Genomic DNA, 288,358 nt, shown 5'->3' with positions numbered 1-288,358 from the left:
AAATAAAAATAATAAGTAAAAATCTGTTGTATTAAGTGGAGCGAAGACTAAATACAATGGAGACCTTGGGTTGGGAGGACCCAAAATGCCACAAAAATAAACAAACAAGAGAAAAAAAAATAAAAACAAAAGCAAAAAAGAGAAATAAAACCAAAAAAAAAGCCTTGAGTCCCAAATTAACTAATTTGTTCGTGATTGAGGATTATATGGGAGGAAAGTAAAATGAGAAAAGAAAAAGCGAATAGAAAGGAAAAAATAAGAAAAAGAGAAAAACGAAGGAAGAAATAAAATAGGAGGGAAAAAAAACAAAATAAAGCAAGACAAAAAAAAAACAAAAGAGGAGAGAGTGAGAGTTAAGTGTTTTGGAGTATAACCTTAAAGGAGGGTGAGGATGAAGAAGAAAAATAAAATGCAACACTCATGGGTAGTGTAGTTCAAGAAAGGGGAAGCATAAGATGGGCAGAGAATAGAAGGGCCGAGGTGGAGGAAATAAAGGCAAAAAGATAGAAGAAACAAGCAACAACAACAACAACAAAAAAATTAGTGGATCAAGTTGTAAAGTCTGTGGGTTTTTCTTGATTTTGAGAGGTTAACTTCTTCCTTTTTCTTTTCTCTCCCTCTTCCTAGTCGGTGACTCTGTACCCCAGGCTCTGCCCCTGTGTCACTCTTAGTTAGGGATTTGCAGTTGATGGGATTCTATGGCAATGTCATATAATTGGCTTTAGTCTTGCTGGAAGTAAAGGCTTGTTGGCGTTTGTAAGGTCCAACGATGAGAGAGTTTGCTTTCCTGGATTCTCTCTCCTAGTCCCCCCTTTTTGAATTAGCAGCCTGGTGATCCAGCTATAAGGCTGCAACTGCTTCTGCCTGGGGAGTAAGAGGCTCAAAGAGCTGGGAAATCCCCACTCTATCCCCACTCAGTGCAAGGCTTTGGGAAAGGCTCTGAGAGTCAGGGCCTCCAGTGTAATCAGGCGGGGGTGGGAGTCAATTGTTGTCAAGGTGACTGTTCAGCGCCTATCATTTAGTTGGACCTCTCAACCCAGGCTTTCCACACTTTGTAGCCTGTTTTTGCAGGGAAGAAGAGGCACTAGTCTCTGCTTACGACTAGTGTAGTATAGACCTTATTATCTGCCAAGTCCTTCTTGTTAGCGTTTATCCCTGAATATGGAGGCTCTATCAATCAGAAGTTGCCCCCGCCCCTTTAGCGAGAGGCACTAAAAAATATCACGCCTCTTGTCTTGGATCGCTGAACTGAGAGAGATCTTATCAATTAGAACCGAGGGTGCGCAGATTTTATGGGTTAAGCTAATTTCAGTGATTGGGTCGCAGCTGTGTTTCCGAAGGTATTTTAGGCTGCCTGCGCGCACCCCTCCCCCAACGCTTGATTGTTAGCTTGAATGGCTGGGTGAGGTGCCCCGCCCACGGAGAGAATCTCCCAAGCCTCTCCCGCTCGCCCCGCCACTGGCGGCTGGACCGCACCAGGTGCAGGATAATGGAGTCCCCTGGGTGTGCGGGTCAGTAGGGTGCCCTGGGCGCGTGGAATGCCCAAGGCACGCGCGCGAATGGGGCGCTCAGGGCACCGGTGGCCGGCGACCCCCACTCGCAGTGTGCGGGCCGCTGGGAACGTCAGCGGTGCCCAACCAGACCGGGCACGCGCGCGGAGGCTCGTGGCGGCCGCTCACAGTGGAGGTTCGCGGGGGCTCGCGGCAGCTCGTGGTGGCGGTTTGCGGGAGTTCGCGGCAGCTCGCGGGCTCGCGGCGGCTCGTGGTCGGCCGCTCGCGGCGGCTTGAGGTTCCCAAGTATAAGGGCTGACTCACCGCGGGCGCACTCCCTGGCGGCTTGAATGAGCGTCGCTGCGGTAGCTTCCTCCACACCCTCGTCTCTCAGATTCAAGTGATAACAGTCCTTTTCCTTTCAGTTTGTGTGGAACTCCGGAATGCTCCGAGGATAAATTTTTCTGTTTCTAGTTGATAAATTTGTTGTGATTTAGGGGAGAGCTGTCGGACGCGCTTCTCACGGCGCCATTTCCGTGACGTCACTCCAAAAATAAGCTATTAAAAGAAAATTTAGAACAATATCTTTGTGACGTAAAACAGAAAAAAACTTCAAAAATTAAATTTCAGAAACAAATTATAAGGAAATACAAACATGTTTACATCAAAATTAAGGTTTTATATTCAACACAGTATACCCTGAACACATTTATTGGACACTTTATCAACTGGGGAATGGAATCTGCAATATCTTAAGCTGACAATGGACTAATATGTAGAATGATTAACCCATGTGTTGCTTCTTTTAATAGATTAGAAAATGACAAGTCTGTTAGAAAAATTGTCAAGTGCTATAAAGAATAAATTCAAAGAAAATAAAATTTATTTTGATTGAACAGATCACCAGGTTCATTGGCACACTAAATCTATATGGATATCTACTTTGCATGTATTAGATGGATACAAATTAGACAAGAGGATAAAGGCAAGTTTTGTTGAAGATATGGGGATATAGGAAGTCTTATGTGCTGTTAGCAGGAGTGTAGATTGTTACAATAATTGTGGACAACTATGTAACATTACTCACACAAATTAACTGAAAAATTTTACTTTTGGGTATATAGTTAAAGAAATTATCACACAAGACCATAACTGGGACATTACAGGGTGGTCATCTTATCATTGTGTTGGAAATACAATTAATCATTGTCATCATCACTGGAAGAGAAGTGAAGTACACTGTAAAGGAAAAATATGAAGTTTTTGATAGATGTACACATAGTTCTGTGTACAAATCTTTTTTTTTCCTTTAGTTGAGAGGAGGTGAGATAGTGAGACTCTCACATGCACACTTCAACCCTGATCTACCCAGCAACTCTGTCTGGGGCCAATGCTTTAGTACCCAAGCTATTTTTAGCCCTTGAGGTGGAGGACCAATGGAGCCATACTCAGCCTCTGGGGCCACCCTGAAACCAATCAAGTTACTGGCTGTAGGAGGAGAAGAGTGAGAAAAGGGGCAAAGACAGGGGAAGTGAAGCAGATGGTTGCTTTTCCTGTGTGCCTTGACTGGAATCAAACCCCTGATATCCATAGGTTGGGTGGAGGCTCTACCCACTGAGACACTAACCAGGGCCCTATGAATCTTTAAAATATCTTACTTAGCATGATTGTTAGTGATGCAGCTGATTGAGCATCCACCCAGGGATGCTGAGGGTCCCAGTTTGAAACCCTAAGGTTGCTGAATGGAGTGTGGGCTTATCAGCTTGAGAACAGCTTGTGAGCCTGACTGGGATTCTTGGCTTGAATACAGGATCATAAACATGTTCCCAAGGATGTTGGCTTGAGGCCCAAGCTCACTGGCTTGAGCCCAAGGTTGCTAGTTTGGCTTGAGCACATATCTCCACCCCCATCAAGGCACATGTTAAAAGCAATCAATAAACAACTAAAGTGAAACAACTAGAGTTGATGCTTTTCATCTCTCTTCTACCTTACCCTCTCCCTCCCTGTCTCTCTCACTAAAAAAATACAAATAACCCTATTCAACCAAAGAAGCAAAAATCAAAGAGACACATAACCAATTTCATTTACATAATAAAAAACTGTATTTGTGGCCCTGCTGGTTGGCTCAGTGGTAAAATGTCAGCTCAGCATGTAAATGTCCCGAATGAGTTTGATTTCCAGTCAGGGTCCATCTGATTCTCCACCTCTCTACCCCTCCTCCGCTCAATTCTCTCTTTTGCTCTTTCTCCCTTTCTCTCTTTGTTCTCCTCTCCTCCTGAAGCTATGGCTTGATGGGAGCAAATTGGCCCCAGGTACTGAGGTTGGCTCATGGCCTCCACCTCAGGTGCTAAAAAATGGCTTCAGTTGCAATGGAGCAAGGGCTCCAGAATGGCAGAGCATTGTCCCTTAGTGAGATTTCCAGGTGGATCCCAGAAATGGTGCTTGCAGGAGTCTGTCTCTTCCTCCCTTCCTCACATTAAATTTTTTTAAAAAACGTATTTGTACAGCCATTCATTTTGTTTTTGTTTTTGTTTTTTTTAAGTGAGAACAGGGCAGATAAAGAAACAGACTCCCACATGCACACCCACTGGGTTCCACCCATCCACCACCGCCCCATCTCCCACCTGAGGCTGATGCACTGCCCATCTGGGGCCATGCACACAACCAAGTTACTTTTAGCACCTGATGTGGAGACTTACAGCAACGGGGGCCTACATGCTTGAGTCAGTTGAGCCCTGGCTGTGGGAGAGGGAGAGGGAGAGAGGGAAAGAGAAAGAAGGAGGAGGGAGAGGAGGAGAAGCAGATGGTTGCTTCTATTGTGTGCCCTGACTAGAATCAGACCTGGGACTTCCATATGTCAGGTTATATAAACCACTTGGTTTACACAGAGAGATTTGATAAATATCATTTAGCTATACATTAGATTAGATGAAAATATCTGGGATAAGTTTTTAAAAATATTTGTATTAGCTAAATTAATATCTACACCTCCAAATACAATTAAAATGTTTCTCTTTTAGATATTTGATAAATAAGATGATCTGATTCTATTAGCAGCATATTTTCTTTGCCATTGGTCCCACTTTGGATTTTCTTTATGTATTTAATATTTTATTGTATATTGAACAATGTAAAAGAAATTACAGAAACTGTGGATTCTGTTTTTCCCTCTGAAAAGTACTGATTGATGTTGTAAAAAGCAGTTAACTTCACTGGACTCATTGTCTAAATTCTGTTCATTGATGAGCAACAGCTTAAATCATTGCTGAATATTTTTAACTCTTCAGCTAATGTTAACAACCCTCAGTGAGAAACTTTATATATCTCATATATCAGTCAACCAAGTGTTTTCAGTGGTAGTCAACCTGGCCCCTACCGCCCACTAGTGGGCATTCCAGCTTTCATGGTGAGTGCTAGTGGAGCAACTAAAATATAAATAAAATGATAGATTTAACTATAGTAAGTTGTTTTATAAAGATTTATTCTGCCAAACTTAGCAAAATTTTGACATAAAGTACTTGGTAAATAATTATTATTATACGCTTTAACTTGCTGTAACTCTGCTTTATGAATTTTATAAAGTTACTTCCCTACTTTATAAATCACCATTACTATGGAACTAGTGGGCGGTTAGCAAATTTCACTACTAACAGAGATACAAAAGTGGGCGGTAGGTATAAAAAGGTTGACTACCCCTGGTTTAGATGGAATTCATACCTGGACATCTGAGGCCATCTTTTCTGCAGCTGTGTCCTTTCTAATATATTCTCCCTGATATTTCATCTACCCACCAATTCATCTCCATCTGCTGACTCACCAAATTGATCATCAAGGTTTTTCTTGAGTTTCCGGTACCCTGAACAATGAAGACTAAGGTATCTTTCAAGCAAAAAAAAAAAAAAAAAAAAAGAAAGAAAAGAAAAAAAACCATAAATTTAAATTTTACATTGTTCAAATAGTCTCTTCTAAAATTTGGCTCCCTTTTGTTCTACCTGTTTAGTCAACCTTCAGTGCCTTTAGTTTAATATACATATATAGTCCTCATTTTATATTTGCTATCTATGGAAAGGTTATTTCAATGCAAACTAATTTGCCATTATGGGTCAAATATAAAATAATGAATAAATTAATTAATACACTTTAACAAATCTTTTTAGAAAGCATTAAAACCAATTTTTCTGCTTAAGAATATATTTATTATAACCACCAAAGATTTTCTACACCATAAGAAATTCCTTTAGATAACTTATACCACTGATAAGAATCTGAAGAAGCAAAATACAAATGTAGATTATTAAATTACATTGGTAAAATCTGACCTCCAAACTTGCTGATCCTCAAAAATACAAAGGTACCATTATTTCTCTAATAAAACCCACTATTTATATATACAGTTAGTTTTGCTGTTCCCCAGAAACAGTAATAAAATATAAATGTAATTTCTCCTCACCTTGCTTTTATAACTTACATTGTTCTTCAAAATTCTCTTTAGATTTACATCTTTTAGAAACCTCCTAATATTTAAGACAAATTGATGTTCCCATATTATTCTCTTTTTATCTACCAAGTAAGCACAGCCTACATGTTGTTATATCATCTTTTCTATCTTCAAAATGGAATATAAATGCAAGCAATATTCCTTCACTAATTTAGCTGTAAGAAGGGGCATGCTCCACCAAGGAAGATGGCCTATGCAGTTTGGGAAAGGGACTAACACAGGGACCTTATGACTGTCCCTTCAGCTCTCTTCTGGGAGCCACAAACTCCAGTCTCTCCTCACATAATTTTAGTCTACTCCATCCTCCCTCCACTGAAGCCAGTGTGAGTAGCTGCAAATGAGATTTTGTGCACTGACCCTTTAAACAAGGGTCTGGTTCTCTAGCAGTCTGACCTTTCCTGACGGACAGAATTCTTGCTGATTTTACAGGCAGATGTTACGTGAGCACCTTTTCCTGGCTCTGGTGTTCTGGTCTGCAAAGTGTGCCATGGGAATAAGACCCCTTGGTCTTCAGGGGAAACATCTGTAGCTTAGATATCCCTCTGAGTTTTTAGCAGATGCTCATGGGAATGGAGCAAGCCCTTTTTGCATCTCTGCCCTTCATACCAGTCTCAATGTGCCTTACTTTATAAATCCTTGGTGACTAAAATTTCTGTTCAGCATTGATTGTTCTATATTTTAGTTGGAATTACAGTTTGGTCCTCAGAGGAGATAAATGTATCTTCCACCTACTCTGCCACCATCTTGGATCTCCTCCCATAAAATTTTATTTATTTATTTATTTATTTAAATTATTTTATTTTATTTATTCATTTTAGAGAGGAGACAGAGAGGGACAGAGAGAGACAGAGACAGGGGGGAGGAGCTGGAAGCATCAACTCCCATATGTGCCTTGACCAGGCAAGCCCAGGGTTTCAAACCAGCGACCTCAGCATTTCCAGGTCGATGCTTTATCCACTGCGCTACCACAGGTCAGGCCACCTCCCATAAAATTAATTGAAAGAATAAATAGTTAAATGACTAGATGAATGAATAAATGACATTTAATATTCTCCCCAAAATCTTATTCCAAAAAAGCAGTTGTGTGGAGACTGCGGAGGAAGTGGACATATTTAGGAGTAATAAGATATCCCTCAAATTGCTTCATAGATAGGCACTTCCTCAATTTACTCATAAATCTTATGCTGGTTGAAAAGACGGTACAGAAAAGGAAACAATTTATATATTAATTGTAAGAGAACTGAATTAATTATTTGATATAGTGATTCATAACATTTTAAATATAACAAATCCAATGGGATATAAAGCCTCAAATAATGTCTTATGGACCCAGATATCTATAATAATAATTAAAAAGGTGATATGTATTTCACTGAGCCATTATTTCATGAATTCTCTTAATATATTAAAGAGACTTCAATCTGAAAAATGAAGAATAAGGAAACTTTGAAGAATAAAATGACAGAATAGAAAATAGATTAATCCTCCTTGATGAAATAGAAGATTTCTTTCACAGTAAAATTTTTTTCACTATGCTTAATTTATAATTTGAACTGTTTTCTAAAGAGTTTATACAGAAATAATGTTAGAAGAAAGTTAATACATTATAAACTGTGCTTTCTGATGCACACGGCTCTGAAATTATTTAAGAAAAATGTGAGTAAATATAAACAATACACTGTAAGAATTTTTTTCATATAAAGTTATGTTTTACAGCCCTGGCCGGTTGGCTCAGCGGTAGAGCGTCGGCCTAGCGTGCGGAGGACCGGGGTTCGATTCCCGGCCAGGGCACACAGGAGAAGCGCCCATTTGCTTCTCCACCCCTCCGCCGCACTTTCCTCTCTGTCTCTCTCTTCCCCTCCCGCAGCCAAGGCTCCATTGGAGCAAAGATGGCCCGGGCGCTGGGGATGGCTCTGTGGCTTCTGCCTCAGGCGCTAGAGTGGCTCTGGTCGCAATATGGCGATGCCCAGGATGGGCAGAGCATCGCCCCCTGGTGGGCAGAGCATCGCCCCCTGGTGGGCGAGCCGGGTGGATCCCGGTGGGGCGCATGCGGGAGTCTTTCTGACTGTCTCTCCCCGTTTCCAGCTTCAGAAAAATGAAAAAAAAAATTATGTTTTACAATAGAATTACAAATGACACACCATGATCATTCAGGAAAAAAAAACAATTTTTAGATACCTACCAATAAAATATATAATTTCTGCAAATTTTTCTTTTAAATTTAAAAAATATTTTCCTTTAGATTCAATTATCAATTAAAACAAACAGTAAATTCTGTTTTTCAGATTATTTGCTTTGCTAAGAGATTAACTTCCGAAGAATATTCAGGTAAATCAATAGCTCATGAGTTTGAAGCTATTAACAGCTGAGAAACAATGATAAGCAAATTGTTGAAGCAGAAAAATAAGACCTCCATTCTCATATAAATTAGGGAATACCTCTGAAATATAAACTACACTCTGTTTCAGGGCATCAGAGAAATCAAAGTGGCCCACAAGTGTCAGATCTTTCCACAGGGATTTGTTGCGCAAGATGTTTCCTGACAAATTGCATCTATGGAAGTGTATTGTGTTATGTTTCTAGCAATTCAGTTGTAGAAAAATACTTAGTGTTGTTATGTTGAATAAGCCTCTAAGCAAGATGAAAGCTAAGTCTGGATAGTTTTATTTTTTAATGGGTCAAGTCTTCCTGGGAATTTCAGATTTTAATGGAGACAGCAAGGATGAAAAGGGTTCTGTAATAAATCCAACAAATCCCTTTACTGTAAGTAACCTCATATGGTGATCTGATCATAAATTCCTAACTAGGCAGGTTGCCCTATGCTACTGAAAGAAGGGTCAGATAGACCTTCCTAAAAGAAGATATTCTGCATTATTTTCAAGTATTATTAACTAGATTAAAGCAATTAATAAATTAGTAATTGATTTATTTCATAGTGCACACCTGGGAGGCAAAGATTTCAAAGACCATGGCTTACCACTAGGAAGTTTTGTCCACTGGAAGACACATCAAATAAAAGACTCTTTCCAACCTTGTCAGAAAGAACCTCATCAGACATTACTAGCTAATCCATGTGCAGCTAAACTCAGAAAGGCTAATCAATGGATTCACATTTCTTATCTAAAAAAAGACACCTAACCACGAATTGATATCTACCCATCTCTGACACTTTCCTCAGCTTACAATGGACACCAAAGACTCTTTGAGGTATGTGTCAATGAGGCTTGCATACCTATGGGTTAATGTTAAACCCAGTAACCATTTTGTTTGATTATGTTTACCTATTTGCTAATAATAGTAGTCCTAATAATAGTTATATTTGTTTTTTGGGGTTTTCTATATAGTCCAACTGCATATGATTACTGAAGATGTCTAAGATAACTTTTAAGATGCCCTTTATGGTTTATGTAAATATTATACCAAATACAAATACAAGAAAATGAGACTAAATGCAAAACTCAAGTCATGATTGTTCACATAGTAGATATGATTCAGAGTTATTTTCACAATGAAAGCCATGAGAACTGGCTGGTTTCAATTTACCTACCCTTCTCTTTTGGGAAAATTCAACTTTAATTCACATCCCATGGTTATAGTATGGCTACCATTTCAATAAGACAATGTCAATACTGAAAACACCTAAGAATAAGTCTTCTTATTACTGTGAGGCCACACTATTCAACCAAAAGATTAGTCATCAATGCTTCCTTCAGATATATTTATGACCAAAATGAGAAATTTTGGTAGAAAAAGAGATGTGAAGAAAAGATACATCGAATCAAAAGTAGCCTCAAAGGGGGATCTGATCACAAATTCATAACTGGGCAGGTCATTGTGGGTAGTCATGCCCCAGGTATATAACTTTTTTAGTTAAAGGTTTATCTTTGCTTTAAGCAAATCTTGTGCATTGTTCTTGTGCGTGTAGATTAACACATTTATGAAATGCCAGACCAATTCTTTTTCAGATGCCTTGCAGACATAACCACCCTTAAGGGAGTACATAATATTAACAATCCAATCCCTACTTTGCTTTCTCTCAACTTCTTCTTTCTTATTCCAAATGTATAAAAGAAACTGCAAACTGTCATTTTGAGAAGCATTTTATTCTGGTCTCTTGAGATCTTGCTGCTAGGCATGTCCTCTGTAATAAATAACTTTACTAAATTAATAAAAAAATTCTCTACAGGTTTGGGAGTTCTTACATCAACAGCAGTATTTCCTTTCTGATATCTAGATATTTCATTAACCTGGAAAAAATAATATTTAACAAAACAGCAGAGCTAATATGGTAGAAATAGTGGTGGTGGAAAGATGTGATAATGGAGAAATTATTTATATGGGTGCAAGCATTTAAGGTAAACAGGGCTATATAAACTAATATAAAATGCATCTTATAATTCAATATGTTGCATGCTGTCAGTGTTTTAACAGCAGGCTTAATACTATGTGAATCATAATTTCTAAAAGAATATTCATAAAAGTGCAAATATTAGATATATTCAAATTTTAGTCTGGCTCAATTTGAGACTACACTTTTATAGCTATAATTTTTATACAGGTTAAAATCTCCTTGTAATAAAAAGTATAATGGAAGCTCTTAACCATGTGTGTCTGGAAGGATCTGAAGGTGAACTGCACTAAGAAAATGCCTGTTGCATACTGCAATAATATCATGAGTCATTCCTGTTTTAGCTCCACTAAGCTCTTCCTGTTCTGAAGATCTTTCAGAAATAATGGAGATGAAGTCTATGCGTTTGATCCAAGATGTCTTTGTACCAAACTCAGAAGGCAGCATTACTCCCAAGAGAAACTAGGGATTTCAGGGGCCAGAAGGACAAAGAATATGAGCCCTGAGGTTTATCCTCTTCTGGATTCAGTAGTGGGATTCAAATAATTTAACAATAAGTTCTCTGCCTTAATGACCATTTTAAGTATAAAAAAAGATAGACCAAAAGGTAATTTATTATTCCATGCATTTAATACTTAAATAAGAACAATAAAAGAGGTACACAAAACTAGATTATAAGAAAAAGTATTAAAATATTAATGAAAAATATTAAATAATACCTGACAAAAACAATAAATCTTAAATATATCCATATTGCTTCTTGATTGGCATCATCATTTGCGATTTTCTTCACATTTATCCAAGCATCACTGACTGTATGACGTATTCTTAACTATCTTTTCACTGTAGGAGTAGGATCCTATTCCTTTACTTATGGATGGAATGAACATCACTATGGGTTTTTAGAATACGCTGTTGCACATATGAACATTAAAAAAGAGTAAGGAATGTAAATTTGTGATGTCCACACTGGGTGGCTGCCCAGGCACACACCTTAAAGAGAACCCTGATTACAAGTACCATTTTAAACCACTGGTTTGCCGAACTCAACAAAAAAACAGGTATCAGTTCTGCCGAACTGGTGTGAACTGCCTTAATTCCATCACTGGCTTGATTCAGCTCCAAGAGAGAGAGAAATAGACTTAATCTGCATTACATTTTACAAAAAGTTTAACAGTGTGCAAGGTATATAAGAAATATACAGTAAACATTAGGAATTGATTAAGAATGAAATCATCTTTCAACTGAGTAAACTAAGGTAATGTATAATAATAATTTCACATTCAATAAAAATGGGAATTGCTAGGAAGAACTTCCAAGACATCATTTGGAATAAAATTATTTGCATTATTTATGAGGGATGAGATGTATAAAGCTTATTTACTTGAAGTTACTATTTTAAAAAATTAAAACCATAAATCTGAGTAGGATGTCAAATAAATGTGAAATGTGAAATTTTTATCACTGTGACTTTTAGAACAAGAGAAAGTGAGAATTGCTTTGTATTGATACATATAGTCATTATTTTTGTGATGTTTATTATGTTCAAAACTTATAAAGTAGTCTTAAGTAGTTGAATGATCATAGTGCTTTCTGATTCTGATTTCTCTGTCTTAAATTTGTTGACCTACATCATTTTTTAAAATCTTTTAATGGTAACATAGGCACTTTGTTGAAATATGGCAACATTTGTCTGAGAAGGGTCATCTAACAGAATGACTGAAATTACCAGTGAAGCACACACTTCTTTATCCTGCTGTGTTTACAACTTCTTAGAAGTCGAAACATGAGTGATTTGGAGCCTGCAAGAAATCATTAATGATCCAAAAATATTTTAAAGAGATTATTCATGGCAGACTGTATTACTATAGTTTATCAGTTTTGATTTGTTCAATGCCCTGTAATCTGCAATTGTTTTTAATGGCTCTAATGTCATATTAATTAGAGACACTAAGGTGACTGACTGACTTTCAGACTATAAAGAAAAAGTTTCATCTCTAACCTTTGTTATATTAAGGTTATATTTTATTTTTGACTAGCCAGCCAGTCAGCATTAGGTTTTTTTGACTTTTAAAATATTTGACTTCTAATAAAATAGTTTGATTATCTGAAATAATTTTCAGATATCAAAAGCTACTTAACATATATTTAAAAATTAAGATTGCTTTGATGGTGTAAATTGAGAATAATCTGTTTGAAATGTGAAAATCTGTCTACTTTCTAAAGATCTCCACAGCAGAGAGGCAATGGGGCAGGCTAACATGTCAGATAGCCAGACTCTAAATTTGATAGGGGAGCCCAAAAGTGAGAAATCTGGCTTCAGTAATAAGTGGCCTTCTAGTTATAATGAATAGGAGATATGTAAGGGTTAGGAAATAGTCAATCTGCTTGCTAGTTTTTCTTAATGGCTTCCTGGCCTTTTCTTTAAAATGTAGCAAAACTTTTACCTTTGCAGAAATTTCAGAGAAAGCTTACATTGGGAATGAACCTGACAATTAGGAGAGTTTAAATCATAATAGTTGTTTGTAAAAGCCTAGCCACAGGATTTACTGTGAAAAATTAAGGCCTAAAAATTAATTTAAAACTTAATTCACCTATCTTAAATCTTTATTTTGTATACTAAGAAAACAGGGAGTCTTTTCACAGATCATTCCCAGAGGGAGATGGGCCAAGAGGTTCCAGGTCAGCAGTTCCTAGGAGATGCCTGCCCACCACTGTCTTGAAGATTTACCAAGGACACCAATAGGACCATGTTGATATTTCTGCAGCTAAATTCCCACCTCCTGAATATTGTTATGTGACTAACTGCACAAACTTTTTCCTCTTTTTTTTTTCCTTGAACCCTATAAAAACTGCCAGCACAGGAGAGTGTGAAGGCAGTTTTGTGGACTGGGCTGCTCTGCCTTCCAGGGTACCAGTACTTCTGAATTAAAGACACTCTTATATACTCAGTCTGGTTCATCTCTTTGATTGTAATGAACTGTCCTGAACCCAGCTTTTTCCAGTAACAAATTGAGGTACTGAAAAGAAAGTGCTTTAATTATTTAATTTGATAATAATTTATAATGAATCTTTGGCCATATATTTATTTGTATATTTATTAAAAGACATGCAAGGCCATGTCATAAACATTTCTGTTTCAGAGAGAATGGAGAATTTCTATATTCTAGATGATAATGAGAAAATAGATGAATAAAGAAACTAATGAGGTGTGTTGCTTTAACAGAGAAAAACAAGTTTTGGGAATTACTAGCTGAAAAAGATATTATTAGAAGGAGAATTTACCTCTTTCTTTCAGGAAAACCCAATATGAGGACATAGTATTTAAGTTGAAACTTGAAGTGTGAGAAGAGTTAGTCATAGGAAGAGTAGAAAAAAAAAGTAGATTTAAAGCGTTTTGAAAGAACACAAAGCATGTGTGAAGGGTTTAAGTCATGAAAAAGTGTTGCTTTGAGGAAATAAAAGACTAGTGGGCCTGGAACTTCAGGAGAGATGAGACTAGAGTGCAAGTCTAATATAAGGCCTTTAAGGTTATTTTTAGGAGTTTGAATAGTAATCTATATGCAATGGAAAGCCATTGACAATTTTCACCTTTGTGTTCCCACATAAAATGTTTGTAAGTTTCCACAAACTTAGTGAAAACTAAGTTTGATTGAAGAAAAATAGTATATAAGGAGACAAGAGGCTGTTACTTAGACTAGAGAAGGAAAGCAATTAGATTGCAAAGGTGAAAATAAATTTTTCAAAAAATTTTGTTAAATCAACAGAATTTATTGATAAATTGGATGTAGATGATAAGGAAAAGTCAGAAATCAAGAATGGCTCAAATTACAGGTTGAAAGTATGTCATGTATGATGAGGTGTTCATCAACATTGAGGAAAATGTATCAAGTTTTATAATAATTAAAGTCAATACATTGATGTTACCTGACAATTAAAATTCTAAGGATATTCTTAAAAAAATATTTTTTTGGTCAACTTTTCATTATTTAGATCACAAGTAGTATAAAATATATTATCTGATAGATACATATATTGTTCATTTTCCTGCCTATTATAAATCATTTTCTTTTGAAACATGAGAAAAAAGTCTCATAAAAAATGAATGTGGCCTGACCAGGTTGTGGCACAGTAGATATAGCATTGGACTGGGATGCAGAGGACCCAGGTTCAAAACCTCGAGGTCACCAGCTTGAGTGTGGGCTCATCTGGTTTGAGCAAATCTCACCACTTGGACCCAAGGTCGCTGGCTCAAGCAAGGGGTCACTCACTCTACTGTAGCCCCTTGGTCAAGGCATATATGAGAAAGCAATCAATGAACAACTAAAGTGCCACAACAGAAAACTGATGATTGATGCTTCTTATCTCTCTCCATTCCTGTCTGTCTGAGCTATCTATCCCTCTCTCTTACTCTCTCTCTCTGTCTCTTTAAAAAAAAATGTGTAAGATCTGAATGAAGCATGACAAATCCATACTTGACTCATACCTATTTCTTCACAACTGTGATACTTGCTTTATTGTTGGAACAGCTTATATAATTTGAAAGTATCAAGAATTGCTGAGTTAAAAATCTTAAGAAATGGATTATATTACATTAAATTAATAACCTAAGGAGAACTTAGTAATTAGTGCCAAAAATTAATTTAACAATGTATTTTACATTTTTTCTCTCTGTGACAGCCAGCCTCTCAGATAGCCCTAATGATTCAGACTTCTTAATATTCACACTCTTATATAACACTGGGAAACAAATTATTTTTCATTTTCTGTTGCATGAGGTTTTAGAACTGTTTCTATATATTTCTGTATAGCTGATTCCAAATCTAAATCCGGTTTCTGGTGCATGCTCTAGTTTTTATGCAATTTTAATTTATTTTTGTTACAGTTAATGGCATGCATTGGTTTTTAAATTGGAGTTAAAGGGCAATGACTCTTGGATTGAACATAACCACAAGGCAATTAATGTTGTACAAACATCACTTTTACATAATTATAGTTGTTTTTAAATGTAAAAAATTATTATCTCATAAAAACACCCTCTTATTTTGTTTTAAGATTTAATCATGGCTTCTCTGAGTAGGCATAAATGTAAGAATAGTCCTGACACCTTCTGTTATATATGTGGCTGTTACACACTTTAACATCAAAGGCGAAATATTTCATCAGTTGTAACATGTGCATATATTGCCTATTTTCAAGTTCCCCTTGGCAATCAAGACAAGAATTGGGCTACTCATATTGTGTGTCATAATTGTGAGGAAATTATGCCTTTTAGTATTCCCATGGTTTGGCATGAACCTAAGGACCATAGCAATGACTGTTATTTCTGTCTGATCCATACAAAGGGCACTGGAAAGAAAAAAAGGCATATGATCACATATCATAATATTCCTTCAGCAATATGAACTATCCCACACTCTGAGACACTCCCAGTTCCAGTTTTCAATGGTTTTATTTCTTTTAAGGGTGAAGAAAGTGAACATAGTGATCAAGTGTATTTTGATAAGATGCATGAAAAAATGGTTGTAGAATCTGAAAGGTCTTCTGATGCCAAGCAGTCATTAACCCCTCAGCAGTTTAGCCAACCCGAATTGAATGACTTAGCAAGAGATTTGGGCCTATCAAAGAAAGCAGCTGAGTTATTAGCCTCCAGGCTTCAAGAAAAGACTGTAGTTCACTGGTCAGCTAAAGTATCCCATTTCAGGAAGCATGAACAAATTTTTGTGGACATTTTTTTTCCCGAAGACAAACACTTTGTTTACTGTCACGATATCATTAGTCTTCTCAGCCAGCTAAGTGTTACTACTTACAGTCCAATAGAATAGTGGCTATTTCTTGACAGCTCTAAACAGAGTCTGAAATGTGTTCTCCTACACAATGGTAATGTTTATGCAGCAGTTCCAATTGGTTATTCAATTCATCTGCGAAAAGATTATACTGACATAAAAATTGTCTTCAACTTTCTGAAGTATGAGGAGCATAACTGGATCATTTGTGTGAATCTTAAAATGGTATATTTCCTGCTAGGACAACAGAAAGGTTTCACAAAGTAGCCTTGCTTTCTGTGTTTGTGGGACAGCCGAGCTCGGGAGAAACAATGGACACAGAAGGAGTGGCCAAAACGTGAAGCTCTGGAAGTAGGGATGCAAAATATTGTGAATGAATCTGTAGTTAATTGACACAGGATCATTTTTCCCCCACTTCACATCAAACTTGGCTTAATGAAGCAGTTTGTTCAGGCTTTGAATAGAGAACGTGAATGCTTTCAACATATATATTATTTCTGCTTTTCCTGCCCTGTCTTTCGAGAAAATAAAAGCAGGTATATTAGATGGATCTCAAATTTGCACCCACATACATGATGAAGAATTTTCCAGTAAGATGAATAAGGAGGAGAAAGCAGCATGGCAGTCTTTTGTGGCAGTTACAAAGAACTTCCATAGCAACAGTAAAGCAGAAAATTATGAACTTCTGGTTCAAAGGATGCTGTTGGCTTTCCGTGACATTGGATATAACATGAGCATTAAGATTCATTTCTTGAACAGTCACCTTGATAAGTTTCCTGAAAATCTTGGAGCTGTTAATGATGAGCAGACTACTGCTGGAGCATCAAACGAGATTGTCCTCAGCTAGTACACAAATGCAAGAGCTACATAAGCAAATTTTTGCTTGGATTGAATTTAAATAAATTTTGCACAAATTTTATGATTAAAAGAAGTGTTTTAATATATTCTATTTCAAAACTGTAGACAAATTTTGATGCAATCATATCTTTTAGTGTATTAGTGTATTTACTGCATTATATAGATTATTATATTTTCACAAAGATGATGCCCAAGAAGACATTCTACTTCATTATGTTAAACTAAATATTGAAAATTTTACAATAAAATCTTGAATTGCAAAAAAAACTGTAGCTTAGAAAGCTAATTAAAAAACTAATGTCAATTTTGAGATTGGCGCACTCGAATTAGGTAAGAACAAGTGTTTTTGTGGATGCAACAAAAAATTTTCTTCCCCAGTGTAATCAGTTCCCTCAACCAAATGCCTGAGAGCTGGTTTCATTACCAAAAGATTATTCTAGATGTGATGGCACTTGGCTTTTTCCTTTTTCTTGAATCATTATCTGGGAAAGCAAATCGTCATGCAGTAAGAAGCGTACATGGTGAGAAACTGAGGTTTCTGGAGTTAATCAAGGACTAAGACATCTTACTAATAACAAAGTGGTTGAATTAGAAAGCATAACCTCTCGCCCACAAGTCTTCTTAAGACTGTAGCTGTAATCAACATCTGGACCAAGACCTCATGAGAAAATTTTAAAGCCAATTACCAATTAAACTGCTTCCAAATCCCTAGCTTAAAAAGGCTGTGATGTAATAAACACTGAAAGTTCTGAGGTAAATTGTTACAGAACTATAGAAAACTAATGCATTATTCTTTATTTAAAAAAAAATGAAATAAATGTCCTCCAAATCTGTGAGGGTTATTATATCCTGGACTAATTTGAGGAAGTAATGACTTTTTTTTTGAAATTCAAGTGTATTGAAATTATGTCAAATCATGGGAGGGAGGGAGGGAGAGAGTTAGGGGAAGGGGGAGGGGCACAGAGAACTAGATAGAGGGTGGCGGAGGACAATCTGACTTTGGGCGAGGGGTATGCAACATAATTTAATGACAAAATAACCTAGACATGTTTTCTTTGAATATATGTACCCTGAGTTATTAATGTCATCCCATTACCATTAATAAAAATTTATTATAAAAAAAAAAGAAATTATGTCAAATATATCATTTTGTTTCTTTTGAGACTTCAGTTAACTCCTGGTTTTGTTATGGTATATAATGAAGGGCATATAAGGGAGAAAAATGCCAGACCCACAGATGAACATTTATCTTTGAGGAGTGATGATTGGAGAAGTTGTCTAGGAAGGATATAGTAAGACTAAATAAAATTATTAAAAGATTTTTATAAAAGAATAATGCCAGCTCTGGCCAGTTGGCTCAGTGGATAGAGAATTGACCTGGCATATGGACGTCCTGAGTTCCATCCCCTGGTCAGGACACACATGAGGACACACCTTCTGCTTTTCACTTTCTCCCTCATCTCTCCCTCTCTCACAGCCAGTGGCTTGATTGGTTCGAGCATTGACCCCAGGCACTAAGGATAGCTTTGTTGAGTTGAGCATCGGCCATACATTGGGGTTGCTGGATGAATCCATGAATTCTGGTCAGAAAGTATGCAGGAGTTTATCTCACTAAAAAAAAAAAAAAAAAAAAAAAAAAAAGGACAGTGCTGCTTGGATTCAGTGGTCATATTTCTAAAGGTTTTATTAAAGAAATCATAAGAAATGAAACAAATAGCACAGAGAACAGTAAGGTAGATTTGGAAAGCCTGTTCTGCCAACACCAGATTTGTGAGACACTCTATTCAAAAGAAGAAGTGAGTGAGCAATGTGGGAAATATGTGACAAAAATCTCATAAAAAAAAAAATCACAGTAGAGATTTGCACAGTAAAGAGACCTATTTATCTTACTTTCATCCTCTGTGTTAGTCTGCTTTGAATGCTATAACAAAATACCACAAACTGGGTGGCTTAAAATACACAAATTTAGGTTCTCACACTTTTGGAGTCTAAAAGTTCAAGTTCAAGGTCAAGGTGCTGGCATGTTTGGATGCTAACTGAGGTCTCTCTCCTTGGCCCGCTTTCTCATTGTGCCCTCAGATGGCCTTTCCTCTGTGGGCTCACATTCCCCGGTGTTTTTCAGTATGTCCTGATCTCCTCTCCTTATAAGGACACCAGGCATATTGGATTAGAGCCTACCCAGATGACCTCATTTAACCTTAATTACCTTTGCAAAAGTCTTATCTCCAAAGACAGTCAATGAATTTTAGGGGGACACAACTCAGTTTATAACACCAATTTTTTTTTTCCAAAATGATTTGACTATGGTAACTTGTACTCAGATTAAAGGGCATTCTTGATGTCTAAGAATTCACCAAATTAGTTCCCAAAGTATCTTTCGTTCTGAGAAAACACAAGTAATCCTTACACTAAAATGTTCTTAAATAAACCAGTCACTTAAAAATTACTCTCTGCTCAGATAATCTGCCATAGTTAATAGGAGAGTTTATCCTTGCCCATCATGATCAATATTTCAATCCTGTAGCATAGTCAAGAAAACAGAAACCACTTTGCTCATTTCAAACAAATGAAATTTAAACTAGAGAAATGGTTCTAAAATTGTTGAAAAGACTACAAGAGCAAAGGCAAAATGAGGGGTCAGTGGAAGAGCAAATGAATGAAAGCTGCCAACTTTACTGAGAAGCTGCCAATACTGTTCTGCAACCCACAAGCCTGCAACTGATGCTACTTTTTGAAGACTATTACTTTTGGTTTTGAATTTACCACCCAAAAATGCAGCAGTGACTGGGGCGATAGATGCCAAGTGTGGTGCCTCTGCAGGAATCCATACTTACCTTACCCAACCTCCTGCCATAGGGTGACCTCCAGCAATTCTCATACCTACAGAGAAGACAGATGTATCTCTCCATTCTCCGCCTTTTGATTTCCTACTACTAGTTCCTATTGGTGGTGCTCAGAGGAAGCTGTTAGCAAGCCAGACTGGAAAATCCAGTTAGAGACACCCAGCCTGTTATTGAGGTTGACAGACACACTAGTGGCATTATCTATGGCTGATTTTATTGTCTAGAGAAACAAAACAAAGGCATTGCAATCATTTCAAACAAAATGAAAATGATGCAATGATTGATAGTCTATCAAAAGATCAAGAAGCATATAAGAAAATTGAATTAGTTTTCAGATATGTTTACAAAAATGAACCCCCTCGTAGGCTTTTACAAAAGCAGATGTGAAGATCGGGATAAGATATCATACTACTTGGTTGTACGAGTAGAAAAATTATGCAAAATATTTAAATGTCATTACTTATTTGTAAAATTTGTACATTACAATACTAAACAGAATTTTGTTAAATAGATAATACTCTTAACTGCTTTCCATTATTTTTAGTTTTACTTTGTAAGCTATAGGAGCAAATAAAATATTAAAATTATTTATTATGTGATTAAATTCCCTTTTTAAGTGGATTCGCTGAACTGCACTTTTCTGCTGCTAAGTTTGTAAGATAATAAGAACCTCTGTAAAGCCCATCAACATACTGTTAAACCATTTTTCCACTAAACATATTTGAGGAATATTTGTGTAAAAATAAAAGTCAGATTTGAAACAATGACTGCTTTTATGTTAATTTAAGAAATTTGGTTTGCTTTCTTACTGGTGTGAATTTTCAAAATACTTTTTCAGGAGTATGTTTTTAGCTATAATAGTTTTATAAAGCTAAAATATAAAATTAACAATGTTTATGCCTTTTCTAGCCACTGATTCTGATATATGTGCCATGGGCTTTGGTTGAATATTAGTATCATCATTGCTTATGAGTTCTTAAAGTTCCCTACTTCCATGAATTAGAGTAAGGTTAGCCTAGAGTGTGCTCTTGCAACAATGAAATATTTTTTGAATATCTGTTCATATCTTTTGTTACTCACTGATATCCACATGATTACTTTTTTTCTATAATGCAACAGGAGGTAGGCAGATAGTTATAGAAACGCTTCAAGCATGTTAAAATTAAACCTGACATTTCCGATTACCTTGGCAGATACTGCCAATGACTTACCAAAGTACAATTTTAGGATAACTAATTCGATTTTATTTTATTTTTTAAGTAAAATTTTGTTTTAAAAATTAAAATTATTACTATTACATGATATATATTTTATGGTGATATAACTAGCAGCTAATAATGCTTTCTTTTTTCACAATATTATTTAAAATTATGAAACTATTTTTTGAGTAATAATTCAGATTCATAAGACAAATTAATACCTTCATACACTTAGTAATGTCTTTTAGTAAAATTCATGTGGAGTCAGATTTCTGAGCTGTGACCTTTTATGTACCCAATAATAAGAATAGATTCTTAGGGATTTCATTCCTGAAACTATGACTAACCCATGTTTGGTCATGCCAAGTAACTCATTAATCATAGGAAGAATATTTAGGAGCATGTGGTGATCCATCTGGCAAGTGACCTAGAGAGAAAAGAAATTTGCTCATCTCTATAGTATCCACTTTGGAAGTAAAGTGTTTTATCTCTGAATTTACAAACTCTCTTTCTTCCTGGGTGGAATAAATGGAGTATATTTTCAGACTAACTGAAAGAATATCATGGCCATTCTGAACTTTGATGAGACAGACAAATAATCAGACATAAGACTAGAATTTTTGATAATCATTATATTTAAGAATATAAAATGGCTTGGTTGGCTGTAACACATGAGATCAATAATAATCTGATGTTAACTGGGCCAATATTTAAAAGGAAATCTCTATGCGTGGTTATTGACTAGTAAGTACCTTGATTATTTATTTATTTTTCTTCTTTTCCAAGTGAGAGGAGGAGACATAGAGAAAGACACTCCCACATGTGCTCTATCTGGTGCCATACTCACAACAGAGCTATTTTTAGCACCTGAAGCAGAGGCTCCATGGAGCCATTCTCAGCGTCCAGGACAATGCATGTGAACCAATCAAGCCATGGCTGCAGGAGAAGAAGAGAGAGAAAGAAGGAGGAGGAGAGGGGATAGAAAAACAGTTGCTTCTCCTGTGTACCCTGACTGGGAATCCAACCCAGGATATCCACATGCTGATCCAGCTCTCTACCACTGAGCCAACTAGCCAAGGCCATGAGTACTTTTGTAATACCCTAAATATTCCTGTTTTCCTGAGTCAAGATGGCAGCATTAACACATTTAGAAACTGGATGATCTACTTCAAGCTTATGAAAGGTAATTTTTTTATAAATAAGGGTAGATTTGTAAAAGCAAGATAAAAATTTTCATAAACACATTAAAGGAAGAGCAAAGATTATAAGTTTGCACTGCAGTTAAAAGGTCTTATAAAAGCCTGGTGTAAGAGACATTCTTCCAAAGGTTAGTGTTTCAGTGAGTAGGTAAGCCTTGGGGTCCAGTAAGTACTGTCAAAGTCAGGAGAAATAGTTGTAAGCTCTATGTTTGAGGTAGAGTGGGGTTATGCTTTTGAATCATAAACAGGAGAGAAAATGTTTTCTAAGATTCCTCAGAAAATTTATGGTTGCTTATATCCAGAAAAATCAAAGGTACATATTGAAATTTGGAATCAGAGCCAATATCTGACCTGTTGCTATTAATATAAGACTTAATTGAAGACACAATCTTTAAAGACTATGGAATGGAGTGACTGATAAAACCTATTGAACAGAGAAGAGAAAACTATTCACTCAAGTTGTATCTCAAACAAAAATAATACTCACTAAAAATTCTGTGCCATAAAATAGAAATCCAAGATTCCAAAACAAGTAACCACAAAATCATGAAACTAGAATTCAATATTTGAAAAAGATGTTAAATTATTGTGATTAAAATGATCAAATTATAAATGAAAATTATACCTGATAGAGAAATTGAATTAATAAGTGGATAAGTTTAAAAAGTATCATAATAATAAAAATATAGTAACTGGAAAGATAAATTATGATTTCATAAACTGAAGAGGGGATATTGATTTGAAAAATAGAAAATATTGCCTGACCAGGCAGTGCACAGTGGTTAGAGCACTGAACTGGAATAAGGAGGACCCAGGTTCAAAACCCCAAGGTCGCTGGCTTGAGCACAAGGTTGCTGGCTTCAGTATGATATCATAGACATGATTCAATGGTCACTAACTTGAGCCCAAGGTCACTCACTGGCTTGAACCCAATGCCATTGGCTCTGCTGCAGCCCCCAGTCAAGGCACATATGAGAAAGCAATCATTGAACAACTAAGGTGCTGCAATGAAGAATTGATGCATCTCTTCTCTCTCTTCCTGTCTGTCTGTCCCTTTCTGTCCCTCTGTCTGACTCTCTCTGTCAAAAAAAATATATATTAACTTTATCTGGAGAAATGAATGTGAAGAAAATATAGGAAAAAAGTTACAAACAGAAGATAAATTTAAGTGCTTCTACACTAATGATTTTAGAATTTTCCCAAAGTAAATAATAAAGAGAATAGAGGATGAAAAAAAAATAGAAAAAAAAATAAAAATTTTCTGAGATAAAGAATATGATTCTTTTAATTATTTATTTATTTATTTATTTTATTTTTATACAGAGACAGAGTCAGAGTGAGGGATAGACAGGGACAGACAGAAAGGAACGGAGAGATGAGAAGCATCAATCATTAGTTTTTTCGTTGCGCATTGCGACACCTTAGTTGTTCATTGATTGCTTTCTTGTATGTGCCTTGACCATGGGCCTTCAGCAGACCAAGTAACCCCTTGTTGAAGCCAGAGACCTTGGGTCCAAGCTGGTGAATTTTTGCTCAAACCAGATGAGCCCACGCTCAAGCTGGCGACCTCGGGGTCTCGAACCTGGGTCTTCCGCATCCCAGTCAGACGCTCTATCCACTGTGCCACCACCTGGTCAGGCAAGAATATGATTCTTAAAACCAGAAAATATCAGTGTTGAGAATGCTTACAAAATAACTTAGAAAACTAACCACAAAATGCTGTTATTATAGTCATTAAATCTCAACACATATTAAAACCCAAAGGCAACCTCTGCAATAAAACTAAAAGCTAAAATATTATAACCCACACAAAAATAGGAGTGGGTAGTGTCGAATCATCTATATCAGCAAGATATTGATAGTGTCGGCAGTTGTGCAGAAAGAAATGATGCAATGTCAAAGGGACTTACGACACCTCTGAAAACAAGACTCCCTGTTCTGTGTTGAATTGTGTGTTCTCAAAAGATATGTTAAGACTCTATGTACCACTACCTCAGAATGTGAACTTATTTGGAATTAAGATATTCATAAATGTAGTCACATTAAAATGAGAACATTTGTGTGAACTGTAATCCATTACAACTGGTGCCCTTATAAAAAGGAGAAATTTAAACACAACAACAGGCATGCACACAGAGAGACTGCAATGTGAACATGAAAGCAATGTGAACATGAACGCAAGGATCAAGACAATATATCTACAAACCTACACTCCAAGGTATACCACAGTTTTCCAGCAAATTATTAGAAGCTAGGAGACAGGTATGAAATAGTTTTTCCCTCAGAAACCATCCCTGTCAACACCACAATCTTATACTTCTAACTTCCAGAAATGTGGAGTAAGGCACACAGTTTAGGGTACTTTGTATGGCAGCCCCAGCAAGTTAATACAAAACCAAACATCAAATTGCCAACACCTTGTAATGAAATGCTCAAAAATCCTCAGAGAAAGAGTCTAGCTTTTTGGTGGGAGCAAGGGGAACACTAAAATGTATTCTGAGTTCTACAATCTCTTACCTATAAAAAAGCTTCACAACTGAAAGTCTGGTCATGTGGCTTGTTCTCCTAATGTCTCCAGCTGTATACGGTATTGCCATTTCTGTAATTCTACCAGATGTTTTTATGGCTTCTTTTTCTTAAATCAGAATTTCTGACAGAGAAAGCCTAGATTCTCAGTCACTTGCCCTGAACTCAGAATTGACAGGTGTCTCAGAAAAAAAACCCCAAAGAATCTTGGCTTAACTCTTTTGTCCTCCTTTTTTGGTAATATTGTTCTTTATCATCCTGGCTGCTAGAATAGCTTGCTAATGCCTATAAACAAGTGATTTTTTAATAAACCCAACTGATTAAAAATTATTCACAGTAGAGGTATTTGTGTACTAAACTATGTTATCTTACTCAGAAGTGGAAGTTAGTATTGCCTTATGTTTGAGTCAATAAAATATGTTCCCAAATAAATCCAAGGTAGTAGGATTTATTTCTCTCCCTCCCTCATATATATGTATATGAATAAAATATGGAAAACTACATACATGTATACATATTCATATTTTTATTTATTATATATATTATATATATGTGATACAAAATTTGAATTCAAGGATTAATACATTTTACATTAGGAATAAGTTACTCTAAGAGAAAAGGGGCAAGAGCACTCTAATGCTCCCCTCAGCCCACCCACCACACCATAAAAATATACATTTTTCTCTTAAAATTTAACTGAATGGACCACAATTCAGTTCAAAGCAAAGATTGCCTAACCAATACAAAAAGATAAGCATAAACTGTTCTTTTCCCAATTTATTATTTTGTTATATATTTTTTCTTTTTATTTATTAATAAAAAATCATTGCAATATATTGATGATTACTAGCTTCTTACAAATAGTCACATTGCCAAATCAGTTTTAAGTTTTATAAATTGTTCAGTTTCACAAATAGGATTGTACTAAATGTTTCTCACATAATACTGAGGAACAATAAAATAAGTTGGTGACTAATTCCCTTTTCTGCTACCAGACTGGAAAATTTCCAATAAATTTTATTTGTGTTCCTCTGTTTGTGACAACCATCTGCTTAGCTTTCACACCATTTTGTGTTTCAGCCAAAATGAAATTGTAATTGACAGAAGTAGCAGCCCAGATAACTGGGGGATGGAATCTGGTAGCAATATTGCTTTGCATCCGGTACCTTCATTATGACAATGTTCTGATTTTAAACATTTCAGGGGTTGCTGAGAACTAGTTTATAACACTGTCCCTGAAGTGCTAAGAGTGTTTATATATAATAAAACTGAAAATTGAGGATGTATAAATAGTTAATTAAATGAAAAGATTAGCAATTTAAAACTTTATACTATTAAACATTCCTTCTAGATTGAGAAAAACGTTAACTCATACTTTTTTATCCCTTTATTAGAAAAAGCATATTTTCAGAGGCATAAGACTCTGAAAATGTTATTATTTAATAATGAAAAATTGAACTAAAATTTTTATGTCAAATTTTTAACTGTCTTTATAGATTAATAGCTCTAGTCATAGGAAAAACTGTGAGCTCTTTCTGACACAGGAAAACAGCAAAAGAATGGTAATATGTGAAACACTAATAACATGTAATATCAAATCATTTGAATATAGAAGAAAAGCATTCTATAAAGTCCATTGGAACACATTTGAGTAAAATTAATACTGATTTCATTAATCACTAAGATAAAATTTACTTTTGCCTTTTCTAATCATCTAGCTTTAAGTTTAAGTAATAAAAGACACATCCAAACAATATTAATTCTAAATGTGGTGCCTTGTTTTAGAGGAGGAGGCTTTAAAATACTCACTTAAGATTGATCATTTAAATACAGCAGTCACCTCTTTACAGAGAGTTTCAGTGATTCTCTCAACTAGCATCAGATAGGAAATGTTCAAGGCACAATGTCTTTGGTTTTATTACTGAAAATTACATTATAAGAAACATCCCTCATAATAATTGATAAGAAAGGCTCTAAAACGAACCATTAAAACCAAGGATTTTTATATATAAGGAAAGACAACTTCTAAATTATTTAATATATAGTGAAAATTATAACATTTTATTACTTGTGGTTAAAACAAAAAAATTTAGGTCAGAGTACTAAATGAGAATTTAATTTTTGCAAGAGTATATAGAATATATTTTAATATATTCTATTTAATAGAATATAATAAATATATTTTATACACTAAGCATTTGAGGTTTTAGAAATATTTTGGTGGGCTTACATTATGGCAATTACATGGAAAAAGTATGTGATTGAATTTTTTTTCTCTTTCATAAAATCAATCTTCAATTAGCCATGTGCATTTTATTAACTGAAAATGTTAATTTTGGTTAGGGTTAGACCACACATAGTTCCAAATATTGTTCTCAAACCTAATAATATTAAACACACACACTAAAATTCTTGGCAGTTTGGTAGACCAATACCTCTATCAGTGAATATGATTAAAATACATAAAACAAACTATATAACCATAAATTGATTATAATAGTATCAGAAAAATAAATTACTTTCAATGAAATAAAAATTTATTGACACTGATTTTCTAAGAAAACATCAAAATCAGAAAGTAGTGGAATGATATTTTAAGCCATACTGAGTCATTGCATTCTTGAGAAACAACCTCTGTAAGTATGAAGTAGGAAAAAGAATTTTCCAATAACAATAAACAAAAATTTTGTTATGAATAAAATGTCTTTAAAGCACATTCTTAAGCAGTGTATTCAGAAGAAAATACCCCTAGTTGCAAAACAAATAAAGAACAAAATAGCTATAAAAATTGCATAAATCTGAAGAAATTTGTAAAAACAATAATCATTAAATCTTCTGTGGGTATTGTAAAAAAGAAATAATAAACATGATAAAAGCAGCATATGCATGTCATGGGGTGTTTTACATTAAATTATTCCCAGGTTCTTGCATTAATGGAGAGTAGTAAATATATTGACTAAATTTAGAATTTGATGAACTACAAATTAATGCTAATGAGACTAAACAACAAAATTTATATACAGAATATGTAATAAGAAAACAATAGGTTGGAGTAGGACATTGAAATGATAGCAGAGCTGAAAAAATATACTGCAATAGAACATATACATTAATTCAAATAAATCTATGATTGCAATAGATATATATATACATAATCCAGTTTAAAAATCTTGCTGTCATTAATTTCCAAAATACTCATTATAAAGTTTGAATCAAATTTTATGCACACAGAAATATTGAATAGAAAAAAAAGTCAAGTCACAAAAAAGAAAAAGCTCAAGAAATACTAACTACCACCTTTAAAAAGAAAATGATTTAGCTATATTAATATCATTTTGCATTATTTTTTTAGCTATCCATATACATGTCAATTCCTAGGAGAGATGTCTGTGTTAGAGTTGAATATCAAGGAAGTTGTCTGCATATAGTAATATCTAAAGCACTAGAGTTTGGTTTTTTTTTGTTTGTTTGTTTGCATTTTTCTGAAGCTGGAAACAGGGAGAGACAGTCAGACAGACTCCGGCATGCGCCCGACTGGAATCCACCCGGCACGCCCACCATGGGGCAACGCTCTGCCCACCAGGGGGCGATGCTCTGCCCATCCTGAGCGTCGCCATGTTGCCACCAGAGCCACTCTAGCGCCTGGGGCAGAGGCCACAGAGCCATCCCCAGCGCCCGGGCCATCCTTGCTCCAATGGAGCCTTGGCTGTGGGAGGGGAAGAGAGAGACAGAGAGGAAGGCGCGGCGGAGGGGTGGAGAAGCAAATGGGCGCTTCTCCTATGTGCCCTGGCCGGGAATCGAACCCGGGTCCTCCGCACGCTAGGCCAACGCTCTACCGCTGAGCCAACCGGCCAGGGCCTAAAAGCACTAGAGTTTTTTAAGACACTAACTTTATAAGAAGAAAAAATAGTGAAGAGAGAGCACCAGAAATCACGTTTTAAGATCTCAGAAAGACGAGGAAGAAACAGCAAAGGAAATTTTAAAAATAGAATATTGGATTGATGGAGAAAAACCAAGAAAATGTAGTAATTTGAAAGTCAGAAGAAGAAATTGTTTCAAAGAGTAGGTTTATGAACCATGTGAAACACTGATTATAATTTAAATAAGATTAGAGATGATGATCGATAATTAGATAGCAATAGTGAGGATATTGATGATGTTGCTAATTCCTATGGTGTATTATATTTCCCAATTTCCTTATTATCAATTTCCCCTTACTTCATCAGAAACAGGGGTTTATATCTCAACAATTATTTGCCCCCTTCTTTTGAAAATCAGAAATGGGACTTCACTTTCCATTGGCTTATTCATTTCAAAATACCACACATTAAATATGAAGGATTGCTTTATTTTAAACTTAGTGGGTTTATGTTACTTGGGGAGAGAACTTGCATCTAAATATTTTTCTTGTGAGCAAGTCTTACTACGCAAAACAAGTTGTAATATTTATAGTACACAAATATATATTGATATTTTTTTTGTATCAATATAGAGGACATTATTACCAAAACAACTTTAAGAAATATTCTCCAGGACCATACAAGATACTTACAGAATGAATACAGAATTACTTTAGCTGTAGCTGGCTTCTGCTACAATAAGACTAACCACTAAGTTCCATATATTGCACTAAAAGAACCACTATTCCTTTTCATTCTTACCTACTCCTTGGGATTCTCATAAATTCTTTTTTAGTTTTTATTTATTTAAATGTATTGTGTTAATATGGATTTAAGTATCCCAGTCAATATAACACCTTCACCCTCACCCGTGTGTCCCCATTACACCCCCTTTGAGCCCTCCCCCAACTCCCTCCGCCCCTTGCTTCTGTGATTTGCTGTCCTGTTATCTGTATCTATGTGTTATGAAATATTCTTGCTGGCGCAGATCCAAATGAATATATCACATCCATTTAAACAGGATTTCTTTATTTTAAATTCTTTTACTGAGGAGAGAAACCCACAACGCATAGACATTTGTAGACATTCTCATTTGTAATCTAATATTTGTGAAAATGTTTTGGAAATTGTAAAACTGAACGATGCAAATGTGGACCATTACCATTATTATAAACTCTCTCTAACAAATTAGAGGGTCAGACAATTCCATTGTTAAGGAGATGGCCAAGCTTCTTAGTTTTTTGGTCTTGTTTTAATATGGAAAATAATACTTTATTTATAGAACTTCTGTGTGGGTTAAAAGAAATAATTTACATAAAGCATCATTGATAATATTTCTTGTCTTCAATTTTACTTTATCTGATACCAATATAGCCACTTCAGCTTCCTTTTTTCTTTAATTTTCATTTTAATTCATTGTAGTGACATGATTTCCAGTATCCCACTCAATATAACACCTTCTACACACCACCATGTGCCCACAATGTGCCCCCGTGCCCTATGCAATGTCTTCTTCCACCCCAATTTTACTGCTTTGCCCCCACCCCACCCCTCCTTTCCCTCTAGCTATTACTAACCTGCTGTCTATATATAAATATGTGTTACATATATATAATTTTGCCAACCCTTTCTCCTTCTTTGGTCCCACCACCTCTTCCCCTTTGCCTCTGGCAGCTGTCCCTCTGCTCCATGTGACCCTGCCTCTGTTTCTATTTTGTTCCTCAATTAATTGTGTTCAATAGATTCCACATATAAGTGGGATCATATGGTATTTGTCTTTCTCTGCCTGGCTATTTCACTTAGCATAATAATCTCCAAGTCCATCTATGCTGTCAAAAATATATAAGACCGGAATCCACTGCCAGCAAGTCCCCTACTGGGTGATGTTCTGCCCATATTGGGCCGTTGTTCCATTGCTCAGCAACTGAGCTATTTTAGCACCTGAGGCAAGGCCATGGAGCCATTTTCATCATCCTGGGCCAACTTGCTTGAACCATTTGAGCAATGGCTATGGCAGTGAAAGAGAGAGAGAGAAGAAGAAGGAGGAGAAGGAGCGGAGAAGCAGATGGTCGCTTCTGAGTGCCCTGACCAGGAATTGAACCCAGGACATCAACGTGCTGGGCCGATACTCTACCACTAGCCAACCAGCCAAGGCCAGATTTCCTTGTTGTTGTTTTTTTACAGCCATATAATATTACCTTGTGTATATGTACCACAGCTTTTTAATCCACTAGTCCACTGATGGACACTTGGGCTGTTTCCAGATCTTGGCTATTGCAAACAATGCTGCAATAAACATGGGAGTGCACATATTCTTTTGAATTATTGCTTTTAAAATTCTTAGGATGTATTCTTTGAAGTGGGATAGCTGGGTCATAAGGCAGTTAGTTCCATTTTTAATTTTTTGAGGAAATGCTACAGTATTTTCTGCAGTGGATTAGTCTGCATTTCCAACAGCAATGCAGGAGGGTTCCTTTTCTCCACACCTTCACCAGTACTTGTTGTTTATTGATTTGTTAATGAGAGCCAGTCTTACTGGTGTGAGGTGATATCTCATTATGGTTTTAATTTGCATTTCTCTAATGATTAGTGATGTTGAGCATTTTTTCATATGCCTATTGGCTTTCTTTTCTTTTCTTTTTTTTTTTTTTTTTTGTATTTTTCTGAAGCTGGACACGGGCAAAGACAGTCAGACTCCCGCATGCGCCAGACCGGGATCCACCTGGCACGCCCACCAGGGGTGAAGCTCTGCCCACCAAGGGGCGATGCTCTGCCCCGTGACCAGAGCCACTCTAGCGCCTGGGGCAGAGGCCAAGGAGCCATCCCCAGCGCCCAGGCCATCTTTGCTCCAATGGAGCCTTGGCTGCGGGAGGGGAAGAGAGAGACAGAGAGGAAGGAGGGGGGGTGGAGAAGCAAATGGGCGCTTCTCCTATGTGCCCTGGCCGGGAATCGAACCCGGGTGCCCGGCACGCCAGGCTGACGCTCTACCGCTGAGCCAACCGGCCAGGGCCTCTATTGGCTTTCTGAATGTCCTCTTTGGAGAAGTGTCTATTCAGGTCTTCTCCCTATATTTTAATTGGGTTGTTTATTTCCTAGGATTGAGTTGTATAATTCCCTCATAAATTTTGATTATTGACCCTTTTATCAGTAATATCAGCAAATATATTTTTCATAAAGTGGGTTGTCTTTTTCTTTTTTTAATAGCGTCATTTGCTCTGCAAAAGCTTTTTAGTTTGATATAGTCTCATTTGTTTATTGTCTTTTATTTTACTTGCCTGTGGAGAGATATTGGCAAAAATACTGCTACGAGAGATATCAGAGAGTGTACTGCTTGTTTTTGTCCAAGATTTTTATGGTTCACAACTTACATTTAAGTCTTTTGTCCATTTTGAGTTTGTTTTTGTAAATGGTTAAGTTGGTGGTCTATTTTCATTTTTTTGCATGTACCTGTCCAATTTTTTCAACACTATCTATTGTCTTTACTCCATTGACCATAAAGGCATGGGCTTATATCTGGGTTCCCTGTTCTGTTTCATTGATCTGCATGCCTGTTCTTATGCCAGTACCAAGCTGTTTTGATTACAATGATCTTTTATAGAATAGCATGATATCAGAAAGTATGATATCTCCATTTTGTTCTTCAGTTTCAAGACTGCTGAGAATATTTGGGTTCTTTTTTATTTACATATAAATTTTTGGAATATTTGTTCTAATCTGTAAAGTATGACATGGGTATTTTAATAGAAATTGCATTAAATTTATAGATTGCTTTGTGTAGTATGGACACTTTAATGATGCTAATTATTTTTATTTATGAACACGGTATATGCTTCTACTTGTTTGTATCTTCCTCAATTTCTTTTTCAATATCTTATATACATACTTTTTCAAGTACAAGTCTTTTCCTTTCTTGTTTAAATTTATTCCTAAGTACTTTATATTTTTTGTTGCAATTGTGAGTGGAATTGTTTCCTTAATTTCTATATCTGACAGTTCATTACTGGGGTATTAAATACCACTAATTTCTGAATATTAATTTTATATCCTGCCACTTTGCTAAATTCAGTTATCAGGTCTAGTAATTTTTTTGGCAGAGAATTTAGGGTTTTCTATGCACAGCATCATGTTGTCAGCAAATAAAGACAGTTTTACTTCTTTTTTTCCAAGCTGGATACCTTTTATTTCTTCTTCTTGTCAAATTGCTGTGGCTAGGACTTCCAGTACTATGTTGAGTAAGAGTGAAAACGGACATTCCTGTCTTGTTCTTGATCTTAAGGGGATTGCTTTTAGTTTTTGCCCATTGAGTATGATATTGGCTACCAGTTTGTCATAGATTGCCTTTATTATATTGAGGTATTTTCCATCTATTCTCACTTTACAGAGACTTTTGGTCATAAATGAGTTCATTTCCCTTTGTTTGAAGGATAAATAGGTCATTTAATGTCTAGATAGCCACATGGAGCCAGCCCTTCTAAGCCTTTTTTCCTAATCTAAATTTGCCAAATTTTATTTGTTTTTACTGGTTTGCTTCTAAAATCATATTGTTTATATTATGTTTATATTATGCTAAAATTATGATAAAAGGTAAAGTCAAAAGTTGGCCTTTATAATTCAAGGTTATAATCATATTTTGGGAAGAGAAAGACACGATCTCCAATGATAATACACCATCAAGTATAACATCCACCTTTTTCATAGTCACAACATTACAAGTATACATATTATAGAAGGCATACATCAAGAAAATTCTGAATGCACTTGAGTGTATGTTATTTCAACTATAAATTATTTTATTTCAAGCTAAGAAACAGAGGCCTCATAACTGCCTTCATGTTTCCTAATGCTTTTGTTATTTGCAGTCTATCCTGAATAAAGACATAAGATGTAAGGGTTCACTATTTTCCATGATCCATAACTTGATTCTTGTTTGACCTTAAAGAGTGATTACAATTTTCAAGCAGGGATATTTTTGAGACTCTTTTAATCTGGGTCCCATCTTTCAAATCACATGCAAATGTAAAAATGAGAAAAGATAAAACTGTAAGGTCATAGGTAAAAAATTGAATAGCCCTATGTATTATACTGACTTCCCTCTTTTCCATAATGGTGGACCAGTATTGTGGACCAAATGTGATTTTGATAATTACATAGAGTTCTTTACCAATATTGATTATTCTTATATTGAGATGTAGATTGCAATAGGTAGTGTGAGCTTTGAATTCACCCTACAAATTAGAGTGCATTATCAAAATATCATAGCATCATTTAAAAATGTACCCAAACTTAAAAAATAGCAACTTGCCTTCAATAAAAAAGGGATATTTTTGTTTCCATCTTGACAAAGTTGAGGTATCTATCTAATGTAGAATATGATAAATATTTTGTGACATCTGTATATGGATTATGAACAAATAAAAATGTAAATTTATTCAAACACTTTATTTGTGATGGAAAATATTCCACAGTAAGAAACCATTGTCATTTTTTTAAATAGTAGTGCTAAAATTTAAATCCTAATTGATAAGAATTGGGACTACATAAATATCTATCTTAAACCAGTAATAATACACAAAATCATTTCTATGTAAGGTATAATGTGATTTGGTTGAGGAAATAAGTAAAAAGAAAAAAAGAAGCCAATCAAAAAAACCTCTTTAATGAGCACTGAGTTCAATTTCATCATCTATAAAATTAGGGATACTGAATTACATGTTTTATGTATACTACTCACAAAAATTAGGGAATATTTTTAAATGAATATGAAGCAATAAAATATATCCTAATTTTTGTGAGCAGAATAGTTCCTGTCATATTTAGAGTTCCTTGAGTTTAAAACAATTCTGTTTGTGAATGGCTCTTGAATGTTATGAAAAACAATCATTTTTTTTAGTTTTTATATTTAATTTATTGTGTTGATATGGTTTCAAGTGTCCCACTCAATGTTGCACATTCTATACCCTGAATCTTTTTATGTAACACACTTTATATTCTTAGAATGAATTAATATAAAGCCTGTTTGACATCAAGCAGTAGAAACGATTCTATAAAGGGTCTGTATAGAAAGAAGAATTTTATCAACCTAATGAACTCTTGTTCTTTTGATTTTTGTCTTAACCTCTAAGATCATTTTAATACATGCTTGGGAAAGGTCACAATTAAACCTTTGATCTTCTTTACTTAATATAAGTTTTAAACATTCAGAACCAGACAGAAAATGGTTTATTCTTTCCCCGTAGTTCACATATTAACCAGAATTACCAGAATTTCTATGTAGAATTGTAAGTATCTCAGAAATTCTTTTTAGGTAGTACAATTTTAGTGAATACATAGATCAAATCTATTTCCTCCTTTTGCTGACAAGAGTTGTTAGCATAATTTGCAGTGAATAAAAATTATCGCTACTATATATATTTAGAATTAGTACAATTTCTAGGAAGTTCCAAAAATTCTGGGCAGCAGTTTTAAATTTGAACAGAATTTTAATTTCTTGATGCTATTGAACTTTTGTTTTCTTTAGTGTATAAATAGCCAGGCCCAAAGGATTAGAGCAAGGGAAATTGGATATATCCTTTAGCACTTCTGTTATGTTGGAAATTTCTTCTCCTGTAATATCCAGTCCTACTCAAAATGTGAATGAAAATCATAAACAAACACAGGTTCTCAATTTAAACTGCATATCACTGCTGTTTAGGTATCAAATAATTCCAAAACAAAATATGCACTTAGTGATTATTCATCACTGAATTGTACCAAAATATTTTTAATGAAGTATATTTTTTGTTTACTTAAGTTCCATTTTAGATAAATATACATCTAAATATTATAAGTGAATATTAGAACATTTCTAGTTCATGCATTTTAAAAATATTATCTTATTGTATTTTCACCAAAAGTTACCGAGAAAAAAAGAATTTATATGTGTATATATATGAACCAAATACAAGTACATTAATAAAAGTACATGAGTAATTTTATTTTATAAGATGGCACTTATAGAATATTATTTTATTTTTTTAGTGCAGTGAAATTTTACATTATTCTACAGCCTTTTCATTAATATAATCAAAATTTATATTTTAAAATATGTGGGTCTGACTTCTTTTTTTTAATCAGTTTTTGGTTTTGATTTTTTTTTTAACCAATGAATTCTTCTTTCTTTCTATAACTGTTGAAAAAATAAGTGTCATTTTCAGGGTACAATAATCAATACCATGCTTCTGACTTCTTAGGCAAAGGTTCTTAGATTCAGGATTTGGGTACTATAGGTTGTGTGGTGAAATTAACAGGGCTTGGATGTTGATAGGCCTGAGTATAAAATAAAAAGTGTGTATCATTATTTATTAGAGAGAAGTGTAGATCAGAACAGAGAATTTGAAGTTACAAAATAAGTTAATTTGTTTGTTTTATAAAAGCAAAATAAACATTAATCCATATATATGAACAGCCATGTTTAAATGCAGATCTTTTACTTTTTAAGTGGTCATATATAAAAAAGGAATTTCAAACACACCTTCAGTGGATTTTTTTCAAGTCTTCAGCTGAGTGCTGATCAGTATGTAAATGTTTTAAAAATCCTATATTTACATTTTAAAACAAGTAATTTCATTTTCTAATTTAAGAAATTAGAAAATAAAGAAAAGTAAATTAAAATCAAAGCAAACAAACACAATTAATAAAAATAAAAGCTGGAATTATTAAAAGGGATAACACAAAATAGTTGAAAAAATAACAATAATGAAAGAGGCAACATCATTGAATATTTTACATTTTATAGATAAAAGTTTAAATAAGAAAAATTATGAACAGGTTCATGACAATAAATTTAACAAAAATAAAATGAACATATTTATTACCAAAGTATAAGAAGCAATAGTAATGCAGTAGCCATATATCTTTTAAATAAATTAAATTTGTAGTTAAACATTTTCTCTGGGAATAACTTTATCTCCTGATGGTTTCACAATTAAGTTATTCAAAAATTCGATAGAGAAATTAATTCTGCATATAATGTCATTCTGTGTGGCCAACATTTCCCTGATCCTAACCAGAAAAAGACATTCCAAGATAACTATGGACCAGTATCTTATATAAACATAGTTGAACATAAGAATATACAAAAAAATAATAAGACATTAAGACCCTGTGCTATATTCCTCCTAAAAATGCAAAGTTAATTTAACATTTGAAAATTGATATAATTCACCATATTAAAAGTTTTTTGAAAGTAGTATTGGCTTAATTAGTGCAATAAAAGGGAAATTATAAACAACCTGATGACAAAGGAAGAATTACTAGCATCTTTATTTACAAAAACATAATTATCTATGTAGAAAATCCTAAGGAACCTACAAATTAGATTCTAGAGTGAGTTTATAAAGTTCAGAGGGTACAAAGTCAACATATAATAATTGATTCTATATAATAATATTAGCAATGATCAGCTAGAAAAACCATTTTAATCAATACCAGTTATAATAGTCTTAAAAACATATAGTGAATTAAGAATACATTTGATAAAAGTATAAGTCCTGACATTAAATACTACCATACATTCTTGGAAAAAATTAAGTTAGATATAATAAATATACTATGTCCATAGATCAAAATAATCAATATTATTAAAATGTCAATTGTCCCTGTATCTCTCTACAAATTCAACACAATCCCTATGAAATTCTCAACAGGCAAGTTTGTAAATATTAATGAGTTTATTCTACAGGTTACATGGAAATGGAAAGAACATAAGGTTACCAAAAACAATTTTGATAAAAATACAAGCCTGAAAGACTTGTGCTATTTGATATCAAAATATAAAGCTTCAGCAATGAAAATTGTACAATACTGATGTAAAAAAGACAAATAGGTAATAGGACAAAATAAAGTTTCTGAAAAACACATACATGTAATATATATATATATATACACATATATATATATATATATGGCTGTACCTATATGATCAATTGACTGCCAACAAAAATGTCATACAAATCACTGTGAAAAATAAGCTTTTCAACAAAAAAATGCTGAAAAAATTGAAAATCCATATGCACAAATGAATAGAGTAAATAAAACACATAAATGCTTACATATATAAAAAATTATGAATGTTTTTCTCATATTATTCACAAAGGTTAAATCAAAATGTACCATTGATTTAGCTAAAACTGGAACTTTTAAGATGAGATAAGATATGTTCAGGCTGGTATGAAAGTAAAGGCAAAAATAAATGAATGGAACTATATCACACTAAAAACTTTTTGCTCAACAAAAGAAACCAACAAAACAGAAAACAACTAACCAAATGGGAGATGACATTGCAAACAACTCCGACAAGGTGTTATTATCCAAAATATATTTAGAAAACTCATAAAACTCAATACCAAAAAAATAATAATAAGTTAAAAAATGGGCAGAGTACCTGAACAGACATCTCTCCCAAGAAGAAATACAATTAGCCAACAGACATATGAAAACATGCTCAATATCACTACATGTTAGGGAAAGACCAACCAAAACTACAATACAAAACCACCACACACCTGTTACTTAAGCTATTATCAATAAGAGAGATATTAATATTTGCTGGAATTTTTGTGGAGAAAAGGAAACACTCACTGAAGATGGGAATATAGATTGGTACAACCACTATAAAAAAAATGTCTAGCGATTGTTCAAAAAATTAAGAATAGAGTTACCACATGACCTAGCAAACCCTCTCCTGGATATCTACCTAAACAACTAGAAAATATTTATTTGCAAAGACAAATGCTCCCCCATGTTCATAGCAGCATGATCTATGGCGAACAAACAGCCAAAGTTTCCTTCAATAGTGGATTAAATAAACATGTGGTACATATGCATAATGTAATGCTACTCAGCCAGAAGAAAAGATGAAATACTGCCATTTCTGATAAAATGGATGGAACCTAAGAATACTATGCAAAACAAAATAAGTTAGAAAAAGCTAAGAACTAATGACTTCACTCATATATGAGCAATAAAACTGAGACTCTTGGCCTGACCTGTGGTGGCACAGTGGATAAAGCGTCGACCTGGAAATGCTGAGGTCGCCGGTTCAAAACCCTGGGCTTGCCTGGTCAAGGCACATATGGGAGTTGATGCTTCCAGCTCCTCCCCCCCCTTCTCTCTCACTGTCTCTCCTCTCTCTCTCCCTCTGTCTCTCCCTCTCCTCTCTAAAATGAATAATAAAACTGAGACTCTTTACCATGGACAATTGCATGGTCGTTATCAGGGGAAATGGGGTGGGAGAGTGAAGGGTAAAAGGGACCAAATACATGGTGATGGAAGATAATTCAACTTCGGGTGATGGGCACCCAATGCAATATGCAGATCATGCATAATAGAAATTTATACTTGAAACCTACATGATCGTATTAATGTCACACCAATAAATCTAATAAAAATATACACAATAAAACGTTTTGTGGAAAAATGTTAAACAAAAAATTTTCAATAACACTCTAAAAGCATTAAAAATAACTAAATTGAACTTTACAAAATTTAAAACTTTCATTCTTAAACCTGTGCTAAGGACATAAAAGGCAATCTACAAACTGCATAAAACATTATATTATACCAACAAAGGACTGGTGTACAGAATGTATAAACAATTCTTACAGTCAGTTCAGATAGATTTCTTTCTCATTTTTCTTTCTTTTTTATTATTATTATTAATTTTAATGGGATGACATTGATAAATCAGGGTACATATGCCCCCTTCTCCACTCCTCCCACCCGGTAACCATCACCATCTTGTCCATGTTTCTGAGCCTCAATTTTATGTCCCACCTATGTATGGAACCATATAGTTCTTAGTTTTATGTGATTTACTTATTTCACTCAGTATAATGTTATGAAGTTCCATCCATGTTATTGTAAATTACCTGATGTCATCATTTTTTATAGCAGAGTAGTATTCCATAGTATATAAGTACCAAAGCTTTTTAATCCATTTGAACACTGATGAACACTTGGGCTGTTTCAGATCTTCGCTATTGTAAACAATGCTGCCATAAACATGGGGGTGCATTTCTCATTTGAAACAGTGCTATGGTGTTCTTGGGGTATATTCCTAAAAGTGGGATAGATAGTTGGGTCAGAAGGCAGTTTGATTTTTAATTTTTTGAGAAATCTCCATACTGTTTTTCCACAGTGGCTGCACCAGTCTGCATTCCCACCAGCAGTGCAGGAGGGTTCCCTTTTCTCCACATCCTCACCAGCACTTATTCTGTGTTGTTCTGTGGATGAGCACCATTTTGACTGGTGTGAGGTGGTATCTCATCATGGTTTTAATTTGCATTTCTCTAATGATTAGTGATGTTGAGCATTTTTTCATATGCCTATTGGCCATCTGTATGTCCTCTTTGAAGAAGTGTCTATTTATTTCTTTTGCCCATTTTTTGATTAGATTGTTTCTCTTCCTGGTGTTAAGTTTTACAATTATTTATAAATTTTGTTTATTAAACCCTTATCAGATGTATTGTCGAATATGTTCTCCCATTGTGTAGTTTGTCTTTTTATTCTGTTCTTATAGTCTTTCGCTGTGCAAAAGCTATTTAGTTTGATATAGTCCCATTTGTTTATCCTGTCTTTTATTTTACTTGCCTGTGGAGATAAATTGGCAAATATATTGCTGTGAAATATATCAGAGAGCTTACTGCCTATATTTTCTTCTAAGATGCATATGGTTTCAAGGCTTACATTTAAGTCTTTTATTCATCTTGAGTTTTTTTTTTGTGAATGGTGTAAGTTGATGGTCTAGTTTCATTTTTTTGCAGGTAGATATCCAATTTTCCCAACACCATTTGTTGAAGAAACTGTCTTTACTCCACTGTATGCTCTTACCTCCTTTGCCAAATATCAATTGTCCATAAGGTGTGGGTTTATTTCTGGGTTCTCTGTTCTGTTCCATTGATGTATATGCCTGTTCTTATGCCAGTACCAGGCTTCTTTGAGTACAATGGCCTTGTAGTATAACTTGATATCAGGAAGTGTGATACCTCCCACTTTATTCTTCCTTTTCAAGAATGCTGAGGCTATTCGTATTCATTTTTGGTTCCATATAAATTTTTGGAATATGTATTCTATATCTTTGAAGTATGTCATTGGTAATTTAATTGGTACTGCATTGAATTTATAAATTGCTTTAAATAACATAGACATTTTAATGATGTTTATTTTTCCTAACCATGAGCATGGTATATGTGTCCACTTGTTTGTATCTTCCTTGAGTTCTTTTATCAATGTTTTATAATTTATTGTGTACAAGTCTTTAATCTCCTTAGTTAAATTAACTCCTAGATACTTTATTTTTTTGCTGCAATAGTGAAAGGAATTGTTTTCTTAACTGCTCTTTCAAACAGTTCATTGTTGGTGTATGAAAATGCCTCTGATTTCTGAGTATTAATTTTATATCCTGCCACCTTGCTGAATTCATTGATCAGGTCCAGTAGTTTTTTGACTGAGACTTTAGGGTTTTTTATACAATATCATATCATCTGCATATAATGATAGTTTTACTTCTTTTTTTCCAATTTGGATGCCTTTTATTTCTTCTTCTTGTCTGATTGCTGTAGCTAGGACTTCCAGGACTATGTTGAATAAGAGTGGTGAAAGGGAGCACCCCTGCTTTGTTCCTGATATTAAGGGGATTGCTTTTAATTTTTGCCCATTGAGTATGATGTTGGCTGTGGGTTTGTCATAGATGGCCTTTATCATGTTGAGGTATGTTCCTTGTATTTCCACTTTGCTGAGAGTTTTGATCATGAATGGGTGCTGGATTTCATAAAATGCTTTTTCTGCATCTATTAAAATTATCATGTTGTTTTTCTCCTTTCTTTTGTTTATGTGATGAATCACATTGATTCATTTGCAAATATTGTACCAGCCTTGCCTTCCCAGATTATATCCCAATTGATCATAATGTATGATTTTATTCATATATTGCTAAATTCGGTTTGCTAATATTTTGTTGAGGGTTTTAGCATCTAAATTCTTCAGGGATATTGGCCTATAATTTTCTTTTTTTGTGTTGTCTTTGCCTGGTTTTGGAATCAGAATTATGCTTGCCTCATAAAAGGAGCTTGAAAGTCTTCCTTTCTCTTGAATTGCTGAAAATAGCTTGAGAAGAATAGGAGTTATTTTTCTTTGAATATTTGGTAGAATTCACTTGTGAAGCCATCAGGCCCAGGACTTTTCTTTGTTGGAAGTTTTTTGATAAATATTTTAATTTCATTTGTTCTGATTGGTCTGTTTAAATTTTCTTCCCCATTAATTTTTGGAAGATTATATGTTTCAATGAATTTATCCATTTTACATAGGTTGTCTAGTTTTTTGGCATACAGTTCTTCATAGTATTTTATTACAATATTTTGTATTTCTGTTGTGTCAGTTGTTATTGTTCCACTCTCACTTCTAATTTTATTTATTTGAGTTCTTTCTCTTTTTTTCTTGGTGAGTCTGATTAAAGGTTCATCAATCTTGTTTACCTTTTTAAAGAACCAGCTCCTGGTTTTTTGTGTTTTTTTTGTTTGTTTTTTTACAGGGACATAGAGAGAGATTCAGAGAGAGAACTAGATAGAGACAGACAGACAGAAACAGAGAGAGATGAGAAGCATCAATTATCAGTTTTTCGTTGCAACATTTTAGTTATTCATTGATTGCTTTCTCATATGTGCCTTGACCATGGGCCTTCAGCAGACCGAGTAACCCCTTCCTCAAGCCAGCTATCTTGGGTCCAAGCTGGTGAGCTTTATGCTCAAGCCAGATGAGCTCACGCTCAAGCTGGCGACCTTGGGGTCTTGAACCTGGGTCCTTCCACATCCCAGTCCAACACTCTTTCTACTGCTCCACCACCTGGTCAGGCCCAGCTCCTGGTTTTATTGATTCTCTGTATTGTTTCTTTAGCCTCTATGTCATTTATTTCCACTCTGATCTTTATTATTTCCTTCCTTCTACTACCTCTGGGCTTTACTTGCTGTTTTTTTTTCTAGTTCTTTTAAATAAATGATTAAATTGTTTACTTGAGCTTTTTCTAGCTTCTTAAGGTATGCTTTTAGTGCTATAATCTTCCCCTCAGTACTGCTATGGCTGTTTTTCATAAATTTTGAGTTGATGTATGCTCATTATGACTCGTTTCTAGAAATTGTTTTAATTTTTTCTTTGATCTCATTGTTAAATCATTCGTTAATTAATAGCATGCTATTTCATTTCCAAGTGTTTGAGTATTTTTCAGTTTTTCTGTTGTGGTTGATTTCTAGTTTCATGCCATTGTGATCAGAGAAAATGCTTGGTATGACTTTAATCTTCTTAAATTTGTTAAGACTGCTTTTGTGCCCTAACTTGTGGTCTATCCTAGAGAATGTATCATGAGCACTTGAAAAGAATGTATATTCTGCTGCTTTAGAGTAAAAGGTTCTAAAGATATCTATTAAATCCAGTTGATTTAGTGTGTCCTTTAAGTCTGCTATTTCTTTGTTAATTTTTTTCTTGAAGATCTATCTAGTGATGTTAGTGGGGTATTGAAATCCCCTACTATTATAGTATTGTTATTGATCTCGCCCTTTATATCCATTAAAGTGTGCTTTATATATTTAGGTGCTCCTATATTAGGTTCATAGATATTTATAATGGTTATATCTTCCTGTTGGATTGCCCCCTTTATCATTATGTAGTGACCTTCTTTATCTCTTACTATAGCCTTTGTTTTAAAGTCCATTGTGTCTGATATATGTATTGCTACACCAGCTTTTTCTCATTTGCATTTGCATGAAATATTTTTTTCCATCCTTTTACCTTCAGTCTATGTGCATCTTTTGTTTAAGGTGTGTCTCTTGTAGACAGCATATGTATGGGTCTTGTTTTCTTATCCACGTAGCTACCTTATATCTTTTGATCAGATCATTTAATCCATTTACATTTAAGGTTATTATTGATATGTAGTTGTTTATTGCCATTTTATTCTTTAAAGCTGTGTTCCTCTTTTGCTATATTTCTTTTCCCCTTTGATCTGTCTACAACAGGCTCCTTAGCATTTCTTGCAGCATTGGTTTGGTTGTAGTGATTTCCTTGAGTTTTGTTTTTTTGTTTTTTGTGGGTTTTTTTGTTTTGTTTTGTTTTTTGTCTGGGAAGCTTTTTATTTCTCCTTCAATTTTAAATGATAGCCTGGCTGGATGAAGTAGTCTTGGTTGTAGGTTCTTGTTCTGCATTACTTTGAAAATTTCTTGCCATTCCCTTCTGGCCTCAAGTGTTTCTGTTGAGAAGTCTGATGTCATCCTTATTGGGCTCCTTTGTAGGTGATAGCCTTTTTTTCTCTAGCAGTTTTTAATATTTTCTCTTTATCACTTAGCTTTGGTATTTTAATTATGATGTGTCTTGGTGTAGGTTTCTTTGGGTTTCTCTTTAATGAAGATCTCTGTGCTTCTTGAACTCATGAGACTTTTTCCTGCATTAATTTAGGGAAGTTTTCAGCTATGATGTGATATGATTGAACAAAGTCTCTATCCCTTATTCTTTCTCTTCTTCTTCAGGAACCTGTATAGTGCAGATGTTATTTCTCTTCATGTTGTCACTGAGCTCTCTTAGAGTTTCCTCAAACTTTTTGAGTCTCTTTTCTTTTTTCTGCTCTGCTTTTGTGCCTTCATTTATCTAGTCCTCTAACTTGATGATTTGATCCTCAGCTTTATCTATCCTGCTTTTAATTCCTTCCATTGTGGTCTTCATTTCTGATATTTTATTTATCATTTCTGATTCTTTTTTATTATTTCAATGTCCTTTTTTATATTTGCTATGGCTTTATTTAAGTATTAATAATGACCATCTATTGTTGTTCTGAGAACTTTGAGTATCCTCACGATTGTTATTTTAATCTCTGCATCTGGTAATTTGGTTGTATCTAACTCACTCAGGTCCTTTTCTGGGGATTTCTCTGGATTCATTTATGTTGCATTTCTCTGCCTTCCCATTTTGTCTGTGTATAAGAAGGTTTTGGCCACTAGAGTTCAATGGGTGTGGCTTCTGATTTCCCTAGGTGTTGTCTGTCTGTTTGCTGGCCCACCACCCCCTCTGCCTCTGCTGGCTAGGGTATTTGAGTATGGGTGTTGCCTGTGCCAGCCCACTGAGGCTGTCACTATAGTTTCCACCTCTCCTCCATGGGAGGGGTTGTGATCATGTGCCTGAGCCTACAAACCTCTTTGGCTCCCAGGCCGCAAGCCTTGGCACCGCAGGCAGGGTTGAGCACCTTTGTTCAGCTGCGGGTCTCCGCCTGTTTCTGGGCTTTCACCCTGCTCCCATGGGTGAAGCCTGTTCATGGGTCTGCTGCAAGCCTGGGCTCCACGGGCCAGGTGGGGCTGCACGCCTGTGCTTAGTCACGGGACTCTGCCTGTTCTGGTTTTTTGCCCCACCCCCACAGGAGAAGCCGGCTAGCATGTGGGCTTGCAAGCCTTGTTTTTGCGGGACAGGAGGGCTGTGCACCCCCGTGCCCTTGCTCAGCAGTGGGTCTCTGCCCCTTCTGGGGCTCCCACTCTTCCTCTTCCTGCAGGTGGGATTGCAGATGGCTGGAGCTTAGCCTAACCACTTTTGTGCATCCCCTCTGCCCCTACCAGGCAAGACTGAGCTCACACCCAGGCCTCATTCAGGGCTGGCCAGTTTCTGTCCTTGCCAATGCAACCATACTTCCACATTCCACTGCCACCTGCCCTCGGTGAGCCCTCAGTCATGTGGGTGGGGGCACTGCAGGTCAGACCCTAAAAGTCCATACTATAGTCCCGAAAGCTCCCTCCTTCTGAGCAACTCTGCTCTGAGTGACAAGTGCCACAGGAGAGCTTGTTTGTCTTGTGTCCTGCTTCCCTTTGCTGGTATTGCTATTTCCAGGGGAAATATTCACTTCAGATTTGAGGAGTGACACAACCCAGGGGTTAGGGTGGCTGTCCCTCAAATTGTTTCTGCCTGTGCCTCCTAGAATACACTCTCTTCTGGCAGCTCTGGTCTTCTCCTCTCTCCCATCCCCCGGAGCCCCAGGTTGATGGTAGTGAGAGAGGTTTTCTGCATGGTCCCTTTAAGAAGAATCCTAGGTCTTAGAAATCTGTCTCTTTCTCACAAACAGTCTCTTGACTTTTTTCACAGCTAAATATTATTCTTATGCCTCTTCTAGGCTCTGGGGCTGCTGGCTGGGGCTTTGTTCCTGGGGCTCAGGACCCTCCCTACTCCGCTAAACTTACTTCCCACCACATGAGTCTCTCCGGGCTGCCATTCGCTCTGGGGAACCGGGCAGCCCTCTCCATGTTTCCACTTTTCCTACCAGTCTCAGTGTGACTTCTTTGGTGTTCCTTGGTTAAAGAGTCCTCTTAGTTTAGTCCAGAGTTGGTTTTTCCAGAACATGGTTCTTAAAACTAAGTTGTAATCCACTTTGGTTCTGGGAAGTGAAAGTTGGCATGTCTGCCTACTTATCGCCATCTTGACGCCCCAGATTGATTTCAATAGATATTTCAACAAAGAAGATATATTGGTCATAATAAGCATATGAAAAGAAGCTCAACATTATTAGTTGTTGTGACTCTGTTGAATAAACATTTGCCAAGTAGATCTCAATGCCACTGCCCATCCCGCCCAGCCCTGTGTCTGATGGTGAACTCTGGTTCAATAAAAGGCCACAAGAAATTAAAAGAAAAAAGTTTATTATTCACAGGTCTTAGAGGAAGTACAGAGCAAGCTTTGAAAGGACACATGAGGAGGCAAGGCAGAGTGCAGTCAGGTAAAGCAACAGGATATGGTGCACATGTCTTTGTTAGGGTTCATGGGTATAGTGTTTTGGGCCTGCACTAAGCTTAAATTGGTCAATTTAAGCCAAAAATGTCTGGGTTTGACAAACTTCAGGGCATCTGCTATAAGGTATACACAAGGGGCAGCCCTGGCAGGTAGGAGAGACTTTATCACAAGGGTTGTTAGGGAAATAATATCAGGAATTTAGTTACTTGTGAGTCTGGGCTATTACCTCATGCATGAGTTTGCAGGAAGGGGCTAGTGTCAGTTTAAGACCCACCCTAAGGCCACTTGGCCAAACAAAATTAATAGAAAGGCAGTAATAGCATGGAGTAGCTTAGGTAAACTCTCACATTAGTCATTAGGGACATGTTTGTTTAACTGTTATTTTATCCATTTAAAGTGTTGGTAAGTATGAGGAGTATCTTCTATTCTCACCCCATCTGGTGTGAATGTAAAATCTTACAACCATTATGGAATACTATTTGTCAGTTTCTTAAGAGGTTAAACATACATTTAAGATGTGACCTAGCCATTCTATTCCTAGATATTTTTAAGAGAAATGAAAGCATATATCCATTCAAATATTTGTACATAAGTTTTCATAGAAGCTTTGTTTGTAATAGTGATAAAAAACTGGAGAGAACCCAAAGGTCTGTCAACAGATAAATTGATAAGTAAGTTTGGCTTACTTATATAATGGAATACTATTCAGAAATTTAAAAATAAACAGTTGAAATGTACAACAACATGTATCAATATAAAACTAATTATTCTATATGAAACAAAACAACCAAAATATAATACATAAGTACATATTGTATGGTTCTACTTATACATAATTTTAGAAAATGCAAATTAATCTATAGTGACAATAAGTAGATAAGGCATTGTCTGGGTGGGAGGTGGTGAATGGTGAATCAAGGGATGTGTTACAAAGGAACTTTACCTTGAAATGGAAGCTGTTTATTATGATTGTGATAAATATGCATATGTAAACTTATCAAATTATAAACTTTAAATATTTGCATTTTTTGCACAACAACACTTCAATCAAACTGGAAATATAAGAAGCTAGTACTGATACAACCAGCTTTCATTAATTAGTAAAAAGGTTCAAGCCACTTCTTTTCTGAACCCAAAGAGGATAATAAACCATTTTAAATGAATACAAAAGATGAATCCAAGATAACAGATAGAACCTCCAGAGATATTTTATTTGGTCCCTGATTGAGACTGGTTTAAAATGTTATAAACCCTATTTCATAATGGAGAATAACTGAGACCAAAAGACAAAAGTGATTTGCTTATGTCAGTCATCCAAGTCTACATAGTAGATAACAGTTACCACTTACCAATAAATCCATTCTGACCCGTGCCCATGAGGAACACAGGCCATTAAATATGTCACCAGTGACATCAAAGCATTATATTATCTAAGATATCATACCACAAAAGAAAGTCTGAAACAGTCACTTTTGAAGGAATTAGCAAGCAACACTACCAGAAAAAATATACTCACAACTCTGACATACACAAAGGCACTTGCATTTGTTCTTTTAAAGTTTCAATAACAAAAGAGAATCATTTGTTGGATTGAATGAAGATCTTCTCATTTAATAAATGAAATGTCTCTTTTATTAGGTTACGTCTGAATAACAACAGAGGGAGAGATCCAGGAAGAAGTATCTTACAGTGAAGTACTTCAGACAGAAGGAGTCACAAGTGAGCAAGAACTGAGACTCAGAAGTAAAAGCCTGCTTGGCACATTCTAGGAAAAGGAGGTTGGTGTGACTAGAATAAGATGGGTAGTAGAAGTTGAAAATGCATAGCATATGAAGTCTAAAAGAGAGATGTTAGGGTCTAGATCACATAAAGTTCAGTAAAGAATTTGGATTATTTTTTGTTTTTAGAAAAATAAATGCAATTTGCATTCAAGAAATCCATAGTCTAAATGTGACTAGAAAACCAATTAACATTAAAGAACAATTAACAGTTGTGTTAACTACCTTCTAGTTCCAGGTTATAATGGTTAACTGATAGTAAAAAATATCCCCAACAATAAAGATATGACTCATCTTCTAACTATAGTAATAAGAATATTAAATAGTAGGTGATACTTGAAATTCCAAAGGATTACAGGTTTAAGTTCTTGATCAAAAATAACAACACATGCAGTTTGTAGAGAAGTACATTTCTGTTCCAAAGGTTTGGGGCAATGTGCAAATTTACTTAATATCTTCATTAATAATAACTACAGGATTCTTGAAGCAAAGAGGATAGATAGTTTGCTAAAAAGAACACGGGTATAAACAACTTGAGAGTGATATAAGTAGAAGTACATGTATGTAGGAAAATAAACTCATGAATCTTTAAAACTTAATGTATACCTGTTACTGTATATGTGAAATTAATGAATAGCTTGATTCTCTCTATCTTTTTTTTTTTTTGGTGGCATTCACAAATATTAGTATGTGCACTCCTTTATTTCAAGGGTGACTAACCCATTGAGATTGCTTGGGAATGTCTCTGTTTTAGCACTATAAGTTCAGAGTTCTGGGAAATACTGTATTCCGGGAAAAAACAGGATGGTTACTCATCTTATTTCTGGTAATCTTGAAAGTAAATGTTACAAATTATCATATAATTTTCAGGTTTTTTTGAAAAGTAGTTTTTATTACAAAATCATATGTAACCATCAGTTTATTATGGGTACTGGTATACATATCACCCAGTTAAATATTTAAAGTGACTGCTCTTTAAGCCCCCGTGTGTTTCTGCCACTTTTGCATTCTCCAGCCTTGCTCAGAGGTTAGTGCTTTGGTAAAATATGCAATAAGTTCTCTGCTTTCTTCTTACTTTTATCACAAAGTTTGCATTTCATATAAATGGTATCATATTGTACATATTATTCTTACACACATTTTTCTTATTCAGTGTTATGCTAAGGGACTTCATTCATTTTACCACATTAGCACCCATAAAGCTTGTTCATTCATTTTCATCACTGCACAAATATGATAAGAAAATAATAACTAGTATTTGCATGGTGCTTACTATGTTACAGAGACCATTTTAGCCTTTGGCATATACAAAATATTTCACTTCTATAAGAACCATTAGTGGTAGAAACCCTCATGATCAGCATTTTACATATGAGTAAAATGGGATACAGAGATGTGAAATAACTACAGAAAAACTAGCTGTACTCTTGGGATTCAAATCTATAAAGTCTTACGCCAGAGGCCTCATTCTTAGTCACTAAAATAAGGCATCATATTTTACTGTTTGAATATATCACAACTATATCCATTGTCTTGTCAATGGGTATTTGAGTAGTTTTCACAAAATTTTTTCCAATTATGAATAATAACTATGTAAAAATCTTGTAACAGTTCTCCTCATTCAAGATGTTCTGTAGAGTATATTCTAAGAGTCACTTAGTATATATATATTCTCAACTTTACAGAATCTTTTTCAATGTGAATATGTCAACTTATATGTGCACTAACACCAAATTAAATTTCCCTTATTCCATACCTTTATCCATTTATTGTGTTGTCTTACCATTAGAAGTTTTGCCAAATTGGATTTTTCTCAATTTGCTTTTCCAGTTTACTAATGAGATTGAGAACATATCTATTTTATTCATCAATAATGTGTAAGATTTTATAAAAGTATTTGGTCCTTAGTTATTTTTTTTCCATTTGATTTCATTTTAGTAATCACTTTGTGGCCTTTTGGCTAAGATCAACTGCATTTTTCATTTTAGTAATTTTAATGCTTTTTAAAAAAATAAATTTTAAATAACAAAATTATATTTGTTTTATATACTAGTATTTTGCTTTATCAATGCCTTACTATATATACATATATATGCACAATATATATATTTATTTGTGCTACAAAAACACCTTTTAGTTTTTGTTTTCATTTAAAAAAACTTATGATAATTCAATTAATTAATATTTTCAGTATAATTTGTCTTTTTTTTTTTTTTGTCATCTAAAAAGTCCTCTCCTGGCCTTATAGCTCAGGAGTTGGAGCACTGGTCTTGTGAAAAGAACTTTCCTATTCTAACATCATATTTAAGTTTTTAATTCTTTTAGAATTTGTTTTATGGGTGAGTTTAGAAAACAATCAAATTTCTATGTTTTATAACCATATGAGTAACCATTTTGTTAACACCATTATGGATCATCACTGCATAGTGTTTTATATATTAAAGTTTTATAAATATGTGAGGTTTATTTTTAGCTCTATAATTTGTCCAATGGTCTATTTGTCTACAGAAACATAAATACCAGTCCTTTCTACTATAGTTTTATGTAACAGAGCAAGACCTTACTTAATTTTCTTCGCTAGACACCTGCAAAAACGATACATATGCAGACAGAGAGTTAACTATTTGAGCAAGAGGGCACAGTATCAGCCATTAAAGGAGACAGGTAGAAAGATCATTTCATACATTGAGTCAATTGGATCAAAAGTTGGAGATCTGACTGAAGATGGTAAGGGTAATAAGATTTGATTTGACCAGTAGTAGGAGGTGCTGATCATGATTAAATGATACTAAACCTGTAATGAAAGAGCATGAAACTTAAATAATGTGAACTTCCTCTGAGGTTCTTTTGTTATTTATTTATTTTTAATCACAATGATGTTTAATTCTCAAAATATATACCCCTTCAGGAAGTTCTGAAATCAGTCTCCTTTTTCTAACTCTTAAAATTTTATTACTTATTTTCTAAGTGTTATTTTGGTACTTATATAGCTTTTTCCAAATGACCATAAAAAGTTGAATTTGGTAAAAAGAAAGCCTTAGGCAGAAAATGGCATCACTCATGCTAAAAGTGCATGATATACCAAACCTAGATTTAAAACCTGATTTGGTTGCAGTCTCAACCTCCCCTAGAAATACAATCTTAATCAACAGGTCTAGAATTTTCTGGTCAGTACCAATGAGCTTATCTGTCCCAGAAGCCCTCTCCATCCCCCCTGTAGAAATACATTGTGAAGACTTGCAAAGTTAGGGTAAACAATCATAGACGGAGCGGAGCACCCTTTGGTGAAAACCCTGAGTGAACAAGAGTCCACAAGGTTTGGGTCTAGGCTGCCTTTAAACTCAAGACAGGCTATAAAAATGGGAGGGTTGAAGGCAGGATCTCAATGTAAAGAAAAAAAAGGGGGGACACTTTAAAATTTCAAGTGGCTGCCCTGGCTGGTTGGCTCAGTGGTAGAGCATCAGCCTGGCGTGCAGGAGTCCCAGGTTTGATTCCCAGCCAGGGCACACAGGAGAAGGACCCATCTGCCTCTCCACCCCTCTCCCTCTCCTTCCTCTCTGTCTCTCTCTTCCCCTCCCGTAGCCAAGGCTCCATTAGAGCAAAGTTGGCCCGGGTGCTGAGGATGGCTCTATGGCCTCTGCCTCAGGCGCTAGAATGGCTCTGGTTGCAACAAAGTAATGCCCCAGATGGGCAGAGCATCGCCCCCTGGTGGGCATGCCAGGTGGATCCCAGTCGGGCGCATGCGGGAGTCTGTCTGACTGCCTCCCCGTTTCCAGCTTCAGAAAGATACAGAAAGAAAAAAAAGAAAAAAATTCAAGTGGCTAAGTAGCCCATGCCCTCCTTTCTTTTCAGTCATCCTGGAAGGCTGCCAAGGACAAATAAAGAATCTTGCCTTTTCTGCAATTAATAATACTATAAAATATAAAGTTATGCCTAGTTGTGTTTTTTTTTTAACCAGAAATGCTCTAGAAAAGCATTTGATATTATTACTAGTTTAAATTTGATTAATATCTTTTTAAGTTCTTAACAAAAAAATGTTTGTTTTCCCTAGGTTTACAAAGGGTTTTTGTTATCACTATTATGTATTCTAAAACATGAGTTTGTTTGCCAGTTAAAAAACCTGTTTCTAAAGGTCAGGAAATATGTTTAAAAAATATCAGTCTAAAATTGCTAATTCCTAACTAAGTCCTCACTGAAAGTTGAGTTGTTTTTTTTTTTAAATTGAGAGCTCTGATTTATTGGAAAGAAATTATATGGTTTTAATGATAAAAGGTATAAGGTGTAGAGGTACTTTTGAAAGGAAAAGGAAGGAAGTAATTAAGTTCTGAAAGCTAGTTATTTCTGAATAGATAAGAAAGTTGTAGAAAGTTTGTGCAGCCTGACCTGTGGTGGCGCAGTGGGATAAAGCGTCGACCTGGAACACTGAGGTTGCCGGTTCGAAACCTTGGGCTTGCCCGGTCAAGGCACATATGGGAGTTGATGCTTCCTGCTCCTCCCTCCCCTTCTCTCTCTCTCTCTCTCTCTCTCCTCTCTCTCTAAAAATTAATAAATAAAATATCAAAAAAAAAAAAAGAAAGTTTGTGCAAAAAAAAAGAAAGAACTGAGAAAGTAAATAGAATTGAGGATAAAAAAGAAGACAGGAAGGGCTTTAGAAAAAGAATTGTGTTGAAAGGAAAGTAAAAAGGAACATTAGATCATTCTTAAGGGCCTCAAGAGTTTGAGAAATTCACCCAAACTTACAGGTATTACAGAAAGAGCCTTTTTAAACCCCAACTACACAACATAAAAAGAGAAGTCAGGAAGAAAAAGATAAGAAAAATTATATAAGGCTCTTTTTACTCTTAATTTTTTAAATATTTTCTCATCTGCGTTTACTGCAGTTGAGAGGCATTTTATACCAGGTGAACAATGGCCTAAGCCTCTCATGTTGTATTGGGATATATTAGCTGGCCATGAGTGGCAGAATACAGACAAACTACTAACCTGGGGAAATGGGTGTGTTCCAGTTTTGTCATCAACCTGTCCTCTTTGAATACCAGTGAGGAATATGAAGCTTTATCATGAGTTGGCACCAGCCCCTAGAAAGCAACCAACATCCAGAAGCTGATAGTGAATCCACCTCTGAAAATTAACCCGAGAAAGAGGTCGGAGGCTATTATTTTAATTCTAGCTTGCACCCGGCAGGCAAGTAAAAGCACACACTAGGCTCCAAAACCCACTCATTCAGTGCTCACAAAGCTACTGACTTATCTGAGTTTCCTAGAATCAAAGGTTTCTAGTTCACCAGCCTTATTCACCTCTGTTCCCCATCTCTTTCTCTCTGCCCAAACTCTGCACTAACTGGCTTCTCTTTCAGCATTCTGCCATCTTGGATACTTCTCCTGGCCTCCTCCATGTGGCCTTCTCTACTCTCCTCTCTAGTGCTAATCTCAGGAACCGAGAGAGAGCAAGCTCTCAGTCTGCCCCACTTTATAGTGTAGAAACAAAAACTTTAAACCCAGTATACAAACAACAAAGTCACTTATCTGAGGCATAATGGGATTCCTCATGAGAGTGCACCACCCCACATCAAAATGGTGGAAAAGGCTTAGTCCCAAAACCAAACCCCAGGCTACAAGGATCCTGCCTGCCCACAGCCCACCCACAGCACACATTAACATAATCATGCCTATCCCAAGCAAGAAGGGCAACCAATACCATCACCTGGGCGAGGGACTTCCATATAGGCAGTGCCATCTTTAACAAAGTGAGCATAATATATTTTATCTGCCCAACAGGCACCCTAGGGCAAAACCCTTGAGCAGAGGAGAGCCCAGGGGCCTCTCTAACCCTGTGCTAAAAACAGTGCAAGCTGGGAACAGTGTGTGCTGGAAACAGCAAAACAACAGGATAAGATTCAGTAACAGAAATCTTTAGGCTATTAGAAGTCAGCATGTACCTTGTCCTTTACTTCACCCCCTGACAACTGCTGTCTGCTTCCTTGAGTTATTTGTACTTGCTAATAAATATCTGAGTCAGGCTGGGGACAGGGCTTCAGTCCTTCGGCCTCCCCTTGGCCACTCAGGGGTCGTCAAACTTTTTATAAAAACCGCCCACTTTTGCAGTGCTGGTAGACCTGGTCCCTACCGCTCACTAGTGGGTGTTCCAGCTTTCATGATGGGCCAATCGCAGCGTTGTTTGGTTGCACAGTAGGGACCAGGTTGACCAGCACTGCAAAAGTGGGCGGTTTTTATAAAAAGTTTGACGACCCCTGAAAGGTCTCTGGGCAGTTCATTGTCCTTCTACATCCCTAGAAAAAGAAAAGGCAATCTGCATAATAAAACTCTTGCTGGTTCCCTCCCCTGTAGTAAGGTGCCAGATAACTGTAAAGCTTAGTATTGGCAACACCATTTTAAAGAGGAAAAATCAGGCTTTCTGTCTTTGGAAAATGGAAGGAAGAAGATATAGAAATCTCCTGACTTACAAGGACAACTGGGTCACTTAGTTTTAGTTCTCTGAAAGAATTAAGGTTATCTGAAGAACTAACTTCCTTTCCCTTTCAATAAGAGACAAAATTTACATAACACCCTACACTGATTTTGGCTCTCTCTCCCTTCCTGGCATCCTGAGATTAACATGTACCTCTAGCAAAGGAGGAGAGATAGACACTAAAAGGTTTATGAATGCACTTTGATATGTAAAATGACATGATGATTGTGTTACCTTGAAAGTTTTAAGGTTTTCTAAATCCCCTAGACCAGGCCTGGCCACCATACTGCCCACAGGCCGAATCCAGCCCATGTAATGAGTTTATGTGGCCCATGATTAAATTTTTAATATTCTCCACTACTTTAAAATCAGCTGCTCAGAAGCAGAAGCATCTTTGATTATTGGAAATCAAGATATTTAAGAAGATAGTGATATGTGGAAAAGAATTCCGCTTGTGACTAATCTAGGGTTAACTTCCAGTAATTGGTCCAGTGAATTTGCGATACTTCTTTATTTTTTAAAAAAATTTTATTATAAAGATTTACAACTTTTGTACTCATCTGTACTTGATATGAACTGTTTGACGTTTAGCGATGATGTGAAACCCATATTCTTTTAGGCAGAGTTTGGCAGTGCTCATCCTAGGTCAAATAATTCATTATTTTTGTGGTCAAGTCTGCTGAATCAAGTGGCAGTGTAGCATAGACAATAGCTGCAGCTGATAACTGAAAACGTGTCCAGGCTGTTTGTAAAACGAAATAATTGTTTTATTTGCGATATAACCCCTTCAAGCTCATTCTATTAATTAATATTGTTTTGATTGATTGCAATAAAGTTTGGATATTTATATGGTATGTAATTATATTTTTATTAAAATAATATTGTATATTAAAAATGTTTTTCACTCACATTTATTAATAAACAAATTACATAACAAAATTTTGTTTACTTAAATGAATCATTTTTGTATTTGACACTTTTTAATTTTAATATTTTGTCTGGCCTGTGAAAAAAGTTTTCTTTCTAATCTGGCCCAGGGGCAAAAACTGTTGCCATACCTGCCCTAGACAAATGTTATAATCTTGTTAATGATTGTGTCATGCTGTCATGTTCCCCCCCCAACCTGTATGTGGTCAAAGGGTATATAAGCAGCCTCTGAGATACATTTGGGGCTGCAAAATTTGGGTCTGCTATGCCCCGTGTCAGTCATATACAGCCCTGCATATTAATAAATCTCCTTCTTTTAATAAAACCCTTCAAAATTCATCTGGACTTGGTGTCTCTACGTAAACCTGCGGAAGTGTGGTACAGTACTTTATAACATTTGGGGGTATGGTACTTTACAACACCCCAGGAAAACAAGATGCCCTGACCTAAAAAGAATCTTTTTTTTCCTTTTCTTTTGCTAATCGCTTTTTTGCCCACCCTTTTTCTTATAAAAACCTCCCAGTTTTTATAACACCTTGGAGTATCTTTCTGCTGGCTAGATGCAGTATTGTGTGATTCATGAATTGCTTAATAAAGCTAATTGGATCTTTACATTTATTTTGTTGAATTTTGATATTTTGACTGGAACTAGCTACATTTTTGCTTCTCAGATATTTTCTTCTATAAACTAAACTAGCAACCATTATTACTTGGTAGGAAGGAAGAGTACATTAATCATCTTCCCCCTCCTCATATGTTCAGATGATATTACCACTGAGTTGACAAAATTTACTTCAAAATTTATATCCTGGCCATCACCATCTTTCAAGCTTTCATTAGCTTTCATGGTGAGCCTTTCTAGTTCTGCTTGCTCAGGCCCTCTAACAAGTATCTTGATACCAAGTTTGTAATAAAGATAAAGCAGGTATACTATCTTAATTTTCACACATTAAAATTGAAGCTCACAACTCTTAAGTTAGTTCCCTCATATCCTGTAATCTTTGGATTTATAATGTAATGTTTTATCTAATATATTGTATAATATCTGACTCCTCAAATAAACTAAATAATAACAAATTTTAGAATGGCTCAAATGCAGCAAATATCAAATTTTTTGAAATATTTTTTGACTCTTACTTTGATGTGCAGGTAAAATAAAGAGTTTCAAATATACAATAATAATATGTTACTATTTTACATTAATGGAAATATAGATAATTTTAAAATGTGAAAATACATAAAATGAAATCTGCATTTTTTAAATGAAATACTGTTTTTATAAATTATGTGTTCAGAAATTTTGAATGAAATGGTAACAGGATTGCAATTCCAAGAAACAGAATGTTCTTGTTATCCTTGATCATTTTATACAGTGAATGTGTCTCCAATTTACCAGGAAAAAATTCTTGTTCTGAGAACACAAACTGCAAAAGAGCAAATAGCATGTTCTCATTAATTCTCCATTAATGTTATACTGTAATAAAATATTTCATATTTATAATTTAAATATTCTTTCTTTATTTATTTATTGTTAAAGTTATACATCACTTAATAAATTGATTTAAGATGACTACAAAGGAAAGATTTCTTTGGAACATGGTCCGTTCCAGAAGTGAAATGATGAAACTGATTTTGCTTTAAGCAATAGAAGAGCATGAGGTTCAAGAGAAATTATATGTTCCTAATGGGAGCAATACCATGGGGCTTGGTCATAGCTTCTCTCACTCACAATACCTTGATTTTGATTGTGCAGATTCCATCCTAGTCAGCCAGTGAGCTGTTACAACACAGGGGAGTCTGGCTCCAAAGCCACACACTCAGAGGGCACTATAGCCTTTCCAGATCTAGTTGATGGTCTTCAGAGTACATTGCTATAAATTGTTCAGGTTCTAAAATCCCATACACAGGGCCACAGGAGCTACCTTAGGTTTTAAGTGCTACTGCCACAATAGTAAGAGTTTCTTGTGCTACTATGTAACCAGTCTATCTCTATATTTTGGAAATATTTTCAGGTTATAATAAAAGCATAGCTAAGTTTTATTTCTTCCATAAATTCAATGCCAGACAGAACATTTTGTGGAATCAAAAATAAATTTCCGAAGTTCAAATAGTGAGACCTCAGTTCTATACCCTCACTATGTTAACATTCTTTAAAAAAAAAAAAAAATACGAGTTTCTTGATCTGAAACTGCTCCAACATGCAATAGCCCAAAACACATTGTTATGACAATTCCCTATATTCTTTTATCTCTCTATCCTGATTTTTAATTCCTTCTGATCTTCAGACCCCCTTTCCTCTTTATGACAGTCATTATTATAATGATCTTCTCCTTACCCAGTTCTCTTCAATATACTTGTAATCAATCTAACCCACATCCAGTGGTGAGATTCAAATAATTTAACAACAGGTTCTCTGCCCTAATAACTGTTTTAATATAAAAAAATAATATACCAATAGGTAGTTTATTATTTTATGCATTTAATACTTAAATAAGAACAATAAAAGAGGGAGGTACACAACACTATAAGAAAGAGTTTTAAAATGTGAATGAAAAAATATTAAATAATACCTGAAAAAAATAACACTGTTATTTAAGATAATTCCATACTGCTTCTTTTTTTTTTTTTTGTATTTTTTCTGAAGCTGGAAACGGGGAGAGACAGTCAAACAGACTCCCGCATGCGCCTGACCGGGATCCACCCAGCACGCCCATGCTTTGCCCACCAGGAGGCGATGCTCTGCCCCTCCCGGGCATCGCTCTGCAGCATCCAGAGCCACTCTAGCGCCTGAGGCAGAGGCCAAGGAGCCATCCCCAGCACCCGGGCCATCTTTTCGGGCCATCTTTGCTCCAATGGAGCCTTGGCTGCGGGAGGGGAAGAGAGAGACAGAGAGGAAGGAGGGGGGGGGGTGGAGAAGCAAATGGGCGCTTCTCCTATGTGCCCTGGCCGGGAATCGAACCCGGGTCCCCCGCACACCAGGCTGACGCTCTACCACTGAGCCAACCTGTGAGGGCCCCATACCGCTTCTTGATTGGCGTCCTCACTTGCAATTTTCTTCTCTTTTATCCAAGCATCATAGGCTGTCTGATTTATCCTTAACCATCTTTTCCCTGTAGGAGTAGGATCCCATTCCTTTAGAATATAAATTTGTAATTTCCACATTGGGTGGCTGCCCAGGCCCTGACTTTAGAGAGAACCCTGTTTACAAGTGCCATTTTAACAACTGGCTCACTGAACTCAACAAAAATTTGGTATCAGTTCTGCTGAACCGGTGCAAACCAACTGAATCCCACCACTGCTCACACCCTTGCTCATGGAGCAGCACTGACAGCTTCAATGCTCTAGTTTGCACTGTTAGAGAGAAGGTGGGTAGTCTTAGAGGACAGCTCAAAGTCTGCAGTAGAGTACTATAATGGCCTAGGCCTCCACATTCATTTACTATTGTCTCACCCAGCACAACTTCCAGTCCCACAAGCTCCATTCATATTAAGTGCTGTACATACCTGTATCATTTTTAAAATCTTTTATAACTATTTTACTGTAAATATTCTATATTTAAACAGTTTTAGATACACAAATATTTACTATTGTATTATAATTGCTTATAATATTCAGTACAGTAATGTTCTGTTTAGTTTTGTAACCAGGAGCAATAGGCTATATTATATAGCCTAGGTGTGTAATAGGTTATACCATCTTAAATAATTTCTTAAATAAGAGGCTGTTATTTAAGGTATTACCATACTGTTCTTGAATGGCGCCCTCACAAGCAATTTTCTTCTCTTTTATCTGAGCATCATTGGCTGTGTGATTCATCCTTAACCATCTTTTCACTGTAAGAGTAGAATTCCATTCCTTTAGAATGTAAATTTGTGATCTCCACCTTGGGTGACTGCCCAGGTGCCCAATCTAAGCTAAACCATCTAGGTTTGTGTTATAAACTCTATGATGTTCCCACAACAATGAAATCACCTAACATGCTTTTATCAGAGCATATTTTTAATTGACATATGGCTGTAAAAAATGCTGTTAATGAAGAAAAAATAATTAGAAGGTTTTAAAGCAGAGTCATAAAGGAATGATAAATAACTCCAATGATAAAGAAGCAATATTCAAAACAAAGGGGATCCAAGAATATTACCAGACTGAAGAAAATCTGCCTCAATGTCAAAGAATAACACATGTGTTTGCTCTTGCTATAGCAATTTGATCATCCCTGCTGCTATTGTGATTTGATCATTCCTGAAAAGACATGACCATCACAGAGAGCATCTTACTGCTACTGGAGACTATGGGAGTTTACAGGCACATAGCACACCTACAATGAGGATCTAAGTAGGAGCAAAGTGCAATGATCTGTAAACAATTTTCTTCTTCTTCCTAACCTGAATTAACTAATGTATCTGCTTTGATTTCTATGAGAGCATTTCTCAAAGTACATTGTAATTATCTACTCTTGTTTTGACTACTGTTCTGTACACAATTGGAAGAAGAGTATTTTTTTATTTTAAAATTTATTTTATTCATTTAGAGAGAGAGGGAGAGAGACACTCATTTGTCGTTCCACTTATGCATGCATTCATTGGTTGATTTTTGCATGTGTCCTGGTCGGGGATCAAATCTGCAACCTTGGTGCATTAAGACAATGCATAACCAACTGAGCTATCCAGTGGAGCCTGAATCTGTATCCCTAGTACCTATCTCTGTGTTATACACAGTAGCATTCAATAAATATTTGTTAAATAAATAATATGTGAAAAGGATATAAATCTTTAGGTTTAGCCAGAATGATCAGATCAAGGAAGAGTAAGTTGAAATTCTGAGAACACTTATTTTTATTCTAGATTAGACAGGTATTTTAAATACTTAGAAAAAAATTAAAAAGGTCAGTTTTAATGAAAATATTTGAGTAGAAGTTTGGATGACAAGTTATTGGAGGGATTATAGAGGAGAATTGTATGTTTGATGATCACTTAAGTTATATCTTACTAAATATTATATGATACTACTTCTGCTCTTTAAGAAAGTATTTTTTTATTTAAGTATAACTGGCACATAATATCCTATTAGTTTCAGCTGATTCAATATTTATACACATAATAAAATCATCACTGCAATAAGTCTAGTTAGCATCTATTATAAAGTTACAATATAGTGACTGTATTTCCTATGCTGTATATTACATCATATGACTTGTTTTATAACTGGAAGTTTATACCTTGCAATCTCCTTCACCTGTTCCTCCATCCTCCAACCCCTTCCCACTCTGTCAACCACCAGATTATTTACTGTATTTAAGAGCCTATATTTTGTACAATTTTTTTTTTAGATTTCACATGTAAGTAAATATTATATGGTATTTGTCTTTCTCTGTCTGCCTATTTCACTTAACATACTACCCTGTAGGCCCTTCTATGTTTCACAAATGGCAAATTTTATTTATTTATTTGTTTATTTATATATTTATATATTTATTTATTTATTTATTTATTTATATTTTCTAGTCGAGTAACCTTTTTTTTTTTTGTATATACAGGGTGTCCTCGGGTTATGACACAGTTCTGTTCCTATGACAATGATGTAATCCGAATTTGGGTGTGAGTCAAAACACACCCTAGCCTAAGTCACTTACCTATCCTAATATAGTTGGAAAGTTATAACCTGGAACATAAAAACACAACTACACCACAGAAAAAGAAAAAAGGGCATAAATATACTGTATTATACACTGTATTGTAGTAACAGAAAAATGATAAAAAACGAGTGTAAAAATATTTCTTACCTTTATTTCTGTGGTTGGCTTGCACACTGGAAGGGGCATTGCAAGGGAGGAGAGAGTGACTTATTGGGAGGAGGAAGCTGGAGAGGCAGGAGAACCCGCAGAAGATGCTGGAGATACTGGGTCAGGTGAATCAGGATTGCCTAAGGAACATGCAGAAGATGCTGGCGATGATTCTACCTGTACTACAGGTGTTTCATTTGAGAAGCAGCTGACATAGAGGGTACAGGATTTGTTGCAGGCCTCTCTATCTTCTTAAAGAATTGTTCCAGGCTAGTCTGGAAGTACGATGTAGTCCGTAAATACGATGTTAACTGCGTAAGCTGAAACATCTCAATTTTTTTTAAGTTTTTATGGTAGTGAGCCCTGTAAACTTGAAATGTTATATGTTGAGACTCTCATAACCTGAGGACCCCTGTATTTACCACTTTTCTTTATCCAATTGTCCATTAATGGACACAAGTTGTTTCCATATTTTGGATATTATAGATGAAATGTCCTTCTTTGTCTTATGTTATAGCCTTTTTTAAAAGTCTTTTTTGTCTGATATAAGTATTGCTCCCAACATGTTTCATTTAAAGAATATAGTTTTAACGATTTTATTTATTGATTTTAGAGAGAAGAAAGAGAAAGGGAGGAGGAACATTGAAGCATCAACTTGTCGTTGTTGCTACTTGTATGTGGCTTGACCACATAAGCCTAAAGTTTTGAAATGGAGACCTCAGCATTCCAGATTGAAACTTACTCTTTATCCACTGCACCACCAGAAGTCAGGCCTTTTTAATTTTCAGTTTGCATGAAATATCTTTATCCATCTTTTTACTTTTAGTATGTATGTGTCTTTAGATCTGAAGTGGGTATCTTGTTGGTAGCATATGTATGGGGCTTGTTTTCTTCTCTATTCAGCCACCATATGTCTTTGAATTGGAGCTTAAGGATGCATATATCAATTTGAATTAGTGTTTTGTTTTCAGATGAATGCCCACAACTGAAATTATTATATCAGATCGTAGTTTATTTTTAATTTTTGATGAACTTTGCACCAAGAAAATATTCTCAATACTAGATTATATGTTTTCTAGTATTCAAGAAATTAATGTGTTTTAAGAAAAATAATATATATCAGTTCTTATAAAAAGCACTAAGAAAATAAAAAATTAGAGACTAGAGGAAATGTATATGGCTTAGATTATGTCTTATCAGTTGCGGCTTAAAGTGGTTAATAATGGGTATTCAGTCATTATTATCAAAGACAATAGTAGCAAAAAGTTAGTTCCTTTTTGTTTGTCTCTCTCTCTCTCTAAGAAAGAGACAGGATAGCAGATATAAATATTAAAACAGAAATGTTCAAAAAAAGTTTTGTGCTACTTCCTTAAATAAAACTAGTTTAACAAATCGTTGTATTTAGTTGTTATATATAATCAGAAAAGTAATTTATCAGAGATAATCATAGTCAAAAAGTAAACCTCAAGTTTTTTCAGCAAAGAGAAATAAAAAAAGTAATCAGAACTGTTGCTGGGTGGCTCAGCTGGTCAGAGTGCTGTCCTGATACACCAAGGTCAGGGCGCATACAAAAATCAGCCAAAGAATGCATAAATAAGTGGAAAATGAATTGATATTTCCTTCTCTCTCTTCCTTCTCTCTCTCTCTAAAGGATCAATAAATTAAAAAAAATAAGTGGTTGGAGATCAGATCAATTAATGATTCAAATTCATAATGATTCAAAATCAAAAAACATAATAGTCAAATCATTCTTTATGACAATTGTAAAGATAAAAATGTTATGTTTTAAAAATAAAAGATATTTATATTAAAATGTTATTATATTACAAGAACTTATTTTTATAAATTTCAATATTTCTTTCTATGTATAATGTGAAAACAAGAACAAAATATAACTAATCTATGTTTTTATCAACTTACCATTTTTAATAAGTCAAGATATTGAACCATTTAAATATATTTATTGGCTATCATATATATTTATGATGGTATCTATTAAGCTTGAGTGTTATCTCTTATTAAAATATGAAATAACAGACTTCTGTTGCTATCACTGTTTGATAATAAATTATTTTATTAAAAAAATTACAATACCTTGAAAAAATTTTGCACTGTACAATTTTTAATTGATGTATTTGACAATAATTTTTTTTTACTTAAGGAATATTTTATACATTTTTTATCTGAATGAATCTTATTCTTTTATAAACAAGGTGAAAACACATAGTGCATCATGTGTATATTTTAGAGAATTGATATCAATACTCTTATAAATATGCAAATAATAATTAGAACATGAGATCTGAATAAAGAGGTATTTTAAGATGTAAATTTCCTAAGAAGAGAACAAGAAGTATGAGTTAAGCTAAGAAATAAATGGCAATTTACAGAGTACTCTCAGTATCATGTTAATTAGTGATAAAAGTGTTAAATCAATAATGAGACTGGCATGTGACAAAAACATGTTTTCTGAATTGCTTGCTATCCTTTTTAATTGGGTTTATAAATTGTTTAATAATAAAGCAAGTCATTTTAAATATAGAACACTTGAGACTAAGCCAAGATTGCTTTTTATACTCAATGAACATATTGGGTTTCAGTTTGTGAAAGTAGAAATCAAAATAATCAAATGTGAAAATTTAGTGAATTATCTTAAATTTATGCTGGGCTTTTTTGAGGATTAAGTGAGGTAAATTATGAAAAGTGCTTGGTAATGTATCTGGCATATAGTAGGGACTCAAAGATAGTACTATAAGTACAAACAATTAATAAAATTTACTCTTCTAAGATACATAGTCATATGTCTCAGAAAAGTAAATAATTCTGACTTTCACTTATTTAGTGATGATTTTTTGAGTGGGCTACTGAATCTTCTAACACACATCTATTGCCCTGTTCCTCTATTTGAACTCTCACATCCCCATAATCGACTTCACCTCACCAAAATATCCTCCTGGATATTTATAGGAAGAAAATTTTATGTAAAAGAGAATACCAATTTAAAAACTAGGAGTTTTTGACAAACATCAAGGAAGTTTTTATATCTAGAATAAAGTGAAATAGTTGAGGAAAAGTTAAAGATATAACAGTTTCCAGGTCTTAAATAAACCTAGGTCTTAAATAAACCGAAGGAAGGAAGAGTTATTGGAGGCTTTTGAGCAGTACAATGTTAAGATATGAATTACATTTGAAGCATCACTTTGTTTGCTATACTGAGAACAGAAAACACTAGTGGTAGGGTGTGGTGGCAAGGATGAAAAAGGACCAAAATTTCCATTTTATTTATTTCCATATTGTGCCCATAAAAGGAATGCCATAATCTGTTTACTAAGCTATTCATTTTTTCTACTTTTTGGGTTAAGTCTCAGGTTATATTTTCCTTTTACTGCATTACCTGCTTGTCAGTATTGGTCACAACCATTTTAATCACTTATTAAATAGCTAAACATCAAAGGTCCTCATTTTACTCCATTAATCTTTATATCACATTGCATAGGCCAGACCCTAAATCCTAGAAACACAAAGCATATCCTACCTTTAAGACTTTGACTTTGTTCCAACATTTATCCTCTTAAAAGTTCTTATCTCTTCTTCCAAAATTTTTACAGCTTTTAAACTAATTCATCAGAACCAACCCTGATATTATTTTCCTAAATTCACCAAAATTTTCAACATTACCTAGCATCATAAAATTAAACCTCAGCCTAAATTCCAGACACAGCTTTCACAAACACGTGCTTAGTACCATCCTTGTCAATTTATTATTGTCATTTCTCTGCTTAAAATCCTTTTCCTTCTGTTCTTGAGGCCTATTAACTGTTTTACCTTTTCCATGAAGTTTTTTCTCTATCACTTCAGGTCAACATAGATAGATTCCTTCCATTAGCAAATTAGTTGGCAAACTAGGTTTCTGGCACTGTATCAAATTTGGGGAATAAGATTTTACACACTGTTGACTGTGTCCTTACAAACTCAGAAGGGAAAGTATACAGTAAAATAACAACAAATAGTCAAGAACTGGATATAGCTGAGAAAGTAGGAAGCTGACAAGTGACCTGATATGGAGAGATGAATTGCAATTATTTAGACAAATGCCTGGAGGTAACCAGGCATTTTAATTTGAACTTAATAAGCACTATGTTCACTACACATCAGGTTTTTGCTTAGATTCAATGGATTGTATTATTTTTTAAATTTTTAATTAATTTATTTTTAGAAAAAGAGGAAGGGAGAGAGAGAGAGAGAGACATTGACTTGTCTTTCCAATTATTTATGCATTCATTTGTTGAGTCCCATATGTGCTTTTACCTTGGATTGAATCCACAACCTTGTTATATCTGGATGACTTCCCAACCAACTGAGCTACCTATTCAGGACCGATCTTATTTTTTACTGCATGTATGTTCCTGTGTTTGTTGCATATCTTTTTTTTTTTCCTTTCAAAGACTTCTTTTTTTTAATTTATTTTTTAAATATTTTTTTAAATTTTATTTATTGATTTTTATAGAGAGAGAAGTGAGAGAGAAAGAGAGAGAGAGAGAGAAGGGGGAGGAGCAGGAAGCATCAACTCCCAGATGTACCTTGACCAGGCAAACCCAGGGTTTAAAACCGGCAACCTCAGTGTTCCAGGTCAACGCTTTATCCCACTGCGCCACCACAGGTCAGGCCTCAAAGATTTCTTAATGGAAACATCCAAGGTTTCTTATATTTTGATATTTTTATTTTATCCACAATACTTTAAAGTGTATATTGAATGCTTGATAAATAATTTTTAGAATTAAATTAAGACACTTAGGTTTCCATCATTTGTGTAATATTCAATCTGAAGTGCTTTCAACCTTGAATTTATGATTCAGCTAAAAATTCATCAATGTTAATTAAAGTATGGGGTGAGATAATGGGCTTGATTTAAAATAGATGATCATTATTTTTTAAATTCACTATTTCATTTCTTCTTCCTCTGTATTCCTACTACCAAAGCCAAAATTCTATTTCCAGTTTTTTTGTGTGTCCTGGGGAGATAATACAAGATAAGTACAAAACATGGAGAACATGAATTTCACTGTACTGTGAAACAGCGGAGAGACCATAATTATATTATAGGATATCAACTTAATAAACTCTTATACAGCCACTAAAATTAATAGTTATACTCAGCATCATCTTGAAAATAGTTTTTGATAAAGAAAATTTTAAAATGCAACAATCTCTTCAATGATTGTTAACATCAAAAAGTATAAATAGGTGTATATGGCAAAAAACTAGAATGAAGTATGGAAAATCTATTGTTTGCTAAAGTGGTTGGTTTACTAGTGATATTTTTCTGTAGTGTTTGTTTTTTACAATATCTAGGTAACAATAGTTGAGTGCTAAAGAAATATCTAACATTTAAGCAACTATGATTAATCTAAAGATGAATATGCATATTTAAATATAAAGAATTGATTAATCTTGAAATGTTCATTGCCCAGTCCATAAATAATATTTATAATTTTAACTCTCATATTTAAGTTCAAATCCCATCTGCATTTTTATGGGTAAATAATATTCATTTCCTCTTTTATTTTTTATTGCTAATGAGAATTATCTTTCTAGTCTAAATGTAGCCTTTTGTGGATTACCTTATTCCCCACCACTACCCTCTCTTCAAGCATTTTTTAGGGTATTTTCACTATTTTCTGAAAGGCAGAAACCACAGGTTGAACTGAAAACACAAGGCTAGTGCTTTCCCAAAGGAAAGTTTATTTTAAAAGCAACTGAATGCAAGTGGGCTGAGACCAGCAACAGGTGTCAGCCTCCAGCTGCAGGAGAGAGCATTAAATATAGGGGTTACTGCAGGCATTTGCTGGCATGGGTTGCCTGCACCTGGACATGCCCAGATTAGCATGTCCTGGTTTGTGGCCTTGGTCTCCCTTTCTCAACTCTCATGTCCATCATGATGACCTTGTTCCAAGGACATTTCTCAGAACCTTCCTAGGGCAGGAGGATTTGTTTAAGGGGAGAGGTAGATTGGGCAAGAGAGATGCTTACTGAAGAAGTTACCCTAGTGGGAAGTTAGTTGAGGGGAATTTGAGTTTTAAAGGGATTCTAGATTTAAAGAAACCCTAAACCTTAACCTAATACTGTCATTGTTCTAAAATTTTACAATGGTATGTGTTGTTCACTTATATTTAAAGGATAGTTAGGATTTACAAATCATTCAGCTATGAAAAATTTCCTTATATCAATTCGATTAATTTTTTCATTTTCTTTATTACTTCTTTTTGGAATTCCAACAGGTAAATGGTATGACTATGGGTTTTAGTTTTTTATATTATTTTTTTACCTCTGGTTTTTTTGTTCTGCTCTCTGTGTCATTTCTAATATTCTAAAACATTTATTGCTAGCCTAATAATTTCTGTAACTGTATTTTTAATTTCAAAAATTATTTGCATATGGTTTTTTTATAGTACTATGTACTTGTTCTTATTTAATGTACAATAGTTTCTTGAAATCTCTTACAGAATCTAAACACAAGTTTGTTGGTATTTAGTTCTTCCTTGTTTTGTTTTTTTAAGTGAGGGGAGGGGTGATAGTGAGAAAGACTCCCATATGTGCCCCAAACGAGATCCACCGACAAGCCCCATCTGGGGATGATGCTTAAATCAATCAAGCTTTTAGCACCTGATGCTGACTTATTTGGACCAACTGAGCTATCATCAGCACCCAGGGTCACACTTGAACTGATTAAGCCACTGGCTGCAGGAGAAGAGAAGGTGAGAAGAGGCAGAGGGAGGGGAAGAGAAGTATATTGTTGCTTCTCCTATGTGCCCTGACTGGGAATCAAACCCGGGACATCCATAAGCTGGGCTGACACTCTACTCAGAGAGCCAATAGGGCAGTTTTTTCCCTGTTTTATGAATTACTTCTGCTTTCTATATGGTCACATGTTTTTTATTACCTAAAAATATATGTGATAAAACATTTCTGACATTATGAAAAATTACTAAATAATATGCAACAAATCTGTCCCATATCCAGTTTATCAAATAAAAACAATCAATCCGACCCAGGCCAGTTGGCTCAGTGGTAGAACATTGGCCTGGCCTGTGGAAGTCTTGGGTTTGATTCCCAGTCAGAGCACACAGGAGAAACACCCATCTGCTTCTTCACCTTTCCTCCTTTCCTTTCTCTCTATCTCCTCTTCCCCTCCCACAGCCAAGGCTCCTTGGAGCAAAGTTGGCCCGGGTGCTGAGGATTGCTCCATTACTTCCATCTCAGGCTCTAGAATGGCTCTGGTTGCAACAGAGCAACAGCCAAAATGGGCAGAGCATCGCTTCCTGGTGGGCATGCCTGGTGGATCCCGGTCAAGCATATGCAGGAGTCCATCTTTCTGCCTCCCTGCTTCTCACTTCAGAAAAAATACAAAAAAATAAAAATAAATAATAAAACAATCAATCTGCAATACAAATATGTTCCTTGTTTCCAGTATCCACTTTCTAATATAAAAAAAAACATTTGAATTTGTTGTTTATATTCCAATGTATTTCTTATCTAACTAAATTTTTACATCATGTAAGAAATGATATTTTAATATATTAAATATTTTTATAATGGTATTACCTATTTTTATTCTTTTTATTCTTACTTTAATCACTCAATATCATGTTCTCAAGAGACATGCATACAAATATATATGTTATATTCATTCATATTCACAACCAACGGTACAAATTTGTTTGGACAAATGGCCATTTAGTTATTCATTTTTGTGTTAATATGGTATTACACCCCTCCTTTTGTTTTTTAAATAATGTTGCCATGGACATGAACATTTTAGCATAAGTCTCTGTGTATTATGAAGAAAAATTTCTCAAGGATATGAGCACTAAGGTATAAAAATTCTGAAACACTCTCAATTTAGATGTTGCTCACGCTCACGCACATTTTCCACCATCTTCAATAATGCATAAAAGTGCCCATCCTCCACATCCTTCTTATTCTTACATTGTCAATTACTTGTTAATTTAAGTGATATGAAACACTGTATGGCTTTTAATTTGCACTCTTTTGAATATTAAGGAAATTTTGTCTTCTGTGAATTGACATTTTACTCAATTGGTTTTGCTTGTTTGTCAGAATATTTGTTCTAATCAAGGAGCACTTTATTGTAGTTTCTCAATTTGAGGTTTCTTAGATTATGCCATCTGTAAACCTTTGGTGCTCTTAATACATGTAAATTCATATCCATGTTTACAAAACTTTAAGAAGGTTTATTTTTAGTCTCCCCCAAAAACTAAAGACTAGGGAAGTTTTGAAGTGGTATTTGAGGCATATTAAGTATTTTGTCGGGTGAGAGTTATTTTTGTCTTCTTCGCCTACAGGTTGAGAACTTTGGCAGTTTGTTGGTTGCAAGGCATCAAAGTTCAAACTACTCATCCAGTGTACCCCAGGATTTACCTTCTTTTCTTCACGTTTGTAAAGCAATAATCTTTAGGTTACAATGTTTGGCAAAAGCTTGAATGTCCCTTTAACCTCAGTAGCAGCTGACTACTCTGAGGTGCTTTCTGTCTGTTTATATAAAAAATTCCCCTTCAGCACACTCCACAAAGGAATAAAGAAAAACTAATAATAATTAAAAGGAAAAACACAAAATAAAAGCTAATTAGGAGCTCTGGTTATTTAAGTGGGGCCTGACACTAACCAACTATAGAAGTGCCCAAATGAGGAAGTCTGCAGTTTGGCTTTAGCACCTGTATTGTTTTGCCTCTGTGGTTTTAGAAATTTTGTTTACACAATATTGACAAACAAAACAACTTCCTAATTTTGGCTGGGATGTAAAAAAATCTGACTTCTGGATATTCTGTATATGTGATGAGAGTAGATTATACATAATTGCAAGTAAACATAAGTAAATAATGCTCTGTTGTCACCTTTAGATTTCAAACCACTTGTACTGTCATTTTAAAAACCCAGCTCTCTAGAATACTACAAGGAATGTCAGGTGTGCCTTGGCTGCAGCCTTTTCACGTATACTGTTAAAATCCCTCTCTTCTCAGCTTTTTAAAATAGTTACCATTTTCCTAATGTATCTGTTTTTCAGAAATCAGTACTAATCCTGCTGCTTCCTTAACCTCTTTATCATCAAATCTGTGAAATTTCATTTCTTTTAAAAAAATGCACTGCTATTCATTCAATAGTACTCTGGGAGGGAAAAGGTAAATAAACCCTTATGCTCTGAATAGTATCTTAAATAAAAAAAAAAAAATCCCTGGTAACTTGTCTACTAGTCTCAATATTTTCTTGCAGATGGAAGGCAATATTAATAAATTAGTGAGCCAGCGGGCAGCAAAATGGCAATGGAGTAGGCGGATGTACCAATTTCCACCTCCTAGAACCAAAGTGGATTACAACTTAATTTTGAGAATCATCATCTGGAAAAACCAACTTTGGACTAAACTAAGAGGACTCTTTAACCAAGGAACAGCAAAGAAACCACACAGACTGGTAGAAAAAGCAGAAACAAGGAGAGGGCTGCCCAGCTCCAGGGAGCGAATGGCAGCCCGGAGAGACTCGCATAGGGAAAAGTGAGTTTAGCAGAGAGGGTAGGGCCCTGGGCCCCAAGAACAAAGCCCAAGCCTGCAGCCACAGAGCCTAGAAGAAGCATATAGTCAGTATTTAACTGTGAAACAAGTCAGGATACTGTTTGTGAGAAAGAGATTCTCAGACCCAGGATTCTTCTTAAAAGGATCACACAGAAAACCTCTTTTACAACCACCCACCCGGGGCTCCGGGGGATGGGAGAGAGGAGAGGACTACAGTAGCAGGAAGAGAGTGTAATCTAGGAGGCATAGGGAGAAACACTTTGAGGGTCAGCCACCCTAACCCCTGGGCTGAATCACTCCCCAAATCTGAAGTGAATATTTCCCCTGGAACCAGCAATACTAGCAAAGGGAAGCAGGATACTAGCCAAACAAGCTCTTCTGTGGCACTCAGAGCAGAGCTGCTTAGTAGGAGGGAATCTTAAGGAATACAATATTGAGTGTTAGGGTCTGAGGTGCAGTGCCCTTAACTACACTGGTGAGGGCTAATCAAAGGGTGGGCGGCTGCGGGATGTGAAAGTGCAGTCCCATCTGCAGGGGTGGAAGCCGGGTCAGCCATGACTGAGACCCAGCGTGAGCTCAGTCTCGCCAGGCAGGGAAGGAAGGGGTGCAAGAAAGCAGTCCAGCAAGCTGTGGGGCAGCCTGCAATCCCATGCGCAGGGGAAAGACTAAAGCCTGGGATCTGCAGAGACCAGCAGCTGAGTGCTAGCTTGCAGTCCAGCCTGGCCTGCAGAGCCAGGGCTTTCAGGCTGACACATGAGTGGAACTCTGCCTGTGGGGTGAGGCGAAAGCCCAGGAACAGAAGAAAACCCACAGCTGAGCCCAGGCATGCAGCCCCTCTGGCCCACAGAGCCAGGGCTTGTGGCCCAACTCGTGAGTGCAGCTCCGCCCGTAGGGGCAGGGCTAAAGCTAGGAAACAGGCTGAGACCTGCGTCTGAGAAAAGGTGCTTATCCCTGTCCATGGTGCTGAGGCTTGCCGCCAGGGGTACAGCATGCAGCCCCACCTGCAACAGCAGGGCAAAGGCTGAAACTTGTAAACCCAGGCACATGAAACAGCCCCTCCTGTGGAGGAGAGGTGGAAACTGCAGTGAAGCCACAGCAGGCTAGTGCCAGCAATGCCCATAAATGAACACCCGAACACCTGAGGAAGCGGCAGAGGTGGTAGTAAGCCTGCAGATGGACCACACCTAGGGAACACAGAAGCCACACTCATTGGAGTGCAGTGGCCATACCCTTCTTATACACAGAAAAAATAGGAAGGCAGAGAAATACAACCTAATTGAATCAAGAGAAATCTCCAGGAAAGGACTTGAATGAGGCAGATATAACCAAATTACCAGATGTAGAGTTTAAAATAATGATTGTTAGGATGCTCAAAAATTTAGAACAACAATAGATTATCATAACAAACACCTAAATAAAGAGATATCAAGTATAAAAAAAGACATTGAAATAATAGAAAAGAATCAGTCAGAAATGACAAATACAATATCAAAAATGACCACATAGAAGGAATTAAAAGCAGGATGGATGAAGCTGATGATCAAATCAGCAAGTTAGAGGACAAGATAAATGAAGGCATGGAAGCAGAGCAGCAAAAAACAAAAGAGACTCAAAAAGTCTGAGCAAACTCTAAGAGAGGTCTGTGACAACATGAAGAGAAATAACATCCACATAATAGGGGTTCCTGAAGAAGAAGAGAAAGAACAAGGGATAGAGACTTTGTTCAATCAAATCATAGCAAAAAACTTCCCTAAATTAATGCAGGAAAAAGTCACACAAGTTCAAGAAGCACAAAGAATTCCACTAAAGAGAAACTCAAAGAAATCTACACCAAGACTACATCATAATTAAAATACCAAAGCTAACTGATAAAAATAAAATATTAAAAGCTGCTAGAGAAAAAAAGGCTATCACATACAAAGAAGCCACATAAGGATGACATCCCAGTTCTCAACAGAAACACTTGAGGCCAGAAGGGAATGGCAAGAAATATTCAAAGTAATGCAGAACAAGAACCTACAACCAAATGTAAATGAATTAACAGATCCAATCAAAAGTCATAGGGTAGCTGTATGGATAAGAAAACAGGACCCATACATAAGCTACCTACAACAGACAGCAGCCCTTAAAACAAAACAAGCACATAGACTGAAGGTAAAAGGATGAAAAAAAATATTTCATGCAAATGGAAATGAAAGAAAAGCTGGGGTAGCAATATTTATATCAGACAAAATGGAATTTAAAACAAAGGATATAGTAAGAGATAAATAAGGTCACTACATAATGATAAAGGAAGCAATCCAACAGGAAGATATAACCATTATAAATATCAATGCACCTAACATAGGAGCACCTAAATATGTAAAGCAGACTTTGATGGATATAAAGGGTGAGATTAACAGCAATACTATAATAGCATAGGATTTTAATACCCCAGTAACATCACTAGATAGATCCTCAAGAAAAAAATTAACAAAGAAACAGCAGACTTAATGGACACACTAGATCAACTCAATTTAGTAGATATCTTCAGAACTTTTACCCTAAAGCAGCAGAATATACATTCTTTTCAAGTGCTCCTGGTACATTCTCTAGGATAGACCACATGTTAGGGCACAAAAAATGTCTCAACAAATTTAAGAAGATTGAAATCATATCATGCATTTTCTCTGATCACAATGGCATGAAACTAGAAATCAACCATAACAGAAAAACTAAAAAATACTCAAACACTTGGAAACAAAATAGCATGTTTTTAAATAACAAATTGGATAACAATGAGATCAAGAAGAAATAAAAGAATTCCTAGAAATGAATGATAATGAGCATAAGACAACTCAAAACTTATGGAACAAAGCAAAAGCAATACTGAGAGGAAAGTTTATAGCATTACAGGCATACCTTATGAAGCTAGAAAAATCTCAAATAAACAACTTAACCCTGCATCTAAAAGAACTAGAAAAGAACAGTAAGTAAAGCCCAGAGGTAGTAGAAGAAAGGAAATAATAAAGATCAGAGTGGAAATAAATGACATAGAGGCTAAAGAAACAATACAGAGGATCAATGAGACAAGGAGCTGGTTCTTTGAGGAACCTTTAATCAGACTCACCAAGAAAGAAAGAGAGAGGACTCAAATAACATTAGAAATAAAAGTGGAGAAATAACAACTGACACAACAGAAATAAAAAGGGTTGTATAAAAGTACTACGAAGAACTGTATGACAAAAAATTAGACAACCTACATGAAATGGATGAATTTCTTTAAATATATAATATTTTAAAAATCAATATGGGCCCTGGCCCATTGGCTCAGTGGTAGAGCGTCGGCCTGGCGTATGGAAGTCCCAGGTTCAATTCCCAGCCGGGGCACACAGGAGAGGCGCCCATTTGCTTCTCCACCCCTCCCCCTCTCCTTCCTCTCTGTCTCTCTCTTCCCCTTCCACAGCCAAGGCTCCATTGGAGCAAAGATGGCCTGGGCGCTGGGGATGGCTCCTTGGCCTCTGCCCCAGGCACCAGAGTGGCTCTGGTCGCAACAGAGCGACACTCCGGAGGGGTAGAGCATCGCCCCCTGGTGGGCAGAGCATCGCCCCTGGTGGGCATGCAGGGTGGATCCCGGTCGGGCACATGTGGGAGTCTGTCTGACTGTCTCTCCCTGTTTCCAGCTTCAGAAAAAAAAAATCAACATGGAAGAATCAGAAAACCTAAACAGACCAATTACAACAAATGAGATTGAAATAGTTATCCCAACATACTAAAGCCAGGGTCCCGATGGCTTCACAAGTGAATTCTACCAAATATTCAAAGAAGAACTAACTCCTATCCTTCTCAAACTATTTCAAAAAATTCAAGAGGAAGAAAGACTTCCCAGCTCCTTTTATGAAGCAAGCATAATTTTGATTTCAAAACCAGGCAAAGACAACACAAAAAAAAGAAAATTATAGGCCATTATCTCTGATGTATCTAGATGCTAAAATCCTCAACAGAATATTAGCCAACTGGATCCAGCAATATATGAAAAAAATCATACACCATGATCAAGTGGAATTTATTCTGGGAAGGTAAGGCTAGTAAAATATTCACAAATCAATCAATGTGATACATCTCATAAATAAAAAGGAGAAAAACCACATGATAATTTCAATAGATGCAGAATAAGCATTTGATAAAATCCAGCACCCATTCATGATCAAAATTCTCAGCAAAGTTGGAATACAGGGAACATACCTCAACATGATAAAGGGTATCTATGACTAACCCACAGCCAACATCATACTCAATGAGAAAAAATTAAAAGCAATCTCCTTAAGATCAGGAACAAGGCAGGGGTGCCCCCTTTAAACACCCTTATTTAACATAGTTCTGGAAGTCCTACCACAGCAATCAAACAAGAGGAAGAAATAAAAGACATCCAAATTGGAAAAGAAGAAGTAAAACTATCATTATTTGCAGATGATATGATATTGTATATAGAAAACCCTAAAGTCACAGTCAAAAAATTACTGGACCTGAATAAATGAATTCAGCAAGATGGCAAGATATAAAATTAATACTCAAAAATGAGAGATATTTTTATACACCAACAATAAACTTTCAGAAAGAGAAATCTCCTTCACTATTTCAACAAAAAATATAAAGTACCTAGGAGTAAATTTAACCAAGGAGATTAAATACTTGTATTCAGAAAATTATAAAAGATTGATAAAAGAAATCAAGGAAGATACAAACAAGTAGAAGTATATACTGTGCACATGGTTAGGAAGAATAAACATCATTTAAATGTCTATATTATACAAAGCAATTTATAAATTCAATGCAGTACCAATTAAAATACCAATGACATCCTTCAAAGATATAGAACATATATTCCAAAAATTTATATGGAACCAAAAAAGAACACAAATAGCTTCAGCAATCTTGAAAAGGAAGAATAAAGTGGGAGGTATCACACTTCTTGATATCAAGTTATACTACAAGCCACTGTACTCAAAGCAGCCTGGTATTGGCATAAGAACAGACATATAGATTAATGGAACAGAACAGAGAACCCAGAAATAAACCCACACTTTTATGGACAACTGATACTTGACAAAGGAGGTAAAGGCATACAATGGAGTAAAGACAGCCTCTTCAACAAATGGTGTTGGGAAAATTGTACAGTTACCTGCAAAAAAAAAAAAAAGAAATGAAACTGGACCACCAACTTACACCATTCACAAAAATAAACTCAAAATGGATAAAAGACTTAAATGTAAGCCAATAAACCATAAGCATCTTAGAAGAAAACATAGGCAGTAAGCTCTCAGACATCTCTCGCAGCAATATATTTGCTGATTTATCTCCACGGGGAAGTGAAATAAAAGACAGGATAAACAAATGAGACTATATCAAACTAAAAAGCTTTTGCACAGCTAAGGGCAATAAGAACAAAATAAAAAGGCAAACTATACAATAGGAGAACGTATTTAACAATATGTCTGATAAGGGGTTAATAACCAAAATTTATAAAGAACTTCTAAAACTCAACACCAGGAAGACAAACAATCTAATCAAAAAATGGGCAAAAGAAATGAATAGACACTTCTCCAAAGAGAAGATACAGATGGCCAACAGGTATATGAAAAAATGCCCAACATCACTATTCATTAGAGAAATGCAAATTAAAACCACAATGAGAGGCCCTGGCCGGTTTGCTCAGTGGTAGAGTGTCAGCCTGGTGTGCAGGAGTCCCGGCTTTGATTCCCGGCCAGGGCATACAGGAGAAGCGACCATCTGCTTCTCCACTCCTCCCCCTCTTCTTCCTCTGTCTCTCTCTTCCCCTCCCGCAGCCAAGGCTCCATTGGAGCAAAGTTGGCCCAAGCACTGAGGATGGCTCTATGGCCTCTGCCTCAGACACTAGAATGGCTCTGGTTGCAACAGAGCAACGCCCCAGATGGGCAGAGCATCACCCCCTGGTGGGCATGCCGGGTGGATCCCGGTCAGGTTCATGCGGGAGTCTGTCTGACTGCCTCCCTGTTTCCAACTTCAGAAAAATACAGAAAAAAACCCACAATGAGTTATCATCTCACACCAGTCAGAATGGTGTTCATCAATAAAACAACACAGAATAAATGCTGGTGAGGATGTGGAGAAAAGGGAACCCTCCTGCACTGCTGGTGGGAATGCAGACTGGTGCAGCCACTGTTGAAAACATTATAGAGATTCCTCAAAAAATTAAAAATCAAACTGTCTTTTGACCCAGCCATATCACTTTTAGGAATATACCCCAAGAACACCATACACTGCTTCAAAAGGAGAAATGCACCCTCATGTTTATGGCAGCATTGTTCACAATAGCAAAGATCTGGAAACAGCCCAAGTGTTCATAAGTAGACAAGTGGATTAAAAAGCAGTGGTACTTATATACAATGGAATACTATGGGGCCATGAAAAAGAAGGAAATCTTACCTTTTGCGACGACATGGGAACTATTATGTTAAGTGAAATAAGACAGGCAAAAAAAGAAAAATATCATATGACCTTACTCATTTGAGGTAGCCAATGAATAATGTGAACTGAGGAATGGAATTGAGACAGAGGAGAGATCAAAGGGACCAGAGGAAAAGAGAACAGAGAGAAGGGGATGATAGAATGGCACTGTGAGGAGGGGGGCAAGGGAGATGTTGAGGGGAAAACGGGAAAGGGGGTATGCTTTTGGGAAAACACTAGAATCTATGTAAATACAATATATCAAAATCAATGAATAAATATATAAATAACTGAGCCACTGTTGAATCCGGTAATTTATAAAGTCAATTCCTCTTCTAATGAATAGCTATTTTTTTAGATTTATGCAGGCATGCTTGTTTGATATTACCAGATTTTTTTTTTAAAATATAAATGACTTAAGCTGGGGTGTGTTTTGACTTACACCAAAATTTAGGTTTTGTCCCTGTCGTCAGAACAGAATTGTGACATAACCCAAGGACCACCTGTATGTGGTTGCTAAGTAAGTGATGAATAAAAGAAACTGTCTAGTTACATTACTTTAGTCTTAACCTCCTACTCATTTCTCAAGGTATTGTAATCTGATTTCAGCTCCACCCACTCTACTCTAAGGAAGACAAGAGTAACATTATAAAGGGTATTTTATTTTTATATGCAACAAGTGAGAATTATTTCTCATTTGACTTTTCATAAATGTGTTTAATAATGAATGCAGTTTGGCAAGTGAAATTGTGTTAGTGTATGTCACCTATTCTTACACATGAGGTTTTAAAGAGTTATGCTCAATAAACCAAGAATAATTTGAAATACTAAACTGCAGATATTGTGACTACAAAGAGATATTAAGTGTTAGCAAAATTTTTGCTAGAGAAGTTCTGAAGTAAAAATATATTTTAATAATTGTTTAAAATTAAAATTCATGCCAGTGGATAGAGCGTCGGACTGGGATGCGGAGGATGCAGGTTGAATTCCTGAGGTCATCAGCTTGAGCAGGGGCTCATTCAGCTTGAGTGTGGGCTTACTAGCTTGATCTTGGGATCACTGGCTTGAGCGCGGGATCATAGACATGCCCCCATGGTTGCTGGCTTGAGCCCAACGGTTGCTGGCTTTAAACCTAAGGTCGCTGGCTTAAGCAAGGGGTAATTCACTCTTCTGTAGCCCCCTGGTCAAGGCACTTGTAAGAAAGCAGTCAATGAACAACTAAGGAGATTAACAAGCTACAATGAAGAATTGATGCTTCTCATCTCCCTTCCTGTCTGTCTCTCTGTCCCTTTTTTTGTCCTGTCACACACACTAAAAAATTAAAAGTCATGTTTCTGTTTTTTAAAGCAAATTTGATTTTTGGATAAGTAAAAAGTGCATTTATTTATTTTATATGTTCCAAAATAAATAAACCCCATTTATTTTCTATATTCAAAATAATTCAAATAGTTTTTTAACCAAGTAATTAAAAATTATTTTATTAACTTAGTGTCAAATATGCCTAAATATGTTTGTGTGCATATGCAGAGAAGAGTGGGCAAAAGTAATTTAAATTACCATCCATCATTACCTAAAAAATAAATCATAAGTAGAGATACAAAATAATAACTAAATAATGAGAAAGCAAAGTAAATAATATAGAGTAAGACAGTAAGTTGTGTGTATACCAAACACAGAGTTTGTAATTATTTATTATTGTATTATTTTCCATACAAACAACTTTAATCTTACTTTTGCCCATCCCTGTATATCAAATATACATACATGTATGTGTATATATATGTAACTTAAAATATATGCACCTGTCCTACTAAATATGTCATAGTAAAATCAATTTATAAAGTGGTTACCTAACTAACTAGATTAGTTCTAATCACTGCCTACTCTAAACCTAAGTCCAAGCCTCCATTGTCTCTCCACAAATATAGCCCAGGTTTTTAAAATAATTTCATTAGTCCAGTTTTACCCTCTTCCTTACTTATACTCACTTCTCATACAAGATAATTTTTAAAAATATGACATATCTTCTCACTCTGCTTATACTCCTCCAGTAACATTCCATCAAGCTTAGCATAAATATGCAAAGTTTCATACTTACCTATTTGGCCCTATATAAATCTTGGGTTTACTTTCTTCTCAACTCATATCTGAGCATTCTCCCTTTCGTCATTAGTATATTCAGCCAAAGTGACGGTATTGTCATTTATCCAAAAGCCTACCTTAGAGCTTTGGCACTTGCCATTCTTTCTAGTTAATATTATTATGACCTGGATCTTTGACATAAGTCATCACCACCATTGTAAACAGAGCACCATTTTTTATTTGTAGCTTAGTGCAAAACTGATTGTTTTTGTTCATGTCTTCTGAACTTTCATCCTTATACTGCTTGATATACTGCTTTTTTTTTATTTTTCTCTTTTATGGAATTATGACATACTACAGAAAAGTCACAAACCATAGTGCAAAGCTCAGCGAACTTTAAAAGTGAACTCATTTATCTAAACATCACTTAGGTCAAGACGGTGAACATTACTAACACTCCAGAAATCTTCTTTATTCTACTTCCCATTCACATCCTCTTAAACACATTCTGAGATTCCTGTCAATGTAAATTTCTGTGGGGAACTATTCAACCCAGTGCACAGCTAGAATCTAAAAAAGTTATTAGAATACTTTAAATATTAATATAATAGTTGTTTCTTAAAATTAGTTTCCTCTGAGATCAAAAATATAATACAATAATAAGACATTTTTTTCTGAAAACCTTTAATATGTTTTTAAGCCAAATTGCATCATTTTCACTTACGAGTGACAAGCATGATTTACATGCTCAGGTTTCAAAAATAACATTTTAAATTATGTATATCCTGTCTTTCTAAATATGCAAAGTTGATTCTTTGGATAAAATTAGCTCTAAGCAATTATATGTATGCAAAAAACAAATTTTGATCATAACAAATTTTAACTCAAATTGGATCATAGATCTATGTATTAAACTGAAGACAAAATTTTAAGAAAAATACATCGTACAAACTCTTTGAGACCTTGAGTTAGATTTTTTTTTCTTTTAGACATCAAAAATATAATTCTTCAAATACAGAAATGATAAATATATTTCATCATAATCAAGCTCTTGGAAGATCCTGAAAGAATTTTTTTAAATTTCAAATCATATATTGGACAACCTATGAGCCACCAGACATGTGCAAAATATTTTTTGTGCATTTTTTTGTGCAAAATATTTTTAAAACACTAACGAAAGATAAATGGATTGCAAACAAGCATATAAAATATGTTCAACACCATTACTCATTAGAAAAATATCATTTAAATCCACAATGAGTCACTGCTATACATCTGGTAGAATGACTCTATCACAAAGTAAAACGGTGCACTATTTTGTAAGCAGCTTGAAGTATTTTTGTTTTTTGTTGTTGTTGTTTTTGTTTGTTTGTTTGGGTTTTTTTTGCTTGTTGAATTGTCTTTATTAACAAATGAGATATTCAAGGCCACTACCTTGATTAGCCCTGGCCGGTTGGCTCAGTGGTAGAGCGTCGTCCTGGCATGCAGGAGTCCCAGGTTTGATTCCTGGCCAGGGCACACAGGAGAAGCGCCCATCTGCTTCTCCACCCCTCCCCCTCTGCTTCCTCTCTGTCTCTCTCTTCTCTTCCTGCAGCCGACGCTCCATTGGAGCAAAGTTGGCCCGGGCACTGAAGATGGCTCAATGGCAGGGGTCCCCAAACTTTTTACACAGGGGGCCAGTTCACTGTCCCTCAGACTGTTGGAGGGCCGGACTATAAAAAAAAAAACTATGAACAAATCTCTATGCACACTGCACATAACTTATTTTAAAGTAAAAAAACAGAACGGGGACAAATACAATATTAAAATAAAGAACAAGTAAATTTAAATCAATAGACTGACCAGTATTTCAATGGGAACTATGCTCCTCTCACTGACCACCAAAGAAAGAGGTGCCCCTTCCAGAAGTGTGGCGGGGGATGGATAAATGGCCTCAGGGGGCCACAGTTTGGGGACCCCTGCTCTATGGCCTCTGCCTCAGGCGCTAGAATGGCTCTAGTTGCAACAGAGTAATGCCCCAGATGGGCAGAGCATCGCCCCCTGGTGGGCATGCCGGGTGGATCCCTATCAGGCGCATGCGGGAGTCTGTCTGACTGCCTCCCCGTTTCCAACTTCAGAAAAATACAAAAAAAAAAAAAAAAGTCAAGGCTTCTACCTTGAGATGGAGGAGCAAATAGCTTGGTGTTTTCTAAAACTTTAAATATAGGTCCAGTCATTCTACTTCAATGTATTTACCAAAATAAGTGAAATCATATTTCCATAGAAAAACTTTTACATGCATATTTATAATAGCTTTATTTTTAATAATCTCAAACTACTACAATAATAAAAATACTCATAAACACATCACTAGACAAGCAGTTGATGATACATCTATACAATCCAATACTACTCAGCAATAAAAAGGAATGAAGCCTGACCAGGCAGTGGTGCAGTGGATATAGCGTCGGACTGGAACACGGAGGACCCAGGTTTGAAACCCCGAGGTCACTGACTTGAGGACAGGCCCATCTGTTTTGAGCAAGGGGTCACTTCATCTGCTGTAACCTTTGGTCAAGGCATATATGAGAAAACAATCAATGAACAACTAAGGCATCGCAACAGAGAATTGATGCTTCTCATCTCTCTCCCTTCCTGCCTGTCTGTCTCTATTTCTCCTTCTCTCTGTCTTGGTCACACACACAAAAAAACAAAACAGGAATGGACTATTGATGCATTTAAAAGCATAAATAAATCTCAAAATAATTATGCTGAATGAAAGTAATCAGACAGAAAAGAATATATAATTTATGATTTCATTTATATAAAATTATAGAATATTCAAGCTAATCAAAAATGAGAGAAAGCAGATCAGTGGTTGTCTGGTAACAGGTGTGGAGAAACTGAGAGAAAAATATTACAAAAGAGCACTTTTGGATGTGATATTAATTTTCATTATCTTAACTGTGGTGATGGTTTCAAGGCACTCATATGTATCAAAACTAACCAATTTGTATAATTTAAATTTTATAGTGATTTTTAGCAATTATACCTCAAAATTTACTTTAACTTTATATAACAAAGTTCTGTATGAATGAAATGTTGGTTATTTGTAGAGCGTATTTTTAAAGTGTTGGTTTTATGTTTAATTATTATAGGATAAAGAAATTAATCTGTGTAAAAAAGAACAAACCATTAATTATCTCTCTTGAATACCATAATAAAACAGTAGGAAAAATAGGCAATATTGATTAACAGAATTTAAAACACTTAAGAACTAGCCTGCCATTTTCAGGAAAACATGTATATAAATTACTAATATATACTATATGCTGCTACCTGAGTGACTCCTTAGTGTAGTCTAAGCATGTATGTTATTTATGGTTACCAATTAAATTCATCATTGTACTTTATTAGAAACCATTGTTTTGTGCACCTATAATATGCTCTGAATAGGTATTAAATAATTTTAGAAAAGGTACCTGGCACACTTAATAAATATTCATTGCATAAGTACTGCTTGAAGCCTTTAAAATCACTTTAAAATGTATAATTTTAAAATGTGATATTTTAGTCCTATTAAGAATTCTTACATAGGCTATTTAAAAGCTGCCTCTTAGGTTACCTATAATAGATTACTTATATCTTGTCTTAAAGTATGATTGCTTGTTCTTCCATTCAGAGCTTGCCTTGTAATTTTCCCTTGAGTATGAATAGTGTTTAGTGATGGTATCTTGATGACCTCCCTATTAGATTGCCTCATTGACCTCATGACTAAGAATTTCTTCATCTTATCTAGCTTAAGCATTCTCTTTTCATGTTTCGGACCATTACTTCTTGTCTTACCATCTTTAACGATCTTGAGTAATTTGTCCCCTCAGGAATTTTAGCTACCCATAAATATAAAAAGAAAAAGACATGTTTCATTGGCTGACAGTTTGTGAAAATTGAGACAACTCTATCCTAGAGATCAGCAGTACTGCAGGGCATGCAAAGAGCTCAGTGATGAAGGAGAGAAAGCTCTGGTTTACTGGCCTGAGGGAAGGTCACTACATTTTATATGCATATATTCCAAGCAAGTAATGTTTTAATTTGTGATATTGACTCCTATTTTATCTATTTTCTTTTGCACTGTGTCTATATAGATTGCTGCTTTTCTTCAAATGATGATAAAGCAAGAAAGAGAAGATGAAGGATGTCAAAGAATTTCTTATAAATTATCAAAATATTACTTTGTGTCCAACTCTCTTGACTTCATTTTCTAGTTTTCAAAGGATTCCTTTTGTTTTGTTTTGTTTGTAGATTGTAAAGAGTTCAGCCTAGTTGAAACAAATTACCGATTGGAAAATATTATGCTTGGGAAGTTTTGTGATTCTCTCAAGAGTTTCAAGGGACATTTTGAGAAGTTTCCAAATGTGAAAGTTTAAAAATATACTGTGTTCACTTAAGTCAATATGCATATACTTCTTGGTATAAAATATTTGTCTCTAGAAGAGTAGACTTTAAACTGTCTAAACCGCTTTGCTCATCAAGTTTCACATTGAAAAAATCAATCCAAATTTACAGTGTCAGAAACTTTTCGATTTCAACCAATTCCCTGACATTTAATGTCCATTTTTAAATCATCCAGCCCAGGTCCAAAACTCTATAAATAACTTTTTCTAATTTCTTCTTTTTGAGACACTGGCAAGGTGATCAAATTTCTTTCTTTCCTTTATGCAGTTAGTATAATAAACTTAGCTTTGCTTGATTGGCAGAATATTTTTTAGTGGTCTTTTATGGTGTTGACAGGTGATGTTTCCATGCTGCAAAATTTATTGAGTAACTACCAAACCAATATAAAACACTTTTATATTATTTATTATCAAATTGACTAGAAGTTGATGCACTTTTCACTGGTAACAGATCTTTGATGGTTATGATATTTTTGTGTCATGTTATAGGTTCAATTATGCCCCCCCAAAATATAATTAAGTCCTCACGTTTGGTAACTGTGAATGGGACCTCAATTAAAAATAGAAATTTTGTAGATATACATAAAAATGTTAAGATTACACAGGAAAAGCATGGGCTCTTATTTAAGAACTGACATCATTATGAGAAGAAAAAATTCTGCCTCCAGACTGCAATGTCAACTACTGCCTGAGTTTCCAGTCTGTCAGCCTGCCCTAATGATTTCAAACTGTCCAAATCCAATGACCACAAAAACAAATTGCTTAAAATAAATAATGTCACAGATGGATGGATGTGTGGATGGATGGAAAGACAGATGGATTGATGGATGAATTGATAAAACGATAGAAAGATGGACAGAGAGACTGACAGATGATAGATACATAAATGGATAGATAGACTATAAGTAAATGATATATAGATAAAGACACAGAGACAGATGTGGATAAATACAGTTATATATGTATAGACATAGATATATCTCCTATTAGTTCTGCTTCTCTGGAGAATCCTGACTAATACATACATACATATTTCAGTACTGGGAAGTAGCATGTTTCTGAAACAGACTCCTAAAAATGTGGAAGTAGCTTTGTAATTGGGTAGTAGGTAGAGGTTGGAAGACTTCTGAGGCACATGACAGAAAAAATCAGGTGACCTTGAAGTGATTGTGGGTAAAAGTATGTACATTGAAGCTGATTCTGGTGAAGCCTCAGAAGTGAGGAGAGCTATAATGAAAGTTTTATCATCTTAATTTATGTCACTGTGAACAGAATGGTACTGGAAATATGAAAAATGTTTCTTGTGAGGTTTCAGATGGAAATGAAAAACATGCTGCTGAGCACTTCAGGAAAGGTGATCCTTGTTAAAAAAACAGCAGAAATTGGCTGAACCTCATTTTACTATTGAGTTGGAAGTAAAACTTATAAGTCATGATCTTATATATAAGTTTACCTGAGGAGATTTCCAAGTAAAGTGTGGGAGGTGCACTGGTTTTCTCCTTGTGCTCTCAGAGCCTCCACGAGGAAGTCATTCTGCCAGCACCATGATTTGGACTTATAGCCTCCAAAACTCTGAAAGAATAAATTACTGTATGCCTTTTGTGGTAATTTGCTACAGAAGCTGTAGGAAACCAATGTATGACCTATATAGTAACTTTTAGAGATGGTCTCATTGGAAATCATAAAATCCTAAAGAAAGTGTTAAAGGAGAAAAAAGGTATAAAGTAGGGCAGTATAACATTATCCATGAAAGAAAATTTAATAATATAAAAACTTCTCTTTTTTTTTAATTCAGTGAGAGGAGGGGAGGCAGAGACAGAGTCCTGCATGCATCCCAACTGGGATCCTTTCAGCAATCCCACTAGAGGGCGATGCTCTGCCTATCCAGGTGTTGCTCCATTGCTCAACAACCAAGCTCTTCTTGGTGTTTGAGGCAAAGGCCATGGAGCCATTTTCAGTGCCCTGGGGGCAACTTGGTCTAATAGAGCTATGGCTATAGGAGGGGAAGAGAGAGAGAGAGAGAAGCAAAAGGAGGAGGGGAGGAGAAGCAAATGGGCGCTTCTCCTGTGTGCCCTGACCAGGAATCTAACCCGGTACATCCACACAACAGGCTGACATTTTACCATTGAGCTAACTGGCCAGGGCCAAAATAAAAACTTCTGTTATAAAAAATAAATTGTCAAAAAATAAAAACACAAGACACATAATTAAAATACTTGTTAAACCCAAATCTTATCAAGAACCTGTGTCAAAAATGCACAAAGGATGCTTAATATGCAAAATAAAAAAATAAACATGTGAATTTAAATCAATAGGCAAAGAGCCTAACAGACACATCACCAAAAATTTGCAGGTGGCAAATAAGTCTCTGAAAAGATGCTCAACAAGATGTTTTATTAGGCAATTTCAAATTAAACAATAAGAAACCAAAACACTTATGTTAAAATGGCTAAATATATATTTTTTATTTTAAAAACTAGAAAAACCAAATATTTGTGAGGATGTGATACAACAGGGAACTCTCCTTCATAGCTGGTAAGAATGCAAAATGTTTCAACCACACTGGGAGACAGTTTGCATTTTCTTATAAAGCTTAACATAGTCTTACTATATGATTCAACATTGTACTCCTAGGTATTTCCCCAACTGAGTTGAAAACATATAACCACACACAAAGAGAAAACCCTGTATATGAATGTTTAAGGCAACTTTATTCCTAATTGCTCCAAACTGGAAGCAACCATGTTTTCCTTCGACAAGTTAATGGAGAAGCAAATTGTGGAACAGCTGTACAATATGACATCACTCAGCGATGTCATATTGGAAATGTGCCTCAAGCCATGAAAAGATACGGAGGATATGAAGGAACCTCAAATGCAGATTAGATTGCTAAGTGAAGGAAGCTAGTCTGAAAAGGCTACTACTGCATGATTCAGCTATGTGACATCCCATAACAGGCATAACTATGCAGAGTGAAAAAAGCGTAGTTTTTCCCACGGGGTGGGATGAATGGATGGAACACAGGGGTATTCAGGGTGGTGAAAATATTCTGTTTGATACTACAGTGGTGGATACATGATATTTTGCATTTGTCAAAACTCATGAAACTTTACAACATATTATGAATTTTAGTTAAGAAGTATTAATAAATATTAATTCATTAATTGTAACAAATGTAGTACAGATACAAAATGTTAATAACAAGGGAAACTGCAGGGGAGGAGGATATATGGCAACTAAATGCTCAATTTTTCTGTAAATCTAAAATTGTTCTAAAATACATTCATTAAGTAAAAAAAATTTTCCCCCAAAAATGACAGACTTGAAGTAACCCTATTTCTGTTCCTTCTTTTTATAATCATTATCTATTTTGTATTTCCCTCTTAAAAGAAAGCACACACATCTGGGTCTGGGGATAAAGGTAAGGGTGAATTATGTAACTGACTCCTCAAGAGTAATCCTTCATGTAGAATACAATGCTTATCAAAAATTAAGTTGTGCTACTTTGAAATATATATGCACACGCAAATATATACTATTAAAATGCAGGCCCACTTTTAGTAGGCTTTCTTTAATTAGTATTAAAGTATAGTTGATATGCAACATTACATCAGTTTCTGGTATACAGCATAGTGATTCAACAATTAAATACCCCACAAAATGATTATCACATTCAGTCTAGTAATCATCTGTCACCATACCTTATTACATTGTTATTGGCTAAATTCCCTATGCTGTATATTATCTCCCCACGATGCATTTATTTTTATAACTGAATGTTTGTACCTATTGTTTTTAAATTCTCTACAGACAACACAATCCCTACCTTTTGTATTACACTGCTTTAGTTAAATCTCTATGATAGCTAAAAATTATTTTTATAAGAACCAAATAAATTGCCCTGGCCAGTTGGCTCAGTGGTAGAGCGTCAGCCTGGCGTGCAGAAGTCCCGGGTTCGATTCCTGGCCAGGGCACACAGGAGAGGCGCCCATCTGCTTCTCCACCCCTCCCCCTCTCCTTCCTCTCTGTCTCTCTCTTCCCCTCCCATAGCTGAGGCTCCATTGGAGCAAAAGTTGGCCCGGGCGCTGAGGATGGCTCTGTGGCCTCTGTCCCAGGTGCTAGAGTGACTCTGGTCACAACAGAGCAACGCCCCAGATGGGCAGAGCATTGTCCCCTGGTGGGCATGCCGGGTGGATCCTGGTTAGGCGCATGCGGGAGTCTGTCTGACTGCCTCCCCGTTTCCAACTTCAGAAAAATACAAAAAAATAAAAAGAACCAAATAAATAAATAAATAAATGTTCAACTCCATCACTTAAAAACAATCCACAAACAGTCAAAGGAATTTTAGCTAAGATTTTCCTCCCTTATCTAGCTTTCCAATTTTACTAACTGATTAGCTAGTAGCTAGAACTAATTGATAGATTTAGCAGTGTGAACTTCATCACTAGAGGCAGCTCTCTGGGAATACATGACCATGTAAATAAAGTACTTGATTAAGTTGTAGAGCCCCAGGGTGTATCCTGGACGCTGGTTATGTAAATATAACAGATGGCTAAGCAAATGCAGTGTTGTACTAAAACTAGGTTTATTGTAGTAATCTATGTTTATATAGAAGATTTAAGAGGCAGGCTAGCCAACTTTTTGAAGCCAAATCAGGTGTTGACAATATCATTGTCATGAAAATTATTTTAGAATATATTGGAATTTTTTCACGGCAACATTCTCTGAAGGAAACCACACTGTTAATGGTTCAGAATGGTTTTTTCTGCTTTGTGTGTTTAAAAAAATGTAGTTTCTGGCCCTGGCCAAGTAGCTCAGTTGGTTAGAGGGTCATACTAATATGTGAAGGTTATGGGTTCAATCTCCAATCAGGTCATGTACAAAAATTGACCAATTAATGCACAACTAAGTGGAAACAAATCAATGTTTCCTCTCTTTCTCTCTAAAATGAATAAATAATATTTTTTTAAAAAATTGAAAACAGACTTAAAAAATGTTATTTCCTTAAAAATGGTGTGAAAAAATGTCTCAGACCCAATTAGTTTGGTGAGGGCAATGTCACTTAGAACATGAAAGAATTGCTAACTTCTAATAAGAAAGCAGTTCATGAATGAATACTCTTTGAAATTCAGATATTATGTGTTAAGCATAACACTGCTTACTGGTTACCAATCCCACAGGAAAACTCCAAACACCTCTGCACACTGTATTTTGGTATTGGAGCTTTCAAGGAAAACACAAAGCAGTCAAGCACTGGATGGAACAAAACTTACATATGGAAGAGACAGCAAGATCAATTCCAATAGTGAGTTGGTCTTTCAGGACAAGCAGGTCCTCACGGCAGCCAACACAGTGCAATTAGCAGATGTGCACCCTTTTTTTGCTGCAGTAGGACCTTATGCCCCCATCCACATGAGCCTGAAAACTAACTGCATGCCTGACAGCCACTGATTCGGTGCTCAAGCAGAATGAAGGAACGTGGAACACTCACTGAACTTGCAACAAGGAAAGATATTTTCACATCATGCAAGAAGCCCCTGCACAGATTGTATGGACCCTGTATCTCTTGTAAGAAAGTTATACAAGCCCAAAGTTCATTCATCCCCGGAGGAGTGGGGGGTTGAAGTACTGTGCTTGTGAGTCTGCTTTTCTCAGTGTTACGTGAGCTCTTATTTAACCTGGAAGTAGGGTTCTGGGATGTGGACACATAGAATGGAGTTCTAGAATTGTGTCACCACCAGCCATATTCAACAAGGACATCTTTACCAGGAATGATGGAAGTGTTAATAACCCCTCAATTGTGTGACTAAGATAGGGTACTTGTAGAAGGGATAACATTAGATTATGTAAACAGCTCTACTACTTAAAAAATGTATGAAGGCAACAGTATTTTGAAGGATTGAGCATGGGTTGACTATAGTTAATTGCTATAGTGCCTTTGCAGGAAGAATATAATAAACTGAGGCAATCTGGACATCATGTAAAAGCCGTAAAACCTCCATGGCAGCATTTAAAAAAAATCATTTTTGGCCCTGGCGATTGACTCAATGGTAGAGTGTTGACTTGGTGTGTGGACATCTCAGGTTTGATTCCTGGTCAGAGCACACAGGAGAAGAGACCATCTGCTTCTCCTTCCCTCCTTCTCTCTCTCTCCCCCCCCCCACACACTCCTGCAGCCATGGTTCTATTGATTGAAACACATTGGCCCAAGGCACTAAGGATGGCTCCATGGGGCTTCTGCCTCAGGGGCTAAAAATAACAGTGACAGCATGGGACCCAGATGGGCAAAGCATCAACCCCAGAGGGGGGTCGCTGGGTGGATCCTGGTCAGGGCACATGTGGGAGTCTGTCTCTCTTTTTCTCTTCCTCTCACTTAAATAAAATAAAATAAAATAAATTTTCGGCACTGCAAGAACAGACTGTGCTGAAAATCAGAACAAAGATTCAATTGTAATAATGATATAGTTTAAAAGAAATAAAATTCATGGCCCCCAAATCCAATAGGCTCAAGTCCAGGCTGTAGTAGGAAAGGAATAGTACTTTGAGAACAGGAATGAGACAATAGGATGCAAACAGTTGACAATCTTGAACATCTAGAATCTTCTATAGACCCAGAAAAAGAGGTCCCTTCACCCATGCAAGAGTTCTCAATTTCCTGAAAACTGTGAAATAGTCTAAATAGAAATTATTTTCTAATGCTTGTTCTCCTCAACATCTTCTGTTTCCTCTACTCACTGCTGTCCTAATACTTTAGAAGAATGATACTTGAAAATTGATAACAGTGATTAACAGTAAATTAAGTAGAGAACTATAACTAGGTAGCATATTGAGAACGAGGTCAAACAGTTCAGGAAGTAGAGCATGCAGAAATGCATTTGTTATGTAAGACTAATTAATACATGGCTGGTGATAAAAAATGTTGAAGTGGCCTGACCAGGCGGTGGCGCAGTGGATAGAACATCAGACTGGGATGCCGAGGACCCAGGTTCGAGACCCCGAGGTTGCCAGCTTGAACGTGGGCTCATCTGATTTGAGCAAAAGCTCACCAACTTGGACCCAAGGTTGCTGGCTCGAGCAAGGGGTTACTCGGTCTGCTGAAGGCCCACGGTCAAGGCACATATGAGAAAGCAATCAATGAACAACTAAGGTGTCGCAATGCGCAACAAAAAACTAATGATTGATGCTTCTCATCTCTCCATTCCTGTCTGTCTGTCCCTGTCTATCCCTCTCTCTGACTCTCTCTCTGTCTCTGTTAAAAATAAATAAATTAATTAATTTAAAAAAATGTTGAAGTGTAGGGTTCTAGCATCATTGGTGCATGAAGTGATGACTGCCTTTGAAAAGCCAAGGTTGATGTTAAGAGGTGCTGCTATCACACTGGCACTCTAATAACAATGTGGATGAGGAATTTCTGAAATAGTGAGGCCAGGTGGCAGCATTTGAACATCAAAAACAAGGTCACGACAGTATGATAGAAATGATAGAGTGGTAAGCAGATAACCTCGATCCCCAGGGATTTCTGAAAGTGGCTAGTACAACATGATATTTCTAGGGACAAAATATAAGGTTTACCGGAAAGTTCTGTCCGTTTTTGGAATAAAACAAAATACAAATTTTTCATACTGTCAATAAACTTTATTAAATAATGTAATTGCCATTATTATTAATGATTTCTTGCCAGCGTGAGGGCAATTTGTATATCCCATTTTTGAAAGATGTTTTATCTTTTGATGCAAAAAATTGAACCAGTGCTTGTTTGATATCTTCTTCATTTTTGAATTTTTTGCCCTTCAAAAAATTTTGTAAGGACAAAAACAAGTGATAATCGGAGGGTGCTAAGTCCGAGGAATATGGTGGATATGACAGACATGCTTCTGTAGCATTTCTTCCTTGTTGAAATTCATAAAAATTACAGTGGCGTAAATGAATTTTATCAGTAGCCATGGGTACACTATCGCTTCACACATAAGACTAATGTGAATCAACTTTGTTTTAGTTAATTTGCTACATCAGTATGTATACATTAAGTGATAAAAATAGAGAGGCACACATGAGCCAAATAAACTTGTGCTTACGTGTCAAAACTTGTTGTGATAGAAACAGACAGAACTTTCCAGTAGACCTTATATATAGACAGTCAATGAGAAATTTGCTTGGTTTATATAACTTAAAATAATCAAAAAGCATAAACCTGCTGATCATGAAGAATAAAGAAAAATAGTACCTATAAGACAGTGAATTTTACTATATATCTTTGTGGGGGAGGATTTTTACTCCTACCTTTCTAAATTCTCTGGCTGGACTAACATCAAATTAACATGAGTGAGATTAACAGGAGAAAATAACCAAATTTAATACATATGTACACAGAGGGTTTCATAAAAATATGAAACTCAGGACACTTTGGGCAGTCAAGGCTTATAACCCATTTTAGAACTAAGAAGGGGATTGTAGTTTGGGACATCAAAGGAAAGAAAGGTAATTCTAATGGAATGGAAAAATGAATGTTTAGTAAATAAATGTTTCCTGGGCCATCTTTAATAATGGGATACAGAGGGCCCTGGCCGGTTTGCTCAATGGTAGAGTATCGACCTGGCGTGCAGGAGTCCCGGATTTGATTCCCAGCCAGGGCACACAGGAGAAGCACCTATCTGCTTCTCCACCCCTCCCCCTCTCCTTCCTCTCTGTCTTTCTCTTCCCCTCCCGCAGTCAAGGCTCCATTGGAGCAAAGTTGGCCCCAGCCCTGAGGATGGCTCTGTGGCCTCTGCCTCAGGCGCTAGAATGGCTCTGGTTGCAACAGAGAGACACCCCAGATAGGCAGAGCATCGCCCCCTGGTGGGCATGCCAGGTGGATCCCAGTCGGGCGCATGCAGGAGTCTGTCTGACTGCCTCCTTATTTCCAACTTCAGAAAAATACAAAATAATAATAATAATAATAATAATGGGATATAGAGGAATTTAATCAAATAGGATGTGCAAAGTTATTCCTTGATAATATGATAGCATTTAGTTTGTAGTAAACTATAGTTATCCATGGCAATAGCTGCAGTTAGGCAGTTAGGGGGAAGGTCAAAGTTTCTCTGTCTTTCTTTTCTTAAAAATAAGAATAAGACAAGCAGTATCACAAAGGACATACTTCAGAGTGGAAAACTCTGTTTTCCCTATGTGTATCAGGTAAAGTTTCAAAGTGATCAGGGGAATTCAAGAGTTTAAATTTCAGCTTGAGTAATGGTGGCTTTGGTTATTGTCAGTGGGCATAATGGCTAATGCAAGTAAAAGCTTGAATCCAGGAACTTGGATACCTGAATAGGCCCATAGGGCTTAATGAATCTGCAAGAGCTGTGAGCAGCCCAAATTTGTACCCTAAAACAGTGGTCCCCAACCTTTTCTGGGCCATGGACCAGTTTAATGTCAGAAAATATTTTCACAGATCAGCCTTTAGAGTGGGACTGATAAATGTATCACGTGACCAAGACAAGCATCAAGAGTGAGTCTTAAACGGATGTAACAGAGGGAATCTGGTCATTTTTTAAAAATAAAACATCGCTCAGACTTAAATATAAATAAAATAGAAATAATGTAAGTTATTTATTCTTTCTCTGCGGACCAGTACCGGTCTGGGCTCAGGGATTGGGGACCACTGCCCTAAAAGACTGCAAGAAAAGCCTTTGTACTCCGAAGATAAAACACTCTCTGATTATAATCCAATTAACCTTGACTATGATCTGATTAACTCTCTCTTGAAATCCCAAAACCCTTACCCACCTTTTTCTTCTCTTTCTAAAAAGGTTGGCTGGGGAAAGGGAGAGGACATGATTTGGGAATGTAATTCCCATCTCCCCAGATTGCCAGCCATCTAAATAAGCACCTATAAATATTGAACCTTTATTTCTGAATTGGTGATATATTTTCTGGTTTCGAAAGCTGTTTCAATCTCCCTAAGAACAACAGCACACATTCATGGTTTTACCCCAGGGCAATGTGAACTCTTGATTTCTGTCTCCCAGAATGTAACCCAGAGATCTTGATTCTGTAGAAAAATACTGTAAAGCCATTATCCATAATAGCTTTATGGATAAAATAGGGGCAGAACGCAAGCTCCCATTCTGCCCCTATTTTATAGTGTAGAAATCCAAACCTTTAATCCAATATACATAATAGGGAAGTCTCTAATACAAAGTCATTTATCTGAGTCAAGATGGGATTGTACCACCCCACATCAAAAAGGGTGGGAAAGGCTTAATCCCAAAACCAAGCCTCAGGCTACAAGGATTCTGCCTGCCCCCAACACACATTAATATCACCTGGGCAATGGCCTCCACGTGGGCAGCGCCATCTTTAACAAAGTGAGCATAATACATTTTATCCGCCCAAAAAATACAATATCAAATGTCTTGATAATACTTTAATAATTGGCTCTAGTAAATAAGAGGTAACAAGTATTATGGATATATTGGTTTTATCATAGCTGGAAAAATTACCAGAAACTGCTGGCGTGTTTGAGACCTGGAATGCCCCTTAAAAGGCACTGTTAATGTGCAAGCTTGGTGTTGGGCAGATAAAATGTATTATGCTCACTTTGTTAAAAATGGCGCTGCCCACGTGAGGCCGTCGCCCAGGTGATATTAATATGTGTTGAGAATCCTTGTAGCCTGGGGCTTGGTTTTGGGATTAAGCCTTTCCCACCCTTTTTGATGTGGGGTGGTACAATCCAATCATGCCTCAGAGAAGTGACTTTATTAGAGACTTCCCTATTTTGTATATTGGATTAGAGGTTGTGAAGCTACAATATAAAATGGGGACAGAACGAGAGTTTGCGCTCTTGGTTCCTGAGATTATCATTAGAGGAGAGAACAGAGCAGAAAGTAGAGGGAGGCCACGTGGAGGAGGCCAGGAGAAGCAGCCAAGATGGCGGAGTGCTGAGTGAGAAGCCAGTTTGTGTAGAGTTTGTATCTGGGATAAGGAGGAAGATGGGGAACTGAGAAGAGGGCTGGTGAGCTGGAACCCTTTGATTCTAGGAAACTCGGATAAATTAGCCGCTTTGTGAGCGCTGAATGTGGGTGGGTTTTGGAGCCCAGTGTGTGTTTTTGCTTGCCCGCCGGGTGCAAGCTAGAGTTGAGGATGACGGCCCATCAGTTTTTGGCTCCTTTGTTTCTTTGCCGACTGTCCGAATCCAATGTGAACCTGCGTGGGCCAGAAGGCTGCTTTGATGGTGGCCCTGGCCGTGGCTCCTGGCTTTACACTTGGGAATGACACCCTGCACTTTAGACTTTAAATCATCAATTATTGTATTATACTATGTTTGTGAATACATCAGTCTGTGGAAATAGAAGTGGATCCCCTTACCAGTATTACTTGTGAAGTATTTGGGAAATTTATGTTTTCAACCTTTACAACTTTAAGCTTTTAAGGATTTGAAGTTCTGTTTCCAGTAATGGGGCTAATCCTATTACCAATGCTCACAATAAGGGTTCTAATTAGCCTAAATCTACACCTCATACCTGGTCAACTTGAGCCCTTCATGAAGGCCAATTGACAAGCAAAGATAGGATTTATGATGCTGGCATGATTAATTGACCCTGACCCTGATTATCTTGAGGAGATAAGGTTGTTGCTACATAATAGAAACAGGGAAAAGTATAATGCAAACCCAAGAAATTCACTAGAGTTCTTTATACTTCCAGACTGGTAACAGAAGCACAAATGGGCAATTGCAGCAATCATAGCCAGAGAGGAGCTCAGTATAAGAGGGGCTTCGATGCTCAACCAGGGTTATTTCATTTGGAAAGCAACCTAAATGACCACAAATGCTGACCAAAGATTAGTGGAGTCTAGAATGGATGATAGAGGACAAAGCGTACACACAATAATTACAGTCCCAGAAATAAGTGCAGCAGTGAGGAATATACCTTGTCCCACTACTATAGTTTTGTAAATCTTTTTTTGATTTATTATTTTGACTCACCATAACCTTCAGGAATCAGTGAGAAGAATTTCATGAGAAACACGTGTGCGTTTGTGTGGACTAAAAGCACGGGCTATTGGTGTCTGACTCATATTCACTGCTGTTTCTTGGAAGATGATATCCTCTACTACAAGTACTTGTAAATGCCTGAAGGCTTTCTCTAGAGCAGGGGTCCCCAAACTACGGCCCGCGGCCCACATGCGGCCCCCTGAGGCCATTTATCCGCCCCCGCCGCACACCTGGAAGGGGCACCTCTTTCATTGGTGGTCAGTGAGAGGAGCATAGTTCCCATTGAAATACTGGTCAGTTTGTTGATTTAAATTTACTTGTTCTCTATTTTAAATATTGTATTCATTCCCATTTTGTTTTTTTACTTTAAAATAAGATATGTGTAGTGTGCATAGGGATTTGTTCATAGTTTTTTTTATAGTCCGGCCCTCCAACGGTCTGAGGGACAGTGAACTGGCCCCCTGTGTAAAAAGTTTGGGGACCTCTGATCTAGAGTCATGAGCAGAATTTTCTCCATGCAGTGCAGGCCAGAGTTCTGAGAAGTAAATGCTTTCAAATGCAACCCTCTGCTTATGAGAAACAGGTGTTACAGTTATAGAGTCCAACTCTGAGGTGTCTTCTACTCCATGAACTAACCCACAATTTCCCATAAAAGTAACCTATTCATTAACTCACCAGTTTGGGCTTATTTTCCTTCCCTGTCTGATTCTTCCATTACCATAATGGTGCTTCTTGGGATTACTTTTCAAATGAACTATATCTTTTAAAATCTTGTACTCAAGGTCTCCTTCTTTGAAACTCTACTGAAGAATCTATGTAAGCTTTTTTTGTTTTGTTGTTATTCTATGTATTTATTTTAACAATACAGTATAATTAACACCCATAAACATACTACCTGGAAGTTACTAGCCTAATAAAATCTTGGAATAACCTCAGGAAACACAGCTAATGAACCAAGTTGGAAATGACACACTAATTGAAAAATAGGAAAACTGATAAACATTTACAATAACTTCTTCCTTCAATTTTTGTTTCCCTATATCAGAGAAACACAAATTTGGTATAATCATTCATCTGCTCTAAAAATTGTTTAATTCAATATACATGCCTATCTTTGCGTTCGACTTTATAGATATTCTATGATTTGGAATCTTTATGGAATCACCTTTGCATTAAATATTATTAAAATTTAGTTCTGTTATTTTGTGTAGCTCTAATTCATTGATTTTCATTACTGTATAAGTCTATTGTGTACATATATCACACAGATTTATCTATTTTTTAATTATGTACTTTACGGTATTTAGAATATTTTCTGTTGTAAATACTGTCATTTTGAATATTTATGTTCATATTTTCTAGCATACATGTACAAAATTTTATTAAATTTATACCCGAGTGTAATATCAGTTAATAGGAAATCTTATTGTTCAGATTTATAAGTAAATATTATCTTGTTTTCCAAAGTAATTATATCAATTTATATTTGCAAATATCAGTGTAGACAAGATTCTGTTACTCCACATTCTTGCTAACATTTAACATTTTAGACTTCTTAAATTTTTGATAAACTATTTTGAAAAACAGTATTGTAACTACACTATTACTCTGCCTTGATTTCTGCTAAGAGAGTGTTCATTTGTATGTTTAAATGGCATTTGTGTTTCCTCTTCTATGAAAGAGAAAAACTATATGTCTTTTATATATTCTCCTACTGCACTGTTGGTTTTTTTACAAACTAGTAGGAATTACTTATATATAATTGATACCAATCATTTGTTAATTTTTCAAATCTATATCTCAAGTTCATAACTTTATTTGCATTTGGTATAATATATATTTTTATGAACTGCTACTTTTTATTTAATTACATCAAAAGTTTTCTTTTATAATTGTCCCAAAGCAAGGTATTAACTAGGCATTTTACAATTTTTTTTTAAGTTTAAATTTAGATATTTTAATTTCTAATCTTCTCTTTAAAGTTATTCTCACCAATCTGCTATGTTATCTCTGTCACATATTTCAATGTAGTATACCTGAGGATGTTTTTCTGGACAATCTTGTCTATTGCTCTGATCTTTTTGTATATTTCTCTATCACTACTGTACTGCTAGAATTTCTATTATTTCACAGTACATCTTGATATTTATCACAAAAAATCTTTAACCTTCTTCAAAAGGATCTTGTTTATGTGTGACTACCCACTTTTATGTAAGATTTAGAATTAGCTTGCCAATTATCATCCCAAAAATAATTTGAAATATTTACTGAAATTTAAGATTTGACATTTGTTTCAGTCTCTAAATTTTGAGAAACATTTTGCCAATGAGAAAAAACAGAGAAGACATGAAAAGGAACAAAGCAAAGGCATGAAAGTTCACAGTTGTAAAGGGACTGTATGTTGCATTTTGATATGATTAGTAGACTTTACTATAAGAGAAGCTTTTTTACCCTTTATTTGCTTATTTCATAAATCATAGCAACTAAGTGCCAACATGCACCCAAATCATGATTTTAAGCCCTGATTAAACTCTATAGGAGAGGCCCTGGCCAACTGGCTCAATGGTAGAGTGTTGGCCTGGCCTGTGGAAGTCCCATATTAGATTCCCAACTAGGGCACACAGGAGAAGCACCCATCTGCTTCTCCACCTTTCCCCCTCTCCTTTCTCTCTATCTCTCTCTCTTCCCCTCCTGCAGCCAAGGCTCCAATTGCAGTGGAGCAACCTGGAGCCATCCCCGCCCCAGATGGGCACAGCATCGCCCCCTGTTGGGCATGATGGGTGGATCTCTTTTGGGTGCATGTTGGAGTCTGTCTCTCTGCCTCCCTGCTTCTCACTTCAGCAAAATTCAAAAAGAGTAAACAAAAAAACAGAAAAACAACTCTACGTGAGAACTCATATTTTTCAGTTATTCTTAAAAAATTAAGTATAATTAATATAATACCCTATTGTGCAAAAAGTTAGCATATTAGAATATGGTAAATCAAGCAAGGCAAGATATGAGTGGTCATGCAACAAACACTGCTTTTTATGATTTTGGGGGGGAATAATGTACCTTTAACCACTAAGACAGACATCGAAAAGAACACTAAAAGATGCACATTTAAGTAAATCAAAAACAGGAGAAGAAAATATAATAGGATTTTAAATACTTAGAAGTAAGAGTATAAAAACACAACACATGAAATTTTGTGAGATGCAAGAAAGCAGTAATATTAACTTTAGAAAAAGAAGCAAAACACAGAAAAGTAATATAACATTAAAGAACAAAGTTGGGCGAGAGAGAAGATGGCAGCGGAGTAGGCGGATGCACAGACACCCAGCTCTCAACACCAAACTGGAATACAAATCAATTTAGAAAAAATCAGCATGAAAAACCAACACTGAACTGCAAGAACAGCTCTCAAAAACCAAGGAGCAAAGAGGAAGCCACAATAATCCTGGTAAGGAGTGCCTGAATCTCCTCTGCTTACAGGAAGGGAAGGAGGGGGGTGAGGCCGAGAGCCCAGAGAGGATTTCACAGAGGAAAAAGAGCAGAAACTACTACTCACAGCCACTTACCTGGCGACCAGGGAGCAAGGTGGGTTGAAAAGACCAGCTTATCTCCCAAGTGGAAAAGACAGGGAGAGGGACAGACTGTGAGGGGCTAAGGTATGCAAGAAACAAAATAAAAAAGCTGACTCATTCGTGCTGGAGGTGGCCATAGCTGGGGGAGGGACTGAACCTTTCACAAAACAGAGCTGAAGTGCTTCCGGATCAGAGATCTCCGGACATCTATCCAGCTCCAATCAGCACAACAAGACACAGCTGAAAACAAGAAGTGGGGAGGAGGGGCAGTAACTCAGGTCTCCATGGAGATCTGAGATACATCTCCCCCTACTGAAGCTGAGAGAAAAAACCCTGCCCCCAGTGAGATTAGTTGGAGGAAGAGACCTTCAGCGTCTCAAGTTACACCCACAGCATTCCTGGATACAGTTTCAAGGAAGCCCCCTGCTGAGATCAGTTAACAAGAATATCACCTGTTAAGAAAACAATTCAAGACTTCAAAGCTGCCCAAATCCGAAAGTGGATTACAAATAATAGCTGATACCAACGCAGGAAGACCTAAAAATAACACAACTGGAGGCAGACAACACCAAGCCTAGACTCAATCAACTCTACAAATAAAAAAAAAAAAGAAGATGAGAAAACAAAGGAGTGCAATCCAAATGAAACCACAAGAGACACTTTCGAGAGATGAACTGAGTGATATGGAAATAATCAAACTTCCAGATGTGGAGTTCAAAATAATGATTGTAAGGATGCTTAGGGATCTTAGAACAACAATGGAGGGGCAGTTTGAAAACCTAAATAAAGAAATAGCAAGTATAAAAAAGAATCAGTTGGAGACGACAAATACAATATCAGAAATAAAGACCACAATGGAAGGAATTAAAAACAGGATAGATAGAGCAGAGAATCGAATCAGCGAGTTAGAAGACAACTGGAATGAAGGCATGAAAGCAGAGAAGAAAAGAGAAAAAAGACTCAAAAAGTCAGAGGAAACTCTTAGAGAGCTCTGTGACAACATGAAGAGAAATAACATCCACATCATAGGGGTTCCTGAAGAAGAAGAAAAAGAACAAGGGATAGAGACTTTGTTCAATCATATCATAGCTGAAAACTTCCTTAAATTAATGCAAGAGAAACTCTCACAAATCCAAGAAGCACAGAGGACTCCATTAAAGAGAAACCCAAAGAAACCTACACCAAGACACATCATAATTAAAATACCAAAGCTAAGCGATAAAGAGAAAATATTAAAAGCTGCAAGAGAAAAAAAAGTTATCACCTACAAAGGAGCCCCCATAAGGATGACATCTGACTTCTCAACAGAAACACTTGAGGCCAGAAGGGAATGGCAAGAAATATTCAAAGTAATGCAGAACAAGAACCTACAACCAAGACTACTTTATCCAGCAAGGCTATCATTTAAAATTGAAGGAGAAATAAAAAGCTTCACAGACAAAAAACAACTCAAGGAATTCATTACAACCAAACCAATGCTGCAGGAAATATTAAGGGGCCTGTTGTAAACAGATAAAGTGGGAAAAGAATACAGAAAAAAAAAAGAAAAAGGAATACACCTTTAAAGAAGAAAATGGCAATAAACAACTACATATCAATAATAACCTTAAATGTAAATGGATTAAATGATCCAATCAAAAGACATAGGGTAGCTGCGTGGATAAGAAAACAGGACCCATACATATGTTGTCTACAAGAGACACACCTTAGAACAAAAGACACACACAGATTGAAGGTAAAAGGATGGAAAAAAATGTTTCATGCAAACAGAAATGAAAAAAAAGCTGGGGTAGCAATACTTATATCAGACAAATTGGACTTTAAAACAAAGGATATAGTAAGAGATAAAGAAGGCCACTACATAATGATAAAGGGAGTAATCCCACAGGAAGATATAACTATTATAAATATCTATGCACCTAATATAGGAGCACCCAAATATATAAAACAGACTTTGATGGATTTAAAGGGCGAGATCAACAGCAATACTATAATAGTAGGGGATTTCAATACCCCACTAACATCACTAGATAGATCCTCAAGAAAGAAAATTAACAAAGAAACAGCAGACTTATTGGAAACACTAGATCAACTCGATTTAACAGATATCTTCAGAACCTTTCACCCTAAAGCAGCAGAATATACATTCTTTTCAAGTGCTCATGGTACATTCTCTAGGATAGACTACATGTTAGGGCACAAAAGTGCTCTCAACAAATTTAAGAAGACTGAAATCATATCAAGCACTTTCTCCGATCACAACGGCATGAAACTAGAAATGAATCACAGCAGAAAAGCTCAAAAATTCTCAAACACATGGAAACTAAATAGCAGGGTGTTAAATAATGAATGGATTAAGAATGAGATCAAAGAAGAAATAAAGAAATTCCTAGAAACGAATGACAATGAGCATACAACAACTCAAAATTTATGGGACACAGTGAAAGCAGTGCTGAGAGGGAAGTTCATAGCACTACAGGCACACTTTCAGAAGCTAGAAAAAGCTCAAATAAACAACTTAACCCTGCATCTAAAAGAATTAGAAAAAGAACAGCAAGTAAAGCCCAAATGTAGTAGAAGGAAGGAAATAATAAAGATCAGAGCAGAAATAAATGACATAGAGGCTAAAGAAACAATACAGAGGATCAATGAAACTAGAAGCTGGTTCTTTGAAAAGGTAAACAAGATTGATGCACCTTTAAGTAGACTCACCAAGAAAAAGAGAGAGAGGACTCAAATAAATAAAATTAGAAATGAGAGAGGAGAAATAACTACTGACACAACAGAAATACAAAATATTGTAAGAAAATACTATGAAGAACTGTATGCCAAAAAACTAGACAACCTAGATGAAATGGACAAATTCCTTGAAACGTACAATCTTCCAAAAATCAATCTGGAAGAATCAGAAAACTTAAACAGACCAATTACACCAAAGGAGATCGAAACAGTTATCAAAAAACTCCCAACAAAGAAAAGTCCGGGGCCCGATGGCTTCACAACGGAATTCTACCAAATATTCAAAGAAGAACTAACTCCTATCCTTCTCAAACTATTTCAAAAAATTCAAGAGGAAGGAAGACTTCCAAACTCCTTTTATGAGGCGAGCATAATTCTGATTCCAAAACCAGGCAAAGACCACACAAAGAAAGAAAATTATAGGCCAATATCTCTGATGAATATAGATGCTAAAATCCTCAACACAATATTAGCAAACCGGGTCCAACAATATATGGAAAAAATCATACACCATGATCAAGTGGGATTTATTCTGGGGAGGCAAGGCTGGTACAATATTCGTAAATCAATCAATGTGATTCATCACATAAACAAAAAGAAGGAGAAAAACCATATGATAATTTCAATAGATGCAGAAAAAGCATTTGATAAAATCCAGCACCCATTCATGATCAAAACTCTCAGCAAAGTGGGAATACAGGGAACATACCTCAACATGATAAAAGCCATCTATGAGAAACCCACAGCCAACATCATACTCAATGGGCAAAAATTAAAAGCAATACCCTTAAGATCAGGAACAAGGCAGGGGTGCCCCCTTTCACCACTCTTATTTAACATAGTCCTGGAAGTCCTAGCCACAGCAATCAGACAAGAAGAAGAAATAAAAGGCATTCAAGTTGGAAAAGAAGAAGTAAAACTATCATTATTTGCAGATGATATGATATTGTATATAGAAAACCCTAAAGTCTCAGTCAAAAAACTACTGGACCTGATAAATAAATTCAGCAAAGTGGCAGGATATAAAATCAATACTCAGAAATCAGAAGCATTTTTATACACCAACAATGAACAGTCAGAAAGAGAAATTAAGGAAACAATCCCCTTCACAATTACAACCAAAAAAATAAAGTACCTAGGAGTAAACTTAACCAAGGAGACTAAAGACTTGTACTCGGAAAATTACAAAACATTGATAAAAGAAATCAAGGAAGATACTAACAAGTGGAAGCATATACCGTGCTCATGGTTAGGAAGAATAAACATCATTAAAATGTCTATATTACCCAAAGCAATTTATAAATTCAATGCAATACCAATTAAAATACCAATGACATACTTCAAAGATATAGAACACATATTCCAAAAATTTATATGGAACCAAAAAAGGACACGAATAGCCTCAGCAATCTTAAAAAAGAAGAATAAAGTGGGAGGTATCACACTTCCTGATATCAAGTTATACTACAAGGCCATTGTACTCAAAACAGCCTGGTACTGGCATAAGAACAGGCATATAGATCAATGGAATAGAACAGAGAACCCAGAAATAAACCCACAGTTCTATGGACAACTGATATTTGACAAAGGAGGTAAGGAAATACAATGGAGTAAAGACAGCCTCTTTAACAAATGGTGTTGGGAAAATTGGACAGCTACCTGCAAAAAAATGAAACTAGATCACCAGCTTACACCACTCACAAAAATAAACTCAAAATGGATAAAAGACTTGAATGTAGGCCGTGAAACCATAAGCATCTTAGAAGAAAACATAGGCAGGAAGCTCTCCGACATCTCTCGGAGCAATATATTTGCTGATTTATCTCCACGGGGAAGTGAAATAAAAGACAGGATAAACAAATGGGACTATATCAAACTAAAAAGCTTTTGCACAGCTAAAAACAACAAGAACAGAATAAAAAGACAAACTACACAATGGGAGAACATATTTGACAATACGTCTGATAAGGGGTTAATAACCAAAATTTATAAAGAACTTGTAAAACTCAACACCAGGAAGACAAACAACCCAATCCAAAAATGGGCAATAGAGATGAATAGACACTTCTCCAAAGAGGACATACAGATGGCCAATAGGCATATGAAAAAATGCTCAACATCACTAATCATTAGAGAAATGCAAATTAAAACCACAATGAGATATCACCATACACCAGTCAGAATGGCACTTATCAACAAAACAACACAGAATAAGTGCTGGCGAGGATGTGGAGAAAAGGGAACCCTCCTGCACTGCTGGTGGGAATGCAGACTGGTGCAGCCACTGTGGAAAACAGTATGGAGATTCCTCAAAAAACTGAAAATCGAACCGCCTTTTGACCCAGCTATCCCACTTTTAGGAATATACCCCAAGGACACCATAGAACGGCTCGAAAAGGAGAAATGCACTCGCATGTTTGTGGCAGCATTTTTCACAATAACGAAGATCTGGAAACAGCCCAAGTGTCCGTCAGAGGACGAGTGGATTAAAAAGCTTTGGTACATATATACTATGGAATACTACTCAGCCATAAGAAATGATGACATCGGATCATTTACAATAACATGGATGGACCTTGATAACATTATACGGAGTGAAATAAGTAAATCAGAAAAAAAACTGAGATGAATCCATACATAGAAGGGACATAAAAATGAGACTCAGAGACATGAACAAGAATGTGATAGCAACAGGGGCGGGGGGGTTGGGGGAGGGGGGAGGGGGTGAAGAAGGAGAGAAGGGTTAGGGGAGGGGAGGGGCACAAAGAAAACCAGATAGAAGGTGACAGAAGACAATTAAATTTGCGGGAGGGGTATACAGCACAATCAAATGTCAAAATAATCTAGAGATATTTTCTCTCAACATATGTACCCTGATTTATCAATGTCACTGCATTAAATTTAATAAAAAAATATTAATATTAAAAAAAAAAGAACAAAGTTGAAGGACTTATACTAACTGACTTCAAGACACCATAAAACTACAGTAATCCAGACAATAGTATTGGTGAAGGCATAGACAAATAAATAACTGGAACATATAGAGACTCCAGAAATAAACTCACATTAACAGTCAATTGATTTTTGACAAAGGAGCGAATATAATGCAATGGAAAAAAGACACTAATTTCAGCAAATGGGGCTGGTAAAACTCATCATCCACATGTAGAAAATGAATCTAAACACAGTCATTATATCCTCCACAAAAATGAACTCAAAATGGGTTAAAGACTTCAATGTAAACCATGAAACTATGCAACTACTTTAAGATAGTATCTGAGATCATAGATATGGTGAGGCCTTTTTTGATACAACATTAAAGACACAGTTTATGAAAGAAATCATTCATAAGCTGGACTTTCTTAAAATTAAAAAGGTTTGCTTTCTGTAAAACAATGTTAAGAGAATTATAAATCACTCCCACTGGCTGGGAGAAAATTTTGCAAAGGACACTATCAATAAAGAACTATTATTCAATGTATAAAGAACACTTTATCATTAACATAGAAAATAAACAACTCAATTTAAAAATGTGCCAAGGACCTTAACAGACACCTCATGAAAGAAGATATGCAGATGGCAATACTGCATATAAAAAGATGCTACACACCATATGCCATTAGGGAATAAAAATTTAAATCACAATGAGATACCACAGGACATCTATTAGGAGGCCAAAATCTAGAACACTGATATCACCAAATGTTGATAAGGAAAAGGAACAACAGAGACTCCTATACATTGCTGCTGGAAATGCAAAATGGTACAGCCATCTTGGAAAACAGTTTGGCAGTTTCTTACAAAACAAAACATACTCTTACCAGATGATCCACTGACCAAATGTCCACACAGAACCTGCACACAGATGTTTATAGCAGCCTTATTCATAATTGCCAAAACTTAGAAGCAAGTAAGATGTCCTTCTGTAAGTTAATGGATAAATAAACCATGATACATTGGGTATTACTCTGTAAAGCCAGCAGCCAAGGCCACTATCAAAGCAGCCAGGCCCATGCAGGTTCGCATTGGACTCGGACAGTCGGTAAAGAAACAACGGAGCCAAGAACTGGTGGGCCATTATTTTTAATTCTAGCTTGCACCCGGCGGGCAAGTAAAAACACACACTGGGCACCAAAACCCACTCACATTCAGTGCTCACAAAGCTACTGACTTATCCGAGTTTCCTAGAATCAAAGGTTTCTGTTAGATTCAGGGAGTACTGGGGCTGCCAAAGAGTGTAACTACTGAAGGAACAGTAAGTGCTGATATGGCTCCTGTGAGGCTGGGAACAAAGAAGGTCAGAGACCCTTATCAGAAGTTTAGGTTTGAAATTCGCCACTAAGCTATGCTGCGTGTGACCTCCCTAGCCAATAGCTAAACTGCCACATTTGCTTCTGTATTATGCTTGCTCACTTAGGATATATAAGGGCCTGGCTGTAAGCTCCAGGCGTGGCTCACATTTGCAGCTCCTTGTGGGCACGGTGTCTCCGGACATCTCGGGAGTTCGCCCCTGCACAGGTTAAACTGGCCAATAAAGTAACATCTTAACTCCTGAAAGTCTCCGACGTTTGTTCTCATACCCGGTGGATGCTACAATTTCTAGCTCACCAGACTTATTCACCTCTGTACTAAAAAAAAATCTATCATGCCACGAAAAAACATGGAGGAAATTTAAGTACATATTATTAAATGGGAAAAAAAATCATTCTAAAAAGGTAACATTCTGCATGATTCAAATTATATGACATTCTGAAATAAGCAAAATTTATGGATACAATAAAAAGATCAGTGGTTATCAGGGGTGGAAATATGAATACATGTAATTCTACATTTGTCCAAATCATAAAATATAAAGTCTTCAACTCCAAGAATGAAACCGAAAGTAAACTATGGACTTTCGGTGATTAAGATAAGTTAATGCAGGTTATCCTCAATTTAAAAAGTATTTCACTCAGATAAGTGACTTTGATAATGAGAAAGGTTATGCATGTGTAGGGGCAAGGAACATACTGGCAGTCTGTATGCCTTCCTCTCAATTTTGTTGTAAATTTAAAAATATTCTTAAAAAATAAAATGTTAGAAAATAGAAGCATGAGTATGAACCAAAAGAGCAAAACCAAAATTTTAATAAAGTCATTGGCCAACATAAGAAAATAGCTGACAAGTAAACAGGTAGTAGAAAAACAGAATGATAAAAATTAAACTGCAGATCAACAAAATGAGGGTAAATGAGATCAACAAAGTGAAAAGTTTCTTGAAGTGTCAATAAAATAGGAAATTAACTTTAAAGATTAAGATTAATCAAGAATAAAAAAGAAAATGAAAACCGGTGTTACAATTAACAACAGAAATATCAGAGGTAAAAACCATAAGGAAATGAATGAAACATCACAAAAAAACTAACAAATTATTTGCTTAGCTTTTCTGAATAATTTATTAAAACCTATTAAATATAATATATATTTATATGTAAAGCCTAAATATCAATGTATAAGTGTTGGGCAGATAAAATATATTATGCTCACTTTGTTAAAGATGGTGCTGCCCACGTGGAAGCCCATCACCCAGGTAATAATATTAATTGCCCTTCTTGCTTGGGGTGGGTATGATTATATTAATGTGTGTTGGGGGCAGACTGTGGGCAGGCAGGATCCTTGTAGCCTGGGGCTTGGTTTTGGGACTAAGCCTTTCCCACCCTTTTTGATGTAGGGTGCTGCACTCTCATGAGGAACATTATGCCTCAGATAAGTGACTTTGTAGCAGAGACTTCCTTGTTTGTATATTGGATTAAAGGTTTGAATTTCTACACTATGAAGTGGGGCAAACTGGGAGCTTTCTCTCTCTTGGTTCCTGAGATTAGCATTAGAGAAGAGAGCAGAGGAAGGCCACATGGAGGAGGCCAGGAGAAACAGCCAAGATGTGGAGTGTTAAAGGAGAAGCTAGTTAGTGCAGAGTTTGTGCAGGAGAAAGAGATGGGGAGCAGAAGTGAATAAGGCTAGTGAGCTAGAAACCTTTGATTCTAGGAAACTTGGATAAGTCAGTGGCTTTGGAAGACCTGAATGGAAAGGGAAGTGTTCGCACTGTGTGTATTACTTGCCCGCCGGTTACAAGCTAGGATTAAAGCTAATGGCCCACCAGTTCTTGGCTCCATTGCTTCATTACCGTCTGTCTGAATCTAATGCGAACCTGCATGGGCCAGGCTGCTATGATAGTGGCCACGGCTACTGGTCATACAAAAAGAATGTGTGATAAATTATTTATTAAATTTTTATTTTTATTTTTTTATAGTTTTTTTGTTTGAATTTTTTATTTTTTGAATTTTTATTTTTTATACATAAATTTTTATTAATTTTTAATGGGGTGACATCAATAAATCAGGGTACATATATTCAAAGAAAACATGTCCAGGTTAACTTGTCATTCAATTATGTTGCATACCCATCACCCAAAGTCAGATTGTCCTCCGTCACCTTCTATCTAGTTTTCTTTGTGCCCCTCCCCCTCCCCCTCCACTTCTCCCTCCTTCCCTCCCTCCCAATAACCACCACACTCTTGGCCATGTCTCTTAGTCTCATTTTTATGTCCCACCAATGTATGAAGTTTTTAAATCTATTTTGTCAACATGGATTCAAATGTCCTACTCAATATAACATGCTCACCTCCCTACCATGTACCCCCATTACACCCCTGTTGGGCAGATAAAATATATTATGCTCACTTTGTTAAAGATGGCACTGCCCACATGGAAGCCCATTGCCCAGGTGATATTAATGCGTGTTGGGGGCGGGCTGTGGGAAGGCAGGATCCTTGTAGCTTGGGGCTTGGTTTTAGGACGAAGCCTTTCCCACCCTTTTTGATGTGGGGTGGTACAATCCCATCATGCCCCAGATAAGTGACTTTGTATTAGAGATTTCCTATTTTGTATATTGAATTAAAGGTTTTGATTTTTGCACTATAAAGTGGGGCAGACCAGGAGCTTGCTCTCTCGGTTCCTGAGATTAGCATTAGAGGAGAGAGCAGAGAGGAGAGCAGGGAAAGGCCATGTGGAGGGGGCCAGGAGAAACAGCCAAGATGGCGGAGTGCTGAAGGAGAAACCAGTTTGTGCAGAGTTTGTGCAGGGAGAAGGAAGGAGATGGGGAACAGAGGTGAATAAGGCTGGTGAGCTAGAAACCTTTGATTCTAGGAAACTCGGATAAGTCAGTAGCTTTGTGAGCACTGAATGAGTGTGTTTTGGAGCCCAGTGTGTGTTTTTACTTGCCCACTGGGTGCAAGCTAGGATTAAAGGTAATGGCCCACCAGTTCTTGGCTCCATTGTTTCATTACCGTCTGTCTGAATCCAATGCGAACCTGAATAGGCCAGGCTGCTATGATGGTGGCCTTGGCTACTGGCTTTACAACCCCCTTTTTACCCTTCCCCTCCCCTTAACTCCTTCCCCCTTTCCCTCTGGGATTTTCTGTCCTGTTATTTGTATCTCTGTAATATGTATATGTAATTTCACTAATTCTTTCACCTTCTCTGATCCTGTCTTCTCAAGAATGGATGATAAATTCTGATGAATGTTTTTCAGCATCTGTGGAGATAATAATAAGCCTATTCTTTTAACAAGAGGAGGGGAGATAGAGAGACAGACTCCCTGATGAGCCCCAACTGGAATCTACCCAGTAACCCATGTTTGAGGTGGATGCTTGAATCAACCAAGCCACTGACTGCAGGAGGGGAAGAGAGAGAGAAAAGGGAGATGAGGGGGAAGAGAAGCAGAGGGTCACTTCTTATGTGTGCTCTGACTGCAGATTGACCCCAGATATCTACATGTGGGGCCCATGCTCTATCCCCTGAACCAACCAGCCAGGGCATCATAAGCCTTTTTTAATATATAGATATGATAAACTTCATAACAGCTTCTCTAAAATTAAATAATCTTTGCATTCCTGAAATACCCAAGTTGGGGACATATTGTATTTTTTTTAACATTTTAATTATTTTGCAGCTATTATATTTAAGATCCTTGCCTAATATTAATAAGATCTGTAGTAAATATTTTTGTTTGAATTCTTATCTTGTTTTGGTAACAGTGGTATGTTCACTTCATATGAATGATTAACAACTTGTCCTTTCTTATACTTCAAAATACTTTTATTTCAGTTAATTTATATAGAAATTATACTTTCTTTAACTACATCTTATTTGATTTACTTCTGTAATTTTTTTATATCACATAGGAGTAACCTATAGAAACCTACAGAAGTATACCTGAGCTAAGAGGATAACCTGGTCTTAAAGGCCAGATAAGGAGAGATTAACTGGTTGAATAAAATATGCACTATGGAGAGAGCTGCTTTATTAGCAAAGGCTATTAGTGAAGCAGATATAAAAGTCTGTTGTGGATAAAGAAGATGTGGCACATATACACTATGGAATACTACTCAGCCATAAGAAATGATGACATCAGATCATTTACAGCAAAATGGTGGGATCTTGATAACATTATACGGAGTGAAATAAGTAAATCAGAAAAAAACAAGAACTACATGATTCCATACATTGGTGGAACATAAAAACGAGACTAAGAGACATGGACAAGAGTGTGGTGGTTACCAGGGGTGGGGGGAGGGAGGACGCAGGAGGGAGGGAGGGAGAGAGTTAGGGGGAGGGGGAGGGGCACAGAGAAAACTAGATAGAGGGTGACAGAGAACAATCTGACTCTGGGCGAGGGGTATGCAACATAATTTAATGACAAGATAACCTAGACATGTTTTCTTTGAATATATGTACCCTGAATTATTAATGTCATCCCATTAACATTAATAAAAATGTATAAAAAAAAAGTCTGTTGAAAATAGAAAACATAGTGAGGAGAAGAAATCAAGGCAACAGACAAGCAAATAATGGAGAGAAACTGGGTGTACTCGGGCATACATTTTAAGTTTGAGTAAAATATTTATCACAATAATTTTTACTGTTTCTTTTTCAAAAAATGAAGCCAGAAGGTACCATTAAATCTACTATACTTTATTAGACACTCATAAGGCCAGAAGTGCTCTAAATTCTGAAATATTTTATAAATATTAAAAGCACATGTTTCAAATAGCATAACACCTTCAACTGAGTCCAACAACACCCCTTAGTGAAACACACTCCAGCAAAATATAAGCATATCTCCATGTGGTGGGCTAAAAACTAAATAGATTTACTTCAGTTCTGATTTGGTTTTACACACCTAACTTCAGCCCAGTTAGGTTTAGGTTCCAAAATAGTTAAGAGAAAAAATAAAATTTTAAAACATTTGAATTTTGGTATAATAAATATAGGACTGTGGTTGCACTGCTCATATAACTGCTACAAGTAATAATATACTTTTAATATAAGTTAATATAAAATTAACTGCTTGTTATAGGTCAAGCACTTTGTCTGTAAGTAGCAGCAGCAAAACTCTACCATATTAACCAAATGTAGTTCATCTATGCTCATAAAAATATTATAAAATAAGTATTTAAGCAGTTATAATGAAAATTCCTGGTGTAGAAAAAGGCAGATTACTTTTGTATTTCCTTTTATTGAAAGTAATAATGAAAATATAATTCTAACTTATACTTGAAATATATAAAATTTGGGATTCAGTCAATTAATACTTGAAAATAAAAGCAAGAATTGTGACAAAAAACACTTTTCTTTTCTTTTCCATTGATTGAGTAAAAAGTAGAAATGAGTCCTACCTTCTATTTAGAAAGATATCACTGAAAAATAGAATGGGTTGCCCAGAAATGAGCAAAGAATTGTTTCATGAAATCTAAGATCTGATATCTTATTAATCATATTTGATTGTACATCCTACATGAACTACAAACAGATAATTAAATAAAATTATCTTGAATAGATTAGAAATGTATATATTTTGTACTTCTGTGGAAGTCTCACATAGCTTAGATAAAAAAATGTATTTGTTCAGGGAATTTACATTGCCAGCATTCATTTCATCACTACAAATTTGCTTTAGAGTTATTCAATACACTTATTAAATATGAGGTACTTAAAAAGTGATTTTAAAATCCCACTCTGATAACCAATTTACAGCCATGAATCCTGAGCTTGATTTTCTTGTATAAAAATAGGTTTAAGCTATACCAAGATGGAAAATGGAACACAATAAATTAGCCAGTTCAGAAACTTGCTGAGAGTTGTCATTTCTTCATATTATTTTAATTGTCCTCAACCTTAAAAAGATTTTTTGTAGTACATAATTTATTTATAATAAAACATATAAAAAGATAAATTAAAAACTATAAAATAAGAATATATATTTTAATTATATCACTTAAATGAAAAAGAATCTGAAATAAGATTATAGGTATTAACCTAATAATTCACTTCTCTGTTAGGCCGGTGTGTTTTTATTAATACCACTTCTATCAAAAGCTTTTTCTTAAAGTGAAATAAATACCAACTTTTTCAAATAGGTGATTCTTGAGATAGATAGATAGATAGATAAGGATTATCATAGTTAGATTCAAACATCAACTGACCTATATGTCAAATCATTTCTGTAAATTAATATGTGTATATATATATATATAGGTGGAAGTACATAATTATATTAATGCTATAACTCATTTTTAAAGTCTTTCTTAAAAGCCAGCACATATATTTTTTAATGAAATTGATTCTTCAATACATGAATTATTCTTATAGTAAAAAAAAAATCTTACTTAATTAAAGTACTCAACCACAGTATGAACTGGTAAAACAGTATTTGCAACCCAGCTTGACTTACATGGAATTTGGACTTGCTTCTACTTCCGCCTGTGTTGAACTCCTGCAACCCAGGCTCTGGCAGAGATGTCATATGCTGCATGTCATTATAGAAAGAGAGAGGAAATATGATGTAGGGGGAATAAATACTTTTTATTAATTCTTCACAGAGAGGTTGGAAATTACAATTTGAAGAAGTAAGATAGAAAATTGGAATTATCCCATGCAGAAGTGCTGGTTTGAAACTAGGGAGCTTCCCCTGTGATCTCTGAAACTGATCCTTGTATATAGAAGGCAAGAGAGACTGCAGAGAAAGGCACCCACTCCATTGGGATGTGGCAGTTTAATAAGCTAGGGAATGTACACATAAGCTTATTTTGAGCTGATGAAGAGATCTTCTTACTTCTGGCTAAAATCTTTTAAGTTCATATAGAGACCTTATCTAGTTTCAGTAGATACCATCTAGCAGGTCTCAGCAACTCATTGCTTTCTCGAAGCTGTCCTTGAAAATGGTTCCAACAACAGGAACTGTAGGCAAAATATACATTCCAAGGACAAGGGATGTTACGAGGACCTCCTTATAGCCTGGGTTCAGTTTTTGGGTCAATAGGAGGTCACATTCTTTTAATGACCTCCTTCAACAACCAAGTCACCATGCCAAAATTGTAGTAATAGGTCTAGAACATCTAAATTATCAGAATATTATCACAAACATCTATGTCTACTTTTAACACAAAACCATCAAAATAATTTTAAGACATTCTAAGCTGGACTAAAGCCTTGTCCTTAAAAGGAATACACTCTGTCAATAATTGCTCTGACACTTGTAACAGTAGGCAAAGAAGAGGCAACACAAGAGAGGAAATAGATCCAGGGCCTACAACAACAATGCCTGGTTTTATAACTAAGTTTTGCCATTTACTATGTGATCATGGTCTATATATTAAACATCTCTATCTAGGCTTTAGGGTTCTCATCTTTATAATAAGAATTTTAATAGTGTAAAATTTTTTAAGATAAATTAATCATAACAGTGCTTAGTCAAGTCCCTGATAATGTAGTAATACTAGTTATTATTCTATCAGTGTTATTAGTTTCCATAATTTCAATATGTATTTGATAATTTATACTTATAACATGGAAATCTATATGTATATAAACATTTTATAAATTTATGTATGTATATGCATATGTATATAAATAGAATATGTATAAAATCTGCATAAAATACATGTATAGATGTCATAGATTTTTTTTTTAGATATATATTCTATATCTGTAACATCTTCTAAGCATCTGCTGCTATCTTCTCTTCTGGAACAAAGAGAAAAACAATGTCAGAAAAGAAAAAAAATCAGTAGTAATAGCAGAGAAATTAGGGAACAAATAATGTTACTTACCTGTCATAATTTCTGAACAGTACAGACAGGTAGGTAGAATAATGATCAATAGATAAGTAGATAGATATAGATAGATAATGTTTCCTTGTTTTAAAATTTCTGTAAGATTATATTTTACTTAAATATCACAATAAACGTTTTACTAACTGTAATGTAAAAAATCACAATATTCTTTAATAACTAAAAGAATATTCTTTGTGGTGGTACTTAATTTTTTATAAACTGTGTCTTCTTAGAAAAAGATTTCTGAATAGCAGATGTTGCTTTTATATGAACTGCAAGAATCATGACTTTATAGTGATTGTTCTACAAGTTTTATATTAACTTTTTATATCTTGATCATTATTTTCAATACTATATGTGGTTTATATGCATTTTACTTCTTTATAGTTTTATTTGAACTTCAATAAAATATATACCATTTATTGTAGAAAGTGAAACTTCTGGAAATTATTGATGTCAATAACAATTTAGTTGATAATTATGGCTATTAAGCCTTTTCATATTATGTATACTTAGTTTTTAAAATCTTTTGTGTTCTTTGAATATGTTGAACCTCTTAAGAACTAAAGCAATAATCTGAGTCAAATTTTTGAAGTAAAAATAATAATAAATAGAAGAAAAATTAAAATTCAAGGACACTTTAGTGAGTTTAATTTGATTTTGAATGTATTTTACCATAAACTTTAAAACTTTTTAAAAATAAATGTATTATGTTAATAGAGTAATTTAATACTGAAATTTATAGAAACACATGCAATTAAAGCACCATTAAATTGCATCTAATGGGGCCCCAGCTGGTTGACTCAGTTGTAAAGAGTCAGCCTGGCATGTGGATGTCTTGGTTTCGATTTCTTGTCAGGGCACACAGGAGAAGCTATCATCTGCTTCTCTATCTCTCCCCCATCACCTTCTGCCTCTTTCTCTCTCTTCCTTCTTCCACAAGCATGGCTTGATTGGTGCAAGTGCAAAAGCCCTAGGTGCTGAGGCTGGCTCCTTGGAGTCTTCATCTCATGCTCCAAAAATAGCTCAGCCTGACCAGGTGGTGGCCCATTGGATAAAGCATCAGACAGGAACACAGAGGACCCAGGTTCGAAACCCCGAGGTTGCCAGCTTGAACGTGGGCTCCTCTGGTTTGAGCAAGGCTCACCAGCTTGAGCCCAGGGTCACTGGCTTGAGCAAGGGGTCATTTGGTCTGCTGTAGCACCCCTCCCCTGCCCCGGTCAAGGCACATATGAGAAAGTAATCAATGAACAACTAAAGTGTCATAACAAAAATGAAAGAATTGATGCTTCTCATCTCTCTTCCTTCATGTTTGTCTGTTCCTATCTGTCCCTCTCTCTGTCTTTCTCTATCCTCTCACAAAAATAAGTAAATAAATAAAAATAGCTCAGTTATGTACATGGTCCCAGATGGGTAGAGCATCAGCCCCAGACAGGGCTTGCTGGCTGGATCCCAGTCAGGGCGCATTCAGGAGTCTGTCTCTCTATCTCCCCTCCTCTCACTTGGAAAAGAAGAAAAAAATGCATTTAATAGATGAGTAGAATTGTATGGCTTGAAAGAGAATATTCTTAATACTTTTTTTGGTGTTTATATTTTCTAAAGTTTAACTGTTAAAATTCGCCAATAAGTATAAGGAATTTTTTTGTTAATTGTGCCCTTTCTAAGAATTTATAGAAATCCCTGTTATTATATCTCACTTTCTACACCTCACATTAATGTACATTCTTTTTAATATAAAAAATAACTCTTATTGTGGAAGGAAGGGCAGGCCTCCTCTTGGCTTTGAAGGAAGAAACAAAAAGAATACAAGGGAAAGGAGCCAGCTGGGGTAACCAAGTCAGCCAGTGATAAATTATTTATATCCCATAGTTATAATACAAAACAAGAACTGCCGTGGGCTAACACAGCTCCTAATGGTGGGGAATTAAGGAAACAGACTTATTAAGAAAAAAGGATGGGACCGGGAGGACTCTTCAAATGCTGATGGCAATATCCGAGTGCCCCATAGCCCCAGTTTGCTTTATTATATAGCCATATGCAAATAAGGCATAAGGAAGTCCTTGATACAAAGTTACACATCCAAGGCTAAAACAGGAACTCTCCCAAGGCAAAAACAGGAATCCCCCTACCATGCATAAGTGAAAGCAACCAACATCTGAACAAAGAGTAAGAGGAAGAGCATGTAAATTGCTTCGAGCAACTTAAGAAAGCAAGTGAAGTGGGTGCAAATATTTAGCATCATAGCCAATATGGAGGTGGGGGGGGGAGATTAGCCTTTTGCTAAGCCTCAAATCTACAATGGCTTTTTGCCATTTACGGTCCACAACAAAGAACAGCGAGATCTGTATGTAATTATGACCAGTGATCTAGAAACCCTTTCCCTCTTGCTTACCCCATTGAAACTTTCCCTCCCCTCTTCTTGAGTCCTGGGAAACTTAAAACAAAGAAATCACATGCCCATTGCTTAGATGCTGTAGGGGTATATAACCTGTAAGAAAATCAACTTCAGGGAGCACATATTTGGAGTTATAAACCCCACATGCTCCGCCAGCTGTAAGAAATCCTACTTCCTTCAACAAGTTGTCTGGGCATTTTTGTCCTTTGATTTCTGCAATATTATGCCTCTACAACTTGCTGTGTTTTTTACTAGGTACTTTATCTTCTCTTGTTTTGGATGCCTACACTTTTAATCCATTCCAAAAAAAAAAAAAGACTTATGTGGGAGATTATGTAAAAAGAGAGAGATAAAAGAAGCAATGGGTAAGAAGGTATTTATTTATTTATTTATATTATTCTTTGTAGTAGTATCTTTAATATTTTTCAGTCCATTTGAAATGATGAATGGAATGAAGAACAAGCCCTCCCTTCTAAAATGTGAACTAGAACTTTGTCTTGGAGTATATTTTGGGGATACTTCTACTTATGGTTATTATATAATATAGTATTTTATTTATAATGTATTACATATGCATTATGTAATACATTATAATGTATTATATGTATTACATATAACATCACATATTATATAAGTACAGTTGAACCTTGAACAACCTGAGAGTAAGGGGTACTGACATCCCACTGCGTCAAAAAACACATATAACTAAAACAGAACTCCACAAATGCATACTCTCAACTGCAGAGTTGACCCTTAAACAATGCAGGTTTTAACTGCACTGGTCATTTTAAAATAATTTTCTTATATGCCTGACCAGGTGTGACACAGTGGATAGAGAGTAGAACTGGGACACTGAGGACCCAAGTTCAAAACCCCTAGCTTGATCACAGGCTCATTGGCTTGGGTGCAGGCTCACCAGCTTGAGCGCAGGGTCTCCAGCTTGAGCATGGAATTATAGACATGACCCCATTCAGGATTGGTGGCTTGAGCCCAGAGATCACTGACTTGAGCAAGAGGTCACTGGCTTAACTGGAGCCCCCCAGTCAATGAACAAGTAAAAGTGCCACAACTATAAGTTGGGTTTGATATCCAGTCAAGGCACACATGAAAAACAACCATCTGCTTCTCTTCTACTTCCCCTCCTGTTCTCTCTCTTTTCCCTTCTCACAGCCAGTGGATTGACTGGTTTAAGCATCAGCCTTGGGTGCTAGAAAGCTTGGTTGATTCAAGCATTGGCTCAAGACATGGGTTGCCTGGTAGATCCCGATCAAAGCACATGAAAGGGTCTGCTTATCTCCCCTCCTTTCACTTAATAATAATAAAAATAATATGGCCTGACCTGTGATGGCACAGTGGATAAAGCATCGACCTGGAAATGCTGAGGTTGCTGGTTTGAAACCCTGGGCTTGCCTGGTCAAGGCACATATGGGAGTTGATGCTTCCAGCTCCTCCCCCCTTATCTCTCTCTGTTTCTCTCTTGCCTTCTCTCCTCTGTAAAAATAAATAAATAAAATTAAAATAATAATAATAATAATAATTTCCAACTGTATTTTATTTTATAGGAAGTCAACTGCAACATATAATATATGTTAACATATATATAATATATATAATTATATGTAACATATAATATATGTTAGATATAAAACATCTAATACCATGATGGCAAACCTATGACACGTGTGTTAGCACTGACACACGTAGTCATTTTTGATGACACACAGCTACATGTGGTCGCATACCAGAGAAGTATGGGGCCGCATGCTGAGAAGTACGTTTCATCCTCGGCTCCTGCACGGCCAGGTGCAGGAGCCAAGGATAAAACATTTGCTGTAGTGTACACACTCTGTGCTGGAGGTCTGTAGGCCAAAACAACAGAACTCTGGCACAGAGCATCTAGTTCTGGGACTTCCAGTTAGGCCATTAGGGGATCGTTGACCTCACTTCTGGCGGCAGAGCAGGGAGCAGCAGAATGCCATGGGGGACGCATCTCTGGGGGCCCTGTGATCGCCATTACCAGAAACCACATAACCACAGCAACCATCATCCAATCTACTGTTCTGGGATGTCGTGGATTTCTAATTGACCATCATGACTGAGATAAGTGAGGGGGAGGCTGGGAAAGGCAAGGGCCTGTGCTATGGATGCCATTTCCCACCATTAGAAATAGCAGCAGCCATCTTAATTCACATAAGATGCAACTTGCAGAATTTCAAGACAGCATGTGGGTGTTTGTTGACTTGAGGTCAAAGTTTGAGAATCTGGAAAGGTGCTGCTGAAGAATCAAGAGGAGTGCCACTATGAACAGAAAATTTAGAGTGCCTGGAACCGATTACCAGACACTTTTAGCACCCTGAAAAATATAGCAATAGCTTTACTCACAATTTTTCCCTCTACGTACTTTTGTGAGACCTTATTCTCAGCATTATATAATATCAAAACCAACAAAAGAAATAGATTGACAGATGAAGTTAGTAGCACTTGCTTGGGTTTGAAGTGTACAAAATACCAACCTTCAATTGAAGATTTAGCCAATGAAATTTAGCAACAAAAAGTCACTAATAGGCAGGTTAGTTAAAGAATTCCCCCTCCCCCTCACTTATGTTAGTTCACGGCACCCCACACAAGTTAAATAATATCAAGATCAACAAAAGAAACTGACTGACAGATGAACAAAGAAGTCATTAAGCAGGAAAGTTAAATAATTAGTTTTGGTTTATTAAATACAATTATATACTACAATTATACATTTTTGTTATTTAAACTATAAATATCGTGAAATTATGGGGTTGTTTTTTTTGAATTGACATACCACCCAAGTTATGCTTGGTTTTTTGGCGAATTTTGACACACCAAGCTCAAAAGATTGCCCATCACTGATATAATATAAAGTGTTAGTTTTCAACTTTATCTTTTTTTATGGTGGTGCTTTTATAATGCAGAAGTCATATACTTGGATCCTTGACTTTGACTAATCCCTTGTGAGCTGACGTGGTCTTTTCTGTTGCAGGGACAATGAACTACCCAGAGACCAGATGACATGCTCCGAGGGGCCAAGGAGAGGCAACAGCCCAGGTCAGCAGACCAAAGGACTGAAGCTCCATCCTCAGCCTTACTCAGATATATATTAGCCAGTATAAATAACCCAAGGGAGAAGATAGACGTTTTAAGGGAGTGAAGTAGAGGATAAGGAACATGCTGACTTCTAATCTCTGTTTTGAGAGCCTAAACATTTCTGTGTTACTGAATCTTATCCTACTGTTTTGCTGCTTCCAGCATGCACTGTTTTCAGTACAGAGTCAGAGTGGCCCCTGGACTCTTCTCCACTCAGGGCCTTTGCCCTAGGGCTCCTTGCTGTCTCGAATTGTTTTCCTACCTCTGCAAATCTTTATAGCATATTCCTACACTGTCCCTTACATTTCCTTAGAAAGTTACTGCGGTGTTCTCTGAAAGTGTTTTTTTTTTTTTTATTCAGGAAAAGTTTATTAAAAAGAAACTTTTTCTTACAGAAATTATTTGTAACTAAGAAAAGCAGACAAGTCCTTACTGAAATGTAAAAAAAAATTTCAATAGAACAGAAATAAAAAACTTCTAGATACTCATACATTAAAAGCAACCTAATAAAAAATATCTCACTGTTCTTTATAACCACTCTTTTTATTTTTATTTTAGGCTAATAAAAATGAAATTGAAAGAAACTATGTAAGAACAATAACAGAAAACTTGGATCATTTGTGTTGTGAGTTTGCAATTTTGTGGTTAATATTATAAAAACACAGCATCTAAAAAAGAACAAACACTTGATTAGAAATACCTTAGGATAGTAACATTTTATTATATTTTATATATCATTTGCAACCTGAATATTGTTATATTTTTCCTCTATAACTATTACAGATACTAGGTAATGTGTTGTTAGAAAATAACTGTAGTGAAAATGTTGATATAGTACACACTATTCTTTTGAAGTATATTATTGATCAGATTCTAGTCCACAGTATTTTAACTTCCCAGAAGTATGACAGCCACAATCATGAATTTTAGTACAGAGTATAAAGAGATACTATATAAACTCTTCACTCAAAAAGTGTTCTTCAGAAATATAAATTCTTGGTGCAAGCACTTAAATAACACTTTCCCATGTCAGTTGTAACAGTTTCTTCAAGGTTCTGGGTCAAATCCTGAAAGCTGAGGTGATAAAAGCTTAATTCATGTCACTCTGTTAAAGGCTATTGTGATCACTTGTATTTTAAAATTATTTTTAATCTTGAGTAAACTGAGTTGTACACTCTCAAAATGTATGGTTCAATGTCAAATTTTATGTTTCATCTATTCAAACTCACAAGATCATTTTTAACCTTGGCTTTATAAAATACAGATAAAAGAAAAGACTATCAATAGTAGGTTATAAAATTATTTTTCTTAGCTCAAACAGAGCCATAAATCTTTAGACAAATTATATTTGGGGAAAAAGAAACACAATTCATACTGGCTGTACTTTAATGCTCTGAAATGTTAACAGTTTTCCTTGTAGGTAATGGTAGGATTTCTCTTTTATTGCTTGTTTTACTTTTATTTGTTTTAGTGCTCTGTATGTCCCTGGTTCTCTCATCTGCAGTTCTTTCAAGTGTGCTACAAAGCTCCTGAGAGAGAAGCTTTTTGTTTTGAGTTCCTTCCCAATTGTGGGTCCTCATGCTGTGGGTGGAGCTTATGATGAGATTGTGTCACAGCCTTTCCTACTTTCCATGTGCTTTTCCTCTCATTTGTGCGATGTGAAATGGTTGCTCCAGTAGTTTTTAGGTTTTTTTGTTTTGGGTTGTTTTTTTTTTATTCCATATATAGCCATTGATTTGATGTATCTATAGGAAGAGGTGAGTTCAGGATCTTCCTGCATCACCATCTTGAACCTGAACCCCCCAGGTTCTTAATTTTAATACAAATTTCTACTTTGTCTAGGATTGCATGGCTACACAGACAGCATCTGTTGTTGGAAATGCTTTTTCCTCTCCTATTAAACTCACACCAGAAACTACAAGCCTATGTATTTCACCATGAGGAGAAACACCTTCTTTTATGCAGGTTTAGAGCTGATTGCAAACAAATATTTGAAAATGTTAAATGAATTTTAAGTTACAAATTAGGCCCAGGTTTTAAAGACAGTTACCAGATAGCATATGGCAAATTTGATTTCTATCTTTCGGAAACTTTTAATTACTCTTATTCTCATATCACTATTATTCAAAAGCCTCTGTTTCTTAATACTAGCCACACCTAGTCCTTAGTCATCATGTCGCTAGGGTGTCTGTGTTTGCTCTATTCATCAACATTTTTAACAGCTCTTGCAAAATTTCAGTAAGCACTGAAAATGCTTACTACATTTATTTCATTAATGTTGAATTTCAGGTCATAAATGTCTAATGAGTTAAAATGTTTCATTTAACTTAAATTTTATACTATTAAGGTGACCAACTTTTTTGCAATGAAAAGGACAAAATAAATTGAAGAAAACAATATCATAAATAAAAGAAACATTTTATTCATTGCAAGAATAATACACTATAATATAATAAATGCATAATAAAACATTTGTAGTATTTTATATTGTAATTATGCTTACATGCCTTTTAAATTTTAATAATACTTGTAAGAAAAAGTACTCATTTAAATCCAAATACATTACATCATGGATCGACTCTGCATTGATCGAATACAGGCATTTACAGATTAGTCTTTCAATATCAAAAAGGAGGACATGTAGGAGGACACTTTTCAAGGGACAATGGAACTTACAAAAGAAGGACTGTCCTCCCTAAAGGAGGAAGATTCGTGACCTTAACACTATTCCACATTTCAGTAAATTTATAGAAATAGAATATTCAGCAGATATCAGTATTCTAGCTTACTTCTAAAATATTAAACCTTTCAAAGACAAGTGCATTTTTCATGCTAATCAATTTATTAGTATGGTGACCTGAATATTTGGGTGGTTGACCAGTTTTCAAAAAATATTTTAATTAATCTATGAAAAGTATACTAGTACTTAAAATTTTAAATTTATTATTCACTGTTTGAGAGCTTTCATCTATTTGGAAATGATCCCACAGGACCACTCCTTAAAAGAAGGATAATGATAATTATTCTATAATTTTTGGCATATGATGAAAGATGGTTTCTATAAAGATTTTATGATGCTGGGATACAATATTCAAAGTGAGTGAACTATAGCTGAATATCCATAATCTAAGCATTACTTTCAGTGTGTCAGCAAATTAATTTTTTTTTATATTTTGCTACAGTGAACATGTATACTGATACATTGATATCTATCTACTAAAACAGTGAGGTAAGTAGCATACTAGCTGTGGCTCTAAGTAAGAAATTTGTTTCAGGCCTGACCTGTGGTGGCGCAGTGGATAAAGTGTCAACCTGGAAATGCTGAGGTCGCTAGTTCGAAACCCTGGGCTTGCCTGGTCAAGGCACATATGGGAGTTGATGCTTCCAGCTCCTCCCCCCTTCTTTCTCCCTGTCTCTCCTCTCTGTCTCTCCCTCTCCTCTCTAAAATGAATAAAAAAAAAAGAAATGTGTTTCAGTATCAAGATGATACTCAAAAAATTCATATGATAATGGGGAACATAAGCATCCAATGCAAAAATTTTATTCAAATGTTAAGAGAATACTTCAGGAAGACAAAAAGAAGGTAAATAATACAGAGGCTTTTATAAGTATTGCATAAAATTAAATCATTGTAGTATTGAAAGTTTTCCTTTTAGTGAATGTGAAAATTTTTATATAATTTTATCATTCAAATAATTTATTTTATTTTAATTTTAAGTGTATTTATCAAAATATGGTCAAAAGTGTAACACACAAAAGTTTAAAAATCATTATCCTAAAGCTACAAGTAAGGACAACTTTTTACATACATATTTCCTGAAGCTTTTGAAATAATTATAAATGTGTATTTGCAAGTATAATTTTTAAATGACACAGGAGTAATAATTTAGTATGAGGACACTATAAAATGGTTTTAGGTGTGTTGGGCAAACAAGTGTGTTAGGCTTGCTTGCCATGCACTTTGCCTGATTGGTTCATGAGCATGGGGCAGCACCACATGTGTATAGTCTATGTAAGGCTGCAGGTGCTTGCCTTTAGGACGGTAGATTGTAAATTGCAGATTGCATGCTGCCATTAGAAGGGGCCATTACTTGCTATTTTCTGGAGAAGGGGTTTTCCCCCAGCCTGTTTTGATTGTGAGCCCTAAGAGAAAAAGAAAGAGAGAGAGAAGCGGTTTTCCCTGCTTGCTCGCTCGTCTGCTGTTATGTGACTAATAAAAGGAATGGCCCATCATCCTCCAGCTCCACCATTTCTTTACCATATTCCCAAATCCAATGGGAACCTGCATGGCCACGGCCATGGGCCTTACAAGGTGGCTCACCTTCACTTGGTTATTCCCATACTATTAAATAAAACAAAAAAATATTTTAAATGCATTTACCTGAACCAACATTACCAATAAACATGTTTTGGTATTGGATTGTGGAGTTTAGAGACTAAATATTTCAATTGCTTTGATTTATGATAAAAGCTTATAGTCCAAGATGAAGAAAGTGTGTAAGTCATGCCTGAGGCCTGCCTGTAAAGCAAATTCCAGGAGAAATGATTAAAAATACACTTTGCTTAGGATAATTGGAAAATATAGGTCGTTAAGCAGAAAACAATGAAAATTTATGAAATACCAAAGGTTAAAAAATGTCTAGTGTCTGCTTTTTGCTTTAAAACAACATCACTAATGCATAAATATGAGATATTTTGCAGAATCTTGGTTCTTCAACCAAGGACTCCTGTTCTCACAATATAATTTTGTATTGCTGATGCTCTGTTTCTTTATCTAGCAAAAGGAGGTAACTCCAGGGTCATAAGAAGTTATAAATTTGTTTTGTAGAAGGAATAAAAACCTTTACAAAAGTTGCAATTAGCTGCTGCCACCCAGAAGTCTGGCTGCACAAAATGTTATCTACGACAGAAGAAATATAGACTTTCCCCTTGGTTCGCTGAAACGTCCTTTCCCTTACTCCCTAGCTGCATAAAAACTCCTTTCTTTTGCTTTTTGAGGAAGACAAAATTGATCTTCCTTTCCTGTCCTCTCTCTTTTGCTCCATTCTCTGTCTCCAAGCACCTGTGTCTCCCTGTTTCGGCTCACTAGCACATCTAGCACACAAATCTGAATCTTGAGGAGGTGATTCGGTAACATACCAAGTTTCTTTTTACTAGTATTTTTAATAATAATACTATGAGACATTTTATTCTTTAATTAGTATATGATATTAAATATTAGTAAAATGTTTAATTTTATTGTTTTACATATGGTTTTGAATAAAAAAGACTATGCCTACATAGTTTGTTTATACTTTTTTATTATAAATAATTTAGTACATATGCACAAGGAATTTGGTATACTATATGTTCTGTTGATAATGATGTTTAGTCTCATAGGAATTATTATTTGTATTAGTACCTTCTTATACGCACATTCCCTATTAAAAATTCAAAGCTGGTTAATATTTTGGCATCATTTAAATTTGCTTAATAAATTGGTAGCCATGGTAAATTTTGCTACTTTAAACTGAGCATACATGGAAAGTAATGCCAAATTTTAATCATAGAGTATGTCTTTTGGTACTGCTGTTTTTCTCTATGAGAAATGTCTTAAGGTATAGATCAAGATGAATAGTAGTTTTCTTTGATTCTTTTAAACTGAGACGAGGGGAAATAGTGAGACAGACTCCCACAAGCATCCAGACCAGGATTTACCTGGCAACCCATGTCTGGGGCAGATGCTCAAATTAGCCTAGTTAACTTCAGCACCTGGGCCATACTCTAATCAATCAAGCCACTGGCTGCGAGAGAGAAAGAGGGAGAGAAGGGGAAGAGGATGGGGAAGAGAAGCAGATGGTTACTTCTGCTGTGTGCCCTGACCAGGAATTGAACCTGGGACATCCATACACCGGGCTGGACATCCCACTGAACTACCAGTCAAGGCAATAGTAGTTTTTTTAAACTCCAATTTATTATCTACTTTGTTAAGTCTAAGAACATGATGTATGCCTGTAAAGAACCATATCTAAAAAGTGACATAATTAAAATTTGTATAGCACCTCAAAGGGTTTCATAAAACATTTATATTTTCTCACTTGATATTTTTATTAACCTTAAAATTTGTACTTAATTATCTTCTCATTATTTTGAAGAGAAGACTGACATAACAGGAGGACAAAGTAAAATAGAGGAATTTCGGTAAGATTGCAGTTGCAGCAGTCACAGCAGTGCACTGCTCAAATCTCTCTTCATTCAGGAAAGACTTGCTGCAAGTGAGCCAACTGCCCCCACCTGCTCCACCTTCTGGATCACGCCACCTCCTCGGCTCAGGCCCAAGCCAGGCTGTGCCTGGGTGCTCCCAGCCAGTGACTGAGCCTGGTGGGATTTCTAGAGCTAAGCCATGCCTGTCCAATATGGAATTGCTCTAATAGGTTATTTTTGTCCTGAGACTTCCAACTGGCCTGGCTGTGACTTTTAGAATGGCACTGCAGTCTGTGATTCTTTCTATTTAATGTTCCTTCCTTCTTTAATAGGTGTCAAACCAGCATTGCAGATTTCAGGCTCTTCCTGCCAACTCCTGCTCTTCCTTCCTGTCTTATACAATAATTTCCCCAAATCTTTACAAGTCCAACCCCATGCTAATGTCTACCACAGGGAAAACCTGAGATAATGTAGTAGCTTATAACCATTATGGATAGTAGAGATCGGCTCAGACAGTTGGGACTGGTGGTAACTGTGCAGTGTTGTCTGCTAAAATAGAAAAATGCTTAATGAAGTATAAAAATTTCCACTTCTAGGAATAGTAAAGAAACATATTCCAGACTAGGTTAATTATAGAGAAGAACTAGCAAAATGACAAAATCTGATGGAAAAAAATATATGTTTGAAGATGTTAGAATCTCAAGGACTTTTAATATCAGACCTAGAGAAAAATGAGCAATGAGATAAACAAACATTCTGAGTATTTTTATATTTTATAATTTCAGAAAGAAATAATAGATCAAAGTTTGGGATATAATCTCCCAAGTAAATTACTCAATTTCAAGCTAAATATTACTTATTATAAAAAGCACAAAGATCAGCTTTTGTATTCAATGTATAATTGTGTGAATGTGGGCAAAGTGTTTAACTTGTCTAAGTTTTCTTTGTAAAATAGATGTAATAATAATATTCTACCTCAATATTGTATCATTATAATTTTTGAGTTAATATCTGTTGTGCTCTGAGAAAACTCTTTACTACATATTAGGCACTGACTTTGTTCAAGATCTAAAATAAGAAACGAAATTCACACACACACACATACACACACACACACACACCCAATTAAACACTATTTTATTTAAAATTATTATTTTGCCTGACCAGGTGGTGGCACAGTAGATAGGCAGCCTGAGATGATCACAACCCAGGTTCAAAACCCCAAGGTTGCCAGCTTGAGCATGGGCTCACCAGCTTGAGCACAAAGTCCCTGGCTTGAGAATGGGATCTTAGACATAACCTCATGATCGCTAGCTTGAACTCAAGGTTACTGGCTTGAGCAAGGGGTCAGTCACTGGCTGGGCTGGAGACCCTTTCCCCAGTCAAGACACATGAGAAAACAGCTGATGAACAACTAAGGTGCCACTACTATGAGTTGATGCTTCTCATCTTTCTCCCTTCCTGTCTGTCTGTTTCTTTCTCTCTCTCTCTAAATAAATAAATAGTTATAATTATTTCTAAAAAATCTTCTAAAATGACTTTTGAGGTTCTCCCACAAAATTTCATCAATGTCTATTCTTGGGTAATATGTACAAAATGTATGTACTTTCACAATAGTCCGTGGTATATATTTAGAGGCAATTATGTATTTCAAAATTGAAGTAGTGCATCAAAAATTTTAATTAGTGGTATGTCATAAAAACAAATATTTCAAATGTTTGTTTATTAATTTTTTTGAGTTAATAAATTATGGAATATAACTTCATCACTCTAAACACTATTGTTGTTATTTAATTTGGAACTAAGATCTTCTGGAAATCTTACTCTAACTTGGAAAAAATGCTGTGCCTTACTACATAGGCATTTTATGTTAGAGTAACTTTGTATATTATTTATCAAAGCAATAGATGACAAAATTCTATACAACCTAAATGTCTTTTTTAAATTGAAATAGCTTATATTGCCTTGATAATGTTTTCTTAAGAATTAACCTATCTAATTGCAATGAAATAAAGGCATATAGCATTTTAAAGTTTCAAAATGTCATAAAATGTTAATTATTTCTTGTGATTATTTTTAAATGACTTAAATTTATGCAAATGATGTATAAAGGTATTGGATAACATAAACAGAAAAAAATACAAATAATTAAACAAAAATGAATAGCTGTAGGGTATAGTCTGTGGTTTACTGTTCTAAAATTCCAGTTTACTGAATAATGATGTTGGATTAGAGTAAACCTTTTCCTCAAAACAATAATGATTTATGACATTACTGTCTAAATGTTATCTGGACTGATGTTCCATTTCATTGTGAAATTAAATCTTGAAAAGTTTTCAGAGGTTCAAAAATCATTTATTTCTATGTATACACAGTATTTAATCAGCTAACTATTATTTCTTAGTCTGTTGGCATTTATAACTTGGATCAGTTTGTATTTTCAATCACTTGGGCACTTAATAGCTTATAAATGTTTACACTGGGGCCAAATTGGAGAAGAAAACAATTTTTATAGGAAAACATCAGTTTGTATTCCAGCCCAGTAAAGTTGGCTTCATTTTTTATTATTCGATTCACTCTTTCTGTAGTTGATTTCAAGTCCCAATACAGCCTCCCTTTCCATACCAGTCTAGTCTTTGCAAAAATGTCTTTGGTATCATGTATTTTTGTGGAAGAAATCAAAAACGTTTAAAGATATATAAACTCTCCCATAGACTATTTCAATTTACTCAGTTCTCCCTGTATCTCTATGGCCTCAGATAGTTGCCTCCCATACTGACTCTGAATATAGCCATGCAAATTGCTTTGGTTTATAGCAAAGTGGCAAATATGACACAAACAGAAACTTGAAAATTGCTTCTGCACTATATTTGTCAATTATTGGTGCTAGAGAAATTTTCCATCCTATTTATGTATATATAAAAACCTAGGGTAGCTTGTTCCCAGATTGAAGACAATGATCATATAAGCCCTAGAACCCCAACTAATATATAGCTCTATTTGCCAAGCATAAGAATGAAGCCACCCTAGATCAACCAGTCCTAGATGACCACAGATGTCTAGACAACTCTACTAAGGTCAGCAGAGCCTAGCTTACATTAGCAGAACTATTCAGTAAAGACAAATATTTATGGGAAATAATAAATGGTGGTTGTTTAAATCACTGGATTTTGGAGAGGTTTGTTATGCAGCTAAAACTACTTAAAGCAATACAGTTTGTATGATGAGGTAACTTATGTAAGTTACCTAAAAATGTCAAACTCATAGAAGAGAAAATAGAATGATGGTTACTAGGGCCTAGGTTAAGGGAAAATAGGAAGTTTTGGTATGCTATTCAATTGGTATGATTCAATTTTGAAAGACAAATTAGTTTTAGAGATGTACATAGAGCACAGTACCCATAGTTAAAAATATTGTAATGTTAAGAGGGTAAATCTCATATTAAGGAGACTTACCACAATAAACAAAATAATAACAACAAAAAAAACCTAAAAACATAATACAAGGAAACATTGAGAGATCATGGTTATGTCTAATACTTTGATTGTAGTAATAGTTTCATGGGTATATGCATATGTCCAAACTCATCAAATTGTATATATTAAATATGTACAATTTTTTAATATCAATTATGCCTCAATAAAGTTTTAAGAAAAGCAATAAAAATCTAATTGACAGCCCTGGCCGGTTGGCTCAGTGGTTGAATGTCAGCCTGGCATGTGAACATCCAAGGTTTCATTTCAGTCAGAGCACACAGGAGAAGAGACCATCTGCTTCTCCACCCTTCCCCTTCTCCCTTCTCTCTATTTCTCTCTTCCCCTCCCACAGCCAAGGCTCCACTGGAGCAAGTTGGCTCTGGCACTGAGGATGGCACAATGACCTCACTTCAGGTACTAAAATGGGTCTGGTTGCAACAGAGCAATGGCCCCAAATGGGCAGAGCATCACCCTGTACTGAGATTGCCCGGTGGATCCTGGTCAGGTACATGCAGGAGTCTGTCTCTCTGCCTCCCTGCTTCTCACTTTAAAAAAAAATAGAAAAACAAAAATAAAACCTAATTGACAAAATTGTACATTTTTTCAACTCTATTTTCATATATCTTTGACATTCTATTCTTAAAGCACAATCACACTATATGGTCAGTAAATTGGCTATAGGGGAAAATATACTAAATGAATTTAAATATTTGACAGCATGAATGGACCTGGGGAGCATTATGCAAGTGAAATAAGCCAGTGAGAAAAAGACAAGTACCATAGGATTGTACTCATATGGGGGATCTAACGAACAAAATAAACTAACAAACAAAATAGAAACAGATCCATAGGTAGAGAACAGACGAACAGTTCTCAGAGGGTTCTAGGTTGCTGGGCTGGGTGAAAAGAAAGAATGGGTTAAGCAAAAAAAAATCCAAAAAACAAAAACAAAACAAAACAACTGTAGACGCAGACAACATCACGGTGATCACCAACGGGGAAATAGAAGAAGGTAAAGGGGGATAAATGGTGATGGAAGGAGATTGGACTTGGGATGGTGAACACACAGTATAATATACAGATGATGTGTTATAGAATTATACACCTGAAACCTAATTAATTTTGTTAACCGATATCAACCTAATAAATTTAATTTAAAAAAAGCAACAAAAGTCTTTCAAATCATGTGTAGTCCCCAAACAATTATGTTTGCCTTTCAATGGCAAATAGTTTATTTTTAACAAGTTTATCAAATAATCATTTATCTAATGATTTATAACAAAATTATGATTAGTTATAAAGTGTTAGTATATCTGACTTAAAGCCAGAAATATCTATCACCTACAAAAATGTTGGGAAGAAAGGAAATAATGTTAATATTTAAATTTGTCATTAATGCTACAGATATAAATATACATGAGCAAAGTATGTAATGTATATAGTAAATATACTTTTTTAGAAATTGTGATCCATATAATCAAATATTTTACAATTTCCCTTAAAATTCTAGTTTATTTCCCCTTTTGTAACCATATTTTTTAAATACTTCCAGCATTATAATGCAATAATTCAGTTAGGTTTGTTCTCTTTATGATTATGACTTCCATGAGGATCAGATCTGTTTCCTGTGCATTTTTTTATCCCTAGCACCTGACACAGGAATTATAACCAATGATACTTTAAAAAATATTGCTCAATAAATTAATGTTCCAAGATCAGTTTTCTAACATTAAAAAAAGAAAAACATTCGGCTATACAGTACTCTCCCTTTACCATGAGGTATATGTTCCAAGACCTCCGTGGATGCATGAACTGTGGATAGCACCAACATATACACATACTACCTATATCCTATGTTCATTTCCCCTTACATACATACCTATGATAAAGTTTAATTTAGAAATTAAGCAAGTTTGTTAGATAAATTTGTTCTTACCATAGATCTTAGCTACCTCAGCATATATATATATATTTTTTTTTCTTTCTTGTTAAGTCAAAAACTTTCACCTTTTCATTTAAAGGAAGCAATTTACTGCTCCTCTTTGACATATCTGAATTGCCAGCATCGCTATTCTTGTGCTTTTTGTTAATTAAAATAAAGGTTACTTGAACTCGAGCAGTGTGAAACCATGACTGTTGATCTGACAACTCACATGGCTACTGAGTGACTAATGAGCAGCTACAGTCTGGATACACTGTGAAGAGGGACAATTCATGTCTGCGCATAATGCAGCAGGACTGCAGAAGAGTTCATCATGTTATTCAGAATGGCATGCGATTTAAAACTTAGGATTTGTTTAATTCTACAATTTTCTATTTAAAATTTTCATACTGCAGGTGACCATGGATAATTGAAACTGAGAAAAGTGAAACTATGGATAATGCAGACTATCGTTTTTCCACCTTAATAGCAGAATATATTTTCTAGAGTTTTCTATCTCTATTTGAGAGTCACTATATAGTCTAAACTGGTCTGCAGGAGGTAAGGATGTAGTTGAGGAGACGAGGTATAGATTAAAAAATAAGGAAGTAGATGATGATAAAATAAATGGAAAAGCATTTCAAGCTACTAACATCAGATTTGCCTCACAAATATATACATGGAGGAAAATCTAAAAGTTTTGAATTTTATTGTTCTATTGATTGTATGACATACATAATAAGATTAGCAGGCTAACATATAGAATGTTTTTACTTTTTAAAATTAATTTTATTTATTTATTTATTTTCAGAGAGAGAAGTGGTGGAGGTGCAGGAAGCATCAACTTTCATTTGTGCCTTGACTAGGCAATCCCGGGTTTTCAAAGTAGCGACCGCAGTGCTCCAGGTCGATGCTCTAGCCACTGTGCCACCACAGGATAGGCTGAATGTTTTTACTTTAATATTTTTAAATAGTTGATGAAAGAAAGTGTTATATAAGTTTAGATAAAATAATATAATGCAATTAGAATGGAGACTTCATCCAAATAATTGTAGTATTACTACATCTATTCTAAAATATGTCTTAAACAAAGTTCTCAAAAAGTTGATAACCATGTGAAATTTTCGCAAGTCATTAGTTAATATGCATGAAATATTCATTGACCTAAGTTTATAAGCTTTCATTGAAATGCACAAATTAATGTGTTTATTTATGGACAGATTAGCAAATCTAGAAACATAAAAGGCCATGTTTTATGTACATATGCATCCTTGTGTCTATTTGAAAAGTAAGTATTAGCTTGAATGCCTTAGCCTTCCCAAATAAATGCATTTTTATTATGTTAATTTCCTTAGATTTTGCAAATAATTTGGTTGGAATTTATTTGTGTAAAAAACAGACATTTAGATAATTTGTATTCTGTAAATCTATTCAATTTACACACACTTAAACCTATATATTTAAGATCTAAAAGGAAGAGACAGCTGTTACAATAAAAAATAAATAAGAAGTATTTGAGCCAAGAAAATTTTGTTATATGTTATTTTTTTGCTGTTTATTTTTTTATTTTGTTTTTAATAATGGCTTTGGCACGCTACTTAGTTTCCTAATTCTGTGTATTAGTGCTTCTCTTCACTTTGCACTTTTTTCTCCTGCATTAAGAAAAGCACTATTTGACCCTTTCATCAATTCTTTCTCCAGTTTCACATACTAGAATTTTATTTTCTACCCTAGTTTATATTTGATCATGTAAATATAATGTACTTTTTGAAATTTATAAACAAGATAATATATTTCACTGTTAAATAAAGCAGTTAAATAAATTTATTTAATTCCATGAGTCTTTATGGAGATGCTACTCTGGTTAAAGCATTACATTAGGTTCTGGGTATGTAAAAATTTTGTGTTGTTTTTAAAAGTCAATGGCTTAGCAGGAAAAATAGTTTGCATTTTCTGGGAATATAATGTTGAAAACTTAAATTTTACATGATTATTTATGTCTTAAAAATCTTTAGGAGACTACTTCTCTAAGAATAGACTGAGCCCTCCGGTTGGCTCAGTGGTAGAGCGTCGGCCTGGCGTGCAGGAGTCCCAGGTTCAATTCCCGGCCAGGGCACACAGGAGAAGCGCCCATCTGCTTCTCCACCCCTCCCCCTCTCCTTCCTCTCTGTCTCTCTCTTCCCCTCCCGCAGTCAAGGCTCCACTGGAACAAAGTTTGCCCTGGTGCTGAGGATGGCTCTGTGGCCTCTGCCTCAGGAGCTAGAATGGCTCTGATTGCGGCAGAGCGACGCCCCAAGATGGGCAGAGCATCGCCCCCTGGTGGGCATGCCGGGTGGATCCCGGTCAGGTGCATGTGGGAGTCTGTCTGACTGCCTCCCCATTTCCAGCTTCAGAAAAATACAAAAAAAAAAAAAAAAAGAATAGACTGAGCAAGAAGACTTCTTATGGCCACGGGACTTCTTGTGAGAATTAAGGAGAACAAAGTATTTTGATGTTGACTTCAGTTGAAATGCCCTGAACCATCAGTATAGGGCCATTTAAGTTAGAGGCAAAAGTCACTGTCATTTTTGAATTTTGACATGTACTTTATAATGTATACATCTTACACTTATGTCCTTTCAGCTGGAAACAGTTGTTTTCCTGTCAAAATACTTCAATAAAATTCATTGTTTACTTTCCAGAGAAGACTAAAGCTTGACCTTGCGCTATCAGTTCCTAGATAGTTCTGCTAAGGTTCACAAAATAAATGTTTCTGCCATATTTATGTTCCAGTGTCTAATAGACATCTCTTGCTCTTTGGTCTCTATTGGAAAACAAACAAACAAACAAAAAACCTTTAATTCAGTAACATTGAAAGCATAACCAAGTTCTTATTTTGTAAAGAATATTTTCCTTTTTAAAACTCTGAACAGAAAATTCCTATTTCATTAAAAGGAACAAGAGGCAGTGTGGAAAAAGAGATCAGAAGCATTAATGAGATTGCATGTAATGGACATATTTTTACTTCAATTCAAAGAAGATATATGATAATTAGTAATTAATTCATCAATCACATGGTCAAGTTAAGAGATCCCATGAGCATGTAACTTTGTGGAACTCAAAAGAAAACGATTTATAGAATAAATTATCTTTTGTTTAAAATTTTCAGCTAGATGTTCAATTATATTTTCAAATACTTCTCATGTTCTTTGCATCTGAAATGCATATTTTAATTTTAAACTAATTTTTCTTTATAAAATCAACCATACGTTCCGACCAAAAATTTTAAATATAAGAAAACTGTGAAATTAAGAGAAGAGAGAAAAAAAAATATCAACATCTTTTGGTTATTACTCATTTTACATGTCTTATGCTTATTAAAAATAATATTTTAAAAATATTTAGTTGCTTTTTTTAAATTCTCTCTACATGACATTTCCTTGTGGCTTCTAATAAACTTGCTAATTTCTTACTGAGATTATTAAAAACCTATTGTGAGGTTGGTTGGCAATAGAGGAAGGTCATAAAAGGAACCAGGCCTGGGAACTTTGGCTGGAACTGCCCACACCCATGCCCACCAAGAAAACTTTCCAGGAACCCTTTGGAAACGAATGACTATCTATCAGCCAATGAAATTTTGCCACGTCTGGCGGACCAGCAAACTTAGCCCAGGATGCATTCTGAATAAAGTTTTTGCTATTCTACATTTGCTGAATACGCCCTTCTTTCTTCCTCGGCGGGGAAATACCTTACATTTGGTGCAAAAACCCAGGAGGAGCTTGAAGCCTGTGGGGACCACTCCTCTCCCCTTCCCTTCTGAGGAAGAACAGGACCTCCAACCTCCCACCCACTTTGGCACCTTGTGGTAAGTCCCCTGCTTCCGGCCTCCCCTCAGTTCTTTCTGCCTCTGAGACTCCCTGTCCATAATCACAGCTGTGTCAGGGACTTCCTATTCCTTCCAGGTGCGTGTGTGCCTGTGGAGTCATCCTGGACACACCCACTCTACCTGACTCTCAGTGGCCAGAGATTGAGTTGCGAGACTCCAATTCTCATCTCTGATCACTCCGAGGGTAAGGGTGGCCATAGAGGCACAGGAATATAAACCTGACTTAAAAACACTCCTGGAGTGTTTATTAGGAATCTCTCCCTCCCTAAAGAAAAAGAAACTGATATTCTTCTCCACTATGGCTGGGCCACAATACCCACTGAATAATCAAACCAGGTAGCCTCCTGAAGGGACTTTCGATTTTAACACCCTCACCAATTTAACTATTGCCAAAGAATGGGAAATGGTTGGAGATCCCTTACATTCATGGCTTCTAGTATTTGCACTCCTGTCCTAATCTCTGTGCTGTCTGTTCTACGGCACAGGCTCTTTTTGGCCATAGAAATCTCAGTTAAACCTTCCACTCCTAATCTTTCCTCCTTCACTGACCCCAACTCTCTCCCCCTCCTTCCCAACCCCGAGGGGCGCCCCTCTCTCGGGAACTCCCTCTGGTCCCTCTGAGGACCTCTTCCACTCGGGTCTCTTCCCTCCAAGAAGCCACCTCCTCTGCCGGCCAGGAGCCCCTCCTTTCTCTGCTGTGTTCTTAAGCCCCTCCCCCATCAGGCCCTCCTCTGCCAGCCATTGGCACTCACATGGGTTTGCAGGGCTCCTGACCCCATGGCCAAGCCCCAGTCTTCTTGCAGGAAGGCTTGGCCCTGTCCTGCCTCTGGCTCTGGAGTTTTCGGTTGGATCTGGGTGCCAGGCTCCCCAGGAGCCCGCCCTCCTCTTATTCTCAACCCCCAAACCCCTATATGAGACCTGTGAACATGGCATTTAAAGTTTTTAATGATCATAGCCAGTAAGAAAAGGCCAAGGCTGCTCACCAGACCTGCATGCAGCAGAAGGTAATGCTCCAAATCCAGGCTCTTGTGGCAGCCCTGAGGCCGGCAGAGCAACAGGGGCAAGGCATAGGAGGTGCCCAAGCCAAGTCCAGGCCACAAAGAGGAACCCCACCAGGAGCTTGCTTTAAATGCTGCAAGGAGGGTCACTGGGCCCGGCAATGCCCCTGCCCGAGACCGCCTACTAAGCCCTGCCCTGACTGCAAGCAGCCCAATCACTGGTGGAGCGATTACCCACTTTGGGCAACAGTCCCTTCCTCAGCACCTCTACATGAAAAACAAGCCACCCAAATAGGAAGCCAAGCCGGCCAAGTGGTCCCATCACTCGAACTCCTTGGCCTCATGGACAACTGATGCGGCTCAGACTCAAAGACCCCCATCACCCTCCCCAAGCCTAGGGTAATGCTGCAGAAGAGGGGTGGAGAGAAGCCTTTCCCACCTCTCAAGAGACGGCAGACACTGTTGCCTCCATTCTCATTGAAAACATCATTCTGCAGTTTGGACTGCCAACTACTATCCAGTCAGATAATGGCCTGGCCTTCACTGCCCAAATAGTCCAGCAGGTTGTCACCTCTCTCAGCATTACCTGGAGACTCCACATACCCTATCACCCTCAATCATCAGGTAAGGTGGAAAGGGCCCATGGCATCCTGAATGGTCAACTAACCAAACTTTCCATTGAGACCAGACTCTCCTGGCCAAACCTCCTTTCCCTGGCACTCACCAGAATCAGAGCAACTCCACAAAACCCCACTGAACTCAGCCACTTTGAGCTGGTTTATGGTAGACCCTTCCTAATCAATCACAACTTTCCTGTCAATACCCCTTCTCTTGCTACACACCCCCTTTTCTATCCTTACTCCACCATCTTCTCAGGGAACATACGAATGGACCCTTCCTTTCATAGGGGGTCCAGATGAAGCACACACAGCAGTCCCCCTCCTACTAGGAGACAGGGTTCTTCTGAGGGAGCTCCAGCCTGGCTCCCTATAGCCCAGCTGGATGGGGCCCCATATGGTAATACTGACTCCTACTGCAGCCAAGCTCCTAGGGTAAACACCTTAGTACCATGTCTCTTGCCTCAAGCTTGCCCCCATGCAGGACCGCTTGCAGTCTCTGGCTCACCAAAAGGTTGAGCCTTGGCCCTAGCCAGTTGGCTCAGTGGTAGAGCGTCGGCCTGGCGTGCAGAAGTCCCGGGTTCGATTCCCGGCCAGGGCACACAGGAGAAGCGCCCATCTGCTTCTCCACCCCTCCCCGTCTCCTTCCTCTCTGTCTCTCTCTTCCCTTCCTGCAGCCGAGGCTCCACTGGAGCAAAGATGGCCCGGTTGCTGGGGATGGCTCCTCGGCCTCTGCCCCAGGTGCTAGAGTGGCTCTGGTCACAACAGAGCGACGCCCTGGAGGGGCAGAGCATCGCCCCCTGGTGGGCAGAGTGTCGCCCCCTGGTGGGTGTGCCAGGTGGATCCCGGTCGGGTGCATGCGGGAGTCTGTCTGACTGTCTCTCCCCGTTTCCAGCTTCAGAAAAATGCAGGAAAAAAAAAAAAAAGGTTGGGCCTTGCAGATCCCCCTATTGCTCCTGTCCCTCCCACTGAGAACCTGCCACCAGAGTGAGTTAAAGCAGGGAGCAATGCTGTTCAATGAGACTGGCCTGATGGAAGAAAACATCAATGTCCTCAACTGTCTGCAAGAGAAACTGCACAAGGATCTCTTTTCCCACAACCTGCTTAACTCTTGGTGGCAGCCACCCATCCTCACTTGGATTGCCCCTATCCTAGGTCCTCTTCTAATTATCAACATAATACTCATATTTGTTCCTTTTTTAAGATTCTACAGGGCTGCATCCACGAGGTTTCTCGAGTCACAGTCAACCATATGTTCCTACACCCATTTACATGACTCCCCTCAGATCCACCACCTTCCAATCTCCCCTCCCCATGATGCCCGTAACCAGCAGGAAGTAGCCAGATGAATAGCAGTGCCTCTATCTAACATAAAAGATCAGAATGTGAGGTCGGTTGGCAGTGGGGAAGGTCACGTAAGAAAGCAAGTCCGGGAACTTTGGCTCAAACCACTCACACCCATGCCCGCCAAAAGAAACTTCCCAGGAGCACTTTGAAAAAGAACAACTGTCCATCAACCAATAAAATTTTGCCATGTCATATCAACCCGACCACCCTACCGGTGCTATAAATTACCACCCCGTCCCCCACCCCGCATGGCGGAAGGAAGAATCTGCATGACTTCTCTGGCCTGTCTCATGGACCAGAGAACTTCGCCCGGGATACGTTCTGAGTAAAGCTTTTGCTGTTCCACATCTGATGACAACGCCTTTCTTCCTTCTTCAGTAGGGAAATACATTACACCTATCATTTTTTTTTTGTATTTTTCTGAAGTTGGAAACGGGGAGGCAGTCAGACAGACTTCCGCATGCGCCCGACCGGGATCCACCCGGCACGCCCACCAGGGGGCGATGCTCTGCCCATCTGGGGCATTGCTCTGTTGCAACCAGAGCCAGTCTAGCACCTGAAGCAGAGGCCACAGAGCCATCCTCAGCACCCGGGCCAACTTTGCTCCAGTGGAATCTTGGTTGCGGGAGGGGAAGAGAGAGACAGAGAGGAAGGAGAGGGGGAGGGGTGGAGAAGCAGATGGGCACTTCTCCTGTGTGCCCTGGCTGGGAATTGAACCCGGGACTTCAGCACACCAGGCCAATGCTCTACCACTGAGCCAACTGGCCAGGGCCTACACCTATAATTTTTTAAGAAATAAAAGAGTTTTGTAAATTCTATCACTGATATGTATGTAGATACTGAATATATCTCTAGGATAAAATATAGATTTTCCACAGAATAGTTCATCATATAGGGAAGAATTAAGAATATTAGTAGGATTGCAACTCTTCTCTAGGTTTTTTTTTTTAATTAAGTGAAGGGAGGAGGCAGAGAGACAGACCCCTGCATGCACCCCAACCAGGATCCATCCTGCAAGCCACCTACTGGGTGATCCTCAGCACCTGGGGCCAACTTGTTCAAACTATTCGCGCTATGGCTGCAGGAGGAGAAGAAAGAGAGAGAGAGAGAGAGAGAGAGAAGGGGGAGGGGTGGAGAAGCAGATGGGCACTTCTCCTGTGTGCATTGACTGGGAATTGAACCCAAGACATCCACATGCAGGGCTGATGCTCTACCACTAAGCCAACCAGCCAGGGCCTGGATTTCCTACTCATTGACTATCCTATAGAAGTTGAAATTACATTTCCATAATTGCTTGAGTCAGTTCTGTAAAATAAATATCTATATATGAATACATCCTGTTAGTTTTGTTTCTCTAGAGTAAGGGATATTCTCAGCCTGTAAAAAAAAAAAAAATACTTTCTAAGACCTGGGTCATTGATATTGATATCAGGGAGATATCTCATAAAGAGAAAGAAAAGAAGAAAGACAGGAGATGAGATTCAAATAACCTGACTTTTCCCACACTTGAGGTCCAACTCCAGCAAATAGGAGCTGTAGAATTATCTTGTTGTCTTTGGGGAATCCTGCACCAAGAGCATAGGAGAAAATATTGTGTATGCACATTTTCTTGTCCAACATTGCATTGGAAAGTATAAATATATTAGCAAAGTCTGATAAGGAGATGGAGATGCTTGCCCAGTGGTAAGTATAGATCTAGAAGAGGCCTGGGAAAATAAAATGCCAGGTTAAATAGGGTAGAGACTAAGCAGTACCATACCCATGAACATCAGCAAAAGATGCAACAGTTTCCCCAAAAAAGCAGGTAGATCTGTAGTTATCGGTAGGAAATTACCAGTTCAGTGTCTCATAAAAGTCACAAAAAGCTGCAGGAACTTGAAAGTAGGTCATGGATTTATAAATATGCCCTGTGCCTTGCCCGTACCTCTACCCCCTACCCTGCTACAGTCACTGATATCAGTTTCTTATATCACCATCTAGAAATATTATAAGTTTGACTAGGTCTTTCTGTAATAGGTATACTTAAAGCAATTATCTCTATATATTTTCTTGATATTATATTTAAACAATAAATCATATCTTTGAGAAACAGTTTGCATTCTATACAATTTTCTTCATCTTATTTATCTGATAAATTAGTTCCTACAATTCAACTAGAACTGCTCCATTCCTTTCTGTAGGATGCAGTTTGAATAGTTTCAATATTCTACAATTCACTTAAATCTCCTTTATCAAAGATTTTTGCAGTGGAAATTTGGTATTTTTATCACATTTTTCTATTACAAACAATAATTAATTTAACTATTTTCACACATTTGTTATTTTATAAACCTCCATGTTAGAAAATACTAATCTTAGTGGAATTTTTGATAAAATCAAGTTCACATCAATAAGTATTTTTGTAATTACTCCTTGAGTCATTTTTATGAAGGTTACTTTAAAATCTTTGTCAGATAATTCTAATATCTCTGTCATCTCGGTGTTGACATTTATTGACTATCATGTGATTGTTTTTTTTTAATGAGTATGAGATTATCCCGATTCTTGGTTTAATGAGTTTCTTTTTATTGAAACCTGAAGATTACTGTCGATATCTTATAATAGTTTAAATCTAATTAAAAGCTTCTGTTTTTGCTGGCTTTCTCTGAATTATTCTAGACTAGGGTGGGAGGCACTCCCTGTCATGACTAAGAGTGGATTAAAGACCCAAGTCATAACTTGGCTTCCATTGAGCCTGAAGTAGAAGGATTTTGTGTGTGAGTGTAGTTTTTTATTTTATTTTTTTATTAAAAATTTTAAATTTATTGTGATAACATGGATTCAAATGTCCCACACAATATAACACCCTCACCCCCCAACAATTTGCCCCAATTGCAATCTTTTTCCTCTTTTCCCCTAATTCTCTACCCCCTTCCCTAGGGATTTGCTGTCCTATTATTTGTATCTAAGTGTTACGTATATATACTTTCACTAATCCATTCACCTTCTCTGATCCCATCCCATCATCCCCCTTCCCTCTGACTGCTGTCCCTCTGCTCCCAGTGACCCCACCTCTGCCTCTATTTCATTCTTCAGTTCACCTTGTTCATTAGATTCCACATATAAGTGAGATCATATAATATTTGTCTTTCTTTGCCTGGCTCATTTTACTCAGAATAAAAATCTCCAGGTCCGGCCCTGGCCGGTTGGCTCAGTGGTAGAGCGTCGGCCTGGCGTGCAGAAGTCCTGGGTTCGATTCCCGGCCAGGGCACACAGGAGAAGCACCCATCTTCTTCTCTACCCCTCCCCCTCTCCTTCCTCTCTGTCTCTCTCTTCCCCTCCCACAGCCGAGGCTCCATTGGAGCAAAGATGGCCCGGGCGCTGGGGATGGCTCTGTGGCCTCTGCCCCAGGTGCTAGAGTGGCTCTGGTCGCAACAGAGCAGCCCCGGAGGGGCAGAGCATCGCCCCCTGGTGGGAAGAGCATCGCCCCCTGGTGGGCGTGCCAGGTGGATCCCGTTCAGGCGCATGCGGGAGTCTGTCTGACTGTCTCTCCCCGTTTCTAGCTTCAGAAAAATACAAAAAAAAAAAAAAATTCTCCAGGTCCATCCATGTCATCACAAAAGGTAAATTTTTTTTCCTTTTCACAGCTACGTAGTATTCAATTGTGTATATGTACCACTGACAGACACTTGAGCTGTTTCCAGATCTTGGCTATTGGAAGCAATGCTGCAATAAAAACGGGGGTGCATATTTTTATTTGAATTAGTTTTTTTGGATTCTTAGGATATACAGTATTCCTAAAAGTGGGATAGCTGGGTCAAAAGGCAGTTCAATTTTTAATATTTTGAGGAAACAACATACTATTTTCCACAGTGATTACACAAGTCTGCATTTCCACCAACAGTGCAGGAGGATTTCCTTTTCTCCTCACCCTTGCTAGCACTTATTGTGTGTTGATTTGTTAATGAGCGCCATTCTGACAGGTGTGAGGTTGTATCTCATTGTGGTTTTAATTAGCATTTCTCTGATAATTAGTGATGCTTAACAGTTTCCATCTACCCATTGACCATCTGTGTGCCCTCTTTGGGGAAGTGTCTATTCAGGTCCTTTGCCCATTTTTTATCTTATTTTTATTAACTTTAATGAAGTGTCATTGATAAATCAGGGTACATATGTTCAGAGAAAACATCTCCAGATTATTTTGACATTTGATTGTGTTGTATACCCCTCACCCAAAGACAAATTGTCTTCAGTCACCTTTTATTAGTCTTTCTTTGTGCCCCTCCCCTCCTCCACCCCCTCTCTCCTTCTTCACCCCCACCCCTTATCTCCTCCCCCATTACCATCACATTCTTCTCCATGTCTCTGAGTGTCATTTTTATGTCCCATCTATTTATGGATTTATTTAGTTCTTAGTTTTTCTGATTTACTTATTTCACTCCATATAATGTTATCAAGGTCCATCCATGTTATCGTAAATGATCCGATGTAATCATTTCTTATGGCTGAGTAGTATTCCATAGTATATATGTACAAAAGCTTTTTAATCCACTCGTCCACTGACAGACACTTGGGCTGTTTCCACATCTTCACTATTGTGAACAATGCTGCCATAAACATGGGGGTGCATTTCTCCTTTTGGAACAGTTCTATGGTGTTCTTAGGGTATATTCTTAAAAGTGGTATAACTGGGTCAAAAGACAGGTTGATTTTTAATTTTTTGAGGAATCTCCATACTGTTTTCCACAGTGGCTGCACCAGTCTACATTCCCACCAGTAGTGCAGGAGGGTTCCCTTTTCTCCACATCCTCGCCAGCACTTATTCTGTGTTGTTTTGTTGATGAGCGCCATTTTGACAGGTGTGAGGTGATATCTCGTTGTAGTTTTAATTTGCATTTCTCTAATGATTAGTGATGTTGAGCATTTTTTTATATGCCCATTGGCCATCTGTATGTCCACTTTGGAGAAGTGTCTATTCATTTCTTTTGCCCATTTTTTGATTGGATTGTTTGTCTTCCTAGTGTTGAGATTTACAAGTTCTTTATAAATTTTGGTTATTAACCCCTTATCAGACGTATTGTCAAATATGTTCTCCCATTGTGTAGTTTGTCTTTTTATTCTGTTCTTATTGTCTTTAGCTGTGCAAAAGCTTTTTAGTTTGATATAGTCCCATTTGTTTATCCTGTCTTTTATTTTACCTGCCCATGGAGATAAATCAGCAAATATATCACTGTGAAAGATGTCGTAGAGCTTACTGCCTATGTTTTCTTCTAAGAGGCTTATGGATTCACGGCTTACATTTAAATCTTTTATCCATTTTGACTTTATTTTTGTGAATGGTGTAAGTTGGTGGTCTAGTTTTATTTTTTTGCAGGTAGCTGTTCAATTTTCTCAACACCATTTATTAAAGGGGCTGTCTTTACTCCATTGTATGCCCTTACCTCCTTTGTCAAATATCAGTTGTCCATAGAGCTGTGGGTTTATTTCTGGGTTCTCTGTTTTGTTCCCTTAATTTATATGCCTATTCTTATGCCACTACCAGGCTGTTTTGAGTACAATGGCCTTGTATAACTTGATATCAGGAAGTGTGATATCTCCCACTTTATTCTCCTTTATTAAGATTGCTGAGGCTATTCGTGTTCTCTTTTGGTTCCATATAAATTTCTGGAATATATGATCTATATCTTTAAAGTATGTCATTGGTATTTTAATTGGTATTGCATTGAATTTATAAATTGCTTTGGGTAATATAGACATTTTAATGATGTTTATTCTTCCTAATTATGAGCACAGAATATGCTTCCGCTTGCTTTTATCTTTCTTGATTCCTTTTATCAATGTTTTATAACTTTCTGAGTAAGTCTTTAGTCTCCTTGGTTAAATTTACTCCTAGGCACTTTATTTTTTTGGTTGTAATAGTGAAGGGGATTGTTTTCTTAATTTCACTTTCTGACTGTTCATTGTTGGTGTATAAAAATGCTTCTGATTTCTGAGTATTGATTTTATATCCTGCCACTTTGCTGAATTTATTTATCAGGTCTAGTAGTTTTTTGACTGAGACTATAGGGTTTTCTATATAAATATCATGTCATTTGCAAATTATGATAGTTTTACTTCTTCTTTTCCAACTTGAATGCCTTTTATTTCTTCCTCTTATCTGATTATTGTGGATAGGACTTCCAGGACTATGTTGAATAAGAGTGGTGAAAGGGGGCACCCCTGCTTTGTTCCTGATCTTAAGGGGATTGCTTTCAAATTTTGCCCATTGAGTATGATGTTGGTTGTGGGTTTGTTATAGATGGCTTTTATCATGTTGAGGTGTGTTACCTGTATTCCCACTCTGCTGAGAGTTTTGATCACGAATAGGTGCTGGATTTTATCAAATGCTTTTTCTGCATCTATTGAACTTATCATGTGGTTTTTCTCCTTCCTTTTCTTTATGTGATGAATCACATTTATTGATTTGTGAATATTGTACCAGCCTTGCCTCCCCAGAATAAATCCCACTTGTTCATGGTGTATGATTTTTTCATATATTGTTGGATCTAGTTTGCTAATATTTTGTTGAGGATTTTAGCATCTATATTCATCAGGGATATTGGCTATAATTTTTTGTGTGTGTGTTGTCTTTGCCTGGTTTTGGAATCAGAATTACACTCGCTTCATAAAAGGAGCTGGAAGTCTTCCTTCCTCTTGAATTTTTTGAAATAGATTGAGAAGGATAGGAGTTAGTTCTTCTTTGGATATTTGGTAGAATTCACTTGTGAAGCCATCTGGTCCAGGACTTTTCTTTGTTGGGAGTTTTTTGATAACTGTTTCAATCTCATTTGGTATAATTGGTCTGTTTAGGTGTTCTGATTCTTCCAGATTGATTTTTGGAAGACTGTATGTTTCAAGGATTTTGTGCATTTCATCTTTGTTATCTAGTTTTTTGGCATACAGTTCATAGTATTTTCTTATAATATGTTGTATTTCTGTTGTGTCACTTGTTATTTCTCCACTCTCATTTCTAATTTTATTTATTTGAGTCCTCTCTCTTTTTTCTTGGTGAGTCTAGTTAAAGGTTCATCAATCTTGTTTACCTTTTCAAAGAACCAGCTCCTAGTTTCATTGATCCTCTGTATTGTTTCTTTAGCCTCTATGTCATTTATTTCTGCTCTGATCTTTATTATTTCCTTCCTTCTACTACACTTGGGCTTTACTTGCTGTTCTTTTAGGTGCAGGGTTAAGTTGTTTATCTGAGCTTTTTCTAGCTTCTTAACGTGTGCCTTTAGTGCTATGAACTTCCCTCTCAGTACTGCTTTTGCTGTGTCCCATAAATTTTGAGATTTTTTATGCTCATTGTCATTTGTTTCCAGGAATTTTTTTATTTCTTCTTTGATTTCATTCTTAATCCATTCGTTATTTAACAACCTGCTATTTAGTTCCCATGTGCTTGAGAGTTTTTGAGCTTTTCTGTTGTGGTTGATTTCTAGTTTCTTGCCATTGTGATCAGAGAAAGTGCTCATTATGATTTCAATTTTCTTAAATTTGTTGAGACCACTTTTGTGCTGTAACATGTGGTCTATCCTAGAGAATGTACCATGAGCACTTGAAAAGAATGTATATTCTGCTGCTTTAGGGTAAAAAGTTCTGAAGATATCTATTAAATTGAGTTGATCTAGTGTGTCCTTTAAGTCTGCTGTTTCTTTGTTAATTTTCTTTCTTGAGGATCTGTTTAGTGATGTTAGTGGGGTATTGAAATCCCCTACTATTATAGTATTGCTGTTGATCTTGCCCTTTATATCCATCAAAGTCTGTTTTATATATTCAGGTGCTCCTATATTAGGTGTGTAGATATTTATAATAGTTATATCTTCCTGTAGGATTGTTTCCTTTATCCTTATGTAGTGGCCTTCTTTATCTCTTACTATATCCTTTGTTTTAAATTCCATTTTGTCTGATATAAGTATTGCTATCCCAGCTTTTTTTTATTTCCATTTGCATAAAAATTTTTTTCCATCCTTTTACCTTCAGTCTATGTGTATCTTTTGTTTTAAAGTGTGTCTCTTGTAGAAAGCATATGTAGGGGTCCTGTTTTCTTATCCATGTGTAGTTACCCTATGTCTTTTGATTGGATCATTTAATCCATTTACATTTATGGTTATTATTGATATGTAGTTGTTTATTGCCATTTTATTTTTTAAAGCTGTATTCCACTTTTGTTATATATTTTTCCCACTTTGATCTGTTTACAGCATGCCCCTTAACATTTCCTGCAGCATTGGTTGGGTTGTAATGAATTACTTGAGTTTTTTTTTTGTTTTTTTTTGTCTGGGAAGCTTTTTATTTCTCCTTCAATTTTAAATGATAGCCTTGCTTGATAAATTAGTCTTGGTTGTAGGTTCTTGTTTTGTATTACTTTGAATATTTCTTGCAATTCCCTTCTGGCCTCAAGTGTTTCTGTTGAGAAGTCTGATGTCATCCTTATGGAGGCTCCTTTGTAGGTGATAGCCTTTTTTTCTCTAGCAGCTTTTAATATTTTCTCTTTATCGCTTAGCTTTGGTATTTTAATTATGATGTGTCTTGGTGTAGGTTTCTTTGGGTTTCTCTTTAATGGAGTCCTCTGTGCTTCTTGGATTTGTGAGAGTTTCTCTTGCATTAATTTAAGGAAGTTTTCAGCTATGATATGATTGAACAAAGTCTCTATCCCTTGTTCTTTTTCTTCTTCTTCAGGAACCCCTATGATGTGGATGTTATTTCTCTTCATGTTGTCACAGAGCTCTCTAAGAGTTTCCTCAGACTTTTTGAGTCTTTTTTCTTTTTTCTTCTCTGCTTTTATGCCTTCATTCAACTTATCCTTCAACTCGCTGATTCGATCCTCAGATCCATCCATCCTGTTTTTAAGTCCTTCCATTGTGGTCTTCACTTCTGATATTGTATTTGTCATCTCCACTGATTCGTTTTTAATATTTCAATATCCTTTTTTATACTTGCTATTTCTTTATTTAGGTGTCTGTAATGACCATCCATTATTGTTCTAAGATCCCTAAGTATCCTTACAATCATTATTTTGAACTCCGCATCTGGAAGTTTGATTATTTCCATATCACTCAGTTCATTTCCCGGAGGTTTCTCTTGTAGTTTCATTTGGATTGCACTTCTCTGTCTTCTCATTATGTCTGTGTGTTTGGGTGTTTTGTTTGTAGAGCTATTGAGTCTAGGAATGGTGTTGTCTGTCTCCAGTTTTCAATTGTGTTATTTCTAGGTCTTCTTGGTCCTAGAAATAACAAATAAAGGCATTTGCTATTATTTGTAATGCACTTTCAGATTTGGGCCGCTTTGAAGTCTTTATTTGTTTGTTTTCTTAGCAGGTGATTGTTTACTGATCTCAGCAGGGGGCTTATTTGAAACTGTATCCAGAACTGCAATGGATGTAACCTGAAACTCTGAATGCCTCTTCTACCATTTTCTTTCTCTGGGAGCAGGGTGTTTTCTCAGCTTCAGTAGGGGTAGGTATGTCTCAGATCTCCATGGAGACCTGAGTTACTTCCCCTAATCCCCACTTCTTGTTTTCAGCTGTGTCTTGTTGCACTGATTGGAGCTGGAGAGATGTTTGGAGACCTGTGTCCCAGAAGCACTTAAGTCCTTTGTTTTGTGGCAGGATCAGCCCCTCCTCCAGCTATGGCTATCTCCAGCACTGGATGAGTCAGCTTCTCAGGTCATCCCCTGCATTCCTCTGCCCCTCACTGTCTGTCTCTCTCCCCTTTCTTTTTGGAAGATCAGCTGGCCTTTTCAACACACCTCTTTCCCTGGTCACCAGTCATGTGGCTGTGAGCAGTATTTTCTGCTCTTTCCTTGGAGTGAGAGCCCTTCTGGGCTCTCAGCCTCACCCCCCCTCTGTTCCTGTAAACCAGGTTTGTTGTGGCTTCTTCTTTGCTCCTTGGTTTTTGAAAGCTGTTCCTGTAGTACAGAGTTGGTTTTTCATGCTGATTGTTCATAAATTATTTTTTAATCCAGTTCAGTGGTGTGACCTGAGAGTCTGTACGTCTGCCTACTCTACTGCCATCTTTAGGTCCCCCCTTTCCCACTTTTTAATTGGATTGTTTACCTTTCTGGTGTTGAGGTTAAGAAGTTCTTTATAAATTTTGGTTCTTAACCCCTCATCAGTCGTATTGGCAAATATGTTCACCCATTTTGTGTGCTGTCTTTTTATTTTGTTCATGGTGGCTTTTGCTGTAATAAAAGCTTTTTTGTTTGATATAGTCTTATTTGTTTATTTATTCTTTATTTAATTTTTATTTTACTTGCCATGAAGATATATAAGCAAAAATACTGCTGCAAGAGATGTTAGAGAGTTTACTGCCTATATTTTTTTTCAAGATTTTTACAGTGTCATGACTTACATTTAAGTCTTCTATTAATTTTGAGTTTGTTTTTGTGAATGGTGTGAGCTGGTGGTCTAGTTTCATTTTTCTTTCCTGCATATTCCCGTCCAATTTTCCCAACACCATTTATTAAAGAGACTGCCTTTACTCCTTTACTGTATACTCCTGCCTCCTTTGTCAAATATCAATTGATCATAAAGATGTGAGTTTATTTCTTGGTTCTTTCTTTTTTTCCATTGATTTGTATGCCTGTCCTTAAGCCAATAACAAATTGTTTGGATTACAAAGGCCTTACAGCATTATATAATGTGATATCAGGGAATGTGATACCTCCAACTTTGTTTCATTTTCAAGGTTGCTGAGGCTATTTGTGTTCTTTTTTGGATCCATATAAATTTTTGGAATATTTGTTCTACATCTATGAAGTATGCCATTGATATTTTAATAGAGATTACATTGGATCTATACATTGCTTCAGATAGTATTGACATTTTAATGATGTTAATTCTTCCTTTCCATAAACATGGTATATGCTTCCACTTGTTTATATCTTCCTTGATTTCTTTTTTCAATGTCTTATATAATTTTTCTAGTACAAGTCTTTTATTTTATTAGTTAAGTTTATTTCTAGGTACTTTATTTTTTTTCTGTTGCTATAGTAAAGAGGACTGTTTTCTTAATATCTCTCTCTGATGACTTATTGTTGATGTATAAAAATGCCATTGATTTCTCAATATTAATTTTATATCCTGCCACCTTGCTGAACTCACTTATTAGGTCTAGTAGTTTTTTGGGGAAAGACTTTAGGGTTTTCTATGTACAGTATCTTGTCATCAGCAGATAATCACAGTTTTACTTTTTCTTTTCTTACTAGGATGCCTTTTATTTCTTCTCCTTGTCTGATTGCTGTGGCTTGGACTTCCAGAACTATGTCTAATAAGAGTAGTGAAAGGAGGCACCCTTGTCTTGTTCTTGATCTTAAGGAGATTTCTTTTAATTTTTGTCAATTGAATATGATGTTGGCTATGGTTTTGTCATAGATGGCCTTTATTATGTTAATGTATGTTTCCTGCATTTCCACTTTGCTTAGTGTTTAGATCATAAATAGGTGCTAGATTTTATTAAATGCTTTTTTCTACATCTATTGATATAATCATGTAATTTTTATTCTTTCTTTTGTTCATGTAATGAATTATATTTATTGATTTGTGAATATTTTGCCAGCCTTGCCTCCCTTGAATAAATCTTACTTGATCATCATGTATGATCTTTTTAATGTATTGTTGGATCTGGTTTGCTAATAGTTTGTTGAGAATTTTAGCATCTATGTTTATTAAGGATATTGGCTTATAGTTTTCATTTTTTGTAATGTCTTTACCTGGTTTTGTAATGAAGATAATGCTTGCCTCATAAAATGAGCTTGGAAATCTTCTCTCCTCTTAAATTTTTTGGAATAACGAGAAGGATAGGTGTTAGTTCTTTGAATGTTTGGTAAAACTTGCCTGTGAAGCCATTCAGTTCAGGACTTTTGTTTGCTGGGAGATTTTAATAACCATTTCAATTTCATTTGTTGTAATCAGTCTGTTTACAGTTTCTGATTTTTCCAGATTGAGTTTTGATAGATCATATGTTTCTAGGATTTCATCAACTTCAGTTTTCCAATTTTTTGCCAAATGGATCTTTATAATATTTTCTTACAATCCTTTGTATTTCTGCATAGTCAGTTGTTACTTCTTCACTTTTATTTCTGATTTTATTTATTTGGGTCCTCTCTCTTTTTTTCCTGATGAGTCTGGTTAAAGGTTTGTCAATCTTATTTACCTTTTCAAAGAACCAACTATGGGTTTTGTTGATCTTTTATATTGTTTTTTTTAGCCTCTATGTCATTTATTTACACTCTGATCTTTATTATTTCCTTTTTTCTATTTCTTCCGGGCTTTATTTGTTGTTTTTTTCTAGTTCCTTTAGGTACAGGGTTACTTTGAATGTTTTTCAGTTTACCTATTGTAGTTGATTTCTAGTTTGATGCCATTTTGATCAGAGAAGATGCTTGATATGATTAAATCTCTTATATTTTCTGAGATTTGTTTTGTGTCCTAATATGTTGTCTGTTATAGAAAATGTACCACAAGCAATTGAAAAAATGCATATTCTGCTGCTATGGGGTGAAATGTTCTCAGGATATCAATTAAATCCAGTTGATTTAGTGTGTCATTTAAGCCTACTGTTTCCTCATTAATTTTTTGTCTGGAGGATCTATTCATTGATGTTAGTGAGGTATTAAAATCCCCTATTATATTATTGCTGTCAATCTTGCCTTTTATGTCCATCAAAATCTGCTTTATATATTTAGGTGCTCCTATGTTAGGTGCATAATTATTTACAATGGTATATCTTCCTGTTGAAATGCTCTCTTTATCACTGTGTATTGATCTTCTTTGTCCCGTATTATACCCTTTGTTTTAAAGGCTACCTTATGATATATAAGTATTGCTAAAGCAGCTTTTTAAAAATTTCTATTTGCATGAAATACTTTTTGCATCATTTTATTTTCAGTTTATGTGTACCTTTTGTTCTGAGGTAGGTTTTTTTATGGACAGCATATATATGGGTCTTGTTTTCTAATACATGCAGCTACCCTATGTATTTTGATTAGAGTATTTAAACTATTTACATTTAAGGTTATTATTAATATGCACTTATTTATTGCCATTTTATTCTTTAAACCTATAAGCCTCTTTCTCTTGATTTCTTTTTTTTCTCTGCTTTTTTTATTTTATAGCTAACCCCTTAACATTTCTTGCAGTACTGGTTTGGTTGTAATAAATTCCTTGAGTATTTTTTGTCTGAGAAACATTTTATTTCTCCCTCAATTTTACCTGATAGCCTTGATGGATAAAGTAGTCTTGATTGTAGGTTCTTGTTTTGCATCACTTTGAATATTTCTTGCCAATCCATTGTGGCCTCAAGTATTTCTGTAGAGAAGTCGGATGCAAACCATATGGGGGCTCCTCTGTAGATAATCAAATGCTTTTCTCTTGAAGCTTTTAGTATTCTTTCTTTGTTTCTTAACTTTGGAATTTTAATTATGATGTGTTTTGGTGTAAGCCTCCTTGGGTCCCTCTTTAATGGGATTCTCTTTGCTTCTTGAACTTGTGTGAGTTTCCCTTTCATCAATTTAGGGAAAATTTTAGCTATGATTTCTTCAAACAGTTCTCTATTCCTTGTTCTTTCTTTTCTCCTTCAGGAACCCCTATAATGCAGATGTTGTTTCTCTTCATGTTGTCACAGAGGTCTCTAAGAGTTTCTTCAGTGTTTTCGACCTTCTTTTTGCTGCTCTGTTTCTGTGCTTACATTATCTTGTCCTCTAAATCATTGATTTGATCCTCTGCTTCATACAGACTGTTGTTGATTCCTTCTAGTGCAGTTTTTATTTCTGATATTATATTTGTCTTTTCTGACTGTTTATTTTTTATGATTTTTTTTTGTATTTTTTTTTCTGAAGCTGGAAACGGGGAGAGACAGTCAGACTCCCGCATGCACCCGACCGGGATCCACTCGGCATGCCCACCAGGGGCGACATTCTGCCCACCAGGGGGCGATGCTCTGCCCCTTTGGATGTCGCTCTGCCGCGACCAGAGCCACTCTAGCTCCTGGGGCAGAGGCCAAGGAGCCATCCCCAGCACTGGCCATCTTTGCTCCAATGGAGCCTTGGCTGAGGGAGGGGAAGAGAGAGACAGAGAGGAAGGAGTGGGGGGGTGGAGAAGCAAATGGGCGCTTCTCCTATGTGCCCTGGCCAGAAATCAAACCCGGGTCCCCCACATGCCAGGCCGACGCTCTACCGCTGAGCCAACCGGCTAGGGCCTTATTTTTTATGATTTCAATGTGCTTTTTGATACTTGCCATCTGTTTAAGTTCTCACTGTAATCTCTTGTTGCTCTAAGGTTCTTGAGTATCTTATTAACCATTATTTTAAACTCTGCATCTGGTAGTTTGGTTACTTCTACTTCATTTAGTTCTTTTTCTGGGGATTCATCTTGTTGATTCATTTGGTTAATATTTATTTGTCTGCCGATTTTGTCTATTAGGTAATTCTGCTCTAACTTTGAAATTTGTTACGGTGTCTTTATGATGAATATAGGCTTAGTGGTACTGACTTCCAGGCTACCTGAGTTCCTTGTTCTAGGAATGCTTCTTGAGGGTAGTATTTACCCTACTGTTGTATGTGCATATTGAATGCAGTTGTTTCTTATGTGGGTGTGGTTATCCCTTCAGGATAGCTGGCTCTAAGGGTCAATCTTGATCATGTGTATTAGATACTGTGCAGTATCTGTCCTGTTGGGTATATTTATTCTCTGCAGTGTCTGATGCCTGCTAGACTCTTCTTTTGTGTGTGCTGCTTGTGTAGCTAACTGAATCTAGCACTGGTGCTGTCTGCCACACACTACTGGTTGTTTTGGTTCTGGGTCTTCTTGGGTTGTCATCAGCCATTGTTTGTAACCTGCCATGGGCTACCTCTCTGGAGCTACTGCTTTGTTCACTGTTTGTGTATTCTTTTTCTGTGCCTGGATAGTGTGGAAAAGGCCAACCTTTGTATAAGGATCAGCTTCCTCTTGCTTAGAGATGACAGCTGCTCTGTAAAATTCCCAAGTTCTACATGATTTGCTTCTACTTTTCAGCTTTTCCACCTCCTCTTACAGCTGCATGGTCCTTCCAAAAAGTCATCTGCAGAAAGACTATAGTGTGAAGCCAGGCTGGCCTCACACCACCCAGCCCTCTACATTTTCAAACATTGGTGTGTTAGGGCAGCTGAGGTTGGGAATACAATGTTAGTGGGATCCCCCTACTATAGGGGTCTCTTGACCAGAAGCTCAGTATAAGGAAAGTGGTCCCTACTCCAGAGCCTAATCGTTCAAACACTGCTAAATACTCCAATTCAATTTCTCCCCAGCAAGGTGAGCAGCAGGTTCAGATTAGGTGGGGCCAACAGTGATGGAGAAGATTCTAAATTATTCCTAAGTGGGGTTGGGAGTGTCAGCTTCCTTTAGACTCCCACTAATTTGGCCCTGGTTGAGAGGAAAGGGATTGCCTCATTGCTGCTTCCTAAGTGGCCTCTACTGATACCACAAGCAGAGATTGCCTCATTTCTGCTTGTCAGTGGTAAAAGTTCTAACTCACTGCTAGTCCTCTTCTGATGGCATCATAGCATGTAGGGAGTGGTGCAAAGGCCTCCGGAGAGCTTAGGCTTGTAGATGCATCCATTACTGCTGAGCTGGCAGGCCCAGGTTTCCTGTGGTCTCCACTACCACCACAGCTGAGGTCTCATTACCATCTAGTGTTCTGGCTCCATACTTGTTTTTCCCTGACAAGATTGTAACATAATGTGAAGCACCTTGTTTCAACATGCAGAAGTTAAAATTCTTGACTCTCTATTCAGATTTTGCTGCCATTGATGGAGGTAGATTTTGCTGTTTTGTTTGGTTACCATAAAGTGGATATCTTCTAAAAGTTTTATGTATTTCTAGGCTTCCCACCTTTTGACCCTTTAACTAAAGAAAGTCTTGAATAATTAGGCATTATTTTTGTTGTGCTTGTTGAAAATTCTGGCTTGAGAACTTCTCTATTGTATCTTGTATAAACAAGGCAAAAATAAAATTCAGAAACTTACACACATGTTATTTTTGGGTCCTGAGGTCTCGGCCAGTCTGTCTTCTACTGTAAACCTGTAAGAGTTTTCTCATAATTGTTTCATATACAATGTTCAGGACATTTAGGTATACATAGTGGGGGAAAGAGAGAACAGTATGTGTACTGCATATTCCCAGAAGCAGAAGCGTTCTTCATTTTTTAACTCAACTTCTTTTCTTTTTTCCTTGTGTTTTAAGAATAAATTTATTATAAGATTATATAATTTTTTGATTAGGTATATTATAAAACACTCTAGGATGTGTTAAGAGTAGTTCACATTAGCTACTGAATGTAGTACTTCACAATGGAACACATTAGTCTACTGAATGACAAAAAGTTATTTTTATTTTGTTTTTACTTTTTAGACATGTAAGATAATGGGGACAGGAGTTAAAAAAATCTTTCTGGAAAAATTTCCTCAACTGTGTTTAGTATTTTGGTAGCTTTAATGAGTTTTCATAGCATATTATTTAATGTCACTTACAATATTAGCTCCTCTTTGTTATAAATTATATTAGATGATAACACTGGGGAACATTTTTTTTTCATTTTCTCTTGCATGAAGTTTTAGCACTGTTTCTATATATTTCTGCATCGCTGATTCCAAATTTGAAATCCTTTTTTTTGGTGTATGTTCCAATTTTTATGCAATTTTAATTTCTTTTTGTTACAATTAATGGCATGCATTGGTTTTTAAATTGGAGTTAAAGGACAATGACTCTTGGATTGAACATAACCACAAGGCAATTAATGTTTTACAAACATCACTTTTACATAATTGTAGTTGCTTTTATATGTAAAAAAATTATTATCTGATAAAAAACACCCTCTTATTTTGTTTTAATATTGAATCATGTCATCTTTGAGTAGGTGTAAATGTAAGAATAGTCCTGACACCTTCTGTTATATATGTGGCTGTTAAACACTTCAATGTCAGAGGTGCAATATTTCATCATTTGTGACATGTGCATATATTGCCTATTTTCAGCAGTCTCAATTGATTATTCAACTCATCTGCGAGAAGATTATAATGACATAAAATTTTTTCTCGACTTTCTGAAGTATGACGAGCATAACTGGATCATTTGTGTGGATCTTAAAATGGTAAATTTCCTGCTAGGACAACAGAGAGGTTTCACGAAGTATCCTTGCTTTCTGTGTTTGTGGGACAGCCAAGCTCGGGAGAAACACTGGACACAGAAGGAGTGGCTGAAACGTGAAGCTCTGGAAGTAAGTTTGCAAAATATTGTGAATGAACCTGTAGTTAATCGAGACAGGATCATTTTTCCCCCACTTCACATCAAACTTGGCTTAATGAAGCACTTTGTTCAGGCTTTGAATAGAGAAAGTGAATGCTTTCAAGATATTTCTGCTTTTCCTGCCTTGTCTTTTGAGAAAATAAAAGCAGGTGTATTTGATGGACCTCAAATTTGAACCCCCATATGTAATGAAGAATTTGCCAGGAAGATGAATAAGGAGGAGAAAGCAACATGGCAGTCTTTTGTGGCAGTTACACAGAACTTCCTTGGCAACAAAAAAGCAGAAAACTATGAACTTCTGGTTCAAAGGATGCTGTTGGCTTTCTGCGACATTGGATATAACATGAGCGTTAAGATTCACTTCTTGAATAGTCACCTTGTTAAGTTTCCCAAAAATCTTGGATCTGTTATTGATGAGCAGACTACCACTGGAGTATCAAATGAGATTGTCCTCAACAAGTATACAAACTCAAGAGCTACAAGTGCGAATATTTGCCTGAGATGAATTTAAATAAGTTTTGCGCAAATGTTATGATTAGAATAAGTATTTTAATATGTTGTATTTTGAAATTGTAGACAAATTCTAATGTAATCATATCTTTCAGTGTATTAGTGTATTTACTGCATTATATAAATTATTATGTTTTCACAAAGATGATGCCCAAGAAGATATTCTACTTCATTATGTTAAACTAAATGTTGAAAATTTTACAATAAGATGAAAACCCAAAATCTTGAGTTGCAAATAAGCTGTAGCTTACAGAAAAAACAGATTTGATATCGGCACACTCAAATTAGGTAAGAACCAGTGTATTTGTGGATGCAACAAAAATTTTGTTCCCTAGTGTAACTAGTGTGTAATAAAGGGAAAGATTTTAAATATTCATAATCAGAAATTACTATTTAGTTTTTTAAAATTATGAATACAAATATTCCTAACCTGACTTCCTGAGTTGATAATACTAGAATTGTGAGGTAAAAACAAATACACAAGATAAAATGAACATGAGATACAAATACATGAACTATGTCATACCGAGTTTATTGTTAAAGGAGAGATTAAAGTTAAGCATTATCACATGCAACCTCAGGTAAATCAGGACACTTGGGCTGCCTGACCAGTTACTTGTATAAAATGGGAATCATAATAGCTTCCTTGAAATATTAGTTTGGATAGCACATCACACTGTCTTTTAATTACTTTTTTACTTATCCTTCTTCCATAATCTCAGGAATTGAACTACATATTTTGTCATTTTATCACCATTAAATACCTCCATGTATGAGTAATTTGTCAATAATTCTCTAGAGAATTATTGGGAATGATGAAACCTTAAGAAAGTAATTTTGTAGTTTTTTTTTTTAAAGAAATCTCCTTATCTTCAATGCCCTCCATAATATCACAGTGTTTTGGGGTTAATCTTTATGCTATAGCTACATATCATATATTGCCCATCTCCAAAAAAGGACATGACCTCTTTATTTGTGACATTTTCTTTATGGCCTATTTTAACAAGTTCAAACAATGAACATTGGGAAAATACAACTATCTTTATACAATGATCAAATACATTAAACTTTTATAATCTTAGTCCTTATATTAAAAATAGTTTTTATTACATTTCTCCAGAAATGGTAATATAAAGTAATTGCAATTTGTAACTTTGTTCTAGACCCCATATAATTTACATTACATGTAGATATGGCTCAATTTATGTTTTATATATTTCTTCTAAAATAATGTGGTTATATATGCATTTATTGTTTAAAAGATTCTTTAGTAACTTTAGACATTTTTTCAGTTGAAAAAATCTAATTAAAAATAAATTTCCTACAATATACATAATCATCACTTACAGGTAAGTTTATGCAGATCTTTGTGATTTAAAAACTTTCTTAAAATACATTTTTAATATCTATTTGATTATTTCAAAAAACCACAAGAGGAGAGCTTTTAATTTTTAGCATAATAAACCTGCTTAAGATAATAGAAACATGAATTTAGATGTTTATCAAATTATTTTCAATGGAGAGGTAATGCTCTTTCTTAACTTTTAATAAAGTGATTCTAATGTTACATTTTGAATACATACAAGCTTTATTACCTTCTTCTATTTGTCATGTGGGCTATCTAATTTAAAACTACAAATTATATTGAAAAGATGAATTGAATTAATAAAAAAAAACCCTCTGTTTTAGTACTAGCTATGCTTATAGACTAGTTTGTTTCTTTTTCTTTATTTTTTTTACCTTGAACTCATCCTATTTTTCACCATCTTTATTATGGTATAAATAATATACAACAAAAAACAAACAGAAAATCACTACACATCCCTTCTATAAAAAGAAGTTCTCTTTGTTCACTCAATAAATATTTATAAGCATAAATTTTCAAGATGTTTTTCAACTCAAAATTATAACTTTCAGTAAGGAAGTAAGTCACACTTTTTAATATTAACCATAATAAATATGTTCTAAATCAATCTAAATAATATAAATATCTGCAAGTATTTATTTACAGTAATTTCTCTCTCCAGAAAATATTTTCAGCTTTCAAATATATTAATGACAGACAGGCATCCCCAGGAGACAGATAGATTGTAAATATTTTGGTACAAGAAATTAATGTGATATTGAGACTAATATTTTAAAATTATGACTAACATACAGAGAATATATATATAAATAAAGATACAAAGTAATTAAGTCATATCTCTAACATATTCTGTTTATGTGTAGGAAAATACTGACTGCATTACCAGAACATAACACATTTACATTAATACCAATGCACCACTGATGATGAAATCCACACTGTGATGGATAGTGCCAACAGTATTAGAAACAAAATGACTTTTTAAAAATTCATATTTACTTAATGTAACAAGAATATTTGTTTTGTTGCCATGATCCAAGATATATTTTCTTTTTGTGTTTGTGGGGTTTTTTTATGTATCTTACTTTGGTAATTATCTTAAATACTTCACAATGTGCTGCCTTGTTAAACATTTTTAATTAACTGTCTGAAAACCTTATTAATAACTCAGGTCATAAGAAATTAATATAAAAAGGTTTTTGGTTATACCTATTAGACATCAACAAATGCTCCTTGGCAATTTATTCAAAATTAATTATCTTGCCAAAGGAATGCAAAAAAGTCAACTACAAGACTAATTGAAATCTTTATAAACTTTTGTGAAAATATACATATGATTAGATAAAGAGAATATCTTATAAATGTGATTAATTATCAGATCAATGATTCTTTATATTTGAAATATCAAAAAGATATCACTACTAGTTAGTATGCATTAAATCTATTTTTATGAGTACTTAGAGTCATATTTTTTAATATATTTTTCAGGCACTTTTTATACATAAAAATTTCTAATATCACTGTTTATGTTTAAAAGTCTAAATTAGGTAGAATTCTTTTATAGTGATTATCATTTTTCACTTTTATGAAATCTTATCTCTTATACCACCCCATTGATATAATTATATGTTCTCACTTTCCTTTGTTCCATTCAAAATATGTATGGCTTACATCATATTGTTATGGTTTTCTGAAAGGTAGATATTGCATCCTTTGACATAATTACAGTATTTAAGTTGTATAGTTACTGCATTTGTTGTAACATAATGCCTAAATAAAATTTAAATGCATATTTTCTTTTGACATTTACGGACTAAGGCTAAAATTGTTGATTGGAACAACACTTAGGTCTGTTAGAGAGATGTTTCAAGTAAGAGGTCCCAAAAATTCTCCTTCATGGTTTTAAAAAAAGCAACCTTTAATGAATCTATCCCTTTGTGAAAAGCACTAAGCTAAGGGCTTTAGAATAAAACAAAGTGTATTTAATCTTCATGTAACACTTATGAGGTTTATTCTAATATCTATTAAGAAATATGGATAGAGGCAGGATAACTGTTAGATAATTAATAGTTGCATAAATTTAGCCTCATGGAAGTCAATAAAATAACTCAGGATCATAGCTTAGTAAATGATAGTTTGGAAATTTTAATCAATGTAGTCAGAGTACAAAGATAAAGAACTTAACTACTATGTATAATTTCTCCAGTAAAACTAGGTTGAAAGCTACTTATTCTGCCTAAGTTTAGGAACAGCCTTGCTTCCTCATAACTAATAGACTATTAGAACTTAAGCAGAAGTTTAATAAAAGTTGAGCCATGATTGTCTGTGGATAACATTTCAAATTTTGCCTTTATGGTTCTTCCTTTCTTTCCAATAATTGTCCACGTGAAGCTGAGTATCTTTTAAACTAAGCCAGAAACATTCAATAGAAAAGGTTGTGGCTAGAAACTCTTTACAAGTTGATGAGGAAATATATTTAGAAGTAAATAAACACAGAGTAAGGTCAGCTTGGGCACTTGTGCATATATTCACAAATTCAATCACTGTGAATAGGTTGTTTAGCAGTATAGACTTGTCATCAAACAATGCATAGGCTATGTAGCAGTCTCCCTTCTTCAAAAGAATGTCTGCATACTTTTGATAATTTAAATCCCTGCTTACTTTTCACATAATCCTAATAAAATTGTAATAACAAATGTTTAATGTACTTTTTGTTGCTCTTTTAATACTTAGTAGAAAAGAATATATATTTAGCAAGAAAGAGGGAGGGACTGACAGTGACAGACAGGAAGGAAAAATCATCAACTCGTAGTTGTGGTGTCTTGATTGTTTATTGGTTGCTTTCTTGTACATGCCTTAATGGGGGGGAGGGCTCCAGCTGAGCCAGTGACCCCTTGCTCAAGCCAGCAACCTTGGACTCAGGCCAGTGACCTTTCTGGTCAAGCCAGCAACCATAGGGTCATGTCTATGATCCCACGCTGAAGCCGGTGATCCCTCACTCAAGCTACAAGAGCCCATGCTTACATCGGCGACCTTGGAGTTTCAAACTTGGGTTCTCAGCATCCCAGGTCAACATTGTATCCACTGCACCACCACTTGGTCAGGCAGAAAGGAATATTTTGAAATGAAAACTATTTACACGAATATATTAGATTGCCTGTTAATATGTTTTTATATAGCTATATAAAATTATGAATTGCCATGTACCTAGCACTTTTATTAGATACTAGAAATAAATCATAGTCACAGAAAACATATTTAATGCATAAATGTATAAAATAATAAGTTAATTATGTTTTTTTATATTTATCAGAGTTAAGTGGCACAAAATTTTACTCTAGGTAGTTTAAAAAAAGGTAATTTCTTGAAGGATATTAAGAGATACTGATTGGATATAATTGTAGGATATTAAAAGTTTTAAGTGGGAGGCCTGAAAGTTGATGCTTGTTGAGTTTCTGGAACAAGTTAACCAAATCATTCCTGGAACCAGTATGCCAAGGTATATGTTTTATGATCATAAACTTTTAAGCCCTAGAAGCATATTTACATTGTCACAACCAGGAACTACTAAAATCAAAGTCCACTATCAGTCTGACCTGGGGTGGTGCAAAGGATAAAGCATTGACGTGGAACACTGAGGTCTTTGGGAACCCTGGGCTTGCCTGGTCAAGGCACATATGGGAGTTGATGTTTCCTGCTCCTCCTCCCTTTCTCTCTCTCTCTCTCCCTCCCCCCCACTTCTCTAACATAAATAAATAAAGTCTTAAAACATCCACAATAATTTGGAAGTCACACACTCACATACCTATAGACATTCAGAACACCATTATGATGAAAAAAAATTGAGCTTTGGCTCTTGTCTCTAGAACAACACTATACCTACTACAACCTGAACCAGTAAAATAAATGTTTTTACAACCTCTCCATTATCCTCGATGTGTTGGGTGCAATATCAAATGCCTCACTATCTACACTTGCCAGGTGAAACAGCAAATACAGCTGCCACCTGGCCTGCATCTCATATCTGTTTTTCAGTGCCTTGTATGTACATATGTATGATCAGCCAAATCTAAGTCACATCTAGAAACTGAATTCAAAATGCAGTTTTCATCTTTCCAGCCTCTGTATTATGGAAAGAGAAACTAGAGAAGGGTGAAATGGATGTTGAATGGATAACATTTAACATACATTTTATGTTACTAAAATGACTTATAGTCCCATTCATTTATTTTGCCTTTACTTCCCTTGCATTTGGAGTCCTCCAAAAAATTAAGAATAAAATTAACATATGACCCAGCAGCCCCTCTTTTTGGTGTCAACTTGAAAAATTAGAAAACTTTTATTTGCAAAGATATATTCCCAGATGTGTCCATTACAACATTATTTATGGTAACCAAGACATGGAAAGAAATGAAATGTCCTATGATAGATGATTGGATAAGGATGTGGTACACATATATAATGGAATACTACTTAGCCATAATAATAGATGAAATATTGAGATTTGTGACAATATGGATTGGTCTTGGGAATAGTATGTTAAGCTAAATAAGTCAGAGACAAAAAGTCAAGAACAATATGATATTACTCATATGTAGGATATACAGCTGAAAGCAAAAAAGTGAACCAGTAAAACAACCAAAAAAACCTCATAGATATAGACAGCTGTATGATGATTACCAGAGGGAAGGAGTAGGGGAAATGAAGAGTAAAACGGGTCAAATATACATATATATATATGATGAAGGAAGAATTGACTTTGGGTGTTGGGCACACAATGCTCTGATGCAATCATAAGATTGTACACTTGAAACCTATATAATTTCATTAACCAATGTTAACTCAATAAACTAATAAAAAGAAAAACGAACTATATATAATAATGAATTTATCATTAGGTAATGATCTCTTTCAAATTTGGATTTATTGTCTATTTTGTTTTCCTAAGTTCTCTGCCATTGTCTCTTATTGTCAGAGTGTTTTTAGCTGTAAAGAAGCAAATACCATATTAAAAGCTGATGTCAATAGTTTAGATAAATATTACCTCACAGATAAAGAAGCTCAGAGCCAGAGCAGTTTTAGTGCTGATGAAGTAGTTCAAACACATTATCAAAAACCTAAGCTCTTTCTTCTCTATGCTTTATAATCTAAAAGTGTTAAGTTTAATTCTCAGGCTTGCCTCTCATAACCTGAAGATCCAAGATGCATGTTTGTGGAGCTGGTTAACAAAGGTAGAATTTGGGGGCAGCTTCTCCTTACATGGATCTTCATACAGGGGGAGGAAATTCTTCCTGGGAAACCCAGCAGCTCCCATTTGCTAGAACTGAGTGAAATGCCACGGTATTCTAAAGAAACACGTGAACAGCTACTGCATTTTTGCATGAAAGACTTCACCAGCGAGTGAGAAGCGGTTAGGAGTTCTATTCTGGTATCCACTGACCATGACAGAAAGACTTACCTTTCTCCTGTACCACACTTGCTTCTTTCCTTTGGTGTCTTTTTCCATGAACAATATCCTCTTCTATTCAGTCTCCTAAGTCATTTCTCCTTCTCCTCTACTACCTAAATTTAGTTGGTCCCCAAGTTCTATCTATTTGAATTCTTAATGAATCTCAAATCCATTACCTTCTTTTTAATGTCTCAGCTGTAGGTCTGATCCACATCATCACAGTATTATAAAAGTCTCCTATAAGTCCCCACACTGGGGTCTTAATTCTCTTCAATGCCAAAATAATTTTATGAAATACAAATTGCATTATATTATTCCCCTGCTTTAAGTTTGGGAATAGCTTTTCACATGAACTATAGACCCATAACTTAGTCCTTTATCTGGCTATTGCTACCTCCAAGACACACAACTTTCTGTTTTACCAAATGCAATTCAAATTCCAACCATGTAAGATTTTATCATGTTGCCTATGTTTCTCACCTCCATGGTCCTGAACATGTTAGTTACTCTTGATAAAACTTCTCTTCCCCACTATCTTTCTTCTCTAATGCTACTTGTCCTTTAAGACTCTGCTAAATGCCCCTTCAAGAATTTTTTCCTGACCTACAAATATAAATTAAGCATCATGTTTTCCCACTACATCATAGAAATAATTTAATCATATAATTTACTATATTTTCTTGTGATTTTTATCTAAGCATGTCTTCAATATTGTCAAGTAACCTTCTTGAGAGCTGTAATGGTAGTTTTTTTTAATTCATGAAACATTAACAAATTAATTCAAAAGTATTTTTTGAATGGCTACTATGTAACATGCAATGTACAAGATGTAAAAAAGTATAAGGTAGAATGAGGTTTCTGTTTTCAAGGAGTTAAAACATTATATTACAAAATTGAATATAGGCATTTTCTTTCATTCATAGCACTAATTAAAACTTATAATTATGTATATATTGCTTACCTCCAACAGATTGCAAGTTAATATTCAGAAATGATTCTTCTTTGCTCATCATTTATACCCATTAATCACATAATACCTAGTTCTAGTAAGTTATGAGTTTAAAAAAAATTAAAATGCTTTATTGAGATATAATTGGCATAAAATTAACGGTGTATATTTTAAATTGTAAATTTGATATGTTTTGATATATGTATACACCCATGAAGTCAGCATTGCAATTAAGATAATGAACATATCTATCATCCAAAAAGTTTTTTTAGGCCATTTTGTAATTCTTTCTTTTTAGTCTTATTCAGAAAATTCTTCTCAATTTGCAACAACCGTACATAGATCTGTGTTCTGTCAATACAGATTAATTTTCCATTTTCTAGAATTTTAATAATGCAATCATATTACATGTACTCTATGCTTTCTTTATTAGACTGAATATAATAGTTTTCAGATAGTTCATTTGTTTTTATAATATAATAGAATTCTATTTATAAATTTACCACAATTGTTGATCCTTTATCCTTGCCTCATTCAATAGATCTGGACCATTTCCAGCTTTTGGTTCTTAAAAATAAAGCTGCTTTTTTGTAAGAAAAAAGACTTCACCAGCAAGTAAGAAGGGGGTAGGAGTTCTATGCAGTATCCAATGACCATGTCAGAAATACTTATCTTCCTTCTGTGCCATACCACATTATAAGTACAGTGTGTCCGTAAAGTCATGGTACACTTTTGATAGAAATGTGAAATCTGCACCAAGTAAAAGGAAAACCCTCCTAGTTTCTGTAGGATGATGTGGCAGCATGTGCACATGTGCAGATGATGACGTAACACCATGCCTGTCAAGATGTGGATGGTACAGAGGAAAGTTCAGTGTGTCCTGTGGCTCGCTAAATTCAAACCCATGACCAAAGTGCAACGTGAATATCAGCGCATTTATAACAAAGCGCCACCACATAGGAATAACATTACTCGGTGGGATAAGCAGTTGAAGGAAACCGGCAGTTTGGTGGAGAAACCTCGTTCTGGTAGGCCATCAGTCAGTGATGCGTCTGTAGAGGCTACACGGGATAGCTACCTAAGGAGCCCTAAAAAATCTGCGTGTGAGCCCACATCAAACTGCACTGAATAAGTATGAAACTGGGAGAGTTTTCTTTTTATTTGGTGCAGATTTCACATTTCTATTGTCTTTTGTTGCTTTCTTGTGACCAGTCAAAAGTGCACCATGACTTTACAGACACACTGTATATCTATGGACGCATGCTTTTCTTTCTCTTGGGTAAATGAATGGAATGCTTGTGTGATATGTTTAGCTTCTTACAAAACTATAAATTATTTTACCAAGTGGCTATATCATTGTGTTTTTCTATTAACAATGTATAAAAATTCCAATTCTTCTGCATCCTTTTCAACATTTGATAAGTTCTGATTTAATTTTACATATTTATGTAGGTGGATAGTATATCTCATAGTTTAATTTTTATTTTTCTAATTACTAATGGTGCCAAGTATCTTAAACATTGTAGTTTTCCCAAGTAAACTCCCACTTCTTATCATAATGAAGTAGTCGAGACCAGGCTTAACCTCCTATATAAAATAGCTTTTAAAAATCCTCACAAAATAATGAAGCAACAGTTTCAAGAAAGCAATTGTAATTGCCTTAAAAGGCATTTCAACTTGTAACATAAATGAAATAAATCCTGATTACTCCAGCCTACTGTCATGAGAGAGCTTCTTGGCCATACTTCAGAGAAGGAGAATCAAATAGAGACCAAGTACTCCAAGTTGAGGTAAAAACCTGAAAATCTAGGATGAACACAGCAACTAAAGTTCAGAAGACATGGAAAAGCTGGAAAAAAAATCAATGGTACAAGAAGTTCTTTGGGGGAAAATGATCAAGATGAAAATGTGTGTCTACAATATAAAAATAGATAATTGAATACTCGTCTAAATTCAAAAGCAAGATATATATGACACAAAGTCCCAGACAACAGTATAGTGATGGCAGAAGGAATGGGATGGGGGTAGGTGGAGGTGGGTAATTGGAGAGGAAAGGGGAATAGGAAAAGATTTTGCTTGGGAAAAGAACACAAAATGCAGTGTGCAGACTAGATTTTATTGAATTGTACACTTGAAACCTGTAGATTTTGTGAACCAATGTCACCCCAATTAATTCAATTTTAAAAGGCAAGAGTTCTTATTTTGATTACTCTCATGTTACATATCTTCCTTCAGTAACGTTAATGTAAAAATAAGGCAGCAATGATGGCTTGTCTTGTACCTCCTGTGCCTTTCCTTGAGACTTATATCCTCAAGGAATTAGGGGTATTTTTTTAGGAAAGCCAGTCCTGTGATAAATGTTAATAATAATATATTCACAATGTATTGACAATAGCACTTAATAAATTCTTTTACATTTGCCTAGCTCTTCCTTTTCAGGAGTTGTAATTATGAAAATTTCTCAGCTATAGACCTTATACTCTCTTTCAACTTCATTCTTGTTGCTTTGAGAAATGTATTTTCTCATATGACTTCAGCTGTATGTCTTTGTCATTAACTGGCAACTTTGAAATTCTGAAAATTCAGTTCATGATGACACTTTCAGGAGTCATTTCCACTTTACTGGCTCATTCTAGGCCCCATCATTAAAGGGTGTTCCCCAATTTGGCTTTTCTACTTGAACTTAATTTCCTGAATTACCATGCTTTTTATATCTCATTTCTTGCACCATCCGCTCAGCAGCTTTGCTTACTGACCTCACTACTTATTCCGCCATTAAATCTCATTTTCATTACAGAACTCCACATGTTTTCCTGTCTCTCATAGTGTGACTTCAGCTTAACATCCTGAACAGCTTTAAAGAATCTCTCTCCTGGTTGATTTGGTACCCTCTTTCCAAACATTGTCTCAAAGAACAGTTTTTTTTTTTAATTTTGTGCATACTGACCTTACTGACTAATCCAGAAATATGGCTTAACCACTACCATTTTTGACAACACTATACAAGGAGTCCTCAGGTTTAACAGTCTCGACATCTGATGTTTTGAGTTTACAACACTCACTCTCGTAAAAACGTAAAAAAAATGAGACATGAGTGTTCCAGGTTACGCCATTAGCATCATACTTACTGACTACATGGGTGAACTAGTTTGGTTACAACGTGGCAGAAGAATTGCAGTAACGCAGCATATGATTGAGGGGGTTGGCATCCCCCAGTATGCTTACCTACGCCATTTTAGACTGTTAAAAGCACAAGTGTTTTGTTTGTGTAAAGCTAGTATGTGTTTCAACTTACACCAAAATTTAGGTTACATCACTGTTATGGAAATGGAACTTTGTCATAACCCGAGGACCTCATGTAGTCTAAAAACTTGAAGTCATCATTGTCTCTAACTTTCCTTCTGCTCTGTGTTAAAATAAAACCTAAAATATGTCTATTTTTCTTCTCAATATCTCTGGATTTATTTTCTAAAACAAATTCTTTTTACCAAACACCTGTTACAATCAGCAACCTTTTCTGTCTACAGGTCCATCTTCAACAATTCCTGTTACCAAAAACTTGCTTGATTAACATTGATAAAATACCAAGCTGTCTTGATGAGTCCCTGCTGAAGAATGTGCACATTCTTATCTACCTTTCATTACAACACTAAATTCTTCAGTTTCCTTAACAGTATCCTTCATGACCAAATGCCAAGTTACCTATATAATTTTATTTTACTTCTAATGCTAACCACCCATCCTAATAAGTTTAGATTTATACTATACTCTTCCCATCACGCATTATCAATGCACATATAAACAGTCTGGATATATTTATTTTTTCTCTATGTATTTACTCTTTCCAAACTGAGTCAGATGTATCTTTTAAACTGCTACCATATTCAACCTCCTACTTCAAGCATTCCTGTGAATAAATCTAAGTGATGTTGCCTGATCATACTAGTTGTTCAATCAACAATGAATTTGTTCCTAGACAAATTAAATTTCCCTTTTCTAATTTTTTTAAATACTCTTTCTTACATTTGCATTTTCACAGTTACTATTTTATTTTCACTTGTACATATACATTTAACACTTTATTCTTACAGTATAAAAATGATACATAAACTTTTATTAGCTATTTCATTGGAATTTCCTCTATATGTCATATCTATATACTTAAATGTAAATAATTTTAAAACATGACTGTTGTAATTTTCAAGACCTTTATTTATATTACCTCATGCATTTTTTTACTAGTAAATGTTTTATCTAGAAATAAAAGGGTCAGCTTCAGCCTGTGACCCACTATCAGCTTCATTCTATGTGGAAGACTTGATGATCATGAACAGACCACCTTGTAAACACACTAATATCACTTATAAACAGAAGGAAACGGAGACCCCCATCTAAAAATGCTTTTTAAAAAGATATATCTTGTCTTTCTAGATAATTTACTATCAATAAATCTATATTAATGAATTTATGTCACATGGCTGGCTGGGAAATAGAAAATAAAATATATTCATCTATATGTGTAACTAATGAATTAGAGACATGGAAATTCCCAAAACAAAATGGTTTCCTTTGTAAACAATGTTCCTACATATACTGTTCAGAGCTTGTCTGTCTAAAGCCAAAATGATCCATACTATTAAAAAAGAAATGTATTTTGAAAGCTCTGTTTCATGAGTTGTGACTCACCAAAGAAAGTTATATAAGTATACTTGGTTTTATCTTGTGTCCTTAAAATCATTAAAAAGCTTGATGTGGGTAAAATGCATAATCTTCATAAATCAACTTGAAAATCCAGTTCTTTGTATTAGTACAAATCACTGTGCCTAACATATTTCTGATTTAGAGAAATATTTAGAAATATTTTAGTATTAATTGCTTATAACTTGAGATAATCATTCATTTTTTGTCAATATTATAATAGACATCCACATATGTACAGATGTGACACAATTTAACCTATATATCAATGCATATAACATTAATTTATTTTTATTACATAATATTTTACATGTAATTTATAGCACTATCTTCAAATTGAGTGATGTTTTATACTCAATGTTACATATGACACTAACATATAGTTAAAATTAAAAATATAAAATTTTTAGCCTTAAAATTTTATTTTTCATGGTATTGAGATGTTCACCTGAAAGCTATGTACTCTTATTGATCAATGTCATCTCATTAAGTTTAATTTCAAAATTAAAAATTTTATTTCTAAAATGTTATTTATACTCAGTTCACCAGTGGTCTCTAAAGTGACTTGTTTTAGTGTGTAAGAAATAGAAACTTCTATTAATACCTAGGACTCTGGGAATTTTGTGTCATTTTGGTTCAATGCTAATCTAGATTCAGATATGACGATGTGAAGTTTCATGCTGTTTGAAGAAGCTGAGGTTTATCTGGTGTGATTATCTGAAAATGAGAAGAAAGGGCTTTCCCATATTTGGAAGTATCCTGGCAATGAGCAAAGGGTAAAGAAAATCACTACAGAATGTTGTTTGTTCAGTTCAAAAAGAAGTCTGTTATTTTATGAGCCATTTTTATTCTTTGACTGGCTTCCTTGGGAAGATTCAAATAAAGAAGTTTGAAATATACCTGGTTGAAACGCTGAATATGTCACGAGTATGGATCACTGAAGCAAGATCTTCATCTTGCAGCCTAATTTTCTAGCTAGAGCACTTTACAAATGAATGGAGATGCTGATGATTACTGCTGATGCCTCTGACTCCAGGAACATCAGTGAATCTCCAAGGGGTTCAAAATATTTCCCCACATTGAACATCAATGGGGAAGCTTCTCTTTAAAAGAACAGCTGCTACAAACTTTACTAAATTTCCAAATTCCTCCTTTCAGCAATACAGTATATGCTTTTTTTACACTCTACAGCATGAGCGAAGGCAAACAAATTGTAGACAGATTTTGTCATTTTATGCAACAGGGAAAACAGCAAATTTACTGCACAATATGTGCTTTCAAAAAAGCAATATTCATCTCAGCATCCTCTGAATATTTCTACATCTGTAATATTTTTATGTCATTAATTCTTCTGTAATTTCTTGAACAGAAAGAACATGTACTGAATTCTGTAGGGCTTAACATTTTAGGTGATTTAATAAGTATGTTATGAATATGTAAAAAACCAAAATACTTTTTATGCAAATTGTATTGATTGACAGCAAATGTACTTTTCAACTCTATCAGAAAGACCTTAGAATGGAATAGGAAATTTGAAGTTCAATGTAGGAGATTAAAAGCTTTAGATTCATAGGAATGTCTTCATCTCTTCTCCTACTAAAAAAATAATGACTCTGAAAAAGATGTGAGGCATGGGTAGATAGTGACATGCTGCACTGAGGAGAGGGAAGAATATTCCTCTCGACCCTGAATTGTGGGAGTCTTACAAAGAGAGGGAATTCTTTGGCTTTTCAGGCAAACTGCATCTTAATTTTAGAAATTAAGTTAAATAAATCAAAAAAAATAAATGCAATCCTGGGCAGAGTCTTTGAATATGACAACCAACAAGACATGGGAAACTGCACCAGATAATATTGGAAAGTATCATCACAAAACACATTATGGGAGCCAAACAGTGAGTCATCTAAAGAAATAAACATGACTACACAGCGAGCTCTTTGCCGATATAAAAATGACATACGCAAAGTGCAGGAGGAAGGACGCAGTAGAGAAGATAAACTTTAAAATAATAATATCTAATGATGTCTGAAAAGCTAAAGGTAAAAGAAGAGGTGAAAACAGAAAGATAAGAGGTAGAAGAAAAAGCATAACGATTACTGGTCTGAGCACTGGGGCTCAACGGTAAAATGTTGATGATGAAACAGGAGAAAGTAGAAGGCTACTGATATTTTCTGTCATACAATAGGTTATCATTTATTTTATCCATTTGTATATTTGATTTTTTATTGTGCACATATTATATGCTAGACATAATATAAGGTTCTATCTGGAATAAATAATGTTCATTCAAACTCAAAAACAGAATAAACATGAATAAAATAATTAAAATGTGTGTTTGAACACTGGTAATAGAACATATAACTTTTCAAGACCATTGTTTATTATCATTATATTATTCTAGCCCAGATTTACCTAATGTTATCATTTGTTTTAAACTGTGCCAAAGCCTTGAATGTGTCACCTCATTTAATATTTATTTCAAATTGTTATGCTAAGTCCAAAGTGAGATCTAAAGAGGTAAGTTAAATTTTTAGAACTGATGTTTTCTTCAAAGCAAGAGTCTAGCTCCTTTTCATTTTCTGGGACTCCACCAATCTGCTGACCTTACTTGAGTCATACCTGCCACTATGAAAACCTCAAGCTTCTTTTGGCAGCCAAAATGCAAACAGACCCAGCACAACTGGGTTGAGTCTTTAGTAGAAATTCAAAGTTGCAGGTTTGGGGAACAAAGACTACACCCCCAAAAAGGCCTTTTCTAATGCTCAGTTTTTGTTCCCTCACCCTAACCCTTATATCATGCTGTTTATTTTTCATTATTTTACTGAAAGTTATTTGAAAATTTTCTTTGTGGATGTGTGGGCCTATTAAATGTTATCTCCCCTAAAATGGAAGTTCTATGAGAAGAGGGGCTTTGTTTGTCCTTTTCTATGCTGCTCACCATATACCCAAAACACAGCCTGTCAGGTCTAAGAGCTTACTCTTTGAGGAATAAATTTGGCTTGCTCCAGGGACCCCATGGAGAGTGGGACATCAGATGGCCATGTGACCTGGCCTGCCTCCTTTGAATAAAGTGTATCTGTACACCTTGCCTTAAGGTGAGGGTTGCCAGTCAGGCCTCCATCATTATGTAGGGACAAAAATGGGTCCAAACAGATACTAAAAGCACAAGTAAAATCCAATCCACCTTCTCTAACACTCTATGTACATCTCTTTCCTGCCACATCGTGGCCTCGATTTCAGACCATAAATGCGACCTCCTGGAGAGTTTCCTGTAACCACAAACAGAAGAAAATATTTTAAGCCCAGCTCTGCATGATATGCTGCCACCAGCGTAAGTGGACTGCTGCTGCATGCCTGCCCCATCCAGAACTGACTCTTGAGAACAGTGGAGACAGTCAGTCTTCCACTAGGCCATTTTGCCCACTTACAGTAGAAGGATGAATGGCTTAACATAAAAATATATTATGGTTTATGCTTGGTGTCTGAGATTTTGAAATGATGACCCAAATTGCCAGGGACTTGTGAAGAACAAGAGTGAGCATTTGGTAGCAAGGAGAATTTAGAAAGAAATATGGGACTGTATTTCTGAAAGACTCTTGCCCCTGGTTTTTACACCTATGCTGGCACCACTATCCTCGGGCAAATTGAATTCTTGATACCAACAAAAATATTTTTCATTTTCCCGAAAAATGATGTAAATCAGTGAACTGACTGATGCCTTTGGATCTTCTAATATATTATGTATCATACAAAGAGCTAGAAAAGGATAATGGTATGACTTACTTATTGAATTACAATACATCCTAGTTTGCTCAGAATAGTCTCTGTAATTTTTTGTTTGAGCATAATTATCAATAGTGTCCTCTCTTGATAGGAACAATTATTAGATAGCAAATTAGGAGATACTTTATCTAATAAACACATATTTAGATGCATCTAGGAGATAATATTTTGTATTACCCTATAGAGTGCCAAGTTTCAGTGGGAGACTACTGTAAACTTATACAGGGATAGAGGCAAAAGGGCTTAGATGACAGCTCTCATCTCTCAGCTTTAAGCAGAGGCTTGCCTTACCAAAAATAAAAGAATCCTGACTCACACACTACTACTGACCAATAGAGAGTACATGCAAAAGACAGTGAAAAGGGGAATTATATATCAGAGCTATCGCTTCGTGACCAGTAGAGAAATAAGAACTCCTCTGTCAAACCTTTGTCAGTCTTTCATTTTGCTATATCATGAATATATCTATTTTAACCAATTATTTCTGTCAATATTGTATAAAAATAATGTTTAATAGTAGATATCTTTACACATTAGTTCATGCATTACATAATACTTTTAAATAATGTTAACAGAAATAAAGGAGATTTTGATACCCTGAACCTGGAGTTTGATACAGAAGTGAATTTCTTTAGTTCTCCTTAGAAAGGATGTTTGCATTATGTTTTATAGAAGCCTTATTTTTATAGTTGTTTTTATTTTAAGATGTAATTATAAAATAATACACACACAAACACACACACACATCTTAGCTCTCCAGAAAATGTTTTATCTGAAATTCATTCATTATCACTGTATATTGTGTAGGGCAGGTGGATGTATTGAGACTTCTGACTCCTACTATGATAGTTGAAATGGTCACCTGATCTAGCTTGGTAGTAGTTGCTCCAACTCAGTACAGTGGTACCTTGAAATACGAACAGACCAACATACAAATTTTTAAGATATGAGCTGTGAATCGGTCCATATTTTTGTTCAAGATCGAAGCTAAATTCCCAAGTACTAGTCGTGATTCGGGAAGCTGCCGCTAGTTGGCGCGTTGGCACATGGATCCAGTATTGGCAGTTTGATATACGAGTTGACTGACTTACGAACTTGGTTACAGAATGAATTAAATTCATATCTCAAGATACCACTGTATAGTGAATCTTGAAAACACACAATGCAATCATTTTAGAACAAATAGATAGTCACTTTAAATTGTAATAAATTCCCTGGCAGCAGTATACAGAGCCAGAATATTCACTGTAGCAACAACAGCAAGTGATCATTTTAACCAGGGTATTGTTGGAGCTGCTGCTTTTGCTCACATTGCAGCTTCCCATAGATTCTTTGAACTATCAGATAGTTTTTCAATAAATCTCTCTTTTTTTTGGATTAACCAGAGCCTATTACTTTCTGTTTGCAATCAAGGAATCTAACTGATACACATGTGTTTTAAAAATAATAAACACACATGTATAAACTTTTCTACTATAAACAAATTTTATATAACTTTAATATACTAGTTTACATACAATAAAATATAATGCTTTTAGCTGATCCAGGAATTAATGCAAAGAAAAAATATAATGTTTCTTACAGAAAACCTAGTGAAAATACAAGATACATTAATAAGGCATGATATGTAAGAAAATATAATAGTATATCCAAGATCAGAGATTTAAAATCATAGGCCTGATGATTTCAGCTATATACCATGCAGACTATTTTATAAAGTGTTTAAAAATGGAATTATCTACCTTGGAAAACTGTATAGTGAAATTAGACTTTGTTTAAATCTTATTTCACACATCTACCACTTATTGCCCAGGTGATATTTTGCAAATAACTGTTCTAAGATATAGTGCTTTGATTTAAATAATAATAATAATAATAATAATAATAACATTAAAAAGCTATAAGGCCAAAACCAGTCATGTCATTTTATTTGTTTCCTATTTGTGAATTAAATAAATCTTTGACATATGCGGCTGCTTAAGTCCAGACATTATTTTCTTGGTTCCCAGAGTAAATCACAAAGAGCAAACGAATTTTTGTTCTGCTGCCTCTCTGATTCTGTTTGTTTGTTTTTCTCCCTCTAATTCTGTATTTTTTCTTTTTTTAGCAAGAGAGGAGGGAGACAAACAGAAACATACAGACAGCAATGGAGAGAGATGAGAAGCATCAACTCATATTTGCAGCACTTTAATTGTTCATTGATTGCTTTCTCATGTGTGTGTTGACCGGGGTGATCCAGCCAAGTCAATGAGCCCTTGTTCAAGCCAGTCACCTTGGGCTCAAGCTGGTGACCTCAGGGTTCTGAACCTGGGTCCTCAGCATCCCAGGCCAATGCTCTATCCACTGCACCACTGCCTGGACAAGCTTGATTCTGTATTTTTGTTTGTTTATTATTTTTGACCAAGTTTAGTTTTTATTATAGTCTAAGCATGGCTTCTCCTTTGGTGCCAGCAGTATTGGGGAATTACATGTTATTTTTTAATCATTTGGTGATTTCTGTTGAGTAAAAACAGGGACTTATATTTAGTTAGGTGAGTGATGGCTGAGGATTTGTGTTGTTAATCATCTTATGCAGTAGAACAACTCCAGAGGTGGTCAGGTCATCAATAATTCTCCTATCACTGTATCCTCATACCACTTTTTTCTTCAAGATGTGAAATCTTTTCCCATAATTTTGAATCTAGGATGGCCTTGGAACTTGCTTTAACCAATAGCATGTGAAAAAGTGATAATGCACCAGTTCTAGGCAAAGCCAGTATGATGTTTGACAGCTTCCACTTCTGCTCCCTTGATGTTTTAGTTCAACATTTCAAAAGTCAAATTATGCTTCTAGAGAGGAAGATACAAAGTCACATTTGTCCCAGCCATGCTAGTTTAGACACCAGACATATCAGTGGAACCATCTTGTATATTTAAGCCCCTACTAATAATAGCTCAACAAATGAGCCAAAGACAATCTTACTAGAGCAAAAGACCCTAAGTTTGACCACAGCACAGAATTTTGAGCAATAATAAGTCATTGTTATATTAAGTCATTAAGTATTGGGTGATTTGTAATACAGAGACAGATAACTGAGACAGAAATTCATACACTTAACTTTTTTTTAAGATGTTTAAGACATTTAAGAAATTCAATCTAGACATTCACAGCTAGACAGAAAGACGTCTATGAATTATAATTAAATTATTTAATGATAGCCAGACACGCCTAAGAAAAAAAAAATCTGTTCAGATAAGATTATAAATGTGGCTTTTTGGCTATGGAGTTAAATACAATAATAGCTATAAGAAAAGCCATAGTTTTGTTTTTTTTTTAATTTTTTTTGTACTTTTCTAAAATAGTTTGTTTTTTTTTTAATATTCATGACTGTATGTTGAATGTATGGTATGTGTTGGGGTGTGAGATTGTCATAAAGTATGTCTTTGTAGCAATATCTTTAGCATAGTAAAACATATTCATCAAGATACATATATATATATATATATATTTGCTTCTTAATTCTATTATTGTAATTGTACATTTGGGTATTTTAAAAACAATAATATTGCAAATATTCATTTTTGCCTATTTCAGAAATTGTAAAAGGAAGTGTGTGGCTATAGAGGGTTTGTGGCCTTTGCAGATCTACGAAATGCTTATGTATGACAAACTATTCCCAAATAACTAACTTACAGTTACTGGTCATTTTCCAGAAAGATAAATTAGTTACTTTGATTAAAATTATAATGTGACTAGTTGATACTATAATATGAAGGAGAATAGCAAAAAGTGAAAACATAAAGAATAATGAGGGCAACCAGTCCTGATGTTAATATTATGATGTGAATATGGAAATGTTGTCAGTATTAATACACTTCCATTTTTCATATAACCCATTTTTGTTATTTCATATTCCAAATGATTGTTAATAATTCTTTTCCATTAATATTTTAACAACTGAATTAAATGTAATGCAAGTAAGTAATGTAAAGACAGATACAATGCCTCACTTTAACCCTATACAAATCTTTTTTCATTTCTAATAAGAATTTGATTTTTGTTCTTAAAAAGAAAAAGTATTCTATATATTTGTTTTGAACATTAAAGCCAGTGTATTTTCTTGAATTCACACATGGAAAATTTGAGACTAAAACAATTGCGTCTATTGACAAATTTTCTACTTGATATCTTCAGTGGAACTATTTCCTTTCTCCTCTATCGGAAAGCTCATCCTCATCAATTGATTGAACTCACTGCTTTGGGAGGGTTACATGTGGATCAGTGAGGGAGGAAAGAGACAGCCCTCTAGCCAGCCAGATCAGCCAAATCATCCCTAGTGATCATTGGGCTGGCAGATGTCACAGCCAGATTGCCCTCACATTCAACTAGAACTACTTCTGAAAAATTAAACATTTTCCTTGATTCACTGCAGCAATTAGAAATATGAAATGTCTGATGGACACAATTTCTACATGATAAGGTCAACAACTCTGCATAATTCTAATGTGCACTAGTACATGTTTTTCATGCCTGGCAGTTTCTAATACCTGCCTTTTATCCTGAGCTATGATAAACATACATAATTTTACCTTTGAAAGGGTACTTATTTCAAATTTGTTGTGGATCACTTTCCTTTAATAATACATCAATTTCTTTACAATACTTAATTCTCATTATAGTTCATGTGATATGTATTTCTCTTTAATCAGATATCAATTGCGAGCTCTAGTTTTGATCATAGAAACAGACAAGGCATTTTCTTATGTGAAACAAAATGGCATTTCCACAGTGAAGCATCAGTCTTCTGGACTGCTTATTTGATTGCTTTAACCCTTAACCAGTAAACACCTAGCAAAGTAAGGCATTGTTGCAGTCCTAAACCTAAAAGTTTTTGTTTATTGTTTTTTTTCTGATTTTGAATAAAATTATTACTTTTTTGGAAAGAACAGGAAAAGCTATTACTTTTAAAAAGCATAATTACATTGTGAATTTTTAAAATATTGACCTCAAATCTCAATATAAATAGCAATGTCTACACTCATAGAATACTTGCACTTGGTTTTGTTGATCCAGCTAAAACATCTTCACATTCACCACTTTAATTTATTTATGCCAACCATATAAACTGTCTTGTAGTCTGAAATTCTCAGTTAGATATATTTCATCCACAATAAAGAATAATAGTTTTGGCTCAGTGGTAGAGTGTCAGCCTGGCAGATAGAGGTCCTGGTTGATTCCTGGTCAGCGCACACAAGAAAAGCATCATCTACTTCTCTTCCCTTACCTCTCCCCTTTCTCTCTCTCTTCCTCTTCTTCCATGAGTGGCTCAGTTGTTTCAAGAGTGCACCCAGGTGCTGAGGATAGCCCAGTGGTTCCTAGAGTGTCAGCCTCAGGAGATAAAAATAGCTCAGTACTCAAGCATTGGCCCTAGATGAGGTTGTCTGGGTGGATGCCCGTTGGGGCACATATGGGAGCCTGCCTCACTATCTTCCCTCTTCTCATTTAAAAAAAAAAAAAAGAAATAACAGCATCGACTAATATTAGTTCTACAAATATGATACATATTTATAGATATAAATTAGTAGTGCTTGGAGTGTTTGTTACATTTATGTGCAAACATATGGTCTTGTGTATGCTTATTAGTACCTTATATCTTTTTTTACTTGACTACCTATATTCATATTTTTATGTGTAGACACATACACACATACTTCCAGTATTTCATTTTCTGTATATAATGAAATTACTAAATATATATAAGAAAACATTTAATTACACTGTGAAAACATTTCTATATGTCACTATTAATCATTATTTAAAACCATTCCTTTAAATTTATTTTCAATATGTATGCATATGTATAAATATATATGTATACATTAATATTCTTAATATGTATGCTAGACAAAAACAAATTGCTTAGAGTCATAGTTACAGCCAAAGAATAACTTCTCTGTTTTTGGCAACACATTCCCCAAGGACTCTATTATTAGTTCCATTGGGACCAATGTAAAACTAAACAGCCCTCTTCTCATAGGTTGAATAAAGCAATGTATCATTGTTTAAGTGTGTTATTAAAAAATTTGGAACCCAGAGGGAAATCAGAAGAAAACCTGGTAAACAAAAAACCAACAGTCATGGCTTTCTGAAGATGGCAGCGGAGTAGGCGGACATACAGACGCCCAGCTCTCAACACCAAACTGGAATACAAATCAATTTAGGAAAAATCAGCATGAAAAACCAACACTGAACTGCAAGAACAGCTCTCAAAAACCAAGGAGCAAAGAGGAAGCCACAATAAACCTGGTAAGGAGTGCCTGAATCTCCTCTGCTTACAGGAACAGCAGGGGGGGGTGAGGCTGAGAGCCCAGAGAGGATTTCACAGAGGAAAAAGAGCAGAAACTACTGCTCACAGCCACTTACCTGGCAACCAGGGTGCAAGGTGGGTTGAAAAGACCAGCTTATCTCCCAAGTGGAAAGGACAAGGAGAGGGACAGACTGTGAGGGGCTAAGGTATGCAAGAAACGAAATAAAAAAGCTGACTCATTCGTGCTGGAGGCGGCCATAGCTGGGGGAGGGACTGAACCTTTCACAAAACAGAGCTGAAGTGCTTCCGGATCAGAGATCTCCAGACATCTATCCAGCTCCAATCAGCACAACAAGACACAGCTGAAAACAAGAAGTGGGGAGGAGGGGCAGTAACTCAGGTCTCCATGGAGATCTGAGATACACATGCCCCTACTGAAGCTGAGAAAAAACCTTGCCCCCAGTGAGATTAGTTGGTGGAACAGACCTTCAGCGTCTCAGGTTACACCCACAGCATTCCTGGTTACAGTTTCAAGGAAGCCCCCTGCTGAGATCAGTTAACAACACTATCACCTGTTAAGAAAACAAACAAATCAAGACTTCAAAGCTGCCCAAATCCGAAAGTGGATTACAAATAATAGCTGATACCAATCCAAGAAGACCTAGAAATAATACAACTGAAAACAGGAGGCAGAAAACACCAAGCCTAGATTCAAGCAACTCTACAAATAAAACACCATTATGAAAAGACAAAGGAGTGCAACCCAAATGAAACCACAAGAGACACCCTTGAGAGATGAGCTGAGTGATATGGAAATAATCAAACTTCCAGATGCGGAGTTCAAAATAATGATTGTAAGGATGCTTAGGGATCTTAGAGCAACAATGGAGGGGCAGTTTGAAAACCTAAATAAAGAAATAGCAAGTATAAAAAAGGATATTGAAATATTAAAAAAGAATCAGTCAGAGATGACAAATACAATATCAGAAATGAAGACCACAATGGAAGGAATTAAAACAGGGTGGATACAGCAGAGGATTGAATCAGTGAGTTGGAGGACAACTGGAATGAAGGCATGAAAGCAGAGAACAAAAGAGAAAAGAGACTCACAAAGTCAGAGGAAACACTTAGAGAGCTCTGTGACAACATGAAGAGAAATAACATCCGCATCATAGGGGTTCCTGAAGAAGAAGAAAAAGAACAAGGGATAGAGACTTTGTTCAATCATATCATAACTGAAAACTTCCCTAAATTAATGCAAGAGAAACTCTTACAAGTCCAAGAAGCACAGAGAACTCCATTAAAGAGAAACCCAAAGAAACCTACACCAAGACACATCATAATTAAAATACCAAAGCTAAGCGATAAAGAGAAAATATTAAAAGCTGCAAGAGAAAAAAAGTTATCACCTACAAAGGAGCCCCCATTAGGATGACATCCGACTTCTCAACAGAAACACTTGAGGCCAGAAGGGAATGGCAAGAAATATTCAAAGTAATGCAGAACAAGAACCTACAACCAAGACTACTTTATCCAGCAAGGCTATCGTTTAAAATCGAAGGAGAAGTAAAAAGCTTCCCAGACAAAAAACAACTCAAGGAATTCATTACAACCAAACCAATGCTGCAGGAAATTTTCAGGGGCCTGTTGTAAACAGATCAAAGTTGGAAAAGAATATAGCAAAAAAAGGAATACACCTTTAAAGAAGAAAATGGCAATAAACAACTACATATCAATAATAACCTTAAATGTAAATGGATTAAATGATCCAATCAAAAGACATAGGGTAGCTGCGTGGATAAGAAAACAGGACCCATACATATGCTGTCTACAAGAGACACACCTTAGAACAAAAGATACACATAGATTGAAGGTCAAAGGATGGAAAAAAACATTTCATGCAAACAGAAATGAAAAAAAAGCTGGGGTAGCAATACTTATATCAGACAAATTGGACTTTAAAACAAAGGATATAGTAAGAGATAAAGAAGGCCACTACATAATGATAAAGGGAGTAATCCAACAGGAAGATATAACTATTATACATATCTATGCACCTAATATAGGAGCACCCAAATATATAAAACAGACTTCGATGGATTTAAAGGGTGAGATCAACAGCAATACTATAATAGTAGGGGATTTCAATACCCCACTAACATCACTAGATAGATCCTCAAGAAAGAAAATTAACAAAGAAACAGCAGACTTATTGGAAACACTAGATCAACTCGATTTAATAGATATCTTCAGAACCTTTCACCCTAAAGCAGCAGAATATACATTCTTTTCAAGTGCTCATGGTACATTCTCTAGGATAGACCACATGTTAGGGCACAAAAGTGCTCTCAACAAATTTAAGAATATTGAAATCATATCAAGCACCTTCTTCGATCACAACGGCATGAAACTAGAAATGAATCAGAGCAGAAAAGCTCAGAAATTCTCAAACACATGGAAACTAAATAGCAGGGTGCTAAATAATGAATGGATTAAGAATGAGTTCAAAGAAGAAATTAAAAAATTTCTAGAAACGAATGACAATGAGCATACAACAACTCAAAATTTATGGGACACAGCAAAAGCAGTGCTGAGAGGGAAGTTCATAGCACTACAGGCACACTTTCAGAAGCTAGAAAAAGCTCAAATAAACAACGTAACCCTGCATCTAAAAGAATTAGAAAAAGAACAGCAAGTAAAGCCCAAATGTAGTAGAAGGAAGGAAATAATAAAGATCAGAGCAGAAATAAATGACATAGAGGCTAAAGAAACAATACAGAGGATCAATGAAATTAGGAGCTGGTTCTTTGAAAAGGTAAACAAGATTGATGACCCTTTAAGTAGACTCACCAAGAAAAAGAGAGAGAGGACTCAAATAAATAAAATTAGAAATGAGAGAGGAGAAATAACTACTGACACAACAGAAATACAAAATATTGTAAGAAAATACTATGAAGAACTGTATGCCAAAAAACTAGACAACCTAGATGAAATGGACAAATTCCTTGAAACGTACAATCTTCCAAAAATCAATCTGGAAGTATCAGAAAACTTAAACAGACCAATTACACCAAAGGAGATCAAAACAGTTATCAAAAAACTCCCAACAAAGAAAAGTCCGGGGCCCGATGGCTTCACAACGGAATTCTACCAAATATTCAAAGAAGAACTAACTCCTATCCTTCTCAAACTATTTCAAAAAATTAAAGAGGAAGGAAGACTTCCAAACTCCTTTTATGAGGCGAGCATAATTCTGATTCCAAAACCAGGCAAAGACCACACAAAGAAAGAAAATTATAGGCCAATATCTCTGATGAATATAGATGCTAAAATCCTCAACAAAATATTAGCAAACCGGATCCAACAATATATGGAAAAAATCATACACCATGATCAAGTGGGATTTATTCTGGGGAGGCAAGGCTGGTACAATATTCGTAAATCAATCAATGTGATTCATCACATAAACAAAAAGAAGGAGAAAAACCATATGATAATTTCAATAGATGCAGAAAAAGCATTTGATAAAATCCAGCACCCATTCATGATCAAAACTCTCAGCAAAGTGGGAATACAGGGAACATACGTCAACATGATAAAAGCCATCTATGAGAAACCCACAGCCAACATCATACTCAATGGGCAAAAATTAAAAGCAATACCCTTAAGATCAGGAACAAGGCAGGGGTGCCCCCTTTCACCACTCTTATTTAACATAGTCCTGGAAGTCCTAGCCACAACAATCAGACAAGAAGAAGAAATAAAAGGCATTCAAGTTGGAAAAGAAGAAGTAAAACTATCATTATTTGCAGATGATATGATATTGTATATAGAAAACCCTAAAGTCTCAGTCAAAAAACTACTGGACCTGATAAATAAATTCAGCAAAGTGGCAGGATATAAAATCAATACTCAGAAATCAGAGGCATTTTTATACACCAACAATGAACAGTCAGAAAGAGAAATTAAGGAAACAATCCCCTTCACAATTACAACCAAAAAAATAAAGTACCTAGGAGTACATTTAACCAAGGAGACTAAAGACTTGTACTCGGAAAATTACAAAACATTGATAAAAGAAATCAAGGAAGATACAAACAAGTGGAAGCATATACCGTGCTCATGGTTAGGAAGAATAAACATCATTAAAATGTCTATATTACCCAAAGCAATCTATAAATTTAATGCAATACCAATTAAAATACCAATGACATACTTCAAAGATATAGAACACATATTCCAAAAATTTATATGGAACCAAAAGAGGACAAGAATAGCCTCAGCAATCTTAAAAAAGAAGAATAAAGTGGGAGGTATCACACTTCCTGATATCAAGTTATACTACAAGGCCATTGTACTCAAAACAGCCTGGTACTGGCATAAGAACAGGCATATAGATCAATGGAACAGAACAGAGAACCCAGAAATAAACCCACAGTTCTATGGACAACTGATATTTGACAAAGGAGGTAAGGAAATACAATGGAGTAAAGACAGCCTCTTTAACAAATGGTGTTGGGAAAATTGGACAGCTACCTGCAAAAAAATGAAACTAGATCACCAGCTTACACCACTCACAAAAATAAACTCAAAATGGATAAAAGACTTGAATGTAGGCCGTGAAACCATAAGCATCTTAGAAGAAAACATAGGCAGTAAGCTCTCCGACATCTCTCAGAGCAATATATTTGCTGATTTATCTCCACGGGGAAGTGAAATAAAAGACAGGATAAACAAATGGGACTATATCAAACTAAAAAGCTTTTGCACAGCTAAAGACAAGAAGAACAGAATAAAAAGACAAACTACACAATGGGAGAATATATTTGACAATACGTCTGATAAGGGGTTAATAACCAAAATTTATAAAGAACTTGTAAAACTCAACACCAGGAAGACAAACAACCCAATCCAAAAATGGGCAAAAGAGATGAATAGACACTTCTCCAAAGAGGACATACAGATGGCCAATAGGCATATGAAAAAATGCTCAACATCACTAATCATTAGAGAAATGCAAATTAAAACCACAATGAGATATCACCTCACACCAGTCAGAATGGCGCTTATCAACAAAACAACACAGAATAAGTGCTGGCGAGGATGTGGAGCAAAGGGAACCCTCCTGCACTGCTGGTGGGAATGCAGACTGGTGCAGCCACTGTGGAAAACAGTATGGAGATTCCTCAAAAATCTGAAAATCGAACTGCCTTTTGACCCAGCTATCCCACTTTTAGGAATATACCCCAAGGACACCATAGAATGGCTCGAAAATGAGAAATGCACCCGCATGTTTGTGGCAGCATTGTTCACAATAGCGAAGATCTGGAAACAGCCCAAGTGTCCATCAGAGGACGAGTGGATTAAAAAGCTTTGGTACATATATACTATGGAATACTACTCAGCCATAAGAAATGATGACATCGGATCATTTAAAATAACATGGATGGACCTTGACAACATTATACAGAGTGAAATAAGTAAATCAGAAAAAAAAAACACTAAGATGAATCCATACATAGAAGGGACATAAAAATGAGACTCAGAGACATGAACAAGAATGTGATGGGAACAGGGGCGGGAGGTTTGGGGGAGGTGGGAGGGGGTGAAGAAGGAGAGAGGGGTTAAGGGAGGGGAGGGGCACAAAGAAAACCAGATAGAAGATGACAGAAGACAATTTAACTTTGGGGGAGGGGTATACAGCACAATCAAATGTCAAAATAATCTAGAGATATTTTCTCTCAACATATGTACCCTGATTTATCAATGTCACTGCATTAAATTTAATACAAAAAAAACCCAACAGTCATAATTATCAATACTCTCTTTACAAAGTTTTATAAATAATTTCTTACTACTAATTTATTTATAATGTTTAAGGTATTAAAAAAAAAGGAATCAGAAATTCAGTTTATATTCTTTACAGTTTTTTCCCTAGGGAAAATGTTGAAAATTTGTATCATGTGAGATATTCTACTATAGTAAGCCCAATGAAAAAGAAAAACCAACTTTATTGAAAAGCAGTGATGACGTCAGAGTAATGGCGGATTAGGAAGCGATACCGATAAATCTCCCCCAAAACTCAACAAGATCTTCAACCAGAAACAGAAAAACCTATACTTGGAGCCTCCAGATGCTTCACAATACACCCGAAGGTATGGTCGAGTGAAAAATTGGCTAAATATATAACCAAATCCTGAAGGAAATAGGGAGTAAGAAATGCTCCGCCTTCCTCACTAACCTAAACAGGGCGGCTTTCTCTGGTAACTGTGAATATAGAAACTGAGGAGGGCAAAGGGGGTGAATACATCCAGGCCGCGCACTAAAGGCCGAACCAGGCTGTGGCACGGAGATCCTAGCGGAGGAATAACTGTTCCTGTGGCAAGCCGGGCAATACAAGCTAACACTCGCGCCAAACCCAAACAAAGAAAGACAAGCGGGGCAGCCATTTTACCCGTTCTCCTGGTTGGTGCGCAGTTAGTGGGCGAGAGATCTCTTCCTAAGCCCCAGAAGTGGGTGTCCGTGTTGCCCCACAGAGAGGCAGGGTCAGAGGCCTTTCTGTGGGCCGAAAGCAGAATCTCTGGGCAGCCCCAGCGCCCTGGGAAAGCTGAGCATGGGAGGGAGTGAGAACTAATTCCAATGGTGGAAATTTTCCATGCTGGTGAGGGTTTCACTCAGGGAAACGCAGCCGGCCTCATATCCTGGTGTGCGCGCGCAGATAGGTAGTGAGCGATTCCTCTGAGTGCCTCGGCAGGGCGCGCCCGTGTTATCGCACAGAGGGGCAGAGTCAGGGGCCTTTGTGTGGGCAAAAGCGGAATCCCGGGCCGCCCTAGCGCCTTGCAAAAGCCGCGCACGGGGATGGAGCGAGAGTGAATTCCAGTGCTGCAAATTTCCATGCGGTTGGGGGTTTCATTCAGAGCGTGAGACTACTGGCCGGATATCCTGGTCTGCACGCGTAGATAGTGAATGAGAGTTTCCTCCAAGCACCCTGGAAGTGGGTGCCCGCCTGTGTTACCGAACAGAGTGGCAGAGCCAGAGGTCTTTGAGTGGGCGGAAAGCCCGCCTGATTATGCTAGCAGCTCTGACTGACTGAGCCTTACCCAGAGCCCTGTGCTGAGTGGAAATAGAGTGGGGAGTTGCCAGCTCTTTGAACCTCTCACTATCCAGGCAGAGGCAGCAACAACCCCATAGCTGGATTATCAGGCTACTAATTGAGGAAGGAAAGACTAGGAGAAAGGCTCCAGGAACACAGACTCTCTCACTGTCGGAGCCTATGAAAGCTAATGAGCCTTGACTCCCAATGAGACTAAAGCACAATACATGACATTGCCATAGAGACTTATCAACTGCAAACCTCTACCTGAGCATGCCAAAGGGGCAGAACCTGGGGTACAGAGTCACCGACCAGGAAGAGGGAGAGAAAAGAAAAAACAAGAAGATAACCTCTCAAAATCAAGAATAATCTGCAGACTTTATAACCTATCCCATTTTATTATATTTGTTCGTTTGTTTCTCTTATCTTCATTCTTGATACTTTTTTTCCTCCTCCAATTTGGCCGATTAACTCTCTGCCGGTCTTACTCTCTCCTCTCCTTGAACTACACTACCCATAAGTGTTACATCTCCCATTATCTTTTTTCTCCTCTTCCTTTCTCTCTATGAGGATTGCACTCTAAAACCCTTAACTCTCTCTCTCTCCTTTCTTTCTTCTTCTTTTACTGGTTCCCTCTTTTTTTCTCTCTCTCTCTTTCTTTTCTCCCTCTATATTAGTTTCTTCCTTTCTCCTTTACATCTCCTCTCATTCAAACCTCAGTAACAAACAAATTATCTTATCTGGGACTCAAACTTATGTTTGTGGCATTTTAGGGGTTTTTTACTTCACCTTTTTAACTCACTAGCAGTGCTCCCATCCCTGGCTCTCCATTTTATCTAGTTCTTGTTCCACTAAATACAATAGTATTTTTTTAATTTGTCCCCCCATTTTTCTGTTCTCTTATTCCTCTCATCATAACTCTTAGACAACACCAACACCTAAAAGCAAATCATTTTATTCTTGACCCAAATTTTTTCCTTATTTGCTTTTTGTGGGTCCATACCGCCCCCCCCTTTTTTTTTCCTTTTTGTTTCTTTTTTTTTTTGCCCCTTTATTACTTTTCCCCAATTCAGGACCTCCATCACAGGCATTGTTTGTTATAATTCACAGTTCACCACAAGATTTTCTCAAGAAAAAGGGGAGAGGAGAGGAAAAAAGAAGGGGGGGAATAATTTCCTTTTTTAAAAAATTATTATTTTATTTTTCTTTATTTCATTATTAATTTTTTTTTAAAAAAAAACAACTCTTTTTGATTTTTAATTTTTTTTAACTTTTTATTCTTTATTAAATCTCATTAATACTATCAACAAAACCACCCTCAGATGCCATTAAGGAAGAGAAAATCGATTATCATAGATACAAAAGAAAGAGAGGTAACACAGCTAGATGAGGAAAAATCTATGTAGAAAAATTTAATATATTGGAAACCTTGGAGCTAAATGACAGAGAATTCAAGATAGAAATCCTAAAAATCCTCCGAGATATACAAGAAAACACAGAAAGGCAATTTAGGGAGCTTAGAAAACAACTCAATGAACACAAAGAATATATGTCCAAAGAAATTGAAACTATAAAAACAAATCAAACAGAGATGAAAAACTCAATTTACGAGCTGAAAAACGAAGTAACAAGCTTAGCTAATAGAACAGGTCAGATAGAAGAGAGGATTAGTGAAATAGAAGACAAGCAACTTGAGGCACAACAGAGAGAAGAAGAAAGAGACTCAAAAATTAAAAAAAATGAGATAGCCCTACAAGAATTATCTGACTCCATCAAAAAGAATAACATAAGAATAATAGGTATATCAGAGGGAGAAGAGAGAGAAAATGGAATGGAGAACATACTCAAACAAATAATAGATGAGAACTTCCCAAGCCTGTGGAAAGAACTAAAGCCTCAAATTCAAGAAGCAAACAGAACACCGAGTTTTCTTAACCCCAACAAACCTACTCCAAGGCATATCATAATGAAATTGACACAAACCAACAGCAAAGAAAAAATTCTCAAGGCAGCCAGGGAAAAGAAGAATACAATATATACAGGAAGGCCCATTAGATTATCATCAGATTTCTCAGCAGAAACTCTACAAACTAGAAGAGAGTGGACCCCAATATTTGAAGTCCTGAAAGAGAGAAACTTTCAGCCACGAATACTATACCCATCAAAGCTATCCTTCAAATATGAAGGAGAAATAAAAACATTCACAGATACAGAAAAGATGAGGGAATTTATCATCAGAAAACCCCCACTCCAGGAATTACTAAAGGGGGTTCTCCAATCAGATACAAAGAACAAAAAAAAACAGAGCCACAAGTAAAAGCTCCAAGAAGAAGACAATAAAACCAAATTTAAACTGTGACAACAACAAAAAGAAAGAGAGGGAGAAGATGGAGATTAACAGTAGCAAAGGACGATGGAGTGCAAAAGTACTCACAAAATAGTTTGCTACAATGAACAGGGTAGGGACCCTTTTCATTACTCAAAGGTAACCACCATTGAAAAAACCACCACAGAAGCACATGAGATAAAAAAGATAGCAACAGAGGAAAGATGTATGGAATACAACTAAATAAAAACAAAAGATAGAAAAACGAAAGAGAAGGATCAAACAAGACACAAAACTAACAGAAAGCAAGATATAAAATGGCAATAGGGAACTCACAAGTATCAATAATTACACTAAATGTAAACGGATTAAACTCACCAATAAAAAGGCACAGAGTAGCAGAATGGATTAAAAAAGAAAATCCAACTATATGCTGCCTACAGGAAACTCATCTAAGTAACAAGGATAAAAACAAATTCAAAGTGAAAGGCTGGAAAACAATACTCCAAGCAAATAACATCCAAAAAAAAGCAGGTGTAGCAATACTCATATCGGATAATGCTGACTACAAGACAGGAAAAGTACTCAGAGATAAAAATGGCCATTTCATAATGGCTAAGGGGACACTGAATCAAGAAGACATAACAATTCTTAATATATATGCACCAAACCAAGGAGCACCAAAATATATAAGACAGCTACTTATTGACCTTAAAACAAAAACTGACAAAAATACAATCATACTTGGAGACCTCAATACACCGCTGACGGCTCTAGATCGGTCATCCAAACAGAGAATCAACAAAGACATAGTGGCCTTAAACAAAACACTAGAGCACCTGGATATGATAGACATCTACAGGACATTTCATCCCAAAGTGACTGAGTATACATTTTTCTCCAGTGTACATGGATCATTCTCAAGAATTGACCATATGTTGGGCCACAAAAACAACATCAGCAAATTCAGAAAAATTGAAGTTATACCAAGCATATTTTCTGATCATAAAGCCTTGAAACTAGAATTCAACTGCAAAAAAGAGGGAAAAAATCCCACAAAAATGTGGAAACTAAACAACATACTTCTAAAAAATGAATGGGTCAAAGAAGAAATAAGTGCAGAGATCAAAAGATTTATACAGACTAATGAAAATGACAATACGACATATCAGAATCTATGGGATGCAGCAAAAGCAGTGATAAGAGGGAAGTTCATATCACTTCAGGCATATATGAACAAACAAGAGAGAGCCCAAGTGAACCACTTAACTTCCCACCTTAAGGAACTAGAAAAAGAAGAACAAAGACAACCCAAAACCAGCCGAAGAAAGGAGATAATAAAAATCAGAGCAGAAATAAATGAATTAGAGAACAGAAAAACTATAGAAAAAATTAATAGAACAAGGAGCTGGTTCTTTGAAAAGATCAACAAAATTGACAAACCCTTGGCAAGACTTACCAAGGAAAAAAGAGAAAGAACTCATATAAACAAAATCCAAAATGAAAGAGGAGAAATCACCACGGACACCGTAGATATACAAAGAATTATTGTAGAATACTATGAAAAACTTTATGCCACTAAATTCAACAACCTAGAAGAAATGGATAAATTCCTAGAACAATACAAGCTTCCTAGACTGAGTCAAGAAGAAGCAGAAAGCCTAAACAGACCTATCAGTAGAGAAGAAATAGAAAAAACCATTAAAAACCTCCCCAAAAATACAAGTCCAGGCCCTGACGGCTATACCAGCGAATTTTATCAAACATTCAAAGAAGACTTGGTTCCTATTCTACTCAAAGTCTTCCAAAAAATTGAAGAAGAAGCAGTACTTCCAAACACATTTTATGAGGCCAACATAACCCTCATCCCAAAACCAGGCAAGGATGGCACAAAAAAAGAAAACTACAGACCAATATCTCTAATGAATACAGATGCTAAAATACTAAACAAAATACTAGCAAATCAAATACAACAACATATTAAAAAAATAATACATCATGATCAAGTGGGATTCATCCCAGAATCTCAAGGATGGTTCAACATACGTAAAACGGTTAACGTAATACACCATATCAACAAAACAAAGAACAAAAACCACATGATCTTATCAATAGATGCAGAAAAGGCTTTCGATAAAATACAACACAATTTTATGTTTAAGACTCTCAACAAAATGGGTATAGAAGGAAAATATCTCAACATGATAAAGGCCATATATGATATACCATCAGCTAACATCATATTAAATGGCACTAAACTGAAGGCTTTCCCCCTTAAATCAGGAACAAGACAGGGTTGTCCACTCTCTCCACTCTTATTTAATGTGGTACTAGAGGTTCTCGCCACAGCAATCAGACAAGACAAAGAAATAAAAGGCATCCATATCGGAAAAGAAGAAGTAAAGGTATCACTTTTTGCAGATGATATGATCCTATACATCGAAAACCCCAAAGAACCCACAAAAAGACTACTAGAAACAATAAGCCAATACAGTAAGGTCACAGGATACAAAATTAACATACAGAAGTCAATAGCCTTTCTATATGCCAACAATGAAACAACTGAGAAGGAACTCAAAAGAATAATCCCCTTCACGATTGCAACAACAACAACAAAAAATACTTAGGAATAAACATAACAAAGAATTTAAAGGACTTATATAATGAAAACTACAAACCATTGTTAAGGGAAATTGAAAAAGATATAATGAGATGGAAGAATATACCTTGTTCTTGGCTAGGAAGAATAAATATAATCAAGATGGCTATATTACCCAAAGCAATATACAAATTCAATGCAATTCCCATCAAACTTCCAATAACGTTTTTTAAAGAAATAGAGCAAAAAAATCATCAGATTTATATGGAACTATAAAAAACCCCGAATAGGCAAAGCAATCCTAAAGAAAAAGAATGAAGCTGGGGGCATTACAATACCTGACTTCAAACTCTATTATAGGGCCACGACAATCAAAACAGCATGGTATTGGCAGAAAAAGAGACACTCAGACCAATGGAAAAGAATAGAAAGTCCAGAAATAAAACCACATATATATAGTCAAATAATTTTTGATAAAGGGGCCAACAACACACAATGGAGAAAAGAAAGCCTCTTCAATAAATGGTGCTGGGAAAACTGGAAAGCCACATGCAAAAGAATGAAACTGGACTACAGTTTGTCCCCCTGTACTAAAATTAACTCAAAATGGATCAAAGATCTAAACATAAGACCTGAAACAATTAAGTACATAGAAGAAGACATAGGTACTCAACTCATGGACCTGGGTTTTAAAGAGCATTTTATGAATTTGACTCCAATGGCAAGAGAAGTGAAGGCAAAAATTAATGAATGGGACTACATCAGACTAAGAAGTTTTTGCTCAGCAAGAGAAACTGATAACAAAATAAACAGAAAGCCAACTAAATGGGAAATGATATTTTCAAACAACAGCTCAGATAAGGGCCTAATATCCAAAATAGACAAAGAACTCATAAAACTCAACAACAAACAAACAAACAATCCCATAAAAAAATGGGAAGAGGATATGAACAGACACTTCTCCCAGGAAGAAATACAAATGGCCAACAGATATATGAAAAGATGCTCATCTTCTTTAGCTATTAGAGAAATGCAAATTAAAACAGCAATGAGATACCACCTCACACCTGTTCGATTAGCTATTATTAGCAAGACAGGTAATAGCAAATGTTGGAGAGGCTGTGGAGAAAAAGGAACCCTCATACACTGTTGGTGGGAATGTAAAGTAGTACAACCATTATGGAAGAAAGTATGGTGGTTCCTCAAAAAACTGAAAATAGAACTACCTTATGACCCAGCAATCCCTCTACTGGGTATATACCCCAAAAACTCAGAAACATTGATACGTAAAGACACATGCAGCCCCATGTTTATTGCAGCATTGTTCACAGTGGCCAGGACATGAAAACAACCAAAAAGCCCGTCAATAGATGACTGGATAAAGAAGATGTGGCACATATACACTATGGAATACTACTCAGCCATAAGAAATGACGACATCGGAACATTTACAGCAAAATGGTGGGATCTAGATAACATGATACGAAGCGAAATAAGTAAATCAGAAAAAACCAGGAACTGCATTATTCCATACGTAGGTGGGACATAAAAGTGAAACTAAGAGACATTGATAAGAGTGTGGTGGTTACGGGGGGGAGGGGGGAATGGGAAAGGGAAAGGGGGAGGGGGAGGGGCACAAAGAAAACAAGATAGAAGGTGACAGAGGACAATCTGACTTTGGGTGACGGGTATGCATCATAATTGAACGACAAGATACCCTGGTCTTGTTATCTTTGAATATATGTATCCTGATTTATTGATGTCACCCCATTAAAAAAATAAAATTATTTAAAAAAAAAAAAAAAAAGAAAAGCAGTACTGGCCTATGCAATGTATTTTAATTGTTTTATATAAATAAAACTTTTAATGGATCATAAGAATACTATGAATTCAGCTGCTTTTCCTATTTTGCTGAAGAAGTTGAGATCTCAGTATTATTTGAACCACTTTCTGACTCTAAAATATCATAATATTTTAATGAACATATTAGGAATAAACTTGTTCATTCCTGCTTATTCACGTAATTGCAGAACAATTGCCTTACATATTATATATGTATACATTCCTTTGAATGCTTAGCAACTATTTAACAACTATTTAATAAGTGCTAAAACTCACTTTACTGGGAAATTTACATAGTTGCTTTCTTTGCATTGTCTTTGCAAAAATATTACTGCAATATCAGACTCTGTCCCATTTAATTTTGTTCATAGCCTACTGTCTAGGTTTATCATGTTTATGTTATGTATTTGTTTTATGTGTGTTTGTTGTGTATTCTCTACAATGGAGTTAAAGAAACCTGACAAACCAGGGACTGTATAATTCACTCGTGTAGCCATTGCTTGTAACAAAATAAATACTAGTGAAAAACTTGATGACTGAGGGAGTAAATGAGAGAGTGTGTAAATGAGCCCTAGGAACTGTGATAAATAAAATTTTAAACTCTGTAATGGTGCCTTACCACCAGCTGGTAGACAGCAATTATCAGTAGCTCAAATTGTACAAAACGAGAAAGTTTTAAATTAAAGGTCACCTTCTGGTCTGAAATCTACTCAAACTTAGTTCTAAAATACTGGTTTAGAGGGTATTATGATATTCCACAGCTTTTCAATAATTCTCAAAATTGTTTATTTAATTTTAAAAGACATCCATAGAGATGTATAAAAGCTCATTAGCTCCACCTTATCTTAATTCAGGATTGTATCAAACCCAAAATTTTGTTTTCAATCTCACAAAGTTCTGTATAAATTAAAAATATAACCACACTGATTTTAAAAAGTGAAAATCAAATAATAAAAATATTTATTTTGTTTTAGTGTAATCTCTTATAATGTGCATACAAAGTAAGAAAAAATAAATTATTTAATGAAATAAAAACTTACAAGACCTATTTTCTACCTAATATATGTCATGTGCCAAAATCCAGTTATGCCATTTAATATATTTATATTATATTTATACAGTATTATACTATAATTAAAATCTCATAACAATGCTTACATAAACACTTAAAATTTGACATGACAAATATTATTTTATTGTGTCATGTTGTAATAAAATGTTAATTGAATGCTTACCAGATGTCACCCAGTGAATAAAACAGACATGTTCCCTTTTACCCGCTATGATAGAAACACACTAATCAATGACACAGATAAACAAAGTTGTTTTAAACATTATAACAAAAAAAATAGCACAAAAGAAAATGTAATTGGAGAATTTGATCTCACCTGAGAGTTCAGGGAATCATTTCTGAAGTAAGTGATATTTGAACTTAAACCTGAAAAAATGGTTCTGCATTATATAAAAAAAGAATCAGCAAATTAAAATAACCTAACATGGAAAAGACCTGGTATAGAAACTAATTCTAACTTATAGTGAAATATTACTATACAATAATGAAGGGGGTAATTACAATTTGTTTATTTTGAGTAAGTAAACAAATTAGTCAACAAAGTGGATGGTTTTCTATGGTAAGTGAGCTATTGGTCTGACTACTCTAACAAAGATCAAATTGAAAGGCAGAAACCCTGGGATAAACTAAAAACACTAGGCTAGTGTATTCCAAATGAGAGTTTATTTTAAAAGCACCTGAATGCAAGCAGGCTGACACCAGCAAAGGGTATCAGCCCCAAGCTACCGCAAGGAGCAGTAGATATAGGGGTTGCTGCAAGCATTTTCTGGCATGGGGTTGCCTACACCTGGACATGCTCAGATTAGCATATCGGGGTTTGTTTCCTTGGTTACAGACTGTCTCCCTTTCCCAACCCTCAGGTCCCTCACAGGCCTTGTCTCAAGGACATTTCTCAGAACCTTCCCACAGTGGTGGTGGCAGGAGTTACTTAAGGGGAGGGAGAAGTTGGGCAAGGGAAATGTTTACTGAAGAAGTTGCCCTAGTGGGCAGTTGAGTGAGAGGAACTAAATTTTAAGGAGGCTCTGGATTTAAAGAAGCCAACTTAAATCTAACACAAATAACACTGGCAGAAGCAAAACATTGTGATATTTGTGCTTGGGGCACTTGTATGTTAACAGAAACTGATGGAGTTGGTACTTCAGCTCTTTGCTCAGGATGCTATACAACTAGCATTTTCTAACTGTGCCATAATGTGAAGCACTGGCTTAAATTAGATAGAGTTATTTTTACCCATTGAATAATAAGCTAAGCATTATCAGTCCAGGGCTATTATTGTAGCACTTCAGCATCCAAGATCTAGGACTATTTCATGATTTCACACTGACACCTATATATGTACTGCCTCAGACATTTGGTCTGAGATGACACAGGACTATATCTCTATTCTAAATTATTTGAAGGATTATCCCTACCCTATAAAGATATAGTACAAGAATTGAACACATCACTTCCAGCCACATCATATTGGCCATAAGATTGTCACTGACCATCATTAACTTCAGAGGAACCTGGGAAATGTACTCTTTCTTTTGGGTGTACTTTTTCCTGGCTACAATCAAAGGCTTTGTATTGCTTAATGGCTCATTTATTTCATAAGTATTATTAAGTAACTTCAAGCTATCAACACTTTTCTAAATGGAGATACACTAGAGAGATACATCAGTGGACAAAGTTAAAAAGTGTACACTCATCTTTAATTCTAATAAGGAAGACAGACAATGAATAAATACTAAACTCTAAAAATAAGTATATTAAAGTGTTTTCTAAAAGATCATGAGTGCTATTAAAAGATAGAGGAAGCAAAGGGGACCAGTGATAGTGTACTGGCAAATGTTTAAAAACCAGTTCTAGAAAAAAATAATCCTGATTTGTAGTGTTTTCCAATTTCCATGGAGTAAATACTTCCATGACAGCCAATTTAAGTTACCAATGCAATGTCAACCTACTTAGAAAATTTCCAAAATGTTAATCACTTATCATAAGCCTATATAAGTTGACTCCAGCATATTACTAAAATATGGAGAAGGTAGAATTTGGAATTTTAAAATGGTGATCAGGAAAAGACAGATGAAACATGAATGACATCTGAGCTATCTGGATAAGAAAGAGACAAGCCTTCTTGGAAGAAAACTGCTAAAGGCAGTGATGGAATTCAGCCTGTTTGCAATGGTTTGGCAGAACCGATATCTAATTTTTTGTTGAGTTTGGCAAACCGGTTGTGAAAACGGCACTTGTAGTCAGGGTTCTCTCCAAGGTGGGAGCCTGGGCAGCTGCCCAATGAGGAAATCACAAATTTACATTCCTTACTCTTTTTTTAATGTTCATCTGTGCAACCGTGTATTATAAGCACCCATAGTAATGTTCATTCTGTCCATAGGTGAAAAATTTTGCAAATGAGGATGCCAATCAAGAAGCAATATAAAAATACCTTAAATAACAGTTTTATTATTTTTTGTCAGGTATTATTTTTAATAATTTTTCATTGATATTTTAAAACTCTTTCTTAAAACTTAATCTAGTTTTCTGTACCACTTTTATTTTTCTTGTTTAAGTATTAAATGCATGAAATAATAAAACTACCTTTTAGTATATATATATTTTTTATATTTAAAATAGTCATTAGGGAAGAGAACCAGTTGTTAAATTATTTGATTTCCAGCACTGGCTAAAAGTAAAGGATCTGGCATTAGTGGGAATAGTATACAGATCCACATGGCTGGTGCCAACTAGATTAATGAGAGTGAATTAGGAGATGAAGTTAAAGAAGAAACTAAGCCCAGATCATGTAAAGCCTTGTCCATGCATAAAAAAAAGCTTTGACTAATTTATTTATTTATTTATTTATTTATTTATTTATTTATTTATTGCTATAAGCTTATAATCTTATTTTTATGAAATTTACTAGGGTAATGTTGTTTAACAAGATTTATATAGGTTTCAAGTATATATTTCTATGATACATGATTTGTATATTGCATTGTGTGCCCACAACCCAAAGTCTTCCATCACCATATATTGTATCTGGTCCCCTTTAATCTTTACCACTTCCCACCTTCCTTTCTTCTGGTAACTACCAGACTATTATCTGTGTCTATGAATTTTTGTTTGTTTTCTTGTTTGTTCATTTGTTACTATCAGTTTTATATCCCACATTTGACTAAAATCATGTGGTTCTTCACTTTTTCTGGCTGACTTATTTTGCTTAGCATGTTATCCTCAAATGCCACCTAAGTTATCACAAATGACTGTTAATGTGATCGAAATGGTTAGGCAGCCACCGAGAAAGTTTCAGCAGAGTGGCATTATTTTATCTTACATATATTTTAAATGATTTTTCTGTCTGGTTCATTGAAAATAGACTATGAAAAGCATGTAGAAGAGATTAGTTGTAAGGTTATTTCAATTAACTAATTAAAAAGTAAATCTGGCTCAGGCCAGTGCTAGATCAGTATGTGTGAAATTAAGTGAGGACTTTGTATTTTTTAAGGTAGAAGCAATAAGATGTCACAAATGACTCCAAGGATGTTGATTTGAACTAGAAAAGTGGACATAGCTGTTTGTGGTCTGGCAACCTAAAAACTAAAAAGCACTTTTTTTTTCTTTCTTTCTCTACCTGGCTCTTATCCAGTATACAATGGTATAATATAAATAGTATAACTACAAGAAAAACTCCCACATGAAATAGGGAATAATGAAAAATATATAGCATTTAGTCACCCAAAGCAACTATCATATCCTGCAGGAAGACCTGCAAAACCTTTACACAACAAGGGCCATTCTTGGCTTGGTCCATATCAGAGTTTGGTTTTATTTTCTGTCAAGTACTTACCTATACATCATCTTCATTGTCTCTGTATTTGCCCACTGTAGTTTTTTCCTTATCTATTACTCTCTACCTCTATATAGAAATTGGCCAATGGACAGTATGTGCCCTCCTTAAGGATTTAAATCATTTCTCAACCTATTTTATGTCGGTATAATCTCTAGGACCTAGGAGTGATTTGACTGTCAAAAAAGTATGTTATTGCAAGCTAGACCCATCATTTCAGTTGGTAATATAGTCCATTGAAAACAGCAGGTTTTGTGTCTTATTTATTTACATACATTCAATAAACAAGAATACAAAGGCAAGGTTATAGTCTATACATAATACTCAATCCTGAAAATTATTTTACCTTTGTTCTGTGCATTTCCTATCCCTGACTCCTTCATAAAGGATACCTTGAGTTTATCTGAAACAACAGTTTGTGTAGGATAACAATCTGAATTGCTCTATCTTCATTTTGCTGTTTAACTGGGTTTTATTTCCTGGGGGGGGAACCTCTTATTGATATTGTTTAAAAGTGTGAGGCCACAGTTTTACCTGCTTCTAATGTTACTCCTTCAAAGTCACCAGTTATTGTTACTTTTATTGAGTTTATAAGAAAATTTGCTTTATTAACCTTACGAAGGTGGGCATTATCAGGATTTTAATCAAGACAGATTATAGTCCAAGACTAAAACAATCTTCCTAATATCTCTCTTTTGAAATTCTCTCTGTAACAAGATCTTGCTAAAAATACTAATAAGAAATCAACACTTCCTAATATTCTGACTTTTTTTTTCACTGTTGCATCCACTTGAGCTACAGATTATTTTGGCCAGGGTTCTGACTTCTGAAATTTCTATGATCACAGAAAGCTCTATTGGATTAAGCTGGTTACAAATGTTTAGCTTTGAGCAACACAGGTAACTGACCTATCTGGCCTGCAAATACCTGTGTCCTTGAGAACTGCCACATATACACTACACTAATGAGACCCAGACAGGGGTTGACAGTTGGATCCTGGTTGGGGCACATGCAGAAGTCTATCTCTATATCTTTCCTCCTCTCACTTAAATAATAATAATTTAAAAAGGGGGAAGGGAGGCCCTGGCCAGTTGGCTCAGTGGTAGAACGTCGGCCTGGGGTGCAGGACTCCCGGGTTCGATTCCCGGCCAGGGCACACAGGAGAGGCGCCCATCTGCTTCTCCATCCCTCCCCTTCTCCTTCCTCTCTGTCTCTCTCTTCCCCTCCCACAGCCAAGGCTCCATTGGAACTAAGTTGGCCCAGGTGCTGAGGATGGCTCTATGGCCTCTGCCTCAGGCGCTAGAATGGCTCTGGTTGCAACAGAGCAACACCCCAGATGGGCAGAGCATCGCCCCCTGGTGGGCATGCTGGGTGGATCCAAGTCGGGTGCATGAGGGAGTCTGTCTGACTGCCTCCCCATTTCCAACTTCAGAAAAATACAAAAAAATAAAAATAAATAAATAAAAATATAAAAAGGGGGAAGGGGAGGGGGAGGGGCGCAAAGAAAACCAGATAGAAGGTGACGGAGGACAATCTGACTTTGGGTGATGGGTATGTAACATAATTGAATGACAAGATAACCTGGACATATTTTCTTTGAACATATGTACCCTGATTTATTGATGTCACCCCATTAAAATTAATAAAAATTTATAAAAAATAAAATAAATAAATATATAATAATAATTAAAAAAAGAGTCTAGGGCAGAGATTGTCAACCTTTTTCAGCTCACAGCATGCATACACTTATTCACAAAATTCTGTGACACACCAAAAAATATGTTTTATGTTGATCTGTCAAAACAGTGTTTTCCACAGTCTCTCCAGGACTTGTTATTACCTGCTTTGCCAATAATAGCCAATGCACCCCCATGTTCACTGCAGCATTATTCACAGTGGCCAAAACATGGAAACAACCAAACTCTCCCTTGATAGAGGATTGAATAAAGAAGATATGGTACATATATACAATGAAATATTACTCAGCCATAAGAAACGATGACATGGCTATATTTATGACAACATGGATGGACCTTAAGAACATTATATTGAGTGAAATAAGTAAATCAGAAAAAGCTAAGAACTGTATAATTTCACACATCGGTGCGGTATAAAACTGAGACTAGTAGACATAGATAAAAGTGAAGTAATTACCTAGGGGAGGAGGGTGAAATAGAGGAGGTGGAAGGGAAGAATATAAAGCGGGACAAATATAAGATGACGGGAAATGATTTGCCTTTGGATGATGGCTATACATCATAATCAACAGTTCAAATGTTATAGAAATGATTACCTGAAACCTATATACTCTTATTGATCCATGTTACCCTGTTAAGTTTAATTATCTAAATAAAAATAAAATAAAAAATAAAACTGTTGAACCTAAAAAAATTTTTTTGTAATACACCAGTATGCCTGCTACGAAACACTGAAAATCACTGGTCTAAGCCAAGGTGTCAATCAAATTGCTATATTCTAAAATGCATTTCTGCCACTTATATACAGTGCAACATTAGTGAAATTACGTAATAATTTTAAGCCTCATTTTCTTTAACTGTGAAATGAAAGTATTTTCCATTAATTTTTAAGAAGCTAAATAAGAAAAAAAATCTAATATACATTGAGCATGAGCACTTATTATGTATCAGGTTTTCAGTTACTTCTAAACATTAATCTTTAAAGGCTCTCAACAGAGAGACTCCTGTTAACTTTGTTTTACAAACAAACCGGTCACAAATCCCAGCTACACTGGGGTTTCAGAACTAATGGCTAGAGTAAGTAGCTAAACTTCCATATGCTCTGGCTCCAGAACTTCCACTCTTATCCAATACACTGTAAAGAATTTAGCAAAGTCTCTAAATATACGTGCTGCATTGTTATTGCTACATATGTAGGCAGAATAATACCCCCACCCCATTATGAATATCCACATTCTATACCAAGAATGTGTACATATATCAGGTTACATTGTCAAGAACAAATGAAAGTTGTAGATGGAAGTTGCTAAGGAGATTATACTTGACTGTGGATGGTGAGTAAGTTGATCACAAAGATCCTTTAAAATGTGACAGAGAAAAGCAGAAGAGTCAGTCAGAATGATGCAATATGAGTCCAGACTGGCCATTGTTGGCTTTGAAAAATAGAAGTGGTCCATGAACCAGGAAATGCTTGTAGCCTCTAGTTGCTGAAAAAAAGGTTGGAAAACTGACTTTTCCCTATGACTCCAGAATGGCATATGGCCCTGCTGACAAATGTGTGGTAATTGGTAATAGTAACCACAGGAAACTAAACACAGTGTCTATGTTAATGTGTACAATTAGCTTTACTTTTTTGTTGTTGTTTGTTTTCTCATAATGTATCACAAAATATCTCATTTTATTCATTGGTCACATTTTAAAGAGAATATTAATTTTGAGTTATTAAATTGTATGAAATTAATACAGAAAAAACAATAGTGTTATCTTTTGGGAGGGTGATCTTGCCCTATTTTTATGTTTTTATGGTTTTGTTAAAGGTTGATGGAAATATTGTACAGAATCTCAAACTTTCTTGAAACTTTTAGAATCATCTCAATATATTATTGCATGCTATTTCCCATGTATAATATTTTTAATTGTTTATGTTCCTTTTTCCTTATGAGAAATTGCTAATTTAAAAAAATTTTGTTAGTCATTCCAAGAAACAACTTTTATATGTATTAATCAAATCTATTTTTTGTTTCATTGTAAATTAATTTGAGCTTTTACCTTTATTAATTTTTTTCTGCTGTTCTAATTTACTTTTTTTTTTCTTATACTAGCTTCTCCAATTCAGGTTAGATCTATTGAATATGTACAGTTTCACATAAATTCTTCTATTTGTTTTGATTCGCCCCACAGATATATTGAAAAAGTTGCTCAAACCAATTGTTCACTGACTGTAAGAGGGGAAGAGGGATAGAAGAGGAGAGGAAGGGAGAGAGAAGTAGATTTGTTGCTACTCTTGCGTGCCCTGAAGTCCATATATTGGGCCATGCTCTATCCACTGAGCCAGTGGCCAGGACCTACTTTATTGATTTTGTTGCTCAAATATTTCAGTTTTGTTATCTGGAAACTCTTTGAATTGGCTCATGCATCTCACCATACCACTATTATTGTCTTTTTTTTTTTTTTTTTTTTTTTTTTTTGAGGAGCGTGTAAGAGGAAGGACTTTCTTAATTTCTAGTATATATTACTCCAGTCATATCTTTATATCAATAATTTTTTCTCAGTACTAGACTCATTTATTTATACAAGGATCCTGGATTTGATCCTTTTTATTGAAAAAGGGTTTTAGAAGCAAGGTCTGAGTATTAATTGCATATATATATGCTAATGTCTTTCTCATATTAGCCTCTTCTCCTCACTTATGTGTTATCTCTTACTTCAAGAGTAAAAAATCTGCCTCTCTCTCTCTGTCATCCAATTTATTTAATTGTTAGATTCCAATATAGGCATACATTACTATGTGAATTGTTAACTCATACCCCCATGGGAAGAATTTTATCAGTAAGATTATCATTTTATCAACAATATGTATAACTTCTTTGCTTTTACTTTCTATAGAGCACTCATTGTAAAATTATTTAGATCATCACCTTCCCCCTACATTCTCCTTTAGGTTATTTGTGTATTTATAATACAGTTAAATTCATTATAACATTGTGCATTTCATTAATCTCCTGAACATTTTTAAATTTACATATATATAGGTTCATTTTATTTTTACTTATTTATTTTTTACAGAGACAGAGAGTGAGTCAGAGAGAGGGATAGACAGGAACAGACAGACAGAAACAGAGAGAGATGAGAAGCATCAATCATTAGTTTTTCATTGTGCGTTGCAACACCTTAGTTGTTCATTGATTGCTTTCTCATATGTGCCTTGACCACGGGCCTTCAGCAGACTGAGTAAACCCTATGCTCTCAAGTTATGAGGGTTTTGACTAACATACCCAATAGTTTCCCTACTATAAACGTTTTTATGCTTTTATCACTCTTTCTAATCCCTGATATTTATCTAATCTTTATAATTTTGTCTTTACTAGTAAAGATTTTGTCATAAAATTGAAATTATAATGTGTGTACATTTCAGAGATGCTCTGTCATTTATTTTGGGAGCTCAATAGCTTATTTATTTTTATTAATGAATAATGTTTTATTTTATGAATGTACAACAATTTGTTTATCCATCCACCTATTACAGGATAACTTGATCATTTACAGTTTATGGCATTACAAATAAAGCTTAAAAATGCATGCAGTTTTCCTCATGTGTGTATACACATATGTTCCCCAATAGTGGGGGTAAATATTTAGAATTGTTGCTGTATTGTATATAAATATTATGTTTGGCTTTAAAAGAAATTTCCAAATTGTTTTCAAAAGTGGCTATACCTTTTTACAATTTCACCAGCATTAATGAGAATTATTGTTGCTCCACATTACTCTTCAGAATTTGGCACTATCAATTTCATACAGTAGTATTTTATTGTTGCTTTAATTTGCAATTCTCTAATGGCATATGATGCTGAGCACATTTTTATGTGCTTACTTCCATCTGCAAATGTTCTTTGGTGAGATGTGTGTTTAGATCTTTTACATATTTCAAAAATTGATTGTGTTTTATTGATGTGTTTTGAGGGTTATTTGTATTTTCTGGATAAAAGACTTCTAAGATAGGCATTCTGTAAATATTTTCTCCCAGTCTGTAGTTTTTCATTTTCTTTGTGTCTTAAGTGTCTCTTACAAGTGGAAGTTTTTCATTTTAATCAACTTATCCAATTTTCAATCTATGTATCAAGCTTATTCTTCCACAGATTGTGCTTTCTAGGTTGTATTTGAAAACATATCACTAAAACCAAAATCACATCAATTTTCTCCTGTATTTTAATCTAGAAGTTTTATAGTTGTACATTTTTTTATTTAGGTTTGTGGTCCAATTTAAATTATTTATTGTTGTAATATTGTGTAAGTTTAAGGTATACAACATAATTTAATACACATATACATGTGAAATAATTACCATAGAGTTAGTTAATACATTCATTACCTTACATAATTTTTTTATTGTGAAAACATTTAAGGTCCACTCTCTTAGCAACTTTATATAAATATAGTATTGTTAGTTATTTTCAACAATTATATTTTACTTGCTGCTTTTATAAGTTTTGGGTTTGGGGTGTTTTTTTTCAGATTTTTTATATATAAGTGTGATCATACAGTATTTGTCTTTCTCTGAGTCAGTTCATATAGCATAATACTCTCAATGTCTATCTATGTTGTTAGAAAATAGCCTGACCTGTGGTGGCGCAGTGGATAAAGTGTCGACCTGGAAATGCTGAGGTCGCCGGTTTGAAACCCTGGGCTTGCCTGGTCAAGGCACATATGGGAGTTGATGCTTCCTGCTCCTCCCTCTTTCTCTCTCTCTCTCTCTCTCTCTCTCTCTCTCTCTCCCTTTCTCTTCTAAAATAAATAAATAAATTAATTAAAAAAAAAGAAAATAAAGGCTTTCTTATTCTTTATGGTTGAATAATATTTTATTTTATATATGTACCACATCTTCTTTAACCATCATCTGTCAATGTACACAAAGTTTGTTTTCATGTCCTCTGTCATGAACATGGATGTGTAGATATCTTATTGAGATAGTATCATAATTCCAGTCTTTTAGATATATATCTATCAGTGGGATTGTTGGATCATATTCTAATTTTAATTTTCTTTGGACATCAAACCTTTTCCATTTTATTCATTCAAAAATGTCCATACCTGACCAGGTGGTGGTGCAGTGGATTGAGCATCAGCTTGGAATGATGAGGGCACAGGTTCAAAACCCCAAGGTCACTGGCTTGAGCGCAGGCTCATCCGGCTTTAGCGTAAATTCACCAGCTTGAGTGCTGGGTCACCGGCTTGAGTACGGGATCATAGACATGACCCCATGGTCACTGGCTTGAGCCCAAAGGTTGTTAACAGGCTTGAAGACCGAGTTTACTGGCTTGAGCTCAAGATCACTGGCTTGAACAAGGGTCATTGGCTCCGCTAGAGCCCTCTGGTCAAACCACATATGAGAAAGCAATCAATGAATAACTAAGGTGCCACATGAAAAAATTGATGCTTCTTATCTCTCTCCATTCTTGTCTGTCTGTTCCTGTCTGTCTCACTGTCTCTCTCTTTGCTAAAAAGTAAAGTAAAAAATATTAATAAACAATGACAAGATAACCTGGGCATGTTTTCTTTGAACATATGTACCCTGATTTATTTATGTCACCCCAGTATAATTAATAATAAAAAAGAACCTGAAATGTATTACAATTAAAAAATGTTAGTCTAAAAATATTAATAAACAAACATACAAATAGATAAATAAATAAATAAGAGTTCAAACACTGTAATTCTTTTTCTTGAAAGGGGGAAAAACATTTATTCTAGCAGCACTTTTATATTTTTAGGGATTAGTTTTGTTACCACAACTTTGAGGAATAGAAAGCATAACAAAATTGGAGGGCAATTATTTTGAAGGCACAGGACCATTTGGTGGAAAGACTGCCCTTGTGCTTAGTGAACTGCCTGTCTGCCTCGGCTGACTGAGTCTTCCTTATTTTTAATTTTTTGAACAACCTCTATTCTATTTTTCATTGTAGTTGCACCAGTTTTCACTTTTACCAACAGTGCATGAGAGTTCCCTTTTTACCGTTTGCTGGACAGCAGTTATTATCTCTTGTCCTTTGAGAATAGTCATTCCAACAGGTCAAAGGTGATATCTCTTAGTGGTTTTGAATTGCATTTCCTGATGATAAGCAATGTTGAACATCTTTTCATGCACTTGTTGGACATTTTTAGACTTCGTTGAAAAACATGTCTCTTTAGCTTCTTTAACCTTTTAAAAATAGATTATTAGTCTTTTACTATTGAATTGTATGTGTTTTTATGTATTTTGGATATTAACCTTTTATCTGATAAATGGATTACTAATATTCTCTCCCATCCCCATAGGTTGCCTTTTAATTTTGTTATTTTAAATCCTGTGCAGAAGCTGTTTAGTTTGATGTACACTCACTTGTTTATATTTGCTTTTGTTGCTTGTGCTTTTAGTGATATATGTAAAAAATGATTGCCAAGATCAAAGATATGCTTTTTTCCCTACATTTTCTTCTAATAATTCTAAAGTTTTAGAACTTATATTTTAGTCTTTAATCTGTTTTAAATCTATTTCCGTGTATGTTATATATCTACTCCTTTCTTTTGCATGTGGTTGTCCAACAACATTTATTGAAGAGACTATCCTTTCTCCAATTATATATTCTTGGCTCCTTTACCATAAATTAATTGACCATATGTACAGTACATGGGGTTATTTCTGAGCAATTTATTTCAATACCACACTGTTTAGATTACTATAGTATTGTAGTCTAGATTGAAATCAGTAAGTAGGGTGCTTTCAGCTTTGCTTTTCTTTCACAAGATTGCTGTGAGTAGAAGAGAAACTTTCTGGTTCCATACAAATTTTAATATTGTTCCTTTTCTGTGACAAATGCCATAAAAATATTGATAGGGATTGCATTCAATGTATAATTAATACAAACATTTTAACAGTATTAACTTTTCTGATCATAAGCAGACTACTTTCCATTTATTTGTGTTTTCTTCAATTTCTTCATCAATGTCTTAGAGTTTTCAGTGTATAGGCATTTTACCTCCTTGGTTAAATTTATTCCAAGGTATTTTATTCATTTTGGTGAAATCATAAATAAGATTGTTTTCTAATTTCTTATCTGAAAATTGGTTAGTAAAGTATAGAAATGCAAGAGATTTTTTATATTGATATTATATTCTGCATATTTACTGAATTCATGAATTAGGACTAATGTTTATTGGTGGATTCTTTAGGATTTTCTATATATGATATGTCATCTGTAAACAAAGATGTTTTCACTTTCTTTATATCTATTTGAATGCTTTTTATTTCTTTCTCCTGCCTAATTTCTGTGGATAGTACTATGTTAAATAGGAGCAATAAGAGTGGTCATTTTGTTTTGGTCCTGATTTTAGAAGACAGACTAGGCTTTTCACTGTTGAGTAGAATGTTAGCTGTGAACTTTCCATATATAGTTTTTATTACGTTAAGGTAAATTTCTTTCAAACACATTTTGTTGCAAGTTTTTATCATAAATTGATATTAAATTATTTCAAATGAGTTTTATGCATCTATTGAGATGAGTATATTATTTTTAAAATATTTAGTAAACTTTACCTCTTAAAGCCATCTGGGTTTGAGCTTTTAATTGTTGAGAAGTTTTTGATTACCAATTCAATCTCTTTATGTATTATTGGTCTGTTCAGATTTCATAATTTGTTATAATTTTATCTTGGTAGGTTGTATATCTCTAGGAAATAATCATCTTATAGGTTATTCAATTTGTTAGGAAATAATTTTTTAGTGTAGCCTCTTATAATACTTTATAGTTCTGTGTCAATTAAAATGTCTCCTCATTTCTTTAGAATTGTGTTTCAGTCTTCTTTCTTTCTTAGTTAACTTAGCTTAAAATTTGTTAATTTTGTTTATCTTTAAAAAATAACTCATTTTATTTATTTTGTCTTTCTAGTCTCTATTTTATTTCTGCTATATTTTTATTATTTTACCAACTTTGGGGTTATATTGTTCTTTTCTAACATTCTGAGGATTAAGGTTAGGTTGTTTATTTATTATAAAATTGTTTTTTGTCATATAAGCATTTAACGCTATAAATTTCCCTTTTAGAACTTCTTTTACTGCATTCTTAAGTATTAGAATATTGGGTTTTAGTTTTTATTTCAAGATTGTTTCTTAATTTCCTTTTGATTTCTTCTCTGACCCACTGTAATTCAGGAAAGTGTTGCTTAATTTCCATGTATCTGTGAATTTTTTCAGTTTCTTCTTGCTTTTGATTTCTAGCATCATACTTTTGTGGTTGGAATTATTTTGTATGATTTCAATCTTGAATTTGTGAAAGCTTGCTTTGAAGTCCAATATGAGATATATCCTAGAGCTGAGACTGAGTTCTGTAGGCCCATTACCTAAAACAAGGCTGGGTGTGAGTCCTGTCAAGTCTTTTGGAATATAGTGCTGGTGACTGACCCAAAGTCACATGAGGCTCTAGCAGAGTTCAGAGGGGTATGGAATTATTTTCAGCTATATAACTAGAACCATCATGGCCAAGTCAGCTGCCAAAGTTCAAGCCTGCTTTCTCAAGCTCTCACATGGATCTCAAAGCTTCTACAAAGTAACTTTTTTTTCTATGGATGAATGCCAATTTATTGTTGTTAATTAGGGCATGCATGCATGCATGTCTTATATGGCCATCTTGTTGACATTATTCTTATTCAATATGTTTTACATTTGTAAGAGAAATTTATTCCATTTAAATTTAATAAGATCTATATTATTTTAAGTCACATGATTATTTTGTTCTGCTTCTTAGCCTTCTCTGCCTATTACCTTTATTAGTTTTATTCTTGTGTTGTTTTTTTTAATTCTAGAATTTTTAAAGCTATAAATGTTTCTTTAGTAAAGAAATAAATGTGCAATAGCTATATTTAAACTGCTCTCTTTATTACAATAAAAAAATGCAGTATTTACAGTGTCTTTATCCAAAATGAGACAGGGGTTATAGAAGGTCAGAATATTTCTTGTTATCCACAATTTAAAGTACCAGTTTTCTTCAATTTTATTTGCTATTTTACCTTCTTTCTAGGAATAATTCCTTAATTACATTGTTTCACAGCAACCTCTTCCATAATTCAGGACTGATTACATGCTTTACTGATGTCTTTTCTCATACTGGTTTTATGTGTATTTTTTTGTGTGTGTGTGATCTATGCCTTTATCTATAAATGATTTTTTTACATTATACTATATGTTCACGATTGTTTAACATTCATAGTTTTGAATATTTCCCATAACCTTTATTTTCACTTTGCACTTTAAAAATCATTTTTCTAGACGTAGAATTCCAGGTGCAAAAAAAATATTTTCTTTTCTTTTTATCTTATTTTTATTAGTTTTAATGCAGTGACATTGATAAATCAGGGTACATATGTTCCGAGAAAATATCTCCAGATTATTTTGACATTTGATTTTGTTGCATACCCCTCATCCAAAGGCAAATTGTCTTTCGTCACCTTCTATCTGGTTTTCTTTGTGCCCCTCCCCTCCCTCTACCCCCTCCCTCTCCTTCCTCACCCCCTCCCCACCAAACCACCCCACCCTTTGTTACCATCACATTCTTGTTCATGTCTCTGAGCTTCATTTTTATGTCCTATCTATGTATGGGTTTATATAGTTCTTAGTTTTTTCTGATTTACTTATTTCACTCCGTATAATGTTATCAAGGTCCATCCATGTTATTGTAAATGATCCAATGTCATCATTTCTTATGGCTGAGCAGTATTCCATAGTATATATGTACCAAAGCTTTTTAATCCACTAGTCCTCTGACAGACACTTGGGCTGCTTCTAGATCTTCGCTATTGTGAACAATGCTGCTATAAACATGGGGTGCATTTCTCCTTCTGGAACCATTCTATGGTGTCCTTGGGGTATATTCCTAAAAGTGGGATGGCTGGGTCAAAAGGCAGTTTGATTTTCAATTTTTTGAGAAATCTCCATACTGTTTTCCACAGAGGCTGCACTAGTCTGCATTCCTACCAGCAGTGCAAGAGGTTTCCCTTTTCTCCACATCCTTGCCAGCACTTATTCTGTGTTGTTTTGTTGATAAGCGCCATTCTGACCTTTGTGAGATGATATCTCATTGTGGTTTTAATTTGCATTTCTCTAATGATTAGTGATGTTGAGCACTTTTTCATATGCCTATTGGCCATCTGTATGTCCTCTTTGGAGAAGTGTCTATTCATTTCTTTTGCCCATTTTTTGATTGGACTGTTTGTCTTTCTGGTGTTGAGATTTACAAGTTCTTTATAAATGTTGGTTATTAACTCCTTATGAGATGTATTGTCAAATATGTTCTCCCATTGTGTAGTTTGTCTTTTTATTCTGTTCTTATTGTCTTTGGCTGTGCAAAAGACACACTTTTTAGTTTGATATAGTCCCATTTGTTTATCCTGTCTTTTATTTCACCTGCCCGTGGAGATAAATCAGCAAATATATCGCTGCGAGAGATGTCAGAGAGCTTACTGCCTATGTTTTGTTCTAAGATGCTTACAGTTTCACGCCTTACATTTAAGTCTTTTATCCATTTTGACTTTATTTTTGTGAATGGTGTAAGTTGGTGGTCTAGTTTCATTTTTTTTGCAGGTAGATGTCCAATTTTCCCAACACCATTCGTTGAAGAGGCTATCTTTACTCTATTGTATGCCCTTACCTCCTTTGTCAAATATCAGTTGTCCATAGAGCTGTGGGTTTATTTCTGGGTTCTCCGTTCTTTCCATTGATCTCTACATGCCTGTTCTTAGGCCAATACCAGGCTGTTTTGAGTACAATGGCCTTGTAGTATAACTTGATATCAGGAAGTGTGATACCTCCCCCTTTATTCTTATTTCTCAAATTGCTGACAGTATTCGTGTTCTCTTTTGGTTCCATATAAATTTTTGAAATATGTGATCTATATCTTTAAAGTATGTCATTGGTATTTTAATTGGTCTTGCATTGAATTTATAAATTGCTTTGGGTAATATAGACATTTTAATGATGTTTATTCTTCCTAACCATGAGCACGGTATATGCTTCCACTTGTATGCATCTTCCTTGATTTATTTTATCAATGTTTTATAATTTTCCAAGTACAAGTATTTAGTCTCCTTGGTTAAATGTACTCCTAGGTACTTTATTTTTTGGGGTGTAATAGTGAAGGGGATTGTTTCCTTCATTTCTCTTTCTTACTGTTCATTGTTGGTGTATAAAAATGCTTCTGATTTCTGAGTATTAATTTTATATCCTGCCACTTTGCTGAATTCATTTATCAGGTCCAATAATTTTTTTGGCTGAGACTTTAGGGTTTTCTATATACAATATCATACCATCTGCAAATAATGATAGCTTTATTTCTTGTTTTCCAACTTGAATGCCTTTTATTTCTTCTTCTTGTCTGATTGTTGTGGCTTGGACTTCCAGGACTATGTTGAATAAGAGTGGTGAAAGGGGGTACCCCTGCCTTGTTCCTTATCTTAAGGAGAATTCTTTTAATTTTTGCCCATTGAGTATAATGTTGGCTGTGGGTTTGTCATAGATGGCTGTTATCATGTTGAGGTATGTTCCCTGTATTCCCACTTTGTTGAGAGTTTTGATCATGAATGGGTGCTGGATTTTATCAAATGCTTTTTCTGCATCTATTGAACTTACCATGTAGTTTTTCTCCTTCCTTTTGTTTATGTGATGAATCACATTGATTTATTTGCAAATATTGTTACCAGCCTTGCCTCTGCAGAATAAATCCCCTTGATCATGGTTTATGATTTTCTCCATATATTGTTGGATCCAGTTTGCTAATATTTTGTTGAGGATTTTAGCATCTAAATTCATCAGGGATATTGGTCTATAATTTTCTTTCTTTGTGTTATCTTTGCCTGGTTTTGGAATCAGAATTATGCTCACCTCATAAAAGGAGCTTGGAAGTGTCCATCTTCTTGAATTTTTTGAAATAGCTTGAGAAGTATAGGAGTTAGTTCTTTGAATATTTGGTAGAATTCACTTGTGAAGCCATCTGGCCCAGGACTCTACTTTGTTGGGAGTTTTTGATAACTGTTTTGATCTCATTTGGTGTAATCGGTCTGTTTAGGTTTTCTGATTCTTCCAGATTAATTTTTGGAAGATTGTATGTTTCAAGGAATTTGTCCATTTCATCTAGGTTTTCTAGTTTTTTGGCATACAGTTCTTCATAATATTTTTACAATATTTTGTATTTCTGTTGTGTCAGTTGTTATTTCTCCACTATCATTTCTAATTTTATTTGAGTCCTCTCCCTCTCTTTTCTTGGTGAGTCTAGTTAAAGGTTCATCAATCTTGTTTACCTTTTCAAAGAACCAGCTCCTAGTTTTCTTAATCCTCTGCATTGTTTCTTTAGTCTCTATGGCATTGATTTCTGCTCTGATCTTTATTATTTCCTTCCTTCTATTACATTTGGGCTTTGGGCTTTCCTTGCTGTTCTTTTTCTAGTTCTTTTAGATACAGGGTTAAGTTGTTTATTTGAGCTTTTACTAGCTTCTTAAAGTGTGCCTGTAGTGCTACGAACTGCCCTCTGAGTACTGCCTTTGCTGTATCCCATAAATTTTGAGTTGTATGCTCATTATCATTCATTTCTAGGAATTTTTTTATTTCTTCTTTGATCTCCTTCTTAATCCATTCATTATTTAACAACCTGCTATTTAGTTTCCATGTGTTTGAGAATTTTTGAGCTTTTCTGTTGTGGTTGATTTCTAGTTTCATGCCATTGTGATCAGAGAAAGTGCTCGATATGATTTCAATATTCTTAAATTTGTTGAGACCACTCTTGTGCCCTAACATGTGGTCTGTCCTAGAGAATGTATCATGAGCACTTGAAAAGAATGTATATTCTGCTGCTTTAGGGTAAAAGGTTCTGAAGATATCTATTAAATCAAGTTGATCTAGTGTGTCCTTTAAGTCTGCTGTTTCTTTGTTAATTTTCTTTCTTGAGGATCTATCTAGTGATGTTAGTGGGGTATTAAAATCCCCTACTATTATAGTACTCCTGTTGATCTCTCTCTTTATATCCATCAAAGTCTGTTTTATATATTTAGGTGCTCCTACATTAGGTGCATAGATATTTATAATAGTTATATCTTACTATTGGTTTGGTCCTTTTATCATTATGTAGTGGCCTTCTCTATCTCTTACTATATTCTTTGTTTTAAAGTCCATTTTGTCTTATATAATTATTGCTACCTCAGCTTTTTTTTTTCATTTCCATTTGCATAAAAAAAATTTTTCCATCCTTCTACCTTCAGCCTATGTGCATCTTTTGTTTTAAGGTGTGTCTCTTGAAGACAGCATATGTACGGGTCCTGTTTTCTTATCCATGCAGCTACCTTATGTCTTTTGATTGGATCATTTAATTCATTTACATTTAAGGTTATTATTGATATGTAGTTGTTTATTGCCATTTTATTCTTTAATGCTGTATTTCTCTTTTACTATATTCTTTTCCTACTTTGATCTGTTTACACCATGCCCCTTAACATTTCCTGCAGCATTGGTTTGGTTGTAATGAATTTCTTGAGTTTTTTGTTTGTTTGTTTATTTCTCTCTCAATTTTAAATGATAGCCTTGCTGGATAAAGTAGTCTCGGTTGTAGGTTCTTGTTCTGCATTACTTTGAATATTTCTTGCCATTATTTTCTGGCCTCAAGTGTTTCTGTTGAGAAGTCTGATGTCTTCCTTATGGGGGCTTCTTTGTAGGTGATAGCCTTTTTTTCTCTAGCAGCTTTTAATATTTTCTCTTTATCACTTAGCTTTGGTATTTTAATTATGATGTGTCTTGGTGTAGGTTTCTTTGGGTTTCTCTTTAATGGAGTTCTCTGTGCTTATTGTACTTGTGAGAGTTTCTCTTGCATTAATTTAGGGAAGTTTTCAGCTATGATATGATTGAACAAAGTCTCTATCCCTTGTTCTTTCTCTTCTTCTTTAGGGACCCCTATAATGCGGATGTTATTTCTCTTTATGTTGTCACAGAGCTCTCTAAGAGTTTCCTCAGACTGTTTGAGTCTCTCTTCTCTTTTGTTCTCTGCTTTCATGCCTTCATTCCAGTTGTCCTCCAACTCGCTGATTTGATCCTCAGCTCAATTCATCCTGTTTTTAATTCCTTCCATTTTGGTCTTCATTTCTAATATTGTATTTGTATCTCCACTGGTTCATTTTTAATATTTGAATATCCTTTTTTATACTTGCTATTTCTTTATTTAGGTGTTCATAATGACCATCCATTGATTTTCTAAGATCCCTGAGCATCCTTACAATCATTATTTCGAACTCCGCATCCAGAAGTTTGGTTATTTCCATATCACTCAGTTCATTTCCTGGAAGTTTCTCTTGTGGTTTAATTTGGACTGCACTTCTCTGTCTTCTCATTGTATCTATTTGGGTGTTTTGTTTGTAGAGCTGGTTGAGTCTAGGCTTGCTGTTGTCTGCCTCTAGTTTTCAATTGTGTTATTTCTAGGTCTTCTTGGGTTGGCATCAGCTATTATTTGTAATCCACTTTTTGATTTGGGCTGCTTTGAAGTCTTGGTTTGTTTGTTTTCTTAACAGGTGATTGTCTTGTGCTGATTGTGTTGTTCTTAACAGGTGGTTGTCTTAACAGGTGCTGATCTCAGCAGGGGGCTTATTTGAAACTGTATCCAGGAATGCAGTGGGTGTGACCTGAGGCTCTGAAGTCCTCTTTTGCCAGTTAATCTCTCTGGGGGTGGGTTGCTTTCTCAGTTTCAGTAGGGGGAGGTGTATCTCAGATCTCTGTGGAGACCTGAGTTACTGCCCTTCCACCCCACTTCTTGTTTTCAGCTGTGTCTTGTTGTGCTGATTGGAGCTGGAGAGATGTCTGTATCTCTGTGTCCTGGAAGTACTTTTGTATTTTGCTTTGTGGAAGGATCAGCCCCTCCTCCAGTTTTGGCTGCCTCCAGCACTGAATCAGTCAGCTTTTCAGGTCATTGCCTACATTTCTCTCCCCTTCACCATCCGTCTCTCTCTCTCTCTCTCTCTCTCTCTCTCTCTTTCCTTTCTTTTCAGAAGACAAGCAGGCCCTTTCAACACACCTCGTTCCTTGGTCACCAGGAAAGTGGCTGTGAGCAGTATTTACTGCTCTTTTCCTTGGAGTGAGAGTCCAGCCTCACCTCCCTCCTCTGTTCCTGTAAGCAGGAGAGACTCATGCGCTCCCTACCAGGTTTGTTGTGGCTTCTTCTTTGCTCCTTGGTTTTTAAGAGCTCTTCTTGTAGTCCAGATTTGGTTTTTCATGCTGACTGTTCATAAATTAGTTTATAATCCAGTTCAGTGGTGTGAGCTGGCTGTCTGTGCGTCTGCCTACTCCACTGCCATCTTCAGGTCCCCCCCAAAATATATATATTTTCTCAGAACTCTTAAGGCATTAATGATGAACTATTGATATTTGAAAAGAATATAATACTTTTTTCTTTTCTGGTAGTATTTTTTTCTCTGAAACTTTATTTTTATTTACCCCAGAAATTTTAACATTTTCTCAAATATTTCTGATAAATATATATATTTATTTCACTTGGAAAACTCTTTCAATCTAAAAATGTAAGGATAATTTATTTTTTCATTAATGGTTTATTTTTTCCTTCTGTGATCTCTGTTATTGGTTTTTAGAAATTCTATCACAGAAATGTTGTAACTTCATATTCTAGCCTCAATGTACTTAACCTTTTATTCATTGACTTATAACTTTTTGTTTGTTTTACACAACATTATAGAGAAATTTGTTCAGTTTAGTAATGCTAAAATTTTGTTGGCATATAACATTATTATTATTATAGCTGTCTTATTTCTGTTGCAGAGAAGTCTAAGTATATTTTTCTCATAGGTTGATTATTATTTGTTTTTTCTTTATGAATCTAATATATTGATAAATATTTTTTGTAATAACTCTCTTCTGTATCCTGAATTCTGTGGAGTTTAATCTTATCCTGTTTTATGAAATTAGTTAGTGACTCTTTTTTCCCCCTTAAATGTTTTATCATTTTTGGTTCTGTTTATATATTTTTATATAAAGGAATGAAATGCTCAAATCAAATACTAACATCCCATCCAAGTTAGTATCCTTTATCTTGGTGAAAAGTATAATAGTTAAATATTTAACAATCAGTAGAGTGACAGTGATGTTTATAAATCAATATGTATCAAAATTTATAAATAAACCTTTTAATTTTTAAGTAAACCATCTGTGATAAATATGTATATTAGTTAATCAACTTGCTTTTTACATAATAAATTTTGGAAATTTATAAGTAACAAAATTATAGATCAAACTGTTAGTAAAATTGATCAATTTTTATAAGTTGGTGTTATAAGCTTACTTGTAATGTGTGAGGGGGTACTAATAGTAGCTACCTGGTGACTTTGTGTAATTATGTGACATGAGAAACCTTACAAAACTCTTCCAATAATTTCTTCATTAAATTGAAAGTTACTAGGTTGTTATCTCAAAGGTAGAGAATTTTTCTTAACATCAACAGTGTTCTTGATGTTGAAGCATTTTTCCCTTCTGCTTAATTTACCAGCAATTAAATTCAAAATCTTCAACCCAGTCTGAATTTTTTAATTTTTAATGTCTCTGTTATCAAAAAATCTATAAAAGTATTTTATTACCATGCCACCATATTTAATCGGTTGAAAACTAATTCTATGAAAGTAGTGTAGCATACATTTAAGAGACTGAACTCTTATTAAGATGTTTCCATTTAAATTTCAGCTTTGCCACGTACCCTTTAAGTCATGTCTTTGTGTCTCAATTACCTCATCTGTAAATGGGGATAAGATAAAATTATAGAACTCTTACAATCTAATGTAAATTTATAGCAGTATCTTAACATGAGTCAAGTGCTCTGTAAAAATTAGCTATTTCTTTTATTGGTAAAATTAAAATCTGGTAATGGCTCTGAAGAATAGAAATTTTGATGGTTTTGCCAAATTACATTTAAATGGGGGGAAATTCAATAGAAATAATGAAAAAGAGAAGTCATAATCTGAACCTGGACAAACACACGGGGATAGTCCCTTACTTTAAGTCTTGTTTTCTGTAATGGACATGTTACTCTGTCAGCAGATTTCCAGGAGGCCAGTACCTGTGCTGACCTTGTTACTGTCATTCCACCACTTCCCCTTCCCCCTACCTGTTTCTCTTAATTTCTTTAAGTAGTTATGTAGGAGTGACCCTAAGGAAGTATTAGCCCAAAGTGGCAGTGATACTTTACTCTGATTGTCCTGAAGACTCCATATAGTGAGTAAGCCCTAAGTAAGATTGTTAAGATGGAGAAACAGAGCCTGACCTGTGATGGCGCAGTGGGTAAAGTGTCGACCTGGAACACTGAGGTCACTCTTTGGAAACGCTGGCTTCTGTGGTCAAGGCACATATGAGAGTTGTTCTTTCCTGCTCCTTTCCCACTTTTCTCTCCCACTTTCTCTCCTCTCCAAAATGAATAAGAAAAATCTTAAAACAATCAAATAAAAAAGATAGAGACACAGAGATGACTGACTAATTTCTTTTTTTTTAAAGATTTTATTTATTCATTATAGAGAGGGGGGAGAGAGAGAGAGAAAGAGAGAGAGAGAGAGAAGGGAGGAGGAGCAGGAAACATCAACTCCCATATGTGCCTTGACCAGGCAAGCCCAGGGTTTTGAACCGGCAACCTCAGCATTTCCAGGTTGATGCTTTATCCACTGTGCCACCACAGCTCAGGCTTTGACTAATTTCTTGATGTTCTAGACACCCCAATTCAAGGGCCAACATGTGATTGCAAAAGCTTTCAACCATCTTATTGCAACGGTGTACAGAATCTGGAAGGAAAACTTGGTTTAGTCACTTTCTAAGTCATTTATTTGGTGAAACCCAATCTAAAGTAACTTCCCAAGATAGGCTATAATGTTTTGCTTCTCATGACAAAAAGTATTATTTCTCATAATTGTATAAGGGTTTGTTTAGTGGTATCTAATACTAGTCTGTTACTCATGCCTTCATGAAAGACCTTGTTAAATAATCTTTTGAAAGCCTTTGTGTTGTAAATTTTCACAGCTCTGTATCTTACATGTTATTTTTTATTAATTCAGTTGTCTATCTGGTGACTTTTTTGAATATTTGTTTAACAGTTTTATGGTTAAATATCTTGTATTACGTATTTTGTAATATCTTCATCATAATTCTGTTTCCTTTTAATGAAACTTTTATTAATAAGATATTTAAACTTCTAGATTGATTGCCTCTCTCTCATCTTACCTCTTGTTATGCTTTTATCTTCCTTTTTTAGAGTCCTTTATCTCCTATACCTTCATATATATATATGATATATATATATAATATATCATTTTTATGCTTTCATTTTAGCACATATTACTTCATTTCCTAAAAGCATTTGTTCTCTGAAAGGTTCATTATAACAGTATTCTGTCCATATTGTATATTGATAATATCTTTTTAATCTCTCTATGGATAGTAAATAGAGTATTTGTAGGTAAGGTTTCCTACTCTAAATTTGATATGAGTAACTTACCTCAAATGTGTGGCAATCCTTAATTTTTTCATTTACATTTTAAATTATAGTAAACAAAACTGATTGGGAGCTTCGAGTATGTAGGAAAAGACCTTTGTCAATTGGTAACCCTCACAACTATGGTGGGTGGTGATAGGGCTGGGTAATCATTATGTAGAGACACGTCAAAATGTGGAAGTATTTGCTCTGAAGGGTCAAGAACTCACAAACTGCTCATTTCTCTAAGACTGTTTATTCAATTCCTTTAGAGACTTTTTAGTCTTTTATCCAGATGCTAGCACCCACATATAATATTCATGGATATGTGGAAGTAGAATTTAAGGGATCAATTCATCTCATAAGATTCTGAATAAACCCATTGACTCATTACTTCCCACTATCAGCCTTGGGGTTGCCAAGAGTGTGATGCCACTGAGGATCTGCAGAGAAAATTGCAGCTTTTATGCTACACCTTCTTCCAAATATATCTCAGATTTCAGCCTCATCTAACTTACTGTAGTTAAGGAAGTTGCTGATCACACTATAAAACTTAGATAATAACACAGAATCTTTGATCTGCTGCCCATTATCCAAATATTTGTTAAAATCTACTTCTTGCTAATGGTCCCCATGTTCACCTTTGTTCAATGGGTTAGCTTCATTTTTATTTCTTTTTCTACTTTTTTAACAAGAACTTAAACATAGAAGTCATAAATGTATATAACAATTCTACCATGTTGGACCTGAAGTATCTTATAGTATTCTAGTTTTACCTTTACTCATTCTCTAATGTTTTTTCTTTATATCAATATGAATTTCTGACATGTCATTTTCCTTCTTTCTGAAGAATCTTTGTAACATATCTTGGAAGGCACGTTTACTGACAACAAATTTCCTCCCTTTTTTTTGTTTTGTGAAAATCATTATTTCTTTGCTTTTACAGAGGATAATTTTATTGTATCTACAAGTCTATATTGGTGGTTTTTCTTTCAACGCTTTAAGTATTTTCACTCCATTCTCTTCTTGTTTGTATGATTTCTAAAGAGAAGTCTAATACTTATTCTTGTTTTTTAAAGGTAATGTTTCATCATTCTATAGTCTCTTTCAAGATTGTTTCTCAAGTCTTTGGTTTTCTGCAGTTTTGATACGATATTCGAGATTTCCTTTTATTTGCTATCCTGTTTCTGTGAGGTGAATGGATCTTTGGGTTATGTTTATCATGACAAGTCTCGGTATACTTTAATTATTTATGTTCCTTTATCCTGTTTGTGGTATTCTCATAACACTTATATTATACTGATTATAATTGACCCATGATCCTTAGGTATTATTTTATCAGTTATTCATTATTTTTTAGTTTGCTTTTCTGATTGTGAAGTCTATCTTGATGTTTTTTAAAACTCACTAAGTCTTTCATTTACCATGGTTAGTCTACCACTGAATCCATCATCAATAATAGTTTTGACATTACTCTGAATAAGAACATTTAGTATAGAGAATAATCCAACGTTTAAAACTTACATATGTACTTTTTAGTATACTTCAAAATGTCAGCCCTGGCCGGTTGGCTCAGTGGTAGAGCATCGGCCTGGCATGCAAGGGGTCCCGGGTTTGATTCCCGGCCAGGGCACACAGGAGAAGCGCCCAATCTGCTTCTCCACTCCTCCCCCTCTCCTTCCCCTCTGTCTCTCTCTTCCCCTCCCACAGCGAGGCTCCATTGGAGCAAAGATGGCCCGGGCGCTGGGGATGGCTCCTTGGCCTCTGCCCCAGGCGCTAGAGTGGCTCTGGTCGCGGCAGAGCGATGCCCCGGAGGGGCAGAGAATCGCCCGCTGGTGGGCAGAGCATCGCCCCTGGTGGGCGAGCCGGGTGGATCCCGGTCGGGCGCATGCGAGAGTCTGTCTGACTGTCTCTCCCCGTTTCCAGCTTCGGAAAAATACAAAAATACAAAAAAAAAATGTCAAGGGAGTAGATGTGTGGATATGCATAATTACTTATAGTCTACACTTTTTTATACTGACTATTTGAGGTATTTTTAAACTATATTCATGTGATTTTATTATAAAAATATATCATTCTTCATGTTTGTTACAGTGTTTTTATTTCTGGTTTTTCCTTTGGCCACTTCCTTCGAGTTTCCATCTCCCTGCTTACACTACTCATCTGTTCTGCATGTTGTCTACTTTTTTCCATTAGAGCCCTTTACATATTAATCATAGTTATTTTAAATTCCTGATCTGAAATTTTATATGTTTTCATATCAGAGTCTGGTTCTGATGCTTACTTTTCTCTTGAGATTGTGGTTTTTGCCTTTTAGTATGCCTTGACATTTTTTGTTCAAAGCGAGACATAATATACCCGATAAAAAAAACTGCGGTAAATAGACATTTATTGTGAGGTTTTATATTTATTTGGTTGGTATTATGTTGTGTTTATTGTTTGTTCTAGCTGTGGTTCCAGAAGCCAAATTTTCCTCTAATGTTTTTGTCTCCTCTGTTGTCTTTGGATTTCCCTGGAACCTTGTTAAAACAGGGTCCGAGATGTGCAGTTCTTTCAGCTACAGTCCCCTGCTACAAGAACCTTATTGCTGTAGAGATAAGACTTGAGAAGGGGAAAATCATCATCTAATCCTAAAATTAGTTGTCAGTCTTGCAGTGAGACTGTGTCTCATCCCTGTGCTGTGATCTTGAAAAGTGCTTCTGAACTATTTCACCCTCTTAGGTAAGACTCAAAAGCTTGGGGAGTAGGAATGGAACTGGGTATATGCCTTCCGCAACACTGAAGGTTAGACAGGCTTGAAGTAGGCCATTTCCCTTCTCCAGTTTGGTCAGGCTGCGTTAAAATAGATTACCTTGAGGGCAAGCATTTGCCAAGGAGAGCAGAATATTCCTGATATACCTGAAATGGCTAATTTTCCCCTCCCTTTATCAGAAGTTTGAGGGATTTTTTGCCCTATCATATTGACACTGAGAACCTGCTGAGGTTTCCAAAGTAAATTTTTATGAAAGAGAAGGACCTGAGAAACTTTCATCTCTTAAAGTGGCCTATTTTCTTATTGTCCAGCAATTGGTCAAATACCCTTAAGTGTTTCTACCAGCCTCCAGCTGTGGCTTCTGCTCTCAGTAAACTGATTCTTTTGTGTTTATCTTTGCTTCCATTTTTGGTGTTGTGGTCTGCCCTGAGTCTTCAATTTTCTGATGGATCTAAAAGGAGTTGATTTTCAATTTACTCTGTGTTTTGTTTGTTTGTTTGTTTTGTTTTTTTGTTCTGTGTATAGGAGAGAGAACTTCCGAGTTCTTTACATGTTAGATTAAAAACAGAGCATACTACAGTTTCTTTTATGAAATGAAAAAGCATGTTTAGTTCCTATAAGCCTCATTTTCTCATGTAGAAATTTAGAAGAACCTTGGAAATTAAACATTGAGGAAATTGTAATGTAATGTAATGTGTTTTCTGAGGAATAAATGCTCTCCGAACAAAACATCTTGTTAGTGTATAAGGATAACTCTTGAGATTTAAAGCTATGTGTAGCCACCTGTAATAAAAATTTCAAACTCTTCTTGCCTATATGGGGTGTGGCAGAATAGGTTTACAGTTATTTATATAAAAAATTATACAGTAATTAATAATACAAGAATAAAATCTATGTTTCGCATACTCACAACTGTAAACCTTCTTTTGTGCCACCATGTATACAAATTCACAAATAAATTGGGAAAAGCAGTATGTGTTGATCTTGTGATAGGTATTTATCTAATAGGAAGTACCTTCACATGATTTAAAAATAAATTATTTAGTGCAACTGTTGGATAGCATAGGGTAAAGCTCTTTAAAAATAAGTTCTAGTTTTGTTTCTACTTTCATATTTTCAGTGCATGGTGCAACATATGGAATAGAGAAAACACATCTTTTTCTGAAATTAAGATGAGTGGAAAATTTTTCAACAGCTTTTTGATATATATTAAATTAAAATTTTTTTATATAATAAGAGTTGAATATATTAAATTTTAAAGTGTCATTTGGAGAGTGACTCACTTCTGAGTAAATAAACACATTGTATATTGACAATCTCAAAATTGTGCTCACTGTCTGAAAACTGGCTGTAAGTCTCAGAATGGACTGCAAATATCAAGCTGAACTTCTGATATAGATAATAGTCATATCACACATTAACTGGATAATGTCATGCTCAGGGAGCACTTCACTGGAGAAAAGATTAAAAATGGAATTTTTAGAATAGAAAGATAAAGCCCTTTTTATTTAAAATATCAGTAGTATATATTTTCATTAAATAATAATTTCTTGATTAAATATATTTTAAAAGTTCTGCTTACTACTTATAACACCCTCTTGCACACTTAAATATACATGAACATTGTAACAGCCTTGAGAAATCATAATGTAAAACCAGCTATTTAACTGCATTTACTTAGCATTGCCCAAATTTATTGGACCATATAGTACTTGCATTGCAATTTTCAGTTATTAGCTCTGTGGAATATATTTTTGGAGGTATTATCCTCAAATTATTAATATTATTATTATTATTATTACTATTTTTTCAAAGGAACGGAATAGTATAACTTTCATCACAGACCCAATCTTAGAACATTGTTTTGTATTCTCCATTTCAAGAAAGAAATGAACTAGTACAATTAGAATGTGTAATTTATATAGACATAACGATTCTGAATTTAGAATCTTAATTTGTCTTTTGAGCATTCTGTAGACCGAGACATCCTTATATAAAATTCATCAAAACTCCCCAGATAGCAATTGTAGTTTTTCATTATACTGTTGTAAGAAATTAAATCATCTACAAATAGAAGGTGAGGTAAGCTTGTTACTTTCTTAACATATGACAGATAAAGACTCAGATTCAGCAATATAGTATAGATATAATAAGTAATCTAGGGGTTCAATTATGTATCAAGCTTACTATTAGTAAAAGTTTCCATACCTCCAATTATCAGAAATTTTTATCAGACAAAAAGTAGCAAGCAACATTATTCCAAGAAGCAAGTCACACCACATAACTGAATCTGATTTCTGAATTTACTGTGCTGTCCCAGAAAGAGAAGTGTATACTGCTCTCCTACTTTGCCATTATCTTCTGAGAGGCTGCATATATCCAAGGGTTTCCCCCCTCTTTCCAGGAACATTCAAGCCTTTAAATTATGTCTCCTTTCCTACCTTACATACGTCACAAGTGGGGCAACCTCAGGAACTATAAATAACTGTATTGAGAGATTTATACACTAGCATCCATATTCCAGGACTAATTTCTATAAAGCAATTTAAAATTAACAGAGAGATATGTGAGTGGGTCCATTTAAATTTCTTTGATGAATATTTCCTCATAAAACTGAACCCCAGAGTAGAACAAAGGACATACATATACATTATGACCCCCATGCTTTTCTTGCTTCGAAAAAAGAGCAATGACAAAAATACTTGAAAACCTCATTCTTCACTTCTGTCGTTCAGTTATATTTCAATGTTATTTGACAAATTAATCAATCTGGTCTCATCAACTTTTTCAGGTTTTCTCTGATCAGCCTGATACTTAGGATACCAAAAGAAAGTCTAATGATGGCAAAATGTTTCTAAGTAATATATTACTACTTAAACTAGTTATTCTCTTAGATGATTGTATAAAAACAATCAAGCAAATTCCTGTAATAAATTGAAGTAATGATTTTAAATTTAAGACTACTTTTGTAATGGCCAAAATGGGGGAAATAATTTATTTTGTTTATCCATCAGTGTAATAGAGTTTGAGTTTTTGAGGGTTTTGACATTTGCAAAAGTGTAGGAATTTCACTGAGATAAGGTACATATATAATCTTTCTTTAGCAAAAAAAGTATTTGCATGTTAACATATTGGCAATATTGAAGGATATTACTATGCATTGGTTAAAAAAAGGTGACAAGAATATTAGATGAAAAGATAGTTTTAACACTAGGGAAAAATAAAATCTATAGGACAATTACCTTTTTTGTACTGTTACTAATATAACACATATACATCAAAAAGAGGGGAAAGCAAATACTTGTTTATTTATAGAATTGATTTTAGTCTAACTACTTCTAAATAATAATAAATTATATCTATTTATCCTCACCTCCATGTTTTAATTTACCGCAGAGTAAAACATCAATAACATTTTCAGTACCATTAGGTGAAAGAAAAAATTTTAAAATATTTTGTATACTAGGTTTAAAATAATTTTAAGTTGTTTTAATATTATAATATTTCAAATGATGTGTGATTCTTTATTAACTAAAACATTAGATTAATAACAAGTGGATTTAAAACACATCTGTGGGTTTGTATATCACCAAATCCAAACTAGTTTTTCATTACTATTTGTACTTGTAATAAGTGTTTAAGGCTTTACTGATAATGCAGATGCCCAAATTATTTAGAAATTAAATTATTTCTTAGAATGCCTCTGTTCTTAATTACTCTCTCACTGATTCTCTCCCACAATTAGGCCCTTTTGTTCTTAAGATTTAGTCCACAAAATGGAAGGAGAAAATACTTAAGGACTCCATAGCGATAAGGAAATTACCTCAGTTGAGTGTGTTAGCAGATTGGATGAATATACGTTTCCTTGTGCAACATTCTAAATAATCTCCCTCTCAGTGTGACATATAACCATCTCTTCCCTATCATTAAATACCATCATGGGAGAACCTTGCCAAACAGAATAAATAACATAGAAATTCTAATTTCAATTTCATAAAGCAAAGTTTGAGCCTGTTTGCTTCTAACTAGCTTTTAACCACAGGTAAGAAAGAAGTATGCCATAATTACATTACATCATCATGAAAAAAAATTTACTCAATAAATATCTATGGAATGTCTACCTTAAATTCTGAACACTAGGAATACAACAGTTAAGAGATCAAATTCCTCCCTTTAATAATTATTTTAAGTGAGCGGAGGGGAGATAGGGAGACACACTCCCACATATGCCAAACAGGGATCCAACCAGCAACCACTGTCTTTGGCAGGTACTTGAATCAATCCTTTCAGCGCCTGAGGTAATGCTTGACCAATTGAACCACTGTCTGTGAGAGAAGAAGCGAGAGAGAAGGGGGAGGGAGGGGAAGAGAAGCAGATGGTCACTTCTCTTGTGTGCTCTGACAGGGATTGAACCTGGGATGTCCACATGCTGGGCTGATGGTCTTACTCATTAAGCTAACTGGCCAGGGCCCTCTGTTAATTTTGAAAAGAGAGGAAAGAGGCAGTGATAAAACCTAAATCCCAACATATAACTTAATGGGAGGAAGGACAAATATTATGAAGATGATAGAAGGTGTTGGTATCATATTTTAGGTAGGGTACAAAAGGAATAACTGGCACAGACCTCAGGGGATATTTTGCATATTCTAAAAGCAGCACGGCCAGTGGAATTGAAGGCATGGCTAGATTGATTTGAGTGTGTTGGCCCCAAGTGTTGAGGATGGCTCCATAGCTTCACCTAAGGTGCTAAAATAGCTCAGTTGCCAAGCAACAGAGCAACAGCCCCAGATGACGGGAGCAGAGCAAAATAGGGGACTTGCTGAGTGGATCCTCATCTGAGCGCATGTGGGAGTCTGTCTCTCTGCCTCTGGCCTCTCACTTAATAAAAAATAAATAAAGCTCTGCCCAGTTTGCTCAGTGGTAGAGCATTGGCCTGGCATGTGGATGTCCTGGGTTCAATTCCCAATTAGGGCACTCAGAAGAGATGCCCATCTGCTTCTCCACTTCTCTCCTTCTCACTTCACTCTTTTCCCATCTGCTGCAGCCATGGCTCAATTGGAATGAGTTGGCCTCAGGTGCTGAGGATGGCTCCATGGCCTCTGCCTCATTCACTAGGAAGAGCTCAGTTGCTAAGCAATGGTGCTACGCCCCAGCTGGGCAGAGCATCATCCCCTAGTGGACTTGCCAGGTGGATCCTAGTGGGAGTACATGCAGGAATCTGTCTCTGCCTCCCCTACTCTCACTGAATAAAAAGAAAAGAATTAAATAAGTGAAAATTAATTAATTAAAATAAGAAAAATAATATTTGCAATTTACATTTTGTCATGTGATTTTTCTTTTAATTCTCAAATTTTTAAAGAGCAATTTTTTAAATGAAATCACATATACCTTTTATTTTCTTTTGTGGATTTTGCTTTTTGTGTCATATGAAAGAATCTTTAATTCAATTTCATAAGGACTTTTGGACTTTCTCCTGTGTGCTCTAGTAGATGTTGTATAATTCCAGTTTTAACATTTAGGTCTATGATCATGTATAAGTTAATTTTGCATACAGCAGAGAGTGAGAATTGCAGTTCCCTCTTTTTTGTTTTGCATATAGATTATATATATATATATAATGGTTTCAGCATCATTTATTGAAAACTAACCTTTTTCTTGTGAATAATCTCTAGAACTTTGTAGAACAATTCTGTATAAGTAAATCTACTTTTGAAATGTCTTCCACTTCATTGATCTATTTGCCAAATTTTGGACCAGTTCAACATTGGTATGAAAATCGTAGCTTCACAATAAATCTTGAAATAAACATTAGTACTTCAAATATGTTCTTTTTAAAGTTGTTTTGGCTGATTTATTAATTGATTGACTGATTGATTTTGTGGATGTTATGCCTAATAAAGTGTACGCACAGGCAGAGGATGGCCTGTTCAGAAAACTGAACCTTTTTTTCTTACCTACAAGGTATTTGGGAAGTGTCACACTAATTCAGAAACAAATGTGCTTTGCTTTATGTATTGTATATATGATATTCTGGATATTTTAGGTAATTTTATATTTCTACATGAATTTGAAAATCAGCTTTTCATTTTCTACAAAAAGATATCTTGCTAAGATTGAGTCTGCATGAAATCTGTAAATCAGTTTGAGATTTCCCATCTATCGATATATAACCTTGAGTTTTCTGACACAAATACAGTATACTGCTCTGAGTATTTAGGTCTTAGTGTTTGTTTTTCAGCAACGTCATAGTTTTCAGTAAAATTTATCTCTAAATATTTCATGTGTCATATATTATTTATTTAATTTTGATGTCCAATCATTTTTGTTATTTATATAAATATACATGGTTATTTTATGTTGATCTAATGTTCTACAACCTTGCTATGATCACTTCACAATTCTGGTAGATGTTTTTATGTGTATGTTTCATTGGATATTCTACATAGACATTTGTTTCATCTACAACTAAAGACAAACATTAGACTATACTTTCAGGGATAATTTTCACAGTCCCTTTCAAGTAAAGACAGACTTACTTTTTTTTTTTCCAAAGTGGTGGCTTTGTGCTTTTTTTATATCTTATTATACTGGCTGGAACCTCAAACAGAATGTTGAGCAAGAAGTTATGAAAGCAGGAGGTATCATGTGTTCATACTCTTGAGCTTGGAGAAGAAACAGAAGTCTTGCCCCACTAAATTGATGTTACCTGTACATTTTTCATTGAGACTTGACATCTTAATAACATTGAGCTATTAATGTTTTATGGCATTAAATAAATTGCATTTTATTCCTCATTTTTCTGGGATATTTTATCAGGATTAAATTGTTTCCTAAATTATAAACTGAGAATATTGTGTTGAGACTAATCTTTTTTCAGATATGTAAAGTTTCTTAGTGCTAAAAATTCTCTATAATAATTTAGCAGGATCCCACAAATGTTGATGTGTTGTGTTTTCACTTGATTCAAATTAATTTTCTTTTTTATTTCAACCCTGTAGTCATATAGAAGAGTTTATGTAGGAAATTTTGGGGCTATGTTTTTATTTGAAAATTTTATAGGTGTGTTGTTGTTACTATTATTCTCATAGTTGATTTATCAGGGAACATAATATTTATGTTTTGAATTATTTTTAGCTTTTACATAGTCTCAAATGGTAGCTTCCTTGCCTTTGTTATAGTAATAACCACACTTTCAAGAATTTGATATCCTTTTCAACTGTGTTTAAACTCATCATCAACTGTTCTCTTTAGTCCTGGAATATCTATGCATGTGTGGGTACGTACACACACACACACTTAAATTATTTACTGCTATTTTAATGTAGATTTAAAAGCAAGAGTAAATGAACACATTAAAATTTTTTAACTTTGCAAGCAGAAATGACTTAACCAATACCAATTTAAGGCCATAGATAATCAGGTCCTATTCTATTTTAAATGTTGTTTGTATTATATTTTGTAAAATTTTACTTTGTCTTTCTTTTGTTACTTATTTTCATATTCACTTTTGCAGCCTTTTCTCACATTTTAGCTCTCTTGACAATGATTTTCCTTGATTATGTAAAGCTTGTGTAATTTCTAAATATAAGTAACAATTCCTTCCTATTTCATGAAGATTTTCTAATCTTTAAATCTTCTTGTTGATGATCTCTTATGACGTTTGTGACCCTTACAGTTATGGGTAGAATTTGAAGAGGATAAGGTAGTGTTGATAAATATTGTCCATGAATTGAGGTTTTCTGTGGCATCTCTGCATTACAAAGAACATTTTGAGAAATTTCCTGATTATTTTTGTAATTTCACAGTAATTAAGAGGACTATGGTCATTTAGTTGATAAAAGCCAGATATGCTAGAAGTTAAACAATGTGTAAGACAGTTTCTAACCACAAAAAAAGAAAATTGTTTTGGGGCATCTATGTAACATCCTAAAAGATATTTATGTACTAGTTGTTAACCAGTTTATAATTTCGTAAGCTGAGTGCTACCTGTGTTTGATACATTTTTGATAGACTTATAAACTGAAAATTTATAATTCAAGAATATAAATAGTATGTAAATCAAGGGAATATTGAATTTTGATTTGAATTTATTGTTTTTTACTATTTCAGAAAATTCCATCATAAATGTCAACACAATTTATAAAATACATATGCCCAATACAACACAATTGTATCAGTCTTTATTTATAGCTGTTGTATTCAAATATGCATAAAAATATGTAAAATTCTTCTGATTATTTGGAAGCATACAGTATTTAAAGTAGACAAATATTAAATATAAAGACCTATTATATATTTTATTTGCAAAAGCTGTTTTACAATATTTTCTATTACACTGTAAATGTTTGTTTGTATTACTTCATGGATAGAAATGTATACTGTGAAGATTACAAAATGAAAAGTTTTCTATTTTTTGATTGATACAATCCCTATGTTTTTAATACACAATTTCTCAATTGAGGAAATACATTTTCTCAGTTTTTTTCTCTTTTCTCTATAATCTGTAAAGCATATGGTGTTTTAAGCGTTGGAATCGAAATATATGTTGTCATTTGTGGTATATTTTGAAAGGAGAATTATGTTTTCCATGATACCATATTTTTATCCCACTCCATATCAGATAAATAGATGTTATTTAGTCACTCACATTATAAGCAGTATAGACCAATGAGGTAATAATAATATTAGTACTCAGTTCACATAATTAGAGATCATGTTGTTTTCTAAAACTTTTGCTTTATTCACTTAAAGAAATGAACTCATGTAAATATATGTTAGTGACCTGGATCATGATGTGACATATATATATATGATATAAATATATACATACATATGATATATATGTATATCATCTATCTATATATGTATGTATATATGTGTATATGTATATACATGTGTATATATGTACATACATATATAAGTTTAGTAATATATATGTCTTAGTAATAAATACATATATATTTATAAGCACAAATAATAATATTGAAAGTTGGAGTTCTAAAGAAGAATTCTATAGGAATAAAACTATAGTTACAATACAAAAAGTATTTTACAAAAAAATAGCTTCCACAGGTTGAGTTTATATAAAATCTTATTTATTACTTGCCTTGTGTCAACTTCATGCTTACAACACCTGGTGTTCAGATTTTTGGTGGGGCTAGAACAGAAAAATCATGTGCTTTCAAGTATGTATTAAAGGTTACACATTATTACACAGAAAATTTTCTTATGGTTTTGAACTGGCAGTATTTTTATTTTCATTTTTGCCATAAACATTTATAAATCTTAGAGATTTTTTTGTCTTATCTCAAATTTGAGATACAGTTTTAGTTATCTTCTAATAAATTATCATATTTTCAAAGATATGGCCCCAAAATGAGTTTTAGATATTTTTTCAAAGATTAGAAGCGTTACTTATCCTTTCCACATTATTGTTTAAGAACAGAGGTCTTTTCTTGTATATTCTCTTTTTATCTGTACTTAACTGACTCCTCGGGTTCAGCCATTAAAGAAGTTACTTTGAGAAAAACCAAAAATAAATATATCCATAGCCTGTGTCCTCGTGATGTTCGTGGGTTTAAAGAAGTCAAAACTGAGGGGCTCAAAACGATAAATTATGCATTGATATGTTTTTGCTTGTGTGTGTGTGTGTGTGTGTTTTCTTATTGTAGGAACCTTTTGATGTTTGTGTTCTCTTTCCTAGTAACTTCATTTTTGTTCTTTCAATTTTCTATTTCTCTAAGAGTCATTAAGAATGTAATTTGAATGCTCGTAGCACAAAACACATAAAAACCAAGGTCTAAGTAAGGCACATTAAATACAATGAAAAATATGACAAATGTATAAGCATTACTATATTCATAAAAGTTCATATATCTCTCACTTATTCACTCCCTGCTACTTTAAATGGCTGATATAAACAACTATATGTTGCTTTTGATTTTTTACAGGCTGAGTATTGCTGGATGTTGCACAAGTCCTTTTGAAATTTAATGCCTATAAATTGGTTGTATGTTACAGAGGAATAATCTTTAAAATAGGTCTCCTATGTGTACCTGTTCACTGACCCAACACCTTGCTTTATGGTCATGTGCACTTTCAATAATTATAGTTATTGAAATAACAATGTTTGCCTGTTTCAACTAGTAGTTATAGCAGATGCTAAGAGTACTAGAAATCAAATAGGCTTTCATGCATACTCTTTGGACTGACTGCTTTTGACTGGGGAATATATTTATGAGTGGATTTTCATTCATTTCCCAACCTGTTTTAAATCTTCGAAGAGCAAAAACTCCTACTCCATCATTTTAATACATTAATATAGTCTCCTTTCCTGTCTTTTTTTTATTTATATGCTACTCAGAAGAAGTAGTAAAAACTTTAGGAAGGGTATCAAAGAGTCATATAAGCTCTGAAATGTTCTGGGATGATACTATTCAAAAACTACTGAGTGGGAAAAAAATTTTGAAAAATATATTTTGTCAGATAACTTAACATTTAGAGTTTTGATGATACTAGCTAAATAAATTCCTCACTCTTCATTGCACCCATAGTTATTCAAATTCATGTGGTTATACATTTAAATATTGGGGAGGGAAGAAAGCACTAAATAGATGCTAACCTTTGAGCAAATATTATGTCATCCTCTGTCTCTCTCAAGATCAATTAACATTTAAAAGATTTTATATAAATGAAATTATAAAGATGCATTTGGGGGGGCCTGGTTTCTGTCACTCAGTATAATTATTTTAAGATTTTGCATTCATTTTTGTGTATCAATAGTTTATATTTATTGCTGAAGAGAAATCAATTGCATGAATATATCACAATTTTTTAATCCATTCACTTATTGATGGGCTTTTGGAATTTTTACAGTTTTGACCCATTACAAATAAAGCTGCTGTTAATATGTATATATACATCTTTTTGTGAAAATATGCTTTCCTATCTCTCAAGTAGCTTTTTAGGATTGGAATTGTTAATATGGTAGTAGTACATCTAAATTTACAAAAAGCTAACTAGTTTTTTTTTTCCTGAAGTTGGAAACGGGGAGGCAGTCAGACAGACTCCCGCATGCGCCCAACTGGGATCCACCCGGCATGCCCACCAGGGGGCGATGCTCTGCCCATCTGGGGCATCGCTCTGTTGCAACCTGAGCCATTCTAGCGCCTGAAGCAAGACCATAGAGCCATCCTCAGCACCCGGGCCAACTTTTGCTCCAATGGAGCCTTGGCTGCGGGAGGGGAAGAGAGAGAGAGAGAGGAAGGAGAGGGGGAGAGGTGGAGAAGCAGATGGGCGCTTCCCCTGTGTGCCCTGGCTGGAAATCGAACCCGGGACTTCTGCACACCAGGCCAACACTCTACCACTGAGCCAACCGGCCAGGGCTGTTAACTACTTTTTATCTTTTTAAAAGTTAACTGCCATCTGTTTCTCAAATTGATTATACCATTTTACATTCCCATAGCAGTATATGAAACTTCTAATGTTTCATGTTCTCATCAATACATAAATGTAGTAGAAATTTAGCCATTTAAATAAGGATATTTTTAAAAATTGTGGTATATCAGTGTGATTTCTTAAATTTAGCCATTCAAATTGGTTTGGAGTGGTATATTAATGTAATTTCAATTTGCATTTTCTTAATAATTAATGATGTAGAATACAGTTTCATTGGCATCTAGGATAAAGGGTCACTCAAATTATTTCACCACTTAAAAATTTTAGGTTCTGTTTTCATACTATATTTAAAATTTTTAAATGATTCTTATCTTTTATGTATTATATAAATTCTAAATATTTTGGTCCCATTTATGGCCTGTCTTTTCATTCCTTTAATATGGTCTAACAAAGAATAAAAATTTTAAATTTTAGTGAAGTCAAATTGAACTGTTTTTCTCTTTGAATCATGCTCTTAGTACCATCACTACAAAATTTTTGCCTAACCCAAATTTCCTCCTATGTTTTCTTCTAAATGTCTCACTCATAGTTTTAGGTTTTATTTTTAAAATAATGATATGTTTTGAGTTAATTTTTATATTCTTTACAAAGTATAAATATTTGGGGAGAGTGTGGATACCCATTTACTCCCTATTTGTTAAAAAGTCTATTTTCCCCCACTAATTTGTCTTTGCACTTTTGTCAAAAATCAGTAGTCGATATATGGGTAAGTCTATTTCTAGACCCTCTATTATTTTTAATTGATTTTATATGCATATTTTGGCAAATAACACAATTCTTAACTGATAGCACTGTATTAATTATTGAAATTGGTAATCTTAGTCCACCAAGTTAATTCTCTTTCAAAATGGTTTTGACCTGACTAATGAAGGGTTAAATTCATTTTGCGTACGCAGGCAACTATAAAATTGAATGCTATATGAATATACATTTTTCCAATGAAGATATACTAATAGCCAATAAACATATTAAAACATGTTTCACATTATTGCCATCAGAGAAGTGATAATTGAAACCACAAAGAAATATCACTTCAGACTCACAAGGATAGTTATAATTGCAGAAACAACAGTAATTGTTTACAAGGATATGAGAAAATCATTCATTCACTACTGAAGTTTCATTCACTACTGGCAAGATTATAAATTGCCACAGACACTTGAAAAAGGCAGGCAGTTCCTCAAATGTTAAATGTAGAATTATCAAAGGCCCAGCAATTCTATTCATATGTATACACCCAAGAGAAATGAAAATATATTATACATAAAAACATATACATGAATTTTGTGGCACCATCATTCATAATTGTCAAAATATATAAATTATCCAAATGTTCATCTGATAAATCTATAAATATAATATAGTTGTGATCATGCAAATCGGACATCTGATAAATAGCCATATATTTAGAACATATAAACAATACTTACAACTCAAAAATAAAAAGATAGATAATCTAATTAAAATTTGGATAAAGAATTTGAATAAATACATCCCCAAAAAGATGCTCCCATACCAAATAAGACAGAAAAAGATGCTTAGTATCAAAAGCTATCAGAGAAATGCAAGTGAAAACCACAACGAAATACCTCTTCACACCCACTAGTATAACTAAACAAAAAAATCAGCCAATAACAAGAGTTATTAATGAAAAATTTTCAATACCACTGCTATTGTGGTATTATAAAATGATAAAATCAATGTGGAGCACAGTTTAGCAGTTCCTCAAAATGTTAAATATTGAGTTGCCACATAACCTAATAATTCCACTTCTACATAAATATCCAAGAGTGATAAAGGAAAACATATGTTCAAAAAAATCCTTGTATATGAATTTTCATGGCTAAATCATTCATTATAACCAAAACTAGGAAACCTAAATGTCTATCATTTGATGAATAGATATACAAAATATAGTATTACTCATACAATGGAATATTATTCATTCATAAAAAAAATGGACTCCTGGCCAGGCAGTGGCACAATGGATAGAACATCAGCCTGTGATGCTAAGGATCCAGGTTCAAAACCCCAAGGTCATCAGCTTAAGCGCTGGCTTAATCTAGCTTGACCCAGGATCATAGACATGACCCCATGGTCACTGATTTGAAGCCCAAGGTCAATGCCTTAAATCCAAGGTCACTGGTTTGAGCAAGGAGTCATTGGCTCAGCTGGAGCTATATCCCACCCCTCGGGTCAAGGCACATAGCAATCAATGAATAACTAAGGTGCCACAACTGCGAGTTGATACTTTGGATCTGTCTTCTTTTCAGGCTATCTGTCTCTCTCTAAAAAAATAAAAATGTACAGTGGTACCTTGAGATACGAGCAGACCAAAATACAAATTTTTTTTAAGATATGAGCTGTGACTCAGTCCGTATTTTTGTTTGAGATCTGAATGAAATTCCAAGATACGTGTCATGATTTGGGAAGCTGTTGCGAGTTGGTGTGTTGGTGCACAGGTCCAGTATCGGCAGCACAACACCAGCATCTCGTTCTTTCTCACGTGTTACCCGCAAAATCAAGTCGAATCTTGTGTGCTGTGCACGTTCTTGCATCATTTTTGCATTTTTTACTAAATTTTTTTGTGTGCTATCATGGGACTGAAGAAAGGGAGTGTAAAGGATAGTGGTGAGAAGAAGAAAAAAATAATTTCAATAGAAGTAAAGCAAGAAATAATAGAAAAACATGAGCGTGGTGTATGAGTGATTGAACTAGCAAGGCTATACAACCACAATACATCTACAATATGTACCATCCTTAAACAAAACGATGCCATCAAAAGCGCAAATCCAGTGAAAGGAACTACAATTCTGTCGCAGTTAAGGACAAATATCCATGAAGAAATGGAGAAGCCTCAGCTGGTGTGGGTGAAAGAGAAAGAGCTGGCAGGAGATACAGTGATGGAGACAGTAATATGTGAAAAGGCACATATTATTTACAGCAATGAAGACAAAAGAACCATTAACATCAAAAGAGGCAGCAGAAGATACATTTAAGGCAAATCATGGCTGGTTTGAAAATTTCAAGAAGAGATCTGGCATCTACTCGGTGGTGAGGTGTAGTGAAGCTGCGAATGCTGACATTAAGACAGCTGAGGAGTACATCACACATTTTGCTGTGCTTATCACAAAGGAAGGCTACATCCCCCAACAAGTGTTCAACTGTGATGAAACAGGATTGTTTTGGGAAAAAATGCCCTAGAGGATTTTCATCACCACAGAGGAGAAGAAGCTGCCAGGCCATAAACCCATGAAGAGCCCTCTGACCCTTGCATTGTGTACAAATGCTAGCAGTGACTGTAAAGTAAAGCCACTGCTAGTGTATCATTCCAACAATCCTCAAGCCTTTAAGACTCACAAGTTTCTTAAAGAAAAACTGCAAGTTATGTGGTGCGGGGTGAAGGCCGAGACCTGCCAGAACTTGCAGCCTGGGCACATGAACTCAGCTCTGTCCATGAAGGAGAGGTGGAAACCACAGTGACTGCCACAGCAGGTGGGCACCAGCAACACCCATACCCAGACACCTGAGGCAGCAACAGAAGGGGTGGCAGGCCTGCAGACAGACAACACCTAGGGAACACAGAGGCCACACCCATTGAACTCCTGTGGCAACACCCTTCTTATTATACACAGACAGAATGGGAAGGCAGAGAAATGCAACCCAAATGAATCAAGAGAAATCCCTAGAAAAAGAACTTGAATGAGTCAGATATAAACAAATTACCGAAGCAAAGTTTAAAATAATGATTGTTAGGATGCTCAAAGGTCTTAGAACAGCAACAGATGGACATAACAAAATCTATAGTAAGAGATAAAGAAGGTCACTACATAATGATAATGGGAGCAATCCAACAAGAAGATATATATAACCATTATAAATATCTACGTACCAAACATAAGAGCACCTAAATACATAAAGCAGACTTTCATGGATATAAAGGGCGAGATCAACAGCAATACTCTAATAGTAGGGAATTTCAATACCCCATTATCATCACTAGATAGATCCTAAAGAAAGAAAATTAACAAAAAAACAGCAGACTTAAAGGACACAGTAGATCAACTAGACTTAATAGATATCTTTATATCCTTTCACTCTAAAGCAGAAGAATATACATTCTTTTCAAGTGCTCATGGTACATTCTCTAGGATAGACCACATGTTAGGGCACAAAAGCGGTCTAAACAAATTTAAGAATATTGAAATCATATCAAGCATTTTCTCTGATCACAATAGCATGAAACTAGAAATCAACCACAACAGAAAAACTGAAAAATACTCAAACACTTGGAAACTTGTGGACAAGTCCTGCCAGGGGTGAGGACAATGGAGATGCAAAGACCCTGACTCCAGGAACCAGGTTCAGTGACGCAAATCCACTTTATTCAAGAAGTAAGCAAGCTTATATACATGGGTTCAGCCTATAGGGTGTTACAGCATGTCTTTCATAGCCAATGGCTGAAAAGATCAGGGAGCTGCATGGTTGGCGCTAAGTCTCTCCCTTATAGCAGGCGAGCTCCCTTCCTAGGTATGCCCAGGAGGCTTCTGGGAGCTGGAGTATTCTCACAGCATTGCCTCAGCCACAGCTGCTAGAAATGCGCTCTGCACTCCACCCACATCCCCCCCTTCTCTTTTAACTAAGGCCAATTGGACTTGATAAATGGCAGCTTGCTGTTGTTGTAGCTTCTGAATGCTATGTATTATGCAATGGAACCCTAGTAGAACTAAAACAACTATAATACCTATTATACTATATGCTAATAGATTAACTGGATTAAATAATGAAGCAAGCTTCTATAATGTTTGACTAGTTAAGAAATACAACAGGGGTCTTAAACAGGGAATTCCTCCTAGGGGTCAGGATGTCATTTCCCTCCCATTGTGTTACAGAGACCTTCTAGGCACTGTTAATCACAGTTCCATTTTGATGGCAAAAAAATGGATGTAGGTCCATGCACAACCCCTCCCACAAAGGTCCCAGTGTCCAAACACAGAACGGATGGCTTGCCGAGGGCTGCATACTGCATATGGTTGCAAGGCACATTACACAAATTACAACAACATGACAAATCATACAATTTCAACGATTACAGAGGTACACTTCACCAGTCTCTGAGCACATTGCCAAAAGCACAAAATGTCCTTGGCCTTCTTTCTAGCCATGGGAAAGCTTTCTGGGACAGGGAAAGGGCCTCTAGCAAAGCCTCTCCCCACCCCCATAAGGGTATTTCACATCGTCCAAAATCTATAAGTCCATCCAACAAAGGAGCCAGTGTTTACTCAGTCATAGTCCAGGAATCAGTCCATGCACATGGGGTGTCAGCCACCCCCATCATTCCTGCCATCCTGGCAGGTCTTACACTGTCCCAAGGAGGAGCATGTGGCAATGGCAGTCAGCATTTCATCTTTGCTCTGGAGAACATGATGGCAACCATCCCTACATCCCAAAATGTCAGTGAAACCACAAGCAGCTTAGCAGGCACTTCCTGCCATTCCACTGGCCACTCGGTGATGCAAGCCTGGCTCCATTCATCCTCCTGCCACAGCTGCCGCCGTTTACCTTCTGGAGTCTGCAAATTGCAACTCTGGCCTAATTCTCCTCATTCTCCAAAGATGAACTGAAAATACAAGCTCAAGCTGACGGGTTCGAGCCCCAGGCTGCTGCTGCCTGCGCCTGGGAGTCAGCAGTCACTATAGCACACATAAGCAAGAACAGAGCACCAGGGCCTGGGGGCCTGTCAGGGACAATTCTCTGGGCCCGCCCCACCAAAGCCTCCACATCCCCCCAGGTGATGGGGCACGCTCGCCAGCCACAAGGTCTTCTTCTGGAGCACTGAGGACCTCCTCTCCTCAGGCATAGTCGGTGCGGAGAAGGCCTGGGCTGTGGTTTTGTACGAGTGAAGACTGAACCACTTAGTGGTTACCCAAGAAACCCTATGAAGCAGGTTGGGGGGTTCCTGGGATCCAAACTGGCCAAAAAACACAAGCACAACCTCTCCCTTGTGTTAGAAGAGGGTGTGATCCCCACCACTGTGCCATGGCTGGGTCCTTCCAGAATCATTTCAGAGAGAGGGTCAGGGGAGAGAGAGAGAGAGATACAGAAAAATAGACAAGACAGACAGACAGAAAGAAAAAAGACACATGGGGGCATATAGGCTGGCCCATGGGTCTTCAGCAGGAATACCTGTTGGAGAAAATAGAGTCTGATAGGCTGGGGTGGGGCATTGAACCCCAGCAGGGAAAGCGGAAGTAGTGACTTCCACTTCTTCGGGTGGCGTAGCTGATGGTGCGGTTTCTAATGTATCTAGTTTTGTTTCTGCAGGCTCAGCCATGATTTTGTCAAATTCGGAGGCTAAACTACTTTCCTCTTTGGTGGAGGGGGGTAAATAGGGAGGTAGGGGCTCCTCTGAAAGAGGAGCAGCCTGCAGGACCCCAGGGACTGGTGGAGGTCCTCAGCAGGAGCACCAGTCAAGCAGGCGTGTATTGCCAATAAGGCAGGAGTGAGGCCAAGAGGGAAGGCCCGTCCCTCATGTACCTCGGCTGATCAAACACGTTAGAGAGCTAGGGCCCAAGTATTTGGGTCCCAGAGGGGCACATCCTCAATCCTGGGATTGAGACCAGAGAGAATCTCCCAGTAAGTACAGAGATTCTTTTCACAAACTTCAACTCGCCTACTCTGCAATAGGGCATGCAGGGCTCGAGCCTATGGGGCTCGAGAGTGGGGGAGAAGGTTTCCCATTGCAAAGAGTCACTCACCTGTCCCTTGGATGCTGGTTAGGTCCCTGCCCCACATTGGGTGCCAGTTGTGGACAAGTCCTGCTGGGGGTGAGGACGACGGAGATGCAAATACCCAACCTCATACCCGACCCCAGGGACCAGGTTCAGTGACACAGATACATTTTATTCAGGAAGCTAGCTTATATACACGAGTTCAGCCTTTAGGGTGTTACAGCATGTCTTTCATAGCCAATGGCTGAAAAGACAGGGAGCTGCGTGGTTGGTGCTAAGTCACTTCCTTATAGCGGGCGAGCTTCCTTCCCAGTTATGCCCAGGAGGCTTCTGGGAGCTAGAGTATTCTCACAGCATTGCATCAGCTGCAGCTCCTAGGAATTTGCTCTACACTCCAACCACAGTAACTAAGTAGCATGATATTAAATAATGAATGGGTTAACAATGAGATCAAAGAAGGAATAAAAAAATTCTAAGTAATGAATAATAATGAGCATACAACTCAATATTGATGGGATACAACAAAAGCAGTACTGAGAGGGAAGATTATAGCACTACAGGCATACCTTGAAAAGCTAGGAAAAGTGCAAATAAACAACCTATGCCTGCATCTAAAAGAATTAGAAAAAGAACAGCAAGTAAAATCGATAAAACTTTAACCAGACTCACGAAGAAAAAAAGAGGGAGGACTCAAATAAATAAAATTAGAAATGAGAGTGGAGAAATAACAACTGACACAACAGAAATACAAAATATTGTAAGAAAATACTATGAAGAACTGTTTGCCAAAAAATTAAACAACCTAGGTGAAATGGACAAATTCCTTGAAACATATGATCTTTCAAAAATCAATCTGGAAGAATCAGAAAACCTAAACAGACCGATTACAACAAATAAGATCAAAACATTATCAAAAAACTCCCAACAAAAAAAGCCTTGGGCCAGATGGCTTCACTGGTGAATTCTACCAAATATTTTAAGAACTAACTCCTATTCTTCTTAAGCTATTTCAAAAAATTCAAGAGGAAGGAAGACTTCCAAGCTCCTTTTATGAGGGGAGCATAATTCTGATTCCAAAACCAGGCAAAGACAACACAGAGAAAAAAAAATTTAAATCAAGGCCAATATCCTTGATTTATTTAGATTAAAAATCCTGAACAAATTTTTAGCAAACCAGATCCAGCAATACATGAAAAAAATCATACATCATGATCAAGTGGAATTTATTCTGGGGAGGCAAGGATGGTACAATATTCATCAATCAATCAATGTGACTCATCATATAAACAAAAGGAAGAAGAAAAATCACATGATAATTTCAATAGATGCAGAAAAAGCATTTGATAAAATCCAGCACCCATTCATGATCAAAACTCTCAGCAAAGTGGGAATACAGGGACCATACCTCAACATGATAAAGGCCATCTATGACAAACCCACAGCCAACATTATAATTAATGGGCAAAAATTAAAGGCAATACCCCTAAGATCAGGAACAAGACAGGAGTGCCCCCTTTCACCACTCTTATTCAACATAGTACTAGAAGTCCTAGATAGAGCAATCAGACAAGAAGAAGAAATAAAGGGTAAACAAATTGGAAAAGAAGTAAAACTATCATTATTTGCAGATGATATGATACTGTATATAGAAAACCCTAAAGCCTCAGTCAAAAAACTATTGGATCCAATAAATGAATTCAGCAAGGTGTCAAGGTATAAAATTAATACACAGAAATCAGAAGCATTTTTATACACCAACAATGAACTGTCAGAAAGAGAAATTAAGGAAACAATACCCTTCACTACAGCAAAAATAAATAAATAAATAAATACAGTACTTAGGAGTAAAGTTAACCAAGGAGGTTAAAGACTTGTACTTGGAAAATTATAAAACATTTATAAAAGAAATCAAGGAAGATACAAACAAGTGGAAGCATATACCATGCTCATGGTTAGGAAGAATAAACATCATCAACTTGTCTATACTACCCAAAGCAATTTATAAATTCAATGCAATACCAATTAAAATACCAATGACATACTTCAAAGATAAGAGAACACATATTCCAAAAATTTGTATGGAATGAAAAAAGAACACAAATAGCCTCAGCAATCTTGAAAAAAAAGAATAAAGTTGGAGGTATCACACTTCCTGATATCATGTTATACTACAAGGCCATTGTACTCAAAACAGCATGGTACTGGCATAAGAACAGGCACATAGATCAATGGAACAGAACAGAGAACTCAGAAATAAACCCACGCCTTTATGGACAATTGATATTTGACAAAGGAAGTAATAGCATACAATGGAGTGAAGACAGTCTCTTTAACAAGTGGTGCTGGGAAAATTGGACAGCTACCTGCAAAAAAATGAAACTAGACCACCAACTTATACCATTCAGAATAATAAACTCAAAATGGATAAAAGACTTAAATTTAAGTCGTGAAACCATAAGCATCTTAGAAGAAAACATATGCAGTAAGCTCTCTGACATCTCTCGCAGTAATATATTTGCTGATATATCTTCATGGGCACGTGAAATAAAAGACAGGTTAAACAAATGGGACTATATCAAACTTAAAAGATTTTGTATAGTTAAAGACAATATGAACAGAATAAAAAGACAAACCACACAATGTGAGAACATATTTGACAATACGGCTGATAAGGGGTTAATAACCAAAATTTATAAAGAACTTGTAAAACTCAACACCTGGAAGACAAACAATCCAATCAAAAAATGTGCAAAAGAAATGAATAGACACTTCTCCAAAGAGGACATTCAGATGGCCAATAGATGAAAAAATGGGCCCTGGCCGTTTGGCTCAGCAGTAGAGCGTTGGCCTGGCGTGTGGGGGACCCGGGTTCAATTCCCGGCCAGGTCACATAGGAGAAGCGCCCATTTGCTTCTCCACCCCCACCCCCCTCCTTCCTCTCTGTCTCTCTCTTCCCCTCCCGCAGCCAAGGCTCCATTGGAGCAAAGATGGCCCGGGCGCTGGGGATGGCTCCTTGGCCTCTGCCCCAGGTGCTAGAGTGGCTCTGGTCACGGCAGAGTGACGCCCCGGAGGGGCAGAGCATCGCCCCCTGGTGGGCAGAGCGTCGCCCCTGGTGGGCGTGCCGGGTGGATCCCGGTCGGGCGTATGCGGGAGTCTGTCTGACTGTCTCTCCCTGTTTCCAGCTTCAGAAAAATACAAAAAAAAAAAAAAAAGATGAAAAAATGTTCAACATCACTATTCATTAGAGAAATGCAAATTAAACCACAATGCGATACCGCCTCACACCAGTCAGAATGGCACTCATTAACAAAACAACACATGATAGGTGTTGATGAGGATGTGGAGCAAGGGGAACCCTCCTGCACTGCTAGTGGGAATGCAGACTGGTACAGCCACTATGGAAAACAATATGGAGATTCCTCAAAAAATTAAAAATGGAACTGCCCTTTGACCCAGCCATCCCACTTTTAGGAATATATCCCAAGAACAGCATAACTGATTCAAAAAAACAAATGCACCCCCAAGTTTATGGCAGCATTGTTCACAATAGCGAATATCTGGAAACAGCCCAAGTGTCCATGAGTGGATGAGTGAATTAAAAAGTAGTGGTACATATATACAATGGAATACTGTGGGGTCATGAAAAAAGAAAATCTTACCTTTTGCAACAACATGATGGACCTGGAAACTATTATATTAAGTGAAATAAGCCAGGTAGAGAAAGAAAAATATCATATGACCTCACTCATTTGAGGAATCCCAGGAACAATGTGAACTGAGGAACGGAATTAAACCCAAAGGGAAGAAGGGAGGGGGTTGTTGGGAGAGGGGGGCAAGGGAGATGTTGAAGGGAATATGGGTGAGAGGAATGCAATCGGGTCAACACTAGAATCTATGTAAATACAATAAAATAAATCAGAATGTTCTTGTAGCTGGCCTGTCGTGTGAGCATCAGAAATATCTGCATGTGCTCTATTGGCTGTCAGTTCTGAGACAACTTGGTTGAATCTCTGTTTGCACCACCACAAAATGTTCTCCTCTGCACAGAGTAGCACAGAAACATGATACCTCAATCTGGGAGTCATGGGAGGCTACTGAGGCAAGATGAAGCAATGTGTCAAAATGAATCAATGGTCTTTGTTAGACATAGCTTGCCTCTCAAGAATAGGACTTGGCCTTAATTAAATCCCCTACAGAAATTACCCCATGTATTAAAGACCAATTTTTTAAATTTAACATTTGGTGCCTGATAGAATAGAGGCTGAAAAAAAATTTAAATCATAGAAAAACATCATAAACCTTATGCAAGAGTTATGGTCTGAGAAACGTAGCCATTATTCAGTAAAAATCACTGCTATTCACTGAGTACTTATAAAGTGACAAGTATTAAATTAGCTGCTTTACATAGGTTATCTCAATTTCATTAATAGGCGTATTCTAAAAATGTTCCCCTTGAGTAAATGTTTTTAATGACAGATTCATTTCATTCAGATAATAAAAGTTGGTATTGATACACCCTCTTATAATTGCTTAACAATATGCACCATAAATAAATACTGGATTAATAGTTCTTATGCCGTGCAGTTTTAGATCTAACAATTCATTCATACCATAATTAACTTAGTATTCACATCCTCTGTCTTTTAAATCCACTTCCCATTAGCAAGGCCTTTATGATTTCCCAACACAGTTGCCAACAATATTATTTCTATCAAGCAAAAGACAGTCATGTTAGACATATGCCCTGTAAAATAAATACTAATGTTAAAGGTTTTATCTTGTCTTAGGGCTAGCCTTAGCCTTCAAAAATGTTAATTGGCCCCTTAGGCTTAGATAGATTTTATATGTTTGAAAAAGGAAATTAGACAGGGAGAAGAGTGTTAAAATTATATCTTTTATTAATGCACCCCCTAAAAGCTCACTCAGAATGGAAAACATTCTTGAGGTCTTGCCCAGCAAGACAAACAGGAACCATACTACATTTGTCTGTGACCTTTACAACATAGTTCTAAAAAGTAAATTCAGGCTCTAGCTTTACCCAAAGGTATAAATAAACTTTACAGTTTTTATCTTAGCCAACTGTGGGGCAAACAGAGACGCTGACATCAAAAAACATTTGCTTTTATTTTAAAAACATTTATTTCGTGTTGTAAAATCTAAAGGTAGGCTGAGTGAGGATGGAGATGTTATGTAGCAGAAAGGTGGACTGGGGAGGTAAAGGGTGATTTCTTTTTTCTCATTAGCTAGTAAACTGCTAAGGAATCATGACACATTGAAAAAAAAGAAAACACTTGTTTCTATCAATCTCAGCACTGTGTACACTTTTCTGTTTCTTGAGGGTGTGCGTGCATGTGTGTGCGCACGTTTAAATCATTGCAATGAGGCTAACATTACAAAGAAGAAATGTTAAACTCCTCAAACATGAAAACAATGCCTGGGTATTTTTCTGGACCTTGCAATAGTAAAAAAGCATGAAATAGTTTGCCAAGAGGAACAGATGTTTCTGTTGTATATTTCTTATTCCCTGGGTCTGTTTGAGAATTCTAAATATAAACATTCAAACAGACAGACTACAAACACACAGGAAGTTTGGTGGAGAGTGGGGATTCATTTAGGCGATTCAATCTGATTTACAACTTTGCACATGAATCAAAAATCAGGAAAACTGAAAAGAAGACCATTTACACATATTAACCTGTGCGTGACATACATTTTAAAAAGAGAGAAAATTCAGAGAAGTAGCCAATCTCACAACTATCTTATACTACATAAATAATAAAAACAAACAAGTTTCAAAGACATATTAACTTAATTTTGCATGATTATTCAATGCCCTCAAGTGACAGATTGAATGGGACCACCTATGTTAACTCCAATATCTAGTACAATTTTATATATTAAATTAAAATAAATGAAAATCTCTCAAAAGAAATGGAGTGGGGTCAGAATGAATTTTCTAAGTAATATACACATTGCTTGGCACAAGGTCATCTCATATTTCAACATAGGATAACAACCTAAGTTTGCTGACAAGGATGCTATAAACAAATTAAGCTCTGAGTCCCAATGGACAGTGGCTACAATTTTCATTGCCATTTCTAGGTGACCTCCCTGACACATAGACAATCTTTTTCACAATGGTTATACGGTTTATTATCATGAACAAAATATGTTTGTGGCTGACATCATTAGAATGGCAATATAGGTCATTGCTCACTTCATCTCCCACCTGAGACCAACTAGCAACTGTCAAGTGACAAGACACCACTGAGAAAACCCTAGAACCTAGGGACGAAGCTGAAGCAGAAAGGTGGACTGGGGAGGTAAAGGGTGATTTCTTTTCTCTCACTAGCTAGTAAACTGCTAAGGAATCATGACACATTGAAAAAAAGAAAACACTTGTTTCTATCAATCTCACCATTATGTACATTTCTCTGTTTCTTGGGGGGGGGGTGTGCATGTGTGTGCACATGCTTAAATCGTGCAATAAGTCTAACATTACAAAGAATGTTTATCGTTTTCTGTCCTACAGTTTCCCCAGTGGGAAAAAGAAAGCCCAGTGTTAATACCCTGCCTCCCCCCATTATGTTACGCTTCCCTGGAGACCCACTCAGATCTTGTCTCAAAGGGACCACTGGAAGACTCTGCGAGGCTTAACCACTGAAGATCAGAAAGAGAGGAAAGGGTCAGAGTTACAGCAAAGAGCGCTTGGATCTCAGACTGCATAGTCCTCCCACAGCTTGGATCTCAGACTGCATAGTCCTCCCACAGCTTGGATCTCAGACTGCATAGTCCTCCCACAGCTTGGATCTCAGACTGCATAGTCCTCCCACAGCTTGGATCTCAGACTGCATAGTCCTCCCACAGCTTGGATCTCAGACTGCATAGTCCTCCCACAGCTTGGATCTCAGACTGCATAGTCCTCCCATAGTTCGAGCCAGCGGTGTTCGAACAGAGACCCTAGCAAGCAGCTCTGCCCATCTCCAAAGTAAAGCCACCACCTCCATCTGGCCAGAAGCTCAGTTAGCAGTACACTTGATTTGCCTTCCCCACCACCTGCCCAACAAGCCTTTCTAGATCTGGAGCCCATTCTACCTTCCACCCAGGCAGAGAAGCAAACTTGAAGCCCTTTTTAACTGCTGAGTATAGGCTCCAGACTGAGGAAGCCTGACCAGAGAATGCAGGCAGCCACAGAATCCTTTCTCCCGCTGCCTTTGGGCAGGAAGGCAGGTCAGCAGCACTGCCTGACTGTTAAGTTATAGCCTCTGGTCCCACATTACCAGTGAGCCTGCTAAGTGAACAACATCAAAACGCAGACTGTGGTACCAACTGTCCACAAAGCCCAGCCTGCAGCTTTACTAGACTGCTTAAAAGAGCCTGTGGTTCTGCCCGACAGGAGACCCCGTCAGTGATCCCACCTACTAATGAATGTTCTGAACAGCTGTTGGTACATTGTCTGGCACACACTGTACTCTTGATCATTGTTAATAGCTAATAGTAGACCAGTTGGAGAAACTTAAGAATTGTGTGTGGCCTATGTGATAGAACTTCGTCAAAAAAAAAAAAAAAAAAAAAGAATTCTAAGGAGTACAAAATCAGATCTGACTAAATGAAGAATATATTTTGAATATTTTATCATGAAAAGAAAAAGGCTAGATAATAACTCCACCTGACAGTGGAGCAGTCTCTGTCCCCGCTCACCTGCAGGATACAGCCAAAGGCAGCTCCCATTCTTGCCCAAAATTGGAGCATAGCCTGTCTCTGCCAAGAAGGCCATCCTGCAGTCCCACCCAACTTTAGGGAATAGTCTGCATCCTCTCCTAACCACAGAGCACAGCTTGAGGCCTTTATCAACTTGGGAGCTCTCCCTTGGCCCCAGTTGAACACAGAGTCCAAACAACAGCACCATGTGGCTGAGGAGCACAACCTGAGACCCCACTTGAACAGGGGCAATTGTGGAGCCCAGCACTAGTGGCCCACCTGACCAAGGAACATAGCCAGAAGCCAAACTAATCAGGGAGACCAGCCAGAAGTCTATCTTGAATACAGAGTCCACCTAATAGATCTAGCCAAATGTGGGACCCAGTCAATGGTACCTCCTGACCTCATAGGCAATAATTAATTTGATAAATGTCTACCTTGTCCTCAATTGGCTTAACAAGGTTAGGAACAGAAGCAGGTCATATGCATAAAGGATGAGCGAAACTACATTTACTGTTATGGTGAAGGCCTGTGCTTGTTCTCCCATTCCTGTTCTTTTTAGATAGTCTAGAATCTCGCATTAGTTCACAATGTTGATGATGTCATGTTAATTGGACCCAAATGGCAAAAATTGGTAAATGCTCTGGATTACTTTTTAAGCTCATATGTGCACTAAAGAGTAAGAGATGAACCCTAAACTGATTCAGAGGCCTGTCAAATAAGGGACATTTTTAGGGGATGTGGTATATCCTAGGGCTTATCAGGGCATCTCATCCAAGGAAAAGAACAAGCTCTTACACACTGTACCGCCAACCACTTAAGAGAAGCACAACACTTGGTAGTTATCTTCAGATTTGGGAGTTGGAATATTCCACACATTGGAAAACTGCACCAGCCATTTATCAGATGATTCTAATATACTAGTTATGATTGGGTCCCAACATGGTGAAGGGGGCATACATTCTAAAGCAAACCCAGGCTGCAAACAAGCAGCACTGATAACAGGGATAACAGGCCATGACAGACCATATTATATGATACTAGGGTAGGGTGGTGTGTTTGGTGAGAAAAACATGCCACTGTGCCATTTAAAAAAACATCTATAATGATTTGTTGTGAATGTTGCAAATTAGAGCACAGATCCCTGTGGTTCTGGAATAAGGATTTACAATATCTGCCAGAAAGAACTATAAAACTTTCAAAAAGCACTTTTTTGAGGGAAGAAGCATAGAATAATTCAAGTGACAATGCATTCGAATCAGAGAATTCAGAATAAACTGAATTTTGGCTTAATATGATGAGATACATAGGGAAATATCTGTAGATATATGTATTTATACTCTGATTGTATTACACACATATATTCTATTGGTTAGTCATCCCAGAGAGCCTAGAATCAACAGCACTTTAAGTAGCAACTGCACACCTAGAGTATAGATCTTAGTTTCTAATACCACTCTCCAAAAAGAAGGAACTAGGGCTCTTGGAGAAATGGTTGATTCTAGGGTTGGGTAAAGAAGTATAAATACCAAATGTAATCTTAAGAAATCTTGTTGTGGCCCTGGCCGGTTGGCTCAGTGGTAGAGCATCTGCCTGGCATGCAGGAGTTCTGGGTTCTATTCCTGGCCAGGGCACACAGGAGAAGCGCCCATCTGCTTCTCCACCCCTCCCCCTCTCCTTTCTCTCTGTCTCTCTCTTCCCCTCCCAGAGCCGAGGTTCCATTGGAGCAGAGTTGGCCCAAGTGCTGAGGATGGCTCCATGGCCTCTGCCTCAGGCACTAGAATGGCTCTGGTTGCAACAGAGCAACGCCCCAGATGGGCGGAGCATTGCCCCCTGGTGGGCATGCCGGGTGGATCCGGTCGGGCGCATGCAGGAGTCTGTCTGACTGCCTCCCAGTTAACAACTTCAGAAAAATACAAAAAAAAAAAAAGAAAAGAAAAAGAAAAAAGAAATCTTGTTGTGCTTGAAAATAAGTATGTTATGAAAAAAAAAAAAGCAATGATAGTAGTATGTCAAAGGGATACAGAGGCCAACTGTAGAAGCTACTAAATTATTGCAACAATATTTGCAATAAAATAAAGTAATTATGATCCAAAGTATAAAATACATATATACAAGACCTTAATAATATAAATGCAGAATTACATAAATAAATGAGGGAGAAGAGGCAAACCTCCTATACAAAAGAATTCAAATGATCCAAGTAGATAGTCCACCATTCAGAAGCTTGAGTATATTTTCTTACTTCTTAAATAAGGAATGTGCAAAGTGTTCACCCTCCAAAGAATAAAGTGTGGAAATAGGGATTAGGACTAAGTTTACAGTAACTTCTCAAACACTACCTCAGCAAAGTTATCAAGGTTAATATTGACAACTATATTGAAATTACACACCTTTGATATGATGTAACAAGAATAGCAGTTTCACTTTGTGATCCCTCTTCCAAAAATATGTAAGTGCTCTGAGAAAAAATATAAAAATTCTTACTTAGAGACATTTTACAAAATATCTCACCAGCATTCCTGGAAATTATTAAGACCATCAAAAATAAAAAAAATCTGAGAAACTGCTACAGTCAATATAGGCTTTAGGAGACATGATAATTCAACTTAATATGGTATCTTATATAGAATCTTAAAAGGAAAAAATATATATTAGGCAAAAACTGAGGAAAATTTGAATAAATTATGTACTTTAGTTAATAAAAATGTATCAATGTTTTATCATTAATTGTAATAAATCTATCATTAAATATAAAGTTTTAATAATAAGAAAAATTAGGCATGGGGTTTAGAAGAATTCCCTGTCTTCTCTTCTCAATTTTTCTGTAAATCTAAAACTCTTCTAAAGTAAAAGTTTATTTAAAAAAGAAAAAAAGCCGTTTCTTGAATGCTACAGAGCCCAAGTTGAGATTGAGCATCTGACTATGGCATACTAAATATAGGGTGGGGTAAAAGTAGGTTTACAGTTGTTTGTATAGAAAATAATACAATAATTAAAAAGTAATGATGCAAGAATAAACTATATTTTGAGTACTCACAATAATAAACTTATCTTTGCCCAATGCTAAATATTTGTAAACAGAATTATTCCTCAAGACCTGGATACTGCTGGATCCAATAAGTCATAAAGTCAGGTGATCCCAGCCGCAAACTACCGTTAAATGACAGTAGAACATTTGCAATTGGCTTTAAACAAGTCCAGAAGTCACGTGTAAGTCTCCCAGGCAGTTGACAAAGACTTCCATCTCCATGTCGCACCAACACCTCTTCCTCAGTTCACATTTATAAACTTGTATGGATTTCTTATAACCTGCTTATAGAAGTAAAGACTGGGTTTGAAAATACAATAAGAAAAAACGAACAGCTTAACTAAGTTGTAGCCTTAAAAGACAATGGTGAGGAGAAACCCATCCAATGGGCAGAGCTTAGGGCAGTGATACAATTGGTATTATGGAAAGAGCTGTGGTTGGCAAATATTGTCTGCTATTCTATATGTTTATTTTATTGTTTTTTGTTGTTGCTGTTGTTGATATTGTAAAGGAACTTTTTAGTTTGATGTAGTCAGTTTGTTTATTTTTGCTTTTATTGCTTGTGTTTTGGGTATCAAATCCAAAAATCATTGCCAAGACTGATGTCAAGAAGCTTAATCTCTATATTTTCTTCCAGGACTTTTATAGTTTCAGGTCTTATGTTCAAGATTTTCATTCCTTTTGAGTTGATGTTTGTAAAATATAGAGATTTAACTTAGTTTTTTTTTTATTTTGCTGTGGCAGTCCAGTTTTCCCAAGATCATTTATTGAAGAGAACCTCCTTTCCCCATTGTAAGCTTTTAGCTCCTTTGTCATAAATTAATTGAACATATGAGCATGGCTTTATTTCTGGGATCTCTATTCTGTTTTATTGATCTATGTGTTTGTTTTTATGTAAATACCAAACTTTCTTGAATATTATTGCTTTGCAATAGTGGTGGACATGAGAAAGTGTGATGTCTCCAGCTTTATTCTTTTTTCTTAAGATTACTTTGGCTATCTGTGATCTTTTGTGGTTTCATAAAAATTTTAGAATATTTTCTTCTGTTTCTGTAAAAAACACCATTGAAATATTGATAGGGATTGCACTAAATCTGTAAATTGTTTTGAGTAGTATGGACAATACAATAATATTAACTTTCCCAATCTTGGAGCAAAAAATATCTTTTCATTTATTTGTGTTTTTTATTTCTTTCATCATTATCTCATTCTTACATCTTTCTTTCCACTTCCTCTGTTTTAAATTTTACTTATCTTTTTATAAATTCTGAAGATAAAATTATATTATTCACTTTAAACGTTTCTTTTCTAATACAAACATTTAAATTTTTTTCCTATGCAACACTGTATAAGTTGTATCTAACAAATTTTTGTTGTTTTTATTATTCAGCTTTATTTTATAACTTTATTATTGATCTCTTTTCTGATTCATGATTTGAAAATGTAATGTTTAATTTCTAAATATTTAGTCCTTTTAATACTTAGAACAAGTTTCTAATTAAATTCACCATAGCCAGTGACTACACTGTATGATTAAAATTTTATGAATTGTAAAATTTATTTACTTTTATGACAGAGCATTGACTCTGTCATGGTGATTATCGTTGGGCATTTGAGGAAAATATGCATATTCTACAGTATTTGCAAATAGTCTTCTATAATTTCAATCAGAACAATGTGGTTTATAGTATTATTCAGGTACTCTATAATCTGAGTAATTTTTGTCTATCTAGTCTATCAGTTACTAAGAAAAAAAGAATTTAAATATGTAAAACTATTGTGAATTTGTGCATTCTTTCCTGTTTTTGGGGCAAGTATTCATATATATTTAAGTACTTTTATCTGATATATATATCAGATTAATTGGATTAATGTGCAAAATATTTATATTAATGTGCAATATATATATATATATATATTGGCATTTTCAAGAGTGCAGTTCTAAGAAAAAATTCTCAGCTTGACCATTGAGGGATGTTTTTATTTTACCTGAATTTTTGAATAATATTTTTACTATATATTGATCTCTGCATTGACAGTTCTGGTTTTAACTTTTAACAAAACTTTACTGCTGTTATCTGGCCTCTGTTGTTTCTGATTAAAAAGACCAGTGATTTCATGATTTTCATCATATATATAGTATATCATTTTCCTATGCTTCTTTCAAGATTTTCTTTTTAGCTTTAGTCTTTGACAGTGTGACTATCAACTGGTTTTCTTTATATTCATATTACTTCAAGATATTTGAGTCTCTAGAATCTGAGTTTGTGTTTGCCACTATATTTGAGAATTTTTGGTCATTCTTTACTCCATTTAAAAAAATTCTCTTTTTTTATCTTTCACTGATGATATTTTCTATAAATTATTTTTCTCTGATATTCAGATGGAAAAATTTTTATAGATATATTGTTAGTTTCACTGGTCATTTGTCATCATTTGTTCCATTTCATTTGCTGTTTCTCCCAGATAATGTACCGGCTGAATTAAACAGGAATTGATGAGATTCACTGCATGGGCATTCTGTCAGTTTTTGAGGATGACATTGTTTACTGTAAATTATCCTAGGATCCAGTATTGCTTTTTTAAATTCCACCTGATCTATGGAATTGGCATCTGATTTCTACCTGTTTCAGATATAATTATATTAAGTTAAATAACATGAAATTCCATTCATGAAAGTAAAAATAAAATATTAGCAATTTTATATAGAACAACCTTTTTAAAATTTCAGATATGTTTAAAATATATAATACTGTATTATATTATGTTTTTAATATCTGTTTTCCTGTATAGACAATGTGATAGAAATTAGGTAGGCAGGTCCTGGCCGGTTGGCTCAGTGGTAGAGCGTCGGCCTGGCGTGCAGAAGTCCCGGGTTCGATTCCCGGCCAGGGCACACAGGAGAAGCGCCCATTTGCTTCTCCACCCTTCCCCTTCTCCTTCCTCTCTGTCTCTCTCTTCCCCTCCCGCAGCCGAAGCTCCATTGGAGCAAAAGATGGCCCGGGTGCTGGCGATGGCTCCTTGGCCTCTGCCCCAGGCGCTAGAGTGGCTCTGGTTGTGTCAGAGTGACACCCCGGAGGGGCAGAGCATCGCCCCCTGGTGGGCAGAGCGTCGCCCCCTGGTGGGCGTGCCGGGTGGATCCTGGTCGGGCGCATGTGGGAGTCTGTCTGACTGTCTCTCCCAGTTTCTAGCTTCAGAAAAATACAAAAAGAAAAAAAAAAAAAGAAAGAAATTAGGTAAGCAAAAATAAATGAGTAAAATCGAGTTTCTTCCCTTAAAAAGCTGATAGCTGATAACCTGGTATGACAAAGTTATAGATCAATGAATATATTCATAATGCAAGTGGCTGATACTGAACAGAGAAGGAGTAAAAAAAAAACACTAAAAATGCAAAGGAGGATCACAGGAAGTGGGAAAAGCAGCCATTTACTGCCTGAGGATTACTAAGTAAATACTTTGTAAGTAGTAATACTGGTCATCAATTCTTCAGTATAGGATTCCATCCTTATAATTAAGATCAATTAATCCCAGAGGACAAATTTTTTGTATGTTCCTTAGCAAACCATGTAAAGGTTTTCCTCTTAATTTAGTACAATAAAAATGTAAATTACTAATAAGGTGGTAAAGAGATTTATAGCAGTACATCTTAATTATGAGGAGTTGTAACAGCTTAGTGTCATGGAAAACGTGTTGATTCTGTTTTCTAGATGTAAGTATGCACTGATAATGTTTTGATGCAGACTTGTTTATAAGCAAGAACATCTGGATGTTTTGTAATTTGGTAGTTATATAAATAAAATACATAATTCACAATGTTGAATATCAATTTACATATAGAATTTAGCTACAACATTTGTCCAGCACAGAGGACACGTTATTTTTTTACTAAAGAAGGGGGAAGTTAATCTACACAAAAATGTTCTGAACAAGTCCCAGCTCTAGAAAGCAATTTAAGGTAAAAGTCAAACCAAAGAACATTTAATCACTTTGTTTTCATATTATGTAATACACAGTTTTCCACAATAAAAGAAAAATCAGCAGCTCTGTTAGATTCACAATCACAGTAAATTTGCCCTTTACTGAGTAAGCCAGAAGAGTGCTATCTATTTGATTTAGATTTCTCTTTCTTTATGTATTTATTAAAAACCCCAGTAGTAAGAATTTTGAGTTGAACATTCAACATGAAACATGTAGACTAAAAATATGTTTGGAGAAGAAGCAATGCAAGAATGGCAGAACAATGCCTCTGACAAGCTGCTCCTCCATACAGGCAACACAAATGTTCTTAAAAACTGGCAAAATAAACTTTCTCAGAACTCTAGAAATTAATTAAATATTTGAAACAACTGGAAGAGATGTTATTCAAGAAGAAACAGGTTGAATATTACTAATAAATGTGAAGTCTTATGCTCATCACTTTATCACCATAGAACTTTTAAAGAATATTAGCCTATTGACTATAAAAACCAAGAGTCTAATAGTCCCAGAAAAGGGCATAATTCTTTAAAGACTCACTATAGGATGATGTGAGGGTAATGACAACATGAGAAATACTCCTGATTTCTCCCCTTGAAGTTTCAACAAATTGAATAACTGCAGCACAGCAAAGGAACTCCAGCTAGGCTTTCAGGTGCTCCTGAAAGATCCACACAGAAAATAGACTAAAGGTAGGATGGGTTAAATGGAAGCAGAAGATAAAACACATTCGTTATGGGCTCTGCAAAGGAGACAAATCTAAAGTGGCTGAGGTTTTTTTTCTTTGCAGGACTATGGTTAGGGAGGAAGCTCAGGCTCTCTAGATTTTGTTTTAGGGGTACAGAGAGGAACACTCAGAGTAACTGGGTCTCCTGCTGAGAGAAATGATGAGATAGGGGACAGAGAGGGAGATAAATTAAAGATGCCAGAGTGCATGGTCACAGCTAGTGTTCCTGAGGTCTGCCTGCAGCTCACAATCAACAGAGACAGAGAAAGCTAAAGGGCAGCATCCCCCTAGCCACCCAAATCCCACTTTTTTAACCTTGTGGTATGGACAGTAGCAGAGACAAAACCCACAGATAGCTCTCCTTAACCACTCTCCCCTTAAACAACAGAGGTGCTCCACATCCAGTCCCCAGGTCTGTTGAGACATAGGTTGGAGTGCCTGGGAGCCTGAGATAACCATTGCAAGAGCCGCAAAGCCAGAAAGCTGAAGCCATAAATTCAAAGCCATAAGGTCAAACTATAAAGCCCTCACAACACGCCTCATTCACCAACTCAACTGTGGCCCTGCCTACATCACTGCAACAGAAACATCTCAACAGAGGACATCCCAGGAACTTCACAAAGCTAAAATTTGTAATACAGAGACATCTACTGGAATAAAACTTTCAAAACCAGATTTTCTTTTTCTTTTTTTTTTCTTTTATTCTTCTTATTTTTTCCTTATTCTCTTTGAATTTTATTTTCTTCAATTTTTATATTTTTATTCTTTTTGTAGGTGATTTGTGGTTTTTGATTTTTGTTTGTTTTCAATGTTTTTCTATGATTCTTTTGTAATAGTCATAATTTATTGAATTTTTATCTATATTGTATTTTTTAATTTTAATTTTTCATTTATGCAGTTGTTTTTCTGTTAAACTTCTTAACAATGCCACTCTCAAATGCCCACATAAAAGAAGAAATTGAACACCATGGCTATACAAGACAGAGACATAGTTCAGAAAATAAAATCTCCAGAAAAGTATCACAATCATATGAAAATCTTGGAGTAAAATGATATAAGTTTCAAAATTGAAGTTCTAAAAATACTCAACAAGGTGAGGGAAAACACCAACAAGCCACTTAATGAGCTTATAAAAAATTATGAACAAAATTAATACCTCACTAAGCAAACTGAAACTTTAAAAACAGAGATGAAGAACTCAATACATGAATTGAACACTGAGGTAACAAGTTTAGCTAATGAAACAAGCCATATAGAGGAAAGGATCACTGACATCATAAACGGGCAACTAGAGGTGCTACAGAGAGAAGAGGAGAGAGACTCATGAATTAAAAAAACTGAGAAAGCTTTACAAGAATTATCTGACTCAAGATGACGTCAGAGTAATGGCGGGGTAGGAAGCGATACCGATAAATCTCCCCCAAAACTCAACAAGATCTTCAACCAGAAACAGAAAAACCTATACTTGGAGCTTCCAGATGCTTCGCAATACACCCAAAGGTATGATTGAGTGAAAAATTGGCTAAATATATAACCAAACCCCGAAGGAAATAGGGAGTAAGAAATGCTCCTCCTTCCTCACTAACCTAAACAGGGTGGCTTTCTCTGGTAACTGTGAATATAGAAACTGAGGCGGGCAAAGGGGGTGAATAGATCCAGGCCGCCGCAGCACAAACGGCTGAACCAGGCTGTGGCACAGAGATCCAAGCCGAGGAAAATCTGATCCTGTGGCAACCCGGGCAATACAAGCTAACACTCGTGCCAAACCCAAACAAAGAAAGAAAAGCAGAGCGGCCATTTTACCCGGTCTCCTGGTCGATGCGCAGTTAGTGGGCAAGAATTTCTTCCTGGGAAAGCCACGCACGGGAGGGAGTGAGAACTAATTCCAACGGTGGAGATTTTCCGTGCTGGAGGGTGTTTCACTCAGAGGGAACCGCGGCCGGCCTCATATCCTGGTTTGCGCGCGCAGATAAGGAGTGAGCGATTCCTCCGATTCCTCCGAGTGCCTCGGCAGTGCGCGCCCGTGTTATCGCACAGAGGGGCAGAGTCAGGGGCCTTTGTGTGGGCCAAAGCGGAATCTCGAGCCACCCCAGCGCCTTGCAAAAGCCGCGCACGGGGACGGAGTAAGACTCAATTCCAACGCTACAACTTTTCCCTGCGGTTGGGAGTTTCACTCAGAGCGTGAGACTGCTGCCCGGATATCCTGGTCGCAGACAGTGAGTGAGAGTTTCCTCCAAGTGCCCCGGAAGTGGGCGCCCGCTTGTGTTACCGGACAGAGTGGCAGAGTCAGAGGTCTTTGAGTGGGCAGAAAGCCCGCCTGATTATGCTAGCAGCTCTGACTGACTGAGCCTTACCCAGAGCCCTGTGCTGAGTGGAAATAGAGTGGGGAGTTGCCAGCTCTTTGAGCCTCTTACTATCCAGGCAGAGGCAGCAGCAACCCCATAGCTGGATTATCAGGCTACTAATTAAGGAAGGTAAGACTAGGAGAAAGGCTCCAGGAACACGGACTCTCTCACTGTCGGAGCCTATAAATGCTATTGAGCTTCGACTGCCAACAAGACTAAAGCACAATACATGACATTGCCATAGAGACTTATCAACTGCAAACCTCTACCTGAACGTGCCAAAGGGGCAGAACCCGGGGTACAGAGTCACCGACCAGGAAGAGGGAGAGAAAAGAAAAAGCAAGAAGATAACCTCTCAAAATCAAGAATAATCTCCAGACTTTATAACCAATCCCATTTTATTATATTTGTTCGTTTGTTTCTCTTATCTTCATTCTTGATACTTTTTTTTCCTCCTCCAATTTGGCCGATTAACTCTCTACCGGTCTTACTCTCTCCTCTCCTTGAACTACACTACCCATAAGTGTTACATCTCCCATTATCTTTTCTCTTCTCTTCCTTTCTCTCTATGAGGGTTGCACTCCAAAACCCTTAACTCTCTCTCTCCTCTTTTTTCTTTTTTCTTCTTTTAGTGGTTCCCTCTTTTTTTCTCTCTCTCTCTTTCTTTTCTCCCTCTATATTAGTTTCTTCCTTTCTCCTTTACATCTCCTCTCATTCAAACCTCAATAACAAACAAATTATCTTATCTGGGACTCAAACCTATGTTTGTGGCATTTTGGGGGGTTTTTACTTCACCTTTTTAACTCACTAGCAGTGCTCTCATCCCTGGCTCTCCATTTTATCTAGTTCTTGTTCCACTAAATACAATAGTAATTTTTTAATTTGTCCCCCCATTTTTCCGTTTTCCTCTTATTCCTCTCATCATAACTCTTAGACAACCAACACCTAAAAGCAAATCATTTCATTCTGGACCCAAATTTTTTCCTTATTTGCTTTTTGTGGGTCCATACGCTCTTTTTTTTTCTTTTTTCTTTCCTTTTTTTTTTTTTTCTTTGCCCCTTTATTACTTTTCCCCAATTCAGGCCCTCCATCACAGGCATTGTTTGTTATAATTCACAGTCCACCACAAGATTTTCTCAAAAAAGAGGGGAGAGGAGAGGAGAGGAAAAAAGGAGGGGGGGAATAATTTCCTTTTTTTTTAATTTTTATTTTATTTTTCTTTATTTCATTATTAATTTTTTTAAAAAAAGAAACAACTCTTTTCGATTTTTATTTTTTTTATTGTTATTTTTTTTAACTTTTTCTTCTTTATTAAATCTCATTAATACTATCAACAAAACCACCCTCAGATGCCATTAAGGAAGAGAAAATCGAATATCATGGATACAAAAGAAACAGAGGTAACACAGCTAGATGAGGAAAAATCTATGGAGAAAAAATTTAATATATTGGAAACCTTGGAGCTAAATGACAGAGAATTCAAGATAGAAATACTAAAAATCCTCCGAGATATACAAGAAAACACAGAAAGGCAATTTAGGGAGCTCAGAAAACAACTCAATGAACACAAAGAATATATGTCCAAGGAAATTGAAACTATAAAAACAAATCAAACAGAGATGAAAAACTCAATTCACGAGCTGAAAAACGAAATAACAAGCTTAGCTAATAGAACAGGTCAGATAGAAGAGAGGATTAGTGAAATAGAAGACAAGCAACTTGAGGCACAACAGAGAGAAGAAGAAAGAGACTCAAAAATAAAAAAAAATGAGATAGCCCTACAAGAATTATCTCACTCCATCAAAAAGAATAACATAAGAATAATAGGTATATCAGAGGGAGAAGAGAGAGAAAATGGAATGGAGAACATACTCAAACAAATAATAGATGAGAACTTCCCAAGCCTATGGAAAGAACTAAAGCCTCAAGTTCAAGAAGCAAACAGAACTCCGAGTTTTCTTAACCCCAACAAACCTACTCCAAGGCATATCATAATGAAATTGACACAAACAAACAGCAAATAAAAAATTCTCAAGGCAGCCAGGGAAAAGAAGAATACAACATATAAAGGAAGGCCCATTAGATTATCATCAGATTTCTCAGCAGAAACTACAAGCTAGAAGAGAGTGGACCCCAATATTTAAAGTCCTGAAAGAGAGGAACAAGAGAGAGCCCAAGTGAACCACTTAACTTCTCACCTTAAGGAACTAGAAAAAGAAGAACAAAGACAACCCAAAACCAGCCGAAGAAAGGAGATAATAAAAATCAGAGCAGAAATAAATGAATTAGAGAACAGAAAAACTATAGAAAAAATTAATAGAACAAGGAGCTGGTTCTTTGAAAAGATCAACAAAATTGACAAACCCTTGGCAAGACTTACCAAGGAAAAAAGAGAAAGAACTCATATAAACAAAATCCATAATGAAAGAGGAGAAATCACCACGGACACCGTAGATATACAAAGAATTTTTGTAGAATACTATGAAAAACTTTATGCCACTAAATTCAACAACCTAGAAGAAATGGATAAATTCCTAGAAAAATACAACCTTCCTAGACTGAGTCAAGAAGAAGCAGAAAGCCTAAACAGACCTATCAGTAGAGAAGAAATAGAAAAAAAAACATTAAAAACCTCCCCAAAAATAAAAGTCCAGGCCCTGACGGCTATACCAGCGAATTTTATCAAACATTCAAAGAAGACTTGGTTCCTATTCTACTCAAAGTCTTCCAAAAAATTGAAGAAGAAGCAATACTTCCACACACATTTTATGAGGCCAACATAACCCTCATACCAAAACCAGGCAAGGATGGCACAAAAAAAGAAAACTACAGACCAATATCTCTAATGAATACAGATGCTAAAATACTAAACAAAATACTAGCAAATCGAATACAACAACATATTAAAAAAATAATACATCATGATCAAGTGGGATTCATCCCAGAATCTCAAGGATGGTTCAACATACGTAAAACGGTTAATGTAATACACCATATCAACAAAACAAAGAACAAAAACCACATGATCTTATCAATAGATGCAGAAAAGGCTTTCGATAAAATACAACACAATTTTATGTTTAAGACTCTCAACAAAATGGGTATAGAAGGAAAATATCTCAACATGATAAAGGCCATATATGATAAACCATCAGCTAACATCATATTAAATGGCACAAAACTGAGGACTTTCTACCTTAAATCAGGAACAAGACAGGGTTGTCCACTCTCTCCACTCTTATTTAATGTGGTACTAGAGGTTCTAGCCAGAGCAATCAGACAAGACAAAGAAATAAAAGGCATCCATATCGGAAAAGAAGAAGTAAAGGTATCACTTTTTGCAGACGATATGATCCTATACATCGAAAACCCCAAAGAATCCACAAAAAGACTACTAGAAACAATAAGCCAATACAGTAAGGTCGCAGGATACAAAATTAACATACAGAAGTCAATAGCCTTTCTATATGCCAACAATGAAACAACTGAGAAGGAACTCAAAAGAATAATCCCCTTCACGATTGCAACAAAAAAAATAAAATACTTAGGAATAAACATAACAAAGAATGTAAAGGACTTATATAATGAAAACTATAAACCATTGTTAAGGGAAATTGAAAAAGATATAATGAGATGGAAGAATATACCTTGTTCTTGGCTAGGAAGAATAAATATAATCAAGATGGCTATATTACCCAAAGCAATATACAAATTTAATGCAATTCCCATCAAACTTCCAATGACATTTTTTAAAGAAATAGAGCAAAAAATCATCAGATTTATATGGAACTATAAAAAACCCCGAATAGCCAAAGCAATCCTAAAGGAAAAGAATGAAGCTGGGGGCATAACAATACCTGACTTCAAACTCTATTATAGGGCCACGACAATCAAAACAGCATGGTATTGGCAGAAAAATAGACACTCAGACCAATGGAACAGAATAGAAAGTCCAGAAATAAAACCACATATATATAGTCAAATAATTTTTGATAAAGGGGCCAACAACACACAATGGAGAAAAGAAAGCCTCTTCAATAAATGGTGCTGGGAAAACTGGAAAGCCACATGCAAAAGAATGAAACTGGACTACAGTCTCTCCCCCTGTACAAAAGTTAACTCAAGATGTATCAAAGATCTAAACATAAGACCTGAAACAATTAAGTACATAGAAGAAGACATAGGTACTCAACTCATGGACCTGGGTTTTAAAGAGCATTTTATGAATTTGACTCCAATGGCAAGAGAAGTGAAGGCAAAAATTAATGAATGGGACTACATCAGACTAAGAAGTTTTTGCTCAGCAAGAGAAACTGATAACAAAATAAACAGAAAGCCAACTAAATGGGAAATGATATTTTCAAACAACAGCTCAGATAAGGGCTTAATATCCAAAATTTACAAAGAACTCATAAAACTCAACAACAAACAAACAAACAATCCAATAAAAAAATGGGAAGAGGATATGAATAGACACTTCTCCCAGGAAGAAATACAAATGGCCAACAGATATATGAAAAGATGCTCATCTTCTTTAGCTATTAGAGAAATGCATATCAAAACGGCAATGAGATACCACCTCACACCTGTTTGATTAGCTGTTATTAGCAAGTCAGGTAATAGCAAATGTTGGAGAGGCTGTGGAGAAAAAGGAACCCTCATCCACTGTTGGTGGGAATGTAAAGTAGTACAACTATTATGGAAGAAAGTATGGTGGTTCCTCAAAAAACTGAAAATAGAACTACCTTATGACCCAGCAATTCCTCTACTGGGTATATATCCCCAAAACTCAGAAACATTGATACGTAAAGACACATGCAGCCCCATGTTTATTGCAGCATTGTTCACAGTGGCCAGGACATGGAAACAACCAAAAAGCCCATCAATAGATGACTGGATAAAGAAGATGTGGCACATATACACTATGGAATACTACTCAGCCATAAGAAATGATGACATCGGAACATTTACAGCAAAATGGTGGGATCTTGATAACATGATACGAAGCGAAATAAGTAAATCAGAAAAAAACAGGAACTGTATTATTCCATACGTAGGTGGGACATAATAGTGAAACTAAGAGACATTGATAAGAGTGTGGTGGTTACGGGGGGGGAGGGGGGAATGGAGGAGGGAAAGGGGGAGGGGGAGGGGCACAGAGAGAACAAGATAGAGGGTGACGGAGGACAATCTGACTTTGGGTGGTGGGTATGCAACATAATTGAACGACAAGATAACCTGGACTTGTTATCTTTGAATATATGTATCCTGATTTATTGATGTCACCCCATTAAAAAAATAAAATTATAAAAAAAAAAAAAAGAATTATCTGACTCCATCAGAAAGAGCAATATAAGAATAATGGGTATATCAGAAGAAGAAGAGAGGAAGAAGGGAATTGAGAGTCTATTCAAATAACTGATGAGGATTTACAAAGCCTATGAAAGAGTTAAAACCTTGAATCCGAGAAGCAAACACTGTCAAGTTACCTCAACACAAACAGACCTACTCCAAGGTACATCACAATAAAATGCCAAAAATCAATGACAAAGAAAGAGTCTTCAAGGGAGCCAGGAAAAAGATGAACATAACAAACAAAGGAAAGCCCATTAAGTTATCATCAGATTTCTCAGCAGAAACTCTACAAGCTAGAAGAGAGTGACCCAAACATTCAAAGTTTTGAAAGAGAAGAATTATCAGCCAAAAATACTATATCCATCAAAGTTGTCCTTCAAATGTGTAGGAAAAATAAAAACATTTACAAACATACAGAAGCTGAGGAAATTTATCACCAGAAACTCTCACTGCAGGAAGTACTCAGGGGTTATTTGACCAGACACAAAGAACAAAACAAATCAAAACTACAACTTAAAACTCCAACAAGGTCACAGTAAAGCAATGATAATTTATGACAACAATAACATAAAAAGGGAAAAGATAAAGATTTGCAGTAGCAAAGAATACTGGAGAGTAAAAGCACTCACCAGACAATATGACATATGAACTCTTGTACATATGAACATTTTTCTCTTAATAACCTAATAGTAACTACTCACAGAAAAGTCACTGTTGAAATACACAGCTTAAAAAAGAAAAAAAAAAGGAAAAAATATGGAATACCACCAAACAAAATCAACTGACAGAAACAAAAAAGAGAAGAATCAAACAAGACACAGAGCTACCAAAAAAGAAAAACAAAAACATAAAATGACAATAGGAAATACTCAAGCATCAATAATTACTTTAATATAAATGGATTGAACTAATCAATAAAGAGGCACAAAGTAGCAGATTGGATCAAAAAGCAAAACCCAACCATATGCTGCCTTCAAGAGATACATTTAAACTGCAAGGATAAAAGTAGATTCAAAATGAGAGGTTGAAAAACAATTCTCCAAGCAAATAATATCCAAAGAAAAGCAGGTGTAGCCATACTCATGTTCGACAATGCTGATTTCAAGATAACAAATGTAACTAGAGACAAAGATGGTCATTTCAAAGGAATAAAGAGGACATTGTATCAATAAGACATAATACTTCTTAATATATATCCACCAAACAAGAAATCACCAAAATACCATATTTTTTGCTCTGTAAGATGTACTTTTTTGCCAAAAAAAGTGAAGGGGAAAATGCCTGTGTGTCTTATGGAGTGAAAAATACAGTATATTATTAAATATTTTAACATACCATTTGGTTCAGAATATTTTTTTTCTTATTTTCCTCCTTAAAACCCTATGTGTGTCTTATGGTCAGGTGCGTCTTATAGAGCAAAAAATACAGTACATAAGACATCAACTAATATATCTAAAAATAGAAGCAGACAAAAACACAATCATTCTTGGAGATTTCAACACACTACTGATGGCTTTAGATAGATCATTCAAACAGAAAATCAATAAAAAATACTGGCCTTAAATGACACACTGGATCAAATGGAAATAATACATATTTAGAGGGCATTTTCTACCAAAATGTCAGATTATACATTCCTCTCCAGGGTGCATGGAACAATCTCAAGGATAGTCCGTACGTTGGGTCACAAAATTTACATAAAAAATCAGGAAGTTGAAATTTTAACAAGCATATGTTCTGACCATAAGGCTTTGAAATTAAAATTCAGTTGTAAAAAGAAAGTAAAGAAACCCACAAAAATTGGAAATTAAACAACATACTTCTAAAATAAAAGACTCAATCAAAGAAGAAATACAAACAGAGAATAAAAACTATATACATAGAAATGAAAATGACAACATGACATATCAAAATTCTAGGATGCAGTAAAAGGGTAAGAGGGAATTTTATATCATTCCAGGCTTATATCAAGAAACAAGAGTCTTTACTAGGCAGTGGCACAGTGGATGCAGAGTCATATTGGGACGCAGAGGATCCCTGTTTGAAACCCTGAGGTTGCCAGATTGAGCGTAGGCTCATCTGGCCTGAGTGGAGGCTCACCAACTTGAGTGTGGGGTCACTGGCTTGAGCCCAAAGGTTGCTGGCTTAAAGCCCAAGGTTGCTGGTTTGAGCTCAAGGTTCCTGACTTGAGCAAGGGGTCACTCACTCTACTGTAACCCTCCGGTCAATGCACATATGAAAAAGAAATCAATGAACAACTAAGATGCCACAATAAAGAATTGATGCTTCTCATCTCTCTCCCTTCCTGTCTGTCTGTCCCTATCTGTCCCTCTCTCTAACTCTCTCTCTCTGTCTCTGTAAAAAAAAAGAGAAAGAAACAAGAGTGATCCCAAGTAAAATACCTAATATCACACCTTAAGAAACTGTAAAAAGAAGAGTAAAGGCAACCAAAGTCAGAAGATAAAAGGAAAGAGTAAAAATTAGAACAGAACTAAATGAAATAGAGAACAAAACATCTTAGAAAAAATTAATACAACAAAAAGCTAGTTCTTAAAAAAAATCAAGAAAATCAACAAAGCACTGGTTAGACACATTTATGAAAATGAAGAAAGACTCATATAAACAAAATCCAAAATGAAAGAGGAGAAATTACCACAGACATTATAGATATATAAAAGATCATAGTAGAATAGTATGAAAGATTATATGCCACCAAATTCAACAACCTAGAGGTAATGGATAAATTACCAGAACTATAAAATCTTCCTAGATGAGTTATGAAGAAGTCAACAACCAAAATAGACCTATAAGCAGGGAGGAACTAGAAACAACTTTCAAAAACTTCCCAAAAAAGATTTTGTACCTATCTTTCTCAAAGTATTCCAAAAAATTAAAGAAGAAGTATGTTATAAGGCCAACATAACCCTGATACCAAAACCTGGCAAGAACAGCACAGAAAAAGGAAACTACCAATTAATATCTCTAACAGATACAAATAAAAAAATAAAAACCTTAAACAAAATACTAGCAAATTGAATACAACACATTAAAAAAATAATACATCACAATCAAGTGGGATTCATTCCAGGAGCACAAGGATGTTTCAACATATGGAAATTGATCAATGTAATATACCACATCAACAAAACAGAGAACAAAAATCATATGATCCTATTAATAGATTCAGAAAAAGCATTTGATAAGATACAACATCCTTTTATGTTTAAAACACTCAATATAAATGAAATTTTAAAAAAAGCACCACTAAATAATAGAGGCCATATATGACAAACCATCAGCTTAATATTATACTAAATGGTGAAAAAAATAAAGGTGTTTCTTCTAAAATCAGGAATAAGACCAGGCTGCCCACTCTCTCTACTCTTATTCAACAAAGTTCTGGAAGTTTTAGCCAAAGCAATCAGGCAAGAGAAAGAAATAAATGTGTCCATCACTTTTTGTGGATGACATAATCCTGTATATTGAAAACCTCAAAAACTTCACCAAATAACTATTAGAAACAATAAAACGATACAGTAAATTTACAGGATACAAAATCAAAACACAGAAGTCTATTGCTTTTCTTTTCTTTTTTTTTTTTTTTTTTTTTTTTTTGATGTTTTCTTTTTTTTTTTTTTTAGAAGATTTTTTTTTGTTTGTTTGTTTGTTTTTTAATTTATTTATTTATTTATTAATTCATTTTAGAGAGGAGAAAGAGTGAGACAGAGAGAAAGAGAGAGAGAGGAAGGGGGGAGGAGCTGGAAGCATCAACTCCCATATGTGCCTTGGCCAGGCAAGCCCAGGGTTTCGAACCGGCGACCTCAGCATTTCCAGGTCGACGCTTTATCCACTGCGCCACCACAGGTCAGGCCTCTATTGCTTTTCTATATGTCAACAATGAAACATTAAAAAATGAACTAAAAATATTTTTATAATTGCAACAAAAAAATACTTAAACTTAACAAAGGATATGAAGAACCTATGTACTGAAAACTACAAAACATTAATGAAAGAAATTGAAAAAGACACAATGAAATAGAAAAATATTCCATGTTCATGGATTGGAAGAATCAACATAGTTAAATATGATCATATTACCAAAAGCAATATAAAAATGTAATGCAATCTCCATTAAAATACCTATGTCATTTTTAAAGAAATAGAACAAAAAATCACCAGGTTTGTATGGAGGCATAAAAAACCCCCAACAACCAAAGCAATCTGGAAGAAAAATGACAAAGCCTGAGGTATCACACTACCTGATGTTAAATTATAGTAGAGCTATGATAATTAAAACAGCATGATGTTGGCAGAAAAACAGACATAAAGACCAATGGAACAGAGTTGAGTGTCCAGAAATAAAACCACATATATATAAACAAATCATCTTCAACAAAGGAGCCAAAAACACATGCTAGAAAAGAAAGCCTCGTCAATAAATGGTGCTGGGAAATTTGGAAAGCCACATGCAAAATAATGAAACTTGACTACACCTTGACCCCCTGCACACAAATTAATTCAAAATGAATCAAAGACCTAAATATAAGATCTGACATGATAACTTGCATAGAAGAAACCTTAGGTACTAAACTCATGGACCTTGGCCGTAGAGAGTGATTTATGAATTTGACCCCAAAAGCAAGGGAAGTAAAGGCAAATATAAATAAATGGGACTGTATCAAACTAAAGAGTTTCTGGACAGCAAAAGAAACTGACAACAAAACAAATAAGCAGCCAACTAAATGTGAGATGATATTTGCAACAGCTCTGAAAAGGAATTAATATTTAAAATCTATAAAGAACTCACAAATATCAGCAATGAACAAGCAAAAAATCCAATTAAAAATGGGGAAAAGACCCAGACACTTCTCCCAAGGGGACATACAAAGAGCCAACGAATATGTGAAAAGATTCTCATCTTCACTGGCTTTCAAAAAATGCAAATCAGCCTGACCAGGCAGTTGCGCAGTGGATAGAGCGTCGGACTGGGATGCCGAGGAGTCAGGTTCAAGACCCCAAGGTCACCAGCTTGAGCGCGGGCTCATCTGGTTTGAGCAAAAGCTCACCAGCTTGGACCCAAGGTCGCTGGCTCAAGCAAGGGGTTACTCGGTCTGCTGAAGGCCCACTGTCAAGGCACATATGAGAAAGCAATCAATGAACTAAGGTGTCGCAACGCACAACAAAAAACTAATGATTGATGCTTCTCATTTCTCTGTTCCTGACTGTCTCTCCCTGTCTATCCCTCTCTCTGACTCTCTCTCTCTGTCTCTGAAAAAAAGAAAAAGAAATGCAAATCAAAACTGCAATGAGATACCACCTCACACCTCTTAGATTCACTGTTATCCACAAGACAGATACAAACAAGTGTTGGAGAGACTGTGGAAAAATGGAACTCTCATTCTATGTTGGTGGGAATGCAAATTAGTACAATCATTATGGAAGAAATATGGTGATTTCTCAAAAAATTATGAATAGACTTACCACACGACCCAGCTATTGCTCTACTGGGTATCTACCCTAAAAATTCAAAAACATTGATATATAAAGACATATACATCCTCATGTTCATTGCAGCATTATTCACAGTGGTTAAGACATGGAGACAAGCAAAGTGTCCCTTGATAAAGGGTTAGATAAAGAAGATGTGGTACATATATACTATGGAATACTATTCAGCCATAAAAAATTATGCCATAGTGCTACTTGCGACAACATGAATGGACTTGGAGAACACTATAAAAAAGCTATGAACTGTATGATTGCACACATAGGTGGGATATAAAACTGAGACTCATGGACACAGATAAGAGTGAAGTTGTTATCAGAAAAAGGGGGATATAGAGGAAGTGGAGGTGGAAGAAGAGTGTAAAGAGGGACACATATAAAGTGATGAAAATTGATTTGACTTTGCATGATGGGTATACAACATAATCAACAGTTCCAATTCTATAAAATGTTTACCTAAACCTATGTACTTTTATTGTTCAATGTCATTGTTAAAGTTAATTTTCTAAATAAAATTATTTTAAAAAAGTAAAAACACCATAAATTCTCATCCTAGATACTGGTCATTATTTACATGTTTGTACAGTATTCTCAAGATTGGTCTATAACTCACTTGATTCAGAGCCTGTCTATGGCAAACAGCTGATAACATGTGCCTACATAAGCCATTGGCAATATCTTTTTCTTATATTTATAGTGTCTTAGGTGGCACTAAAAACTTTTACTAAGAAGAGGATGACCAAACACTTAAAAGAAAAATGGAGAATTGGTTAAAACTTCGAAAACTTTAGCCAATCCTTACAAATCAAGATGATAAAGCCCAAGCACAGAGTTGTATGTATACAGAAGAGAAACAAAAGTAAAACTTACCCTCTCATCTCTGTCTGACATTACAACTTTGACAAAGTGGCAGTGAAAGCTAGTGCAGAGTGTAAGCTGACAGCCAGAGTACTGAAAGCAAACACCAGAGCAAACAGAGCTCTTCCACTGACTGGGAGACTGACACTGACTGCGGGGCATTTAAGTAAGTCTCCTTCCCAATCATTAGCTGACAAAGCTAGCCAATCAAACACAGTGATAAGACAAGGCAAAGAATACGGATTTATAACAGTCCAGGAAAGACACAAAACAAATAGCCACAACAATATATAGCAATCAGCAGTAACAACAATCTGGTTAGTGGGGTGTGGTGGGAGAAGCAGTATGTTTGTATTGCCAAATCCCACATTATATTATTTTTAAATTACTAGGTTTTAATAAAATATTATGAGGCACATATCAAAACCAAGAAAGCATGAACCATCTCTACTGGGGCAGGAGGGTAGGAGAGCAGTCAATAGAAACTCTCCCTGAGAAAGTCCAGATGTTGCTCTTAATATTCAAAGAATTTAAGTTAGCTGTTATAAAAGTGACTATAGATAGGAACAAAGTCTCACCAAATAGATATTAATCAAGAGAAAGAAGCTATTAAAAAAGAAAAAAAATCTGTAGTTAAAAAGTCCAATAACAAAAGGTTTAGAGACAATAAAGAGCAGATTGAAATTGATACAAAAAGAATGAAAAAGTGAACTTTAGGATAATCAATTGAGGTTATCAAATCTAAGGAACAGAAAAATGACAATGATGAAGAAAAATAAATACAGCCTCAGTATCCTGAGACATACCATTAGGCATACTCACATATGTATAATTGAAGTCTCAAGAACGGAGTGAGAAGGGCCAAATAGAATATCTGAATAAATAACAGTAAACAAAAACTCTCTAAATTTGATAAAAAGGAATAATCAGCCTAACCGAGAAACTTAATTCCAAAATGATAAACTAAAGAGATACACATGTAGACACATTTTGGTATAACTGACAAAGGCAAAGACTAAATGGATGATGAAAGCATTAAGAGAAAAGCAATGCATCACAGATGAGGGATTCTCAATAAAATTAACAGCTGACTCATCATTGGATAATGGATGCCAGATATTAGTGGGGTAATAGATTAAAAGTGCTGAAAGAACATGAATGCCATCCAATAATTTTATATTCAGCAAAATTACCTTTCAAATCTGGAGATATTAAGACCTACGTAGATACTAAGACCTACCTAGAAAGTGAGACATTTCATCACTAGTGGGTCTGCCCTATAAAAAATATTAAAATGAGCCTGACCTGTGGTGGCACAGTGGATAAAGCGTCTACCTGGAAATGCTGAGGTCGCCGGTTCGAAACCCTGGGCTTGCCTGGTCAAGGCACATATGGGAGTTGATGCTTCCAGCTCCTCCCCCCTTCTCTCTCTCTCTGTCTCTTTCTCCTCTCTCTCCCTCTCTGTCTCTGTCTCTCTCTCTCCTCTCTAAAAATGAATAAATAAAATAAAAGTTTAAAAAAAATATATTAAAATGAGCCATTCAGAAAAAGACACCACATAATAATTCAAATGCATGGGAAAAAATAAAAAGCACAGGTTAAAGTAAATGCATGTAAAAGACATTATAAATATATTTATCTTTTAATGCTTCACTTTTGTACAAAGAAATAATTATAAAACTGTGTTTAGAGACTTATACTACAAAAAAAACCTGTTCATTGTTCATTTATATAAAAATAGAACAAAATTGGGGACTTGTAGCTATATTGTCCCAGTTTTATACAGTATATAAATTAAGTTTGACTTTATACAAACTAGATTGTTTTAGTAAAGATGTTAATTACAACCCCTAAAAAATAACTAAAAAAGATATGATAAGGGAAATAAAAGAGAATTAAAATAACATCCTAAGAAATATATATTTAGCAAAAAGAAGTAATAACAAAGGGAATAACCATAGAAAAAACCTAAGATATATAGTCATCCCTTGCCATATCGCAGTTCACTTTTTGTGGTTTCACTGTATCACAGATTTTTAAATTGTATATATCTAATTTTGTATCGTGGAATTTTTGTTATATTATGGGATTTTGTAGTATATAGATATTTTTATATATTTATAATTTTAATTATTTTGCAGTAAAATAAGCGTTTTCTAGCCTAAAAATTGAAAACAATATAAAATATTAATTAAAATGTATTAAAGGAATATTAAATCAAAATAAAATAAGTAGCAGCAGATAATTAAACAAAGACTCGCATGTATGGAAAATGCAGCTAGGGCTGCTTCTGCTTGAGCTAGTTTGCTCACGTGAGATCGTACACGACACAGTATTGGCTGATGGATGGGATGCAACCAACCGGAGTACTGTGTTTACATAGGTTCAAGAGTATAGAAAGTGTTTAAGAGCATAGGAAGTGTGTATAAAGTGTGGGGAAGGTTAATAAGAGTGTGGGGAGGGTTTATAATGCCTTAAAATATATATATAAATAATAAAATAAATATATGGATATATGGTCTCTGCTTTGTGGAGTTTCACCTATCGCGGGAGGATTCTGAAACCTAACCCTCACGATAGATGAGGGACCACGTTATAAAAAACAAACAGCAAAAATGCAGACTTAAATCTCACCTTATCAGTAATTCCATTAAACTAAATGGATTTTACACTGAAAAAAAAAGTAAACTAGGGGAAGGTATTGATATGAAGTAACCACTGTCTGCAAATAATATATTTTAGATTTAAAGATACAAATAGTTTGAAAGGGAAAGGAAAGAAATAGATATACCATACAAAGGACTATAGCTGCTACATATTCTCAGACAAAATAGACTTAAAGACAAAAATTGTATTGAGAGACAAATAAGGACATTATATAATGATAAAAGGATCTATTAGATGATACAATTAAAATCATATATATGCTTTTTTAAAACAATTTTTTATTTATTCATTTTAGAGAGGAGAGGGAGAGACAGAAAGAGAGAGGAGAGACAGAGAGAGAGAAGGGGGGGGGGGGGAGCTGGAAGCATCACCTCCCATATGTGCCTTGACCAGGCAAGCCCAGGGTTTTTTTTTGAACCTGTGACCTCAGCATTTCCAGGTTGACGCTTTATCCACTGCGCCACCACAGGTCAGGCCATATATATGCTTAAAATAACCTAAAATACATGAAGCAAAAAACAACAGGATTTAAGGGAAAAATAATTAAAATAGTCACTGATAATCTTAATATCCCACTTTTGATGATTAGAAAAACTAGGCAGATGAATACAAAACAGGATCATTTAACATTTAAAAAGTCAGTAGACAGACATCTGTAGAACAACCCCAAAACTTAGACATCTATATAACTGTCCAACAACAACAGAGTACATACTTCAAAGTATTATTCTTTTTTTTTTTTTTTTTTGTATTTTTCTGAAGCTGGAAACAGGGAGAGACAGTCAGACAGACTCCCGCATGCCCACCAGGGGCGACGCTCTGCCCACCCGGGGGGGGGGGATGCTCTGCCCCTCCGGGCGTCGCTCTGCCGAGACCAGAGCCACTCTAGCGCCTGGGGCAGAGGCCAAGGAGCCATCCCCAGCGCCCGGGCCATCTTTGCTCCAATGGAGCCTTGGCTGCGTGAGGGGAAGAGAGAGACAGAGAGGAAGGAGAGGGGGAGGGGTGGAGAAGCAGATGGGCGCTTCTCCTGTGTGCCCTGGCCGGGAATCTAAGCGGGTCCCCCACACGCCGGGCCGACGCTCTACCGCTGAGCCAACCAGCCAGGGTCCAAAGTATTATTCTTAAGTGCATGTGAAATATTCACTAGGATAGATCATTTGTTAGGCCATTAAGTAAGTCTCAAAAATTTTTAAATGATTTAAAATATGCTCAGTTTAATCTCCAACCACAATGAAATTAAATTAGATATCAATAAGGGAAATAATTTTGGGGATTTCTCAGATTTATGAAAATTAAACAATATGCTCCTAAATAATGAATGGCTCAAAAATAATCACAAGGGAAACTTGAAAATACTTTGTGATGCCTGACAAGGCGGTGATGCAATGCATAGAGCACTGGACTGGGATGCAAAGGACCAAAGTTTGAAACCCTGAGGTGGCTGGGTTGAGCTCAGGCTCATCTGGTTTAAGCACAGGCTCACCAGCTTGAGTGATGGATTACTGGCTTAAGCGTGGGATCATAGACATGACCCTATGTTCACTAGCTTGAGTCCAAGGTTGCTGGCTTGAGCAAGGGGTCACTCACTCTGCTGTAGCCCCCCAGTCAAGACATATATGAGAAAGCAATCAATGAACAACTAAGGTGCCTCAATAAAGAACTGATGCTTCTCCTCTGTCTCCCTTCCTATTTGTCTGTCCGTATCACTCCCTCTCACTGACTCTCCTTATGTCTCTGTCAAAAAAAAAATACTTTGTGATGAATAAAAACACAAAATACAAATCTTATGGACTGAGTTAAAACAATTTATAGCTATAATTGCCTGTACTTAAAAACAATGAATTCTATTTAGAACCCTTTACACTTGAAGAAGCTAAATAAGGAAGAGCAATCAAAACCCAAAACAAGCAGAATAAAATAAATAATATAGAGCAGAAATAAAAAATACACAAATTTTAAAAATAAAAACTAGGTGAAAAGAACAAAATCAGAAGTTGTTTCTTTGAAAAAATTTAAAAACTGACAAAACTTTAGCTAGAGTAACCAAGAATGAAGAGACAATACTTAAACTACTAAAATTAAGCAGAGAAAAAGGACATCACTGTCTTCCTCACAGAATGAAAAGAATTTGTAACACAATTGTATGCTTAAAAATGTGATAACTTAGATGAAACAAATTCTCAAAAAGACAAACTACTTAAATTTACTAAAATTGATATTTAAAAATCTGAAGAGTTTTTAAAAGTAAAGAGATACTCCTCAAATTGACCTGCAGATTTAACATAATTTCTATCAAAATCTCAGTAGAAACTGAAAGCCTAATTCTAAAATTCATATGGAAAAGATAAATGACACAAATAACCAAAACACTAATGAAGAAAGAAGAACGAAGTTGAAGAATTCACACTTCTTAATTTCAAAACCTACTAAAAACTTACATTAATCAAGATTTGTGCTGATTGCAAAAAGATAGACATATACCGTAAATTGATGGAATAGAATTGAGACTACAAAAATAAACTTATATTGTATTATGGTCAATTGATTTTTGAGAAGTTTACCAAGACAATTCAGTGGAGAAACTAATAGTTGTTTCAATAAATTAACTGGATCAACTAAATATCTGTATGCAGAATAATGAAGCTGGACCCATACTTCACATCATGAATAAAAATTAACTGAAAATGGATTATAGACCTAAATATAAGAACTAAAAAGATAAAACAGAAGTAAAGATAAAAATAAATCTCTGTAAACAGGTTAGGCAATGGTTTCTTAGATATACATTATCTTACACTAAAATTTCAAATGACAAATTAAAAAATTAATAAAAATAAATTTCACTATAATAAAAACATATTTGTAATTTGAAGAATACCATCAAGAAAATATAAAGCTAACTCACAGTATGGGAGAAAATATTTGCAATCATTTATTTGATATGGTTTTTCATGCATAATACAAAAATTACTCTTAAAAAAAGATAAATTGTCCAATTAAAAATAGGCAAAATATTTGAATAGGAATTTCTTCAAAGAAAATATATAAATGGCTAATAAGCATATTAAATAATGCTCAACACAAGTAGCCAATAAGAAAATGTTAATAAAAACCACAATATAATATCAATTCACACATACCGAAATGACTAAAATAAACAGGCAATAACAAGTGTTGGTGAGGATGTGGAAAATTAAAACACTCATATTTCTAATGAAAATGTGAAAAAGTAAAGCATGTTTAAAAACAATTTGGAAGTTTCCCAAAAGTTAAACATGAAGCTACCATGTGACTCAAAATTTCAATCCTATGTAAAATTCCAAAAGAATTAAAAATATATGATCTCACAGTATCTTGTATACAAATGTCCTAAGCAACATTATTCTAGTAGCCAAAAAGTAGAAACCATACAAATGTCTATCAACTGATGAATAAATAGATAAACAAAAATAATATACTCATACAATGAAATATTATTTGTCCATAAGATAATACAGAGTACTGATACATGCTACAACATGAATGAACCTTGAGGACACTATGCTCTAATTAAAAAAAAAAAATCACAAAAGACAGCATATGTAAAGCCAGTAGCCACAGCCACTATCACAGCAGCCTGCATAAAGCCAATATCCATGGCCACTATCACAGCAGCCTGACCCATGCAGGTTCGCATTGGATTCGGACAGTCGGTAAAGAAACAACGGAGCCAAAAGCTGGTGGGCCATCATCTTTAATTCTAGCTTGCACCTGGTGGGCAAGTAAAAACACACACTGGGATCCAGAACCCACTCACATTCAGTGCTCACAAAGCTACTGACTTATCCGAGTTTCCTAGAATCAAAGGTTTCTAGCTCACCAGACTTATTCACCTATGTTCCCCATCTCCTTCCTTCTCTCTGCACAGATTGGCCTCTCACTCAACATTCCGCCATCTTGGCTGCTTCCCTGGCCTACTCCATGTGGCCTCCTTCTGCTCTCTGCTTTGCTCTCTCCTCCAATACTAATCTCAGGAACTGAGAGAGTAAACTCCCATTCTGCCTCCATTTTATAGTGTAGAAATCAAAACCTTTAATCCAATATACAAAATAGGGAAGTGCTGAGTGGAAATAGAGTGGGGAGTTACCAGCTCTCTGAGCCTCTTACTATCCAGGCAGAGGCAGCAGCAACCCCATAGCTGGATTATCAGGCTACTAATTGAGGAAGGAGAGACTAGGACAGAGGCTCCAGGAACACGGACTCTCTCTCACTGTCAGAGCCTATAAATGCTAATGAGCCTTGACTGCCAACGAGACTGAAGCACAATACATGACATGGCCATAGAGACTTATCAACTACAAACCTCTACCTAAGTGTGCCAAAGGGGCAGAATCCAGGGTACAGAGTCACCGACCAGGAAGAGGGAGAGAAAAGAAAAAACAAGAAGATAACCTCTCAAAATCAAGAATAATACGCAGACATTATAACCTATCCCATTTTATTATATTTGTTCATTTGTTTCTCTTATCTTCATTCTTGATTTTTTTTCCTCCTCCACTTTGGTCGTTTAACTCTCTGCTGGTCTTACTCTCTCCTCTCCTTGAACTACACTACCCATAAGTGTTACATCTCCCATTATCTTTTCTTTCCTCTTCCTTTCTCTCTATGAGGGTTGCACTCCAAAACCCTTAACACTCTGTCTCTCCTCTTTTTTCTTTTTTTTTCCTTTAGTGGTTCCCTCTTTCTCTCTCTCTCTCTCTCTCTCTCTCTCTCTCTCTCTCTCTTTCATTTCTCCCTCTATATTAGTTTCTTCCTTTCTCCTTTACGTCTCCTCTCATTCAAACCTCAGTAATGAACAAATTATCTTATCTGTGACTCAAACTTATGTTTGTGGCATTTTGGGTTTTTTTTACTTTTTCCTTCACCTTTTTAACTCACTAGCAGTGCTCCCATCCCTGGCTCTCCATTTTATCTAGTTCTTGTTCCACTAAATACAATAGTAACTTTTTAATTTGTCCCCCCATTTTCCTGTTTCCCTCTTATTCCTCTCATCATAACTCTTAGTCAACCAACACCTAAAAGCAAATCATTTTATTCTTGACCCAAATTTTTTCCTTATTTTATTTTTGTGGGTCCATACCCCCCTTTTTTTGTTTTGTTTGTTTGTTTGTTTTTTGTTTTTTCCCCTTTATTACTTCTCCCCAATTCAGACCCTCCGTTACAGGCATTGCGTGTTCTATTTAGTACAATAAAATTCACAGTTCGCCACAAGATTTTCTCAAGAAAGAGGGGAAAAGAGAGAGGTAAAAAGGAGGGGGGGAATAATTTCCTTTTTTTAATTTTAATTTAATTTTATTTTTCTTTAATTATTAATTTTTTAAAAAACAACAACTCTTTTTGATTTTTATATTTTTAACTTTTTATTCTTTAATAAATCTCATTAATACTATCAACAAAACCACCCTCAGATGCCATTAAAGAAGAGAACATTGAATATCATAGATACAAAAGAAAGAGAGGTAACACAGATAGATGAGGAAAAATCTATGGAGAAAAATTTAATATATTGGAAACCTTGGAGTTAAACAACAGAAAATTTAAAATAGAAATCCTAAAAATACTCAGAGATATACAAGAAAACACAGAAAGGCAACTTAGGGAGCTCAGAAAACACTCAATGAACACAAAGAGTATATTTCCAAGGAAATTAAAACCATAAAAACAAATCAAACAGAGATGAAAAACTCAATTCATGAGCTGAAAAACGAGGTAACAAGCTTAGCTAATAGAACAGGCCAGATAGAAGGTAGCATTAGTGAAATAGAAGACAAGCAACTTGAGGCAAAACAGAGAGAAGAAGAAAGAGACTCAAAAATTAAAAAAAATGAGATAGCCCTACAAGAATTATCTGACTCCATCAAAAAGAATAACATAAGAATAATAGGTATATCAGAGGGAGAAGAGAGAGAAAATAGAATGGAGAACATACTCAAACAAATAATAGATGAGAACTTCCCAAGTCTGTGGAAAGAACTAAAGCCTCAAATTCAAGAAGCAAACAGAACTCCGAGTTTTCTTTACCCCAACAAACCTACTCCAAGGCACATCATAATGAAATTGGCACAAACCAAAACAAAATTCTCAAGGCAGCCAGGGAAAAGAAGAATACAATATATAAAGGAAGGCCCATTAGATTATCATCAGATTTCTCAGCAGAAACTCTACAAGCTAGAAGAGAGTGGACCCCAATATTTAAAGTCCTGAAAGAGAGGAACTTTCAGCCACGAATACTATACCCATCAAAGCTATCCTTCAAATATGAAGGAGAAATAAAAACATTCACAGATACAGAAAAGATGAGGGAATTTATCATCAGAAAAACCCCACTCCAGGAATTACTAAAGGGGGTTCTCCAATCAGATACAAAGAAAAACAAAAAACAAAAAACAAAGCCACAAGTAAAAGCTCCAAGAAGAACACAATAAAACCAAATTTAAACTGTGTCAACAATAAAAAGAAAGGGGGGGGAGAGGATGGAGATCAACAGTAGCAAAGGACGATGGAGTGCAAAAGTACTCACAAAATAGTGCACTACAATGAACAGGGTAGGAACCCTTTTCATTACTTAAAGGTAACCACCTTTGAAAAAACCACCACAGAAGCACATGATTTAAAAAAGATAGCAACAGAGAAAAGGTGTATGGAATACAACTAAATAAAAACAAAAGATAGAAAGATGAAAGAGAAGGATCAAACAAGACACAAAACTAACAGAAAGCAATCTATAAAATGGCAATGAGGAACTCACAAGTGTCAATAATTACACTAAATGTAAACGGATTAAACTCATCAATAAAAAGGCACAGAGTAGCAGAATGGATTAAAAAAGAAAATCCAACTGTATGCTGCCTACAAGAAACTCATCTAAGTAACAAGGATAAAAACAAATTCAAAGTGAAAGGCTGGAAAACAATACTCCAAGCAAATAACATCCAAAAAAAAGCAGGTGTAGCAATACTCATATCTGATAATGCTGACTATAAGACAGCAAAAGTACTCAGAGACAAAAATGGTCATTTCATAATGCTAAGGGGACACTGAATCAAGAAGACATAACAATATGAAAAGATGCTCATCTTCTTTAGTTATTAGAGAAATGCAAATCAAAACTTCAATGAGATACCACCTCACACCTGTTAGATTAGCTATTATTAACAAGACAGTTAATAGCAAATGTTGGAGAGGCTGTGGAGAAAAAGGAACCTTCATACACCACTGTGGGTGGGAATGTAAAGTAGTACAACCATTATGGAAGAAAGTATGGTGGTTCCTCAAAAAACTGAAAATAGAACTACCTTATGACCCAGCAATCCCTCTACTGGGTATATACCCCCAAAACTCAGAAACATTGCTGATTTTTGTGAGTTCTTTATAGATTTTAAATATTAACTCCTTATCAGAGCTGTTTGCAAATATCACCCCCCATTTAGTTGACTCCTTATTTGTTTAGTTGTCAGTTTCTTTTGCTGCACAGAAGCTCTTTAGTTTGATACAGTCCCATTTATTCATTTTTGCCTTTACTTCCCTTGCCTTTGGGGTCAAATTCATAAATTGTTCTCTACAGCCAAGTTCCATGAGTTTAGTACCTACGTTTTCTATATGATTCATAGTTTCAATTTTTGGAACTATACAATTTTCCTAGACTGATTCACAAAGAAGTGGAAAACCTAAATAGACCAACAAGTATGAAGGAAATAAAACAACTATCAAAAACCTCCTAAAAAACAAAAGTCCAAGACTAGGTGGCTACACTAGTGAATTCTACCAAACATTCAAGGAGGATTTTTTACCTATCCTTCTCAAGGTCTTCCAAAAAATTGAAGAAGAAGCAATACTCCACCACACATTTTATGAGGCCAACATAACCCTCATACCAAAACCTGGCAAGGACAACACAAAAATAGGAAACTACAGACCAATATCTCTAATGAATACTGGTACAAAAATCCTAAAGAAAAATACTAGTAAATTTAAATACAATAACACAGTAAAAAAAATAATACATCATGATCAAGTGGATTTATTCCAGGAGCACAAGAATAGTTTGACATAAGGAACTCTATCAACACATCAATAAAACAAAGAACAAAAATTGTATGATCCAATTAATTGATGCAGAAAAGGAATTTGATATGATATAACATCTTTTTATGTTTAAAACACTCAATAAAGTTGGAATTGTAGGATACTACCTCAGTATAATAAAGGCCATATATGACAACCATCAGATGATATCACAATAAATGGTGAAAAAATGAAGGCTTTTCCTCTAAAATTAAGAATGAGACAAGGTTGCCCACACTCTCTGCTCTTATTCAACATAATTCTGGAAGTTTGGTCTTTCATTGTTTTTTTAAATTATTTTTATTTATTCATTTTAGAGGAGAGAGAGAGAGAGAGAGAGAGAGAGAGAGAGAAGGGGGGAGGAGCAGGAAGCTTCAACTCCTATATATGCCTTGACCGGGCAAGCCCAGGGTTTGAACCGACAACCTCAGCATTCCAGGTCAACGCTTTATCCACTGCGCCACCACAGGTCAGGCTCATTTTTTTTTAAATGTATTTTTAAGTTCTGTAATACTGTATCTAAGGCAGTTGTAGTAATTTTGGTAAGTAATAATAAATATTTCAATATATTAAATATATATTGATGTGTTGTATTGATATATATTGACTAGGCTTCTGCTTCTAGACTCCATTCCACATTCAGATTTACATTCAGTACTGAAGACATACATTTTATGAAACATATAACTTTTCTCCAAGGGTTTTGATTCTTAACATGTGGTATGAAAAACGAGAGTTTTGTGCTTCTCAACACTAGATTTTTGGCTCTATTGGGGATATACTAGGAATCAGCATTGTACCAGTTTCTGAATCTCTTTAGATTTAGAAAAGGGAAGAAGTATATAACATATTTTATGGTTTAGTCACTACAGATAAAGTATATTTGTATTCAGCAATATACCTACTCTCTGTGCTATATCCTGTATCTCTGAGACAAGAAACATAAAAACTACATTTTTCAGACTAACTTTCTGCTGAGTTCTAGGTTTTTAGATTCTGCCAAAAAAGATACATTCACAAGAGTTTAGAGATAGATGAGAACTGGAATTTATTTTTGCCCCACTAACAATATTGGGCAGGCACAATGATTTTGGCTGAAAGCAAGGCTATACTGTCTTCCACATCTTTTCCTATGAGTTGATTAATCATATGCTGCATGTAGATGAAATCAACAGTGCTGGTTTCATATAATTTCTGCAACTTAAAAAGTTCTTGAGATCATCATGATCTTTTTCTATAATTTGTTACCCTTCCCTTCCAAGGGCACTAAAATTATCAAAATAAAACATTTCTTAAATATTTTCCCAGGAAGACTTTGACACACACATATCCTGTGGGCAAAATGAAGGTTAACTACCTGTCTAAATGCTGGTGACTTTTAACATACATTTATGTACGTAAGACTTTATCTCCATTTCAAATCCCCTGCTCTTATGTATGGGCATGCTTCTGGAATTTAAAACAATGTATTCCAAGAGTTTCTCTAGATAGATGATTAGAAACTCCATTCTCAGGCACAGAAGCTATTCCTGTCACTGTATCTCTCTAAATTCATGACAAGACTTGGCCTTCTAAATTAGAATGCAAAAGATATAGTATCTTGGTCACAATGTTATATACATATGATGGTGAAGTAATATTTAGAACTATTTCAAATTCTATCATACTATAGGAAAAGACTAAGGCTTTCAATTTCGTCATGCATTTAATGCAGGAGTCAAATATCTAATAAATCAGTGGTTCTTTAATATTATTACTAGGCATAAGAATCACCAAAATTTTTATTAGAAATAAAGATGGAGTAACATTAGCAAGATGGGAAAATTAATGGTTTCTGAATTCCGTTCCTAGGAAATATCTATAGACAAGACCTTTATGAAAAATCTCAGAACCTTAGGTTGAGGCTAAAGCACCCTCTTGGACCATAAAAGTTGTGAAAAGGGATTAAGGAACGGTTTACTTTGACTGTATCACCCCTTTCTCATGCTGGTGCAACATCACATTTGGGACCTACTGTTTCTCCAGTGGGAAAGAAAGAGCCCAGGGTGAACACCCAGTTTCCCCAGAATTACAGGATACTATCAGGAGGCTTATTTAATTACAGCCTCACAGGAATCACTGGAGAAATCAGCTAGAGACAGGGGAGGCAGGCAGAGATCACAGCAACAAGTGCACAGATCATGGAAAACTTCATTCCTACTGGTGGTGGCACCCAAATAGGGGTGTCAATTAGTGGCTGTCTTTATCTGCAGAGCCAAGCTGGTGACCCCATCTGGCCATAAAGCTCTGTCAGCAATTATGCTCAGTTTTATTTACTAGCCTACAGGCCATACCAGCTGTGGAGCTCATTCTAGATTCCTGTGTGGACAGGAAAGCAGGCCACCAGCCATCCAACCAGAAAGCCTGGCCAAAGATGCTCGGTGGCTATGGAGCACATTTTATAGTGTGTCAGGGCAGAGCAAGTCAGTAGTCATTCCCAGTTGCTGATAAAGTCTAGACGAGGAGATTGCTACTTCAAACACACATAAAGAGATAATCTGTAACCTCATGTTCACCTATAGTCACAATAGCCAAGATATGGAAATAATGAAAGTGTCCATTTATGAATGAATGAATAAAAAAATGTGTTATATATACACATGAGATACTACTCATTCAACAAAAAAGCAGGAAGCCTGCCATTTGTGACAACATGATGGACTCAAGAGCATCATGCTAAGTGAAATCAGTCAAACAGTGAAAGATAAATATTGAATGATCTCATCCTTATGTGGAATCTAAAAAAAGCTGAACTCACAGAAACAAAGAATAGATTGATGCTTGCCAGAGGCTGGATAAAATAGTAAAATATTGTTCAAAAAGTACGTACTTCCAGTTATTAGATGGAATATGTTCTGAGGATAAAATTTACAACATGGTGACTATAGTTAACAATACAATATTATATACTTAAAAGCTGCTTTGACTATATCCCAAATGTTTTCACCACCATAACAAAAACAAAATGTAAGGTAAAGGTATATTAACTAATCTTTTTGTGGTAATAATGTAAAGTAAAGGTATATTAACTAATCTTATTGTGGTAATAATTTTGCAGTATGTAGGTGTATAAAGTCATCATGAACTGCTTAAACTTACACAATGTTATATGTCAATTATATTTCAATAAAGCTTAAAAAAGAGAAAGAAGAAAAGATAACTTGTTCTTATCTGCCAAGACTGTCAGGTTGGTTCAGGAATATGTTATTTTCTTAAATCAATTTTGTATGTGATTCTGATGAATATATTTCAACAAAGACACTTTTTTGTTGTCTTAAATCATTGATGGCAAAAAATAATTTTCCTTACAAGTGTAAGATTTTCCCTTAAATTAACACAATGGGAAGAACATGGTGACAGGAAACATTGACTTTGCCCTTCAGAGTCCAAATTTAACCTTTCAAGAAAGTTGAAATATTGTAAGCCAAGGATATTCCCACTATTAACCTGGATCAGTTATCCCATAAGAAGATAAACATTGCATGTAATTAGTGAACAAGTGGTGTATTATGGTGGTAATAGCCTCCAATGAATTAAAGCCTATATATCATGATTCCTTTGCAACATGATATCACTACTCTTCCCCTGGAAAGGTACAGTCTATTTCTCTAACATCTTCAATGTATGCTGCCTTCATCACTTGCTTTGACCAATAGAAAGTACACATTTTGGAAAATAGAAAGCAAAGGTTAAATAACTTGCCCAAGGTTGCATGGCCAGTAAGGAGCAGAGCCAGCATTTAATAATACCTGGAAGTCTGGGTCCAAAATTTATGCTCTAAATAAATCTACTATATTGATGTTAAAGGATTGAATTGGCATAGAAAACACCCAAACTAGATGATAAAGTTTTTCAATAAAAAAGACAGAAAGCTTCAGCAAAAGAAGAACAATGTACCATTTTTTAAGTTTAATTCAAAGTTGTTGAAATATTACTCCACCATTAGGTGAGGATGACATTTTCAAAGCCTTTTATGATTGATTTGTTACTATTCTCTATGGTAAGAAATTATGGAATGTATAAATGGATTCAAGTACTGGTAATCAAATTGATAAAAAACAAAAAGCACAAAATAACCAAATGGCTTGAACTGCATTAGAAGTCATCTAAATAACTACTGAGAAACCACTAAGGGAAATTGATTATATGACACTTGAAGTAAAAGAAAACAGGGGAAGAAAATATCATCTTCCATTTAGTTGGCTGTCTGTTAGTTCCGCTGTCAGTTTCTTTTGCTGTGCAAAAGCTTCTTAGTCTGATGTAGTCCCATTCATTTACCTTTGTCTTTGGAGTCAAATTCATAAAATGTTCTTTATGGCCAAGGTCCATAAGTTTAGTACCTATGTGTTCTTCTATGTAGTTTATTGTTTCAGATTTTATCTTTAGATCTTTGATCCATTTTGAATTAATTTTTGTACAAGGAGACAAACCATACTCAAGTTTCATTGTTTTGCATGTGGCTTTCCAGTTTTCCCAGCACCATTTATTGAAGAAGTTTTCTTTTCTCCATTGTGTGTTTTTGGCTTCTTTATCAAAGATGATTTGACTATATATATATGATTTTATTTCTGGGCTCTCTATTCTGTTCCATTGGCATGAGTGTCTATTTTCTCTGCCAGTATCATGCTGTTTTGATTATCCTGGTTCTGTAGTATAATTTGAAATCAGGTGTTGTAATGCTCCCAGCTTTATTTTTTTTCCCTTAGGATTACTTTGGCTATTTAGGGTTTTTTATGGTTCCATATAAACTTGATTAATTTTTGTTCTATTTCTTTAAAAAATGACATTGAAATTTTGATTGGAATTGCATTAAATTTGTATATTGCTTTCAGTAATATGGTCATTTTAACTATATTTATTCTTTCTATCCATGAACAAGGAATATTTTTTTGTTTCATTGTGTCTTTTTCGATTTCTTTTAACAATGCTTTGTACTTTTTATTATATAGGCCCTTTACATTCTTTGTTATGTTTATTCCTAGGTATTTTATTTTTTTGTTGTTGCAACTGTAAAAGGGATTATGTTTTTGAGTTCAATTCCTGAAGTTTCATTGTTGGCATATAAGAAAGCAGTAGACTTCTGTATATTAATTTTGTATCCTGTGACCTTACTGTATTGGTTTATTGTTTCTAATAGTCTTTCTGTGGAGTGAGCAGCTTTGTCTTGTTCCTAATTTTAGTGGAGAAGTTTTCAGGTTTTTTCCATTTAATATGATGTTAGTTGATGGTTTGTCATAAATGGACTTTATTATGTTGATATATATTCCTCTATACCCATTTTGTTGAGTGTTTTAAACATAAAATGATGTTGTATTTTATTGAATGCTTTTTCTGCATCTATTGATAAGATCATATGGTTTGGTTCTTTGTTTTGTTGAGATGGTGTATTACGTTAATTGTTTTATGTATGTTGAACCATCCTTGTGATTCTGGGATGAATACCACTTGATCATGGTGAATTATTTTTTTAATGTGTTGCTGTATTCGGTTTGCTAGTATTTTGTTTAGGATTTTAGCATCTGTATTCATTAGAGATACTGGTCTGTAGTTTCCTTTTTTTGTATTGTCCTTGCCAAGTTTTGGTATGAGATTTATGTTGGCCTCGTAAAATGTGTTCAGAAGTATTTCTTCTTCTTCAATTTTTTGGAAGACATTGAGTAGGACACGAACCAAATCTTCTTTGAATGTTCGATAGAATTCACTAATGCAGCCATCTGGCCCTGGACTTTTATTTTTTTTGGAGGTGTTTGATAGTTGTTTCTATTTCCTCCCTTCTTAATGGTCTGTTTAGACTTTCTATTTCTTCGTGATTCAGTCTAAGAATATTATATTGTTCTAGGAATTTATCCACTTCTTGTAGATTGTAAAATTTTGGAGATGACATTTTCAAACAACTGCTCAGATAAGGGGCTAATATTCAAAATTTATAAATAACTCACAAAACTCAACAACAAACAAGCAAACAATTCAATAAAAAATGGGAAGAGGACATGAACAGATACTTCTCTCAAGAAGAAATACAAATGGCCAATAGACATATGAAAAGATGCTCATCTTTACTGGCTATTAGAGAAATGCAAATTAAAACTACAATGAGATACCACCTCACACCTGTTAGATTAGCTATTATCAACAAGACTGGTAAGCACAAGTATTGGAGAGGACATGAAAAAAAAGGAACTCTCATTCACTGTTGGTGGGAATGTAAAGTAGTACAACCATTATGTAAGAAAGTATGGTGGTTTCTCAAAAAATTAAGAACTACCATATGACCCAGCCATGCCTCTAATGGTTATATACCCCCAAAACTCAAAATCATTGGTATATAAGGTCACATGTAGCCCCATGTTCATCACAGCATTGTTCATAGTGGCCAAGACATGGAAACAACCAAAAAGCCCTTCAACAGATGATTGGATAAAGAAGAAGTGGTATACATATACTATATAATACTACTCAGCCATAAAAAATGATGTCATAGGATCAATTATGGCATAGTGGATAGACCTTGATAACATTATAATGAGTGAAATATGTAAATCAGAGAAAACTAAGAACCATATGATTCCATACATAGATAGGACACAAAATTGAGACTCATGGACATAGATAAGAGTGCAGTGGTTACCAGGAAGAGTAGAAGGGAGGTGAGGAAAGGGGTGGTGGGAGGGGTGGGGCATAAAGAAAACCAAATGAAGGGTGATGGAGGATGATTTGACTTTGGGTAATGGGTATATAACATAATCGAATGTCAAAATGATCTGGAGATGTTTTCTCTAAATCTATGTGCTCTAGTTGACCAAACTTACCCCAATAAAATTAATTGTCTAAATACAACTATAATAAAAATAAATAAATATGCCTTTGAGATCTCAAAAAAAATGAAAACAAGAAGAATAGTGTAATAAATACTCACAAAATTTGAGAGTCAGTAAATATAATGAAACAGAGGCTTTCTTTCTTTCTTTCTTTCTTTCTTTCTTTCTTTCTTTCTTTCTTTTTTTTACAGAGACAGAGAGTCAGAGAGAGGGATAGATAGGAACAGGCAGACAGAAACAAAGAGAGATGAGAAGCATCAATCATTAGTTTTTTGTTGCGACACCTTAGTTGTTCTTTGATTGCTTTCTCATATGTGCCTGACTGTGGGGCTACAGTAGACCGAGTAACCCCTTGCTCAAGCCAGTGACCTTGGGTCCAAGCTGGTGAGCTTTGCTCAAACCTGATGAGCTCACGCTCAAGCTGGAGACCTCGGTGTCTCGAATCTGGGTTCTCCACATCCCAGTCCAACGCTCTATCTACTGAACCACCACCAGGTCAGGTAAAACAGAGGCTTTTTGTTTGGTTATTTTTGTTTTATTTTTTTAAGTGAGGTTGTGGTATACAAGAAAAGTAAGAATAACAAGAAAAAAATTTTTAAATAAATATTACCAGTCTGAGAATTTTATTCAGAAATGATTCTTAAAGTGAAAGAATTTTAAAGGCACATTATTATGAAACCATCACTTATCATCTTTTTTTTTTTCTGATGTTGTTGCTAAACAGGATGGAAAATAGCATGGTGACCTTAAACAGAATGCAAAATGGCATCTTTGTGTTGCAGAATTCACATGATGAGTAGAACAGATATAAATTCTTGGGAAAAAAGTCTATAATATGCTACCATCTCTTTTTTTCATGATATTTTTCAGTATTATTTAAATAAATTTGTTGACCAATGACAGTGCATTTGGTTGTAGTTAGTCTATGTATAAGTTTACATAAAATACATAATATATGGTTTGTTTCTATTGGTTTAGGGAAGAAAGATTAAAACTGCAAGTTTCTCAAATGTTTCAAGTGAGTAAGAGCATCATTAAGATACATTCATAAAGGATTTCAAAAGACTCATTACTATTAATAAGGCTCAGCTACCTTCTAGATTATCTTTTCCCAGTAAAATAGTATAGTTAAAAAACTTAGCAGGCAGCTTTGTGAGTATGTTTGGGTAGGTACCAAATTAAGAACGATAAAAAGGATACTTCCTAACTTGTGTCAGATATATATTTTTTAATGTTTACCATGCCTCTGTCTTGAATTTATTGTTGTAGTTTTTTCAAATTAAATTTATTGGGGGGATATTTGTTAATAAGATTATAACGGTTTCAACTGTACGTCTCTATGATACATAACCTGGATATTGCATTGTGTCCCCACCACCCAAAGTCAAATCATCTTCCTTCACCATATATTTGACACCATTTACCCTTTACAAACCCCTAACCCTCTTCCCTCTGATAACCATCATACCACTATCTGTGTCTATGAGTTTTTATTTGCTATTGTTTTTCTTGTCTGTTCATTTGTAGTTTTCTGTTTTTGATCCTACATAAGAGTAAAATCATATGGTTCTTAACTTTTCGTATATCTGATATTTTTAACTTTCAACACTTGCACAATATAAAACTCATAATAAAAAAAATTAACTAAAACAAAAATAGGAAGCACTGATTTCTTATTGAATGTCAATAAGTAGTCTAAGCAGCTAAGGCTGAAGTAGACTTTGAGTCTCCAAATCCTATCCTTTCTCAGGAGTGTTGCTAGATGGCAACAAGTATTAATATAACATGATTTAAAAAGAGAGAAACCAAAAGAAAAAAAAAAGAAGAAAGATCAGGTGGCAGAGTCCATTTCTAATGAACAAACAAGTTCGATCCAATCTCCACTGAAAAATCAATGAAGTGAAAATGGATCACTAAATCTATTCTGGACATTTCCTAATGTTCCCAACAACACTTGAAAATCTTATTCATTATCTCTATTACTCCGTGAATCTCTCTCTTCTTCCCTACTGACTTAATTATACAATACAGTATTTTTAAATATGTAGAGGACAACAATAGTACAATAGTTTTGTGGTCCACATTCCTACTTTAGAACTGTACATGCTCTAGGACAGTGGTCCCCAACCCCCGGGCCACGGACCAGTACCGGTCTGTGGGCCATTTGGTACAGGTCCGCAGAGAAAGAATAAATAACTTACATTATTTCCGTTTTATTTACATTTAAGTCTGAATGATGTTTTATTTTTAAAAAATGACCAGATTCCCTCTGTTACATCCATCTAAGACTCACTCTTGACGCTTGTCTCGGTCATGTGATACATTTATCTCTCCCACCCTAAAGGCCAGTCTGTGAAAATATTTTCTAACATTAAACTGGTCTGTGGCCCAAAAAAGGTTGGGGACCATTGCTCTAGGAGATTTCTAAAATGATCCAGTAGTCCTTCCTTGTATCAAAAAAAGAGGAAAACTCACAGTGATTTGAGCATTATCTGGTATTACTCTACAAATTATTATCCAAATACCTCTACAAGCTACCTCTGCTCTGTAAACAATATCACACTTTATTTTTGATATCTTTTTAAAAGTCTGGACTGAGAGACTTCACCATTGGGATCCTGTTACCACTTTGTTTGAAAGATGACTTAATATACATTTTTGTTGTTGTTTTCAAGATGTGATTTTA

This window comes from Saccopteryx bilineata, chromosome 5, assembly GCF_036850765.1.
Source record: "Saccopteryx bilineata isolate mSacBil1 chromosome 5, mSacBil1_pri_phased_curated, whole genome shotgun sequence".
Lineage (NCBI taxonomy): Eukaryota > Metazoa > Chordata > Mammalia > Chiroptera > Emballonuridae > Saccopteryx > Saccopteryx bilineata.
This window is presented reverse-complemented; position numbering follows the sequence as displayed.